Source organism: Eublepharis macularius, chromosome 9 (genome assembly GCF_028583425.1).
Source record: "Eublepharis macularius isolate TG4126 chromosome 9, MPM_Emac_v1.0, whole genome shotgun sequence".
In the NCBI taxonomy this organism is placed as follows: domain Eukaryota; kingdom Metazoa; phylum Chordata; class Lepidosauria; order Squamata; family Eublepharidae; genus Eublepharis; species Eublepharis macularius.
In genome coordinates this window covers 3568924-3857281 of record NC_072798.1, presented here as the reverse complement: position 1 = coordinate 3857281, position 288358 = coordinate 3568924, and the positions used below count along the sequence as shown (strand labels likewise).

General features: G+C 47.2%; 7 protein-coding genes and 1 long non-coding RNA gene across 10 annotated transcripts in view; 3 read left to right on the top strand and 5 right to left on the bottom strand.

The window, feature by feature from the left end:
• The window catches only part of NRF1 (nuclear respiratory factor 1), a 68082-nt gene extending 27795 nt beyond the window's left edge, over positions 1 to 40287 (bottom strand). Inside the window, exons 1-8 of one of the 2 annotated variants that reach the window (XM_054988677.1) lie at positions 39569 to 40287; positions 21515 to 21746; positions 19590 to 19704; positions 12948 to 13074; positions 9811 to 9951; positions 3283 to 3441; positions 1760 to 1954; positions 856 to 891 (exon numbers count right to left, since the gene is read on the bottom strand). In XM_054988677.1, coding sequence (XP_054844652.1) covers positions 856 to 891; positions 1760 to 1954; positions 3283 to 3441; positions 9811 to 9951; positions 12948 to 13074; positions 19590 to 19704; positions 21515 to 21737 — 996 coding nt within the window. In that variant the 5' untranslated portion in view covers positions 21738 to 21746; positions 39569 to 40287. The remainder of the gene's footprint in view (positions 1 to 855; positions 892 to 1759; positions 1955 to 3282; positions 3442 to 9810; positions 9952 to 12947; positions 13075 to 19589; positions 19705 to 21514; positions 21747 to 39568) is intronic. The other variant, XM_054988679.1, reaches the window with a different exon arrangement.
• LOC129335849 (uncharacterized) lies at positions 39462 to 47603 on the top strand. 2 transcript variants are annotated; one of them, XR_008597642.1, is made up of 3 exons: positions 39462 to 39555; positions 42046 to 42180; positions 46312 to 47603. It is a non-coding gene; the product is annotated as an uncharacterized LOC129335849 (long non-coding RNA). The 2 variants fall into 2 exon arrangements; XR_008597641.1 differs by having other exon boundaries at positions 42046 to 42773.
• A 1129-nt stretch (positions 47604 to 48732) lies between these two features.
• Positions 48733 to 55463, bottom strand: SMKR1 (small lysine rich protein 1). The gene is made up of 4 exons (XM_054988680.1): positions 55375 to 55463; positions 53999 to 54098; positions 51448 to 51551; positions 48733 to 49171 (listed from the first exon to the last, which is right to left on the bottom strand). The coding sequence occupies exons 3-4, from the start codon at positions 51448 to 51450 to the stop codon at positions 48962 to 48964; spliced, it is 213 nt and encodes a 70-aa protein (XP_054844655.1). The 5' UTR covers positions 51451 to 51551; positions 53999 to 54098; positions 55375 to 55463; the 3' UTR covers positions 48733 to 48961.
• A 2367-nt stretch (positions 55464 to 57830) lies between these two features.
• On the bottom strand, positions 57831 to 104209 carry STRIP2 (striatin interacting protein 2). The gene is made up of 21 exons (XM_054989463.1): positions 104134 to 104209; positions 96046 to 96115; positions 86014 to 86088; positions 83367 to 83594; positions 82416 to 82536; positions 81467 to 81535; positions 81038 to 81144; positions 78566 to 78693; positions 77725 to 77919; positions 75861 to 76084; positions 73857 to 73922; positions 72869 to 72932; positions 72313 to 72384; positions 70544 to 70618; positions 69817 to 69914; positions 66748 to 66874; positions 65406 to 65506; positions 65204 to 65270; positions 62896 to 63000; positions 62192 to 62396; positions 57831 to 59817 (listed from the first exon to the last, which is right to left on the bottom strand). The coding sequence occupies exons 4-21, from the start codon at positions 83446 to 83448 to the stop codon at positions 59567 to 59569; spliced, it is 2157 nt and encodes a 718-aa protein (XP_054845438.1). The 5' UTR covers positions 83449 to 83594; positions 86014 to 86088; positions 96046 to 96115; positions 104134 to 104209; the 3' UTR covers positions 57831 to 59566.
• Positions 104210 to 114171: 9962 nt separating this feature from the next.
• On the bottom strand, positions 114172 to 237507 carry AHCYL2 (adenosylhomocysteinase like 2). Its single transcript, XM_054988184.1, has 17 exons — positions 237111 to 237507; positions 150859 to 150967; positions 143685 to 143828; positions 142170 to 142270; positions 141453 to 141555; positions 139043 to 139137; positions 134123 to 134229; positions 132272 to 132388; positions 129746 to 129809; positions 126307 to 126395; positions 125083 to 125153; positions 124680 to 124774; positions 122996 to 123094; positions 122646 to 122714; positions 121869 to 121947; positions 120703 to 120823; positions 114172 to 116705 (listed from the first exon to the last, which is right to left on the bottom strand). Exons 1-17 carry the CDS (start codon positions 237456 to 237458, stop codon positions 116699 to 116701), a joined length of 1818 nt encoding a protein of 605 aa, XP_054844159.1. The 5' UTR covers positions 237459 to 237507; the 3' UTR covers positions 114172 to 116698.
• Positions 160120 to 162732, top strand: LOC129335544 (solute carrier family 2, facilitated glucose transporter member 11-like). Its single transcript, XM_054988186.1, has one exon. The coding sequence runs from the start codon at positions 160194 to 160196 to the stop codon at positions 161703 to 161705; it is 1512 nt and encodes a 503-aa protein (XP_054844161.1). The 5' UTR covers positions 160120 to 160193; the 3' UTR covers positions 161706 to 162732.
• LOC129335543 (solute carrier family 2, facilitated glucose transporter member 11-like) lies at positions 168229 to 171305 on the top strand. The gene has a single exon (XM_054988185.1). The coding sequence runs from the start codon at positions 168281 to 168283 to the stop codon at positions 169793 to 169795; it is 1515 nt and encodes a 504-aa protein (XP_054844160.1). The 5' UTR covers positions 168229 to 168280; the 3' UTR covers positions 169796 to 171305.
• Positions 237508 to 257908: 20401 nt separating the features above from the next.
• On the bottom strand, positions 257909 to 287354 carry SMO (smoothened, frizzled class receptor). Its single transcript, XM_054988353.1, has 12 exons — positions 286883 to 287354; positions 279948 to 280153; positions 275791 to 276000; positions 275022 to 275194; positions 272933 to 273152; positions 271266 to 271389; positions 267824 to 267916; positions 266985 to 267093; positions 265857 to 266042; positions 265536 to 265684; positions 263800 to 263934; positions 257909 to 261384 (listed from the first exon to the last, which is right to left on the bottom strand). Exons 1-12 carry the CDS (start codon positions 287151 to 287153, stop codon positions 260750 to 260752), a joined length of 2511 nt encoding a protein of 836 aa, XP_054844328.1. The 5' UTR covers positions 287154 to 287354; the 3' UTR covers positions 257909 to 260749.
• Positions 287355 to 288358: the final 1004 nt, after the last annotated feature.

The window sequence follows — 288358 nt, the reverse complement described above, 5'->3', positions numbered from 1 at the left end:
GTAAATGTGGAAATAATGGATTCTAACCCAATAAAAATTTTTCAAAAAAAAAAAAAAGGTCAACAAAATGCCACCAAGGGCCACCTCTGGAACCCTTCTGTGCCGCTTCTGAGTCTTCGACTAAAAGATCATGGATGCCACTGAGCCCAGAGGTTGACCCGTTACACCCCGGGGGCATTTCCGGCCTGATTTGTTGATGGCACCAGCTGGCTTGAGGGCTGAATGCCATTAAGAGCAGCAGAGTGGGAGAGTGGGTCGCATGTGGAACTCTGCCCACGTTGGAGGGCTCCAAGTTGGACAGCGGCTCTTCTTGTTTCCACCCTGGAAGCAAGGGGAGCCTTTGGAAGTGTACAGAAACCCACATGTGGCCCTTGGGACAACAGATCTACCCACCCTTGATGCAGTCAAGTCGAAAAGCATAAATATCTATCTACTCTGCTCCAGTGCTGAGACCAACAGTGTGCTATATTTTCAGGGCTTTTTTTCTGGGAAAAGAGGTGGTGGAACTCAGTGGTGGAACTCAAGACCGCACAATGACGTCACTTTGGGTCAGCTGGAACAAGGGGGGAGTTTTTTAAAGTTTAAATCGCCCTCGGCGAAAATGGTCACATGGGCGGTGGCCCCGCCCCCTGATCTCCAGACAGAGGGGAGTTTAGATTGCCCTCCACGTGATCTAATCTCCCCTCTGTCGGGAGATCAGGGGGCGGGGCCACCGCCCATGTGACCATTTTTAAGAGGTGCCGGAACTCCGTTCCACCACGTTCCCACTGAAAAAAAGCCCTGTATATTTTACTGATTTTAAGAAAAAAGAAAACCTATTCACAATAAACCAAAACCAATATATGCTGCATTTACCCAAAAGGAAAACTGTTCTTTTTTCCCCCAAGTGTCCTGTTAAGAAAAAGAAGGGGTCATCTTACAAGTATCCATACAAACATACAAATTACAAGTATGCTCAGTAATTAAAAAATCTTTTTGCATATGACTTTGTGGTGGTGCTCACCCTACATTCAGGGTCATTTTCCTCTCAGGTAAGTACAGTAATATTAATTAAGCCCAAACAATAAGAGACTTGGGTTAAGCTCTATTGAAATCAATAGAAAAATTCCATTGTAACTTCAGGCTTATCAATTTCAACAGGAAAAAGTCCAGTAGCACCTTTAAGACTAACCAACTTTATTGAGGCATAAGCTTTTGAGAACCACAGCTCTCTTTGTCAGATGCAACAGGACTTTTAGCATGATTCTCCAGATACCAGCCAGGATCTTCACCATAACAGCAAAGCGTTGTTATTTATGGTAAACCAAAACCAGTGTTTAATTCAAACTTTGTGTTACAGACATTAAAAGAAAGTGACCTGCGCCTTCTCTCCCTCACTCCGGGTTTCTGACTTGGCACTTAATGCGAGTTAGAACTCACCAATGAGCCTGGGAACCTGTTCACATTGCCAGAGACCCTCCCTGGGACTACAGATCCAGAGGAGTTAGCCATGTTAGTCTGTAGTCTGACGAAGAGAGCTGTGGTTCTCGAAAGCTTACGCTACAATTAAGTTGGTTAGTCTTAAAGGTGCTACTGGACTCTCCCGGGGCTTACGTGAGCCACAATAAAGACAGAAGCACTCTTGAGTACGTACACACAGAATACATTTTTCTCGTCCACCCCACCGCTCTCCTAGGACCTGGCTGCCCAATCAAGATGCCTAGGCTGACTTCCACAACTATATCACTTCTTGGAGAAACTGAGTCCCATGCCTGCTCACCTGGATGAGAGAGACAGTGCCATCTGGATTGCTGAAGGTCTGGACTACAGTTTGGGACGGTACCAGATGTGCTATGCTGTGTGTTGCTGCTGTTGGCTGTGTTTGCTGATCCTCAAAAGCATATAACAGGTCCTCTCGGCCATGCTGCTTGTAGCAATTCTTCACAATAGTCCGCAACGCCTGTGTCCAAGATACCTGTAAGAATGGAGGGAGGGGAGTCACAGTCAGGGAATTTACTCATGGTTAAGACCCACATTGTCCTACCAAGCAAAGATCCAGAAGAGTTAGCCAGCATCTGACGAAGAGAGCTGTGGTTCTCGAAAGCTTATGCCTCAATAAAGTTGGTTAGTCTTAAAGGTGCTACTGGACTTTTTACTACCGAGCAAAGATTTCACAAGCTGCACTAATAATAAGCGCACAACTTTTGTAATGCTCCTGAAATAAAAACTGGGATATAATTTACTAAGAGGCAATGTTTACACCACAAAAAGTGTTTTCAAAGTAGAGGGGGGAAAATCTACATGTGAAAATAGTCCAACCAAATTTATTTATTTTCGTACTATTTTAAAGCTTAGTTTTAATTTTTTTGCCTGTGGCCTTGGAGACCCTAAGCTGAATGGAAAGGCAGCATAAAAATAGTTTAAAAAAAAAAGTTGCATCATTTTCCTCTCCTCCTTTTTATCCTTGCAACAACCCTGCGATGAAGGTTAGGCTGAGAGCATGTGACTGGTCCAAGGTCTCCTAGTGAGCTTCCATGGATGAGTGGGGATTCGAACCTGGATCTCCAGATCCTAGCCCAACACTCCATTTATATATATATATCTATACATCCCATGATATTTAATGCATGGACTCCAAAAAGCATTGTACAGTATACAGCACCCATACGTTTTAACTCCCCTTCTGTGAGTGCTTGTTAATGTGTGAAATGTCTAACCTCTGTTAAGCGAGTGTAAATAAAATCAAGAGGTTCTCAGTTATTCCATATTTATTAACCGAGAACGGTCTTCTGAATCTGAGGTTACACAAAAGCAACATGCACAAACACTGTTTTTCTCCCATCAGTACCTTCTGTCAAACCACTGCAGTTTGGAGGCACTTTGGCCTTCCTTCTTTGATTGATTGATTGAACTTAGAGCCCGCTCTCCCCGCAAATGAACTCAGAGCAGATATTTAAAATTTTCATTAGAAGTCTCCATTTAAAACCATAAAGATGCATACAATTCAGTCATAAAATGACCCAACTGGAATATTCAGCTTTAAGGAGGGAAGCAGGCAAGTTCTATTCTGCCGATGGAAAATCAAGTCTGGATCCAGCCCCAAAAGCTGAGCAAGACCAACCTTCTGCCTGACCCAGGATGGCCGTTCTCATGTTCTTGCCTGAGCTACTGAAATCACTGGAAGCAAAACATCACCAATGCGCCAAAAGGCTAACCTACAGAGATCAGTCCTGTCTGCCTTGCCGTACAAAGTAAAGGTGCTTCTGCAAAGGGGATAAAAACAAGGGACCGCTTGACACGCACCCGCTGCTTCTGCTCCTCTGTCCGGACGTCGCTGCGAACATTGGCCCACGGGATGTCTTCTGGCCACCAAACAGGCTTGCAGCTCTCCTTCCCCCAGCCTGGCTTCCCACGACCCGTTGAGTACTTCAGCATTTCAGGAATGAATGCTCGCAGCTGGGCCTATGGCAATAAAAAGAGAGGGAACGTTGGTAACTCATAAGAACATAAGAACATAAGCAAAGCCATGTTGGATCAGGCCAGTGGCCCATCCAGTCCAACATTCTGTCACACACAGTGGCTAGAAATCCAGTGCCATCTAAAGGACTGTCAGTGAGGCCAGAACACCAGAAGCCCTCCCACTGCCTTCCTTCCAGCATCAAGACAACAGAGCACCACCTCCCCACAAAGAGAATACCATCTATTCTCAAAAGCTCAAAAGCCATCTATTCTCAACTCAAAAGCCAACTATTCTCAAAAGCCATCTATTCTCAACTCAAAAGCCAACTATTCTCAAAAGCCATCTATTCTCAACTCAAAAGCTACGGAAGCTGTGTAGTTCATTAAAGATCACATGAAGTTGGAAAGGAGACTTCCTCCAGAGATCCTGGATCCATGAAATAGAATCTGGGTCGCAACCAACTCTTGATCTTTTGTCCGGGGCGGGGGGGGGGGGGCGGGATGGCTCAGAGCATCTGCTTAGCATGTAGAAGGCCCCAGGTTCAATCTTCAGTTAAAAGTACTGGGAGTAAGCGATGTGAAAAGCCTGAGAGCCTGCTGAGAGCTGCTACCAGTCTGAGTAGACAATGTTGACCTTGACCCATCAATGGCCTGATTCAGTATAAAACAGTCTCATGTGTTACGCCATGGCGAGAACAGCAGTTACCATCTAGTGCCACAAACATTATGCTTATATCCTGTGCTTTATTTTATAAAAGCTAGGAGCTGCAGAAGTGACAGATGCCTTTGGATAGGTCCTGGGACTTCATAACCAGAGAGGAATCACAATTTGTTAGAGTACCTGACCGTTGTTCTCAAGGACTGTGATCCTGAAATACTGTGAATGTGGAGGCTGACGTTTCATATAGTGTATGAGCCACGTTAAATGTACAACATATTCTTTTAGTTGTAAGGGCTCACTTTTTAAAGGGGTCACTTTTCCTACCATTACGATGGCAGCCAGGGAACCATGGATGTCTAAGCTCAAAGTGAGTAATCCTTTCCCCTTGATGTACTGACTAGGCCTTCTACTTAGCTTGGTGCCCCCGGACCACCCTCTGGATTCTCCTCTCCTCTCAACGGCTTCTCAGCACAAGCTGCTTATGCCTGCCATGTGACGCCTGTTACTTAAACTGAACACGGAACTCGCCCTGTCGGTCACTTTGAACATTACTTTAACAGTTGGCACGAGAACCAACTCCTTTAAATACTTGCTTCCAAAATACACAATGTCCAAACTGCAGGATCTCTCCCACCCCCACCCCACCCCAAGCAAACCAAAGGAGTTCATTTTGTAAGGTGGCTGCGACCATAAATAACATCTCACAAAAGATTCACAAAACAATTCTTGTTGGGAGGTAGGATGGAGTTGTCAGTACTGATTTAGCCAGAAAGAAAAGCTGCACCAAACGTGCCTGACCCAGAGGCCAGGTGCATGTGGAAAAGACCCACATCGCTACTCCAGGGGCTCGGTGTGCCTTGGATGCTTGATGTGGAGACAGACAACCATGATTATTTCCAGGCCATAAAAAGCTTCACCTACCAATTTCTGCAGTCCCAGCTGCTGTTAAAGGCATAGGCAACAACCAAAGTGGTTTTCCACGTTGGTTGTTGCGGTTGTATCTAAGGGCGCTTCTCCTATTGGTAGTTAAAGGCATAGGGGCATGCCAGGTAGGCCAACTGGCAATTCTACAGGTGGCTCCGATCATTGGTACTGCAGGTGAAAGGGCCCGTCCCCTCACTTTGCAGCACTCATTCTATATCAAAGGCCCACAGAACACAAATGGCTTTTTCCTCCCTAACAGATAGCAGATAAAAAGTGGCAGTTTTCGAGGGTGACTTGAAAGAATGGAGCAGCCCTGCAAACAAAACTATGGCCCCAAGTCGCAACAAAACATCACAAGAATTGTATCACGGCGTATTTAAAACCACCACCAAAACAAACTGGGGGGCGGGGGCGGGGGAGAGGAGAGCACACATGTGAAAGGGTGCTTTGTTTAGACAGCTTTGCACCCTAAACCAGGTAGCCAGCGACTTGGGGACATGAACGACCTCAGGCATTGTCTTCTCAGATTTGTTTTTACTCTTGGTTTAAAAGAGTTGGATTCAAAGTTGCCAAACTGTATTCAAATATGCTTGCTCTGGATAAACAAGCTCCGTTTACATGCCTCATTTTGAACAAGAAGTTCAAGCTTTGCAAACTTTGCCAAAAAACAGAACAGCAAGCCAGAGGAGGGGCGGGGTGTCACAGAAAGTGGGAGCCTTTAAAAAGGAGTGTATAAAGAACACAACTATATCACTCCCATCTTGCAGTCACTCTATTGGCTACCTATCAATTACTGTGCTCAGTTCAAGGTCCTGGCTATCACAGCCTTGGTCTAGCATACATACGGGGACCGCCTCTCTTTCATATTGACAACTCTTATCTTGCTGTTTCTATGATTTTGTTGTATAGTTTTTTACTGTGTGAGCCACTTGGAGCGCGCTTCTGAAGATGCAGTATAAAGGAATAATTCTATGCACAAAGAGGTATCTTCCCCTCTTTCAACCATGGATGGATTTTCCAGATTTTTTTTGTTTGAAAGATGTTTAAGAGTTGGGTAACCAAAAAAAAAAGTCTCTTTCAAAGCAGAAGGGTGACAGTACAAACATTAAAGTGATGATGCAGTTGTCTGGAGAATTGCTGCTGACTTGGGAAGGGTCAGACGTACTTGGTCCCTCCTGCTTGATACTAGTTGCAGATGATATGAATGAAGCGGCCTTATGCTGATTCAGTTGTTGGTCTACCTACCACTGCGGCGTCTACTCTGAAGGAAAGTGGCTCTCCTAGGCCTGATACCCGAGTTCCCTTTTTAAGACACCAAGGATCTGGCCTGTGACCTTCTTTCCACATGTGAAGCAGGTGCTCTCCGACTGAGCAAGGCCTCATCTGCAAATAGCGCCAAATACGAGGTGTCGTGCTTTATGTAGTTTTTTTTTTGGTCAGCTGGGCACTGGCTCCAAAGAGAAAGCGGTCCAACAGCCCAGATCAGCTAGGTTCTGACTCAGTTAAAGAGCCACGGCTGCTGCAAGCTCTGTGTCTTGTTTCCAGATAGATTAATTAGCTATCCTCAGGAGCTGAGAGGTTTGAGCCACCGCAGGTACTTGTTGCGGCCTTGGCAGGCACCACCAGGGAGGCAATCAACAGGAGCAAAGCATCTCTGCCTGCCCAAGCGTGAGGGGGCCTCTCCAATTACTGCCAATACAAAACGACAGCTCGCCTCCTCCTCAGGCCGCTGGCTCCCAAAAGCCCCCGAGCCAACAGACATCAGGTGCACACAGGGCTTAGGCAGGAAACTGGCCCAGCTCCACCCTCGGTCTCAACTTGTGGGCTCTTCAATGGCCGTCCAGACCTTCACAGAGCCCAGGGCTCACAGCTTACCCGGCAGCATAGACATGGCAGGACACCCAACCTGATGCAGGCGCTTGTTTCATCCGTTTTCTCACGAAGTACATGCATTTGCCAATATTTATTTCCTTAGCACGTTTTTATGCCATCTTTCCTGCAAGGAATTCAGAGCGCCCTCTCTCATTCTCCCTGCCTCTTTTATCCTCAGAACAGTCCTGTGGAGCAGGTACGGCTGAGAGAGAGTCACTAGCGCAAGGGGGCCTCCCAGCCAGCTTCAAGGCAGAGCAGTGGCTCTGAACTCGGGCCTCCCAGCTCCTAGTCTGACACGCTAACCGCTACTTTGGAACCGAACTGAATTTTTAACTTTCTCTAACACTAGAACGTGTCTGTTAGTTGTGGCTGACTTGGAAAATTATCTTCCAACGGTGCTACCGTGTGTTGAATTTTATACTTCTGTGTTTCAGGGATCTGTTTATGCAAAGAGCAAGATCCGGGTCCACTAGCAGCTTAAAGATCAACAAGGTTTCCAGGGTATGAACTTTCAAGAGTCAAAGGTCCCTTCGTCAGGAGCTCATACCCCGGCAATCCAGTGGGTCTTTAAGATGCCTATTGGACCCAGACTGCAGACCAACATGGCTACCCATCTGAAACCATGCATGCAAAACGTGCTTCCTGGATTTCAGAGAAATGCATTTTACGAATTCTTGCTAGAGCACGTCCCAGACCCTCAGGAAGTGGCTGGATTGGATGTCTTGATCGCAAGTTTGTGCGCTCCCACAGCAATTAAGCCAATTACGTACACACTCCAAGCAAACCATTCCCTCGATGCTGAATGCATGGCTCACTCTTTTGTGAACTTCTCCATCAGGCATCCAGGACAGGCCCTCCGACAGAGAATGCTATTTCCTTTCCAGACTGTACAAATGTAACACTACAAGCCACCAGAAAAATGGAAGATGAGAAAGAGGAAAAAGGTCTGACAGAATAAGGCTAGAAAAGCCAGCCAGTCAGAATTCCATAAGGTGATGATCTGCTTCCATAGTTAGGAGATACTCTTTGGACTCAACTTTAACTTTTTCGGACTCATCTTTAACTTTTTTCGGCAGGCCTAAGTCTTTCGGCAGTTCTTTGCCCTCAGATCTCTGCATCTGCTCCTCAACAGCTGACCTAAAACCTTCAACACTTTTAAAATCACTCTGTCATCTATGTCAAAGTTGCAGACTTGGAAAAAGTACAAATGAGGACAACCAAGATGATTATGGGATCGGATCTCCTTCCCTATGAGGAAAGTCTGGGCCTTTTCAGTCTAGAAAAAGATAGCTAAGGGGAGACATGATACAGGATTATAAAATTATGCATGGGGTGGAGAAAGTCGATAGAGAGCGCTTTTTCTCCTTCACCCATAATACTAGAACTCAAGGGCAACAGATGAAATTCTTGGGATCTAACTTTTCACAGGCCTTCTGGGCAACCAGCTTGTTAGAAGCACTGCTTCAGGCTACAACCTGGCTCCTCCAACAAACAGAAACCAATGCAAATGGAACAAACTGTACATAGAGGAAAAATAAATGAGTAGTAATCAACTAAAATATACAACTCAAACAATAAACCAACATACCAGTCCAAAATATATATTAAATACAATAGAAAATACAATGTCAAACTTATTCAAAGAAGCATTATTCAAAGAAGCATAAGAAGAAGCAAAGAAGCATAGCCAGTTTGGTGTAGTGGTTAAGACCGGCGGGACTCTAATCTGGAGAGCCGGATTTGATTCCCCACTCCTCCACTTGAAGCCAGCTGGGTGACCTTGGGCTAGTCACAGCTCTCTCAGAGCTCTCTCAGCCCCACCCACCTCACAGGGTGATTGTTGTTGTGGGGATAATAGTAACATACTTTGTAAACCACTCTGAGTGGGTGTCAAGTCATCCTGAAGGGTGGTATATAAATCTAATGTTATTATTATGTTATTATTATAATTGAGACACAATTAAAGCATACATCCACACGTGGCTAGCCACTCGAGAACGAAAATTAAAGGTACAGTCCCATCCATAGAATCAACCGTCACTGAAGAGATTCAGTCCAGAGGTAAGTAAACAAAGTAAGTGAAAAAGATGTGCTGCAAAGTCAAATCCATAATCCTCCATATTTTTTTTCTTTGGCAGGTATGTGACATATAGTAAGAAGCAGAATGTTCAGGAGACGTATCCGGCTGCCCGACAACCAGGGCTGGCTGTATTGCCTGTTGTATCGTCCAAATACGTCCTCAGGGACGGAAACACATCTCAGCAATGAAGTGAACAGTAAATCACACAATAAAGTGCTCCAATGCAACAAGTCAAAGCAGGGAAATTCAAATGGCAGCTAAATGCACAATTAAAGGACTGAACCTTTAATTTTCATTCTAGAGCAGCTAGCCACGGGTGGAGGTATGCTTTAACTGTGTTTCGGTTATGCTTCTTTGAATACGTTTGACATTGTATTTTTTATTGTACTTAATATATATTTTGACTGGTATGTTGGTTTATTGTTTGAGTTGTATATTTTAGTTGATTACTACTCATTTATTTTTCCTCTATGTATGGTTTGTTCTGTTTGCACTGTTTTCAGGCTAAACCTTGGCAAAGAGACATGCACAAGCACACGGCTGAAATGTTTTGTACTTCTCTGCAAAACTACCCAAGCCAGTGAAGGGTTTTGACATTGTGATCGGCACTCGTTATTCTCCCACACTGCACAGAAAAAGCAGCATCAACGTGAACCATTTATCAGAGTCACTATGGCTCCCCCTGTAGAGAAAGAATTAAATGCGTCTCCAAGGAGTTGTGTGTGCAACAGAGAGCAAACGAATCTCCACTGGAAAGAAATCAACAAGCCCAGGATATTTTCGAAGCATCCCTTTGCTGCTTTTCTTCAAGTTGCCTCTCTTCCTGGTGGCTTACCTGGGTCATCTTGTCCACAGAGACCGGAATCCCATCGATGGTGAGAGGTGGCAGTTCAGAGTTAACCTCTTGTGGCGCAGGTGCGTGTTCCAACAGCGCTGACTCCAAGTCTTCCAAGATCATACTCTTGTACTTGCGCACCTGTGGGGATTTGGAAGGGCTCAGGTAAACAAGGCAAAGAGCAACGGGAGAGAAGAGGATGCTAAGTAACAGGAGGAGTCCCCCCCCCATGCTGCTGCAAAGCACAGAGAGCAAACAATGCCACAGCTGCCAGATAAAAATACCCACCGGCCCCGAAGCGCTCGAAACGAGGAACGTATTAAAATGAGATGATGAAACTGCAGGCAACACAAACCAAAGTAGTACAGCAGAGACTTCAGGAGAAGTTTGGAGGCAGTGTGGGATGGCCACAGTTATGAGCCCCGTTCACATATTACAGTGAACTCACGCACATCCTGCACGCATGTGCGTACACCTGTTTGCAAGAAAAGGCCAACAGGTGTTCACTATACAAATGAAACCAGGGACTAGTGCCCAGATGCAAGTGTGGTTTCAATCCCATGTTCAGCTGTACACGTGTTGAACATAACATGCCAATTGCTCAATGCATGTATAAAGATCCATCAAGTGTACACAGTACACAGATTGCATGTGCATCCCCCTCTAACTTGTGAATAGGGTTATGGTGTGTCAGGAATGAGGGGGTTGTCTGCATCCAGACTGGGCCAGACCTCAGTGGGGTTTCTCTATTTTCACAGTAAACACTGCTGTACCGGTCTGGGTGCCGTTATCAGTCCATCTGATTTATTTTAAAACTTATACATTGTTCTGGTGTCTCTGCCTATTTCTCAGGGATGCCAGGCCTGGAACCAGGAACTTTATGGAGAAGGCTGAAGCCACCTGAGATCAAGTGTTTTCAGAGATTTACCCTCACTCTGCCTCTAATTTGAGCAACGGACCTTCAATGGATCCCATCTACAGTATGCACAGTTCAGCTTGGGTTTTGGTTCCAGCCATGCACAGCTTTGCCCCGATGCTGTTATGGCTTCCAGATTCTTCTTAGAACCAAGCACTGACAACGCAGACAGGATTACAAAAGATCAGACAAAAAGAAAAATCCTGCAAGGGATGCTTAATGGATTGAATATGTTCAGCTTGGGGGTGGGTGGGCGGGGAGACTAAAGGAGAATACGCAGATATGTTTTCCACATTTAAAAGAGTATCAGAAAGAAAATATGCACTGACTGTTCATCCCATCTGTTCAAGATGAGGCAAGTAGCAAAGGGCTGAAACTCTAGGAAGACAAAGTCAAAGCAGTAAAGAGTCTAGTAGCACCTTTAAGACTAACCAAAATTATTGTAGCATAAGCTTTTGAGAACCACAGCCGTCTTTGTCAGATGCATTGTCAGCTTTCAAGAACAACAGTTCTCTTCGTCAAATGCATTATCAGAAGAGAGCTGTGGTTCTCAAAAGCTGATGATGCATCTGACGAAGACAGCTGTGGTTCTCGAAAGCTGATGATGCATCTGAAGAAGACAGCTGTGGTTCTCAAAAGCTGACGATGTATCTGACGAAGAGAGCTGTGGTTCTCGAAAGCTGACGATGCATCTGACAAAGAGAGACGCAGTTCTCGAAAGCTTATTCTACAATAAAGATGGTTACTCTTAAAGGTGCTACTGGACTCTAGTATTTTGCAACTACAAATTAACACAGCCAACTCCTCTGGAAGTCAAAGTAAATTTTTAGGAAAGCAGAAACTGAACAGGCTGCCATAGTTAGACCAAGCGGTGCATAAATACGCCTCACACTGATTTGTTTCAAGTTTTGAGCAAGCAAAGAGGAATTCTACAACCTGTACACAATAATGCAAATGACTGCATATTACTAGCCAAGAGGAAGGGCAAAGAATTAATCTCTGGATGTCTTCTCATACACACTACAGCTTTCCACGCTTAAGGCCTAGAGTAGAGCCACTGAGATGTGCTGGTGTCAGTCCGACTGTAACACAGGCAGCCGCTGCGCCTGGGGCACAGAACGCCCAGAGAATGCAAATGAACCACAGCGCTGGCCCTGTCAGGGAGCATCACGAAGCATGTGCTTCAGGCAGCAGATTCTAGAAATGTGCTTTTCTTCCCCCTTTTTTTAAAGAAAATGAAAGCTGGCACTGCCCAGATGCCAAATGCTATGCCCAGCGCCGATATGGTGCAATCCTGCAATGCATCTAGCTCTGTGCCTGGGAAAGCCACAGCATTTTCGCTGTTCAAGAAAAGGTTGGATGGGCAACTGCAGGGGATGTCTGAGACCAGGATTCCAAGGGCCGGCGAATCGGAGTCTTCAGCGCCGCTGCTGCGGGCTCCAGACCACGCAGTCTCCTCCCTCCTCTGAGCTTTGGAGGAAGGCTCCAGCTTTGTTTGGTGCTGCGCTGGTTCCTATGGCCACGGCCTGGCACTGCAACCTCTGCCTTCTGCCAAGCCGGGCCACGCGGCTACCACCTTCCCTCCCTGCCTGCCTCTCTCCCCGCAGCCCTGGACACGGTGCCTTGCCTCCCCCTTGCAGGAGCCAGGCTGCCACGCTAGGAGGAGAGGCTGAGGCCAGTGGGCGTTGTGCGGGTGGAGGCCTCCCACAGTCCTCTGCTTGGCTTACAGGTAGTGGCTTTGCTCCACCCCTAGGCGGCGCTGAGACGGTAGGGCTCCACGTCACCTGGAAGCCCCACCCAAAGTGGGGAGGAAGCCCTCCGTACGTGCTCAGATGAGGTCCTGGGACCCGGGAGGACAGAAGCGTGATCTTGTGTCTGTGCTATCATGGGGGGTGGGGAGCATATTCAGTCAAGTGAGATGATCAGTTTGTACCATCCAAGCCCCTGATGACAAAAGCTCTCAGGTATGACGCTAATGCTCCCCTCACTTAAATGAGACTCTCATCCCATGTGCTCTATCATCTCCCTCCTGTTGCTCCTCTGATGGTCATTGGTGCCTTCTGCAATTCACAGCAATTTAGGGTGTGGTTTAGGGTTCTTCATCTCTGTGCTGGGAAGGGCACTGGGGACTGGAGAGACCTGTGCAACAGATGGCTCAGAATTAATAGGAAGGGAATGAATTCCTCAGACCGCGGGGGTGATGGGATTGCAATACACTCACCACATTCTCCAGCGGTGCTGCGCCAAACACTTTAAAAACAGGGTTGGGTTTGGAGGGTGAGATGCACAGAACAATAGCCTGCTGCCCCACACGGGTGGTGTATTCGTCCAGCGTGGCCCGGAGCTTCCTGCGGAGCCAGAGCAAAGAGAAAGGTTAGGAAGCTTAACAGCAGTTGGACGCATGAAGTTGCCTTATACTGAATCAGACCATTCGGCGATCAAAATCAGTACTGTCTACTTAGTCTGGCACCAGCTTTCAAGGGTCTCAGTTAAAGGTCTTTTACATCACCTACATCATCTTTTAAGTTGGAGATGTTGGGGACTGAACCTGGGACCTTCTGCGTGCCAAACAGATGTTCTACCCCTGAGCCACAACCCTTGGCCACAGTTCAACAACTGAAGAGCCCAACCCAACTTCTGTCTTTCCCAACAATGCCAACTGCACTGGTTGTCAGGGTCAGAAAATTTTGTAGAAGGACTACAGAGTCACCTGCCCTCTTTGAAAACCCAAAGGCCACCTGTGGAATGATTCAGCAGGCTGTCACCCAGGAGTGGACATCCCAAATCATGACATGCCAACGTTTGAGAGCCGGGATTTGGGCCCAAGAGTCCCGGACCCACGTGCACATGCTAACTGCACCAGCTGAGGACGTGCATCAACGGGTGCGCCAGGTTCAGGAGTCTGACACGTGCCCTCTGTCAGGCTCTCTGTCGATGTATAACAGTCTTCCCACTTTTAGATAAGCACTGCAGCTACTTGGAACTGGAAGAAGGAATTTGCTGGTAAGTGTAGCCATTTCGGTGTAGTGGTTAAGAGCATGAGACTGGGTTTGATTCCCCACTCCTCCGCTTGAAGCCAGCTGGGTGACCTTGGGTCAGTCACAGCTCTCTCAGAGCTCTCTCAGCCTCACCCACCTCACAGGGTGATTGTTGTTGTGAGGATAATAATGACATACTTCGTAAACCGCTCTGAGTGGGTGTTAAGTTATTCCGAAGGACAGTATATAAATCAAGTATTATTATTAATGTTATTATTATAAGTAACTCCCAGCAGAGAATTTTCCTCCCACAGAAGTAGGACTTGCAGGCAGAAAGAGGAAGGTGTGAGTCCTATAAGATTCACATGCAGATTGCATGGACTGGGGCTTTCCCACCTGCCCTCCCACTGCATGCCCTTGAGCTGCCCACAGATCTCTTCCTTGGAGCCGGGCAACCCCCATGAACACCACCGGGGGCAAAGATGGGAGGTTTCCACCGCAGAATGCGCCCTCGGTGGCGTCCCATCTGTCATCAGAAACAGACTGTGAAATAAAGTCAAGATCTGAACAGCCTGAAATTCTGATAGTCCTACTAACCTCCCCCCGCCCCATCCCCAGAGGCAAGAGAGCAATTATTATAAGCCCCCGGCATTCTTCAAACACAAGACCCAGTCTAAAGCTGTTGCTTTTGGATCCTATCTGCGAAGAATAAAGATGTTACCAATGAGAGGAATCCATTTTTCACTTCTTGCTCCCAGAAAGTCAGGGATGCAACCTAACACCATTTTAAATCTGTCGGCCTGCTCAGCTTTTTGCACAAGATGCTGACAAGACAAGGTCTTAAGACCATGACCTGAGACATCTGGTCCCCCCCCTATTTTTATAACATTCAGCCTGATAAGAGAGTTCTTGAGAACTCGCCAGCTTGCTACTTGTTTTGTTCCATTTTAATCGGTCCCAATAAAAGGTGCTGGGTGGCTTTTGCTCTTATTTCTGGATTTAGTTTTGAGCCAGCACAGCTGCCTGCAACCTCTTTCTAACCGTACTATGAGGTTTTATTTATATAGTCAGGATTGTTATCATACAAAAAAACCTTACTCTTCTAGGTACAAGCAAGGAATTACTCATGAATTCAGGGGTTTCTCTAATGAATACCTTGGATAAAAAAGAGCGAGTGTCGCACGGACACACCCAGCTCGGAACCAGTAAGTTCCTCATTCAAATTCTGCCTCTTTCACAACTTAGTAGGCCGTTTTAGGTAAGTCACATCTCTCAGGCACCCTTAATGAAGGATTAATTATACTGGCCTACCTAACAGGATGGTTGTTGTAATGATGAATGATGTATGTGCTACACTTTCTATGCTATATAAAAAGAATATTTTCTCTCTCTCTCTCTCAAAATATTAAATCTCAAGGGATGGGGCTGACTCCTTATGAGTTTGACAGGCAGTAGATATTGTTGTATCTATGGTAGATTCGGGACAGACAAAAGACAGTACTTCTTCAAAGAACACATAATTAACTTATAGACGTTGCTTCTACAGGCCGCAGCAACGGCCACAAAATCATGGAGGGTAAGTCCATTCGTGGCGATTAACCACAACGGCTAAATGGAACCTCCCTATTCAGAGGCAGTGTACTTCTGAATGCCAGTCGCAATGAAAAAAGGGAAGCCCCCGCTTGATGACCTTCCAAGGCATCTTGGTCAGCCACTGTAGGAAACAGAAAACTGGACCAGACTCTGGATTGGATCCAGCAGGGTTCTTTTTTATGTTCTTATATAACTGCTAGGTAATGCGGCTGTTATTCATTCACAAGCCAACGTGTTTCTCCAGTCTGGCCCCCAGGGACAGCTCTCTTGCTTCTGTTTACATGAACTCTTCTCCCAGGACAACAGAGAGGCACACCAGACGTCCCTGGATCTTGCCAACGGTTGCTGCCTCTCTTTGAAGACGCTTCAACTTTGAACGTTTGTACCTTCAACCTCTCCACTGCAACCACTATCTAAGAGTAACAAGTCCTACAATATCATTTATTTAGGGTTACTCAGATCTACGCCGATCGCCTGGGCTTAGGTTGGAGTTACTCTGCACAGAATTGCAGGCACTGTTAAACAGCCCCACCCTAAGTAGAGTTACAGGCTTCTGGGTCCACTGAAGCCAAGAGGCGGAGAGTCTCCTAATGAAAAATGCACGTAGAAGGAAGAAAGGACAACACATCCCTACACACTGTGGATGGCTCCAATCAGGTGCACGCAAATTGTATGCAAACTGTGAAGATGACAACTTGTATGCAAACGTGCACATACAAATTAGCACCGGCCCTCATGACATGCTTCAGCGGTGGCACTTGGTCCCCTCCCTCTGCTTCCATGAGCGGAGAAGGGGTTCCTGGTTGGTGGAGGGGCGGGGGGGGGGGGAGATGCAGCCAATTATATAATGTGAAGAATTAATGTCCCAGTCACACAAGGGAAGGCCACGACTCCACATAAGTGGAAAATGTTAACTGCTAAATTCAGCACATGTTGCAGATTTCTCAAAATCTCAGCTCTGGTTTGCTTCCAGAACAGGGACTGGCTCCAAGTCGCAGCTGGATTACTGTAACGTACGGAAACTAAAACTGGTTCAGAACGTGGCAGCCCAATTATTGCCGGAGGCTAGCCAACAGGAACGTATCCTGCCTGTTTTAAAACCGGTACACTGACTGCCAGTTTGCTTCCAGGTTAAGTTGGAAACAAGGTTGCTAGTTATGAGCTTTAAAGCCCTTCGTGGCCTAGGACCCAAACATCAAAACAGGGCTGCCAACTCTGGGTTGGAAAATTCCTGGATGTTTAGGAGGTACAGCCTGGGGAAGTCAGGGTTTGGGAAGGGACCTCCGCAGGGTATAATGCCATAGAGTCTACCCTCCAAACCAGCCATTCCTCCAGAAGAACTGATCTCTGGCCGTCTGGAGATCAGTTGCAATTCCAGGAGATCTCCGGGCCTCACCCTATCAAAAGACCGTCTCTTCTTATCTGACTACAAGCCTGAGTGCGCCACCTACTGGCTGCCCCCCTGCTTGAGAGAGCCAACCTGTGCTTTTCCTGCTGTGGCTCCTGCCTTACAGGGCGCACTCTCTGAACAAGTGAGGGGGGAAGCCGCCTTCTGCAGTTCTGAGGAAGCGCCGCAAAGCCATTTTGCTTCTTAGGGATTTTAATGGGGGTGTCAGCAGCAGACTTTTGTTTTATTTTGCTTTTAGGAGGAAGGGGGTGTTATCTGGGCTTACTGTATTATGCGGGTTTAAAACTGGATTTGTAAGCTGCCTGGAAACATGGGGAAATGAAGGGTATAAATATTTTAATCGATAAATACAGTTTTCTTGGCTGCTACGGGATTTCCCAAGGGGTAGGCTGAACCATCGGTTGAACTCTGGAATGAGGGAACAGTTCGGTGCTCCGAAGTGTCCACGTTTGTTTATTGTATGTATTATCCTGGAATTTTAATCTATTGTTTTTATAATTCTGTAATTCTTCTTAAGTCTCAATGGCAGATGATAAATGCAGTAAATGAAATATATAAATAAAAACAAAATAATTAAGAATCATGTAAAGCCCATCCTCTTCAGTCACGAGAATCTTTTAACCTGGTTTCGTTGCTATTTTATTTATTTATTTAATATGATTTATACCCCGCCCTCCTCACAGATGGGCTCAGATTTATCTGTTTTCCTGCCATTTGCACGTGTTTATTGATTTTGTATAGGTTCATTGTTCATTTTTCTTTTCGTGCTTTGTAAGCTGCTCCGAGGGCTTTTGGTTGAGAGGCAAGATACAAATTCACCAAACAGAGGGAGGGGGGCAGGAAACTCGAAAAGGAGAGGCATTCAAATTGTGCAGAATACGGCCATCCATGATAATACTTTGTGCTGTGCACAGCACAGATTGTGCGAGCCCTGGGACTGCGAACCCGCACACAAAGGCACTGCCGGAATTATTCCGGGGACACTTAGCCGCATCAAGCAAGACTCAGCAACACATTGCAACAGCGGGCCCAGGGAAATGCGTATATTCGGCATCAGAACGTTGCATCAGAGTTCCCCTTGAGGGACAAGTCCCTCCCCGGGAAAAGCAGCTCTCTCCGCTAGCACTTAACTTCATTCTTCTTTGGAACATTTTGAAGCAAAACTGCAGAGATCACACTTGTTTATTTATTTAGATATATCACTTCCAGAGGTTCATATCACACATGGTGATTTTAAACATAAGATAACATTTATCACAAAGAGCAGCACAAACACTGACGTTCGCTACGGCCAACAACTTGAAGCACAAGCCATTCTTTTGAGTTTAACATCAAAGCGTTTTCTTGACCATTCTCCCTGAGTACATGGGAACCGAATACCTCAGCAGCGTTTTAGCACACTTAATTCCAGGAGGGATGGAAACAGAGTGCAATACGCTTCCTCCCAGGGCCCATCCTCCTAGGGCTTATCTGGAGATCTCTGGAGCATCCCAGAGGAGAACACTTTCCCCCCCCGGTATTTGCTTGAGCAGGTGATAAAAGGCATCCACCCTCAAGATGGAGAAAGCAATACTGGCGGAGCAAATAATCCCACCTCACCTTCCAAACAGGACAGCTATGCTTCTTTTTAATACGGTGGCGGTAGTGGGGGCTATAAGCATTTAAACAACAAATTCAGGTGGACGTTTCTCTAGGCAGGGCAGTACTGACCATTATTCATTTTAATATGTTCAAATAATTCAGCCAGGGGGTCACCACAGAGCCAACCTCCCCTCAAGCTGCCGACCTGTGACGTGGAAATCCTTCCCTTTTGCCACTGTTATTGAGAGCGGGCTGGGGAGCACGCGGCATTGCAGGGCTCCAACAGTGTCCTGCAGATCATCTTTTGACTCCATACTCTCTCGTGCCAGAGACGGGAACTGCACGTGGGCCAAACCACAGCCCAGAATCCTTCTGGTCCTGAGGATCAGGTGACCTCAGAGAGCCAATCCTATGCCACGAGCTACAAAGCTCTCCGGCCAGTCTGGAGCTTGCTGGAGTGAAGCCACCAGACATTTCAGTCGTGTTTCCAGGCAGCTTGGCCCTTCTGCTTGGGGTCCTGGGAGCTGCTCAAGTCATGGAGATCTTCCTAGCACTCTTATCTGAGCCCCTGACATTCACATGCTCCAAAAACAATCTCTCCTTCGCCGTTACTTCAAATGGAAGTAATGGCTGGAAATTTGAAAACGGGTTACGGAACTAACAGTGCAATCCTGGGCAGAGTTACTCCAGCTGAAATCCACAGGAGAAACTTTACATAGGTTTGCACTGTAAGGCCTGGAGAGGACCTACAGGTGGCGCATCCTTTTCCCAAGAGGTAGGAAACCACCTGAAGCACACCTGCTTGCATTCTCAACTCATTCCTTCTCCTGACTCACAAAAATGGCAAGCACACCCCGCCCAGACCTCTTCTACTGACCCCAGATGAGCTGGCCCTAGGGACAAAGAGCCCTGCTGCTAGAACAGACTTCTGTTAACCCCATTCACGACCATTTAGAGCAGAGGTAGGCAAATTACGGCAGGCAGAGGACTCACACTTGGCCGGCGGGAGTTTTCCATCTACCTCTCAATTTGTGGGGAGTATTGATCCCCCAGAATGCAACTTCACTAGCAGGCTGATCCTCCTGCAAAGCTGTTAAAACTCTTCCAGGGCCAAGTCACTGATCAGGAGGCCTCCATGTTGGAGGTTGGTTCCTCCTGCTTCCATCGCAGGCTGGCAGTGGAAACAGGAAGAGCTAGAGGGCAGAGAACCAGATGTGGTCCTTGGGCCACAGAGTTCCCCCACCCCGGTTCAGAAATGGTCCCCACTCCTATATCGAGGCCTCTGGCAACTGCGCACCCTTACCGTAACAAACGAGTCTGCTGCCTCTTGCGGATCGAGGGGTTGGATTCAAAAACGTGGGGACGCTTCCTTTTTTTACCCGTTGCCACAGCCGCCGCCGCTGCCATTCCAACTGGGCCTGCGAACGAAGATTAATTTTGAATATCCAATGGATCATGTTGTGGGGTGACCATAACCTCACACAACAGTAGACAACCAGTACAATCTCACTGGGTATTTGACAGGTTTGACATATTCGTAATTTGTACAGAAGTTCCTGCACAAAGTAGGCAAAGTGCTTCGACTTTACCAGGGCTTTTTTTCTGGGGAAAGAGGTGGTGGAACTCAGTGGGTTGCCCTCGGAGAAAATGGTCACATGGCTGGTGGTCCCAACCCCCTGATCTCCAGACAGAGGGGAGTTTAGATTGCCCTCCGCGCTCAGTGACACGGAGGGCAATCTAAACTCCCCTCTGTCTGGAGATCAGGGGACGGGGCCACCAGCCATGTGACCATTTTCAAGAGGTTCCGGAACTCCGTTCCACTGCGTTCCTGCTGAAAAAAAGCCCTGAACTTTACCAATATATTCATTCCTCACAACAACCCTGCAAAGTGCGTTATTAATATTTGTATGTGGTGATGTGAGTCACCTTGAGAGTCGTCATGTGTGGCAAGAAAGGTGGTGGAGACGTTTTCTTTAATAACGTACTATTCCTAATTTCAACAAGCCAGCATCAAACGAAAAACGGGAAAAGATCAGGTCTGTTGTTACTGCTATACTGCCCTCTCCTGGTCACAAAGCTGCATCTAAAAATTCCATCTTCCAAACAATGTGGAAAAGACTGACGAATACAGAGAATGGAAAAGAATTGTTTTTTTTCAAAAAATATTCTCATAACTTTTAAAACATCAAGGAGGCAGTATATTTTTAAGGAAGGATCCTAGGGTATAGGTATGCAACCAGAAAAACCAGGAATAAATACAGACTTACACCTAAACGGGTAACCGTGTTAGTCTGTCTGTAGCAGTAGAAAAGAGCCAGAGTCCAGCAGCACCTAAAGACTAACAAAATGTGTGGTAGGGTATGAGCTTTTGTGAGTCACAGCTCACTTCTTCAGATACTATAAGCTGTGACTCACAAAAGCTCATACCCTACCACACATTTTGTTAGTCTTACAGGTGCCACTGGACTCTGGCTCTTTTCTAGACCTACGCCTGCAATTATTTTGCATCTCCTCAAAGATGTGTGTGCAATCTAAACTCTAATCTAATCATGAAGATTAGGTGAGATTCATATTTGTGCATTGTAGGCTAAGAAAATCTTAATGCATTTCATAAGAACTTTATTTTTAAACTTAAGGGTTAATTAGGAAATGTTAGCAAACTTATTTCTGATTGCCTTTCTGTGTTTTATTTTTGTAGGACTTGTATTAATAATCATATATTTTAACTACTTGCTTCATTAAAAAATTAGGGTGCGTTTTCAATAAAAGAAATAAACTCTAACAGGTGTCTGAGTACTTTGATTAGAAGCAGGAAAGTAATAAAGAACCTCTTATAAATAAATGTACTGATAAGCAAACGGTTCAAGAGGTCAATTTTGCTTGACAGGTCTTGAACTAATTGCTGAACACGATCCAAGAGAAAAGATAAATCTTTCCTTTGGAATAGTGGAAGTTTAGTTCAGACACAGGCAAGAGAGCCTGTTACAAGTGTTTGAGATTTTATTATCTGAAACATTAATATGACCTCTCCTTTGACGTGGAAAGAACGCTGTTTTTCAGTTGGTAAACATTTGCAACTGTTTAGTTGGATGTTGGAGGCCTTAAGCGGCCATCTTTTGCCAGCTCTATCTTTGTGTCACCCAGCCAAGTCTGATGCCACAGAGCAGCTACACAAAACCTCAAAGAAATGATGAGAAAATAAGTAACACTGTGCATCAGGACTCTTACCTGCAGCGGCCAGGTGAGCAGTCACCTCATCAGCGGCCGTGGAGTTGAGAATGTCGGAGTCGTCATAGGAGGTGTCTTCAGGGGAAGACGGCGAGTCTTCATCTGCACTGAGCATGCTGTGCTCCGTGTACGTGGCCACGTGGACCTGCTGGACCTGCTGGGCCACTGCATGGGCCTCAATGGTGGCCATGTGCTCCGTCTGGGTCACTGTGTGTTCCTCCATTAATAGTTACTGTTATACAAAAAGAAACATGGAAGATCAATTGGGTGAAGAACAGAAGCCTGAAATATTCTTCTAGCGGGTGCTCAGTTATCTCAAAGAACAGTGTCCAGGACAGATAGACAAACTGTCACTGCAGCAGACGCAGAATTGAAATGGGTGGCCAGAAGTCTTTTAACCAAGATTTGGGATTTTTTTTCTGTGATCCTCTTTGTGGGGACCCTGTATATATCAGAAGCGGTTCTCTGGGACAGCTGAACCTGCAGGCCTAGCTGAAATCAGCCTAAGTCCATGCTTAAAGGATCACTCTTACAACAACTTTAGATCAGCCCAAGGTGACCCGCGATGAGATTCCTTCTTGCTTCTCAAGCCTGTACAATTTCACTCAGTGCTTTCTGGTCTAAGAATCAAAAAGAGTCCAGTAGCACCTTTAAGACTAACCAATTTTATTGTAGCATAAGCTTTCGAGAATCAAGTTCTCTTCGTCAGATGCATGATGCATCTGACGAAGAGAACTTGATTCTCGAAAGCTTATGCTACAATAAAATTGGTTAGTCTTAAAGGTGCTACTGGACTCTTTTTGATTTTGCTACCACAGACTAACACGGCTAACTCCTCTGGATCTATGGTCTAAGAATGCGTCCACTGTACAGATCCCTGCGAACAGGTACAAGGATTGCCAGTAAAAGTGGATAAGCCTGGATGGGTACAGAGGCATTCCTGGCTTGGGACACTAGACAGCTGGTAGCAATTGTATACCACCTGGGATAAGGTTATTTTCTCTTCAGTTTGCAGGGACTTAGCCTAGGTGTGACCAGAGATCTCTCAGGCCGAGGCCTGCAGCCAGGGGGGCTTGTATTAGCCAGCCCAGTGCATAAGGAGCTGCCCAGGATGTTTTTTAATTTTTTAAACGGTTGTTTTGTATTTCTGAAATTTCTGTAGGTCACTTTGGGTCCTCTCAGGAGAAAGGTGACAAAGGAATTACCTAATAAACAACTTAAGAAAGGTGTTTCACATTGCATTTAGGAACACTGACAAACTTCAGCACTGGGTTTAACATGAAACCTGCACTGCCTTGTGGCGGAAGCCCATGAATACTGAATGAGATTTTCATCCTTTAGGATTTTAAGTTTCAGTGTAGTTTTAACTTCAGGTTTTAGATTACACCCTCTAGATATACAACACTCTGAAGTCTGAGAGGCTGTCCTAATTTGCCCTTCCTTTCGGTATTCGGAAAAAGAGGCCTCTGGGTCATTCGATTACTATTCAGTCTCAGCTGTTGCAGCGGGGATCCGTCCCACTTGCCAGCGTCCTCAGGAGGAATGTCACTGAAGGCGGACAGCGACGGCCCTGTGGCTCATGTGGAACAACTATAGATGGAACCTGAAGAACCTCCTGGCGCGAAGACAGGCAATGCCATCAGCGATTTACTCATCGTTCTGCTACCTCGTCACCGACTGGCAGCCCAGAGTGCCATCCTGAGACCTGCCCGAGCAGCTTCTTGGGGAAGGGCTGCATGCTCAGCAACCGTCAAGGCAGGGCAGGGGAAATTTGTATGGACCCGCACAGCTCTGCGCTCCTCCTTCACAACTACCGTAACCAGAATAGTTCATGCAAATGAAAATGCAGAAGGGCGCTAATCTGCATAATTTATACGGGATGCAGAATTCAGCTTTTTGTGATACAGAGCATGGACTGCGTTGTAATCTTTGTCATGTTAGTTTTATAGAGCACTGAAGACACATCAATACCTTATCAGAAAGAGATGGGTTGAAGCGATGGCCCAGTCCCATGCAGTTTAGTAAACTGCCCATGCTGATTAGCAGGGCTTTTTTTCTGGGAAAAGAGGTGATGGGACTCAGTGGTGGAACTCAAGACCGCACAATGACAACGACACTTTGGGTCAGCTGGAACGGGGGGGGGGGTTAAAGTTTAAATTGCCCTCAGTGAAAATGGTCACATGGCTGGTGGCCCCGCCCCCTGATCTCCAGACAGAGGGGAGTTTAGATTGCCCTCCGCACTGCTCAGGGCAATCTCAGCTCCGCTCTGTCTGGTGATCAGGGGGCGGGGCCACCGGCCATGTGACCATTTTTAAGAGGTGCCGGAACTCCGTTCCACCGCGTTCCCACTGAAAAAAAGCCCCACTGTTTAGTAAACTTAGGCCTGGTTCATACAGGCAGGGCAATGAGGTGGTAGAGACTTGAGATAGTGTAACAGCATGCAGAGCTTTGGGTTAAAGGTGGAAAATCATACGGAATCACATTTTAAAATGCTCTGCTGTGTTAAAACCTCCCTGCAAATAGAAAAACAGCACAGCAAGCAATTTGGTAGCCCTTCTTCAAGCTATGCTACTTCTCTCCGTGTTAAAAATTTTCATAATCAGATTTAAGCAACCAAAAGTTATAAATACATAGAGAGCCCTACAATATTTAAACAAACAGATACAGTGCTGGTCAAAAAAAAAAGTACAGATGAAGATGATTTAAGAATAGAACAGAGAAGATATCATCAAATAATGTTCAAAATGATAGTACATCTCTCCAAAAAAACTGAGGTTGTATTGGGGGAGGAGTTCGAATGAATTTCATCTTTATGCAAACCAGGAATCTGTCACCTGTAATCATGCAGTACTTTCTACCACCCCAGGGCTTTGTCACCTCATTCTTCTACATGTGTGACCTGGATCTTACTCCTGAGAATGTTACATAGGGTTGCCAGCTCTCAGTTGAGAATTCCTGGAGATTTGGGGCTGGAGCCAGGAGAGAGCAGAGTTTGGAGATCTCAGCAAGAGATAATGCCCTGGAGTCTACCGTTCAAAGCAGCCATTTTTTTCAGGGGAACTGATCTCAGTGGCCTGGGGACTAGTTATAATTCTGGGAGATGTCCAACCGCCACTTGGAGGTTGGCAACACTATGTTACGAGAACAGGGGCACATAGAGACCTTCAAAAGGGATCCCCCCTCTTGGCTCCATCCCACTTTCAACTTCCATCTCAGAAAATAGGACCAAAACCACTCGAAAGGGGTTTTTTTTTACACCAAAACAATTGTTTCTGAAGTCCCTACACTGGTAAAAAACACATGCCACTTCTGTTTTATGAGAACAGGCATAAAACACCCTGCCTTTAGCATAGCCTATGGTATACGGCCAACAGGCGGCATGCATACGTTCTCTAACTCACAAGACGTTACAAAGGTAAAATCGCTGCTTCTGATGGATTTTGAATAATCTGCAATGGTAACTGCCAAATGTGGAACTGAGAAATAGGACAAACAATTCCAATTTAACAGCAAACTTAATCACTGTAATAAGTTGAGAACTGCCACTTGTGGATTTGGGGTGTTTTATTTTACTGCAAGTGGGCTACATAATTTTACCAGTGATGCAGGAATGTGTGTAAATACAGAGATCTGCACTGCACTGAAAAAGCTATCAGACAAGGACCCCAAACCAGAGGCAGGGTCATTCAACGCGGTTTCCAACCTATGTCCTTTTGATTCTAACCCCGTGCCGCCAGAAATATCTTTCACTCATTACTGTCTTCACACCCAAGTGGCCTGGTACAGGACACATTCGATATGCTGCTGCAAGGCATCTGTCATCAGTGTAATATATTTGAGAGATCTGCTCTGGAGAACCACCTCTTCATTCACAAACACGTACAGCGGTCAGGGCTGCCATTTCACGTTGGCTGAACGCTGCTCAATTTCCCAGCCTTTAGATGCTTAAAGCAAGCAGAGTATGTTGATGAAATCTGACCACGTGGCCCTATGAAGTAATTTACCTTGCTTCAAATGGCAAATGACACGGCGTCACAACCAGTGAATGCATGAAGAAGAGATAATGTCAATCCTTGGCAGGTAGATCCCCAAGCTCGCCACAGCAAACACGCAGGTGTATTGGTTGAAGTAACTTTATTAGAGATCCATCAAATTCAAGGTGCGACAACTGTATTGGCAGAAGTGACGTGAATGGGGTTGTTAGTGTTAGTTATAAGGAAGATTCCCGCCCTCAGGACAGGGACTGTTAAAGCCTGGGCGTGAAGGAATGGGGGGGGGGGTGAAGAGGAGAAGCTAGGTTTAGGCTAGACAGAGCAAAGAATGAAATCATCTCCGTTCCCAAGAAGGACACATCTCTAGCCGGCCACAGCCAGCCTTCAAGGACACTTGCTGGAGGCGGCGGGGAAAGAAAAAGTAAATACTTACGAGATAACCTACTGGCTTAACATCAATAAGAAACTTCTCATGCCCTCAGAGGACCAGTACGTAACACAGAATACATTCATGGCAGATATGCAGACAGGCATATTATGACAGATAATGCCCTGGTCTTTTCTTCACCGTCTTCTGTGTCAATATCATGCACAGTATCGTATTCCTTCCAATACCAACAAGTCATTCAGTGGGAATCTGCAGAAAGAATGACGAGGCCAGGACTACATCGGAACTAACAGTCCTGACAAGAATTCTCAAGCAGCCATTCAAGGCCACGGCATCTCATGTAGGAGAAGGGCTGCCAGCTGCAGGTTGGAAAATTCCTGGAGATTTTGGAGATAGAGCCTGGAAAGGACAGAGTTTGGGGAGGGACTTCAACAGAATATATTGCTGTAGAGTCCATCTTCTAAAGAAGAGATTTTCTCCAGGGAAACTGACCTCTGAGGCCTGGAGATCAGTTGCAATTCCAGGAGATCTCCAGCCACCACCTGGAGGCTGGCAACCCTATGTATGAGGCATTATCCTCAAGTCAGTTTCTTCATGGTTACCTGGAGCAATATTGCTAAAACGACAAAGGCCATGCCTCTTTGTTGTTCCTTCTAGATTGACCTGCAGCCTTTAATACAATGGATTATGCCAACTTATCGAAACATTTGGAGGCAGAAGTACAAAGATGTGCTTAGAACTGATTTAAATTGGAGGCAGAAGTACAAGATGTGCTTTGAATTGATTTAAATTGTTCCTGCCTGAAGAAGTCAAGAAAGCTCGCACTCCCTTGGTTTTCTGCAAACTATGCAAAACTCAATTATTCAGGAAGGCTTTTGGCAATACGGCTGTGCTATAAGGAAATGGTTCTGAGTGACGCATTGGTAAAAAGACAGAGATGGGTTCGGTCTATGGGTGTATATACGCTCTTACTGGGTACTTTCTGTGTTGTTTAACAGATCATGTCAAATTACTTACACTTTGTTTCAGCTGACCTGGCCATCTGGATCCATGCTATGGTAACATTAAAACTTGACTATTTTAATGCATTATGCATTGGTCTCCCATCTAACTAGGAGGCTCCAACTGGTGCAAAATGCTGCGGCTTGACTGTTCTCAGGAGCGAGCAGGAGCTTGAACATCACTCCCATCCTACAGTCATTCCATTGGCTACCTAGCAGTGCTCAGTTCAAGGTTATGGTTATTACATACAAAGCCCTTCACGGCCTTGGTCCAGCATAGCTATGGGACCGCCTCTCTGCCTATGTCCCTCCACGGCAGCTTTGCTCATCTGAACAGGGTCTCTTGCAGGTGCCAGCCTGTACATGGGCGACATCAACAGCAGCCCGTACACGGACTTTCTCTGTGGTGGCCCCTACCCTATGGAACGGCCTGCTTGAGGAGGTCGGGAGAGCCCCCACCCTCCTGGCTTTCCACAAACAATGCAAAACTGAATTATTCAAAAAGGCCTTTTTTCTCAGTTAAGAGGGTGGTATTGTAGGAAAGGGATCCCAGATGTTTCACGAATGAGTTAGAAACCATAGATTTCACCATTATGTTGCCCTACATATTATCTGTTGCTTTAAATATGTACTCCTATATCCTACCTGTGCCTTATGTTGTTCAATGTTAAGTCCTAGAATTGATTATGTTCTTTTTCAGCAATTCCTCAACCCTATACTGGATCCTTGCTAATACTATATCTTTGTAAACTTATATTCTTTTACCCCATGACATTGTTTATGGAAATGTTCTTGAAACTCTATTCATTTACCCTATGACATTTTTTATGGAAATGTTCTTGACACTGTATGGAAATGCCTGCCTGGAAGTGATGCTGGCTGGAAAGGTCAAGGCCTTGAAGGACACTGTATTCCCCTCTTTCAATGGAGTTCAGCTGACCCTTGCTGATTCAATTAAGAGCCAAGAGGTTGTAGTGGATCTAGTATTACTGCTGGAGAAGCAAGTTAACACAACTGGGGGGAAATGCTTTCTTTAAACTTTGTCAGTCCCTCTGCCTCAGCCCATCTAGCCACCTGGATCCAGGCCATGGTTACACTGAGATCATACTACTGCGATTCACTCAACATGGGTCTGCTCTTGGAGTCAACCTGGAGATTCCAATTGGTACAAAATTACCAATATCAGCTTGGTTATCATCAGGAGCTAGATGGGGCATGAACACTGCACTGATTCGGCAGTCACTCTACTGACTACACATAGAGGTTCAATTAGAGGTACTGACTGACGGTCACATACAAAGCCCGGCACACACCTGCACGACTGCCTCTCCACCTATGTCCCCCCATGACAATTCCACTCACCTCCTCAGGGCCTCCTGCAGGCACCCCCCTGCAAACAGGCAAGGTCAACTGTACACATTTTCTCTCTGTTGCGGCCCCACTTTGTGGAACGGCCTGCTTGAGGAGGTCAGGAGGGCTTCCACACTCCTGTCATTCCACAAGATATGAAAAGTGGAGTTGTTCAGGACAGCTTTTCTATAAATGTAACAGGGCTGGACCATAAAAGAATAGTCCAGGGAGGCACTTTATAAAGGGAAGGGGATTGTGGATTATATCACTGTAAACAGGATGTATTGTCAGTTTGCTGCATGGATTATTCTGTTGTCGATTCATTGTTTTCTACTGATGCAATACTGTTTTTCTTCTTTATATCCACAGTATGGATCATGTCTAATATTGTACGCTCTTTCAGATTTCAGTAATCCTAGTCCTAGTACACAGTTTATTACATACCAGCCTACATTGAGCTTATTAGATGTCTCTTTGTATGAACATAGATCCAGAATTAGCCATGTTAGTCTGCAGTGGCACCTTTAAGACTAACCAACTTTATTGTAGCATAAGCTTTCGAGAGCTACAGCTCTCTTCGTCAGATGCACCAACTTTATAGTAGCATAAGCTTTCAAGAGCCACAGCTCTCTTCGTCAGATGCAACTTTATTGTAGCATAAGCTTTCGAGAACCACAGCTGTCTTCATCAGATGCACTTTATTGTAGCATAAGCTTTTGAGAACCACAGCTCTCTTCCTCAGGTGCACTTTATTGTAGCATAAGCTTTTGAGAGGCACAGCTCTCTTCGTTAGATGCACCAACTTTATTGTAGCATAAGCTTTCGAGAGCCACAGCTCTCTTTGTCAGATGCAACTTTATTGTAGCATAGGCTTTCGAGAGCCACAGCTCTTTTCGTCAGATGCATCTGACGAAGAGAGCTGTGGCTCTTGAAAGCTTATGCTACAATGAAGTTGGTTAGTCTTAAAGGTGCTACTGGACTCTTTACTATTTTGTATGAACAGTTATCCACTTGCACTGTGAAATTTGCTCTGAGTCTGAATGAGAAAAGTGGAATATAAAATAACAGTAAATAAGATGAATTGTCCTGTATTAAATGCATTTATGACTGCTTATAAGCCTTCATCATGATATCGACTCCAAGAACTACCATATCCTCTGTGTCTTCTGAAAAAGAGCTGCCCAGCTCTTTCAACAAAATCAGCAAATTAACAACGAATGCTTGGGAAGCAAGCACGCCAGAATGAATAAGGATAACCTATTATTAAGATACAATAAACATTACCACAGCTGTTCAAAACTGTAATTGGCATTGCATTAATATGTTAGTGGCAGGCAAAACATTAAATGTGAGCCAAATGCCTATAACTGCTAGTCATCATTAAATTAATCTCCATCCCAAAGATGCATGAAAGTATAAAGCTGGCTGGAAAACTATTTCCAAAGTACAATTTGACTGTTGGAAGTTCAGCACAGCTTTGTTTATGAAGTTACAGGAAACCGTGTCAGTTTAATGCCTTACTTGCATCTTATTAAGTTCAGCAAAATATTGATATAAGGGACCGCAAAAATGTGAAGCCAACAATTAGACTGAGTGGGCGTTGCAACCGGTGCTTCTACTGTAAATGTTCTTCCACACGGAAATTAATGCACAACTGATAAACAATTGAGGTTATTTATTTATTTAGATATTTATAGCCCATTTTCCACTACTACGTCGGGCCCATGATTTCTTATGCTTTCACCGACCTGACTTCTCATAATGATGAGACCATCAGCAAAGCCCCCTCTTCCGATCTTTCCAGGTAGGACAGCTGATATGAAAAGCGATGCTCCTGAGATACGCTGGGCCTAGGCTATTCCCAGCTGAATGCAAGACTAGGACTACCAATCCACAAAGTCCTCTATACCTTAATTTTAAAAGAATTATCTGACACTATAAGGATTTTAAAATGTTAATACAAAAGAGGCAAGAAATACGCTTACCGAGAAGAATGAAGAGCCAGTGTTGGGGCAGACCAAAGATAAGAGTGCGTAAGCCATCCTTCAAGACTAGAGACACACTGCTCTTGCAAGTGAGACAGGCTCCACTTGAACAAAAATGGAACCAGACGGCCAATGCTTAGTATCAAAAAAGTCACAGGGCAACTTTTCAGCTAATTCTTTGGGAAAGGCAACGGGAGCTAGGGGACCCTGGATTTGTTCCTGAGTGGTGCTCAGGATCTGGTGCAAGATGTAAGGATTGTTAAGCCTGCTGAGAATCGTGACGATTGTTTATTTAGGAGACTTTTAACCCACTTTTCTCCACACTCAGTTGTGGATTCTCAGTGGCTTACAGTATTACACATACAACAGGAAAAAACCAAAACATTTAAGCCAAGTTAATACCAGATCGACCATCAACTAACTAATATACAGGGAAGAGGAGGGAGAGAAGGTGGTGGCAGCTCCACCCTTGATGCCAAGAGTCTATCTCCGCAGGCAAGCAGGCACTCCCTTCCTTCCTTCCTTCCTCCGAGGAAGCAGCTCTCCTGCAACTGCTAAGGGCTACAGAGCTGTTTATTCTATGTAAGGAAAGTTGCCCCCAAAGTACAAGTTTTGCAAAACAGCTTGGGTGGTGGTGGCAGAACAGAACCAAGAAACTGCAGGCCTGTTAACCTAATACGTGTTCCAGGAAAATTGGTAGAAATTATTATTAAAGACAAAAGAACAAATCCTTGCTAAGGAGAAATCAATACACCTTCTGTAAAGGAAAATCCTGCCTCTTCAAACTTTTGGAATTATTTTAAGAGCATTAAGAAATATGTAGATAAGACTAAGCCAGCAGAGTTCATATAATGGGATTTCCGAAAAGCCTTTGAGACGGTCCCTCAACATATGCTCCTGAGCAAACTTACAGGTAATGGGAGAAGAAGATGGAGCCTGTCCTAGACTGGTAACTGGTTAAATGTCAAGCAGCAGAGTCTGGGAGCGAACAGACAGTTCTTACAAAGAAGAGAAACAACAGAGTTCCTCAACAATCTCTACTAGAACGGATGCTGTTTATTTACAAATGATCTCAAACTGGGGGCGAGAGAGAAGTGGCCAATGCAATGACATGAAATTATTTCGGATGGGAAAAACTAAAGTGGTTTGTGAGGAGCTCCAAAGACTTTCTCCAAATGGAGCAAGCAACAACATGGCAACTGCATGTTTGCGCACAGCAAACATGCATTGGCCACGCATACGGCACGCAGCAAAGCATACTGAGGTGAAACAATCCTAATGTTAAGTATACACTGATGGTGTCTGAACTGGCGTGGACTCCATAGGAAGCAGATCTTGAGGTTTAGTGGACAGCAGAAGGAAAAGGTTGACACTGTGTTTGGGGAGGGGCTGTGGTTCTGTGGCAAAACATCTGCTTGGCATGCATAATGTTCTACATTCGATCCCTGGAGTCTCCAGTTTAAAAGGATCAGGTCGTATATGATGCAAAAGACCTCTGCCTGAGAACCTGGAAAGTTGCTACCAGTCTGAATAGACATTACTGACCATAATGGACCGCAGTAAAAGGCAACCAAACTGATCAAAGCATTGGAGCATCTTCCCAAAGCCATGATCGAGTCTGGAGCTTAAGTTTAGGGGGAAAGACAACTAAAGCAAGGGACATGACAGACGTTTATAAAACTATACATGTGGCAGAAAATGCGGAAAGGGAGCACTTTTTCTTCCTCTCTCTTAATATTACAGTGGTCACCCAATAAAAATTATGGGCAGCACAACAAGAAGTACTTCTGGACACATAAGAAAGATGCAAAGGTGGTCGCTAGTTTAGATGCCTTTAAAAGGGCGCTAGAAAAGTTAATGGAGGGTAGGTTTATCAGTAGCTATTGTGGGTAAAAGGAAACCTCTTGCTCACATGCAGTGTATCTCTGAATACAGTTGGGGGGGGGCAGAATCAGGGGAAGGCTTTGGCCCACATGCTCCTGTCGTGGTCTTCTCAGAGGCATCTGGTTGACCAGTGCCAGAAATAGGATGCTGGACTAGATAAGACTTCTGGTCTGATTCAATCAGGCTCTTTTTATGTTCTGGAATATTCCCCAAGAGTGAACCCAAAGTTGTACCCGATCATATACCAGGAGTCAATTAGGGCTTTACTGATCAATATATAACCACATCTGTAATAAAGGGTTTACTACTTCACAAGGTGCAAAGATCCAGAGGAGTTAGCCGTGTTAGTCTGTAGTAGCAAATCGAAGAGTCCAACAGCACCTTTAAGACTAACCAACTTTACTGTAGCGTAAGCTTTTGAGAAACGCAGTTCTCTACGTCAGACGCATCTGATGAAAAAAACTGTGTTTCTCGAAAACTTATGCTACAGTAAAGTTGGTTAGTCTTAAAGGTGCTACTGGACTCTTTTCAACAAGGTGTAAACATGTCGTAAAGGGCTCTCTTCCCAAGGAGTTCCTTCTATAAATGGAGAACCCTATCCCTGTAGTACAAGTCTCTGGTCTACTCCTCATAAATGACAGAACTGCTGTGAAACCCCTACAGAAGCATACGTGTGTTATATTTCTCAAGGGGTTCTGCCAAGATAACAAGCACCTCTGGCATTTGTCATTAGAACAGAAAGCTCCTGGAACTGGACCTACTTCTGCTATCAGAAAAGATCAGGGGAGACGAAAGCTTAGCAGTAATGCACCGAATCTCCTTGCAGAAGGTCCCAGGTGCAATAGCTTGCTTCTCCACTAAAAAAAAGGGCCTCACACTGCAATTGGTGGGACAGACCCACCTCTGCATGAGCCCCTGCCAGTTCAGGTAGGCTACATGGGGCGAGGGGTCAGGCCTGGGGCAAAACAGATTTCTATCCATGTTCAGGAGCTGAGTTTACTTCACAGGTTTTTCTTTTTAAAAGAAAATTGGTATTTATTTGGGGGGGGGGGGAATTATGCTACCACTCTAGCAACTTGCTCAAGGAGGCTTCAGGTGCACAACAACCTCTGCTCATTTCAGCAGCAAACAGATTCTTATGCATGCAGAGTCCTGTGGATTGGTCCTAATTTTCCCTTATGTAGTTTTGCTACTGCAAAATAGTAGAGTCCAGTAGCACCTTTAAAGCTAACCAACTTTATTGTAGCATAAGCTTTGGAGAACCACAGCTCAGGTTCTCAAAAGCTTATGCTACAATAAAGTTGGTTAGTCTTAAAAATGCTGCTGGACTCTTTACTATTTTCATTTTTGCAACTACTAACATGGCTAACTCCTATGGATCTATGACTTAGCTACTGAAGGACTGATTTCCTTGAAGAATAAATCTTTCCTCATACTACTACAAGCTTTGTCTTAACTGGTTCTACATTCTTAAAGTAAAACCAGTTAAGATAAAGCTCCCAGTACCATAAGGAAGGATGACCTTGTGACATTCACACATTTCTTCTGAAACCTCAGTTGCATGTACCTTTTTCAACATAATAAACTCCTGGCCGGTAACAATGTTTCCCATTAGTTGCTAGAGGTCTCTAGAACTTCGCTACCGTTCTGCTTTAGTCACAAAGCATTCGTCTGAACTTGCGTCGCACCCATTAAAAACACACCCAGAACTCCCCGAGTGTTCTTCAACCTCTTTCCCAGTACATAGCAGTCCCTTTGTTGGCAGAACTTGTATTAAAATCAGATCTTTATTATTGTTTCTTAGCTGTATTTGTACCCCACCTTTCAAACAAGGAGCTAAGAGGAGCATGTTGAAGAACTCCACAATGTTTTTGAGAAGCGAGTTCTCCTCTGAGACAGTATCTTGCCCAAGGCCAACCGGAGAAAGCTTTGTTTAGCAGAGTTGAAGTTTATAGCTGAGCTTCTCTTGTTTTATATTCTACATCACACTAGCTCTTTAGTGAGTCAGCATTCACACCCAGTGTCAAACGTATTTACTTGATGTTATGGAAATGAACAAAGCATAAGGAGCATATACAAACCACCTTTTTACCAAAGTGTTCTCAGCTTGCATGGGGGGGGGCAACATTGACAATTTTTGGCAAGAATATTGCAGCAGAAGGAAAAGTATATTAAAGCAAAACAGGAGTGGTGTGTGGGCAGGGGGGATCACAACAGGGGAACAATCCTGAACACATATGGAACTTCTGAGTAATGAAAAATGTGAAAATGTGCTATATGGCCTCTTCATCGACTTCGAGAACGATCCTAAGCAAGTCTACTCTGAGTCCTACTCGGGTCCAGGGTATACTTCCAGGAAAGCATTCTTAGGACTGCACTGTTATCTATCCAGTCACTTCCTTAAAAAAAAGAGGCAGCAACCCAGAAATGCCACTCCCTGGCCTTTGGAGGGATTATCAATTTTTTAAAAAAATTATCTCCACAGGCAAGAAGGTCAGCAATTTGCAGATTTTCCAAGATAAACCAGGTAGAAATTACCACCTTTGTGAAATTTTCTGCACTCTGGAATCACTGCAGACGGATGTCTTCTAATTCAGACAATACTAACACTGCAATCAAAACAGAGTTAAGCCTTAGGAGGTTTAACTCTGTTTAGAATTGCATTGTCAAGGACCTAAACATCATCAAATGAACACATTTTAAAGCCAGGTTTCCCCCTGGGCTAAGGGGGGGGGGACAGGTGGGAAATTTATATTTGCTAAGAACGTTTTTACTCCTATTTATAATCCTGGTAGGTGTCATTTATTTGTATTGTCGAAGGCTTTCACGGCCGGAGAACGATGGTTGTTGTGGGTTTTCCGGGCTGTATTGCCGTGGTCTTGGCATTGTAGTTCCTGACGTTTCGCCAGCAGCTGTGGCTGGCATCTTCAGAGGTGTAGCACCAAAAGACATCTTACAGGATGACTCAGCCCAAACCCACCTTCCTGAGTAGATATAAATTACCTGCCAACAAGACAGAGACTGTGACACTGAGAGATCTCCGTCTTTTGGTGCTACACCTCTGAAGATGCCAGCCACAGCTGCTGGCGAAACGTCAGGAACTACAATGCCAAGACCACGGCAATACAGCCCGGAAAACCCACAACAACCACTGTCATTTATTTGTTTGCACTACCTTTTCTCCCCAACAGGGAGCCAAAGCAGCGTACATCATTCCCCTCTCCTCCATTTTATCCTCACATCGACCCTGGGAGGTAGGTGAGCCTTAAAGTGTGTGACTGGGCCAAGCAAGCTTCCATGGCAGAGATTCAAGACTGGATTTCCCAGATCCTAGTCTGACACTAACCACTACCCCACACTGTCTTTCACTCTCGTACAAAGAGGAGGAGGGCTATGAAGGTTATGTTTTTGTAGAGGAGACAGCTGCCACTTACACCTCTCTCCCCTATCAGGCAATGGAGAATTTTCATGAGAAAGACGTCCTGCCGTGTTCCCGTGCACGGAGAGAGGTATGGTCTGTTTGTCTACACAGCATAATCCTAACCTTTCCTCCAAGCAATTCTGAATAGCAAATATGGTTCTCCCTTCCTCATTTAATCCTCATAACAACTTTGTGAGGTAGGCTCAGCTGAGTGTGTGCTTGACTGGCCCAAGGTCACCTAGTTCCTTCACGGCAGTGTGGATATTTGAACCTCGGTCCTTCTAGGCCTTAATACGACCACCCAACACCACGCTGGCTCTCTTTAACCAAACCCCCGACAATAAATGTTCCAAGAGGCCAAGTGCATTATTTTTTTTAAAAAACTGCACAGCAACTGCTGCTTTCCGCATTTGCCCTGCACATTAAATGGATTAAACTCAGTTCAAATGGATGGTATTGGCTCCCAGGACTGGGGAACTGGGCGTGGCATCCCATAATAGGAGGAGACAAGGTTTCCCCATGGAGTTCAAAGCCTAGTCTGGAGAGATTAAGCAACTCAAAAACACTCAGTTTATTGTCATGCAAAGGAAAAGGAGTCACCACTTTCTCTGACGAGAACATCCTGCATTCTTTTGCTCTCTGTGTGACTTTCAGTCTTGGTGGATTCTTATGGGCTTGGACACTGCAAAGGGAAAAATGGACAAGGCCTCTACAGCTTCTTCTATAGCTCATAAGACAGACACCCAATGCATAGAGGTCAAAAGTGGACGGGCCTCTTACCATACCATACCAAGAACCTCACTGGATTCTTGAAGAGGTGGCAGGAATTAAAAAACAACCAGGAGTATAAAGATGACGGACCCTCCCAAGCCACTTTGCTTCATTTAAGTGAGCTCAAAGCAGTGATCGAGTTGTGGTGAATTCCCCGGTGGTATGGCAAGTGCACATATCTAAAGGGAATTAGTTATCTTGTTCCCCTCTGGGTGATTATGAAGAATGAACATCTTCCTGTACTTCTTTGGCAGAGCAGGTAACTCAAGCAGCAGCCTGTGCTTCCCATGTCAAGAGGAAGAAAAATCAAACACCCACGCTGCTCTCCTTTTAGGACCGGGGGCCGGGCCGGGGTGCGGGGTAACAGGAGCAGGAAACTACCACCCCATCCTAGCAGCAGACTCACCAACTCTTTGAGGGTGGGGGCCATACAAATCTTCACTCGACGCAATCCCTGCCATCTCTCTTCCACTTCTCCCTTAAAGATGCTGACATCTTATTTCCTTTCCTTCATTTACCCGGCCTTTCTCCCCAACAGGAACTCCAAAGCAGCTTACACCATTCTTCCATTTTTATCCTCACAACAACCCTGTGAGGTGGGATAGGCTGAGTGTAGGCAACTGGCCCAAAGTTACAGAGCATGGTTCCATAGCAGAGCAGGCATTTGAACCTGGGTCTTCCAGATCCTAGTCTGACACTCTAATCACTATAGCACACCAGCTCTTGATCTACTAGCACTTCCTCCAAAAAGCTGGAGGCACCTCAGATTCATTCCCCCCGCCCCCGCCCCGCTCTCTTCTTGCATGTAAGAATCATTTCCTCTGCAAGAGAGAAGCCTGCCCTCCTTAAGTCAATGGGGAACTTCTCCAAGGCAAGCAATGGACAGCCAGTCAGAGAGGAAGCAAGACCGGCACAGGTGGAAAAGGAAAAAGGAGGCCACCCCCAACCTGTTTTTAATCTGTTTTTTTGAGCGCTCAAGATGAGTCACAAGTCAGCATGTCCATATACCAAAAGACCAACTGCAAGGTGTTACTCGGCCCACATCTTGCTCTTCTACTACAGACCAACAGTTACCCACCTGAAACTATACAAACGATAGTTTCAGGTAGCTGCATTGGTCCACAGTAGAACAGCACAATTTGAGTCCACTGGCACCTTGGAGATCAACACGAGTTTATATTCCAGTTAAATATCCATTTGCACTGTGATATAAAGGCTCAGGGATCTTCATTCCTCCCTGTACCCAAAGCAAGGAGCTTTGACTCTCGAAAGCTTATACACTAAAACTCTTGTTGGTCTCTAAAGTGCCATTGGTTTCCAATCCTGCCCATATACAAATGATACTTTTTTGATGGGTGCCCACTGCCTCCGATACATGAGGGTGGGGAGGAGAGTTCAGGGACCCCCACCTATTTTTCTCCCCTGCTTCAGTTAGAATTTGGCAATTCCCCTCTACAAGCTTAAAAAAAGGTTCAAAACCAGAGATTCCTCACTCTGCTCTGATGCTCCAAATAATTAATATTTATTTTATTTTTCAAATTTTTAGACCACCTCTCCCTTGAAACGAGGCCCAAAGTGGTTTACAACATTAATAAATAAATCCTGTCCATATACAAATGACACTCCTTTTCTTGGCGTGGGGAGGGGGGGAGTCCAGGGACCCCCTCCACCTTTTTGTCCGCCCCTGCTCCAACCAGAATTTGGCCATTCTCCTTTACCACTTAAAAAAAAATACAGTTTCAAACCCCAGATTCCTCACTTCACTTTGGGACCCCAAATAATTAAATAAATTATCTTTTATTTTTCAGAATTTTTGAGACCGCCTCTCCTTCAAAAGGAGGCCCAGAGCAGTTTACAACATTAAAATAGCACAATAAATATGACATATGAAAAACGAATCACAAGGAGGTCCAATAAGAATAAAACCAATAGTAAAACATCCAGGTGGCAAATAACAACAATCATTATCTAATAAAGATTTCTTCCTCACTCTGGTACTCCAAATAATTTTATAAATAGTAGTAACTTAATAAATGAAGTGCCTTCCATTCAGCCAATAATTTTATGATGTGCCCCTCAGTCAACCTATAATAATGCCCACTCATTCAACCAATAATTTAATAAACGAAACCCGCTTGTTCAACCAATAATTTAATAATGTGCCCCTCATTCAACCAACAATTTAATACTCTCCCCATTCAACCAATAATTTGATAATGTGGCCTGCATTCAACCAATAATGTAATAAATGATACCTCTCTCATTCACCAACAACTTAATAAATGATGTGCCCCTCGTTTAACCAGTAATAATGCCCCTTTCACCCAATAATTTAATAAACTATACCCCTCATCAAACTATTTATAAATAATGCCCCATCCAATCAATAATTTAATAATGTGCCCCTCATTCAACCAATTTAATAAATGATACCCCCCTCATTCACCCAATAATTTAATAAACTATACCCCTCATCCAACCAATAATTTTATAAATAATGCCCCGTCCAACCAATAATTTAATCATGTGCCTCTCACTGGACCAATTTAATAAATGATACCACCTGATTCAACCAATTTAATAAAAGATGCCCCTTCAATTCACCCAATAATTTAATAAATGATACCCCCCATTCACCCAATAATTTAATAAACGATACCCCCTCATCCAACTAATAATTTAATAAATGGCCCCTAACCAAACAATAATACAACTAATTTTAAAAAATGAGGCCCTCATTCAAACAATAATGTAATAAATAATGCCCCCCTCAATTCACCACGTATTTTAACAAACGGCCCCCCCATTCAACCAATAATTCAATAAATGACGCCCCCCTCCTTCAACTAGTAAGTTGACCAATGCTGCGCCCCTCTAATTCAGCCCCTCAGGAGAGGCGGGCAGGGCCCATCTTGACATTTTTTCAGGGCGGGAGGAAGACGCGGGGGGAGGCAGGACGCGGGGGGGGGGTTTCTCGGCCTCCCGGCCCCGCCGCCCGCCGCGCCCGTCCCGTCCCTCCGGCTCCCCCCGCCCGGGCGCGGCCCGTCTCCCGCCGGCGCGCCTCCCCCCCCCCACGCTCGCCCGCCCGCCCCGCGGCCTAGCGCGGCCTGGGCGGCCGGGCGAGGCGTCCGAGGCGCCGGCGCGGGTGTGGGGAGGAGGCGGAGGGCGAGGCGGCGCGGGGCCCCCGCGTTGCTGCGGCTGCGCCGGGTCTGGTGCGAGGCGAGCGAGGAGCTGCTGGGAGATTGCGCGGTAGGACACTCACCTCAGAGCGGCTGCGCTGCAGCGGGCCTGCGCCGTGGAGCCTGGGCTCGGGCCGGCCGGCGGGCGGGCGGGCAGGAAGCGGCCGGGGGCGCCGCCGGCGAGGAGGGGAGGGGAGAGCCGGGCGGCGCGCGCGGGAGGGAGGGAGGGAGCGCCACACACGGCCGCGCGAGGCGGGCAGGGAGCGCGCCCCTCGGGCTGGGCCTGGCCGGGGCCGCCTGAGGCGAGCGGCGCTGGGCGGACTGGCGGGCGGGCCTCCCGCTGAGGCGACGCCGGGGCGAGGGCGGGAGCGGGAGAGGCGCGCGCCAAGGCTCGGGCCTAGCTCGGGCGGCACTCGAGTCCGGCGGCGGCGGCGGCAGCAGGCCGAGCGGGGAGGGGGAGGGGAGGACGCACGGCGTGAGGGGAGCCGCCGCGCCGCCATGATGAGAAGGGCGGCCGGGCCCGCTTTTTTTTCATATTTCCTTATCGACTGCGTAGGGCAGCGCAACACAGCAACGAAGCGACGTGTGCCTCATCCGGGGAGTTCTGCCGCGCTCGTTCTAGCGAACGAACATCGTGAATGGGTCTGAGTGAGAGGAGAAGCGGCGTCACGGGCGCCATTTTGGGAGGGTCGTTTAGAGGCGGGCTGAGGGACCGCTTTGGCAGCCATGTTGGGAAGGGCCGGGGGCCATGCGGAGGAGGTCGGCGGCCATATTCGTGAGGTCTTCGTTAGTGTTGCTGGATTGGGCTGGGTGCGCCATCTTGGGAAGGTGGACTCGCCCAGCTCTGCTTGCAGGGGGGTGGCAGTGGATGGAGTCTGGAGCGACAGAGGCATGCCGCTGAATCCCTGAAATACAGGGTTTTGACGTTTGTTAAGTGTATATTTGTAAACTGTTGTGTATACACGTGCATATGTGTGTGCATATATATGTATGTGCATATGTGTGTGTGTTTAGATATATGTTTATATACATGTGTGTACGTACGTACACATGTATGTATTAATGTATGTATATTTTTATATGTGGATGTGTGTACACATGCATGTATCTCGTACACACATATATCTTGTATGTATGTACACACACACAGAGTGCAGCTGTGACAGCCTCGGTGACATTTGGCCTCCGATCCTCTCAGTCTAGCTAAATGTGATAATAAAATGGAGTAGGGAAGACACATGTAGGCTGCCCTTATCTCCTCGGATGACGCCAGATAAAAACACATCAAATAAACATGTACTCTGTAATGAGGAATCTTCTTGCAATAATTAGGGGGGGACTGGGGGGTCATACAAGCCAAATCAGCTCCTAGAAAATAAGGGAGGGAGAGTGAGGGGTTTGCAAAGTGTATTTTGACTCTGCAGGTATCAAATCTCTGCTGAATGGGGTTTGCTGGTTCCCCATGCTAAACTCAGAACTGAGAATCGCTGGTTCCGTTTGCACAGCTGTTGACAGCTCTGAATGTACATGATACCCACTCTGATGAGGAAATGGTTTGAGCCCGGTTGCTTGGTTGCAGCCAAGCCCTGCTTGTCATAGATTGCAAAGGAAAGATTGTGAGACTTTTCAACCACAACCCTTGAACTGTGACATGCAACGAAACTGTGCTTACAGCGTGAAAACATGTTGTTTTATACATTTAAAATGTCAAAAACATGGCACAGGGAGTTGTCAGCACACACAAAACACTGTTTAGTTTTTCTCAAGGCATATCCCTTTCCCATTTCTTGATGAGTTAAAACTAATGTGAATGTTAGGAGTTTGGTTTTGACAGGTCCCAATTCATCAGTGATTCATTCATTCAATTGTATTCATTCAATTGCATGGCCTCCCCTACAAGACTGCAAGGCAGGTTAGGCGGAGAACGACTGATCGAAGATCCGCGTTATGGCTGAGGAGAGTATTTGAAGCCAGGTCTACCAGGTCCTTGTCTGATCTTCTAACCAATGCACAACACTGTCTCTGTGAGCAGTTGTGTTTAGGATTGGGTAGCTCGCTGCAACTGCTAGTGTTGAATGCAAGCTTATCATTTTGAGGAATATATAAGGCAAAGTAACAAAGCATTGGAGGCAAAGGAATGGGCATTCTGTCATAGAAATGAAGCTTTATTACAGGCGAGAACAGATGTCTGTATTTTGGTCCAACGAAGGGTAGCAGAAACTGCCAGGCGAGCAGAACAGAATGAATCAGCCGTTCCTCCTTTCCCCGCCAATATCATAACTGGGCCTTCATTTTAGTGTTACTTTGCAGCTTATATGGTTGCAGTAAAATCAGATTTTTAAGTCTGGCTTGCTTGCTTGTAGTTGGGATGCACAAACAGGAGACTCAAGTTTTTTGAGAATCCTCTTGCTAATCATTTTTTTACAAGTACTCCTATGTCCTGTGTAGTGTTACCAGCTGTTTAAAAGCCCTCAAGTGCTTGTACAATTAGCATTTCCTACCAAGTTGCCCCCAAACCCATACAAACTAGTAAGTACATTCTTTGTACCTTGTCCTGAAGGTGCACGTCTGGAAGCACAGAAATTCTCTGCTGCTTCCCATATGGCTCATGGAAGGACCTAAAGGCCCAGACTGACAGATGTCCTACGACTCCCTCATCAGTGTGCGTCAGAGGTCTTTTGCGCAAGAATTGCAAGTAAACTTTCACCAAAGTACCAGGGGGATTTTGGGCGGCCACCCTTCCAAGCATCATGTGTGAACATGAAGCACGTGCAGTGTGAGAGACATGCTGTTATGGAGGCACCTCTTGGTGGCATGGGTGCATGATCTGGCCCAGAACATTTGTAGTGCAGAGCCCTTCCAAGTCCCCATTCCAGACGGCACCTGTGCTTCTGAATAAGAGACTCGAGTGTGGCATGGGGCAGGAATTTTTGCCTGCACTGTCAAAGGACTTGGGTGTACCTGAGAGAGGGGAGCCGTCACAGGGCCCTGATCCTGGGTGCTTTGGGGAAAGGGTCCTCAGAGCACAGCAACGCAGCTTGAAATGCAGGAAGCCCGCCCTCATTCCCAGGTGCAACAGCAGGAAGACCCAACACAAGAGCACGTGGTCTTCTCCGTTGAAGATGCGTTCAAGGCCCCAACAGCAGAAAGCTTTCCAAAAATGCAAGGCAGAAATACAGAGGACCACTAAATGTTATCTGTGAAAGTTTCGGGTTGCGCGGGGAGGAAAAAGCCCTCCCTGCCTTCTGGCTTGATCAAGACAGAGATGCCGGGCTGCCCATCATGGAGGTAAAATGTGAGCATGAGGCAAGGGGCATTAAATGGTGGACGGAAAAGGATTTGGGAAAAGGGGTGAAAAAAGTGTGCCATAACACCAATTAATTTCCCAAGTGTTTCACTACAGGCATGAATATCTTCATATCGAAAGCAGCCTGTGTTTGGGGATTCAGTTGAATTCTCAAAATACTTGGATCCTGCCCCATTTATTTGCATTCTACCCTGTCCTTCCTATGCTGCGTTAAGAGGGATGTAGTGTGCTAACATTGCTAACATTCTCATAAGGGAAGTTAGGCTGAGGGTGTGTGACCGGCCTAGCTAGGCCACCCAACAAGCTTCAGACCACAGCAGGGATTTGAATCCAGGTCTTCAGAACCCTAGACTGTCACATGAGACTGCCTCCTGCTTTTCTTGGCTAATCTCCATCAGCTGTAAAAGCACCTGTAGTCTAAAAAACACGGCCTGCTGCCTGCCTGCCTGGACATGTCCTAAGGGAAGAAGGGACTCAGCAGAATTTGGTCAAGTATTTCCTGTCGGGTCAGTTTAGCCCTCAACTGTCAATGCAGTAACACTAAACTCAAATCTTTGTTTCACGTTAAAGTGGGAAACAAGGGAGCTGTAGGCCCTGCCACCCATTCCAGTCCTTTTTAACACCGCCCTGCTTTCTGCCTCATCCATGTGGGCTGAATGACAAGCAGTCAACAGAAACATAGAGCTGGAAGGTACCCCAAGGACCATCTAGTCCAGCCCCCTGCACAATGCAGGAAATTCGCAGCTATGCCCCCCACCTCCCTCAGTGACCCCTGCGCTATGCCCAGAGGAAGGCAAAAAACCTCCAGGATGCCTGGCCAGTCTGGTCTGGAGGAAAATTTCTTCCTGACCCCCAAAGTGGTGATCAGCATTACCCTGGGCACGTAAGAAGAAGCCACGAGAGCCGAGCTCTGGCTCATCCCTTCCTGCCCTGCTTCTCATGATCAGCTTAAGTTCATATTGAGTCACAGAATCAGCATTGCTGACAGATGGCCATCTACCCTCTTCAATACCTCCAAGGAGGAGAGCCCGCCACCTCCCAAGGAAGCCTGTTCCACTGAGGGGCTGCTATGTCAGGAAGTTCTTCCTAATGTTTAGCAGAAAACTTTTGCTTTTATTTTAACCCATTGTTTCTGGACCACCTTGCTAGGGCAAAGAAAACAGCTCTGCTCCATCCTCTATGTGACAGCCCTTCAAATACTGGAAGAGGGCTATCATGTCACCTCTCAGTCTCTTCCTCTCCTGGCTAAACATACCCAGCTCCTTCAATTTTCCCTCTTAAGACTTGGAGCCAAGCTACAAGTGGCTTTTTTCACACGTAGAACACTTGATCATTTTCGCAAGTTTTCCTGGGAACTGAAGTCCCCGTGTCCTTCCCCTCTCTGTTAGAATCGCTGCCTGAAGAACCAGAGAAAGCCAGCGGCAGCAGCAGCTTTTGCAAATTGTTCCTCCAGTCACAAGCTTGCTCTCAACGATCTTTGGGGGCGGGAAGCTGCAGCTTTCTCCCTGGGTGTCTTGCTTGGCTTCACCGACATGTCAGCTTTCTCCAGAGCAGCTCCCTGGGAGCAAGACGTCCAGGGAGAAAGCTGCAGCTGCCTGCCCCTAAAGACCTTGAGAGCAGGCTTGTGACTGGAGGAATGATTTGCAAAAAGTGCTGCTGCTGCCGCCGGCTTTCTCTGGCTCTTCAGGCAGCGATTCTAACAGAGAGGGGAAGGACACTCGGACTTCACTTCCCAGGAAAACTTGCGAAAACGATCAAGTGTTCTACGTGTGAAAAAAGTCACTTGTAGCTTGACGGTCTCCAGGCCCCTCCCCTGGACACGTTCCAGCTTCCCAACATCCTTCTTAAACCGTGGCGCCCAAAACTCTAAACAGTGCTCCCAATGAGGTCTAACATAGAGCTGTAATGACCTAGTCTGTGGCTTCGGTGGGAGATTTAAAGGTCCACGTCCCAAGTTGCAAAGCAGCAGCGATGTACCACAATCGCACCATACCATCTTTTGCAGGAGAGTGGATTTGCATTAGGTAGCAAATGGGCTGTGAAGGGTAATGAGAAAGCTGCTACTGAAGAGATTGTGGTTTGATCCACATCTGCATATAGCAGCACTCTAGTGAACCCAGGTGAGTTTCTAATAACACTATCCAAAGAAGAGCAAGATTCGGGTCCAGTAGCATCTTAAAGACCAACTAGATTAATCTTGGTCTTCTTTTGACTGACATGGCTATCCACCTGAAATTAACTCAAGAAGTAGTTCATAGAAGTTGGGGCCTCGGGGGCTTCTATAGCCTTCTGAAGGGAGATGGAAACCCTAAGCACAAGTTCTCTCATGCCTTGTGTTGGAATGGGGATCTAGCTGTCAGTGGAGAAATTTTGGCTTTCTTCTGTGCCATGACCTGCTGCTTGACACGCAGAAAATAAACCAAGCAAAGCTTTTCCTGGCATGGGGATATCTTGCTGCAGTTGAAATCAAAGAAGCTGGGCCAGTAGCAATAGTAAACACTGGAAGCCCAAGGCCTTTTTAACAATTGGGGCAGAATTCTCTTTCACTGGTTCTCTGCTTTGGTGCCTTTATCAGCCATATGGGCATACAGAAATCAAGCAGAGAACGGTTCCTGTTATCTGATCTTAGTAACAAGCAATATTTTCCCTCCTAAACTTTTGTGTGTTCAATGCTGCTGCTAAAGGGACAGGAGCATAACGAGAGCATTTTTGAAAGACCTCATTTCACACACTGCAAAATGCTGGGAATGATACCCCCAAAAGAAAATTTCCAGCGGCTCAGAGCTCAGCCTCCCTGGAGGAACAAATGGGAAAAACACTGTTCATGCAGAGAAAACAATTCTGACTGAAAGTTTATTACCCACAAAGAGACAAGTCGATTAATCATCGAAGATTTGGAAATCAAAGCAAACTGACAAAAGATACAGCCCCTTCCACTCCCTCCCAGCAGCCCTCCTTTACATCTTGCTTGCTGTGTGCTTGCTTCACAGCCTGGAAACAGGTTCCAGAACAAAAGCCACAGATTACAGCCAATTGTCCAGGAATCTCAAACCAAACGAGCCTCCCCTCATTGCAATGGGATAGATAACTGCAGAGTAGATCAGCCTGTTTCTGTTTGGTTTTTCCTTTGCAGAGTAACCATGTAAACTTCTGCAGTACACCTGGGGAAACCTTTATAAGACAGGGAAGAAGCTGTAAATAAGGGAACAGAAGTATTAGGGGCAAGAGTCAAACTGGCCTCCTTTAAAGCCCAGAGGGTAATTCTTCCCAGCAAGGAAGTGACGCTGGCTGAGTAAAAACTCTCTTGCATCTTGTTTCTAAGGGGCTGCTAGCTGTGCAGATCAGCCACACAGCAACCGTGACAAGACAGTCTGTGAAGGGCCAGAGCAAACAGGGTCGTCTGCATAGTTTAGGGGTATGGGAAAGCCTAATTTGTGAGTGGAGAGACCATCCCCTTCTCTCCATGTCTAACCATCCTCTATCAACTTGTTTTTCTGCTCGTCTTTTGTCCTTCTCCAGTGTTCCTCTTTTCCTCTTGCAACCTCCCTAGCTTCCCTTTTAATATCTGCTCTCTGCTCATGCTGCTAACCTTCCTTTCCCAACCGAGCATTTCCCTCTGCAGACAAACCATCTTTCAGCTAACTGCAGAAAGAAGCAATCATCACAAACTCACAGGGGCTCCTGCTTTCCTACTGCAAGAGCTGGCGTTTTGGGAAGCAGCTCCCCTCGCCTTCACTCAAGCGACTAATGAATTCTGGCTGAGAACCCAGGACGGGCAGCAGAAGATGGAGATCTGCATTAAACATGCTTCTGAACCAAGCACAGACTAAAAACGGATGCTATACACAATTGCGAGTTACTAATAAACACATTAAAAAAAAATTAAAAAGAATTTGTAGATAATTTACACTATTTAAGAAATGGCTTCGTAGAGCCCTCCGTTTTAATTTGAGCCTCTTCACAGTCTGGGTTTTTGCCCCGAGGACAGACCCAGGTGTTGGGAAACGGGCATGAAACATAATGGCAGGGTTAGGCCTCCCCTCCACCAATTGCACATGGGCCCTGGATCGTGGCCAGTGTGTCAACGTATTTTTTTCAGCCTGGGTTTTCCCATAAGCAAGTTTCAGACCGGGTGCCTCTCCCTAGACTGCAAAACACCCCCAATGCCGTCCTCCAATTACTTTTTACTTGTCTCTTGGTAGCCATTGCGGGGGTACGTGTAGGTTTCTGGCTGCATAGCCTTAAACAAATCCTATGCCTTGTTGCCAGGTTTAAGTAACAAATAGCACCATTAAAAAATAACATAAAATATATGGCTTTTAGAGTCAGTTCTGTTGAATTCTCCCTGGCCACAAAAAGTATTCTGAGCTTCCATTGAGCTTGCAGTGCGTTGCATATAGAAGGCAAAATGTGTCCCTCTTCCAATCTAGCCGAGCGCTCCAGAGAAGAGCCCTCAAAGCGGGCAGGAAAGCCAGATTCACTCTTTACAAAAAGCGTGCCCAGGCCTCATGTCCATTACAACATATTCTCCGTGAAGACAGCACTGGCTGCCCTTCCAAACCAGCAGCGTATGTCTCTTCCAGAAAGGGAGTGGTGAGGCTAGGCAGTATATATCCTATCCCTCTCAGCCTCCAGCCTGTTCACCGGAGGTAAACTTTTATCAGCACAAAACAGCTGTAGGGAAAGAGGCCGCCCTGGGAGAAGAGTCCATCAACAAGGCAAAGCAGGGAAGTTATGCCCAGGTTTTGCCAGGATAGGCCAAGGTTTTGCCACTACTGAGAGGCACCTCTTGGCATTATTACATTTCCTGATTGGCACAATTCCTTCTCCCTGCCCCTGAGCCTGCATGGCAAAGCCCCCCTCCCCACCCCAGTTCAGAAAGGGAGCATTTTTTCCCCCTGTTCTGATTGGTGCTTTTAAGTCTGACCTTTTGGACAGAGATACCAACCATCACTGCTCTTGATAAAAGCAGCCTACGCACCATTTCATGTCCCATCCTTACACCATAGCAAATTCATACCCCTTTGCTTTCCAATGCCTAATCTGGAATCACTTGGACATAGGTAGATCGTAGGTGTGTGCCTCTACTCCCCCACCCCCCGTCCACACAAAATGCAACCCTTCTTACTGGAACAAACAGGATTCTTAGAAACCGGAAGGAGGCCAGATGGGTGCCCATGCTGCAAACCAGGGTCTAGCTTAGGGCAAAATATTGATGATGGCAAATAACAGGGCTTTGGGGAGGAGGAGGGGTGTCACCATATCAAGAATCTGATGGGTATCCCCATAGGCCCTATAACCCCAAAAGATTCTGGGATACGCTTTCAGAAAGCCAGCCCTAATGGAAGCAGCGAGAGACGGCTTCCAGCATAATGGATATTCCTTGAATTATACTAACCCATGCAAGATGTTCAGGTTGCTTTTATACTTTAGTTGTCCCTGACTGGCATGCAAGTTACAAAGGCCTGACTCACATGTGCCGGAGAATGGGGGCAGGATGAAATGTCACGGGCTGCTTCTGTTTGGACTGCGAGGGAACGATCAAGGCGCATGCATTGTTCACATGCTCTGCCTGTTAGGAACTTCCTAGAAGCAGAAAACCAGCACCTTAAGCGGAGTGGTGTATAGAATCTCTCTCTGCTTTGGTAGCTTTCTATCTGCCTGGTCAATGTTACGCAAAAGAACATTCAGACCTGGAAGCCATCGCCTTTAGTGAAGTCTGCAGCACTGCTCTCCATTCCGCCATTCTCAGGGTTCTGCCTCCACATTCCAAGCTCGTTCGCCCACATGTGTGAGCAAGACTTTCGCTTGCTGCGTGCAGACCCCGCTCTAGGCAGTGAGGGAACTGCACACATCCAGAAAGGCCCACCAGCTGCAGCGATGCCAGTGTCCGGTCCCAAAGAAGCAGAGCCAACAATTAGGGCCAAACTGATCCCTAAATGTGGTCGAGCCCAAGTCCTACGGGCTCTGTGCCAAACATGAGGCGACCACTACAGAGCCCGGGCAGGCACTGAAAAGCAAGGCTTTACTTCTAGAATGGGGCTGGGAGTGCTTCTTGCTCCTGACTGCAACAGCAGTGACCCCCAAACTGAGAAACCCAACTAGTCTCCACCAGTCTTTCTCCCCAGTCCAGCAGCCCTGAAACTCTCCCTGAAAACCTGGAGGCTTCCTATTTCCGCTTCTTCCCCTTCCCTTTCTTCTTCAGAGAGCCAGACCACGGGAACCCACGGAACTCCAAGCAGGCAGCAGCATTGTGGGCGATGTAGTAGGCATTGAGCATGGCAGCCGGGCTCAGGATATCCACCTCTGCAGCAGCCTTTTTCGATTTCTTCCCTTTGCCCTTGCCCTTGCCCTTGCCTTTGCCTTTCCCTTTTCCACCCTGTAAAGGCAAAACAAAAAGAAAAACAGAACCATTCAGACAGGCAGCAGGCTGGAGAAAAGCAGGGGGAAGGGACTAAGATCAGGGCGGTCAGAATTATTTCCTGACCACAAGGGTATTACCTGTACTTAGAGATGTGAAGACTCAGAAAAAACAGGGGGGGGGGGGGAATCAGAAAAGCACCCCTACTTTTCCCAATATTTCCAGGCGGGAGAATTGAAAAGTTTGGGGATCACAGGAAAAAACCTCTAATATTTTCTTATCAGGACAAGGTTTACTCACTCAAAATGTGCAGCGGTATAAAAATCTTGACACTAGAGAATCTACATACAGCATTAGATAAGACAATATCAAATGTAGAGCAATCATTAGATAATACCAGGGCTTTTTTTTCAGCGGGAACGCGGTGGAACGGAGTTCCGGAACCTCTTGAAAATGGTCACATGGCTGGTGGCCCCGCCCCCTGATCTCCAGACAGAGGGGAGTTTAGAATGCCCTCTGCGCCGCCAAGCGGCGCAGAGGGCCATCTAAACTCCCCTCTGTCTGGAGATCAGGGGACGGGGCCACCAGCCCATGTGACCATTTTCTCCGCTGGCAACCCACTGAGTTCCACTACCTCTTTTCCCAGAAAAAAAGCCCTGGATAATACAATATATATTTTCAAAGATATGTTTATGGTTTAAATGTGACTAATCTTGTCCACGTTTAACATACTGTAATGTGAATAGCAATAACGCTATTGAAAAGTTTAGTGTTTTCGGTGTTAAGCTAGTAGTTCCTGCTGGTGACTGAGATTGTTTCTGTTCTTTTCTTTTATACAAAACCTGCTTTCTGTTCCAATTGTTTATTTTTTCCTCCCTCTCTGGCAAACCTACGTGCAAAAATCACACAGGGAGCAGCAGTTTGTAGTTCCTTCTCCCAGTTTTTAGTTTATATTAATAAAACAGCAAAATAAATTAGAGATGATAGGAAAAGATGATTGCATGTATTTTAAATTTCTTAGAATTTCACACACACACTAAAAAACCCCACTTTTTCCGTTGTAGCTTTTGAGTTTCCAGGTATCTTATATGAAGTGAGCTCCAGTGCATTCAAGTTTTTGCCACAATCAATTTTTTTTCTTGCAATAGATGGCCGTAGCCTTCCTTCAGGACTCCGACCCTATTGCGGAAAGGTGGGCAAATCAGTGGGGAAAATGAAGGCTTGCAGGAGCCCATGGAATCTTACAAGATTCTATGAATCTTCAGAGAGCAAAAAAGTATAAAAATAGTAAAGAGTCCAGTAACACCTTTACGACTAACCAACTTTATTGTAGCAAAAGCTTTCGAAAGCGACAGCTCTCTTCGTCAGATGTATCTGACGAAGACAACTTATGCTACAATAAAATTGGTTAGTCTTAAAAGATGCTACTGGACTCTTTACTATTTTGCTACTACAGACTAACATGACTAACTCCTCTGGATCAAAAAAAAGTAAGGGCCCTCATTACGAAACTGGTACGACTCCATCTGGAACCATTTTATATTGGGAAAAGTGGACTGCTTTATAGGCATTCAGAATTTGGAAGCTTATCGGAAAATTTTTCAAGCAATTTGGTTTCCTATTGTGCAGTTTTTGCAGGAAAAATAAATTGTTTCTTCTAACATTCATTGTCAAGACCTATTGAATTTCTAGATTTATGGAACTCTTTAGAGACTGTTGAGTTTTGGGTTTCTTATGGTTATGTTTTAATTGAATGCAGGGTTAAAGAGGTGGTGGAACTCAGTGGGTTGCCCTTGGAGAAAATGCTCACATGGCCGGTGGCCCCGCCCCCTGATCTCCAGACAGACGGGAGTTTAGATTGCCCTCTGTGCCTTGGCGGCGCGGAGGGCGATCTCAACTCCCCTCTGTCTGGAGATCAGGGGGCGGGGCCACCGGCCACGTGACCATTTTCAAGAGGTGCCAGAACTCCGTTCCACCGCGTTCCTGCTGAAAAAAAGCCCAGATTGAATGTGTGCCACGGAGAAGTTTGTATATACACTGGTGTTGGTTCGGTATTGTTATATTTGCTTTTTAAAATTTAATTTTAAAAAAGTGTAAGAAATGTAGGTTCTGTGATATCCTCTGTCAGCAAAGATGGGAGAAATTATCTCCATCCTAGATCATCTGAAACAGGCAAGCAGATTTTCCTGGGAAGGCTTTGGGTGGAATCTCCCTTCCTGACCAATACCGTGGTCTTTGCGTCCTTAGGACTGTCTGGTCCACACACTGGGAACAACTGTGCGTTTCTATATTACCATAGTGTCGGCCTTTTACTGATCTAAACTGCAGATCATCACGTCAAGTCCCAGAGGATGGCAGCCGATTTAAATTTTAAAGGTCCCAGACGGCACAGCCCGCACTGTAAAAAACACAAGAGTGCATGGATCACACGCAAGATTAACTGCTATGCAACTCCTGATATCCCGCATTCCCACAACCAACTCCAATAAGCCTTCTGCACAGACAACTGATCCAAAAGCACATCTCCCCTCCTCTAATTAAAAGCAGTCTTCCCGCCCAGTGCAGGCGCTCCCTGCTCCTTTGAAAGTGAGAGTCTCAAAGGGGGTTGCGTTGCTGTAGGTCCGTCTAGGAAGACCCTCACAGCTTGGCTACTGAACCCTGTACGTCTAGTTGAGTGGCACAGTCCCTGCCTACCCTCCTGTTCTCTCCAGGATACCTCTGAACTAAGAGCCAAGGGGCAACTGTGCCGGCCGGATAGGGACCCTCACGACAAGGATCCTCCACCCACACATAGGACTGCTGGATGTTTTTAATCACCTAACGACTGGGAGGCAGTGTGGTGTAGTGGCTAGAGCGATGGATTAGGATCTGGGCAACCCAGGTTTGGTTCCCTGCTCTGCCATGGAGGCTCACCCAGTGGCCTTGGGCCAGTCACCCTCTCACAGCCTAACATACCTCGCAGGATTTGTTGCGAGGGAAAAAAATGAAGGAGAGGAGTATGATGTAAGCCACTTTGGCTCTCCACTAGGGAGGAAGGTAGAGTAATAAATGAAGAAAGGCATATAAAATAAAAAGAAATAACCACCGTGCAGAGGCACTGTAGCTGATTCCGCACACGTTGGATAATGCATTTTCAATGCACTTTATCAATCATTTGAGGTGGATTTTTTGTTCCGCACACAACAAAATCCGTTTCAAATGATCTATAAAGAGGACTGGAAGTGCATTATCCAACATGCGCGGAATCACTCGGTATGTAAAACGACTGCAACGTTTCCACTTTTGATCTTCGGCAGGGTGGCCCATGCTTGCTTCCTGCCCAGAGGCTCTCAGGAATACCTTATACCGAATCAGACATCTCTCCATCAAGGCCAGTATCGCCTACTCAGACTGGCAGCAGCTCTTTTAGAGGTTGTCCATTTCACCCACCATCCGCTTCTGATTGAAGCTGGGACCTTCTGCGTGCGAAGCCGATGCTCTGTCACCGAACCACAGCCTCGCCCCACTGAGCCTGCCTGTTCCCTTCCAGGAGCCAGAGAAAGTTGAACAAATGGGGCATGGGCAGAAACCCGGCCTGCTCAAGCTCCGCAAAGCTTATGGCCGTGCGGTGCGCATCGCCAAACTCTAATCCCTCTCCATTCCAAATGCCATAAACTTTCAGATGCTCTAACGCATGGGTGGGCAAATTTTTCACCTGGTAGGAGGTCATATTTGGGTCTGCCCGTTTTTGAGGGCTCTGATGGGATGCCAGCACTGAAAACAGGAAAAGCCGGCATCCCTGCTTGGAAACCTCAAAAGCAAGTGGAAACCCCTCTTTCAATCTGGGGCTGAGGGCCAGAGGAAAAGAAAAATCTGCTCTTAAACTCATCATATCCTGGAACAAGGGTGACATTGAGATGGGGGGTATGTGGTACAATTCGTTCGGTATGGGGAGGGAGAGGCCAAGAGAGTCCCCACCCCTGTGTTGCATGGCTTCGGTCAAACACAGCATGAAACCCTGGATTGTTTTTAATTCTGGTTCATTAGTGAAACCAGAATTCGGCTTGCAGACTACCATCGAGATCCTACTTAGCCTTGACAGACACCAGCTTCAGCGCTGTCACTCTGCTCAGCTGGTATTCAAGGGTGGCACCAGGGAACAAGCCAGGATTAAATCAGGATGTCCACATCTGTGCACCACGCTGAGACTAACTGTGGTTAATAAACCAACTTCAAACTAGGGTTTAAGAACCCCGTTTGACAGACCCTAACCAGTTAGTCGAGAGGCCCACAGTTGGACAGTATTTTATTTACTTCTTTAATACCCTGTTTTCTTCCCAACAGGGGCCCAAAGCAACTTACGTTGTTTCTCTCTCCCCCATTTTAGCCTCACAACTGTCTTGTGAGGTAGGCTAGGCTGAGTGTGCGTGATTGACCCAAGGTCACCCAGCAAATTTCGAACCTGGGTCTCCCAGATCGTAGCCTGACACTCTAACCACTACACCACACTGACTCATTACATACACTAGCACGGAGTTTAATTGAGCTGTGGTTCTGCGCAGTCTGTAAACCCAGCTACTCTGTTGCATCCCCCCCGTCAATTCCTGGCAAGCGTCTATATCAAATAATGACTGGGGAAGGGGACACTGGCTCCTGCCCCTTGTTCTTATTGCCCCTCCAGGAGCGGGCATCTCTGCTTTTTCTTGTGATAGCTCTTCCCCCCCCCCCTCAACCAGAAGATTTCCCATCATAATCAGATTTTTTTCCCTCAGGGAGCAAAAAATAATTTTTGGCACAATACCCTTTTTCATACATTTCTGAAGAACTCCAAAAAGATTTGGGGAGGGGGAGGGAACAGCATCTTACCCCCTCAATTTTAAACCGTGCATGCGACAGGTTATCCACTGTCTCTGCCAGGGTTCCTACACTTTCAGCAGCCGCACAAATTCAACCGGAGTGGCTTCCCCTGCATGGAAATGGAGCAAAAGTGTTGCCTCCTGAACTTCGGGACACAAAAGCCTGGATAGAAAACAGCTGGCAGCTCCATTCTAGCCCCCCCCAACCTCCAAAGAGCCCTCCTCACCCCTTTTTTATGCCAACCACAATCTTCCAAGGGAGGTTAGGGAAGGGTGAGCGAGTGGCCCAAGGTGAACTTCACAGCCCCATCGTGGGCCGAGCCCAAGTCTCCATGGTTCTGTCCCACTAACCACCACCACGGACAGGCTCTGCTTTCTCTCCCCCAAATATCATATACAAAGATTGGCCATCTTTTCAACAGGTGTGCGGGTCTTACACGAACACTTTTATCCTGTATTTCAGCCAAGATGCTCCAAAGAATTAAAACATGCACAGAAATGAGAATTAAAATGTAATGCACACGTTCCGCAACAGAGGGGATTATCAGCTGGAGTCGCAGCTAGGGTTGCCAACTCCAGGTTGGGAAATACCTGGAGATTTGGCAGCGGTGTCTGGAAGGAGTGGGGTATGGGGAGGGGATAGGGTCGCCATCCTCCAGGTGGGGCCTTGAGATCTCTTGGAATCACAACTGATCTTCAGACGACTGAGATCAATTCCCCTGGAAAAAATGACTACTTTGGAGGGTGGGCTCTATGACATTATTCCCCACTGAGACCCTTTCCTCCTCAACTACCACCCTCCCCATACTCCCCCCACAAAACGTACCAGAATTTCCCAACCCAGAGCTGGTGACCCTAGAAGCGGAGGAAGCTCAGAGGGATGCCGTAAAATTCACCCTCCAAAGCAGCCATTTTCTCCCGGGGAACTGATCTCTGTAGTCTGGAGATGTCATTCCAGGAGATCTCCAAGCTATACCTGGCCACTGGTGTCCCTAGTAGCAGCCGATCCCATTGTTGCCATGCTGTGAATAGAGCTTCGCCTGCTGGTTCCTACAGCTGATGCTACTAAAGGCACAAAAGCAATTCTGGTCAGCTGGCCATAGGGTTGCCAGCTCCAGGTTGGGAAATTCCTGGAGATTTGGGGGGGGGGTGGAGCCCAGAGAGGGCAGGGTTTGGGAAGGGGAGGGATCTCAGCGGGGTATAATGCAACAGAGCCCACCGACCCACCCAAAGCAGTCATTTTCTCCAGGGGAACTGATCTCTACAGGCCAGTTGTAATTCTGGGAGATCTCCAGCCACCACCTGGAGGTTGGCAACCCCACCAAAGAGACGCACGCCTTGCCAACAGGAATCCTCCTCCTTATCCCTGACCTCCCCCTGAATTACCCTGCTCCCATGACACGCAAGTCCTGATCCTCACGTGCACTGTACACGCGCAGCGAGCTGTGGATAACGAGCAGCGCGCCGGACCGCCAGCCCCCGCCTGCCTCTTCCCGCAGGCGGGGTTTCTTGCGAGTGGGCGGGGCCTGCCGGCTTGTGTTTGCTTCAGACCAAGTTGGTTACTATGGTGAACGACAGGGTTCCACGTACCCTGGCAACGGAGCGTGCCGACTAAAACCTACGGGTGCGCCTGCGCAAATGTAGCAGCCGGAGTAGAGAGAAAGGGGGTGCGTGACTGGGGGAGGGGGGAGAAGGAAAGGCGGGAAAAGAAGTCGGACTGCGCACGCGCACCTTTCAGTGCCGCCGTCTCCGGCCTTTAAAGGGGGGCGGGGGATGCGGGAAGTCTCTGTGGTATTTTTAGTGGAGTGGGAGGAGAAAGATATGGCCAGCCATTTGTTTAATGAGTGTGTGAAGAGAAGTAAATAAGAAGGCGTCCCAAATTTACCTCATAACTTATTTGAATCTAATGAAGGGAGCTTTGACTCTCGGAAGCTTATACCATGAAACTCTTGTTGGCCCCTAAGGTGCCGTTGGACCCGGATCTTGCTGTATTTACCTCATGAGCGCCTCCTTGAATTACGTTTTACAAACCATTTTTGTATACGCTGCCTTTCCTGCTCATGTGTGTTCAAAAGGGGCACCATAGCAATCACACCACGTCCCCCAATCCCAAACGACTTCAAGAGCTGGCAATTTGCGCTACGGATTGGGGTTGCCAACTCCAGCCTGGGAAATTCGTAGAGATGGGGGGAGGGAACCTATGGAAAGTGAAATAGGGATGGAATTTCAATTAGAATCTATGTTAAAAGTTTGCCCTCTGAAGCTGCCATTGTTTGCAAAGGAAGTGACCTGTGTGATCTGGAGATCAACTGCCCACTCTGACCATGAGAAATTCCTGGAGGTTTGGTGGGACTGTGGGGAGGGATTTCACATAGAATCTATGGTATACCATAGAGTCCACCCTCCAAAGCTGCTATTTTCTCTAGGGGGATTGATCTCTGGAGGTCAGTTATAATTCCAGGAGAACTCCAGGCTCCACCTGGAGGTTGACAACCATAGCTACTGACTGTAATACATTGTGTCCCGGGTATTGTAGGTTATGGGGTAGGTTGTTGCAGAGGCGCTACTCTTGGAGATATACAGGATTAGCATAACAAATAGTTTAGAAAGCTGCTTTTGGTAAAGGAATAGAGCAAGATTCGAGTACAGTAACACCTTAAAAAACAAGATTTCCAGAGCATAAGCTTTCAAGAGTCAAAATTCCCTTTATCAAATACATATCTGAAGAAGGATGCTTTGAGACCCCAGACCTCATACTCTGGAAATCTTATTGGTCTTTGTGATGCTTCTGGATTCGAATCTTGCTGCTCTACTACCAACACAACAACCCACCTCAATCTGGTAAAGGGATAGGGATTGTAGACTATGCTACTGTATATAATATATATCATCTGTTGCTTTATGTCTGATCTTTCTATGTAATTTGTTCACCACTTAACAGGCCATGTTGATGCTTATGCTTTGTTTCCACTTTGTTTCAGATTTCTGCAATCCACATCTTACTGCATTGGTTATTAGATGTCCCGGACTTTTAATTGTTTTTGGCTTGTGTTGTCGCTTTTGGAGAACCCCCCCCCCCCCACACACACACACTGTTTCCTCACAAGGAAAGTGAGTAAGCCTCTTCAAGGAGACGTACTTTAGACAAACTAGAAAATAAGAAGCAGAATTTCCTTTCAATGCCAAAACAAAAGAACCATGAAATTATGGTTGTGTGCATTATGGATGGTAATAGGGCTGCCAGTCTCCGGGGTGGGGGGTGGGGTCTGACCTATTGATGATCTGAATTACAAGACATCTCCAGAGATCAGTTTCCCTGGAGAGCATGGCTGCTTTGGAGGGTGGTCTTTACAGCCTTATACCCCAATGAGGTCCCTCCCCAAATCCCACTCTTTTTAGGCTCCACAGCCAAAGAGAATATGAATGAGAATTAGAGAGCAGGTGGGTTATTCCGTATAACTTACTGGAACACCAAATACATCAGGGTTACAGGGAGGGTTCCTCTCTTGCTACAAAAGTTAATAGTTACGATAAAGTTCGGATGGTTAACAAGTTGTTTAAAAGGTTGTAAGTGCTGGTTAAAATGCAAAGTTAGTTATTTCTCGTTTAATAATCCAAGGTTTGCATGGAAATCAGCCACTTTGGCGCTGACTTTGGTTAAAGCAAGATGAAAATTCGTAAAAGTTAATTTCTTTGTTACTTGTTTGTGAGTTTGATGCAATGTGATTGTATGGATTTTGTGAAGATAATGAAACATTCTTTTTGCTTAAATGTTTTGCTTTTCTTCACTGCTTTATTTCCTAATGTAGTGATAGAATATTCACAATTCTGTACGGTTTTAAAATAAAGTAAAATGTACCTCTTTTAGCTCTTAGAAGCAACACATCTTTTGTTATCTTCTATTAAGTATTGACACCCTGAAGTGAGCAACGTTGTACACACATGCACTTAAAGAGATACTTTTATTTTTAACTGCAACCTCTGCTTATAAAAAGTGGACTTAACATAGTCATTTCCTTGAGAAAATGCTTTAAAGCAACTCACACTAGGATACGATCATTCTCACTCCATAGTAACAGAGACATTAGTACACAATCCTTTGGAAGTTGTGCGCTTTCCAAATAAACTATTGATGTGCAGTTCTGTTTACCAAATACTATACATTCTGCAACAATAAAAACTGAATTTCTGGTATGCAAATTAAGAACCACCCCAATAAAAGATAAAACTGCCCCTTGCTCTACAAGAGGAGCTTAGACAGACAGATGAATCCTCATACAATAAATTAAAAGCCCAAGGTGACCTTTGTGCCCTTAAAATGTACGGATGCTTTTCTTGAATGGATAGCACGCATTTCTGATTCCCAAACATACCAATGATCCATGGAATATTTTCTGAATTTTAAGTCCACATTTCTGGCTGGGAGCTAAATATATGCATTACCCATTTATACAAGACATTTGCAGGTTTCTTTATATATAGGATAACAGGGAGTCTTTATCTTTGAAAAATATCACAAAGAGCTTTCCATTAACCCTGAAGTTTTCAGGCGAGATATGGGCTACCTTTAGGTATTCGCAGGTCCTTGGACAGATCGTGGTTCTGCCCTGTCTTTGGCATGGCAGCCCCACTGTGTTATAGGCGGCATTTGGGACAGGTTTCATGAAGCATAAAACCATCTTTACAAGTAAACAGGCAAAACACATCCTGTAACATGCTTAAATGGAGATAATTCTAGAAAACTTATACAAAGAACTTTTCACTCTGGGGGTAACATGCACCAAGCTATAATTGGAGCTCACATTATACCTAAAGGGCAGTTTTCACGTTTGAATACTCATGGAATTGCCACGTGCAAGTGCCCAAGCTTTCTTTCATCCCCAGCCAGGGAGTTCGTAGTGTTTAGGATTCTGTGAAACAAATTGCATGTTACATTTCAAATGCACACATTTGTTCAGGAGGTACGCAGTTACAGGAACTGCTCAGATTGTAGAAAACATGGTGTAGATAACAACTTTCGTATCAAGGCAAGCAAAGGAAGAAATCCAGTATCAGACCTTAAAAATATATAAAAGAGGTGAACAAGTTATAGCCCATGGGCCCACAGGAGCTGTTTATCCAGCCTTCAGTTGCTTAATAATGTGTTGGGAGCACCAGCAACCACCTGTTGGAGGGACATAAAGAACAGCTGTATGGCAAAGAGGACACATCTGGGTCTCTGCCCACTTTGGAAAGCTCCAAGTTCTTCTTCTGCTCTCCCAGCACCAGAAAAGCCCATCTGACTGAAAATCTGCACACCCAAAATATTATATCATATCTTTGCAAATAGATGAGACTCAGGACCTCAATTGCACCTTGCAAGCCCATTTACACTAGACTAGAGTTGGGGGAAAGGGAAGATACTAACAAACTTGAGGGCATTTTATTGAGGGGGGCCTAACAAGGCAACTCAGTGTAACATTTCCTGCCAGGCATAAGAGCCCCCGAGCATAGAAGAATCTCCCCTTTCTCCTTGGACACAGTGCGGGTTATCCAAAGCGAGATGATTATTTGGTTCCGTTTCAGCTTCCCAGTCCTGTTACTGATAGTGAAGCAATTCTTCCCAGTGGATGGGCTGTGAGAACACTTCTCTCTCCAACCAGACTTCGTAGGAGTAATGGAAATCCTCGGGAAGTTCCAGGTGCTGCCCCAATACGCTCTGCAAGCAGTTGTCCACTGGCGCAAATTCAGAGTCTTGGGGTTTATCATATCGACGACTATTAAATGCTTCAATGTTGGCTCGTAAAGTGCATTCTTCCGCTTGGAAGTCCCATGGCCGAGCATCAATATCTGTGTGCCAAAAAGACAAAAAAATCAAGGGGGAAATAAAGAGATTCAGCTTTTCTAGCAACACAGAATATATCATTGGCTGCTCCTCTGATTGTTGACACAGCCATGGAAAGTTTTATACACAGAATGCCGTTTAACCAGCCGCAATGTGGCATGGGAATCGAGTGCATTACTCCAAACAGAGTGCGTTTACTAAAAACCTGGATTACACAGCTACAATAGCTCCAGTTTGTAGCACAACTTGCACAAAGCAGCTGAAAAATCACCTTAGAATATTGGCACTTACTCGGTGGCTCAACGAAGATCCACATTTTCAATTACTATCAACCAAAAGAGCCATATTTACTGCCATTCCTGGCAACAGGACTGCACTGCAGGGAGGCTCAGAGCTCACCTGCTTCTCCAGTGTCAGCTGTTTCTAGGTGGGAACCACCTGCCATACACAAGTCCAATCAGGCAAGGACCTTGCCCAGTGCCCTGAAACATGAGCCAGATGCCACATTGAGGAAGAGTGCTCAAAAGAGCCACAGGCACCTCCTGACTTGGTCACGCTTGGAATCTGTACACCATAACCTTTTGAATTACTGTAAGAACTCTCAATTATTATGCTTGGAACTTGCACATTATAAATTTTGGTGGAATTATAGGACTTCTTATTGCATTGCACCTTGCACTTTAGAGACTTGGCTATAGTGTTCTGGGCTGAACATCATCCACGGAAATTTATTTGCTTGTTGATATTCAGAAGTCCTTGAATGTATACAGAAGTTTATTGTTTACATGTAAATGAGACTCGTAGGATGAATGATATGTAACTGGCCTGGATTTTACCATTTGTGTATAAGAACTGGAACTTAGTTATCTAACTATTTATTCAGTAAGATAAGTGTATGTGGAGTTCCTTGTATGACTTCACTTATTTTTTCTCTATAAATCAATACACATCAAAATAATTTTGTATAACATTTGATTGTTTATTAGTTAGTTTTTACGGCTGTGTTACTGTTTTTTTCTGTCTTGTTCCATGATACTCTCTTGGTTGTTCATGTCAACTGCATGACATGAGCATTTATTTAGGACTTCGTTTAATTAATTGTCTGTTTATATTCATTGGCAGCGCTAAACTGTGTTTTTAAACTTTTGTTTTTATTCATTTTTTTATTATTTTGTTTATATTGTAAGCTGCCTTGAGTTCCTGCAAGGTAGAAAGGCAGCTAATAAATAAATATATAATTTGTTTAAAAATAGAGCATTTTTGGGGTGCCGTGCTTGGATTCCCAGCACCTTTTATGAATATTAAAAATGAGCTGACTCATCATGAATGTGGAGGCTGCGCAGGCCTGTGGCACAGCACCTGCTTTGCATGCAGGAGTTCCTCGGTACAGGCAGCGGTACCTCCAGTTAAGAGACAACTGGGAAAGAGTGGGCCACTGCCAGTCAGGGAAAGAGACTTGATATGTTAAGTTAATTTATAGCCCACCTATCTCCCTGAGACTCAAGGCAGATTACAAAATAAGAGAGATCATAATTCAATCAGACAGCACAAGACATCCTGTAATGATGCAACAGGGCCAGGATTGCAGAAAGCAGGGGGCAATGCTAACAGAAAACTAAGGCATGGCATACTATTCACAAAGCAGAGACTGGATGACAAAGCTACGAGGCAGTGCAGGAAAAGCAAGGCGATACATACAACAAACTACCATCCTAAAAAAGGTAAAGGTCCCCTGTGCAAGCACCAAGTCATTACTGACCCGTGGGGGGACGTCGCATCACAACATTTTCTTGGCAGACTTTTTACGGGGTGGCTTGCCATTGCCTTCCCCGATTATCCACACTTTACCCCCAGGAAACTGGGTACTCATTTTTCCGACCTCGGAAGGATGGAAGGCTGACTCAACCTTGAGCCGGCTACCTGAACCCGGCTTCCGCCGGGATCGAACTCAGGTCGTGAGCAGAGCTTGGACTGCAGTACTGCAGCTTACCACTCTGCGCCACTCCTTTACAAAAGCCCCTTTTGGACTGTTGCATTATACAGCAATTTTAGTCCCTTTATTTAAAAATGCCCTCCTGATATTAAGCAGCTTCTTACCTTCATGGCTATTTATGCCAAAAACAGCACAGACTGTAGTTAAAGGGAACGCTGGGTCTTTGCTGACCCTCAGCTGCAAGCTGAGCCGCTATCTACTCACAGGTTATTTCGAATATAGCGACACAGATGCAGTTTATGGCTCAGAAGTGCCACAGGAAGTCAATATATCCAAGTCAAAGGAGAGACCGCCAAGATTTTCAGTAGCTGGATCAGAAGCCAGAACTGTGCCTCCGCAGTTCTCCGGTCGAGTACCGCCCCCCTCCCCCCCCCACGCACACTCACCATTGCCATAAGCCCAGTCGTCATTCATGCGGTGGCGCACTTTCTGGTAGATGGCAGACATGGTCTTCATGTTGCTCTTGCGCCACTGGCGCCCCAGGTACTTGGTCTGGATCTTCAGCAGCTTCAGGACGTAAAGCTGCATCATGGCTTGCTTCACTTTTAAAGCTCGTTTCAGGATAGGGGCAGACTTGAAAACCACCAGCATCTACCGACACACCGAACGGGGGAAAGAGATGAAAACGCATTTCTTTTGAAAGCACTCTGAAGTCTCATGATTTAGAAAACCAACACAAGACTAGGCAGATAACGCAGTCGAGGCTTTCAGCATCGGGGAAAGGCCTTCTACAGTTCTAATTCTGCAGCCTTGAGGCAGCCTGCTAAAGACGAAGCCTCTGCCACTGAGAGGGCAGCTTCCCAGTTGACGTTCTATGGCTTCGAATCCAAAGCAAGCAAGAGATTTTACATCCCTGCAGCTACAACCCTTTAGGCAGCACTTCTCTAATGTTCCCCAAACAAGCAGCCAAAGTTGGAATTCCAACATCCCAACCCAGGTCCAAGCAACGGCACAGGCCCAGGAGGGGACGTTGCCAGACCCATCCCATGTGGCTGCGGTGGGTGGGATAACGACAAGCTGAGCCTCTGAGGAGGGGTGGCGTGGCCAGAGAACGAGCCCAGCAACAGGCCAGTGGAGCCAACTTGCTCACCATTGTCCGGGAATGTTTCCACTTGGTCAGTTTGTTGAGGATCCTCAGCAGGTTGATGCAGGAGAAGAGGTTCCGCCAGCAGAACTGGTTGTTGTCTCCCGTTTCCTGCAAACAAAAATGGCCCTTCATTGTTGGTAGTTACAACTCTCTTAAAAGAAACTTCCGACAAGACATACGTCCCAGCAGACCATTTGTGCACAGTTTGCAGTTTTCACCCAGTCATGTGTGTACACACGCTCCTTTCCCATCACTACAATGACACACACGGAACAATTAATTAAAATTATTGGCCCTCATTGTGAAGGATTACCTTCACTGTAGATTTGTGGACAGGGCTTCACTCAAACCTTGAAAACAGAAATAACTGCAGTATGCAATTCTACAAAAGGGCAGACAATTCCTGGCTAGCATCTGTGACATCGACAAACACACTATTCTTCCCACCACAAATATTTGAATCACTTCATGACCTTGTCCAAAGATTTATTTTATACGCCTTAAAAACATTTTTAAAAGGCCGTGTGCTTTGTCCACCCCCACACCTCTCTTGTATTTAATGAGTGCTAAATTTTAATTCATTTACACTCTGCCTTTATGCCCAACAGGAGCCCAAAGAAGCTTATATCATTCTCTTCTCCTCCCCCTTTTTATCTTCACATCAAATCTGTGATTTAGGTTAGGCTGACAGTGTGAGAACTGCAGCTCTCTTCATCAGATGCATCATCAGCTTTTGAGAGCCACAGCTCTCTTCGTCAGATGCATCGTCAGCTTCCGAGAACCACAGCACTCTTAGATGCATCTGACGATGCATCTGACAAAGAGAGCTGTGGTTCTTGAAAGCTGACGATGCATCTGACAAAGAGAGCTGTGGCTCTTGAAAGCTGATGCTACAATAAAGTTGGTTACACCAAACCAGGACCATAAGGGGATGCAGTAATGCTTTTTGATGGCCACCTCTTTTTCCCTAGAGACTTGCTAAAGTCTCAGCTTGAGCATCTTCTGAAGTAAGATGCTCTCATTCCCACTGGCTCTTGGAGGACACCTGCTCAGAGCTCTTTGGAATGGGAAGGCTGTAGTGGTTAGAGTGCCAGACTAGCATCTGTGAGACCTAAGCAAGTCCCCACTTTGCCCTGAAGCTTGCTAGGTGACCTGGGGCCAGTCACTCTCTTAGCCTACCTTTCAGGGTTGTTGTGAGGATAAAATGGAAGCAAGGAGAATGTTGTAAGCGGCTTTGGGTTCCCATTGGTGAGAAAGGCAGAGTATAAATGAAGCAAATAAATATCGTAAGAGATACATACAAACTCTTGTGACAGGTCAATTCCTGCACTCAGTTATGTAAACTAAGATACAGACAGCATGGTCAAAAAGAGTCCAGTAGCACCTTTAAGACTAACCAATTTTATTATAGCATAAACTTTCGAGAATCAAGTTCTCTTCATCAGATGCCTGATCAAAACTGGGCAGATACAGTTTTGATCAGGCATCTGATGAAGAGAACTTGATTCTCGAAAGCTTATGCTATAATAAAATTGGTTAGTCTTAAAGGTGCTACTGGACTCTTTTTGATTTTGCTACTACAGACTAACACGGCTAACTCCTCTGGATCTAAGACAGCATGGTCGTGCACTGAATCATGGCCAGCAGGACAAACAGGGAAGGCCCCCCGCCCCCCCGGCCTCTTGCCACTTCCAGCTGCAAAGCCACCTCCTTCTGAAGCACACTTGCCTAGGAGAAGCCACGGCTGCTGCTGTTGTTGTTTTTTTAAATTATTTTCACACACTGCCATGCACAAGAAGATTCACCACGGATTAGCAACGAAATCCTGAAACAACCTCACAGTTGCCACTAGAGGCCACTGTTGTTTCAGGGGAAAGCACCGCTTTGGACGACGTTTTTTAAGGGGGAGCAGTAAAAAAACGCAGGGTGTAATTCCACTCCGCTCTGCAATCAAAAGTTCATCCTACCATCCCCTTATGATGCGGCTTTGTACCGGCGGTAAGTTTTCCAAAGTGAATTTGTCCCCACACTAGTTTTGTCAAGGCAGAGGTTGTTAAACTGATTTTACAGAGAGCAAATTGCACACACATATCAACACATGAAGCTGCCTTATACTGAATCAGACCCCCTGGTCCATCAAAGTCAGTATTGCCCACTCAGGCCAGCTCTCCGGGGTCTCAGGCTGGGGTCTTTCACATCACCTACTGACGGGTCCTTTTTAATTGGAGATGCCGGGGATTGAAGCTGGTCTGCATGCCAAGCAGGGGGTCTACATCCCCTCTCAGACCAAGAGGCCGTGGCTTCCACTCACCAAGCTTTCAGCATTGAGCTCTGGTAACTCGTGGACAGTGCAGGAGGGATAATCCAGAACTGAGATACTTCAGGGAGACAGAAGGGGACAGCCAGGCATTAGTTCATGGCCCTTACAGACCAAAGCATCCCATTTTAATCCACCTCGGTCACTGCCAGAGGAAAGGACGGGGAAGGGCAATTAGTCTGCCTAGACACATTACCTGTTTTTGGCAGTGATGTAGGACATGATATTCTGGTTGAAAAACTTCAAGATCAGCGGGATGCAGTTGGCAAAAACTAAATGCTGAGAGACATATTCAAACTGGAAAAAGAAGAGGGGAGGAATTTTGAGCTTGCCACACGCAAAATTCCATCTGACGAGCCCGGAAGACGGTCCCTTCCGGCTGCTGGATTCAGACAGGCCCGTTATACAGGTGAGAACGGCAGACGTCATACGGGAAGCCTGGTTTGTTTCCGGTCTCCACGACACTGTGATGCCCAGCAAGGCATCCCTTGAGCGCCAAATAGCAGGAGTTGCTGGGGAAGCCAGAGTGCAAGCGGCTCCCCATCGTCCCATGAACAGGGAGGGAACACCAAAACTCTTGAGTGACTGGATGAAGACTCTGCCCCTAGCCCAGCAGGGCACCGGGTTTCCTCCACTGGCTAACCAGAGCCCTCCAAATGCCCACCAGCAGGGCACCAAGTCACACTGCCATCCCCCTGTGTTCACTCCAAGCACCTGGAATACAGGAGCATGAGGTTAGATCCCAGGGAAAACTTTTGCTCATAGAAATGTGTGGGGGGGCGGGGGACGCGGAATCCACCCTCCTGCTGCAGGCTTCTGGTTCCTCTCTCATGCTGTCCCTCGGGGTTCCCCCTCCCCTGGAAATGATCTCCCCTGGGGGATCATTTTGGGCTGCAGCAAGAGGGAGAGGCGAGGGATTCTCATTCTGCTCAAAAAAAACCCCCTTCCATCAGCAGAAATTTCCTGCAAGATCCAAGCCATGCCGCCCTTGATCCCCAAGTCAACTGCAACCTTCAGATCTACTCTTCCCCATGACACTGTCTAGCCCCCTTTTGAAGTTACTTCAGCTAAATCACACGTCGCAACAGAGATTTCCACAAGATGAGTGAAGGAATTCTCTGTTTGTCCTTGATCAAGGTCATGTTGTAGGGCAATGTGAATCCATGCCTCTATCCAACTTTTGAAGGGGTTAGGATTTGAGGTCATTCATACCAAAGGAAACACATGTTCTAAGCTCCTGTGACCTTGGCCAGCAAGAAGGGGGCTCATGGTAAATCATGCCATAAAGTCTGACGAAGCAACTCATTGCCAAGGACTGCCTCCATCATCTCCACTGGTTTATTAAACTAAGCGGAGTGCCAAATTCTTTGGAAAGGAAGACAACCAGTTCGTTTCCAGCCAGGCAAGAAACCTGACCTCAGTCCCACAGCTGAAATGCTCCAGAATTTCAGATAAATCTGTTTAAAAACCCAGAATTCTTGCAACTCTGAGCTAAGGACAGAAAACTAATTTGATCTCTTAGAGCCCCGAAAGCTCACCTGATAAATGTGGTTCAGTTTGAAATGTTTCAGGAGGAGCAGCAGCAAAGCCGAGATGCTTTTCACGATGATCTCCTTGTGCCTGTTCACGTCAATGCCCAGTTTCATGCTCTGGAGGACGGTGATGCTGACCGGAGGAAAGAGGGGGAATGTAAGAGCAGCCCTGCTGGAATTGAACCCAACTGTAGCACTTGGGATGCTGCTTCTAGGAAGTCTACAAGTGGGACGGGAAGGGCACAGCTTTCCCAGCAGACAGGTGGGAAGATACCCGGAGGTACAGTGCCTCTGAACATGGAGGCTCTAGTTAGCCATTGTGGCTAATAGCCATTGAAAGACCTCCCCTCTCTGAACATGTCTGCTGCTGCTAGAGAGTGCCCTCCAATAATAGATGACTTATGGTGACCCTTGGCAGGGTTTTCATGGCAAGAGACTAACAGGTGGTTTGCCATTGCCTGCCTCTGCAACCCTGGTCTTCGTTGGAATTCTCCCATCCAATTACTAACCAAGGCCGACCCAGCTTAGCTTCTGAGATCTGATGAGACTGGGCTTACTTGAGCTATCTGGGTCAGGGCGTTAACATATCTATCCCCCTTTTAAAGCCAACTACTCTAGCAGCCACCACTACATTCTACAGTAGTGAATTCCACACATTAATTACTCTTGTGTGAAGACATTTTGCCTTTTGTTTGTCCTGAATCTAACCCCCCCCCCATTTCATTAGGGGACCCCAATTTCTAGCTTTTGGGGAGAGGGAGAAAGGTGGCTCAGCTCAGTTTTTCGCCACACCCTGCATATTTTCACAAACTCCTCTCTTGTCCTTTCCGAAACTAAAAGAAACAGAAAAGTTACTTTGAGAGTTTAGGATTTCTGTCATGCTCTGCAAAGCCCATGCAGGAGGGAGGAATGGTTTGCGTTGCATTGATCAAGAAAACATGAATGGGTCCTCTTGACATGCATCAAAAACTTGTTTGGTTTTAAAGAATCTCTCTCTCTCTCTCTCTCTTTGAGGCTGAGAAAGAGAGGATGGATGTGCAGTGTAGCAATAGAGGCACTTGAGGCAGGAAGCAATAGAGAGGGGTGGATAACAGAAGAGCAAATCCATGTGTTGGACCCTGTACATTCAATCTATTACAGTGCTTTCCCCCTAGCACCCACCCCTTAGCACAGTGGATGTGCAAGATACTTCATTATACGGAGGCTTATATGGTTTGGAAGCTCAGCACCATATTGGAAATCTGTCGAAGTTGGGAAATCTGATCTTACAGTTTTACGTGTGACATTTTAACCTCAATGCTTGAAATCCAATTTTTTTTTAGCCTGGTTCGTACATTGCCCCTTTTATTTTGGCGGAGGTTGAACATGAAATTTCTGGGGACGACAGCCAGCCACACATGAGTTCGCAAATATCGAAATCAAACATTAGAAGGAGTCAGCTACAGCTAGAAAAACATTCTGTGAAGATTCAGCAAGTGTTTGAACACCAGAGAATACTCAACAACGTATCTGAATTCTGAACAGTATTTCAGAGAGCAAATTTGTGCTCACATTCTACTTTGGTCCATAATGCTTTTATAGACCTTTCTTACCTACCCTGGGAATATTGCAATTATAACCAACATCTGTAGAAAAGTTGGAGGTTGTTAGGGATGTAGAATTAACTGCACAAGAAGTCATGTTTCACAACTAGCAATAGTTATTTACTTCATTTATAAACCTCACTTTTATCTGCGTGGAGGACCCCAAAGCAGCTTACATCGTTCCACTCTCTTCCATTTTATTGTCACCACCTCCCTGCGAGGTAGGCTAAGCTGAGTGTGTGTTACTGGCCCAAGGCCACCCAGCAAGCTCCCATGGCAAAGCATGGATGACACATCGCCACTGGGAAAGACACCTGTGCACAGAGGTTGCCAGTGCTCCAGAAAGGAGAAACTCATGTCTTTGAGTGAAGGTGCAATTTTCCATTACCCAGACCCTAACTCACAGCTCGTGCAGAATGCGGTGGCACGTGTTATCACGGGCTTGCTAATGCGTGAGCATATAACACCTGCACTGCGTCAGCTACACTGGCTACCAGTGGAATACCAAATCAGGTTCAAGGTTTTAGTATTAACCTATAAAGCCCTATGCAGACTGGGACCGGCATACCTGTGGGACCACCTCTCCCCTTATGAACCCCAGAGGACTCTCTGTTCTAGTGAAATGTCTGTTAAAGGTCCCTGGCCCCAGGGAGGCCCGCCTGGCATCGACCAGGGCCAGGGCCTTTTCGGTCCTGGCCCCAGCCTGGTGGAATGCTCTATCTGAAGAGACTAAGGCCCGGCAAGATTTGTTATCCTTTCGCTGGGCCTGCAAGATGGAGCTGTTCCGCCAGGCATATGGGCGGTGCTAGGCGGAGCCCCCCTGGCCAGTTGATGAGGGATTGGGCCCTCCCCACCACCAATACCCCCATTTTTAAAAACTCTTTAATGCAGAGGTGCTCTGAAGTTGTTTTAAATTTGATCAGTGGAATTCTGTACCGCTATGTTGATTTTATAATTGTATTTTAACTGTGTAAATTGGAAGTTTTTAGAATCGTTAACTATAATAACTGTTTTATACCTTTTAACCTTTATATATTTTGTAATCCGCCCTGAGCCTGCTAGAAATGTGGGGAGAGCAGAATAAAAATTGAAAAAATTGGAGGGAAAAATAGATCCAGAGGAGTCAGCTGTGTTAGTCTGCAGTAGTAAAATAGCAAAGAGTCCAGTAGCACCTTTAAGACTAACCAACTTTATTGTAGCATAAGCTTTCGAGAACCACAGCTCTCTTCTTCAGAGGCATCGTCAGCTTTCGAGAGCCACAGCTCTCTTCATCAGATATGTCGTCAGCATGCATCTGACGAAGAGAGCTGCGGCTCTCGAAAGCTTATGCTTCAATAAAGTTGGTTAGTCTTAAAGGTGCTACTGGACTCTTTGCTATTTCCCAGACCCTAACTGACACCTTCCTCTGTCTCAGAAACCAGAGAACCCTTCAGCCCCTGTGCAGCTCTACCAGTTATGAGACCGCACAGCTGTCAATCAGTCAAGGACTTACGGCATCTCCTCGGGCAAGACGTCCGCCAGGATGTTGATGGAGTCCGTCTTGGCTTTGGAGGTGGGAGCAGCAGCTAGCAGGATCTTCAGGAGAGCTATCTGCAGGAAGCAGCAAGAGAAACCCTCAAGTGAGCCCAAGTGAGACGTTTCTGTGATGCCCTCAGACATCTCTTCAGCCTCCCCTTTTCTTCTTAAGAGGGGGACTGAAAGGGGCGGACCTGCTGCCAGACGCGTGCAGAGAGAACCCCAGTTGCACACAAAGTTCCCAAGCATGAAGCTTCTTTGTCCCAAGGGAAGCTGCTGCTCCATCCAAATGCCGTACTTTGACTGACAGCCTCTCTCCTAGGACAGGGAGCCTTTCCCAGCCCTGCTCCCTCGTCTCTCTCGAAGCAGAGATGTCACGGACTGAACCCAAGGCCTTCTGCATGCATGCGCAGAACACCGCAGAACAGAGCAGCTCTTCTTTCCCACCCGCCCCAACTCCACAAGGACAGGAAAGAAAAAGATCTGGAGCCACATCTTCCCCGAGAAGGTAACCCCCTCTGACTTAGTTGAAGAGATCCAGAAGGAATCCACTGTGGTCCTCCCCCACCACCAGCACACACACTGGAGTTGTCTCCTTTGACTTTTCTTGCCATTGCAAGAATTCTGAGCTGCCACTTTCCTCCTACACACAAGCATATTTTGCACTTCCTTTGTGTGTCTGTGCACACACACAGAATACACACCATGTATTGTGGTAAGTTGTACAACATCACCCGATACAGTAGTTCGCAGGGGGTCTCCTGAACATCCTCTTCCCCCTGGCATAAGGGAAGAGGCAGGAAATAAAAACTGTAGTGCACAGTGGCTGGAAGTATGAGCTCCATGTTAAAAATTTTCTTTATTTAAACTATAAACTACACACCACAACACAATAAACAACAAACAGAACAAAAACACACAATTCTAAGCATAACTCACTAACAATACATAATGTAAGATTAGAAGTATGATCTCAAGGAAGGACGCATGAAACAAGCAAAGAGTCCAGTAGCACCTTTAAGACTAACCAACTTTATTGTAGCATAAGCTTTCGAGAGCCACAGCTCTCTTCGTCAGAGGCATTGTCAGTTTTCAAGAACTATAGCTGTGGTTCTCAAAAGCTGTTGATGCCTCTGACAAAGAGAGCTGTGGCTCTTGGAAGTTTATGCTCCAATAAAGTTGGTTAGTCTTAAAGGTGCTACTGGACTCTTTGCTATTTTGCTACTGCAGACTAACACGGCTAACTCCTCTGGATCTATGAAGGGGGACAGAAGCATCTCAAGGCTCCAGGTAGAGAAGATGAGGTTTGCCAGCAGGCCTGATTTACTAACTGAAATTCTGGCCATATTTGCACTTCCAGCCAACTCTCGAATGTGAAGGAAACCCATCTGCAGATGGGAAATTTCTCCTCCTCACAACATCCTTCCTCTCACGTAAGGCTAGATTACATCAGGTTAGAAAAGAAGCGGATCTTTGGGCGGTTCCATGTTTTCTTTAAGCGGAAGACGTACATAGTCATTTTGGTCCAGATAGAAAAGCCACGAAATGCCTTTTATTAAATTCAACCAAAGTAACACAGCATGTTGTGTATCCTGGACATCTCCCCCCCTTTTTTGTGTCTTTAACATCCAACTTGAGGAAGAGTTCTGCAGAACTCCAAAGCTTGCACACTGTTTTGTGCCATTTTGATCTTCACAGAAAGTTTTTTGGGGAATCCAGAGAATGTGCATATTCTTCTAACCTTGGAGGTGCTTTGCTGCTCCCTTTTCGAAAGGGATATCAACAAGGTTTAAAACCTTGGCGCAACCTGGAGGTTACGGTGACATTCAAAGGCACCCCTTATGTCAGTTCTTGGGACGGCAGTCCATGGCCAATAGACCCCCAAACCCCTCACAGCAAGCACTCCAGTGCATTGGTTGAAAGGATTTTTATTTAGAGATCCATTATGTTCATGGGTACATCCATAGATGGGAAAGTTGGCAGGAATAATTATACAAGCAGAGGCACTATTGATATAGGGAGTGCTATTCCCCCCTCCCCTGGAGCAGCTTGCATTTAGGCACGAAAACCTAAGAAGTTCCATGAGAACACAATAGCTTAGTTTGGACAGAAACGGTAGAAGATGACAAAGAAAGCAAAGTCTTTCTCTCTCCCCTGGGAAACAGTTACATTTCTGGTTCCAGCTGCAAGGCCAGCGCTGCATATTTCAGAGATAACAGGCTGGTTACCTTCCCTGTGAAATCAGCATTAGTACATTCGTTTTCAGGCAGGCCAAGAATGGCATGACTATGTGGCTACATTTCAAGGCACAACTATGTGAGCGTGGCACGAAATCATACAGTAGATCAACACAGTGAACCGATCAGATGGAGACATCAGATCAGAGAATACATCAATGGCATGGGTGTGTGGACACATGACACCTTACTGGCTGGCATCTGACCCCTCAGGGGATGCCCTAGAAGATGCTTACCAAAGACAGGGGGCACTTCTCCATCTCCTCTTCGTTCTTGATCTGCACATCGGCGATGGAGACGTACTTGTGCTAAAGGCAAGACGGAAAGGAGGGGCAGAAATAAAAAAAATCAGGGCACTTCAAACACACACACAGAGGAGCTTCCTTAGCAGCTGTCCCTGTAGTTCCCAAGCATCCTATGGCTGATACTTCCAGGGAGTCAAGCTCTACTTGCTTACTTACCATGCCCCCAAAGCAGCTGGTCAGAAGAGGGTATTTACGGGCACTTCCAGCCAGTGAGCAAAACCTGCTAGACAAAGCTTTCCTAGCCAGGGGGTCAGGAGAGGGTAAATGCTGCTCCTGTAATGACCGGAGTCCCTGGCTAGGAAGGCTTTGCCCCGGTGCTGATTCGCTCCCGTGGCGTCCTCCTGTGACCACCTACCATGGTGGCCCAATGGGTCAGCAATCAGAATCGGACTCCCCAAAGACAGCTGTAAATTTCACACGTGAAAAAGCTGACCGTGTTTGCAGACGACATTCCCCCACCTTCCTTGTTATGAAACTTTTGAACTACCTGTTTCAGAGTCTTCACACTTTCGTGGATGGGGCGCGGTAGCCCCACCAAGGTATCCGTGTCCCTGCAACAGCAGAAACAGTAAAAAAGGGTTAAAAGTGAAGGGTGTGAAGGGCAAGTTTTAACAAGGGCAGCTCTCCTAAATTGTTTGCTCAAAAGTGGACCAAGACGGGCAGTGGAGCCGGATCCTTCTTTGAAATGAGCTGCCGAAAGACTGATTACACATACATGACCACCCCTAGCATGGCTTTTTCTGTGGTGGCACCCAGTGCCGAGGATCTGCTCCTTAAGGAATTCTGACAGCATCAGTCTCTTTTTAAATAAAACATGATGACCTCTGGGTGTAGTGGCTAAGAAGGGTGGATTGGGATCTGGAATACCTGACTTCAAAACCTTGCTCTGCCACCCAATTCAGTGGATGACCTTGGACCAACCACTCTCCGCTTAACCTACTTCACAGGGCTGACTTTGTTCACTGCTCTGCGTGGGGCACTAATCTGCCTAGGAGAGTGGTCTATAATCACTATTATTATTTATTATTATTATTATTATTAATAGTAGTAGTATTAGTATTAGTATTATTACATTCTCTGCCTTAGGTACCATATTCACGTCCTTAATAGGCCCGGCAGGAATGGCGTTCTTCTCTTTCTCCTTTGGGTTAAATCCAATGTTCTTATTTTTCTGCATGCCTGGGGAGTGCACCAAATGCACACACCCCTCTCTCCCTTTCTGTGGCCCAGTCTTGCTGCATTTGGGATTGGCGGGTGGCGGAGCAGCCACTGATCTGAGATGTAGCGATGTGTGCAGAATCTACAAATCTCTACAAATCTTTGCATCTTGCAAAGCAGGCTCGGGAAAGAAGGTGCCTGACAGCCAGCCAGCCGCCGATCTAGCAAGGGATATTCAGGGGAAAAGACCCCCACTTCAGTGGCTGGAAGCAGCCCCCAAAGAGCTCTGTCCCTCCTCCCAGACACATAATACTCACTGCCCAAGCGTGAAGCCAATGAATTTGTTCCTGCTGGCCTCCAGGAAATGTTCTATATCTTTTTGTCTGGAAGAGAAGAAGAGCACGGGGGCAGGGAGAGAAGTAGGCACACGCATGCCACACAGCATGGCCAAACTAACCCCATCAATAGCTCAGCAGCACGAGATAAAACATTCGGCTGCCTCCAGCTCTGCAGAACACAGCAGCCAGCCAATTTGCGCTCCGAAGCACGAGCACACAGAGGTGGAAGGTTTATTCTGATATCTCTTCCAACATTGTTAGGCCAAGTGTAGCACCCCGTGAGCCTCCCAAGGCCCTTCTGTTGTCATACAGAAGCGAAGCAGGCCTTTGTTATCTATTAGGATGTTCGACGGCGCAGGACATAAATGCTACATGTTTTCTCCGCAAAACTTTCGTCGTGGCCAGATGGACTGCCAGGAGGTGTGTATGTGGGAGGGCAGGGGGAGGGTACTGGTTTCAATTTTTGTTGAACTGATTTCATCATGCGCTGCTTAGCAGGGTTTCACAACACCTGCCTCCCCTTCCAGGTGACCACTCAGACTTAAAATAAACCACGCAGCCAGCCCAAAAATCCTCCAGGGTAGATTTTACTTTATCATTAAGTGTGTGTGGGGTGGGGAGGCGTCAACAGTGCCCTCCCCATCTTCCAGCCTCTCTTCTCACACCAACCTTGGCTACTGGAAAACCTTCACTCACATCATTTTGTACAGAGAGGCACGTGGGAGAAGCAGTGGCTGAAGGCCTTAAAGCAGGCCCTGACAAAATTTCTTTGGAAAGAAGCCAGCCCCAAAATTTGGAGGAGTCAGACCTCGATTTCAGCATTCAGGGCTCCATATGACCCTGTTTGCTAATTTTTGCTACCACCAAGATAAAGGACATCACAGTGAAATGGGGACTCTGGGTTTAATCAAAGAACCACCGGCTAGCACCATGGAACACTCTCAAAGTTCAAGCTGCACAGCAGTTGTTCCAGATAAATCAAGATGGGTAGCCATGTTCGTCTGTCTGTAGCAGTGGAAAAGAGCAAGAGTCCAGCAGCACCTATAAGACTTAACAAAATTAGTGGTAGGGGGTGAGCTTTCGTGAGCCACAGCTCACTTCTTCGGATACAGCTAGAATGTGAGTCCATCTGTCCTTATATCTTATATCCAAGATATACAAAATTAGTGGTCGGGGGTGAGCTTTCGTGAGCCACAGCTCACTTCTTCGGATACAGCTAGAATGTGAGTCCATCTGTCCTTATATCTTATATCCAAGATATACAAAATTAGTGGTAGGGGGTGAGCTTTCGTGAGCCACAGCTCACTTCTTCGGATACAGCTAGAATGTGAGTCCATCTGTCCTTATATCTTATATCCAAGATATACAAAATTAGTGGTAGGGGGTGAGCTTTCGTGAGCCACAGCTCACTTCTTCGGATACAGCTAGAATGTGAGTCCATCTGTCCTTATATCTTATATCCAAGATATACAAAATTAGTGGTCGGGGGTGAGCTTTCGTGAGCCACAGCTCACTTCTTCGGATACAGCTAGAATGTGAGTCCATCTGTCCTTATATCTTATATCCAAGATATAAGGACAGATGGACTCACATTCTAGCTGTATCTGAAGAAGTGAGCTGTGGCTCACGAAAGCTCACCCCCGACCACTAATTTTGTTATAGGTGCTACTGGACTCTTGCTCTTTTCCACTACTACAGATAAGCCAGCCTGGCCCTGAAAGGCCTTCTTGGAAAGACATGTAAGCTGCTCTGAACAGGGGGAAAGAAAAAGCAGCTAAAAGTGCAAAAAAAATGAGACAAAAAACCACAACACACTCAAGATTCCCGCCTGCAAGGCCAAGGTAATGCAGAAGTGGTTTCGACTAGCCAGAGAAACATGGCACAATTCTTCAGATAAGGGAGCGTGCAGCCCTCAATGGTGTGCTCTTACTCTCAACCCCCAAGGGCTTTCTGAAAGTAGGGCAAGCAGAGGGAGTGAAGTACCTGACTTTGGGGGCCCAGGGAAGCCCCTTCGGGAAGGAGACCCTCTCGACTGGCGGGCGTGACACCAAGACAGGCTGCACGACAGTGTCCCGCTCCATCATATCCACTTCCCCTTCAATCCCGTTGTCAATGTCATCAATCTCGTCCTCATCTGCTGCCGCCTCGTCGTTCTTGAAGGGGTCCCTCTCATTGTAGATGTCCAAGCTGTCTTGCTTCATCAGGGGCTGCGTGTGGCAAAGGGGGAAGAAAGGGGAAAATCAGTGCAGGAACAACGTGGCTCCATCCGCAGTGGCCCCTCTCTGGACTACCACTGCATCTGCACCCAGCACTCGTTCAGAATTGAATTTTCCTGTGCGGGAAAGACCATCCAGTTTTGAACAAATGCTACAGCAGAAGCCATCCCACCCCACACATGTCAAGCCATCAGAGGGGGACAAAGGGCACCCCAGGCTTGGTGTCCTTTGCCGGCGGCTGAACTGGTGCCCCAGTGAGGGTCACACTGCTACACAAGCCCCTTCCACTGGAGACTCAGTACAACGTTTGAGGGTGACAATTTCACCAGGCAAAGCTAGACTGGGCTCGACCAGAGCTAGAGCCTTTTCGGTCCTGGCTCCAACCTGGTGGAACTCTCTATCAATAGAGGCCCACCAAGATCTTTTATCCTTTCAGCGAGCCTGCAAGACTAAGTTGTTCCGCCAGGCATATGGTTGAGGCTGGTCCTGTATCCATATGGGAGCCTCCCTTCCGGTCTCTTATCAGCGAGGTGGTCCAGTATCTTGGCCCCTCATATAAGTTGTAGTGGGGCAGAAATGACGGCTCCTCACACACACCCTCCCCCGAGCACTGCTGGCAGGGCTGGGCTGCAGTAATCGCTGTTTTGGAACTGTGTTTTTATGATAACCAATGTTGTTTTTATTGTGATTTTAATATGTGTTGAAATTGTTGCAACCCGCCCTGAGCCTGCTTGCAGGGAGTGTGGGCGCGAGAAGTTGAATGAATGAATGAATGAATGAATGAATGAATGAATGAATGAATGAATGAATGAAAATGGAGGCCCTTTCCTCTGGTACAAGGGATTTTCCGGGCACTGGAGGAAAGGGCCACACTTAGTGCAACAGAATGAATGAATGAATGAATGAATGAATGAATGAATGAATGAATGAATGAATGAATGAATGAATGAAAATGGAGGCCCTTTCCTCTGGTACAAGGGATTTTCCTGGCACTGGAGGAAAGGGCCACACTTAGTGCAACAGAATGAATGAATGAATGAATGAATGAATGAATGAATATAGAGGCCCTTTCCTCTGGCACAAGGGATTTTCCTGGCACTGGAGGAAAGGGCCACGCTTAGTGCAATGGAATTGCGGGATTTGGCCTTGTGTGTGATTAAATTCCAATATCTCTGAAAGGCACCCATACTGACATTTTGGAAACATGTCACTTTAAGGCAAGAATTAAATAACTGAAAAGGCAGAAGGCTGGAGAGGCCAGAGAGCTGTGACTCAGCGGTAGAACATCTGCTTGGCATGCAAAAGTTCCCAGGTTCAATCTCCGGCATCTCCAGTTTAAAGGATCCGATAGTTAGTGATGCTCAAGAGGTCCGTCTGGGGCTCTGCCAAAATAGACAATACTGTCTTTGATGTATTAAGGGTCTGATTCTGTATAAGGCAAGTAATGCATTCACACATGTAATTTATTAAATGCTGCCCTTCCCGTAGCACTGCTTTTGCAAATTACTTTCTAATGCTCATTTGTCCCAACAGTCCTGCAAGGTAGGTCACTACAGATTCAAGGAAACTGAGGACAGACACGCAACCTGCCCGGCACCAGGAGAGTAAACGGCTCCCTGCCCGGCCCCTACCCTCCGGCTCCGGTGTCCTCTCTTCTGCTGCTGCTGCTGCTGCTGCTCTATCAGTTCAATGGCGTAGGCCGGAGGGGAAGCCGCCCGCATGCTGCGCATGACTTGGATGCTGTCCTCTGGCAGGGGCGGGAGGCCCACCTCTTCCCGCTTCTTCACCTTCATGGCCTGGAGGGCTTCGAAACCGCCCAAAGTGAACTGCAGAGACGGAAAGCATCACTCCCTTGGGGGTGGGCTGATCTACACACACACGGGAATGAAGAGGCAAAATGGACCGCACCACCCCTCAGTGCAAGGGTGGGTGTGTGCGGCATAGGGGAGAATCACATTTTGGAATGTTCCCTCTGCCAAAAAAATATTACAAACAGAAAATGAGCACAGCAAGGAAAGAGAAGCGTCAGAAACTCTTTCCCTTTTTAAAAAAAAATAAAAAGTTTTTTGGAAAAGAAAAAAGACCGTAACAATACATAAATATAAGCACATTTAAGCTAGAAAATATTGCTCCTGTCCATCTTCTTATTTACTTTATACTCAGCATTTTATATTCAACATTTATATTCAGCATTTTAAGATATTAATTTTTTAATTAGTCATAGAACTCTTTCCCTTGTGTGCTAGCTTTCTCCTTGCATGGAGTATCGATGCAAAAGAGCCTTCTCCAGCGGATTCAGAGGAGTTCGCTGTGTTAGTCTGTAGTAGTCAAGCAGAATATCAGCTGCCGCCTCAAAGTTCTACCGCCTCTTCCTTCTGCAAGTGTTCCCCCCCGCACTGGCCTAACCACCATACACACATTATACTGGGGCCCTTTCCCCAAATGTATACACAGAAGGGTCATCTCACTCACCACCAACACCTTCCACAGCAACAGCAGGACTTTCTTCATGGGGAAGTGCGGAGCGTGCCCACTACAGAACTTGGTCACCATGGTGAACAGCAAGAGGGCGAAGGGCTCTTCGCTGTGTACGGGGAAACCTCAGAAGAGACAGGTAGAGAAGGTGCATTAAAAAGAGGAAAAAACACCCCTGCAAAGAGGGCTAGACAAACAAACCTGTTCAGGCCAATCTGTTTGCCTCCAACCTGAAACGGTGAGAGAGACAATCCAACAAGTTATTTATTCAAATTCTGAGCTCCAGGAGCGGCACTCTCTTCAAAGGGGGCGGGCGAGGGGGGGGGGGGTCCTGCCTGTCGGCTGTCCAAAATGGGCTAAGATGGTTCTGCATCTGCTGTTCCAAATTTCACCTGAAATCTGGGACAGGATTTGGATTCCCGGAAACCTCCATTCCTTACTTTTATCAAACAAAACTTCTAGTCCTCATCTGGAAACACTTGAGCAGTCACCTCTTCCAGGTCACAATTTTGATGCTTTCTCCAATCCTGACAAACCCCTCCTTTCAGCATGCTCCTTCACGCAGGTAGAGCAGGTAGCTACACCAGTTTGGTGTAATGGTTAAGAGCGTGGGACTTTAATCTGGAGAACCAGGTTTGATTCCCCACTCCTCCACTTAAAGCCAGCTGGGTGACTTTGGGTTAGTCACAGCTCTCTCAGAGCTCTCTCAGCCCCATCCACCTCACAGGGTGATTATTGTAGTGGGGATAATAATAACATACTTTGTAAACCACTCCACGTAGGTGTTAAGTCATCCTAAAGGGCGGTATATAAACTGAATGTTATTATTATATTATAATAATTCGAACCCGCGTTTTCCAGATCCTAGTCAAACACCGACTGCTGCGTCACATAACATTTATACTGGAGGCTGAATTTGGGCTTTTTTAATGCAAAAAAGTACATAACCCCTTTTCCCCCTGTAGGGTATATGTTCATGCTGGATTTCTTCTGGGCAGGGATTCCTGATCTGCGCACAGGTTGTAACGCTCCACTCAAGGGAGAGATTGGGAGGGGCCGTGGCTCAGCGGAAGAGCCCCTGCTTTGCATGCAGTTTGGTGTAGTGGTTAAGAGGGGCAGGACTCTAATCTGGAGAGCCGGGTTTGATTCCGCACTCCTCCGCTTGAAGCCAGCTGGGTGGCCTTGGGCTAGTCACAGCTCTCTCAGAGCTCTCTCAGCCCCACCCACCTCACAGGATGTTTTGTTGTGGGGATAATAATGGCATACTTTGTAAACCGCTCTGAGTGGGCATTAAGTTGTCCTGAAGGGCGGTATATAAATCAAATGTTATTATTATTATTCCAGGTTCAATTCCCAGCAGCATCTCCAGTTAAAAGGACCAGGCAGCAGCTGATGTGAAAGACCTCTGCCTGGGAGTCAGAGTAGACAATAGTGACCTTGATGGACCCAGGGTCTGATTCATTACAAGGCAGTTTCATGTGCAGAACTCCACTACAACTTAGAATCATATAGGGTTGGAGGGATCTCCAGGGTCATCTAGTCCACCCCCCTGCACAATGCAGGAAATTCACAACTACCTCCCCCCAACACCCCAGTGACCCCTGCTCCATGCCCAAAAGATGGCAAAACACTTCCAGGATCCCTGGCCAATCTGGCCTGGAGAAAGTTGCTTCCTGAGTCCAAAGTAGTAAAGAGTCCAGTGGCACCTTTAAGACTAACCAGCTTATTTGTAGCATAAGCTTTCAAGAACCACAGTTCTCTTCATCAGATGCATCAAATGCTACAAATAAGTTGATTAGTCTTAAAAGTGCTACTGGACTCTTTACTATTTTGCAACTACAGACTAACACGGCTAACTCCTCTGGATCTATGACCCAAAAGCGGCGACCAGCATTACCCTGGGCATGTAAGAAGGGGCCACGAGAACTAAGCACTGATGTAATCCTTCCTGCCCTCCCTGTCATGATCTGCCCAGGTTCACAGAATCAGCATTGCTGTCAGAGGGCCCTCTAGCCTCTGCTGAAAAACCTCCAAAGAAGGAGAGCCCACCACCTCCCGAGGAAGCCTGTTCCACTGAGGGACCGCTCTGTCAGGAAGTTCTTCCTAATGTTTAGCCAAAAACAATTTTGATTTAATTTCAACCCGTTGATTCTGGTCCAGACTTCTGGGGCACCAGAAAACAACTCCGCACCATCCTCTATAGTACAGCCCTTCAAGTACTTCAAGATGGTTGTCATACTAAATTGAGAGGGATAGCAAATACAGTAGAATATAGATTCAGGATACAGGATGATCTTGACAGGCTGGAAAACTGGGCTAAAACAAATAAAATGAATTTCAACGGAGATAAATGTAAAGTTCTGAAAAGTTCTGGCTGTTCTTTTTAAGGCTGGACAGCTTCCTACCCTCCCAGTTCAGTTCCATTTTATAGCATTGACTGGTCAATCCCAAATCAAGTGACAGACTCACTAAGTTCGGTCCGGAAGGTTTCTCGGGAGGTTTTCCACTCCGGCGGGTCTGTCTCCTTCTCCACCCGGATGGTTTCCACCATCAGGTACATGACGCTCAGCAGCAGCCTGAAGGCAGGTCAGAGAGACACCTGATGCCCCCACCACACACAAGGGTCCTCCCTGTCTGAAACGCTGAAGACTTGGCTTGCTCACTCGAGTCACCCAGAGCTATCTTTTCCCCACTCGCCCACCCCCACATGGTTGGGTCAGGGAGATGGGGGCGGGGGGCTTGTAGGGAATTGGGCCTCCCAGTTCCAGAACTTGGTGCCATATTTCTCCCTCAGTCTGGAACTAGGCCATAGATCACCTCACAGGCAGGTGAGAAAAGAGGGCCCCAATTCCCACGCTCGCAGGCACCCTCCACCCCAACGCAGCGGTCGAAGCTCACCTGAGGGCAGTGCTGTCGGCCAGGGAGATGGCTGGCTTCCTCAGGGCACTGCTGCATGCTTGGCTGTTTCTGGGATTAAACAGGGAAATCACTGTCAAAAGGCGACCTGGCAGGTCCTCTCTCTGGCAACTGAGCTGGCAACTCACGCTGGCAGGCAGGCAGGCATAGCACTCAGCCTGCCTACGCCCTTCACATTATAGGTGGTGCAGCAGTAGCAGCCTCCACCCCAGAACACCAGGAGACCTACCCTCCACGGATGGAATGGCCAACCCCACCCAGAGGTTGGATCCACCCTCAAACCTCTTATATCGGCCTCCAGTTACCCTTTAGCAGGCGCTGTCGAGTCAGATGAACGGGTAAGAGAAAACCAGACGCGCTCTTTGGGGATTTCTTCATAGCACCCTGCCTTCATCAGAGCGCACGTGCCGTATGATAACAAAACTCTTTCTGCTCCAGGCTGCCCACGGAGCCTGACACACTCATTCTCTCTGTGCAGCCCTCTACACATGACATGATGTGCCTTGAATTTTACATATGTGTGTGCTGGCCTCCCACAATCGCCGGATCCTGAGCACGGAATTTATGTTTGAAAAAGCAGTGTTACCTATCATGAGGAGAGAGAGAGAGCCCTACGTGCGCACACTTCCTACATGCACAGAAATACACTTCCAGTTCCCAAGGCGCTGCCAAGGCTATTAGAGTAGTCCCGAAAATACAGACGTTGGCCATCTCTTTATGCCATTTCTCCTGTCCATTTTACAAGTCATGTGGCAATGAGTCCCACAGATTAACATCTACATATGTACATATGAATGTGACAGAGAGCGCTTTAAAAAAATTGAGGCGGGGGGTTGCTTTCCTTAAAATTACTTCCAAGAACAAGCTTAAAGGTGAGGGGCACTCATCAAGCGCAGAGTTTGGGGGACATTCTGCCAAAAGACCTTCTTACGCCATCTCCATGTTGAGCAGCTCCAGGAAGGCTGTGAACGTTCCCATCTGGTACAACAGGAAGTTGTTGTAGCGAGCCCAGTGGAGGACTTCCGCCTCGGTCTCACACTCCCCAAAGACCCCTGGGAAACCAAGGAGGGGAGGGGGAAGAGACATCAAGTCATGTTTTCCTCGGCTTTTGAGTTCCGACACTGAGAAATCAGAATAAAGCTTCCTTATATAGACCATGCAAAATGGCAAGAGCCGCCACCCCGCACGAAACAGAGCTGTGCGATGAATGGAAGTTTTGCATTGGTAGGACTATTGCGAACCATCTGCAGGGTCTGAGCGGCACTGAAAGGCAGCCCAGGACACTCTAAAGTCAATCGTTCCAAAAAGTAAGTTCTACAGTAAAGAGAGTTTTACTCGAACAAAAGCCCTGCCCTGGATAGCCCAGGGGAGCCCGATCTTGTCAGATTTCAGAAGCTAAGCAGCGGCGGCCTTGGTTAGTAATTGGATTGGAGACCTCCAAGGAAGACCAGGGTTGCAGAGGCAGGCAATGGCCAATCACCTCTGTGAGTGTCTTGCCATGAAAACCCCACCAGGGGTCCCCATGAGTCAGCTATGACTTGAGGGCACTCTCCACCACCACTTGAAGAAAAAAAAAGAACGTTCTTTTCCCCTGCATCACCATTCCTGCTCAGTACGAACTGCAAGCATCATGCCTGATAGAAAAGAGCACGAGTCCAGAAGCACCTATAAGACCAACCAAATTTGTGGTAGGGGATGAGCTTTCATGATTCACAGCTCACTTCTGCAGATAGTGAAGAAGTGAGCTGTGACTCACGAAAGCTCACACCCTACTACAAATTTGGTTGGTCTTATAGATGCTTCTGGACTCTTGATCTTTTCTACTGCTACAGACAGACTAACACGGCTGCCCATCTTGATCTATCACGTGCCTCGGGATTACCTTGTGCCAGATACAGAATTGCCCTGGCCACTTTGAGCCTCTTGTCTCTGTTGACCACTTCCAGCCCGTCCAGCAGCCGCATCACGTAGGCCTTCTGCTGAGATGCATCCAGCTCCGACCACCGGCGCCCCTTCGCTGCAGGAGAGACACGTGCTGGAGTGGCGACAAATCTCAGCTGACCGAATGGCACGGCTCTTCCCTCTCCGCGTTCCAGGACTCCAGGAGGGTCTTAAGGCAAAAGAGTCAATCTTGACAGCTGTCAACCGCTCTCAGTTGCAAAAAAAAATGCCTTGCTACTCTATATCCAGAGGCAGTGAACCCCTGAATTACAGAGCCAGGAGGTAACTTTGGGGGAAGGCCTCGTTGTTGTTGGCCCTCCAGAGCAAGTGGTTGGCCACTGTGTGACCCAGAAGAACAAATCAAATGGGGAGGACCTCACAACACCATGCATGAAGAAAATGACAACTATGCATATATTGTTATCAAATGTCACAAGGTTCTACAATGAAATACATTGTCTGAAGAAGAGAGCTGTGACTCTCGAAAGCTTATACACTTGAAAAAATCTTGTTGGTCTCTAAGGTGCCCCTGGACTCAAATCCTGCTGTTCTACTGCAGACCAACACGGCTACCCACCTGAACTATCCACAATGAAATACAGTTAAATAAGCAAGTGTATGGCTGGAATGGATAGCCCAGGTGAGCCTGATCTCGTCAGATCTCAGAAGCTAAGCAGGGTCAGCCTTGGTTAGTAATTGGATGGGAGACCTCCAGCGAAGACCAGGGTTGCAAAGGCAGGCAATGGCAAACCACCTCTGTTAGTCTCTTGCCATGAAAACCCTGCCAGGAGTTGCCATATGTCAGCTATGACTTGAGGGCACCGTACACACATAAAATGGCCTCATAATATTGTGTAATTATTACAATAATTCTCGGCGTAAAGAATACAATATCCACTTAAATATATACTTTTCTCATAGTGAGAAATGAGAATAGTCATTCATAGCACACTTTATCCATATATATATACATTATATATATATATATTAAATATATTATATATTTATAATATATTTTATATATTTTAAATTATAAATAATTTAAAATATTTTTAAATATATGTATGTATGTATGTATGTATGTATGTATGTATGTATGTATGTATGTATGTATGTATGGATGGATGGATGGATGGATGGATGGATGGATGGATGGATGGATGGATGGATGGATGGATGGATAGATAGATAGATAGATAGATAGATAGATAGATAGATAGATAGATAGATAGATAGATAGATAGATAGATAGATAGATAGATAGATAGATAGATAGATAGTCGCTTAAGTCATCCTGAAGGGCAGTATATAAATCTAATGTTTACAGACTCAGAGCAGTTTACAAAGTATGTCATTACCGTGAGATGGGTGGGGCTGAGGTGGGTGGGGCTGAGAGAGCTCCTAGAAGCTGTGACTGATCCAAGGTCACCCAGTTGGCGTCAAGTGGAAGAGTGGGGAATCAAATTCCCACAATATAAGGATAACCAGAATAAAGTCTGAACAGAATATTAAAAAACTAGCAACAAAGCTCGTTGTGGGGGAAAAAATACAACGGGCTCTAGGTCAGGCCAGGCATTGCCCCCTTCACGGCATCCCGATCTGGTTGGGGAGGGCACAGTGACCAGGCCGGGCATTGCCCCTCTGCAGTGCCCGATCCCGGCCGAGGGAAGGCAGGGCAGCTAGGCTTGGCATGGATGCCTCCTTTGCATCCCCATCCCAGCCAGGGGAGGGCAGGGCGGCTGGACCGGGCATTCCCACCACAGCTACCAGCTCGGCCCAATGGGGCTGGGACAGGCAGTGCAGGCACGCCCGGCCTTCCCACCACCAGCAGCTGCACAGAAATAAAAGGTGAATCATCGCCAATACGGCTCACCTTTTATGGTGTAGGAGACAATAATCTAGAGCAAACAGTACACACTCCCTGGTCTAATTCATTTCAGTACTGTTGTATGTACCTTCTTCAGTACTTCTGATAAAAATATAAATTCTCCTTAATTTGTTGGAATGAAGACAGAAAATTGCTGTCACAGTGTACATGCACAAAGGTCCTTATACAGCTGAACGTTAAAGTAATAAAACCTTTGTTTGCTCCCAGGATTATTGCAAATACATTCCTCCAAAGCTGATTCAACATCTAAACCGTTGAAACTACATCTTGAGACTTCACAAATTGAGTTTGCAGTGCCTCAATGCAAAATGTAATTTCCCAAGGGAAAATGTCAGGGCTTTTAAAGTTTAAAGGAAGGATCTAGACCTCCATATGGAAACAAGTTTGAACAACTAACTGCAGTCAGGATTGGCAAAAGACCCCACTGCCGGGTCACAGACTACAGTATTTTCCAGTCAATGCACTGTTCTGTCCTTTGCACGCGCACCCTTTTTGCCACATCGCTCTTCGCAACAAAAAAGAACTACCACCCCGTTAATAATTCTGCAGAACGAGATTCAGAACGAAGCCCACTTATTAATTCCACGCAAAAGAAGAGCGATCTGGTCTGAGCTCAGAATTTTCTTGCGCGAGCCCTGTATTTCTGGCACAACCCAACAGGCCCATGTTTCCAATTTGCTGTCTAATGCAAGAAAGCTACCTTGGGTCTGAAAATCCTCCTGAAAGCATTTCCTGTTGATGGCAAACTCTGGCTCTTCTGTGTAGCTGTAGAGTTCTGTTGGACAAAGAAGAAAAAAGAATCAATGCCGTCCAGCACAACGCCTTGGTTTGCGCCGGCCCACCAATCCCTTTCATGGAAAGGATGATGGTTAAAAGGACCACCTAGAGCAGAACAATGAAGCTGGGGTACATGATTATTATTTTATTTATTTATTGTCCAACTTTCTCACTGAAATCCAATCCAACACTCAATGAGCAAGAACAATAAAAAAAAAACATGTTCAACGCCCAGCCTAGCTTAGCGTGCAGCCTTGGCCGCTTTGCTGCCTCTCAAAACAGTCCTGCACTAAAGGGTTGTTGTGAGACTCAAACACAGTCCCCGGGAGGAACGACGGGATATTGACACACCAGGGGATGCCGTCTTTCCACTTGTGTCTTGCAGGCCACACAGTCAGGAAATCCTCTCCCCACGTGGCCATTTTGTTATCCCAAAGCAACCTGGTTCTTCCCGGCAGAGGATGGATTTCATCACAGTGTGCAACGCAATCAGCAGGAGGCATCACTTGCAACACAGCAGGCTTTGCAATGCCCAGACGGTGGGGGCGGGGAAGGGCAGAGCCAGAGGAAGAGACGAGGTCGCCTTCCGCCAAGTCCAATCGGTGGTCTCTCATTCTGCCCGCCAGAGGCTTTCTAGGGTCTCAGGATGAGCACGGGCTTCCCTGCCGCCTGCCACCCTTTTACTGGATTGGCTGGGGCACGAACCCGCATCCCTGTGCGTGCATAAGCAGCGCTCTGCCACTGAGCCACCACTCTTCCCCCCCGAATCAAAATTAAGCTACAGGAAAAGAGGAAGCCCTAAAATGAGATGGCTGGACTCCATAAAAAGAAGCCACGTCCTCCAGTTTGCAGGATGTGAGCAAGTCTGTTAATGATTGGACGTTTTGGAGGTCTTTCCTTCATAGGGTTGCCATAGGTCGGAGTTGACCTGACTGCACATAACACACGCACTCTCTACGTGCAGCTCTTGATCCATCCAGTTCAGAGCTGGTTGCTCTGATTGGCAGTGGTTCTCCAGGGTCTTGGGTACAGAAAGGTCCATTCCAGTCCTGTGAACCAAAATCCTTTAACTGGAGATGCTGGGGATAGAACCTGCATCCTTCAGCATGAAAAGCAGCGGCTCTACCTGCTGAGCTAAGGCCCGTCCTGAGGTTGCATGCCCCAAGTGTTCCATAGATGCCAATCATAAGAACATAAGAGAAGCCGTGTTGGATCAGGCCAGTGGCCCGTCCAGTCCAACACTCTGTGTCACACAGTGGCCAAAACCCAGGTGTCCTCAGGAGGTCTGCCAGTGGGGAAGGGACATGAGAAGCCCTCCCACTGATTGCCTGCCCCCAAACACGAAGAATACAGAGCATCCCTGCCCTAGACAGAGAGGTCCATCTATACCTTGTGGCTAAGAGCCGCTGGTGGACCTCTGCTCCATATGTTTATCCAATCCCCTCTTGAAGCTGCCACCACCTCCTGTGGCAGTGAATTCCATGTGTTAATCACTCTTTGGGTGAAGAGGTACTTCCTTTTATCCATTCTAACCCGACTGCTCAGCATTTTCATTGAGTGCCCATGAGTTCTTGTATTGTGAGAAAGGGAGAAAAATACTTCTTTCTCTACCTTCTCTTTCCCATGCATAATTTTGTAAACCTCTATCACGTCACCCCTCGGTCGTCGTTTCTCCAAGCTAAAGAGCCCCAAGCGCTTTAACTTTTCTTCCTAGGGGAAGTGTTCCATCCCTTTAATCATTCTAGTTGCCCTTTTCTGCACTTTTTCCAGTGCTATAATATCTTTTTTGAGGTGTGGTGACCAGAATTGTACACAGTGTTCCACATGAGGCCGTACCATTGATTTATACAGGGGCATTTTGATACTAGCTGATTTGTTTTCAATTCCCTTCCTAATAATCCCCAGCATAGCGTTGGCCTTTTTTATTGCCGTCGCACACAGTATCTACATAACCTGCAGAGTTTACAATAGAAACGGAGCCGTTCCCAACTGAAGAGGGACAGCGATCCACACCATCGGCTCTCTCTGTCACCTCAGGCTTTTATAAGCCAGAGTGGCAAAGGGCGCCACCCAAGCCTATCACCCATGCCACGTGCCACATCCATTTCTCATGGCAGCAGCTGCACTGCTAGAGAGGAGAACCTGATAGCCAGCCAAGGAGGAAAGAATGAATGCTCGCCCAGAGGCCACCCAGTGCCTGGCGGTCTCAGAAGCCAAGGGGGGGGGCTGCCCCCACCAGACCTCAGTCTTGAGAGCTCTGAAGAGCTACACGCGCCCCTCCTTTCCCGCTAGAGAAAGCAGAATGATGCAAACATGTGGACGACCTCGCTTTGCATCGCTTATCCGACTTGGCTTGTTGCAAAATATACTTTAGCACAAAAAAGGCCTTTGAACAGCACACAAGAGCGGAGTTGAAAATAAATGGATACAAAGAGGGGCCTAACACTTGCCAAGCACATTGCACTTTAGAAAATCCAGAGCACGCGTGACCTGGTAAAACCCTTGTAAGCGCCGTATGATTATCCCGGTTTTGCGGAGATTAGCTTCACCGAGCGTTCTTCTAGCAAGATTTGAATCTGAGACTCCCCAGTCCATGGGCAGAGGGGAGGGAGGATACAGCAGGCCTAAGAAGGCGGGCAACTGCCTGACATCCTAACAGAGCCTGGTCAAAGACCAAGTGAAGACCTCTCTAGGCCAAGGGGGACGTGCAAACAGGGGCACCAGTTGAGTTCCTGCCTGCAGCACAAGGTGTGCCAAGCACAAAATCCCTGCCAGAAAACAATAAAGATGGGAACCCCATCACAAAAGGCGCCTTCTTTCCCTTGCTTGCTTCTGGAAGAGTGCGCCCAGACAAAATGCTCTCGCCAGCCCTGTCTAGCAACAAGAGACCCCAGGGCTAAAAACAGCAGCCCTTCTACGGAGGGCTGGTTCGGCAAACATGGGTGCAAAGACCCCTTCCCAAACAAGGACACAAGAGCCCCCAGTCTGGGGAGAGGCGCTTGGCAGGCTCAGCAAGAGACCCTGAGGCAAAAGGGAAGAAAGCCCCTGTACCACACGGAAGCAGGTGGAGGGAGCGCCCCGAGCAGCCCCTCCCACTGCCACTGGAACACGGGCAGAGCCGGCGCTTCCAAGCTGACATCCTAAGACACCTCCTCTCCAGACGACGATCCTGGCATTTGCTGTGATGGCATGCGGAATTCCTGTGACTGTGCTATATGCGGGGCTTTTTTGCTGGGAAAAGAGGTGGTGGAACTCAGTGGTGGAACTCAGGACCGCACAATGACGTTACTTTGGGTCAGCTGGAACAAGGGGGGAGTTTTTTAAAGTTTAAATCGCCCTCAGTGAAAATGGTCACATGGCTGGTGGCCCCGCCCCCTGATCTCCAGACAGGGGGGAATTTAGATTGCTCTCTGTGCCGCTCAGCTGCACGGAGGGCAATCTCAACTCCCCTCTGTCTGGAGATCAGGGGGCGGGGCCACCAGCCATGTGACCATTTTCAAGAGGTGCCGGAACTCCGTTCCACTGCGTTCCAGCTGAAAAAAAGCCCTGGTGCTATGCAAGGAGAGACTTGTTTGTGTACCAACAGAAAGAGGAGACACCAAACAAAGAAATAACACAGCTCAACACACACACACAGAACTTGGAATCCCTTGAGATGGAAGATGCTCTATAAGTATAGCCAGAGCCCTTCTGAGGGGGACCCTCAAACCCAAAAAATTCCCATCCATAGAATGTTCCCATCACTTAACAGAAATTTTAATTTTACTTCTTTTATACCCTGCCTTTCTCCTTGATGGAGGACCCAAAGTGGCTTATATCATTCGCCTGATCTCTATTTTATCCTCACAACAGCCCTGTGAGGTAGGTTAGGCTGAGTGTGCGTGAATGGCCCAAGGTGATCCACAAGCAGCCATGGCAGAGTGGGGATTCGAATCTGGGTCCCCCAGATCCTAGTCCGACACTCTAAGCAGTGCGCCACACTGGGATCCAGGAATCACAGGGGCTGACACAAAATGTGGGATCCCCCCCCCACACAACTGGGAATTCAGTCAGTAACCTTAAGGACCTCTCCCCCCCAATTCAAAATGGGGAATTATCCATCTTGGGCCAATGCAGTATTACATTAACTATGAAAATGAATCAAAGCCGGGGAGGGGGGGGGTCATTTTACATGGAGCCAGTTTGGTGTAGTAGTTGAGAGCGGCAGGACTGTAATCTGGAGAGCCAGGTTTGATTCTCCACTCCTCCCTCTGAAGCCAGCTGGGTGACCTCGGGTCAGTCACAGCTCTCTCAGAGCTCTCTCAGCCCCACAGGGTGATTGTCATGAGGATAATAAGAGCATACTTTGTAAACTGCTCTGAGTGGGCATTAAGTTGTCCTGAAGGGCAGTATATAAATCGAATGTTGTTGTTGTTGTTGTTATTATTATTATTAGCTATGCTGTATCACCCATGTGGACTTCTGATCGTGTCACCTTTCAGACATGAGTGACAATGGGACAAGAAAGGTCAGATGAAATGCTTGAGGGGCAGAATTAAGGGGGGGGGTTGGTGTTCAGGCAAGACAAATTGGTTTTGACGGGGGTGAGCGAAGAGGCCACAATATAAAGGGAATTCACCAGCCCTGCCCCAGTTGGCCCATTTAAAAGTCACGGACACAGAACAGATCTTTTGCCACAGGCACAGAGGGGAATATCCTATAAACTGGGGCGTGCACTCTAACACCCTATCCTCTTGGAAGCCCTGGACTTGGCGGGAGAGATTAGGCAGCAAGAGGGCTGCCTCCGACGGGAGATGTCCAAACTTGCAGAATGCTGGCTCATATGTTTCCCCAAAGCACCAACCGTTTTCTGGCAACGGAGCAGCAGGTACAAACATGCATGCCACCCCTCCACAATCTGCAACGTGCACCAAAGATCACAGCTGCTCTACCTGGAAAGCTCCCAGTCTCACATTACACCAGGGGTGGAGGCACTGCTCCAGAAGGAGCCATAAGGAAGGTCAACCAGCCCAGAGAGTGAACTGGGATAAACCGATCTCTCAATGAATGACCCCAAATCCAACTTAATGCATTTAAATGGAGAGGCAGCAAGTTTTAAAGCCAAACCACTGTTTCACACAGTGTATAATCCACCTGAGGGACTCCCTGCTGCAGGATCAGATGGCTACAGGAACCCACTGCTTCTTAGAAAGGTGGAGGAAACAGAGTGGATATTTGGTCAGAAGAATACTATATGAAGCATTTTTAAAGCCCTAACTTTATGTTCTCTCTCTCTCTTGTCATCTAAATTATCATCACCTGTCTTGGTAATTACACTAATCACAAAAAGAAATTCCGCTTGTGAGACAGTGATGTTAACTTTTACGAACATGCAACACATCCGCGGAGTTTTACCAGCCTTGGGCAAAGTTTCCACAAACGGGAACGATTCATCAAAGCGTGCGTCCCTCTGATTCGACCGAGCTTGGCAGACAGTCACCACATGTTTCAACAGTCTGCTGTTAAAAAGTCTGTTGTTGCCAGCTACGGACATGCTCATGAAATAAAAGATCGCCGCTACCGCCGCCCAGCGGCATTCCTGGCTTCATGGAATATCTGGACTGGGCAAGCAGCCAGCCCCACCAAGGGGATCCTAACTATACTAGCATCCATTTGCTGAACGCTTCTGGAGGGAGAGGTCGTGCCGAACTGCCAGTCTAATCCCGCACTGCCTATGCTGTGCGCACCTTTGTGCCTTTGCGTAGGAGAGTGAGCCTAGAGCATGAGGCAGAAAGGTGTTCTCAGAGAACAAGGGGAGCAGGCCGGGTATGATCCCGAGGCTGGAGAATGGCCTACGGCAGCTGTCTGTGCCCACAATACAGAAGGGAACAGGTGTGGCACAACATAGAGCCATGTGATTGGCCAGCAGTACAAAGCCTCTAGATTGGCCTGGATGGGAATAAATACTCAGAGCCGAGGCTTCTGGCCTTGCCTGATCAACTGCAGAGGACCGCTCACTTCGTACTCTTTGGGGTCTGACATTTGCTGTCCACATCACTGCACAGTGCAGTATAGCCATTAGCATGTCAGACTACAATCTGGGAGACTTGGGTTCGAATTGCCACTCAGCTACTGGGTGCCTTGGGACCAGTCGCGCTCAGCCTAACCTACCTCACTGGGTGGTTGTGAAGATAAAATGGAGAAGGGGAAAACTATAGCTGATCTCCTAGGGAGAAAGGTGGGATAAAAAAAACCAGAATAATAAATAAATCCAGCCATGGGTTCTTGTCTCAAGGAGCCTGGACTGGGCCAACACACTCCGGTCTGGGTTCGAGTGCAGCAGCCCACAGGACCAGCCTGGCCAAGACTAGGGTGTGTGTGAAGGGGGTGAAAACACAGCTCAAACCCCTCCACCCCCACCTGAGAGCTTCTCCATTGTGCTGCCGCTGCCAGGAGATGTCACCTTTCCGCACGCCTGGCACCTCCGGCAGCCCAAAATCCTTCCAGATGAAAGAGGCTCTATAAATATAGAACACTCTCATTATACCTCCCGCCCCCCTATTGAAGAGCTCTTGTTCTGCGAGGGAATCTGGCAGGCAAGAGAGGTCTATTTTCGAAGCAGAAAGCAAAGAGAGAGCAAATCAACAGCTGTAGCTGTGCAGACTTTGCACTCAGGACAAAAAACACTCCTCAGAAGTTCTGCAGATCAGAGTTTGGCGACGTGAAAGGCGGACTATAAATAATATTAACAACAATGGCAGTTTTGCACAGATGTATATTGGAAGAGTTTATTAATTATTATTATTATTATTCAAATTTCACACAGCACAATCAATAATAAATGAAGATCACGTTATCATTGATTCGCCTTGCTGAGCTGATAGGTTTCCACCAGAGACCTATTATTATTATTATTATTATTATTATTATTATTATTATTATTATTCGAATTATCTGAAACACAATCAACAATAAGCAGAGGTCACGTTATTATTGATTGGCCTTGCTGAGCTGATACGTTTCCACCAGAGACCTATTATTATTATTATTATTATTATTATTATTATTATTATTATTATTCGAATTATCTGAAACACAATCAACAATAAGCAGAGGTCACGTTATTATTGATTGGCCTTGCTGAGCTGATACGTTTCCACCAGAGACCTATTATTATTATTATTATTATTATTATTCAAATTATCTGAAACACAATCAACAATTAGCAGAGGTCACGTTATTACTGATTGGCCTTGCTAAGCTGATATAAGTTTTCAAATAGCGCCGTCTTTTGCAGTTCTGTTGTTGTTGTTGTTGTTGTTATTCACGCCCCACCTTTCTCCCCAATAGGGGACCCAAACTCTCCCCCATTTTATCCTCACAACAGCCCTGTGAGGTGGGTTAGGCTGAGAGTGTGTGACTGGCTCACAGTCACCCAGTGAGCTTCCAGGGCAGAGTGGAGATTCGAAGCTGGGTCTCCCAGATTCTAGTCTGACACACTAACTGCTACACAATACTCAGGGCCGGCACCACCGCTGAAGCCATGAGGCGGGGGCCACAGGCACCGGAGGGGGCCCTGGGGGCAGAGGCGCGCATCCTGCGCCACCACCGGCCAGGCCCGCGCTGCTACTGGCCGCCCCCAAGCCTGCGCAGCAGACACAGGCCAGGAACGACAGGCGGCTGGGGCGGCATGGGGCATGCGGGCGGCCTCCTCGTCCTGCCCCAGCCACCGGCCGGCGGCATTGCGTGATGATGTCATCACGGTCATCACGCAGTCTGGGGCGCGTGCGTGCAGAGCGTGCACGAGGCTGGCCTCCAGCGCCAGAAACCCTGGCGCCAGGGCTGACCACACTGTCCCTCTCTGTTGTGCAATGTGATGGGTTTAGTTCAATGAGCAGTGAAATTTTTCTTCAAAGAGTAGTTGGAATGGTCTGTATTATTCTACACATGTGCAACAGACAGGCTTTTAAAAAAAACAGATGCAAAGGAATGAAAAAATATTAAATGGAAAACTGGCTGCAAACCAACGCAGACTCCCTTGAGAGCGAGCCCCACTGGAGACAGGAGGATTGCAAACACACAGGGCTGGGCTGCAGGTGAAGCCCTGCTCTGGGCGCTGGTGGGCCCTGCAAGGGAGAAGCCTCTGGGATGGGATCCCACCCCCCTTTCCCCCTGTCTAGGCTGGGAAGAGACAGGGCCAACCCTCCAGCCAAGACACCCAAGGGACTGCCTGGGGTGTGATCAGGGGTGTGTGTGTGTCATCAATCCAGCACAGGAGCTCCATTTCCTCCCAGCAGCACAGCAGGTGACTGTCATCAACCTCTTCTGTGATTTTCCCTATAAGGATGTGGTATAGCCTCTCCTCTGTAAGGATATGGAATAGCCTCTCCTCTCTTCTCCAAGGATGTGGAATAGCCTCTCCTCTCTTCTCCAAGGATGTGGAATAGCCTCTCCTAAGGATGTGGAATAGCCTCTCCTCTCCTCTATAAGGATGTGGAATAGCCTCTCCTCTCCTCTATAAGGATGTGGAATAGCCTCTCCTCTCCTCTATAAGGATATGGAATAGCCTCTCCTCTCTTCTCCAAGGATGTGGAATAGCCTCTCCTCTCTTCTCCAAGGATGTGGAATAGCCTCTCCTAAGGATGTGGAATAGCCTCTCCTCTCCTCTATAAGGATGTGGAATAGCCTCTCCTCTCCTCTATAAGAATGTGGAATAGCCTCTCCTCTCTAAGGATGTGGAATAGCCTCTCCTCTCCTCTCTAAGGATGTGGAATAGCCTCTCCTCTCCTCTCCAAGGATGTGGAATAGCCTCTCCCCTCCTCTCCTAGGATGTGGAATAGCCTCTCCCCTCCTCTCCTAGGATGTGGAATAGCCTCTCCTCTCCTCTACAAGGATGTGGAATAGCCTCTTCTCCTCTTCTGAAGAAGCGAGTTTCAACTCATGGATGCTCCTGCTGTGATAAATGTTAGTCTTTAAGGTGCCCCTGGACTTCTGCTGTATCTTGCCGCAATAAAGTACCACAGCTACCCCACTGGCATCAACTCCTGGGCGTGTGCCACTTCTACATGGATGCAAACCAAAGGCCTGGGGGAGAGGGTGCATTGCAGAGGATGCGAAGACCCAGGATGGGAGAGAAGTGCTGGACTTGGGAGGACCGGAAACCTTGGACTCCCCACCCCACCCCCCCACCCCCAGAACAAAGTGTCTCCCTTTTGTTAGGACAGCTCCTAAGAGCGGAATCCAGTGGGGCCACATTTTCTCTCCAGAGAGCCAGGAGATTATTTTCAGGACGGAAACACTTAGATGTCTTTGACTGACTTCCAGAAATTGCAAGTTGGGGATGGGAGGGGTGCTGGAGGTGAAAACAACCTGCTAGACTGCCAAAGGCAGCACAGAACAGGATTCGGAGCTTCTTGTAAGGGCCAGCAGCTCAGTTCTGCTTTTAGGAAACACGGTTTCGCAGTGATTCATGAAAACTGAAAAGACCACTTGGCCAGACCAGAGAACTATATATGCACAAAGGCTGGAGATCTCTCTCTCTATATATATATACACACACACATACATAAGTGTGTGCATGCACACGCATACACACATGAGCATGTGTACACAGATACGCAAAACATCATTCTCCAGTCTCTGGAATAGCTCTGCCTGTGCTCTGAGTCCCTTCTTTTTACTTACCATCCTGTCTTAATAATAACATTTGATTTATATACCACCCTTCAGGACAACTTAACGCCCACTCAGAGCGGTTTACAAAGTGTGTTCTTATTATTATCCCAACAACAATCACCCTGCGAGGTGGGCAGGGCTGAGAGAGCTCTGACTGACCCAAGGTCACCCAGCTGGCTTCAATCAAACCCAGTTCTCCAGATTAGAGTCCTGGCACTCTTAACCACTACACCAAACCGGTTTGAGGACTTCAAAGGTGTGACCTTATCCCCCCCCCCCCCCCCCGCCAGCACCATTTTACCTGATAGCTCAGCAGCGCAGCTGTCAGCATCTCCATACTCAAATTCCAGGTTGGGGCAGTCCACAGAGCCCTGCAACACAAAAGCCCGTTTAATTGAGGCCAGCACAGGAGATGACAAAATGCACAATCCGCCGGAGAGGCACTGGAATTGGCTCCAGGAGGCAGGCCCCAATCCGCGCACGGACAGCAATGTGCTCAGAGGCCACAGGAGTGGGACCGCACTCTCACAGGCGCGAGTGCACTGAAAGACGGCTGGCACCTGCCCCTTTTCTCCATTGTGAACCTCTCTCGCATGCAAAGCCGCGTCAGGTTTCCTCCTCTCTGCTCGAGGCGTTCCACATGGATCCGCGCAAGGGCCGGATCTTGATGGGCTGCGTCAGGGTCTTCCCTGGGGAAGCTGCTCTTTGCATTTCAACATCCATTAGTTTCACCCAACCTTTCCACCAGGCCCTGCGGCTTTGTTTAGGCTGAACGGTCCCTTCCTCCTATGGAATATAACTGGGGCATAAAAAATGGGAGGGGAGGGAGCCCACCGCTTAAAAGATGGTTTTCCACACTGGCATGCATGAACACATGAACTTGCCTCATACTGCATCAGACTAAGGTTGCCAGGTGCCCTTTGCCCTCCCAGCAGGACGGGGAGACCTGGCACAACGCACACAAGCTCCCAGGGTGGCATGATGACATCAGTTCCGGGAAGTGACATCATCGCACAGGGCAATCTAATGTCAATCTAACATCACCCTGACATCACCAAAATTGAAAGTGGTACTTCAACGATTGATTTGATTTTTTTTTTGAAGGAGCAAAGTGCTTTTCAAACCTTGTTTTCTCAGACACCCCTACGAGGTAGGCTGCTTTTCTCATTTTACAGCAGCAGGGAGAACAGTTACTGCCCAGGGTCCCTCCCAGCGCCTGCAGCACGGGTGGGGCTTGAACGCAACCCTCCACCTGTCAGGGATAACGATTATGCTAACTGTCTGTTTCAAGCTTGGAAGGTAAGTACAGAGGTAGTTGGAGTCTAACTCCAAAAAAACAGACATATTCAGCAAAACATTCCCATTCTTCAAATGCAGTTTGTTCCTACTTGACAGTAGGTCTCTTAATTTTGTCCAGGATTTTGGTCCATTTTCTAATTTTCCCTCAACAACTCTGGCCTCAAAATGCAAACACCCTGGGCAAATGGATTCCCAAAAGCCCTTGTTGGGTTTCGCTTGGCGGTGGGGAATAAAAGTTTTGGAGTTTGCGTCATTGGCAAAACTTACTTCACTGATATTAGATTATTAGATCCAGAGCAGTTCATGTTAGTCTGTAGTCGCAAAATAGTAAAGAGTCCAGTAGCACCTTTAAGACCAACTAAGTTTATTGCAGCATAAGCTTTCGAGAGCCACAGCTCTCTTCGTCAGATGCACTGACAGCTTTCGAAAACCAGAGCTCTCTTCGTCAGATGCATTGACAGCTTTCAAAAACCACAGCTCTCTTTGTCAGATCTGACAAAGCATCTGACGATGCATGTGATGAAGAGAGCTGTGGTTCTCGAAAGCTTATGCTACAATAAACTTGGTTGGTCTTAAAGGTTCTACTGGACTCTTTACTATTTCACTGATCTTATCTACATTTTTGGATGAATGGAAACCATTTACAGACTTCTTACATGAAACAGATTATAGTAATTTGATGATGTCTGGATTTATGGATTAAGAATCATGAACAGTAGATAAGGAGGGCTCTTATTTTAACATAGAATAACCGAGACTGAAAACGATATATAGTTGTGGAGAAAATCGGAACTCAATTTGTAGTTTAGTGTTTGTCTTTTTCTTATCTTTTTAAACTGTATTTTCTTTTTATTATTACTAGCTGTTTGTCTTGTTTGGTATTTCATGTTTATATGTATTGTTAGTGTTTTTTATTGTTGTGTTTTTTAATCTTTAATGTTTACTGTTTATAACTTAAATAAAATTTATACACCGGAGGCGTTTCGCGTGAGGCGACTGATCGTGTGGCACAGCCAGCCTCCCTCCGATCTTGCAAGCGCTGCTTTGGGCCTTCGTAGACCCCCATCCCGTTCAATGAAAGGAGGTCCCGCTACAAGATCTTGCCTTGACAAGCCACTAAATAGCTCCGATTGGGGTCTGGTAAGGAGATCCGGACAGAGAAACATTGCTCAGAATCACAGAAGCAGAAAGGAAGATTTTCTCTTTGGAATAGATAGCAGAAACTTAGGTAAAACCGAGAATGGCTATTGTGGAAGTAGATCAACTGCAAAGTTAAAATTTTAAAATGTGGAATATAAAATGCTGATGTGTGTGTGTTATGTGCCATCAAGTCGCCTCCGACCTATGGCGACCCTAGGAAAGACCTCCGAAACATCCTCTCATTAACAGACTTGCTCAGATCCTGCAAACCGGAGGACGTGGCTTCTTTGATTGAGACCAGCCATCTCATTTTAGGTCTTCATCTTTTCCTACTGCCTTCCACTTTTCCTAGCATTATTGACTTTTCCAGAGAATCTGGTCTTCTCAGGATGGGACCAAAGTACGATAGCTTTAGTCTTGTCATTTTCGCTTCTAGGGAGAATTCAGGCTTGATTTGGTCTAGTACCCACTTATAAATTGTATGCATAGGCCAACACAGGAATTCCAGGAAAAATGGTGAGATTTCTTTGAATATGTAACTGGAAATTAAGAAATATTAAGAATAATTAACATGGATGAAGATTAGGGTTTTCTGGGAAAAGAGATGGTGGAACTCAGTGGGTTGCCAGCATAGGGGGCAACTCTTGGCGGGAGGTGGTGCCCCTGGTATCACATGTGCATGCACGCACACTCTCAGGACCGCACAATGATGTCACTTTGGGTCAGCTGGAACAAGGCAGGAGTTTTTTAAAGTTTAAATAGCCCTTGGTGAAAATGGTCACGTGGCCGGTGGCCCCACCCCCTGATCTCCAGACAGAGTGGCAGAGGGCCATCTCAACTCCCCTCTGTCTGGAGATCAGGGGGCGGGGCCACCGGCCACGTGACCATTTTCAAGAGGTGCCGGAACTCCGTTCCACCGCGTTCCCACTGAAAAAAAGCCCTGATGAAGATTAATTATAAAACTAAGATTTTTAAAATGTTGAATATAAAATGTTATGCATATGACTGAACATCGAATGTCAAGTATAAAATTTTGGGTATAAGTAACTGAGGAGAGGGAGAGCAGCGATACTATGAAATTTTGCTGTGTCATTATATATCTTGCTTATATTTTCTGTTGTAGTTTAAATCTTATTATTCTCTTCAAGGTCCTTTATGCACTTTCAAGTGTCTCTTTTTTCTCTTTTGAATAAAATTTATAATAATAAAAAGAATTCCAGAAGCCAAAAGCTCCCATCTCCTATCTAGCCCTGAAACCAAACCATACAAAGTATCTTCATGGTATCGGACCCAAATCTGCAGAAGGGTTTCTCACGCAAGCCCCTTCCTTCAAACACAGGAAGGAAACCCCTTGCTAGAGAGCACGCACCCTTTGCTTTTCGTCAAAACATGCCCCCCACTCAACCCTGAACACAGGGAAATATTTCAATAGGTAACCTGACTTGATACTCATCATAGATTAGTAGAAGACTGGCCCTTCTACTGCCATCAGGCATTGACTGCTCAACAGAACTTCCATGTTCAGCAGCAGTATACCACTGAATTCCAAATGCTAAGACAAAGAAAAAACTAATGCGGCTGCTCTGATGCCCGAAAGCATTGAGGTTGGCAGACGTTAGAATGCCAGACAGATTTTTTGGGAAGGGTGGGAGAAGAGAATGAGACTCTAGCCTTAACCAGCAAGTCTTTGTCTTCCTTTGATAAGAAGGCAATTAGCTGAGGCTCATTTGGGATTTTCAACAGAAGATAGATAGGTAAGGAGCAAGAGAGGGCCGTCGGGTGGATTTATTCCACTAATGGCTATGCTTCCTGGTGTAAGGAGCCTTTCCACTGAAGGAAAGCAGCGCCATTAGCAGAACGATCCACCGGAGACCAACCGACTGTCTGACTGCTACAGCCACTGCGATAGGAACAAGTGATTGTCGAGGGGAAAGGAATAGAGAGGTAAATTGTTGGGCTTGCTGACCAATCAATGGATGAACAGAAGGCAGCAGGAAGAAAGTTTTGGGAGAACCAGTCGCTGTTCATTAATTCGGTGGAAGAAAGGAACGGGGTCTGAGTCACACATTGGTAACTGCCCCAGTTTTTTTGTTAAAGATGTGTAGTTAATCCAACCTATTTTTATATAGTTAAATATATAGAGAGAGAGAGTTAAAAATAAGGTTTTAAAGGCAGAAATGTTACAAAAAGGAAAGACGAGGTCAAGGCTGGGCCAGTTCAACAAAGAAAATCTTCCCCAGCTGACAGAAGGCTGTTCTGTCCCAGAGTCCCTTCCTGTGCAAGTCTGTTCGCCCACACAATACGGACACACTTGGTACATTGTGTTAAGTTCACGGTGTGCTGGCCAAAGCAATGAACTCTCGAAGATCTGCATGCGCGTATTCGCATCAGTGGCAAATGCGGAGCTACTGACTCCCCAAAGAGACGCCTTCCATCTAGGGCAGAAGGCACATTTAGTCACCTGCCTGTATCTTGTCCCACAAGCATGCAAAAAATTATGTTGCCAGGATATGATGTTCACCCAAATGAGCATCAAGACGGCATCTGGGAGACACTTGGAAAGCAGGAGGAATCATCCACCACACCCTTCCCCCAAGTTGCTTGGGGCAGAATTTATGTCTGTCCCCCAGTTTATCCCCACAACCACCCTGTGAGGTAGGTCAGGCTGAGACTGACTGAGCTAGCATCACCCTGTGAGCATCACGGCAGGGTAGAGATTTGAACCTGTCTCCTGCAGGTTTTAGCTTGACACTCTAACCACCACATCACACAGCTCTTTCAGCTCAGGTTGCCTTTGAAACTTAGCACTCTTTCCTTTAATATCAGGGGGTGCTGGAATGTCCAGCAAGCACCAGATAGATTGGCCAAAGGCCCAGTAGCAAAATTCGCCCCACCTCCACCGCCAAACACCTTTTACAAGACCCCTGGGCCTCAGGACGAGAATCCACAGTGCTTTGGTGGGCTGCAGCATTTATTTATTTTATTGGGAGCCCAAGGCCGCCTGCTTCATTCTCCTGTCCTCCATTGTATCTTCACAACAACCACCCTGTGAGGTAGGCTTGGCCGAGTCTGTGACTGGACTAAGGTCACTCAGCAAGTTTTCGCGGCAGAGGAGGGAATCAAACCAGCTCCTAGTCCAACACTCTAACCGCTACATCAGCCCACAGAGGAACACCCAGGCACCTCCAAGCCATTGAAGTACAAGATATCAACAGCAGGGACCTGCCCATTCACCATCCAAGCAGCCATTTCAGGTTGCCTGGGCACCAACATGCCCTGGGGGCCCAGCAGCACATGGAGCTACCGGTGACCACCAGAACACCTCTGGCAACTCACCCAGCCAGCCATGGAGCAGGAGAAGGCGAGAAAATACCTTTGGAAGAGGCAAGAAAATACCTTTGGAGGGCTGCTTAATGGCCTGGAACTTATGTCCCAATTTTCCTGAAACGGTGTGCACTTACAAAAAGAAGCAAAGATCACCACATCAGGAGTGGTGGGGAGTTCTTCTTTTATCCCTCCCAAGTTCCTCCATGCATTTGTTTTTAAAAGGGGCGCATAAGAACCTGCAACATGTCAAAATGGAGTTTTTAAAATGGCACCATACTGGGAAGATGCAGTCACCAGAAACTCCACAGGCGCATTCCCAGTGCGTTCCCACGACACTCAGCGCAAGTACATTCCACACCAAACTCCATAATGAATGGCTGTAGAGAGCTGGGGGAGAGGGGAGCGCACTTTCAAACGTTGCCAAAATGTTTGTCAAAATATTTCCCGGAGGCCCTCACTTCACACACTCTCACACATACCCAGAGCAAAGTTGTAGCTCCAGTTTCACGACACGCAATTAAAAGAGTACCCGCTTTTACCACCCACTTATTAGTTGAAGAACGCAGAAGAGAACAGGGCTTGTGCATAAGAACACCTGCTGTGGATCGTGCCCCGTGGCTGCAGCCTTACGCAAGCTTATGAGGAGGCTGCACCGAAAGCTAGCAATATTTACAGGATCCGGGATGCATGAGAGATTATCTGTGAATGTTAACTGACTCTACTTATTCATAAAATACTTTCACGCCACCTTTCTGTCCAATGAGGGCCCACCACTCGGCCCGCCTGCGTGCTGCTTATCTTATTTCAACCACCGGCTCCAAATGGCTGTGTTTCCCTCTCCTGAGATAAGAACCGGAACTTTCTTAATTTTTTGCAATGCCATTTGTTCCTTCCCGGCGGCATGCCCTGCCAGGGCTGTACGATTCCAAGGCAGACCACCAGCCCACCAAGCTTTGAATCTTCCGTTCTCTGCAGGGTCTCAATTGGAGACCTGCCCCATCCTCTGCTCCCTGGTCCGATCCCTTGGAAAGGCTGGCAATTGAGCCTGTGACTTTTAGCATGCCAAAGACCCCCTTCTAGCCATGCCAGCCAGCCGCGGGGCAAGCAAGCCCCGGGATCTTCTGTAGCACTGCAGCTTTGAAGAAACGTGACATTAGACTAGGACCGGGTTCAAATCCCAGCCCTCCATAAAGCGCAGTGGGTGATTTGGGGGCTGGGTCAGTCTCTCTCAGCCTCTCTTACCTTACAGGGCTGTTGTGAAGACAAAAAAAGGGAAGAATTGCACGCACCACCCAGAGCAGACTAAAGGAAGAGCAGGACGTAAGTGGAGAAAAACATATTTACCATATTTAGAGATACCATAACAGCTTTCAAGGCACTTCACTAAAAAAATAAACTAAAACAATTCCCAATAAGATAAATCAGTTGTGATGGCAGGCCCATGCGGGTGGGAAACGGAAAAAACAACTTTACACCATGCAGCATGGACTTATGGAACTCTCTGCCACCAGATACAAAGGTAACTGTTAACTTAGAGGGCTCTAAAAAGGAATGAGATACATTTAAGAGGGGAAAGGCCTCTCAACGGGTATTCACAATGGTTGCCAAAGGGAACCCCCGCATTCAGGAGCAGTCTGCCTTTCCATACTGGGCATTGGTATATCCAGCTGGGAAGTGCTCCATATCCTGCTCACATGACCCACAAAAGCACCTGGCTGGCTGTCCTCTGTTGGAAATAGGATACTGGGATGGGGGGGGCTATCTTCAAGTCATTCCTCATGGCAGCCCTGAGATGTTACGATACACGTGTGTGGGATCACCCGCACCAGGTCCCCCCAAATGGCGTGGAAGAAAAGGCAAGGAGAGATTGCCAGGGGAGCCCCTGACCAAAAGGCACTGCGGACCCCGGGGGTTCCCCATGCACCTCCCAGGTGCCGCCTGGATGTGGGGAAGCCAGCCTCAAAGCGCCAAACCTTGGGTCCTCACTCTCACCCTAGCCAGCCAAGGAATTACGCCCCCCCTTATCTCCCTGGAGAAAAGGCGAGTGGAAAAGGCATCGGAGAACCAAAGGGTGGCATTTGGGGGCCCGCGGGGCTAACGGTGCAATCCAAAACAGAGTCACTCCAGTTTAAGACCACTGGGCTCAGACTGGAGTAACCCTGCTTAGGATTGCGCTGTCAGTCTTGGGGGGGGGGTTGCAATCGACAGGGAAAGCGGCAGGACCCCCCCCCCTTGCCTGCACCCCCGTATCGCCGCCCGGCACCCCGGAGCAACGGCCAGAGCGAAGGGGCGGGCTCGTGCCGGAACATCAGCCGCCCCCCGCGCAGGGCTCGGCCAGGCGGCCACGGGGGAGGGGGGAGCCCGACGCCCCCCTGCAGCTGTTCCCGCCCAGGAGCCCCCGGGGAGACCCGCCCGGTACGGCCACCGGCCGGCCCGCTCCTGCCCCGCTGCAAGCCAGAGAAGGGAGAGGGAGGGGGGCGGGTCGCGGGCTGCCCTCCTTCCCTCCCTCCCGGGGCTGCATTGCCGCGAGGCTGCCAAGCCGGGAAGGGGCTCCGCTCCGCGGGGCAGCTGGACTCCCCCGGCCCAGCCCCGCCGGACCCTCCCGGGTCCCCGCGCGGCCCACCTCGGACTCCTGGCGCTGCGGGCGGAGCGGCTCCCTGCCCTTGGCCGGCGCCCTGCCGCGGCCCGCCCCGCCCGCCTCCTCCATGCCGCTCCGGCTCGGCTCGGCTCGGCTCGGCGCAGCCCGCAGCCACGTGGGGGCCGGAGAGGCGCTTCCCGGCCCGCGCCCCGCCCACCCGCGCCCCATTGGCCGCGCGCCGCCTGGGGCGGGGCCGGCCTCGCACACCCCCTCGCCGCCATTGGCTGGCGGGGGCGGCGGGGGCGGGGGGAGAGGCCGGAGGGCGGGCTGTCGCCAGGGCGGCCGGCAGGACGGGGCGGGGCTTGGGCTTGCGGCAGTTCTCGCCGTCTCTGAGCATGCACCGAGTGCAGAGGCAGCCTTGCCTAGTGGCCTTTCAGAGGCAGGCGGGTAGCCATGGGGGTCTGCAGTAGAATAGCAGGATTTGAGTCCAGGAGCACCTTAGAGACCAACCCGATTTTCAGAGAGCAAGCTTTGGAGAGTCGCAGCTCCCCTCTTCAGATACAGGCTATATCTGGACCCATATCCTTGAATCTGAAGAAGGGAGGTCTGACTCCGAAAAATCTTGGTCTCTAAGGTGCTCCTGGACTCAAATCCCGCTGTCCTTATTTTATTTTATTCCACCTTTCTCACTGGGACCCAGGGTGGATTATACACTGCAAGTCCTTACCTTACACGGCTGTTGTGAATTGTATTTATTGTATATTTAATGTTCTTACCCGCCCTGAGCCAGCTTGTAGGGAGGGCAGGCAATAAACGAACACATAAAATTAAATAAAATAAAAGCCAGGACAGCTCCCAGTCTCCTGGCTTTCCCCAAAGGATGCAAAACTGAAATAGTCAAAAGGGCTTTTGTATACAGGAGGGCTGTATTGTAGGGAGGGGGTCTCAGAGGGTGCAGAGGCAGAGAGACGTAGATTTCACTACTCTCTCTTACTGGGTGCTATTTGTCGCTTTGGGTATGAACCCACCGGGTAGTTTCTAGGTTCTTTGATACGTCAGTCTGAGAATTGCTTATGGTCCACTTTAGCATTTCTTCAGCTCTGTACTGGATTCCTGCTAGTTTTAGATCTTTGCAGATTTCCATTGATAGACCTTCATACACTGTTTATTGAAATGTCCTTGAAACTGACTGTACTAACTCACAGGGCGTAATCCACCTTGAGTCTCAGTGAGATAGGTGGACTAGAAATACCGTGAATTAAATAAACAAAAAATAAAATCGACAGCTAGGACATTCATTGAGCAAAATACAGTATGATCAACAGTTGGGACATTCAATAAACAGATGCAATAGGGTGTGGTAGCAGAAAATTTGAAAACAAGCATAAAGCCAGACATGGAGAGGAAACCTTACTGAAACAAAGCATAACTAATTAACATGACATATTTAGCAATGTGGGAACTACCTAGTAGGAGCATAATTACATTAAAAATCTCAGTGGCAAAACCAGCAGGGATGGATTCACGACGATGTAAGAGCCTATGATATTTGTAGATCCAGAGGAGTTAGCCGTGTTAGTCTGTAGTAGCAAAATCAAAAAGAGTCCAGTAGCACCTTTAAGACTAACCAATTTTATTGTAGCATAAGCTTTCGAGAATCAAGTTCTCTTCGTCAGATGCATGATACAAACTGGTCAAATACAAAAAGAGTCCAGTAGCACCTTTAAGACTAACCAATTTTATTTTATTGTAGCATAAGCTTTCGAGAATCAAGTTCTCTTCATCAGATGCCTGATCCGAACAAATACAGAAGAGGAGGGTGGAGAGGGGAGAGAAGGGGACATATATCAGAAGGGGACAGGATGCAATTAGCCGGGAGGCAACCAAAAGATTCCTTTGCTAGTAAATGTAAACATCTCCTTTTGGTGTGGAGTCAGTTTGCCGTGTTAGTTTGCAGCAGTAAAAGCGTCCAATTCCTATGTAGTATAAGCCTTCGATAACCACAGCTCTCCCTGCCAGATGCATCTGACAAAGAGAACTGTGGTCCCCGAAAGCCCACACCAGGCGTCACTGGGCTCCCCCAGACCCCACCTCTGTAAAGGAAATCTGTTACCTGTGGTAATGTGATAACCATTCATAGTCCCTATTCAGTCCCAGCTTGAAAGAGTCAAATTTGCATATGAATTCCAATTCAGCAGCTTTGGATTTTGTTTTGGAAAGGTTGTAACTTCCTTCAAAATAGATTGTAGTAAAATAAAAGGATTATGTCCCAATTATTTATAAAACATTTCCAGCTTTCCTTAAAGATCTCCTCTCTCTGTTGGCCTCTCCTTTAACCCAACTTTTAATTTGTTCATGATTACCATCCTGGTGCTTTGCCTTAGGAAGTTCCAGTACTTGGCATAAGTGAATCTGGTCGCCCCAATCCATATGACACAAAAGCCCTGCCTGTTTTTTGACTCCTGCTCTTTTCAAATGGGTTTTAGGATCCAAAATCAAATGGCATTTCAGCGTCAGATTTATTTCTGGAAGATGTCCTGTGTTCAATGGGACGTTTCTTTAGTGAAAGCCCATCAGTAACACAGTCAGTCCTCTCTGGAGGAAGATAACATTTTCAGTATGCAGCGGTATTGTTACTATTTTATAGGGATTTTAGAGAGCAATGCGAAGCAGCCTACTCAAATCATATTGAAGTCTACCTGACGTTCTTAGGATTACCCTGTAAAGGCCCGAGGTAACATTTTTGGCATTATTTTTCCTAAGAAAAATCAGAACTGCACAGTGGTACATGATGGTTATTCATGCACACAGAATGTGCTGCTTGCTCCAACTGTGTTGTGTCATATGTGCACATGCTTTCTTGCCTAGAGTCACATTCTGCAGTCTTACCATTTCTACACCACATTACGTTCAACGTATGGAGTGTTTTTCTACTTGCACTTATTTATCTCTTTCTGCTTCTGTCAACAGGCAAGCACACTGCATTTTTGGATTAAATTATGCAATCAATAACCAGGGTAAGCTGTCCTTTCTCAGCTGCAGGGGACAAAATGAAGAGAGACCTCTCATCCGCACTAAACTGAGGAGAAGCAGAAGTGACCTTAAAGAATTGCAACTTGAAACAGGTAACACTATTTTCGAGGTGGACTCCACCCACGGGGTCCTAATATTGTGAAAATGTGCCATCGAAATGGAAAAAGCCTTGCTACGTCCCAAGAGAGCAGTACAGTTTTCCAGGAGGTGATAGCACAGGATCCTATTAATTTAATTTATTGGATTTATACTCCGCCCTCCCCACATCAGCGGGCTCAGGGCGGATAACAACACAATTTAAAACATATTTAACTGTCATTAAAAAATTATAAAATTGATGCATCTTATCATTAAAATTACAGCTATGTAAATATTTTACACACACACACACACACACACACACACACAGAACAGAATATGAGGCAGCACATAATTTGATTTCGACGTTCCATACAGCAGTTCTTCCCAGAACAAATAAATAGAATATTAAAAGATGGACAACAACATTTACATAGGAGGGCATATGGTTTAACCCCTTCCCCCATCCTGGAGGGGCGGCACCGCCCAGTATCAACCATATGCCTGGTGGAACAACTCTGTCTTACAGGCCGGGCAAAATGTTAACAAGTCTCGCCGGGCCCTGGTCTCATGAGACAGAGCGTTCCACCAGGCTGGGGCCAAGACCGAAAAGGCCCTGGCCCTGGTCTACACCAGGCGGGCCTCCCTAGGGCCAGGGACCTTTAATAGATGTTTTTCACACGGACGAAGGGTCCTCTGGGGCTCATATGGGGAGAGACGGTCCCGCAGATACTTAGCATTCCAAAGCACTGGAAACATTGACTGACATCAGTTTCAACCACTTAGGTAATGCTGTATCACCAAATGGGGTGGGCCCTTCTGACAGCTCCTGGAGGAACGAACAAGCGTGGCCAGTTCTCTCGTTTCTGCGATGAACAAGCATGCCCGAAAACTTGCTTTGCACAGCACTTTGCTTTCTAATTGTGCAGAGGTATCAGAGATTGAGAGTTCGTTTGGAATTAATTAGAAAGGACAGGAGAACTTCAGACTGAGCCAAGGGCAATGGACCGCCACGAATGTCTTAAGCGCATCGTACTGTGTGGCCACCGACAATCTGGAGGGCAGGCTCTTGAAGACCCAACCTGACACTGTACGATCACACAGGTAGTGATAGAAACAGGTGAGGAAGAGCCCTATTCTAATCCCCTCGCCCAAGGCGGTTTGCTTTTCTCGCTGTTGCACGCATTATCTTTTAACTTTGGGTTCCTAGTCCTATTACAGTGTTCGTTGGCTCTTATGTTGTATGATTACATTTTCTTTCTTTCTTTATTCTGTAATGCTCCTGGAGTCTTGGGGAGCAAGGCAGGTTAAGCAAAATACACACTTCCTTCTGAGTCTCAAGAGCAAGATAGGGTGCCTCTTCGTAATGCTGAAATTCTGGGTTGCATGGCTGCTCCAAGCACAGCTCAGCGATGCCTGCTGGCCCTTATAATGGTCTGGCATCATCAGAAGCCAAACACCACACACTTGGCTGTACAACACCCTGGAATGATCAGCAGGGAAGAAAACTTGGCAGATGCGTTTGGCCCATTAGATAAGCTTCCTATTACACAACTCAACAGTTCCTGGAAAAAACAGCCCTTCCAGGGGATGCTTTTCCCTTATTAGCACATACACCTATTCAATAGAATTCTTCCATTTCCAGCTTCTTCCACCCAGCTAGAATCGCTGAGGGGTTGGCAGACGTCCTGGGCATGGGCAGGAACGGAACAGCACATCACCCCCAATTCCTTAAGCAAACCAGCTTCCGAAACGAAGAGATGCCCATCCTGGCTATGGCTGAAAAGATGGCCTCATGGGAGGATGCGGAGAACTTCACCAAAGAGAAGAGGGGCCGTCCAGGTAAACCACCTGTATCCTAACTCGGGGGAGCAGAAGCGCATGAGAGGGTCCCTTTGGTTATCTGCAAGAGAGGCCTTAAGAGTTATGCCTTACTGTTTGGGGATCAGGATGTGCACAGCCAGCAGAAAGGGTATGGGGAAGTGCTGTGCAGCTTTCTCTGGGAAAACTTGTCAGATTTTGTTAGGGGTAAAGAAACGGAGACATTCCCTCACCCTGGTTGTTGTGGGTTTTCCAGGCTGTATCGCCGTGGTCTTGGCATTGTAGTTCCTGACGTTTCGCCAGCAGCTGTGGCTGGCATCTTCAGAGGTGTAGCACCAAAAGACAGAGACCTCTCAGTGTCACAGTGATCTCTGTCGTTTGGTGCTACACCTCTGAAGATGCCAGCCACAGCTGCTGGCGAAATGTCAGGAACTACAATGCCAAGACCACGGCAATACAGCCCGGAAAACCCACAACAACCATCGTTCTCCGGCCGTGAAAGCCTTCGACAATACATTCCCTCACCCTGTTCCTCCGGTGGGGAACAGCTGGCTCACTTGAGCTACCTTCAACTTTCCTCTGCAAAGACACTGTCCAAAAAGGGCCGCTGATTAAGACTCTTGTCTTCCCCAAGACCCCAAATCATCCCCTCATCCTTGAGTGGGGCTTCTCCTTGGCAGCAAGGACTGATAAGAACCTCACATGATCGGAGCCAGCAACCTTGATAAGGGCGGCGTCAAGGTAGTGGCGAAAGTGACTGTTCTCTAGGGCAAAGGGCCGGAACGCAGCTGTGGTTTGCACAGATCGGAGGCAGGCAGGAACGGCTGCGTGCACGTGCGCATGTGAGTGCGTGCTCACGACTAGGCCTTGAGCCAAGGCCGCGTGCATCCCCCACGAAGCATCGTTTTTGTTCTTTCCATGGGGCAGCAGTTCAAATACTCATTCTGCCCTAACTTTTCAGGATTGCTATTGGTAAAGTTTGCACACCGATTTGAAGGTGAGGAAGGCTGGGGGCATCACTATGACCTACTCACACTAAGCGAGCTACAGAAGGCGCCACAAGTAGCTGCTCTGGGGAAACAGGGCCTTGGAAGCTCCTGGCAGAAGCCACAACCAGAGCCGGCAGGGACTGCCTCTAGGGCCACATACAGGTCCGCAAGCTTCCATCAACCAGGCGGCATCACCAGCTGCACTGAGCAATTCAGACCCAGCCTTCCTCCGTTGAATTATTCAAGCCCCTTCCATTACTTACCCAGATAAGGGAGGAACAGGAGCCAAGCAGACGGTGTTGCTTATAGAAACATTGCTGACTACCAGTGCATGTAAAATAAATCAACCCTTCTGCTCAGGGCCCCCTCTTTGAAGGCAGTTAGAGGTAGAGACTTCCCTCTTAACATTTCTGCTGCCCTGAGAGTCCTTTCCTGCAATAGATCCAGGAGTTGGCTGTGTTAGTCTGTAATAGTAAAATAGTAAAGAGTCCAGTAGCACCTTTAAGACTAGCCAACTTTGTTGCAGCCTAAGCTTTCGAGAGCCACAGCTCTCTTCGTCAGATGCATGCATCTGACGAAGAGAGCTGTGGCTCTCGAAAGCTTAGGCTGCAATAAAGTTGGCTAGTCTTAAAGGTGCTACTGGACTCTTTTACTACTTTCCTGCAATGTTACTAAACTCCTCTTCAGTGGTTTTCAAACCGTGTGTCTATTCCATAGCAGGCTCTTCTTTGCAGAAGAGGATTCTGGGACCGACGGCATCCTCCTTTCATACACCTTCTAGATGACTAACGAGGGGAATCTGGGTCCCTATTTCAGCATCTTGGATCCCAAAGAGTCGAAACCTCTGACCGTGATCATCTGCTTTCCAAAGGGATTTGTGGAGGAAGAGGAGGCTACTGTCGGCTAGAAAGTTTCTGCCAAAGACGGGAACAGGCTGGTAGAAAACCGTCCAGCTTTCCTTCTGCCCTGAGTCTACACTACTGAGAGGTGTGCCGCACCTGAGCTGCACGTTCATGCTGGCTGCCCTTTCCTGCTCTTCTGCCAAGGAGCAGCTGGCACAGGGTTCTCTGGTGGCTTCCTGCCCAGGCACTGCTCAAGGCCAGACCCTCCTGTTTCCCCACACAAAGCAGACTGCACATGTCCTGGTCATTTCTGGGGTTTTTTTGGCACAAGCACTCCCTTACTCAGGGGAGATGGTGGTTGCTTGGCCCCTTGGGCTCAGAGCCCAGGTTCTGGATTCACACACGCCACAGGATTCTTTCAGCCTTGATCCACAAGAACTAACAGGCTGGTTCAAGGTATATTGTTGACCAAGCAATGGTACAACTCACCCCATCATGAGACTGAGTCTCTTTACAGAAGACATCTGACATGTGAAGAACACGTGTCGGGAGATGCAGTAGTAGCCAGGAAGGGTAGTTTAAAATGACAGAGCCGGCAGCAGGGCAAAAGCTTTGCTATACACTGGAGCTGTGTGAAGGGGCTGGGAAATGCCAGAAGGGAAACTTCAGCCCATGATAACCTCTCCAGGTCCAAGCCTGGCTCTGGAAGGCAGCTCCAGCCCATTTCCATTCCTTGCTGCCCTCTGGTTGCCATCCTACACAGTTTTAGACTAGAGCGGTGAAATTGACAGAGCCTCTGGCGACGAAGATGAAATTGACGAACCCTCTGAGGAGTGATCTCAGCTGGCTCTGTCTTTTTAAACTATGCTTCCTGGCCTCTCCCTACACTTGACGAACATGCACTGAGGCGTCTGTCGTAGAGAGACTGTATCTCTGCTCGCCAGGTCTAAATCTTGACTTGGACTTAGTTAGCCGCCATGTGGGCCGAAGAGGGGATGAAAATCACCTTGTATATCACATGGCTGGGAGAGATCTGAGTCCCTTTGGCGTTTTAGTACCCCCCCTCCCCGCCACCCCAGTCACTTAAGTGACCTGGCTGGAGAAGTCGTGGGAGAAAAAAAGCTCCAAAAGGCCAATCTGGATTTTACCAGGTTTTATTTGTGTTTTTGAGATTACAGAGTCCTTATTGCTGCTCTAATACAATCACTCAGACATTAATATTTAAAACATCCTTTGAAAATATTATAATCTCATAAGTTTTTTCTTAAATGTCCTTACTGGAGAATTATGACATGAATTTTTTTTGTTTCCTGATCCGACATTCAGAACACAATTCGTTATTTTCCCTTAGGCAGGCTTTGTTTGCTGGTGTTTCCTATCGCTTCTCATCTTTAATATTCTTTAAAAACTTACATCAGAAAATAAAACATTACATTGTTTAAAATCAGAGATGATCACAGAATATGGCGATTCCAGATTGATTAGGAAAAGCAGAGCAAGTGAAAGAGCTTACATTTAAAAAAAAAGAAGCAGAACACGGAGTTTTAAAAAAATCAGGAGTTTAATAAAAGTTTCCCTGCTCTCCCCCAAAGATAAGGGGATCAGCACAAACAAGTTTACGAATGCAGACAGCGCCTTCTCCTGCTCTAACTAGTGACAAACCCTGGAACGGGTACAGGACCTCTCCCCCTCCACACATGCGCGGGGGCCCCTGTGCCCCCCTCCCCACTTCAGGCTGCGTGCCCCAAGGGGCACCAGAGTGGAATGGACATATTTCTTGCCTGGCGAAAGGGATGAAATTCTGTTCTGTTCTAACCAGAATGGCTTAACTCCAGAAAACGACCAGGATGCCTTGCAGCGCGAGATGACAGCTGTCAGTCTGGTACGCCCAGCTGAGCCGCTGGACGAGACCTGCCTCTCCCCCTAGCTTTGCACCAGTCTGCCTACAGACCCCACAGTGCTTGCTTGTTCCTCGGGCGAGGATGCAAGGGTTAACTACAAGGCTTCAAGACTGAATGCAGCCCCTTGGGTCGAGCAGTTCAGGTTAAACCAGGATACAGCTTGAGGATATTTTCCCCATGACAGCCAACCAACCAGCTACCAGACACACTGAACACCCTGCAAAAATGCATCTACCTGGTTCACAGCGGAAGGGACGCCGTGCTGCTTTTGGAAGCTCCGGGCCCCTGCTTCTCCAACACCTCCCTCTTCCGGTAACTTGCCTGGAACTAAGTCCTGCTCAGGTACTTTTTAACGCAGGCAAATTTTTGCAAGCTGCAGAGCCAAGCCTTAACCTGAGAACTTAAATTAAGCTCTACGAGCGCATGCAATCTACTGACACGCTGGAAATATGACAGCTTCCCTGGCAGCGCTGAAGACAGCGCAAGGAATAAGCTTCAGGTGAAAATACCGTCTGTCTCACAGTACGTTTGCAGCTGCCTCCAAAATGGCTGCAACCCGGCCAACGGCACCTCGGTCTCTTTTAAAGGCATTAACACGAGGAACAACCCATAACCCTCCCAACTGGGAGGCTGGCAAGTAAAGGAAGGCAAGAATTCCAGGAGGCCAAGCGGGGACACGCCAGCGTGTGAAACAAGATCATCAACATACATGCCCCTCTGGCCTTGTGCTTTAGTGAGAAGAGGCCATGGAGAGATTCTCCAGACTGGTGGGCTAAGGGCACCAGAGCAGGCGAGTTTCCAAAATTCAGCCTGGGAAACCCACCCCAAAAGACAACCTGCTACTTAACCTTGGACCGAAGAGGTGAAACCTGCAAGCTGACAGAAGGAGCAAACAGCTGCCTTTAAAGCTCAGCCTGCCAGCTGCTACCTATTCGCACCTACAGCCTTGTCCCCAACTATGCTCTACACACCTGTGGCAGCTGAGATGAGGGGACCTACAAGTTGACCACAGAAATGTTGGGGCCTTACAACCGGAGTCACGCCACTATGGTGTTCAACACGGGCAGATCCCGCTGGTTCAGAGGGAAAGGCAAGCTCGCCCTGACCGAACACGTTTGGAGAACACTTTGCTTTAGGTTTTCCAGCATATTCCTTACAGAGAAACCCAAGTCACCTGTGCAAATCTCAGTGGAAGATTTGCAACCTTTTCATAACTAGATCCAGAGGAATTAGCCGTGTTAGTCTGTAGTAGCAAAATCAAAGAGAGTCCAGTAGCACCTTTAAGACTAACCAATTTTATTGTAGCATAAGCTTTCGAGAATCACAGCTCTCTTCGTCAGATGCATGCATGCATGCATCTGACGAAGAGAGCTGTGATTCTCGAAAGCTTATGCTACAATAAAATTGGTTAGTCTTAAAGGTGCTACTGGACTCTTTTTGATTTTCATAACTAGACATCCTTGTTCCCCGCCTGCTAGGATACATTTTTGGGTGCCAGGGGGACAGTGTGGCTGAGGGCAGGGTTGAATCTTAAGTTGCACACACAAGTCCTCAGTCTTTATTGGAGTAAATCTGTGGCAGTAATCCCTTGTGCCCAAGCAGAGAGGCTCCCGTACAGACTCCAGAGTGAAAAAAGTGGCTGCGAACTGTACTCAAAAAAGGAAAGCGATTATCAAAATGGTTTTTTAAAAAGTAAGCACACAAACAAACGTTGCATTCAACACAACCAGACAGCTCAATCCATCCTCTTCCTATACAGGCCATGGATGGGATTAAACATCACAAAATATGGTTGTAGATTCACAATTGTATGAAGGACAGCAAGGCAAGCCTTTGTACTGCCGCGGTCCCCAGGAACAGCAAGAGACTGAGACTAGCCTTTTCTACTGAATGGATGAAGAAGGGTGCGTCTAGACCACCGGGGATTTATTGGCAGGAAACTGCAGCCCACAGGAATGATTGCAACTGGTCAGTTTATGCTCCATTATCAGCTGCTTTCCCTCCCATGCAACATCCTGGGCCTTAAAATACTTTTTGTCAGCTGTATCTCCTCCCACCCCCACGGCGGGAACTTTTGCTTTTTGTTTTCCAACTGCCACCTCATGTTGAATCTGTACTAGGGCATCCGCATGTGCCCAGACCCCTGGAGGATTTTATTTGATTGCTGTTTTTAGCAGGAGCCAAAAGATTTCACAACAGAGCTCCTTCCAGGACCCTCTTCAAGGTTCCTCCCTTTCCAATTTGCTGGCAAATTACATTGATTAAGGCTGGTGCAGAGACACGGGCCCAACTGGGCTTAGCTCAAGAGTGTTCACAAATATATACAGAAAATCTGAGCCTCCGATTCCAGGAAGAAGAAACAAGCATGTTCAGAATATTTGCAACTATTACCGGGGGCAGGGGGGGGAGGGCACACGGAACCAGAAGAAAATGACTTGCCGGTTACTCATCTGCCCCGTCCGGAGGAGATTTCTAAACCTGTCAGGTACAACGAAAGGGCTTTGCCAAGGATTCAGTCAGGCAACCAATTCCCCACCCCCCCTTTAAGATCTTGTTAACAAGAACTAGTAGCGCAGGCACAGAGGCAATACAACATGCCGGCAACGGGGAGGAGATGAGAGGGGCACTGGATAAATCTTGCAGCGGTGCGAAAAGCTCTCTCGTGAAATGCCATACAACAATTTCCCTGCATTTTGGAGTGCACATCCAGGTCATTCTACACCCAGTGGGGAGGCACAGCTCCAGCACGACACGATCTGCGAGGGAAGTTATCCCCAGATGGTGCCAGCATCTGTCACAAACTCCAGTGACCAAAAGACGTGCCTGCTCCATTTGCAGCACAGATCGACTCCACTTTTGTGAACTAGATCTGCTTTTCTATTATTTTGGGCCGATAGAATTCTTGGGTCACGTTTGCAGGTGACAGAGACACCAGTTAAAAAGTGGCTAAGCCAGCCAAGGGAGGCTTGGACACTTCCTAAGACCACACATGCGTGTCTGGCCCCCCATTCTCCACCCCTCCAGCACACGAGGAAGACTCTAGGCCAAGAAGGTCCACCGGAGAGCACAGATTGGCTGCCCTGATCTGCAGCTCTGCATGAAGGTTTACAAGCTTTGCCTTCGAGGAGGAGCCCATGAAACATAAGCAGAGGCTGCCCACAGGAGGGGCGTCTGGCTGACCGGAGCTCATGGCGCCCTAACTAAAGCATCACTTTGGTAGGTTTGGAAGAGGATGGGGCTAGGCAAGAGTCGCACACAAATGGTTGCAGAGCTTGGGCTGTGGTTTCCTGCAAATGGTGCCTGCTCCACAGACACCAACGGGACATCATCGGTGGCCCCCTTCCCCTTGCACGAGCAGCTAAAATTCAGAACAAGTTTCCCTGCCCTGAGGCTGGAAGAGGCTTAAGCAGCGACTGGAACCCTATCAAGCCTTGGAGACATTTTAGAAGCAGCAGCTCCGCAATCCCCTGCCAATCTGTCCTCGTTCTCCTGACTGCCGTAGCACAGAAACTTTAGAAAGGAAGGAAACCAAGAGTGATGAGCGCCTCTGTCCTGGCTGCCTGCTTTTACCCGTTCTTGCGATACATGGGTTTAGAATACAGCGACAAACAAATTGCGTGAAGCTGACAAAATCTGCAGTCAAATTCGTTTGGCCGATCAATCTCTCGCCTCCCACCCCCATCGCTTTCCACCCCGCCCCAGCCCTTCAAAAACCCAAAGTCCATCATCTCACAGTCCCCCTGGCAATTTGAAAAACACCATTGGCAGAGGCCGCATTTACAGAATTCTAGTTTAATAAATAAATAACCTAACACACTGTGTACTACAGGAGCACGCCCGTTTCTAACTTCAGGCGTTTGGTGGGGTGCTGGTTGTCCTGTACAGAAATGGAGAGAGGCCCTGGGCTCCGGTTCCTCGTCTTCCTTCCGGCTTCAGCCACAGGAAATTAATACCTGTAGGGGGGAAAAATCAAATGCATGACTGAGAGACCAAACACACCCTTCAGAACCGGATGGCTTAAAGGGAGAGGAGCACGCATGCAGCCGACACTTTTAGCTGGGGATCCCACAGACCCATTCCACTAGCGGAGACACGTTCCTCAGATGGTGGGAGCGATCCCTGATGCCAGTAAGACGCTCATTTCAAGCACCTAGCATCAGGAAAGTGCTCCTACTGCGGGAGGAAAGGGCCTCTACAGGATCCAGTCCAACATTTCTGATCTCTTCTCCCACACACTTCCTAGTAGACCTAAAGAGATCGAACACTTCACTGTAGCGTAGACATTTTCCCTGTTGCTGGCAGCCAAGATGGAAACATGCACATTAGATAAGCAAGAGGGATTACGGAAGGGAAGTCCGTTAGTGGCAGCCTTGGCTTCTATGTTTTGTTTGTTGGCCACTGAGACTCTCTACAGGAGACATCTGACACATGAAGAGCACGTGTTGGGAGATGCTGTGTTAGCCGGGAAGGGTAGTTTAAAAAGACAGAGCCGGAGGCAGGGCAAAGTCTTTGCTCTACACTGGAGCTGTGTAGAATTCGGAATTCTTTTCGAAATTCAACTTCACTCTAAATTATCTCCCGGGCAAAACTAACTTTTTGGCGGACGCCCTATCGCGCATGCCCCAACATAGGAGCAAACGGGCGGAGACGATCGACACGGTCTTCTCGCCTAAGCAACTTGGGGGCGTGGTGACTACTCGCAGCCGCGCCAAGCAACCCCTCCCAGCCAACCAGGAATGGAAATCGAAACTTAAAGCTGAAATAGAGAAGGAGGGGGATAAAGCTCCGCGGAGCAAACTGACCCAATCCCCACAAGGGGATTGGTTAGCCGGGGGCAAGTTGTATGTCCCAGACAGCCTCAGACTGGAAATTTTGCAGCGCTGTCATGATGCTCCCACTGCTGGACATTATGGGTATCTAAAAACTTTGCATCTCGTCCAAAGACAATTCTGGTGGCCGGGCATGCGCAAAGACATTTCCCAATACGTTAGTTCCTGTCCTGTTTGCCTCAGCGCCAAAACCAGAAAAGGGAAGCCTCCGGGTCTCCTGCAACCATTGGAAACGCCAAACAGACCCTGGGACGTAATATCCATGGATTTTATTACTGATCTACCTATCTCAAAAGGACATAATTGTATTTTAGTGGTGGTAGATCTGTTCTCCAAACAAGCACATTTTATCCCCTGTACTGCTATACCCTCCGCGCGGAAGCTAGCGGATCTGTTTTTAAAACACATCGTGAAATTACATTCTTTTCCGTCCAAGGTGATTTCGGATCGCGGCGGACAGTTCGTTGCCAACTTCTGGCGGGAGCTTTTGAAAATGTTGAATATTGAACAAGGCATCAGTTCAAGCCACCACCCACAAACCGACGGACAATCCGAAAAGACTAACCAAATTTTAGAACAATTCCTTCGTTGCTACATTAATTTTCAACAAGATAATTGGGTGGACCTTCTCCCCCTAGCCGAATTCTCCTATAACAACAGTGTACACGCTTCAACGGGAGAGGCTCCATTCAAAATTGTGTACGGGACTCACTTCGATCCCTTCCCGTTAGACGCACCCCCTCTCCATTCCTCTAAACTGCCAGATGTATCTTCATGGTGGGGGGAGGCGGCGCAGCAGTGGACTCTTATTAAGAAACACCTTGAAAAAGCCAAACTGGATTACAAAAAATACGCAGATCGCCATCGTGTGGCCGAATGGGAATTACAACCTGGAGATCATGTGTATATTTCCACAAAAAACCTAAAGCTAGCTCAAACCAGCCGCAAACTCGCTCTAAAATTCCTGGGACCTTTTCCTGTGCGCAAAATAATAAATAAAGTAACTGTTGCTGCAACTTTGCCTAAAAACCTGCGCCATGTGCATGATACGTTCCACGTCAGCCTTCTAAAGAGAGCTCCCACCGACAACAAATGGCACATCAAAGCTCCACCCATTCCAACTTTGATTGACGACCAAATACACTATGAGGTACAACAAATCTTGGACTCTAAGCTCAAGCGAAACCAACTTTTTTACCTCATTCGCTGGAAGGACTTTGATTCTGGTTACGATGAATGGGTGCACTCTGCACATGTTCATGCTCCTAGATTAACCAAAGCTTTTCATACTCGCTATCCATATAAGCCAGGGGGGGATCTATTTTAAGGGGGGCAGAATGTCAGGTCCAGGATGTATCTAAACTGTACTGACTCCATTTTCTAATGCTTCTAGTGTTTAAGTGCTTTCTCCCCAGGTGCACCAGTTCCCAGGCAGCCTTCCCACCAGAGGAGATTGTTGTGTCTAACACCGTTCCACCAAGCATTGGCCTTGAAGGAGAGCAGCTTCCCAGGACTGAAAGATGTTGTTTTGAGAACTGTGGGGGGAGGCTGTTCCAGATGGGTATTGTTACTCTGTATCCTATGCTTGCTCTTCATTGGTAACAATGATCATGTACCATCCTGAGTCTCCTATTCAGGACAGTGGACTATAATGGACCTTTTCTGCAATAAAACTTCCTTTGCCAGACACTGGACTTATTCTTGCTTCTAAAGGGAACCTTGCAGAGAGTGCCTTATCTAGCCACAGTCTGACAGTGTGAAGGGGCTGTGCAATGCCAGAAGGGAAACTTCAGCCCATTAGAACCTCTCCGGGTCCAAGCTCGGCTCTGGAAGGCCAGCTCCAGCCCATTTCCATTCTTCGTTGCCCTCTGGTTGAGATCCCACACAGTTTTAGACTGGAGAGGTGAAATTGACAGAACCTTTGGGAGGCGAAGATAAAGTTGACAAACCCTCTGAGGAGTGATCTCTACCGGCTCTATCTTTTAAAACTATGCTTCCCGGCTAACATTGTGTCTCCCGGCACTGGATGAGCATGCGCTGAGGTGTCTCGGGTAGAGAGACTCTGAGTGAAGTAGGATACTGGAGCACGTGGACCGCTGGCCTGATCTAGCAGGGCGCCTCTTACGTTCGGTCACAGCTGAAGGGGGGAGCCATAGGAAGAGAGAATGCAGGGAACAAGGTGCTCTGTATTCATTATGACCCCCGTTAGCCTTTGGCAGCTGGCTCAGCACCTGCAAGCTGTGGAGGCTGTTCATTGGACTGGCTTTCGCTTGCCTCCCACCCCGAGTGAGAAGTCCATCATCTGCCAGGGGATACTGCCTAATCTTCAGCTTAAATGACAATCCTGCTCATTCATTCTGACAAGCGTCTTGCAAATTTGGAACACAGGACCTCCACTTGTAATTCTCCTCTCAAGGCGTAAAGGAGTTCTGCTTTACTGCCCGTTCACACAACCCTATGAGTTTAGCCACCGTGCAACCTACAGTCCAGCCAATTTTGACTTCAAGACAACCCGCAGTGATCCAGCACACGGCACACTGTGCATCCAGACAAGAGGGGGATGAGAGCATGTCTGCTGCCCCTTGGGTGCCCCTTATCCAAGCTGCTGACTGCCCCGTTCACAAAGTTCTGATAACCAAAGGACACTTTTCCTGAATTAAACTGGGAGGCACGCTCAACTTCTGTGAATGAAAAGGCTCCTTTTTAGTGCTTAGAAATCAAGAGACCATTCTATCCCCTCTAATTCTAGGCCTGTCACTGATAAGCAAATGCCTCCGGTTTGGAAAAAGGGCCAAGTCAGAGCAAGGGGGCCCCAAAGAAAGGCAACGGGCAGCCTCTTCCGAGAGTAGTTCATGAATGAATGATCCATGCACACACGAGGCAGAGATGCTGCAGTATCACCAGCTGCCAGCAGGGACTGGCTAGAGGGGGCAAGGCCAGAGCTGCGGCTCATACAGGCACGTAACACGCAGACAACACTGAGCACCTTTCATCTTCGCCCACCAGCGTGACCTGGCCGACAGATACCATCATCCAATCTCAGCAGGGCTTGCCCCGTAGAAGCCCCCAGGGAAGTCTGCCCCTTCGCTTCTCTCGTCTTTTAAAAGGGTGGGGGAGGTACCTGTAGTAGTTTGGTTTGAAAGGCCCGTTTTTGTTTAGTCCCAAGTATTTTGCTTGCTCGTCTGTAAGTTCCGTCAGGTGCGCGTCGAATGTTGGGAGATGAAGGCTGGCCACGTACTCGTCTGAAGGGGAATAAGAGCACCACCGGGTGAGCGTGGGTTCAGCAAGGCCCTGAACTGCCTGCCCCTTAACTACATTGCTGGGAGGGGAGGAAGCTTCAAGTTCAGCAGCAACACTCCAACCAACCCCCTGACGGAAGAGTCCACTGTTCGCTCCACTCCTCCCTCCGCCGGATCCCCACCGAAGGCATTGCCGTGACCAGCCCTGCAGCCTCCGTGGCCGAGACTCCGTGGCCGAGATCGTTCCCATTGCCCTAGAGGGTAATGGACTGACCATCACAGACAGCTGCTGCCCCCAACTAAGGGCTGCCCATTCATCCCACTGGCCAGCCCAAGCCACGCCCCTCTGGCATGCTGCAGGGCTTGGTGGTGGTGCGGGCCCAGCGTGGGATGCCCGTCTCCTCCCACGCTTCTAGCGGCTGCGGGCCAGCCAAGCCCTCCCTTCTGAGCAGTCGGCTTGGCTCGATAACCGGCCCCGACTGAAGAGGAGACCTGCAGCACCATCCTGCTCTGCTTGGCAGGTTCGGAGACACTGGGCTGGGTGTGGCAGCAGGAAGAATGCCCAGCTAGAGGGAGGCTACGTGGTTTTGCAGATCAGCGCCAAAGGGAAAGCCGATCCCCCTTGCCTGGCCCAGCATTAAAGCAACAACATGTGAACCTGAGCCATAAAAAACAGACCCGTGTGGGCTTGCAATTTGCTGCAGTCCCTGGGCGAGCACCCAAGAGGCAAAACTTAAGTGGTGCATGTTCTGGCATCCGGGCTAAGAGCAGCCGCCAGTTCCAGCACCATCCTAGGGCTTAGGAGGGTCTCAGACTGGCTGCTGTCCTGCGAGCCCAATTCAGTAATGCCAAGGCTACAGGACTAGCAACTTGCTTTTGTGGCCTGGGCAATGTATGGTGCAGGAAGCCACGGAAGCAGTGTGGTCGTTGGCACTGCTGATCTCCCAGGCTCGGGGATGCAAGACGACTGATGGGGGTCAAGGAATCGCTCCCAAGGCAGTCGGACAGTGAGTGCGGGCCACGAAGTAGGCGAGGACTGAAAACTCACCCATTTTTTTAGGCAGAAGATACACATCCTGTTTGTAACGTCCTTCTGGGGCATTGTACAGTTCTATCAAGGCGAGCGCCTGGAAACCAAACCAAACAAAAACCAGGCCCCGTTAAGCCAACACACCACGCGCAGAGCCAGCCACACTGCTGCAGCTTCTACAACACCCAACGCAATTCCTAGCCAGACTTCCTTTTAATAGAAGAAACCGAATCAGAAGGCAGTAGGAGCACCTCCATCCAGTTCCGCACTGTTCCCCAAAACAGAATTTTCTGCTCATCTCCCACAAGGTGAACCCATGCACTGGAGGATATCATTCCAGATGCCTCAAGCAAGCAAGGCAAGCTGCAGATGAAAACCAGCAGGTTGCCTGTATCTAGACTTGCAAGAAAAAGTTCCTTGGCAGCTTCAGGAACAGCCACAACAAAAGGGAAGTGTGCTCCAAACACCGAACTCCTCCACACTCCTGGGAAATTTTACCAGCTTACAGGTCTGTTCCACCTAGGATGGCATCTAACGGTGAAAATCCTCGGCCTCCCAGAATATGGGGGGCCCTGGCACCCTCAAAAGGACAGGGAGCCCAAAATTCCCCCGTGATGCCTTTGTGAGAGTGCCCATACAAAATGGACACAGAGTTGTTGTTCGGGCTTTGCGAACCTGGGAACCACCTGGCCTGGCTCCCTCTAGAGGTGCCCTCTGCTGCAGAGGTGGCCGCTCTTCAAGAGCACTTGGGTCTGATCCAGTGCATCAAGCCCCTCTCTCCCACCTCCCACTCACCTGGGTGGTGGCCGTGATGGAGAGCACAAAGGTAGGGACTGTGGAACAGCTCAGGTTCAAGAGGCGGCCCTGAAAGACAAAGATGGCCTTAGGTTTAGCACCCTCTTCTGACCTGTGCAGGATGTCTGCAGGGGCCCTCAAATGCCAACGGAGCACCGAGAGAGGAAGCAGCGGGAGCAAGCTCCAAGGAAGCAGATTTAGTTAGTGCAGGTTGTCGGGCTTCTTGCCCTAGGGAAGAAGATCACCCCATCAGCATGCGGATGGCACCCGCCCGTCCCCCCCAATAATGGCCTGAGTCAGAATGGCAGGCCGGTCTGTGGAAGTGGCCTCCAGTCCCGGGAAGCCCTCACCTCTGCCAGCAGCACTATCCTCTTCCCGTCAGGCCAGATGACGTGGTCGACTTGAGACCTCACCCGTTCCCACGTCAGCTCAGGGGTACGCAAGCTTGCCTGGAAGACAGCGTTTGGACCTCATAAATTAGCACAGTGACTGTGCAAACTCTCGCAGACAGTGGAAGAGTTCAGGCCTTCACAGGAGACAGCCCCTGGGTTTACTGGACTAGTCGGTAGCAACTGCATCGGCCAAGAATCTTCCAGGGGTCCCTCTCTGCTTCATCAGCAAACGGTGGAAGGAACCCAGCTCGGGGGTATCAGATGGGCAGAAATGCCTGCCGCCCTGACTCCCATACTCGCAACCTCTGCAGCAGGAGGAGGGTCACCATCCACCCAGGGGCAGCAGCTAACCAACAAAGTTAGGAAGGATTCACAGCCTCTCCAGCTGGGGGAAAGTTCTCACTGGAACGCTATGGATTTAAGTTCTAGCTAACACCTCCACCTGTTACGGCTCTTGCACTGGAGGCCCTTCTTCATACCATGATGGCCTTATCCAGTCTCCTCCTGCTGTCGCACAACTGTGCTGGGCTTTTCCATCAGAGAAGAGGATGGATTCCTGCTTTGTAAGGCGGCCCTTTTTGCAATGTGACAACTGCAGCCTGGAATGACGACTGCAACGCAGACGGACAAGGGGGAATCCACCCCCATCTTGGCAAGTCTTCTGGACGGAAGCCAGAAGTGCAGCCTGGCGCACACCCTCGCTAGCTTTTGGCACAGTCGGGGCAGGTCTGCCCGCACAGCTAGGTGACTGCCTGAAGGGACAGCTGCATGCCACCCTGAAATGCAACTGTGCCAGAGGCTCTGGGCGCAGCCTTTCATCACACTGCACAGCCCTTGAGACGGCAGAGTATCCCCGGCCAGCAGCAGTTTGAGCCCCTCAGTCAGAGAGATCTGGGCATCACCTCAGGAAAGCACAGAGGCACAGCCAGACATTTTTCGACAGAGGAAGGACGAAAAGTTTCCAGCTCTTCTGCTGACACCCTTCTGCACAGGGAGGTCTGCTCCAAGGGCGGCTCTTAAGAGTCCAGCACTGTTTGCCACCAGCTGTTTACTGCAAGGGTTGCTCAGCAACTGGCCCCAGATTGGCACTTTGGAGGACGCCCCGACAGGTGGGTGAGCCACCCTGCTTCTCTCCCTTGCCCACTTTGGACAGGCCAGGCCGATGCTTCCTGGTCTCCCAAGGAAGGGCACTGACACCTGCAGCTGGGCTATTTGGCGAAGGCCATCGAACTCCCTCGTCCATCTTTGCTGGCGAGAGGATGAAGCGAGAGGGACACGCTTGGGCCACGGACGCTCTCACAGGGGATTCTGCACTGTGCTTTCTTTAGAAATGGGACCGGAACTCTCTTCCAACAGCACTGGCCTGACCTGCACGGTGTTCAAATGTTAACACTCCTGCTTTCTAGAATCCCTCTCCAGCCCCCAGCCCCCATTTCTAGTTCAGAACAGGACTGGCCCGTAGGAAGATGACGCCGAGGTGTAGTTCTTCACAGCACCCCCCACCCGCCCTGGGATGTTCCCAAAGCCGCTTCTGAGGCTGTCCTCCAAATTCAGAATCTTCCCATATTGCTAATATTTCATTGCATTACAGGAAGCTGGGAGAGGACAGAGAACCATTCGCTAACCCTCCCCCAGTTCTTACCACGTCAATTTCCGTGTTGGAATGCCCCATGTTACAAACAATACAGCTGTTCTTCATCCTGTCCAGATGCTCTCTGGTCACGACGTTTTTGTTACCTAGAAAAGGAAGGGAGGACAAACATTAGATAGGGTTGAACATACCTGCAGCTCCGTCGGCTGGCCTGCACATGCGCAGCCCCATGTGTGCCTGCACAGAAGAACGACGATGAACCTCCGTTCTTAATAACAACAGCAGGCGCGCTCCACTGGCCAGATCAGCTGTACAAGCCCCTCCGAAACGCATGGGAGTGGGGCCCTGTGCACTCTCCAAAGTACGCCACTCCCAATGGCTGCCCTGCAACAGGGCCGGCAAACATGCCTGTGCTATCCTACACCCCACAGCAGAATCACACTCACACACACACCTGTGCAGGTGATGACAATGTCCACTTGCCGAATCACTTCGTTGAGTTTCACAAGCCGGAAGCCATCCATGCTGTGAGACAAAGACAAACAGAGCTATGGAAACCTGGGAGATGGGCCGAGAAGCCACCCCGTCCCACCAACCCCACTGGTGAGCCTCCACTTGGCGGCTGAGGACTGGGCCCCACCAATGCACCACCCTTCAGGCTGAGCTGGATGAGTGCCTGACAAACATATTACAGGACGGGATGGTACGAACTCTTCGCCCATTTGCTACTACGCAGATTATTGCCACACAGGGGGGAAACAGGCACCAGAAGCAGGCCTTTGGTTTTACTGCAGCAGGAGGCTTTCCTGGTGGCTTAAGCAGACAAAAGACTGGAAGAGGCACAGGACTTGGTAGAATCAAGATGGCGGCCACAAGATGTGGCAAGAGCCAGGGACTGAAGCGGAGTCCAGCGACGGTGATTCAGGCTCCCTCCTTAGCAGGGAAAAGGGCTCAAGACACACCTATTCTACCAAGCCTTTTGCCAGGCCAAGGCTGCTGGGCGGCTTCTGACAAAAATTAATTTTTTGCCAGCCGCTACAGCTGAGGTCACTGCTCTTTTATTGCAGTAGTTTTACCACTGGGCAAGCTGCCCTGCGGAAATGTTTTTCTGCCTAAAAGTGGGATATCAGTGTTTTAACTATATTAAGATAAACGTTAGCACTGAATACAAAAGGGGGCCTGCATATGCAGAGGAAGCGTGCCTCTGAATACCGGGGGAGAAGGGAACAGCAGGGCAAGATCACTGCACTTATGCCCGGCCTGTGGATTTCCTCTAACGGGCGGCTGCTTGGCTGAGGATGGAGCTGGACTAAATGGTCTGCCCCAGCAGGGCTTCTCACTCACCACCCTTGGCACGTGCCCTTGTACACGAAACACAGAAGCTCTGCCTTTGTTTAGAAAATGCCTTATAGAAAGAGCACTGCAGCTTACGGAGAGGGGATTTTGATACTCAAGCCCACCTGCTCAACCATCTCTAATTCACGGGATGTGCCCAACAGCACGTGGTTTCCTGTTCAGGATCGATCCCCCTCCCTTCTTTCCCAACAGTGCTGGCAATAGCCATGGCTGGGTGCTCCTGACCCTTGGTTGACTGTAGGTGCGACAGGCAAAGCACATTCTGGAAAAAGGTGGCTGGGCGCCCTCCGGTCCCGTGGATGAAATGGCTTTAAGTCCTTACCAGGCTTGGAGGGCACAAATTGGGTCAATCTCCGTGACGTACACGATGGAGCCCATGGCCTTCAGAGCAGCGCAACAGCCCTTCCCAACCTGCGGCAGGAGAGCAGAAGGTAAAGAATGGGGCATAAGGGCTTTCAGCGGCACCATGGCTGACCTTGTTCTGATGGGTGGGAGGGGAAGGGCCAAATCAGCTGTCCTGGGTGTGGGAACCTGGCACCATCAATGGCTGGGGAAAGGGTAACAGAAGGGAGTCCCAGTACAGGATCCACAGACAATGGTGGAGAAATGACTAGGAGAAGCTCTGGCGTGTCAAGGCACCATATGAATGCACAAGGACCAACAGGCCAAGCTAAGCAAGAAGCTTCCCTGTAGAAGCCTCTCCCTTGGGGAGGGGAGGGGAAGGGGCTCCCTCTTATCCCACAGAGAACTGGCAAGCTCCGTGGCGCTCACAGCCCACCCTAAAGAGCAGCGAGGCTGAAAGATGCCAAGAAAGAATGTGCAGGCACTGCTGCTGCATGGGACTCGCGAAGTGCAGATGGGCTGCTTGGGTGCAAATCAATTCAGTGTACTGCATGTGCCTAAGTGTCGCATCCCACATGCTACCTTCAGACCCGCAGTACCTTAATTTCCTATATGACTTCTTCCCACACTTTAGCTTACAAGATAGTAAAGAGTCCAGTAGAACCTTTAAGACTAACCAATTTTATTGTAGCGTAAGCTTTCGAGAGCCACAGCTCTGTCAGATGCATCGTCAGCTTTCTAGAACCACAGCTCTCTTCGTCAGAAAGCTCTTCTCGAAAGCTGTTGATGCATCTGATGAAGAGAGCTGTGGTTCTCAAAAGCTGATGATGCCTCTGATGAAGACAGCTGTGGTTCTCGAAAGCTGATGATGCCTCTGACGAAGAGATCTCTGGCTCTCGAAAGTTCATGCTACAATAAGGTTGGTTACTCTTAAAGGTACTACTGGACTCTTTACTATTTTGCTACTACAGACTAACACAGTTAACTCTGGATTTAGCTCACAGCCAAAGCATACTCCAGAGCCACAGAGGCAGTTCCCAGGGGAGCAGGTCACGCTTTCAAGCCTGGCCCTATCTGACCACAGCTGAGCAGCATTAGCGCTGCATAAGCTCCTTGGTCGTCTTTACTCACTTCCCACCCCACAAAGACTTCAAAGTCTCAGCCGACTCAAAGAGCCTCAGCTGTGCAGTGGCGCAGGGGCTGATTGGGACAAGCTGTGCTCTGGGGGATTAAGAGTCCCACGCCAGACCGCCTGACGCTTGCTCCGAGCTGGCCCCAAAATGCATTTGTGGTTTCCCACAGACCAATACCCCTTGCTGGAATGGCGGCTAGTTTAATTTTTTACACAAACACACACACAATTTACAGTCTGCCTTTCTCACTGAGACTCAAGGCAGATTACACGGTGTAAGTCAACATGATCAATAGGACAAGGCATCTAATAAGTAATGCAATAAGGTTAGGATTCCAAAAACTTAAAACAGAGCAAGGAAGTGTTAGACATGATATGTCAAAAACCGCAGAAAGTGGTATTACAAAAGCAGAAAAGAACACTGAAGAGCAGGGTGCTACTGTTCCACCCTCTAAGGTCTCCAAAACTGGTTCACAAGACAACAACAACATTCGATTTATATACTGCCCTTCAGGACAACTTAATGCCCACTCAGAGCGGTTTACAAAGTGTGTCATTATTATCCTCATGACAATCACCCTGTGAGGTGGGTGGGGCTGAGAGAGCTCTGAGAGAGCTGTGACTGACCCAAGGTCACCCAGCTGGCTTCAAGTGGAGGAGTGGGGAATCGAACCTGGCTCTCCAGATTAGAGTCCCGAGCTCTTAATCACCACACCAAACTACAACATTAAAACCAACTCAAAACAGTAAGTTTGAGCCCAAGGAAGAATGACGACACCATCGACAGCAGCCACCCAATAGCCCACCCCCCTCCCCTTAACCACCTCCAAAGGGTTGGTGGGGGAGATCTTCACTGTACTTCTGAGAAACTCAAAGAGGGAATTTTCTTTAGGGAGGGGAGCTCGACAGAATGATTAGCAGAGGAGACCTTTTGCCCGCCCCCCCCCCCCCGATAAAAGGGCCTCTCAACAGAAGACAGAACAAGGCAGACCAAACAGCTCAGTGCGTCTCGGTACAGCTCTTCTTGTGCATTGCCTAAACTGACACTGGCAAACCAGGTACGCAAATCCCATTACTAGAAATGCTCAAGCAGGCTACTATAGCATGCAAAGTGGTCCCCTAAAATCTGTAAACCCCCTTTCCACTGGAGCCAGTCGCAAGCCCCCCCCACCCCCCCGCAATAATTTATAAAACAGTCTTCTGAGATACTCATCTCAGAGTGGGTTTTCCAATGGGAGGGAGGCCTAAAAATCATTTTGATATTTGTTGTTTTTAGGATTTTGATGTATTCTTTTTATTTTGGGAGCCCCTTTGAGCAGGTCCCTGGAGAGATGGCACAGAAATAACTGCTAGGCACCACTGTGCCCCTCCCCTTGAACAGTGTCAAAGGCAGCAGAGGGCTTTTCCTAGGATCGGGGTGAAATTCTCCGGAGGTGCAAAAGTTACCAGGATTTTGGGGGAGAACTGGCATCTCGACTGAGCAAACTGTAAGCTCAGAAACTCACAGAGTGCCTCCCCATCCACTTCAACACACACACACAACTGAGAAATGCCCTAAAATACAGAATACTAAAGAATCCAGTAACACCTTTAAGACTAACCGACTTTATTGTAGCATAAACTTTCAAGAACCACAGCAGTCTTTGTCAGATGCATCGTTAGCTTTTGAGAACCACAGCTCTCTTCATCAGAGTTCTCGAAAGCGGACGATGCATCTGACAATGAGAGCTGTGGTTCTCGAAAGCTGACAATGCATCTGACAATGAGAGCTGTGGTTCTCGAAAGCTGACAATGCATCTGACAATGAGAGCTGTGGTTCTCGAAAGCTGACAATGCATCTGACAATGAGAGCTGTGGTTCTCGAAAGCTGACAATGCACCTGACAATGAGAGCTGAGGTTCTCGAAAGCTTATGCTGGACTCTTTACTATTTTGCAACTACAGACTAACACGGCTAACTCCTCTGGATCTAAAATGCAGAGAGAACTCAAAGAGGAGGCAACCAGTGCTTAATCGCTGCAGGTGAAGCAGGGTCAATTCTAAGTATTTTGTTGCACCAAGCAAGGATCTCCCACCCTTCACCGCTGCTGCTGACCAGATCCAAGGCAAGCCCCACAGGGAAGGACACGAGTCCCTTCTTCTCTCCACTGCTCTGGAGGGCCAGGAGCATGCTGGCCCTGCTCACTGCGATTAAGAGAGCTTAGTCAGAGAAGCGGCTCTGAGGAGAATGAAGTCGGTTGCTGTCACACGGATGTGGCATGCATCACTTGCTCCAAAACCCTTCTTACCTCTCCATAACCACAGACCACCACCTGCTTGCCTCCAAACATCATATCGGTTGTTCTTTTAAGGCTGAGGGGAGAAAACAGAGAAAGCTTGAGGAGCTCAACGTCAGCAGCTTCAGGCTGAAAAGGGCACACGCTGTGGGTTTTGGAATAAAAGCCCTTGCATGAGCCCCACTGCTGAACGCTGACATAATGCCAAGTATCAGCTCCATCTGCTGTACAACACACGGAAGCAGGGTGGTTTTTACAATCTATGGACTGGCTGGCATGAGAAGGCTCTTCTTTGGGGCATTTGAAGGAAGCCCCTGGGTGAAGGCTGTCAAGTACAACCGTGTGCATGTTCCACTCCCTGTATACACTGAGAAGTTGTGGCTTCTCATCTAACATACTATGAAAAAACTCTGCATGTGCAAGGGCTGTATATGCGATAATCCACACATGGGATTCCTGCACGGTCTTACGCCGAAGGTCCTGCCACGCAGGTTATTTTGGTATGTGTGAACTGACCCTGAGTTTTGAACGCCTCGGGGATGGAGGAAGAGGCAGTGAACAGTTTCAAGAAGCAGCGAGCGCTGAGATGGAGGGGGAAATCAGCTGAGATGGAGGGTGGCCTGAAACGGAGTGCTAGCAAAGTAGCAAAGCACCCAACCCTCCCAGCCACCTGCTGCAGAACTTGGATGCAAACTGCAGACCTGATAGCAATGGCATCAAGCCATTCCAGCAATGAACGGCTGCTTTGAGGAAAATTCTTCCCCTTCCTGGACTGTATTGCAGCCTCTACCTCCCTCCTATTTTGTATTTGCATATTGACTTGCATTGTGTAATCCTTCTTGAGTTTCAACAAGAAAGGTAGGTTATAAATAACGCAAATAAATAAACAAACAAACAAACAAAAATGTTCTTCATCCCTGCCCAGTGAACGTGCCTCTAAGTGGCTGCCCCTCAGGTCTGAGACTCTGGGTCTTCTGGGATGCGTCAAGGACAAACAACATCTCATGAGACAGACTGGATCTCCCACTGGATTTATATTTATTTTGAAAATAAGAGAAGGAGAGGGAAAAGGCAGTGAACTGGGTCAGCTCAGGTCATAGCACAGGGGGTGGTGGGGAGATGTTCTAACTCTTTCCTATCCTAAAATTGCTCCTTCTAGACCACTGGTTTACCTTCGAGGGAAACAGATCTTGGAGGATCCAGTCATGGATCTCCGGCGAAACATGCCATTTGGCCCTGAGACCGTGCAGCTGTCGAATGGCCCATCCCCTGCTCACGTGCCCTGGGGAAGAGCAGGCAGACAAGCGGTTTCCAGGTGAAGCCGTGCTGATGGCCGTAAGTAAACACTTCCCCCACTTGGCAGCCCTGCTGCTGTGCCCTACATTGCAGTCTATTTTTAGCAGATAACTAAATAGGTTAGCAGTGTAGGGAGCACAAAACTTCCTTCGGCTTTCCGATGAATGTAGGCAGCAGTCCCAAGGGACCGAATTGCAATTCTGCTCCATTTTTTTTTAAACTTCTGGTGGCCCATTTGAAGAGGCTTCAGCGAAGTCTCTACTTACTACTTCATGTTTTTTTAAACCACACTGCACAGTAAAAAAGATGAACATTCTTACGCTGCTGGTATTGCACAAGCATCCCTCCTGCATTTATATTAATGTAAAAGGGTTAGAAGGGTTTGCATATTTACTGATGACGACAACTACGAGAGGGTACTGAAAGCAACCACCGTTTAGGCAGCAGGTGTATTTTGGTAACATAGGAAGAGACACGGAACAGGGCCTTCTTGGTGCTTGTTCCCCAAGATCTGAAACCTCCCCCTGTCATTCCAGATCAGTTAAAGTAATTCTTTCCTGGACGATTCGAGGGTGTGCGTGTGAATGAACCATCTCATTTCTATATTACAGCCGCCTTTAAGGTTCTAGGGTTTTAAGTTTAAATTTGGATGGGTCAGGGGGCGGATTTTAACTACTGGTGTTGTCTTGCTTGTTTCATTCATTTTTTTCTTAGCATCTAGTTTAATTAATTACTTTAACTAACTTCTCCTATTCCTTTATTTCAATCTTGTAAACTTCCCTGAGAGCTTTTAAAAGTAGAAGAGCAGGATATATGCGTTATAAACAAACATATAAAATACTTCCAGCACAGGTGCTATCGCCTGGACCCCACTGAGGGGCCTGCATTTGAGTCATACCCGCTTCAGATTACAAGCGGACTCCTCGTAGCTAGCTAGTCCTAGCCAATTGTCCCCACTCTTGTGTTTTTGTTTTCTAGGTGCAGAGAAATTTTTGTATGGCGAGAACGTCCCATCCCTTGCATGCAATCAGGCAAGGCATAGATTTACCTCCTTGGTAAGAATGAACCCACCACACAGTTTCCCCCCGGTCATAAAGCAATGGCACCCTCATCCTTAGAATACAAGATAGCAAAACAGGAGCCTTGTCCAGTGAGCCATAACCTCTTGTACCTCTCTGGCCATTATTGTGTTACAAAGCCCTTTCCCCCTTCTGGGTTTCCGTTTCACAGCACGATACACACCCATCTAGAATGGATTCTCGGCAGCAGTAGAGGTTGTCAAACTTCTGTTTGGTGACGGAGTCGTTGACGTTCATAGCTGGGACGCACAGCTTGCCTGCCTTGGACAGCTGGTACAATCTGTGGTAAGGGAGGGGAAAAAAGATAAGACAGGAAGACAGCCAAAGGTTTCCTCCAGTTTCTCTGGATGCCCGCCAGCCAGTCAACTGAGCAGCACCATAGATGTTCTTGGACTGAAATGAAATGACTGTGAAGCGCCCCAGCCAAAGCAGGCTGGGCTTGTCTCCAGAGAAGCTGGCTTTCACTTCATGACACGCTGATCATCAAAACCCTCTAAAATTAAGAGTTGCACCTCTCAGAACCCCTCCTGCATAGCTACTTAAAGGACACTTTCCCGCAGGGAACTACTTTGCTGGCTGCATGCATTCTTGACTAACACACAGTCATCCTTAATGCCAGATCGTATTTTATCCTTCCTAGCTGGGGATCCAAAAAGGGCAGAGAAAGGAACCTGCATGAGACGGCAACTCCCCCTGAGTGAAAAGGAAAAACCAACAGCCACAAATTCATGCTGGTTAATCCTGCATGGCTCTCGCAAGCAGACAACTAGAATACACTGTTATATGGGTACATCAGCAGGGAAAGCAGGCACATGAAGCTGCTCTTAATGCCTGCATGGTCTCTCCTTGTTTAAGTGATCCACAGAAGAGAGGGCAAGGCGAATGCATGCATGTGCACCCACCTACTACGTTTCTTAGAAATGCCACTAGTAATTAGTACATGTGGATTAGCAGCCAAAAAAAAAAAAAAGAACACAAAATTCCCAAACAGAACCAAGTTACGATTCTGCCACACTCGAGGATTCCCTGTAGTTCAGCACTATGGGATATATCTATATCTATCTATAGATATAAAAATGCTGTCGTGAGTCCATCCAGGCCCTAACTGAGCAGCCCACATTTATTGCTTGCCCTAGCAACTTTGGCTCTTTAAGGTAACAAGCAATAAAAGGTCCTTCCTAGCACCTGAGACTCTGAAACCAACCACGTCAGGGATTTAACCCCGGAGCCCCTGCAGGCAGCTCACGTGCTCTTCTCCTAAGCCATGTCCAGTTAGGGGAGGGGGCTGTGGCTTAGTGGGAAAGCCTTTGCTTGGTATGCGGAAGGTCCCGGGTGCAATGTCTGGCATCGCCACTTCACAGCATCAGGCACCACCAGGTGAGGAGAAAGGCCTCTACCTGAGACCTTAGAGACAGACCGCCAGGCAGAGTAGATGGTGGTGAACGGAGAGCCAGTGGCAGGTAGCAGTTAAGAGTGTCAGATCAGGAAAAGGCTCCTCGAGCTGGAGGAGTCATGCAGCTTGCAGAACAGATCCGCTGGATCCAACCCGCTAGCACTCGCACCCCATCTCTTTCGACAGTCTTTGGGTTTCTGGTTATCTTGTGGTTACCAAGACCTGATTTTACATTTGCCCAAATGGCACAGTTCTGTGAAGTTCAGGGTTCAGAGGTAAAGTCATCATCTAGACCTTGAGCGCAAATGAGGCTGCAACGGCTTACGAATACATAGGCCCAGACGTTCAGTTCACTGCAGGGAACACCCGTCGGCCAGGCGTGGAACCTGCAGCCTGCTCACGGCTTCCCAAGCCAGCTCACCTGCACCCCCTCCCCAAAGCTGGGCCATTGAGACCACTGACTGTGTTCACCTTCTGCAGCATTTAGCATTGCAAAAAGTGACATTTTAAGGGCTCGAGCCGAAAGCCAAGTGAACCGAAGCACAGAGCTTTAAGGTGAGAGCCACCTATGGCTCAAGAGCTCCCCCAATAACTGTCCACAACACAAAGACTGGCACATACCTGTGGACACCAGTAACACTCTCCTCTACAATCCCCTTGATCTTTTTAAACATGTTGGGATACTTCTTGTAAATCCAATGTGTGAGATCTCCACCATCGTCCAAGATCTGGAATAGGACAAAGACAGGTTTCCACCAAACTGCTTTACCAGGGAGCTACTGGGGGCGATCCCATCTCAGTGTCAGGGGCACCTCTTCACGTACAGAAGGGGCACAGCTGACTCCTAACGGCGGAGTGAGAACTGGGAGAGCTGCCTGGATTTTCTCTCTCTGGATACAAAACACATGGAAAGGGCAGGAAAAGGTGCCCTGGAAGGGTCATTTCTCTGAGTCAAATAAAAACCACAGAAACGTTATGGGTGGAATCATCAAACCTAGAAAATCCAACCCACTAAAGCTTTGGAGGTGACGCTGAAATATAAGAAGCATCCACAGTCGACAACAAGAGATTTGCCTGTGGGAAATGGAAGCCCGCTGCAGAAGGTTTTAAAGAAACGGATGTTTTCTTGCTCTGAAGTTAACAGGACTCCTTGCTCTGGAGACCTGTGCACACATCGCCATCTAGCGACTCCGCCGGAGTCATGGTTTTTCTGGCCCAGATCCTGCACAAGCATTGCTTCCTCTCAGCCCAGCCACCCTTGGCTCCCACAAGATTAAAAGCACAGCCTAGTGCTAGGGACAAAATGGATTTCAGAAATGGAATTTCAAAACGGAGAAGTAAATTTGTTCTGAAAGAGGAGTACTTTGATTCTCCAGCACTGAACGTCAAAGGCTGCTGCCGGACACAAAAGTTCATGTGTGACCCCCCCCCCCCATGGAGAGATGTGTGTATACTCTGCATCTGCTACATATGACAAATTTGGAGAGTTTTGTTGGTAGAGTCTGAGCTCTTTCTGCTTGCCTTTCCAAGGACACTAGTAGGCATTTCTCAGCCACTTTCAAGCATATCGCAGGGCTTTTTTTCTGGGAAAAGAGGTGGTGGAACTCAGTGGTGGAACTCGGGACCGCACAATGACATCACTTTGGGTCCGCTGGAATAAGAGGGGAGTTTTTTAAAGTTTAAATCGCCCTTGGCGAAAATGGTCACATGGCCGGTGGCCCCGCCCTCTGATCTCCAGACAGAGGGGAGTTTAGATTGCCCTTGGCGCCAGGCATGGAGAGCAATCTAAGCTCCCCTCTGTCTGGAGATCAGGGGGCGGGGCCACCGGCCATGTGACCATTTTCAAGAGGTGCCAGAACTCTGTTCCACTGCGTTTCTGCTGAAAAAAAGCCCTGCTCATCAGCAACAAAAGGGCTGGAAAGTTTGCAAAACAAAATGACTGCTGAGATTATGAAATAGCCAACTTCTGTGCTTTCTGCATCATGTTCGGGGCCTTTTTTCTGCATTCCTTCCTGAACATCCTCGACATGGTATGAACATCAGAAGCCAAAGAAGCAGCAAGATGGATTTCCTGCAGATCTTAGAGAATCTTCCCTGCAAAGATGTTTCTTGCAGATGCCCCAACTCAAGAGAGGGGCTCGCTAGCCCACAGGGTGCAATGCATCGGAACATTTCCTAGAAACACAAGGGAGCAGTGCTAACGGGAATGCTCGCTGTTTAAATTGCTAGGCACCGATGTTGAAATGGGCAGCACTCTCCCTCTTTTGGTGGGCTTTGCCACGCCTTGCCCTGCTAAGGAGGAAAAGCATTGACCTCAGCCACGCAGAAAGAGCACGGCTGAGGTTAAGGCAGACCAGCAACTCCTGACTGTCAAGCACCATCACCCCTCCCAATAAGTCAGGGCCAAGCCGGCTGCAGAAAGCCATGCAACACAAAGCTTGTTCTACCCACCGCCAACCATGGCTCACGCAACAGGCTTGAGCTCGTTAATCTTCATTTAATTAAGACGGTTGCATAATCTTTCTTTTTAAAAAATTAAAGTACACGAACAGGCCCTATTTGGGCAAGGTTCCTGTATATCTTTCTGGGAAAGAAGACTGACTACCAGAGCAACGACGAAGACGAGGGATGCCCTTTCTTAGTGTCAAACACTAATTGAGCCCTTCCAATGACTGTATCTTGCTGCTCTCTAGTAGAAATTTTGCATTTCTAGTAAAGACGGGCATGACCCGGGAAAATGGCAGATTGTGACGTTTCCTGAACCACGAACTGGCATGAAATTGCCCAATTCACAAAATGGTTCATTTGGTTCGTGAATACATCACTTCCGGAGCAGCAGAAGGGCTGCAGAAAGCCTCCCCCCTCAGTTGCCTAGCAAACTGATTAATTGGCGCCAGGCTGTCTGCAGTGACAAACCAAAAAAGAACCAAACGAACCGGCCTAAAAATCATCGCGGTTTGTCAGAAATGCTCTCTGACAAACCGCCAGGTCACAACCCGCCCCCCCCTCAAAGATCCAGTTCGTGACGAACTTTGGTTCGTATTTCAGTTTGTGCCCACCTCTAATTTCTAGCCAAGGATTTAAAATCAGACTGGTTCGGAGATGCAGTTTCCTACCAGCCTTCTCACCTGGCCCCAGTAACAGCCATCCCTAGCGGAGAAGCCAAGAGACAAACTGCCTGCTCTTCTCCCATCCTTTGCTGCTATTCTGGTTCTCCATGACCTTTTGCCAGCTGCCTGTCCCAGTCCTATAAGACAGTCAGGCAGCCCTGCAAAGCTCCTTCCATCAGGGGAGTAAGAACCACGGTGCTGAACTGGTGGAATCCTCCACACCCCTTCACCTTTCCAAAGGCAGGGCACAGAGCAAAGAGTGGCTGCAGCGTCACAGGGGTGCAATTGTGTAGCTTTCAAGGAGGAGGGAGATGGGAAGGTAGAAACTGTAGGAAAATTGGACTGCTAAAAGGCAGAAGGGGAAGTCTGTGAAGAGTTTAAACTTAAATTGTTTAAAATGGTTTAAATTATGTTTGCTACCTTGGGGACCCTATTTGGGAAGAGGTGGCATAAAAAAGTTTTAACCACCCACCCACCCACCCACCCACATGGGACAGTGGATAAGCACTTTTTTCACAGTCAACAGCAAGGCTGGTTTGAATTCCACTTGTTTGAAAAAGTGTTGTAGATTACTGTCCCCCCAGTATAAAAAGATTTTCTCTCATTAAAGAGCTAAACATGAAGCATCCTGGGGAATGGAGACTGAAACCTGACGGATTATCACAGGAAGCTTATGCAAAGCAAAGCTAGACTTCAGATCTTTGAGTTACTCTGAATGGGGGATTTTCTTCTGGCAACCTGCCCCTTTGGAAAACTTAACTCTTCCCGCCCCTGCACCGACTTCAGCCAGCAGTCCTGGCAAAGCCCCACGAGAAACATTTTCAATTCTCTTGGCTACACCAAACAAGCTCAGAAAAAGCCCTCCTTTCCTTCGCACTGCCCTTCAGCCCTGACACTGAGGCGCTCCCATTCTCTGCCTGGCCGATCTCCCCAGCTGTATTGTGGGGGTAATAACAACACTAACCTGTTCACCGCTCTGGGTGAGGCATTAATCTGTCTAGACGAGTGGTATATAAGCGCAGTCATAATTATTTATTATTATACCCCCCTTTCCATTTCTCAGCCTCCTGATGTCTGTGATGAAGAGCTTCTCCTGTGCAGGCACCCTCCAATCACTGGGCGTTGAAAGACTACTCCAAGGGCTATTGTTATCTGCCAGCCCTCCCAAAATACACATATGAGGATTTGCCAGTTCTACAGTATCAGGGAATCTTTGCAGGTGGTAGAAGGGCTGTGATAATTTTCAGCAACCCAGAAATATCTTAGAAACAAACCTGAGAATCAAGATAATTGGAATTCATATTCTAAAACATACCCACCACTCAGCTCTAGACCAGCTGCACGTGCTAATTTCAGAAAAAAAACTGTGCTGGTTTTGTAGATACGGAGCGTAATTAATTACTTCAGTTCCTCAGAACAGATAGAAAATGGAAAACAGTTCAGCCACTCAGCTGCAACAAGGAAGTGTTGCATAATTTCCAGAAGGAGCTCTAGATTTGTTATCTTGAGAAGGTAGCCCTCTGCAGTTATAAAGCATTTTCCTACAAGTCCTGGGCAGACAAAAGGTATTCCCGAAGGGGCCACACTCGGCAGATGTTAAGAGACCATCCGCATACAGGAAGGAGGAGGTTCTCACAGATGGCAGGACCCCACATCGGGTTTGGTATGACACTGGACACTGGAGAAGTCGCCTACCACCATTTATCAGACGAAAGGATGCCAACAGCCTGCTTCTGGTGGGCATTCTCCTGCTAATGGGCCTCCCTGCCCTTGGCTTTGGGGACAGAGAGAGAAACACTGGGTGGCCTAGAATGACATCACCCTATGTGCTGACATCACATGACAGCCAATGCACTAGAAACTCTACCATAATAGTAAAGAGTCCAGTAGCACCTTGAAAACTAACCAACTTTATTGTAGCATGAGCTTTCGAGAGCCACAGCTCTCTTCGTCAGATGCATTGTCAGCTTTCGAGAACTGTAGCTCTCTGACATGAATAGAGCTGCAGTTCTCGAAAGCTGATGATGCATCTGAAGAAAGAGAGCTGTGGTTCTCGAAAGCTTATGCTACAATACAGTTGGTTAATCTTCAAGGTGCTACTGGACTCTTTACTATTTTGCAATTACAGACTAACATGGCTAACTCCTCTAAATCTCTACCATAATACTATTTTAAATTTTTTAATTTATTTATAGACCACCTTTCTCACCGGGACTCGAGGCAGATTACAGTGTGTAAGTCAGTACAATCAACAGCGACATAGTTCGAAGATCATTGGCCAATTGGCTGACATCACATCTGGGGTTTTGTCCGGGTGTGATGCTGGCATGCCGTGTGACATCACACCTGCCCCTTGCCCCACCCCAAACCTCCCGGGAGTGCCCGGTGGCAGCCTGGCATCCCTGGTCAGACCCGCTTCTTTGGGACTCACCATGTTTGGCTGCCATCCCTCAACATTGACACAGCGATCGATACACCACCAGAAGTCATCCTCCGATTCTCCCTTCCAGGCAAAAACGGAAAATCCTGGGCGAGAGAGAGACAGAGAGAGTTAGACACATGTATGCAGCATGTGCTCTGGAGGACAGCAGGCAGATCACAGTACGGGAATCTGCTGGCACAGAAGATCGTAACTGTTAGACGACGTGGTCTGTAGAAACTGCTGCCGCTGCCTAGATTCAGGGGGCCTGTCACTAAAGCAAATGAGAATCCTCCGTTTTACACACAAACCAAGTATTGCAAGAATGAGGACAACTCTTGCCTTCAGCATGCTCTTGGCCCTTCCTCAGAGTTTCAAGGCTACCAGAAAGGCAAGGAAGATGCTCCCCCACCGCCTGCTCCTCTGACTCTCTAGTAAGATCTGTACAAAAGAGCCACAGGGACTGGTGCTTTCTTAGGAACACAAGACCAGGACATGTGGAAGCCATTATCACAGTGACTGGGACCCTCTTGAGCATCCTGGACTGGTTAATGGGCCTGTTTATTCCAATCCAGGCTATGCAACCTTGAGCATGCCCCCCCCCTCGCAAGAGCTGCAGGGGTGGCCAAGATGGCCACTCCCTTGCCACAAAGTGCTACGAATTGCCCACTGTCACAAAGCACAAAGCAGACCATGGCACGCCATTCAAGCAAGAGCTTTGTGACGCAGTAAACAATGAATGCCAAGCCACACTGCCGGGGAGGGGGGAAGAAAAAAGTTTGCTCCTTCACCCACTGATCTTACTAGCAAGAGAGGAAGGAGGCAGGTCTGTTCCCTCAGGCCCCAAGCAGCTCTCAGTCTGAGTGGCTTCCGCTGCACATTTTACAGAGGCACCAATACACAAAGCTACCCTATGCAGAGCCAGAATGGAACGGGAAGCAGCCTGTGGGTCTGTAACGTTCAACACTGTCCAGTTTCTTCACCTCCTACCCGATCCTTATTTAAGTGGGGGTGCCGGGAACTGAACCCGGGATCTTCTGCGTGTGAAGCAGGTGGTCTGCCAGTAAGCCACTCCTCCTCTCCAAATCTATCCTACCCAACATCGTGTGTGGACGGCAGCCCCTGTCCCTCAAAGGAAGGAGGGAAGCCCCAAGGTTACGTGCCCAGCCAGCAACAGCTGCCGTATTAACCCACAGCAGTCGGGAGGCGGCTTGTCTGGTGCCCCTCGAGCCTTGGCTTCTCTCTCGCTGGCAGAGCCCAGAGCATCAATGAGCTGCTTCACAATATGAGCAAAGTCACAGGAAGGAAGTCCCCCTTGCCGAGATCCCAGTGGAGATGGGATACGGAGAAGGTCTTTCGCCTGAGCCGTAAATTCCTTTCCTTTCACCCAGAAGCATCCCAAGGCGGCCGGGGGCGGGGGAGGGAGATCATATAGCTCATCCTTTTTTATAGCTAATCTATCTTCAGGATTGTGAAATAAGAGGGGAAAAGCGAACGGAAAAAGAGAGTTAAGTTTTATACCCTGTATTATCTACATAAATCTCAACATGAGAAAACGCAAGCACAATCAAAACTAAATACAGTATCTCATAACACTCGAGTTCTTAATAATTTAATCTAAAGAGAAGAGAACAAAACTAAAAACTGATATCACACTAAAAAAAACCATGTCAGACACTTATTGACATTAAAATCTGAAACTGAATGTCAAAAATACACAGATACAAGCAACAAATGTTCTGTCATCTTAGTTCACAACGCCATCATGTCTTTTAAAATGGACAACAACATAGCAAGATATATCTTCTAATGTTATTACAAAAGACCTGTTGTGTATAGCTCAAATTATATATCTAGGGTAATGCCATCATTTTGTGGTTCTAATTGTTAAAAAGCTTGAAAAATAAAACTATGAAAAAAAAGAAGCATCTCGAACTCCCTCGCAGCTCTACGGGGGACGTTTCGAGACTGCTCTGCCTAGGAGGCAGCTGTCAGGTCTGACATATGTTTCCTATGTATTCTAACCAGAGAGACTCCATTTTAATCCTGTCAGTGCTTTAAGCTCTTCTTTTGCAGGTGACAAGCACTCCAGCAACACTTATCTCAAAGAAGAGGAATGTTTTGACTACAGCCCTTCCAGCCTTGGGAAAGTTTCATTCTCTCAGCTTCAAGCCGCGTGTTTTGAGAACTGTGGGGGGAGGATGGGCTTTGCTGGGCAATGCTATTCTGTATCCTAACCTTTACCTTCATTCGTAACAACATCCGTGTACCAGCCAAGATATTGCACCTTGGCCAGTGGACTATAATGGTTGTTTATATTCAGTAAAGTCTTTTGAAACCAATGGACTCATGTCTGATTGCAAGAGATAGGCTGGATTGCAACTTTTAATAAGCCACAGTCTGACAGCAGCCACATCCTTACCACTCTCGGCCAGGGCGGCAGCCACTTCGTTGAGGGTGGAGTAGATGTTGCAGGCGGCCCACCGGCACTGAGCGCCCAAGGCACCAAGGGTTTCCATGAGAACCTGCACCGGAGAGGAACGAGAGTGAGCAGGCGAGTGAGCCTGGTGCGTGGCCTGGGATCCCCCCTGGATTCAGAGGTAGGGAACAAGCTTTATTCACAGAGGGAAATGGCACTCCCGGTTTACAGCTCCACCAGTGATGTGCAACTCTGCTCATCTCTGAAGGCTTTTCTTATTGCACTGTACCTCATCTCTGCGGTACAGACCATCCTATCACCAAGTATCCTTCAGGCTTAGCAGATTGGGGGGGGGGGGCGGAATGTTTATAGGGCATGGGGTGAGGAAGAAAGCACAGCACACTCCCTTGTCAGAGAGGTACCCATTTCCTGAGCATTGGCTGGTTCCCCCAAAGCAAAAGTTGTTCAAAGGCAGCTGGGTTTTGGGGAGGCCACAAAATCCTCAGGAATTATCGACTCCCAATATCAGCGCCTTCCTTCAGCTGACCTCTCTATTTTGCTGCCGGTGCCAAGCGACGGGCTATCCTATATCCCAGCCAGATTGGACATATACACTTTGTACCGGTGGGGATCACCACAAATTAGGGTGCAGTAGGATGCCAGGCCAAGCGTTAGAAACTGGCAGGAAAAGGAAAAGAGGGACGGCACGGCAAAGCTTACCGCAGTCTGAGCAGTGATGTGTGTACAGCCCACAATCTTGGCTCCAGCCAGTGGTTTCTCTCCCTGAGCTCGTTTCCTCAAAGCCATGAGTGCTGGCATTTCTAGAAGAAAGGGGGAAATTCACACACACACAAAAAAACCTCCCAAAAGTCACAAGAAGATTCTTTTTTAAGAAACAAACAAATGAAAAAGCTGTTTAAAATGAGCATGTGTTGTGCATGTAACTTTTGGGGGGGATAATAACCATGGACAGAAACATAAATAGTTGGGAAAGAACTCAAGGATTTGCCGACCCAAGAGTGAAAAATAATTAGACACGGAGTTGTGGGATCCCGGGGGGGGGGGAGACACCCAACAAAAGGGCTTCTGTGGTCAAAGCCTGGGCAGAACATCCTTCGCCTAAAAGGCGTCCCCAACATTTCCCGAAGAGTCTCCGAGGATGGCAACCGCACACTGCCCTGCGCAGCTTAGTTGTCAGGCCATGTTTACCCCCCCTCCCAACACACACAGGAAAGGGAATGGCTGCTTAGTACTTTGATCACTTCCAGGAAATTTTAACAATGATGTCATCCGCTCCGAGCCCATTCACGGGGAGAGCAACTTATGAATTTAATAAATCAATCAGTTAGTTTTGTGCCGCTTGCTCTGTGACTAGAAGCTGAAACCAGACCTAGAAGAGTGTGAGTGTTTGACTATAAAGTCAAGCGATGAGTGCCTGGGGCTAGCTGAAAAGGATAAAGAGGACAGCAAGCTCTCCCTTCCCTTCTCCTTCCCTTCAGAGAGCAGAATAGTTGGTCATTTCCTTGGCTGACGTGGGGCCGAGAGCAAAGGAAGTTAGCTGCTGTAACACCTGAGGATCCCGGCCCATGTCAGTAAATGCTGTGAAATCAGCATAACCCTTGGGAACCCTCGATTGTGCAAGCCAGAGTGAGCACCACACCAGAGTTGCGCGTCCCTGTCTTCATGTCCTCTCTGCAGCTCCACGTTTGCAATGGCCCAGAAGACATGAAGATGCACTCAGCAAATGGGCATGTACCTCCAAGGCTCGGCATATCTTGCAGAAGTCACATGAACTTTGGGGGCAGGCGGTGGGGGGTGGTTGGGGAGAACAGTCAGGAAACTGTCAAGCTACAAAATCCTTTTTTAACTCTCACGAGCTTAACTATGAGAAGGGTAAAAATGCTTTACGTAAAACAATTCCCAGCGTTTCTCTGCTGCTCATCAGCTGTGCAGGCACGGTTGCCAACCTCCAGGTGGGGTCCTGGAATTACAATAGATCTCCAGCCTACAGAGGTCAATTCCCATGGAGAAAATGGCTGCTTTCGAGGGCGGACCCGATGGCCCTATAACCTCCTGAGGTCCCTCCCCAGGCTCCACCCCCAGATCTCCAGGAATTTCCCAACCCAGAGTTGGCAACCTTATGTGCAGGAAAGGGCACGAATCCGGTGCCCACCAAGGCCAACAGCTCCTGGTGAGCCAAAAGCGCCCACCGCTTGCACTCCGCATCTGCCTGACCTTGTTCAGCAATTTCGATTTCCCGGCGCCCGAACTCGGCCTGCTTGATGTTCTTCACGCAGAAGTCGCTGCTGCCTTTGGAGTTCTTCTGCTGCTTGTCCCGAGGGGACGTCTCATCGTCAGAGCTGTCTGTGTACGAGGCAGCTAGGAAAAGAACGCACAAGTTTACCTTAAGCCAGGCAGGCACCAAAGCAGCAAAATTAGGATACTTATGTGTTTGTTTAAAACGCATTTATCCTGCCTTAGCTCCTAGAAATCAAGATGGTGTGCCCTGCAGCAACCGAGAGCAAAAGTAAAAGAGATTAAAACTGAAACACGATTCACCAAATTAAACGCGTTTGGACTTCACACACTGAACTTAGGGACAGTCTTAAGGCTTCTGGAGCCCTGACCAAAACAGAATCACTCAAGCGAGGGGGGCGGGCAGGGAATTCCTAAAGGGCAGCGTCCCACCTCCAGTTCTGTCTGATTCTCAAGCAGCGCAGGAGATGGCTTCAGGTTGGCGCCTGGGGGTGGCTGGCTGCAGGGAGGGCTCCCAGCGCAGGGCCTGTGGCAGTTGCCTTGGATGCCCTGTGGCTAGCAGCAGCCCAGAACACATAGGATCAGCAAGTCCACAGCCAGAGCGGCTGCAAGAGTTCAACCGCCGCCAAACGCTCTCTGGAAGAGGACTTGCTCTGCATGCCTTCCTAATGGCAGGCAGCCTAACTGTTGAGACACCGCGCATTTCCACCCTCACAAACAAAAGGAGGACGAGGTAAGCAGGTTCAAGGACTGGCAAATTAAGCCCTCTCAGTCTCCAGGTTAGGCCACCTCGTGTGTAGGAGAACCGTACTGGGCAACCGGTTTCTTGCAAGCCTGGCAGGCCACTGGGAGCCACAGTGATGGGCGGGCAGTTCTCTGCACAGGATGATTTCTGGAACAATCCCTACAGATCCACATTCAAATAGGCCAGCTATATATCACGCATAGTCAAGAATGCTGTAGAACAAGGTGGGATTCCTCGGTAGTACATCAGTATAGAAGCTGCAGAGAGCAGCTTGCCTTGGCAGGGGGACTTCTTTAAAAAAAGAGCTGATTTTTTGGTGCAATCAGGTCTTCTAAGAGGACATTCTTAGTCTCCCAAGTTTACATTACAGAGGTGCACAAGCGTGTGCTCTGGACCCCCTGCCCAGCTTTCTTTGCATTCATTCCTCTGACAATAACAAACTCTTCTCATCACTCACCCATACCCAAGTCACCCAGCCTGCAGCACACAACTGCCACACAGCGAGGCCCACAGGTCAATTTTGTTTGCTTCTCTCCAAGCTGAGCACTCTCAACCAAGGTGCAGAGGAAGGAGAACGTTCGTAAAAAAAACCAACTGGACTGAGACCCAAATTGCGCATTTGATATCGGAATGTGAGCAATTGTTCCTTGCAAGCACTTCTCTCTCCTTCTCCTGGGATGATCAATGGAATTTCTGGCCCACTGCTCTGGCGAGAGACCGGAACACGAGCCAGCCAGATCCCAAGGAGCACATGTGAACCTGCCCTTGGTATAAGTCAGACCCCGGGTCTCTCAAGGTCTGTAGAGCCTACGCTGACTGGCAGAGTTTCTCCAGGGTTTCAGGGAGACCCCTTTCAATCACCTGCTACCTCAGCCTTTTAGCAAGAGATGCTGAGGACTGAACTCGAGATCTTCTACATATAAAGCCGGTGCTTTAACGACTGAGTCGCAGCCCTTTCCCAAACAGAGGATCTATGAGGACAACACTCACAGGAATTCAGCTACCGTTTTTAAAGATTATGAAGAGCAGGCAACCCCACTTTTAAGCACCTTTCATAGAGACAGTGCATCTCCCCCCCCTATGCAAGTCTTTCTGCAGTTTCCTCCCCCTTGACAGCACCCCCCTCCCGCCCCAGTTCCAAACTTCATTTGCTCCATGTGCTTACTTGAATGCCTACGCCGAGATATACATGAGTCTCGGGCCAACCGTGACGAGATCCGAGTCACTGGAGGCCTATCATCATCTTCGTCAGAATCCCACAACATGGACTCTCTTACGTCCATGTTCCCTGCACCAAGCGCCTCTCTTCAACTGGAGAGGGCCCTGTGTGCAGCTGCCCGAGATCTTCCTGGCCCTCCAGGGCACAGCACTGGCACTTAGGGGACAGAGATGAGTCACAGACTATCATTGTGACTTGAGGTTCCAAAGACCGGGTGGAACTGAGTACCATATTGACTATGTCAGACCTGTAGCTTTTCTACCCAGCAGCCACCTCACAGTTGAAGGCAAGCCCGTCACCGAAGGCTGAGAAATTGGCCCCTAGAAAGGTGTTCCCCGGATGACTGGGGAAGGCAATGGCAAACCACCCCGTAAAAAGTCTGCCAAGAAAACGTCGTGATGCGACGCCCCCCCATGGGTCAGTAATGCCTCGGTGCTGGCACAGGGGACTACCTTTCCCTTTAGAAAGGTGTTCAATGGCTGCAGGCATCCCATCAGTCACCGTGGCTCTCTAATTCCAAAGTGGTCTCCGGGTACTTATATTTTAACCATCTTTGCACACATCAAGATATTGTCAATTCTGCCTTGAGGCCAAGTAGGGCAGCCGTGCTAAGAGGCATACACTTACTTAAACTGGCACAACTAACTGGAACATTTAGATTCAGTATTTCACTAGGAATATACAAAATACATTTTCTCCAGTGCAGCATTTTTTCCCTGCCCTTCAACATTTTCAAACAGTTGAAGCAATACATCTGCAAAACAGCACGGGATCAACCCTGAACCTCTGAAACGGCCTTCTATGGAGCCAGTTGGGCCACAGAGCCCAGGGCTGTCTACTCTGATCAGCAGTTGGGCCCAGGCTAGAGATTTTTCCATCCATGATGGGAAGTGCAGATGCCAGGGACTGAAAAGGGAACCTTCTCTCTGTAAAGTAAGCCTTGTGCTGCCGAGTTATGGCCTGCTGGAAGAGAGAACAATCTTTCAGCTTGTCCACTGCCCCTATGCAGACATTCAGGAATGTTCAGAGTGTCTTTTCGGGTGACCAAAGTATATGTTTATTCAGGGGGGGAAAAACTCATGCCTTGACCTGTTCCAGACGCAGCCCAATACTTTTGACTGTGCTCCTTCTTCCAAAGAGCATGAGAAGGTGCACATGGTTCCTGCATTTCATCCTCAGAACAACCTTGTAAGGTAGGTTTTGTGCAGTGCGTGCTACTTACCCACAATATGTGGGCTTCATGTTTGAGTGAACCCAGATCTCGCAGTCCTGTGGGCGACACAAATCTCAATGCCACTCTGGGGCCTGACAGACTTCATGATGGAACACGATCATGGCAGGGTGTTTTACTCTGCTACAGGAGGTCACAGATTCCAGGTGTCAGATACGCCTTCACTATATCTGTCATGTGTTATGACTTTCTTGCTGCAGTGTGTAGTTTACCTCTGAGAACATGCAGAGGGAACCTGTTTTGCTGACTTGTTGCTAGCTGCTTATCTTGCAGGTGTTTTGGTTACCATTTCCTGGCCGGCCTGAGAACGTGGCCTTGAAGTTCCAGCAGAGACCGCACCAACCTCCTAAGAGACTGAGCAGAGCTCATCCTTTCCCTCCTCCTCTCTCTCCTGGCTCCCTGGCTCAACGTGCCAAAATCCTAATGGACTTTCTTTCCCATTGGGGGGCGGGGACTCTGCCCTATAATTAACCTTACTTTGCTACCTTGAGTCACTTCAGCCAATGATCCTGTCTGACCATCTTGATACTGGTGTTCGTCTTTAATAAAGTAACGTTAACTCATACACCTGAGTGATGCAGTGAAGTGCTTGGGGGGAAATACCTGGCAAGACCTGACATCGGGACACCTCCAAACAGAATGGAGGTCTGCAAGGGGAGATGGGATGCACACCTGGCCGTTCCATAGCTCCAGGCACGAAAAGTGCCAGAAGTGAGAGGGGGGGGCAATGTCAGCTTCCACTTGCACGTGGCCAGAACAGACCTGGGAGGAGCAGGAGGTCCCAGCTAGGCCACGAGTGTCGTGGCTTCTAGGAATTTCATTGCAACACCTAGTATTTTTTGTTGTAGCAATAATTAGAAAACATGGCCATTCATAGCGCCAAAAGCAGTTTGGCTTCTAAATTTTGGGGCTGGCTTATAGAACGAAAGATAAATGGTCAAGACTTGTTCTAGGCCACTGCCGTATACCTTCCCAAGGATCAACTTTTTTATCTCTAGCAGAGTTTTCACAGCTATGTGAAGCTTCTGAGCGAGGACATCCAGCGTGATGGATCGCGGTGACATCCATTTGTGGTTGACACCCAGTGCTATTCTCCTTTTCATCTTACCAGGTTCTAAATCCAAGCTCTGCGATGGACTGGAGGAGGGTGAAGGCTTTTCGCCAACTCGAATGGCAGACCTTGATCTGTTAGCACCATCTAGTGGCTACTGGAGGAAGCACCAGGTGATGAAATAACGTTTTCGCCCTGAGCAAAGAGGACGGAGAAAAGCCCACTCATGTGGTGAATGGGGGTCCTTTGACCACCGCTGTGACAACCACAACGCCTGCAACAGAGTCACACGCAGTATCAAAGCTTCCTCCTTTTCCAGGGTCAGAAGAGTGCTGAGAAAAGTTCACTCTTTCCTACTGAAAATTTAAGGTTCCTTTGTAAGGCCTGAAGTACGTGGATCTTCTTGATTCCATAGTCTTTAAAAAAAAATTTTTTTGGCAAGTCCACTAATGTACTTTTAAGCACTCACTTGTAGAACCTGCCTGAACATTTTCACATACTTCATGGACTGCATTGGTAATAATCCCTCACTTCCTTCTTTGCCACAAGGATAAAAGCATCGGGGTTTCTGTAATGTTATGCTGCATCACAGTCATATTTACTATATCTGGTGACATCCATACAGCTTGGTAGTTAATAACGCTTGATCAACTTCAGAATCTGTCCTTGATTTTTGTTAACTAGAAGATGCTTAACTCTATAGAACTCCGGGAGAGGGGGGAGAGCAGGGGACAAATCTGTCTTCCTCAAACCCTGTTTTGTTTATTTCAGTGATAAAGACAAATGGCAGCCAAGGCAAAAGTTACTCAGCCGTTTCACGCCTCCATGGAATACAGCAGGACCTTCAAGGCACCATTTGTAAAAATGGCTGCAGTTTCATCACAACTTTTTCATCACAACTTCATCACAACTTTTCATCACAACTTCAGAGGAACGAGAAGCAGCAGTAGATGAAACTTTACCTTTAAAATTGTGTCTCCACTACACTGAGACTTTCCTTTGGCTTCCCCCAGTAACGAGACCAACTTAAAATGAGATACCATTTCCAGCTCCTCTTATAATAATATTGCCAATAATTGCAGTTATTAGACTGCACCAGCGAACAAACCTAGGAAGGGGCAGACGTTACTTTTTTGCTGCATTCAGACTCACGGCCTTTCCAAGCAGGTCAGTGCAAGAGAAAGCATCTTTAAGAAATCTGCTGCCACGAAGAGGACCGGAAGGGCGCTTTAAAGGGAAAACACAGTAAACCATGGAACATACCAAGTTCACATGATTTAAATGTAGGGGGGGGGAGATTTGGGTTTGATCAACCAGTCGTGTGAGAATCCCAACATACCCAGATTGCAACCTTTCTCAACGCAACGCTTAGAAGGGTACTGGGCAGAACTTTTTGGACTTAATGGTGCACGGGTATAATAATATTAGGGCCTTTCCAGGGCCCATTTTCAATGCCATTCCCTGCTAATTTCTGCCTCCCCAACATAAAAATGCAAGAATTTCATATCAGTTAATACTGAACAAGTTCATAGTCTTAAATTTTTTAGTATTTATATAGTATTGCTGAGCAAGAAACTGCAGTACACGGCCATTTGGCACACAGTGTAACAGTCCCACGGCCTCCTTCTCATAGCTTATTTTGTCACTTCTCCACCTTACAACCCGCAGGAGACAGAGCGGAGACCTCCTTTTCAGCCCCCACCAAATCTGAGAACCCTCAAGACAGGGGGATGTGATACGCTGTAATTTCTTTTTAAGACAAACTTCGGGCATTGAGGGGAAAACACACTGGGGGAGCTTTTCCACTGCTGCTTTCACAGACTTCCATTAACATGTGATGTCAGGAAGGAGAGACGGGCCTCTGTTTTGTTTCCAGGTGCCAAGTAAAACACTGCTCATCAGGCATGCATCTGGCCTCAATAAAAATGTCTGACCGGCACCTCCTCTGCATATCTGACGGCTGCTGATTGTGGAGACCTGGTTCCGTATGGCTGTTTGGTTTATGGCTGTGATGCTGTCTGGACTTGCTAGCATTCCATTTATTTGGTAATACTTATACTCCAAAGGAGAGGTAAAAATGTTTTTATTGAAACAAAATAAACTTGGGACCTCATACATATATGCTCTACCACTGATCTATAGCCTCTACCACTCCCCTACAACTTTGAGGCTAATTCCTGATGCTTGCCAGAGAACATTTCTCCCTGTGTGTGTGCATGGCAGTGGGATTCATTTACCAAGTTTTTAAAAACCCTCTTGGAAGATCAGTGGCCAGAGAGAACAGTGCCAATGCAGTGGCGCATGGAGTTCTGCTACATGCAGAGAACGGTACCCACAGAACTGAACTCAGCCTCAAAGAGACAAGGCACGAAACTTGCACAAAGCTACACAGATGCAAAGACGACTATCAACTTGGTGCTTCCCCAGCTGGAAAATACGCGAGAAGCTGCTCCCTGCAGAGACTTCCTGAACTCCCCGCTCAGCAGAACTCTGGGGCCTGCTGAATGATGCAAGGGACCAGAAAGCGTTTACACCTTCAAGCCCAAAGGTGTGAACCTTAGAGACGATGAGAAAATTTAGGTCTCATAAGGAGGTAAGTTGCAGGCAAACAGCAAACACACACACAAAGTTGACTTATACCAAAACTGACCGCTGGTAAGTATTGTCTACTGCTGCGACTGGCAGCGGCTCTTTAGAGGCCCAGACAGAGGGATTTGACATCATCCGCCATCTGATCCTTTTAACTAGAAATGCTGGGGGGTGAATGTTGGGGTTTTCTGCAGGCCAAGAAGGTGCTCTACTGCTGTGCCGTGGCCCCTCCCTCTGAGAACTGCAGAGATACACGGAGAGGCCCCACTCGGACGCTGAGGGTATCTCTGGGACGGAGCAGGGCCCAAAGGTACCTACCAGAGCTGTAACTGTCTGTTGACGACTGGGAGATGGATCGGGACAGTGAGCGGCGGCCGATTTTGGTGGGGCGCTTGTTGAATTCTTGCTTTTGGTCAGCAAACTGGATCTGTCAAGAGAGAACACAAGATTTCACAAAGAGAGCAAATAAAAGGCCAGCTGCGCTGTCATTCCAGAGCTTCCATTCGTCTCAAGGAATGCTGCCTGGAGTCACAATTTCCTTCATGCAGACATTGTTTAAGAAAGGATTTGCTGGCCTGATTACTTTGCCTTCTTCATCCCCAAGCAAAGGGCTCACAATTCTCTGCCACTCACATCTAGCCCATTTGACCAAAATTAACGTGCTCCGATGCCCCTGTAACCACAGGGCACAGGTCACAGGCACAGGCTATCTGGGAGCTCCAAGCAGATCTATGCAAATCTCAAACAGGCAAAAATTTGATTCTGGAACTCAAGAGTATTCACCGCTTTCCTCTGCACAAGGCCAGAGTATAAAAAACTTGGAAGGATTATAAAATTGAGTTCTGATGTTTAGGAATTTGAAATATTTTTCAATCCCTTTAAGAAACCTGGCAGAGCTTTTCTCTCCCTCCTTTCATTTGAAAGCCAGGCACAGTTCTGGCTAAAATGAGAAACGAGGCACTGAGAGAAACCCTGGGATACAGGGAAAAGGGTAACCGCAGCCAACAGAATTTCTGTGCAGTATGACACAGCCCTTCAAGAAGTATCTCCTGACCTGAAAGTGGATGGCAGCAGACTGGGGGGGGGGACACGGGGTGGGGGGCTGCTGTGTGCCTGGCATCTGATGGCAGCAGCAGGAAGGCTATCAAAAGGAACGACAGGTGGAGTCAGGGGGGAAAAAAACCCTCCATATTCATGGTGGTGATAAAAAGGAACCTAGTTTGGAAGTGAGGCCCTCTTTCTATGGCAGAGAATAAGTCGCTACAGGGGAACAGTTGCACGTTACAGACGCTCAGGGGAACAAAACTCGGGTCCAGAAGCACCTTAAAGACCAACAAAAATTTCTGGGGTATAAATTTTCGTAAGTCAAAGCTCATGAAACCACAGAATGGAAAGTGTTGTTGGCCTGCAAGGTGCTACTGGACTCGTTTTGTTCTGCTACTACAGACTAACACGGCTACCCACCATAGAAGCTCAGTAAGAAATTGTTTCAAGGCAAAAAAAAAAAAAAGTATCCTCCAGAATCCAGGTCATCTGTACTGTTTAAAACGCTTAATACTTGTGGCAGAATGAGTTCAACAACCCGTTAACGTTTTACCCAGGAGAAAAGGCAATTTCTTTAAGCGTAAAGGGGTGCGTATATGGCTAAATCTGCTGAGTCCCACGTCCTTTCCACTGATGAAAATTACTTCTTGTGCTGACTCTAACTCAAGTTTGTCACATGGCTAAGGAGCCTTGAGGTTCCAGGGCTTGCCCCTTTTCTTGGGGAAGCAGATGCTGCGCCTCTGAAACCCACCACCTGGGACCTATTTCCACACACTGAATTCAACGGAATCAACCACAGCAATCGTTCTGGAAAACAGCAATTTTTTCCCCGTGACCACAAGGGGGCAGGGCATCTAACTGTTCTAGCTGCTCCCAGGCATTGCCAGGATACCTTACGTCTAGAGAGAAAACTATATTCATCATAGTAAAGAGTCCAGTTGCATCTTTGAGACTAACCAACTTTATTGTAGCATAAGCTTTCGAGAACTACAGTTCTCTTCATCAGATGCACGCATCTGATGAGGAGAGCTGTGGTTCTCAAAAGCTTATGCTACAATAAAGTGGCATCTGACGAAGAGAGCTGTGGTTCTCGAAAGCTTATGCTACAGTAAAGTGGCATCTGACGAAGAGAGCTGTGGTTCTCGAAAGCTTATGCTACAGTAAAGTGGCATCTGGCGAAGAGAGCTGTGGTTCTCGAAAGCTTATGCTAAAATAAAGTTGCATCTGGCAAAGAGAGCTGTGGTTCTTGAAAGCTCATGCTACAATAAAGTTGGTTAGTCTTAAAGGTGCTACTGGACTCTTTTTGCTATTTTGCAACTACAGACTAACACAGCTAACTCCTCTGGATCTATATTCATTATATTATTTATATAATTATATAAGATGGGGAAAGAGGAATAGTGACCAATGTTCATATTCACAGGGTCGCATCCTATCAAGCCCGCAACACAAGTCGGTTGAGGAAGCCATCTCTGCCACTCCCTGTCACCTTCCTACTACAGGCCCGTTTTAAAGCCTTTGGGGTTCCCCGTCAGCAACCATGTGGGAAACTGTGGTCAGAAGGAGCACCCATAAGCTCATACCTTGGAAATCTAGTTGGTCTTTAAGGTGCTACTTCTGTGACACCCGCCCCTCTCCGCAGTTCTTCAAAGGGCTGCAGTGGGAAAGCAGAGGGCCACAAAATCCCTCCCACAAATCTGCTCTTTAGGCAAGCGAGTAGGATCCCTCCCATCATTTCTGACTAGACTAAGCTGGTGGTCTTTTCACTCCTGGGATACACACAAGAGAGAGGCCTGGAGCAACGGGGAACAAAAGCTGCATTTATGGGAAATCTCAGCATTTAAGTCCACCCCTCTCTCACCCCTAACAGAATATATAAAACACGTACACTTCTTTTCTGTAAGTGTAAGCAAAGCAATTTTCAACAAATGCATACCAAGAGCAAGACAGGCATCAATAATGAAACACAATTAATTAAGAATAAGACAGCTGGGAAAGTGCCCCTCCCTTTCCATTCCGGCCCAGACTAGGCAGCACTGAACCAAAGTCAGCAAGCCAGGATGCCCAAAACCAGAGTCCTGTAAAAAAGTGACTAATTTAGATTTAACTACACACAGAGAGCTTCTAGCCCTGAGATGTGGGGAAACTGGTACTTCAGGAAGATTAGGAACCAGAGATCCTGTGTTCTTCTTACCGACCCACAGTTCTTTCCTGACCTTCCACCTTATAACATTATCACTGCATTGCATGTGAATGACGCCTGCTCCCGAATCCAGGGTAAAGCCCTGGACAGTCCTAGCAGCCCTACAGGTGTGGTGAGATGATGAGCCACGGCATTCACCTCCATGCCCCAGGGCAGCTGTGGAGAAGGCTCTGCCCATTGGCACAGGGTGCCACGGTCTGCACACCTTCTCCTAGTTGGCAACTAAAAGGTCAGGCAGAACTTGACAGAGGCTGGATTAGTCCAGGAAACTCCAGTTGCTGACCTTTCATGTCTGTAAGTGGAACAGGAACCGGACATTTGCATAAACTCTGTCTACATAATTCCGAATGTCACATTCAAGTCTCCTTCCCCACAATCTTGACTCTTTGGACAGAGACGTTTAACAGCTTGGCCTGGGTGGTCTAGAGAGCACCTTCCTTTTGAAGAATCACAAACCATGAATCTGCGCAGCTCTGAATTTACTCTCCCTTTGTGACTGCACAATACTCGTACAGCAATGCATACAACAGATGCCAAGATGTTCCAGTGACTATCTTCAGGCTGTTGTGTCAAGTATTTCTTAATCAGCCATACTGTCTCCAATGCATTTCTATCACTGGCTCGTGTGAGGGGACAAAAGCTTGGTAGGAGGCTCAATACTTAAAAAGAGAGATCAACGGAAAAACCAGGCTCACAAAATTAACCCTTTGTTTCTCCTTCCTCTTCCCAAAGAAAGAAAGAAAGAAGGAAAGAAAGAAAGAAGGAAAGAAAGAAGGAAAGAAAGATCTCGATGGCTGTTGTGGATTTTCCAGGCTGTATCGCCATGGTCTTGGCATTGTAGTTCCTGACGTTTCGCCAGCAGCTGTGGCTGGCATCTTCAGAGGTGTAGCACCAAAAGACAGAGATCGTACAGGATGACTCAGCCCAAACCCACCTTCCTGAGTAGATATAAATTACCTGCCAACATCTTCTCCACAGTGTGACACTGAGAGATCTCTGTCTTTTGGTGCTACACCTCTGAAGATGCCAGTCGCAGCTGCTGGCGAAACGTCAGGAACTACAATGCCAAGACCACGGCGATACAGCCCAGAAAACCCACAACAGCCATCGTTCTCCGGCCGTGAAAGCCTTCGACAATATAAAGAAAATCTCATTTTAAACTCTCAGCTAAGCAAATCTATGCACTCCAAGAACGGTGGGCTGAGGGTGAGGGAGCCTCAAAAATACTCAGCATATCACAACAGGTTAAATCTGTTGCCATTAACACCTTCCCTGGGCATACAAATACCTATGGGGCAGGGAATTTGTGTGTGTGTGTGTGTGTGTGTGTGTGTATTTGTGCATATCTTAAATACGTACTCAGCTACTGGATTTATTTGATGGTAATATTTTAAAATAGTTTTAAATGTTATAAGCTGTCTTGAGTTTCTCTCCATTTTAAAAGATGGAGTGGAATATAAGGAAACAAAAAGTTTTAGCTTCCATGGTCATAGATCCAGCAGAGTTGGCCGTGTTAGTCTGTAGTTGCAAAATAGTAAAGAGTCCAGTAGCACCTTTAAGACTCACCCACTTTATTGTTGCGTAAGCTTTCGAGAACCACAGTGCTCTTTGTCAGATGCCTGATAAAGAGAGCCGTGGTTCTCGAAAGCTTATGCTACAATAAAGTTGGTGAGTCTCAAAGGTGCTACTGGACTTTAGCTTCCAGACTCCCAAAGGCCACCCTTGTAAGTGACCCAGAACCATGGCTGCTGGACAGATGAAGCCACTGATGGACCCATACAGCTCAATATGGACTGACTGCCTAGGGCCAAATCCAGTTATGTGAGCAGCTGCAATGTGTGCTACCAAAGAGATAACAGGGAGCTTTGGTATCCCAGAGCCAGCTAAAGCAATGGGTCAGCTAGCCCACCCTGGCCCATGGCACTGGATACTCAAATCCTTCTTTGGTAAGCCAGAGACAAAAGAAGGCCTGGGAACTCCTCTTGCTCAGCTGAGTTTGCATAGGGCCAAACCGAGAAACCAAGCTGAACCTTAGACAGAGATGAGGAGAAAGCACTCATTGGCTGATGGAGGGAAAAAAATCTGCTCACTCCCTCTTTCTGTCCCAGAAGACCTAGGAGCACGGTGATACTCGAGAGGCAGCATCTTGGTGCTCTCTTGGGCACCAGTCCTCTCTCTGACAGACTGTCTCACACAGAGACACAGACACACCATGACAAACTTAAGCGAAGGCCGCTCCTCTGGGCTCTCCAGCTCAATGATACAGGAACCACGGACTACCCATCTTCAGCCTGGTTTGTTGCAAGCACGCTTACTTTAACTATTCCTGCCAAACTTGACATTTCGTACAAAGGCATAATGATGACTATTGGTCCATCAGCTCCGAGCATTTTCCCATCCTTGGTCTCCAAAGTTCTTTAGCCGGCAACGTTAGAAGAAATTGAAACTGGGAATATATGCTGCTGAGGAATGAGCCTTTCCTGGGATGGTCTCATACTACCAGAAATGCCTAGTAACATCACAAGTTGTTACACAGAATCATATATTTCATTGGTCATTATGCCCTTACTACTGAAACCTACAAGTGGAGCTACACACAAATCAATTTCTCTCTCTCTCTCTCTCTCTCTCTCTCTCTCTCTCTCTCTCTTTCTCTCTCACACACACATGAGTATATGGCTTATATACAAATGTACAGAGATCAGAGTTGCATCCAGGATCCAATAAGGGAAAAACCAAACACAGAAACAGAGAGTTTTGCAGATACCATGGATGGCCAAAAAGACAAATAAGTGGGTACTAGATCAAATCAAGCCTGAATTCTCCCTAGAAGCTAAAATGACAATACTAAGGCTATTGTACTTTGGTCCCATCATGAGAAGACAAGATTCTCTGGAAAAGTCAATAATGCTAAGAAAAGTGGAAGGCAGCAGGAAGAGAGAAAGACCTAAAACGAGATGGCTGGGCTCAATAAAAGAAGCCACGTCCTCCAGTTTGCAGGATCTGAGCAAGTCTGTTAATGATGCAACATTTTGGAGGTCTTTCATTCATGGGATCTCCATATGTCAGAAGTGACTTGACGGCACATAACATATACACAAGAGAAAAGGCTAGGATGTTTTGGTCTAAGATTCGTGCGGAAATGTCATCAATTTTAAAAGGAAGTGTGTCAGAGAGTCCTGAAATGTTATTACTAGATTTAAACATGGAGAAAATAGTAAAGATAGAGTATTGTTATACTATATGATAGTAACAGCAAGAACATTATATGCACAATATTGGAAACAAGAAGAATTACCAGAGGTGGAAGATTGGATTCAAAAACTGTTGTACATGGCGGAAATGGACAAAATTAACAAGGAAATTAAGAGAACAAGATCCAAAGGAATTTATTATGGACTGGGAGAAATGTAAAAATTATTTAGAAAAGAAATGGGATGTAAAAGGACAATTGTGGTCTCTCGATAATTATTAAGAATTAAGAATAAAGTAGTAAGAACTTTGCCTTTAATAATAGGGACAGACGAGATCTAGAATTAACGATAATAAATAAAGGGGTTATAGTGTTGTTGGGAGTCAATACAGAAAAGGGGGGAGGGGGAGGGGGTGGGATGCATGTATTAAGATAATGGGGAATACTTGAAAAGATGTATAATGAATATGTGTTAACCCATCCAATAAAAACTTTTTTAAAAAAATAATAATAATATATACACAAGAAAGCCACGTTCATACCCACCTTTAAAACGATCAGATAGGAGGGTGAGCATTTTTAAAAGTAGCCCCAGATTTCATAAAATGTGTATCAGTGTCAACATTTGGCCAGGTAAGATGTGAATTTTATCCACTGAACCCTCGCCAACCAGGGACTGAAAACGTTCTTAAGAAATATGTTCATGAAACATGAAGCCTGTAATTCTTACCTAGTGAATTTTCTTGGCAGTTGTGTGAACATTTGAAAAGCGCCATGACCAATTTTCTTTCAGAAAATTTGTCAGGTGCGAATCCAACATGTGACTCCCATGTTTGTCTACAAGAAACCTGCCCTGAGAACCAGCCACTTTTCGCCCATGGCATGCAAGCAACTGGCCTCTGTTACTGTTACTGGATCTCCTCTTGCTATACAAAACCAGAACAAACAGAGATACCTGTTACAAAAGAACGAGTCTGCCGCAAGAAATAAGAACTCCTCCAAAGATAAAAATCTATTTCTCAGGCAAGGTGATTCTCGGGTGACAAACTCTGGGGCACCGGCACGCACACCAGCGCTGCAACTTGTGGTTCTGACCTGCTTCTGTATGCTGCAATTAGGTATGTGCTGCTTATACAATGCAGGCCTGATGGTTACAGACGTTTGAAGCTAGAAACCGTATTTGGAAGACGACAAATGAGTTTTAAGCCTTACCACCAAGCTCCACACCCAAGGGCAGACACAATTCCTCAGCCAGCAGGCTCTTCCTGTGCCATCTGCCTTCCGTCCGAGTGCAGAACCTCTTAGCACGCTGGGCCAGCTGTGGGTAGCCCTTCCATTGATGGGTCTGTCCCTCTTCCCGTAACACATACTGTAGGTATGTGCCGGAGAATACTTCTGACCCACACCACCACTTTCTCAGTTTGATGCTTCTGCACTTCATTTATAGAAAGCCAAAATAAAGACAGGTGGATGCTCCCATGCTGGAGGGGAAGCTCAAGTTTTCCCCCAAAGAAAGGGCAAAGACAGACAGACGCACGGCCCGCTACCGTTAACGAGCTTGAAGGCCTTTCCCCCTCACCTGGGCTTTCATCCCCGAGTTGCCATTCACCTGGTACTTCCTCCTGTTCGGCATTGCGCTGTCTGTTACCTACAGCCCTTCCTGCCACCCCGGCCAGTCCTCCAGAAAGGCAGCTGGCCGTTCCTTTATACTGCCCTGCACCAGTGATCTCGTCTGCTCTGGTTTCAACTCTTTTACTCAGGGAGGGAAGATGGAGCAGAGGCGGGCGGGAGAGAGAGGTCGCCGGAGGTAAAGAGGGCTCTTTCCTCTTGCCACATTTCCTCCAGCTCTATTCTCGAGTTCCATTCAGCAGAAAACGAACACCAGCGTTTAATGAGACATTTCGATGTGAGTGGGAACGCTTTGTTTGAGGCACCCCCGCACACACCCTGACCCTCAATTTCTTTTGCTCCCTTAATTTTTGCTTTACAAATGTTCCCCCTGACCTCACAACCATTAGCTGTGGTTTCTAACATGGCCTGGCTTGTGTATGCATAACAATAGCTTATTTATATAACCAGTACATTTCCTTGCCTGCTATAATTAACTTGCTAATTAGACTCCTTTTAGGTTGGGTCTACAGAAGCTCAGCTCTTTAGAACAAAAGGTAACTAACGAACAACTGAAACAACGAAGGCATTTAATTAGGCTAGGTTGCAGGTGGGTGTGTTTTTACCCCTTTTTAAAAACACCATTTGCCAGTGCAGCAATCACAACAGAATTCATCGTATTTAAAAGGGTAAAGACCTCTTGGGGAAAAAAAGAGTAATTCAAGGAACAAACACGAGTCCAACACCTGTGTGGCTGTTTTTCTCTGAATTTGGCACATTCTTGAAAAAGGTCAGGAACAAGGAAGGACAAGTTCACAGAAATGCCCAGCCAAAACATGTTGTGCGCACAATGTCATGTCCTTTCCAAGCCAAGAGTCCAATGCCCCCATACTGCCTCCAGTAATGAGTTCAGCGTGGTTTGTAGACCTTCTGGGGTCTTTTTCTGTGGAAGAAATGATGCTCGACGGTGATTTCCAAACTTCTCAGCAGTGTTGAAAAATCCATCGGAAAAATGGTCCTCGAGCTCCGCCCTGACACAAGCTCCTCCCACCACCCCGACACAAGCTCCTCCCACCACTCCAAAAAGGTTACCTTCCTACTGCCAGCTAACAAGCACCACTTGCGTACCAATGGGCAGTATGGACTGAGCAGCGGAAGTTGTGCTCAACTGTTTAAACAGACATCACTTCACCCATCCTCCTTTCCATCTGCGACCTTCTCAGTGATTTCCTTGGATTCCAAGCGTAAACTAGAAACAAATACTGAAAAATGCCGAATTAAAAGTGCAGAAAGCTGTCCGCAAGATGGGCTTTGAGCACTACAGTTCCCATGGCCTTAGACCTGAGCACCCACATGAAAAAAACTAACAGGAAGAGTATACACAAATGGGCTGAGCCGGACAAATGAACCCACTGCCAGTGACCAAACGTTCTTTTGCATGGATGAACTTTTATCCACTGATCCAGGCAGCAATTGAGGCTAAATAAACAGTACAAAGTTCAAGTAAACCAGAATGAGATGAGTCCAGAAGCACCTTAGAGACCAACTTGATTTTCAGGGTATGAGCTTTCGAGAGTCAAAGCTCGAAAGGCAACGAGACTGAAGATGACCAACTTTTGCTCCGACTTGGTTTTGCACAGGAGAGTCTTCCAAATTGCCATCTTTGCGGGCTTGGGTGGAACCTTCTTGGTCGGGTTTCAACTCTCTGTGATCAGCTTTACATCTCCGTTTGTCAAGAAGTTTATCAATGAGACCTGGCTGGAGAGATACAACGTTCCTATCGATGACCAGAGCCTCACCGTCCTGTGGTCCGTCATTGTTTCCATCTTCAGCATCGGAGGAGTCATAGGATCTGGTCTTTCGGCATATCTGTCTTCAAAATACAGGAAAAAGAACTGCCTCATAGCAGGCAACCTCCTCATCTTGGTAGCTGCGCTGATCACGGGCACCAGTAAAACCGCAAATGCTTTTGAGATGATTCTGCTCGGGCGGTTCTTGTATGGTTTGAGTGGAGGGTTGACCATTTGTATCCAAGGTCAGTACTTGGGAGAAATTTCCCCTAAGCGGTTCCGTGGACTGACCAATGCCACTGCTGCTGTTCTTGCAACCCTGGGGAAGTTCCTAGGGCAACTGACAGGCCTGCGAGAACTATTAGGGACAGAGTCCCTTTGGCCCCTTCTCTTGGCCACCACTGGAATCGCAGGACTGCTGCAACTGATTGCTCTCCCCTTCTTCCCCGAGACCCCATCCTACCTGTTGATCCAGAAAGGGGACTTAGAAGGCTGCCTGAAAGTGATGAAGCAGCTCTGGGGCCAAGGGGACCACAAAGCAGAACTGGATGACATGCTGAAGGAGCAAGCAGCCATGAAAAAAGTTAAAATCATGAACGTCCTGGAGCTCTTCAGAGACCGCACCATCCGATGTCAGGTATACTTAATGGTAGTACTAGGGGTTACAACATCACTGAATGGTGTCAACGCCATCTATTTCTACTCCTTTGAGGTGTTCCATACGGCTGGGGTTGACCAGGAAATCATGCCCTACGCAATTCTTGGAGTTGGAGCTTGGGACCTTTTTTCCACCATCGTTTGCATCTTTGTTATCGAGCGTTTGGGCAGGCGTAAGCTGCTGCTGTGGGGATATGGTCTGATGGCGCTCGTGTTGGCTCTTCTCACTGCCAGTTTCTCACTGCAAAATCATTTCTTCTGGTTACGATACGGCAACGTGGCTCTCATCTTTCTGTTCATAGTTTTCTTCGGAACAGGGCCAGCCGGGGTAACAGTACCTGTAGTAGCAGAAATCTTCACACAATCTTCCAGGCCTGCTGCAATAATAATCGTCACGATTCTCTTCTGGATAGGACAGTATTTAGTTGGGATAGCTTTTCCCCATCTTATTCGCTATCTGGACAGCTTCTGTTTTCTGGTCTTTATGGGCTTCATTGCAATCACTTGGATCATCCTCTTCCGATACCTCCCAGAGACAAAAGGTAAATCCCTCATGGACATCAAGAAGGAATTCAACCGCTTCAATAAAAGGCAGGGCACCGTGGACAATAATTCATCTGAAGGACTTCACAACATGCACATGTTAGGAGGCCTGGAAGGAAGTGCTTAATATAGAATAGAACTGATTGTCAAAACTGAGGTGGGTAGTTAAAACTCTGAGGGAGAATATTATGTTTAGGTTTGATATTCTCTCTCTCAAAGCAGCATTTCATATTAGGAAAACTCTATGATCCAGCACTTTTTGGGTTGTGCCAGTCAAGGAACTGCAGGACTGAATGCCTTGAGAAAAGAAGGATGACATGCTAGATTTCTACATACGAGGAGTTTTGGAAACAGCATTCAAGCCACCGTTCCAAATTATATGCGTCTTTTTATCCAGGCTTTTAATTTACGGGACTGATTTCTAACATTATTGTTAGTTTTCTTTTTAGTTTGAAAAATATTCCTCTTAATTAAGCTGCACATTGATTAATGCTCTTTGTATGCCCAGATGAGTTTTTCATAATGGGAACTGTTAATGTTTATTGTGCCTCTTTTTATTATGTTTTATTTTGTAAGCTGCCTCAAGCAGGTAACCTGGAGAGGTGGCACAGAAATGTTCTGAATGAACGAATGAACAAATGAACAAAGAAAGGAACGAATGAACGAACAAACAAACGAACTGCTTTCCAAGGAACCTTTATCACATGACTTCTGAACACGTACCTCAAACCCTGCATCTTTGTTAAACTCCCAAAGAAAAGCAAAGATTTCTCTGGAACAGAGATACAAGGATCTGGAAACGAGGAGGGAAAATTTATACGAAGAAAAGAGAAAAACATGTTCTTCCCACTTTTAGACTCTTTCGGGGGTTTTTTAGACTGACAATATGGGATGTTTTAGGGGGCACTGAAAAAATGAGTGGAAAAGCAAAGTGCTTTTCAAGTCACGTTCTCAAAGTGTATAGCATGAAAGAGACAATGTATTGCATTGATTGTATTTCCTGCACAAACTGTTACATGCACGCAACATTTTCAAGGATATGCTTATTGTTTAAATGTGATTATTTTGGACAACAATTAATATATCGAAATGTGTTTAACAATACGTTATTAAAGAGTTCAGTGTTTTTAATGTTATAATTTTTCAAAAATTAAAAAGGCCAATACTTCCTACTGTAACTATATGAGAGTATTTTTGTCCAATTACCCTTTCTTTTCTTTAATACAAAACTTGTTCTTTATTTTCACCTTTTATTTTTATCACATCTCAGATGGTTAGGAAACTGGGGTACATGTGTTAAGGTAGCACAAGGTTTAGCAGTTTGCAGCTCTCTTCCAAGTACTCAGTATATTTGCAATTTTCCTACTAGAAAGTTTAAAGTTATATGCTAAATTATGAACAAAGCATTTAATGTTAGTAAAACATAAAAATATGGCTTTACGGAAAAAGTAAGTATTATATATATATTTAAATTTCCCCCCAAATTTCCCATTTTTTCAAGGGGGGGAGTGGTTTTCCTCCTAGGCTTTAAGATGTCTGGAAAGTTGCCATCTCTCCTTTGGAGAAGCAGGCAACAAGAATAATTTAGTGGAGTTCTGAGCTCTTAACATCCCTCGCAAACATAGAAGAGCAAGGCCTCTCCATTGTGGCGATTCTAAGAAAGGCCCATGATTCTGTGAAAAACCACATACTGCTCCCTTTAACTTTTAAAGGCCCATTATGTTCTATGGGAGCCCTGACCTGGATAGCCCAGGTGAGCCTGGTCTTGTCAGATCTCAGAAGCTAAGCAGGGTTGGCCTTGGTTAGTAATTGGATGGGAGACCTCCAACGAAGACCAGGGTTGCAGAGGATGGCCAAGGCAAACCACCTCTGTTAGTCTCCTGCCATGAAAACCCCACCAGGGGTCGCCCTAAGCCAGCTAGGACTTGAGGACATTCTCCACCCCCTCATGTTCTATGGGAAGACCTGTTCTCCAGAGCTACATTTCTACTCTCACAGAAACAGAAGCCGGGTCTGCCCCCCCCCAGCCCCTTTAAAGTTTAAAAAGAATGAAAGGACCAGTGGCCATGGACTTAACTGGTCAGCATTAGCCCCACTGGCAGATCAGGGCAGCGTTGCAGGCCTTCCTCCCAGTTACTGACCCATTTCCACGAGGGTTATCTGCCCCCAGATTCAACGCTGTTGGGAAGCACCGCCCATGGTTTCCGCAGCTTTTTTCTTTATCTTTCTAAAGCTGGCTTTGCTGCAAAGATTTGGGGGAGACTGTGGTCAATAATTTATAGGTCACCTTTCTCACTAAGACTCCAGGCAGATTACAGGAGATAAAGCAGCCCAACCGGACAGCATAAAAACAACCAATGAAATTCACGTGGGTGGGAAAGTTTGGGTTTTCCTGCCCACATGGCAGCCGTTTTTTCTGACACTGAGCCCTACGGTGGCCATTTTCTCCTCTACAACTTTTTTTTTTTAAAAAAAATCAGCGACTGAATATTGTCATAGCACCACATACATATAACTGGTTCTCAGAGTTCCCAGCTTACATTTTTTTAAATAAAGTGAACCTCTAGCCACCGCCAAGTGGAAGCTCCACGGCTGATCTGGTGGGCTCTGCTTCCTCCAGTTTTGGTGGTGGGGACTGGAACCAGCAGGAAAAGCTTACAGCATGGCCCTGGAACCATCTACAGGGCTGATGTCGGCCAGGTAAGTCCAGGGCCAGTTTGGTCCTTCTTTTCCTTTTAAAGGCACTCGGGAGAGGTAGATCTGGCCTTCAGAGGACAGGCTAGTCGTTGTTAATGGGCATCTCTAGTTCATTTACATTTTAAAGGGTTAGTTTTCCCCATAGAAGCAGATCTAGAACTCCAGAGGCCATATTTTCTCATACAGCTGCTAACAACTGTTTGCCCAGCCAGCTTCCTATTTCTCTCCCCACTCCTTCCTCTAAACTCCTGCTGCCTCTGGAGTCGAGGGACAAAAAACGACGTCTGAAATTCCAGAATCCAGAAACAAAAGAACAAAAAAAAAACACACCCCAAAGCAGAATCCCAGACTGGTAAGGACACTGGTGGGCTCTGCTTCCTCCAGTTTTGGTGGTGGGGACTGGAACCAGCAGAAAAAGCTTATAGCATGGCCCTGGAACCATCTACAGGGCTGATGTCGGCCAGGTAAGTCCAGGGCCAGTTTGGTCCTTCTTTTCCTTTTAAAGGCACTCGGGAGAGGTAGATCTGGCCTTCAGAGGACAGGCTAGTCATTGTTAATGGGCATCTCTAGTTCATTTACATTTTAAAGGGTTAGTTTTCCCCATAGAAGCAGATCTGTCTTCTAGAACTCCAGAGGCCATATTTTCTCATACAGCTGCTAACAACTGTTTGCCCAGCCAGCTTCCTATTTCTCTCCCCACCCCTTCCTCTAAACTCCTGCTGCCTCTGGAGTCGAGGGACAAAAAACGTAGTCTGAAATTCCAGAATCCAGAAACAAAAGATCAACCCCCCCCCCCCAAGTGGAATCCCAGCCTGGTAAGGACACTCCTGAAAATTCAGGATAAGGCAACCAGGGCCCAAGAGCTGGATCTGGAATTGATCTCTCTCTTTTTTAATTCAAGTGCACAGCCCTAGTAGCAGGCTTGAACAGTATCTACGCTTGAAATCCTGAAAAGCCATTTTGCCCAGCATGCCAGCTTCCATAACCCACTCCAAAAGCAGGAGTACAGCTGAACTATGTTGGAGCACCACTGGGGCACTTCCTCTGGCCCTGAAGCAACGGTGTCACCAAAGCTCCTGCTAGCCTCAGCAGTAGTTCCTGCTCTGGGCATTAGATTCTCAGGTAGGTGTAGATCCAGAGGAGTTAGCCGTGTTAGTCTGTAGCTGCAAATAATGAAGAGTCCCATAGCACCTTTAAGACTAACCAACTTGATTGTAGCATAAGCTTTTGAGAGCCACAGCTCTCTTCGTCAGATGCATCGTTGCTTGCTACACATGCATTGCCACTACCTCTCTAGAGTGGAAGACGTCACTGCACCCCCCCCCCCAGTGGAACTGCCTCTGGCCAGCAGAGTCCTCATCTCCCGCCCCTCCCACTTCTTTCGTTTACTGGCACACCAGCACCTTCAGCACGCTGGCCAAAAAGGTTGCCCGTCCCAATGTCAACGCACACACGAACACACTCATAACAGGATGCCTTTTACAATGAACATACTGCTGGCATGCATCATAAAAGAGGTCAGCGGGTGACAGGAAAGGCTTCTACCTGAAACCTGGAGAGCTGCTGCTAGTCTGAGCAGATGAAGGCTCCCCAACCGTTTTGACCTGCGCGCACCTGGAATTCTGACACAGCTACAAACGGCGGCGGCAGGAGGCAGAGCCAGCCACAGAAAGTCAGGGAGCAAGGCTGTGCAGAACTCTGAGAGCAACACTTCAGCATTTCAGACAGAGATGCCTTTGAAAAGGAACATGTTGTTTTAAAATGTATTCTTGCCTATATACACACTTTCCTTCAGTCACGCAGTGAAGATCCTGGAGCCGTGGTGGCAGCTGCTCCTAAAGCAACTTTTTAAAAAATCTACTCAGCCAACCAGAAGCCCTTCTGGGCAACAGCCCCCCCCCCCGAACTGCCCCCCCACACACACTTGGTGGGCATCAGGAAAGGGGGTGCCATGGCACCCACGGGCACCAGGTTGGGGCCCCCAGTGTAGAAAATACTGGACTTGATAGATTAATGGTCTGATTCAGTATAATACAGCATCAGTTTGGTGTAGTGGTTAAGAGCGTGGGACTCTAATCTGGAGAGCCGGGTTTGATTCCCCACTCCTCCGCTTGAAGCCAGCTGGGTGACCTTGGGCCAGTCACGGCTCTCTCAGAGCTCTCCCAGCCCCACAACAGGGTGTTTATTGTCGGGATAATAATAACATACTTCGTCCTGAAGGGCAGTATATAAATCAAATGTTGTTATTATTATGTTGTTATTGTTGTTGTTACTACTACTACTACTACCAGCACTGCAAACATATCTTTAGCAATGCCTGCCTACTGCAGGAACCTGATGGTTGATGACAGCCAAAATACACGAACAGGAACACTCACTATTTAAGAGTTGCCAACATATATACACTTCTGATATTAACCTTGGGTATTCTCTGTACAACCTGGTCCAAAAAGATAAGTGGAATTAAAGTAGAGTTACGAATTCATTATGTACAGTGTGATAAGAGTTCACCTTCTCACTTTTTAAATTGGTAATTCTTAGCAGTTGAATGACAAAGTCAAAACTTGGAAGCGACCGGGACAGTGAGGACGGCCAAAACGGCCCGAAGCTGCGTCTGGCTCATTGGTCTTGTGGCTCAGCGTGTATCTAAATGATGTTTTGGAGGGAATAGAAGAGCGCTCAAAGCACTCCCACCCGCTACAGCACACACAAACAAATGTGTCCAACATGGACAATGGCAACCCTAAAAATGGGACAGACTGCTAGGCAGGAATAACGTGTAAGGTGGTACACACAAGACCACAAATGCCAAACCAGGAAAAAGATTTCAGGTACAGACTATATATATTTGCATACTTTGCTCAATGTATTATGTTCTTCAGGGGTCATTTCGTAGAAAAAGAGGAGGAGGAACTCATTAGCATATGCCATGGCTCTTGCCATCACCAGAAGTGTGTCATTAGCATAACTGATCTGCATATGCCACACCTCATGGCATCACCTATCCTGGCTGTTTTCGACCCAATCCTGGCCATTCAGGGCTGAAATTGGGCCCAAAATGGCAAAAAGGGGCTGAAAATGGCCAAAAAGGGGCACAAAATGGTTAAGATCGGGCCGCTGCTGCGCAGGAGAGTGATCCACCACCCATAAGAGCCCGACCGAGGCCGTTTCAGCCCCGATCCAGGCCGAAATAGGCCCAAAATGGCCGAGAGTCTGGTGGGTGGGGCCACCTGACGTGTCCTCTTTGGGGAACTGCCGGAACTGCATTCCTGTGCGTTCCCCCTCGAAATGAGCCCTGATGTTCTTCCTGTCATATAGATCTTCTTGTTGCACAGAGCTTCTGTATCAGCACTCTGCTGGTTCACAGAAAGCTTATGCTACAATAAAGTTGGTTAGTCTTAAAGGTGCTGCTGGGCTCTTTACTATCTCATGAGAGAATCACTTTGAGGTCATGCCTCCCGCTTAGCACTCAAGAACCCAATGGAGACAGTGAGAATGTGTGAGCAGACAGGACAGCAAGGATGGTCAATACAACCCCAAGCGGCTTCTGGCTCACCAGCCTTGTCACTAAGGATGCAGCTAAAACATATTTCAGAGGAACAGATGAGCACTCAAAAGCCCTCCCACCCCCTGGAGGCCACACAATCTGTGATATAATGGAAATACATATCAGAAAGTACCAAATTAAAAGTGCAGAAACTACCCTCAAGATGGGCTCTGCAGCACAACAGTTTCCAGGGCCTTAGACTTGACCGCTCATGTGAGACAAATGAACGGGAAAAATATTCAGGAATGGGCTGAGATGGACACATTTGAACCCTCTTGCAAAGTAGGCATGCTCTTTGGCATCAATGGACTTTTATCCACTGACCCAGGCAGCTAGGTAAACAGGACAAAGTTCAAGTAAACCAGAATGTGATGAGTCCAGAAACACCTTAGAGACCAACTGGATTTCCAGGGTATGAGCTTTCGAGAGTCAAAGCTCGAAAGGCAACGAGACTGAAGATGACCAACTTTTGCTCCGACTTGGTTTTGCACAGGAGGGTCTTCCAAATTGCCATCTTTGCGGGCTTGGGTGGAACCTTCTTGGTCGGGTTTCAACTCTCTGTGATCAGCTTTACATCTCCGTTCGTCAAGAAGTTTATCAATGAGACCTGGCTGGAGAGATACAACGTTCCTATCGATGACCAGAGCCTCACCGTCCTGTGGTCCGTCATTGTTTCCATCTTCAGCATCGGAGGAGTCATAGGATCTAGTCTTTCAGCATATCTGTCTTCAAAATACGGGAAAAAGAACTGCCTCATAGCAGGCAACCTCCTCATCTTGGTAGCTGCGCTGATCACGGGCACCAGTAAAACCGCAAATGCTTTTGAGATGATTCTGCTCGGGCGGTTCTTGTATGGTTTGAGTGGAGGGTTGACCATTTGTATCCAAGGTCAGTACTTGGGAGAAATTTCCCCTAAGCGGTTCCGTGGACTGACCAATGCCACTGCTGCTGTTCTTGCAACCCTGGGGAAGTTCGTAGGGCAACTGACAGGCCTGCGAGAACTATTAGGGACAGAGTCCCTTTGGCCCCTTCTCTTGGCCACCACTGGAATCGCAGGACTGCTGCAACTGATTGCTCTCCCCTTCTTCCCCGAGACCCCATCCTACCTGTTGATCCAGAAAGGGGACTTAGAAGGCTGCCTGAAAGTGATGAAGCAGCTCTGGGGCCAAGGGGACCACAAAGCAGAACTGGATGACATGCTGAAGGAGCAAGCAGCCATGAAAAAAGTTAAAATCATGAACGTCCTGGAGCTCTTCAGAGACCGCACCATCCGATGTCAGGTATACTTAACATTTGTACTAGCGGCTATGACATCACTGAGTGGTGTCAACGCCATCTATTTCTACTCTTTTGAGGTGTTCCATACAGCTGGGTTTGACCAGGAAATCATGCCCTATGCAATTCTTGGAGTTGGCGCTTGTGACCTTTTTTCCACCATCGTTTGCTTCTTTGTTATCGAGCGTTTGGGCAGGCGTAGGCTGCTGCTGTGGGGATATGGTCTGATGGCGCTCGTGTTGGCTCTTCTCACTGCCAGTTTCTCATTAGAATATCACTTCTTCTGGTTACGATACTGCAACGTGGCTCTCATCTTTCTGTTCATAGTTTTCTTCGGAACAGGGCCAGCCGGGGTAACAATGCCTGTAATAGCAGAAATCTTCACACAATCTTCCAGGCCTGCTGCATTAACAATCCTCAGGATTCTCTTCTGGGCAGGTCAGTATTTAGTTGGGATAGCTTTTCCCCATCTTATTCGCTATCTGGACAGCTTCTGTTTTCTGGTCTTTATGGGCTTCATTGCAATCACTTGGATCATCCTCTTCCGGTATCTCCCAGAGACAAAAGGCAAATCACTCATGGACATCAAGAAGGAATTCAACCGTTTCAATAAAACGGAGGGCACTGTGGACAATAATTCATCTGAGGGGCTCCACAACATGCACATAATGTTAGGAGGCCTGGAAGGAAGTGCTTAATACAGAGTCGATCGTTGAAACTGAGCTAGATAATCAAACGCTGGGGGAGACTATTAGTTTTGGAATTCTCCCTCTCAAAGCAGCACTTCGTATTAGGAATGCAGCACTTGGGTTATGCCAGTTAAGAAACTGCTGGACAGAATGCCTTCCATGGCTTAAAAACAAACAGTTCTCCATATGGAAAGTTCCACTTGAGAGAAGGCCAAGAAAGAAAAATGACATGTGAGACATACAAGGAGTTTTGGACGCTGTCAGCATTTAAACCACCATTGTGAAATCATACGCTTCTTTTTACCTAGGCTTTTAAATTTAAGGGATTGATTTCTAACATTATTGTTATAGTTTTCTTTTTAGTTTTAAAAATGTTTTGAGACTCCTCTTAATTAAGCTGCACATTGATTAATGCTCTTTTTAGGCTCTGGATGAGTTTTTTAATAATGGGAACCGTTAATGTTTACTGTGCCTCTTTTTATTATGTTTTATTTTGTAAGTTGCCTCAAGCAGGTAACCTGGAGAGGTGCCACAGAAATGATCTGAAGGAAGGAAGGAAGTGCTTTACAAGGAACTTTTCTCACATGATTTCTTAACCCATACCTCAAACCCTGCATCTCTGTTAAATCCCAAAGTAAAGCAAAGATTTCTCTGGAGTGGAAATACAAAGATCTGGAAATGAGGTGGGAAAATTTAGAGGAAGAAAACCAAAAAGCACGTTCTCTCCCTCTTCCCCTAGACTTCTTTGATTTTTTTGATTGAATATATGGGATTTTGGAGAGTGCCGAAAAAACGCCTCCTATGAAATATTTTCTGTTTTAGAATGAGTGAAATGCTTGTCAAGACACTCTCAAAATGTATAGCATTAAAAGAGCAAATTACAGCATTGGATTACAATTCGTGTGCATACTGTGCATGCACACAATTTTTAAAGGATATGCTTATAATTTAAATGTGATTATTTTGGAAAACAATTAATATGCCATGTGTTTGACAATGCATTATTAAAAGAGTTTAGTGTTTGTAATGTTATAATTTTCCAAAAATTCAAATAGGCTGGTAGTTTTTGAGACTATTTTTGCCCAAATATAACTCTTTCTTTTAATACAAAACTTGTTTTCTATTTTCAACTTTTATTTTTATTACATCTTGCATAGTAAAAAAAAACCCTGGAAAATGTGTGTTAAGGGGATATAGCAGTTTGCAGCTGTAAATCATTAATAAAATCAAACAAAAACACACAGAGCTCCTCTGATACTGGAATAATGGTCCACCTAGCCCTCACCATTTCCTCCGACTGTCAGAAGGGCTTTTCCCAGTGTGGCGGCTAGAGATTCCCTTTCCCTTGAGATGCCGGGGCTGAATCTGGCACTTCCAGTAGTTATTGCAATGTTTTTGACTCTTCGCCACCTTGAGGACCCTAAGGTGGGTGGGTGGGTCAGAAAGGCAGAATAAAAATGTTTTAAATAAATATATAAAAATTTCTGATACAGTATTTTAGTGCTGGTCTTTGACCATAATAAATCTGTCATGCATTCATCGTAGATAAATAAAATTATTCAGGCAAAAAGGGCTGAGCTTTTCCCGTTAGTTTCTGCTTGCAATGGAACGTGACCACAAAGTTCAAAGAAGGCAGCCCGATGCCAGGCACGCATTTCTCCGTTTCTAAAAGCCGGACTAGACACTGCAGCGGCCACGGGCCCAGTTGATGCCCTTTTAGAAAAGGATTTGGCCATTTAAAAATGCTGTGAGGCCGTGGAGCAGAGGGACCAGCAATCTCGTCTCTCTCCATTCACCCTTTCAAGTGCCCAAACAGCCCCCTCCGCGGCCGTTTCAGCACTTGAATAAGTGTGTGTGTGTGGGGGGTGTGTGTGTTGAGATTAGGGTCCACCCCAATCAGAACTGGGCACTCACTCAATTTTTAAATGGCAAAATTCTTCTCGAAAACAGACTTGTGTCAGACTTGCGGCTACTGTAACATCTAGTTTAGCCCCGGGCGGGTAGATGGGGGAAAGAATCAGGGGCCCTAGAAAAATACTGCTCCAGAAGTGTAGCCAAGCCTTCCTTCCTCCATTCCCCCAGACCTCCTTGATGAGACCACCCAAAAAGCTGGCCCCACATGTTAGCAGCTCCTCAAGCCAAGCTGTTGCTGAAGGTCCAACATCTCGCCATCATAATTCTTCAGCAAACAAGCGTTAGTGCTTATTTTAGGTTTCCAGAATGTGTTACTCACAACAAGCTACCTCTCTTGAGGCCTAACCTTTGCAATGCAGGGACCCCGGGGGGGGGTGAGAAGAGGTTTTCTGCAATTACTCAAGAGATATATTAGTATTTTCAGGGCTTTTTTTTTTCAGCGGGATCTCCCAGGATCTGAGATATGGCACCTCTGAAAAAAGATCACAACTGGTGGCCCCACCCCTGGCGCCCAAAGACCCGTGGGTCATCTCCCTGTGTGGACTGTGACGTACTTACTAAACTAATTAAAGATACAGTGTAACAAATTATCAAGCAGTCTTTATACAAAAATCAAAACCAATTCACAACAAACTCTAAATGGTTATGTAGCTGGCAACAGTCAATACAAAGGAAGCGTGATAAATGAAGCAGCAAGCAGCATCATACAAAGACAGTATATAAACTGCAGAAGTGCTTATTCGATTCAAAACTCTAAAGTGCCAAAGCTGGCTTCACCAAATCACTTTCTAAACCACAGAGTATATACCAACTTGATAAGTGACAAAACCAAGACATACAATATAAATCAGTTTCATCAATAGCACAAGGCTTACAACAATTCACATGTCAAGAATTTCAAGAGTAGCAACTGCAATGGGTTTGCTAGCGAGGAGTCCCGTTTCCGATACCCCTTCCTCCTGGCAGTTACCAAAAGAGACGAATCAAGGTCAGTTACATATAAATTTTCATGCACAATGGCCGGTCGCTCAATGGCTTGCTGCTTCATTTATCACGCTTCCTTTGTATTGATTGTTGCCAGCTACATAACCATTTAGTTTGTTGTGAACTGATTTTGATTTTTGTATAAAGACTGCTTGATAATTTGTTACACTGTATCTTTAATTAGTTTAGTAAGTACGTCACAGTTCATTCTTGTTTCGGATACGCTTTGCCCATGACTCTCTCTATATTGCGGTGTTGTCTCCCTGTGTGGAGCTTCTCCCGGGCCGCCTGCTTCCCCAGCCTCTTCCCTGGCCTTTCCCTTCCTCCCTCCCTTTCTCTTTCTTTCCTTGCTTCCTTCTTTCTTTCCCTCCATCCCTCTTTCCATGTCTTTTCTTCCCTTTCTTCCTGCCGCGCCACCGCGAGGTCACTTTCAGAAGTGATGTCACTTCCCGGAAGTGACATCATCAAGCATTTCCGGTGGCCCGCATACGCTTCGCATGCACACATGTGATAATAGAGATCCACCACCTCTTTTCTCGGAAAAAAGCCCTGAGTATTTTAGTCAGGGCTTCACACACCCAGAGGTCTCCACGTGCCTACTACAAAAAACATCCCCTTCCTCAAAGTTTAGGTCTCCTATTGAAACGCTTCCTTCTATGCCCTCTTACAAACTCAGTTCATTCAAATGAGCTCATGCAGGAGATGATTCTGTTCAGAGCTTGCTGGAGTTCAAACACATTTCAAGCCAATGGACATAAAAAGGCAGCTGTTGCACCTGACCTGCTTAGCTTTTATTCACCTGTACACACGTCCAAGGCCAGCTGCCTCCTGGGAAGAGGGCTGTGCATGAGAACGTAAGGATGGGGACTATGGTTTCTCACACACAACACATCCCTTGATGATGCAGGTTCTAAGCACACAGGAGGAAAACACAAACTTGAAGGGGAAGGAGAGTTCCCAGACGACTGTCTGTGATTCCAGGTGCAGAGGAGGGAGCCAGTGTTTTGCATACGTCCAACAAAATGAGCTACATTCTATAAAAGATCAGGATGGAACAGTGCCACGTGTCTACACAGCTGAGCACTGCACACTTCTTGGGCCGGCCTAAACACAACTTCTCTCAAGTCTGCTGGGGTCTATCATATAAGGTATCCCAAACGTTCAGCCATAAAGTCTCACTGGTGCTCTCAGTGCTCCCTAAAACTATCCCAAGGGAGAAAGAAGCCCCCGTTCCTATCTCACTGGATCCCTCCACGTTGAAGCCGGTTCCCAGTTCAGAAGAAAACCCTCGGGCAATTTGAGTCCAAGCAGGCCCAGGTAACGCTAATGATCATCTTCTGTTCCAGAGGACAAGCATCCTGGAAAACTGGGTCACACCAGTGAAGGAAACAAACGCTTTAAAGTAACCTTAGCTATATAAAAAATAAATAATTAAAACCAAAAAAAGAAGCCTTAGCTATATAAATCACATGGATAGAAAAACAGCTCGCTCTCCTCTTGTATCTCCTGCCTTAAGAAGCCCCGTTCCCCTGCAGCGGCAGGACTGGTTGCTGCGCAGAAGCCCGGAGAGGAAGTGCAGTGCCTGGAACAGAGCCCCAGTCTCCAGACTCTCGCAATGTGCTAAGTATTAAGAAACAGGCTGGGGAAATTTGCCAAACACCTCTCCTCCACTGGCCAGGAAAGAAAGCCATAGGATGGCAGCAACATCAAAATGCAATGGCTTGGTTATAAGACAAGATGCTTATTGGCTGCCCTACTTTCTCGCACAGAACAGAAACTGTGCCTCTGGGTGCCAGGCCGGAGGCGGGGGGGGGGAGCCATGACTAGACATGGGCATGAATCAAAAAACAAATCAAATTTCATGACGAATCGGGCCGGTATGTGTATTGTGAAAACACGGTTTGTGGGGCCACGTTTTTCATGAAATCCACGACTTTTCAGGCCGATTTGATTCGTGAATGCTTCATGATGCCAGACAGGCTGGCATTGATCCATTGATTCCCTAGGCAACATAGGCCCAGAATGTCTGCAAAACTTTTGTTGCTGTGGAAACCCCAATCTTAGCCTGCATAACCTTGATAGGCAGCTCTCCCTGCCAACCTGAGAGCTCCCATTCTGTTCTATGAGAGCAACGAGCAGGGAAGAGTTGGACCTTCTGGGAACACCAATCTCATCCCTCCAAACCCTGTTAGGCAAGTCTGTCTGCCAACCAGAGAGCTCCTGTTCTGCTCTATGTGAGCGTTGCTTATATAATGCACAGTTCTGTGTCTCCTGCTTTCGGTTCCAGTAGACAGAGGGAGAGGGAGGAGCTGTTGCTGGGATTTGGAGTGAGAGTGGATTTGGGAGCTTTTGGTTGGATTTGCTGCTGCTTCAAAAGAGATTGAAAAGTCTCTTTCTTATTTTCTGCTCTTGTCCTTGCTGGGAAGGTTGTTAGGTGAGGGTGCCTTTTTTCCTCCACCCCCTCCCACCCCAGTTTCAGGGCATTGCCTGGCTCTGGGGCCTAGCTTGACAAAGGCCACTCGCCACCCCCCACCCCCCCGAGCCCATGGCACCTAGGGGGACAGAAGGGAGACGGTGTCCTGGTCAACATATTGCAATCTTCACCAAATTGGAGGGTGGCTGGAGGAGAGCCTGCTGAAGTCTCCCTGCAAGTTTGGCATCTATAGGTATGAAGGGGGCCATTGTAGGGCCCCAGGATCTGATGAATTACAAACCTAACAAATCATTTTGCGAAACGGGACAATTTCGTGAAAGTTCGTAGTTCGTATTTCATGGAACACGACGAACCACAAAACTCAAGAGTTCGTTTTCTTCCCCTTTCGTGGCCCTCTCTAGCCATGACACAAAGGGAGCTGGCAGAGGAAGAACTGACAACATGGACTCGTCTCCTTGCTTGTCTCTGGTTTACGCTAAATGGTAGTTCCCAGCTTGGTCCTTTTCAACACTATCTAAAGGCTTAAAGATCACTTCTCTTTACAGAGGTGCCTGGTTGAGCCTCTCTCTTACTCACTCATGCTTTAAGCTACAAAGCTGAGGTGCCAAGCCCTGTGCTAATCCTTTTGAGTGGTTAAGATTCCAACCCACAAGTAGAATGTCACATGTGTTGTGTGTGTGTGTGTGTGGGGGGGGGTGTTAAGAAGCACTTTTCAGCTCCCCCCAGTTCACTTTTACATCTCTCTTGTTTGCACAGGTTCCCATGGCCAAGCCGACCCTGCAACTAACCCAAGCCAGGAGAGGTTACTGGCCCCTTTGCTTACGATGGCAAGTGCAAGTGTGTGCCTCCTTTGGTTTTGAACACCCAGATTTAAAGCTGTTTGACAACCTTCTGGGATGAAATTCCACCCTGTTACACTTTCAGTGGGCAGAACACATTAGAAAGTGGCTCCACCACTTTTTCCCAGGCAGGAGGGTGTGAAATATTCCACCTCTTGTGAAAGTTGCGTATCAAAGCTTTGGCATCAGAAACAGGCTCTTGCTGTTGCTTAATATACTGCACAAGTGCATGAGAGTGTGCATGAGTGTGCACGTTTGTGTGTGAGACAAAGATTTTTCTACCCTGGATTACAATGGAATTTGGTGTAGGGGGGTAAATATGTCCCAGCTACAGTCTATGAGGTTTCTTCACCCTGTTGTCATAGGGTGTATAGAAGAAGCCTCTACAGCACAACTGTAGGCTTTTAACTACTGGAAAATAAGAGGGCTGTGGCTGAAAATGAAGAGTTAACACAGCAAAGGCAAAGTGTTATGCAACATAATCCCCTCCTCACCGCCTGGGAATCCAGACGGTGCCAAAAATTCTAATGAGCATTCATCCCCCAGGTGGTACCAATGACCAAAATCTGAGGTCATGGCTCATTAATCATTGGCTGAGCAGAAGTTAGAAGGGCTCTCCAATTTGGACATGGGAAAAGGAGTTTTATAATCCTGTCTGGCTGCCATTTCAACAGAGAGTGTGTGCGCATTTTTAGAGCTGTGGCTATCACAGTTTTTCTGGAATTCACAGAATAATGTGTGAGATACCCAAAACCCAAAGGTACCATTTTACAGAAAAATCCCTTCCTTCTGCATACAGCACCATAGCTATTATCAGGGCTTTTTTTCAGGGGGAACGCGGGGGAACGGAGTTCCGGAACCTCTCAAAAATGGTCACATGGCTGGTGGCCACGCCCCCTGATCTCCAGACAGAAGGGAGTTGAGATTGCCCTCCGCGCCATGCGGCGCGGAGGGCAATCTAAACTCCCCTCTGTCTGGAGATCAGGGGGCGGGGCCACCAGCCATGTGACCATTTTCTCCGAGGGCAACCCACTGAGTTCCACCACCTCTTTTCCCAGAAAAAAAGCCCTGGCTATTATCAATCTTTTAAACAACTGTTTTATAGCTGACCTTGGCTTGAAGTTAAAAATGACGACAAAGCATAGTGGCTATGCAGGTCTGGAGCCCTTGAAGCTGGCAGGCTCTAGGATTAGAAGCAGTATTAAGCGTTCTCATCTTAGATTTAATGCACCTTGTTAAAGACTTAATTATAAAGGGACTGGCCATTGACTCCAAGAAGCGCATCTGGAGACAGGCTGTGGCTCAGGGGAAGAACCCCTGCTTCGTATGCTGAAGGTACCCGATTCAGCCCCCGACCTCTCCAGTTAAAAGGACCAAGCAGTAGGTGATATGAAAGACCTCTGCCTGTAACTCTGGAGAGCTGGTGCCAGTCTGGGCAGATTTATTTTATTTCATTTGGATTTCTATTCTGTCCTCCCCACGAAGGGCTCAGGGTGGATGATGAGGGGTACCCAACCTTTTTGACCTGTGGGCACCTTTGAAATTCTGACACAGGGTGGGAAGCACAGCTACAAATGGCTGCAGCAGGAGGCAGAGCCAGCCACAGGGAGTCAGAACATTTCAGACAGAGATGCCTTTGAAAAGGAACATATTCTTTTAAAATATATTCTTGCCTATATATACAGTTACCTTCAGTTGCTCAGTAAATATCCTTATGCTGTGACGGCAGCTCCTCCTAAAGCAACGTTCTTAAAAATCTGCTCAGCCAATCAGAAGCCCTCCTGGGCAAAAGACCCATCTGACCTCATCCTTCTAAAAACACTTGGTGCAGGGGGCCCCAACCCCCCAGGCTGTGGACCAGTATCGGTCTGTGGCCTGTTAGCAACCGGGCCACACAGGAGGTCACTGGTGGGCAAGTGCAGAGCTTGCTCCAGGGAGCAGGTGAGGTAGGCGGTTGCCGTACTGGGAGGGGTGGCTGCGCCTCACCTGCGCCTTGCCTGGCCAGTCCTGTACTTTTTATTAGAAACATCACTTACTTTTGCCGGCTGCTTTCTGGCCCTGGACACTCATGCTGCCTACCCCCAAACCCCGCAGCGGAGCCAGCAGCGTACTGCGCACGTGCCCCGGCTGACTCCCATCATGCCTCTGGGTCTCTCCTCCCGCTTCCAGCCGGCACAAGCGCAGTTGTTGCCTCGTGCTGTGGTCGGTGTGGCTGCGCTTGCTGGAGCTGCTGCTGCTGCTGCTGCTGCCCTCCCCTCGCACCTTTGTGTGCTGGGTCACTGCTGGGCCTGCCAGGCAGTGAGCTGCCCTACGCCGCCTGCCACCTGCCCCAGTCTGCGTCTGCCTGCCTCTTCCTCTTCTCCAGTGGCATGGCCACTGCTGGAGAGTAGAGAAGCACCACTGGCCTCCTGCCTGCACAGTTGTGCGGGACCGTCTTGTTGCAGGAAAACAAGCTCAGGACTCCCACTGATTCTGCATTGTGGTGAGTTGTATAATTATTTCATTATATATTACAATGTAATAATAGAAATAAAGCGCACAAGTGTATCATCCCAAAACCATCCCCTCCGCCCCAGTCTGTGGAAAAATTGTCTTCCACAAAATCGGTCCCTGGTGCCAAAAAGGTTGGGGACTACTGACTTGGTGGACATCAGGAATGGGGTCAGTGGGTGCCATGGCACCCACAGGCACCAGGTTGGGGACCCCGGGTGTAGACAATACTGAACTTGATGGACCAATGGTCTGGCTCAGAATTTAACGCAGCATCACGTCTGTGCTACCATGGCAAACTGATCCTTAGCAATGCCTGCCTACTTCAGGAACCTGTTGGTTGAAGGTAGCCAAAATACACGAACAGGAACACAGCTATTTAAGAGTTGCGAATATGTATGCACTCCTGATATTAACCTTGGGTATTCTCTGTACAACCTGGTCCAAAAAGATAAGTGGGGTTAAAGTATAGCTAAGAATCCATTATGTGCAGTGTGATAAGAGTTAACCTTCTTGGTTTAATTGGTAATTTTTAGCAGTTGAATGGTGAAGTAAAAATTTGCAAGTGAACAGGATAGGAGGGATGGTCAAAACGGCCCCAAGTTACGTCTGGCTCATTGGTCTTGTGGCTTGGCGTGTATCTAAACGATGTTTTGGAGGGAACAGAAGAGCACTCAAAGCACTCCCACCCGCTACAGCACACACAAACACGTGTGTCCAATATGGACAATGGCTACCCTAAAAATGGGACAGACTGCTAGGCAGGAATGGCGTGTAAGGTGGTACACACAAGACCACAAATGCCAAACCAGGAAAAACAGATCTCAGGTGCAGATTATATACTTGCATATGTTTACTATGTTTACTATGTTAAGAACATAGAATAGCGAGATCCCACATCTTGTTACTGCCTTCTCTCTTTTTTAAAAATCAATATATCTTTATTTTAAAAAAATCCTTTGGATTTCAAGAGTCATCAGGCATTCCTCCCCTCCTCAAGGGCCAGAAACCTGTGGGTTTCCAAAAAGCTCTCCTGGAAGTCAAACCCTATCGTCATTCCTATATTTCGTGGTGGTAAGGGAATGGAACACAAATCTCTAATTATTCATCCACAAGAAAAGCAGCCATTTTGGCTCCCCACCTGATGAAGTGAAAGGAACACTGGGCATCACCAAGCTAAAAGTGCAGAAAGATCTCCTCAGAAGGGCGACTGAGTTTTTAAACATTTGTATAGTTTGTTTTCTAGCCTGTGAACTGCTGTCCGGCTCCTTTTGGTTAAGCTGCACATTCTTTGAAGCGCTTTTCGTGCCCCGGTTGAGGTTTTTGTTTCGTTTTTTCCATTTACCTTGCCCCCTCCCCCAGGACTTTTAAAATTCTTTTACTGAAAATACTAGGAAATTGGGGAGGATTAAAAGAACCCCTGGGAAATATTTCCTGTTTGGGAATGAGTGAAATGGTTTTTAAGACAAGATGTTACCTCACTCAAAATGTATAGGTTAAAAAACAGAGTCTATGGCATTAGATCATCCCTGCATATAATGTTGGCATATACAGTATTTTCATGGAGATTTGTTGTTTAGGTGTGATTGATTTGGGCAACAATATTCTGCAACAAGCAGGGGATCCACAAGGACTTATGGGGGGCCTTTCCCTGTATGCCCCCCTATTTCTTCATTCCCTTTCCTGATACCCCTCATAGCTTCCCCTCTTTTCCGGTGCCCCCCCCCCGCCACCGGCAGAGAAATGTCTGGCCAAGTTGTACAGTACCAGCTGAGCTGGGCCCAGTTGTGCAGTGGGGAAGTTGCATGGACTCGCATTTGGGGAGGGAACCTCGTTTTCCACTGTGTCCCCTTCCCCACACAATTTCCTCTTTCCTGGCAGCCCCCGTAGCCTGACCTTTTCCTGCTTCCTTCTCTCTTTCCCGCCCACCTACCAACCACCCTTACCTTTTATTTGCTGCCCTATCTTCAGTGATATTTATTATTTATTTATTTCATTTATATCCCACCCTGGGGACCCAAAGGAGCCTCCTCCATTTTATCTTAACAACAACCCTGTGAGGTAGATGAGGCTCAGAGTGTGTGACTGCCCCAAAGCCACCCAGTGAGCTTCCACAGCAAAGCGGCGAATCAAACCTGGACCTCCCCCAATACTACTATGAAACTCTAACCACCACACCACAATGGCGGTGGCTGCTGTTGAACATTACCCAGCAGCCAGTCCTGAGTGAGTCACCCACGTCACATAGTATCAAGTTGCCTGGTGGATGCTGCCTGGCCTGGACTCTATGCATCCTCCCTCAAAGGACAAAAGAGCCCTGACTGCTCACTCTGCCTTTTCCTGATAGAAACCAAGGCCTGAAGGCTGGCAATAACTGTTGTGGTTGTCTAGCAACAGCCATTGAGGGCATTTATTTCTTAAAGCTACAGGTGCTGCTTCTATTCTTTCGGGGAGTTAACCCTCAATTTTGTTTTAAGATTTCAAACTTTTCTGCAAACAAACTTTTCTCAGGCTTGTAGAAATTATTTATTTATTTATTTATTTATTATTTCATATATATATATCCCGCCCTCCCCGCAAGCGGGCTCAGGGCAGCTAACAACATTTTAAAATAATTTAAAACATTACATCTGTATAAATATTAAAACATCTGTCTTGCCTATTTATGGCTCCAGTCTCTAGATTTCAGCATCCACAGATTTGGCAATGTTGAGAATTAGGTATGTGTATGATGTGTTTGATAATACATTATTAAAGAGTTCAGTGGTTTCAATGTTATAAATTTTAATAAAATACAAACAGGCTGATAATTCCAACTGGACTATATGAGAGTGTTTTTGCCCCAATAATACACCCTTTTCTTTTACACAAAACTGTTTTTAATTTTTAACTTTCGTTTTTCCCACCTCTTAAATGGAGGAAACCACAACGGAAAGTATAAAAACCTTGTGGTTTTCTAATCTGATAAACGTTCACAGGTACACGTTCCATTGGTTTGGGGCGTATCACTACAACAGCACTTCAATGAAACCGTAAGTCCTCTATCTATGCAAAGACACACTATCATCATAGGAATTATGCTCGGAAAGTATGCACCGCAGGGTTTTGGTATTTCTTCAACAGTAGCCTGATGTTCAAATATATTTTAGTTATGGTCTAGAAGCTACATCTCTTAGAACCACTTTTCCCACTTAAGCCTACCATTCCACTTAGAATCAGATCCCCACAAATGGGAAGTCATGTCTATTGCAGAAGCAAGCAGCAGGGCCTTTTCAGAAGTGGCCCCAAGAATTGAGGAATGGCTTCTTTCAACAAGCCCGTTGTCAACCTCCACCATGGCATTCCAAAAGTGAGGTGTGGCACATGTTTAAGAAAATCTCTGAGCTCCGAGAGACATTTGCCACATTTTAAATGTCCAAGAGTGTTGTGAGTAGAGAGGGTCAGAATGGTTTTATGTTGATGCTAAAATAGCTTCAGATTTTTTCAGACTGCTTTAATGGGCTGTAGGCTGCTTTTATCATTTCTTTTCCAAGCTTTTTTAAAAAAAAGAACACAAACATTCATTTTGGGGGACACTGCAATCCAAGTAGACGATCCCCTACATGAGGGTGGTGGCAGTTCCAGAGCTTTTTTAAATCTAATGCAACACACACACAAAAACAAACACACATCCCTCATTCTTACTCAGGAGTCCAAGGGAGCCAGAAAGTGAAGGAAAAAGAGTCAGCGCACGCAGACAAAGTAAAAGCAAAGCAGTTACCGATGGAGTAGAAGCTAGCTAATTCTTTTCTTGGATGCTTATTTAAAATATCTACACTCCACTTTTTTGATCGAAAGCTAACTTTCAAGAAGGCAGACAATATGATCAACACAAACTAAAATCAGTAATAAGAAAAATCATAGCCATTTAACACAGCAGCAGCATTGCAAACAAAGCTCGGGAGAATAAAGTAGTTTTAGCCTGATCCCTTTAAGGAAATAAGGCAGGTTCAGGCCACTTTCTCTTCGACAGGTATTCTTAATCTGGGGTGTCACCAGGGCTTTTTTTCAACAGGAACACGTGGAATGGAGCTCTGGAACCTCTTGAAAATGGTCACATGGCTGGTGGCCCAGCCCCCTGATCTCCAGACAGAGGGAAGTTGAGATTGCCCTCCGCGCCGCTGAGCGGCGCGGAGGGCAATCTCAACTTCCCTCTGTCTGGAGATCAGGGGGCGGGGCCACCAGCCATGTGACCATTTTCTCCGAGGGCAACCCACTGAGTTCCTCCTCCTCTTTTCCCAGAAAAAAAGCCCTGAGTGTCACCATACAAAACCTCACTCCCTTCAGTTGCCACCGAGCTCACTTCAGAGGGCAGGACGTGCCCAAGAAAGGCCAGGTTCACAATTTTTTTGTTTTACTTGAATCACTCTGTGCCTTTTTTTAAAAGATAGAAAAGAACTACAGTCTGGGTAAACAAATTTGTTTTAAAACACTGATCACATGTTTGAGTTACCAACTCATATTTACCAAGACAACCTTTCCTGTGTGATATCTGATACCAAGGTGGTATCTGTCCGCAGAAATCTGACGCCGCACTGTTGCACATCTAGGATCTCAACGAAAACTTTCCCACTCTGAAGTATCCAAGCAAGCATTAGCTAATAAAATGCCCAAAGATGTCCAAAAAGAGTTCCTGTGATTGCCAAGATTTCGGGCATGCAATGGCTTTATTTGAGTTAGCTTTTGGTGGGCAGTGGATGCAGGCGTTTTGGAATATGTTTCACCTGCAAAGAGCACTTCAGCCGGTGCAGGCTACAAATGGACAGAAAACAAAGAGCAAAGGAAAGGAATCCGGTGGAGGAAAGGGCTCTTTAAGCTCTAAGGGTACTTGAGAAACCATTTCTTTCCTGCCGTCTTGTGTTTGGCCGCTCCAGTTGACAAAGACAGAGAGCTTTCAAATAGGCATCAATGAAGAGAACAAAGGCACAAGGCAGGCAGGAAAGAAAGAAAGAGGACTTCTGTAGACTCGGGAAGAACTACAGCTGAGTAGGTCTCAAGTGAACCACCCCATTGATTTGCAACTCCTAGCATGAATCATCTCGCTCTTAGAATGATTGGGGGTATTACAGATACATTCATCTTGCTTTTACACTGATTGAGGCGTATTATATATATCTACTCTCCCCGCCTCAGCAAACTGCATGAAGCCCTGAAGCTCTGAGCATTCCAGGGAGCCGCTGTTAAAAGGAACAGCTCGCAGAGCCCTGGGACGTGAAGTGCTTTGGGCGAAACAGTTCCGTAGCGTAACCATGTCAAGCGCAACTTTGCCCATCCACTCCAGTTCATAGGACAGGCATTCCAATTGCAGAGCGAATGAGGAAGAGAGAACGACAAAAGAAAACTTGGGAGAGATGCTGAGTCATTTCTGCAGCCGCAGCAGACTGGACTACCAACGTGAACACAGCCTCACTTCCATTCTTTCAGTAAGCCTTGGCATTAGCCGCTTGGCCACAAGGCACGTAACCAACCCTTTCGTGCATGTAAGGGACAAAGCACTGCTCCAGGTGTCCTATGGCTTAAAAGTAGATGGCTGGGAGGAGTGTCAGCAATGCCAGCTACACAATGGGGCATTGCAATGTGCGGGACAGAAAACCCCAATGCCACACACAATTACTATGGGACCCAACCCACTAAGGACGTTCTCCTGTGAAAATCCCATAGGAATTAAGCAATGTTGTGTGGCTCTTGGGAAGCTCCTGTCCACCTCCCCAGGGCCTGCCCAGGGAAACATTCAACAGAGGCTGGTTTGTGGGTCCAATCTATCCATCTCCCACCACCATCAGTCACAAGCGTACTCAAAGCCCCGTTGCTTCTTTTGGATCTCTCACCAAAGGGATGCTTCTTAGCATACAGGTGAATATTACGCCCTTATCTTCCGTTTGGCTTTATGTTGGGATCAGCGAGGGAGGGGGCTATTAGAGAGAAGAAGCCTTAATGCAGAGAGAGGGAGATCAGCTGGAGCAGCAAGTGTACAGGCAAGATCAGGTACGCAAGCAGGGTCACAGGCGCCTCAGGCTTTCCTCCCTGAATCCAAACACAAAGCGAAATCCCCCTCGACTGCAACCGACTGCCTGCTAGACCGACGCAAACGGCAATGCACTCACCATCCAGTCTGGCATGTGGAAAGCCGCAGCCCCTGCTCTGCTGTCCCACTTCTCCATCTCAGAAACTCTGGACGAGTTTGGTTGTGCCGCTGCCATCGGAGGATCTACAAAGCAGACCCAGTAACGCTGGGATGCAGAAGCCCGGGAGTCCCAGCTATGGTTAACTTCACAGGGGCGGCAAACCCCCTTTCAGGCGAAGGAATCCTCAAGAGAGCAACCGAACATTTCGCTCTCAAACAGGCTGCGGTTGGAAACGCTGGGACAACGGAGGCCGCAAGCTCAGAATCTCTTGCAAGTAGCTTTACCCTTCCAGACAGACTCTTAGAAGAAGCCACTGAGGATGATGTGGGGGGCAGCCTCGTGGTTTTGGTTGTGGCTAGCTACCACTGGCCCTACGCACAATCCCCGGGTGGCGTCACCAGAAGAGCCAACATGGGGAATCGATAAGGCTCAAGGTCAAGGAAGTTCCCACACTCTCTCCTATAGCTTTGCTGCTTGATAGCATTAAAAGTTCGTGTCATCGAAGCAAAGGCCTAGGAGGTCTCCCAGCTGCCAAGCAAGCGCGCCTGGCCTGAGACCAACAAGGCGGCATTTGAAATTAACTTTGGAAAGCCGTGACTTTTGGAAGAGAACTGCTAGACCATTGTTCCCAAAGATCACCGGGAGGTGTTACTGACGCGCATGCTGCTCCCCCTGCTGGGCAGTGCCAGGTTAGCGTGCTAGTAAATCCACCCTTCGCAGATGGCGTGGTACACACACACACACACACCGTCTTGATTTATTTACAAAATTGGTGCCCCACCTTTCGACCCCCATCACAGCCACAAAGCTACCTGACTGTTAGCAGGACGATTTCAGTGGGAGGAGGATTTTGAAAAACAGCACTGCACTTTATTTCCTTTTAGCAGTTAGGCCAGTCCAACCCTCGAGCATTTCAGAGCCCTTGAGCATGAAGCACCTGGACAAGAGGGGTTTGCGGAATTATGGCAACAACAGGTCAGCTATGGAACAAAATGCCTCGGGGGGGGGGGAGTAGCCTTTTGGACCCTTCTATTGAGCCAGTCCAATCGGAGACAACAGTTTGAAGAATCCAGCATTTAGAGAATGGGCATTTCTTCAGAGTAGTAAAATCACCTGTGGATAAATCACTTTATCTGCCTTTTTTTTTTTTTAGATGACCACAAGTGCCGTCTACAAAATCCTCTCTTGTCTTCTTTCTTTAGATGGTAAAAATACGTCCTGGGTGCTCAGTTCTGACAGAAAAAACACAACTCGTCTGCCCTCTGGAACAAAAGCACACATATTCCATCAAACTAAAATAACAATCCTGCTTTTATATCCTTTGCGCCATCAAGTTTTATTGCTTCCCCATGTCAATACTTTAATGCAAGACTCCTGAGAGAGCAAGGGGGCAGATTCCAAACCCGCATGTTATCAGTTGACTCCCAAGTTTCACATCAAGGTGAAATTAACTGGCCTTATCTAAGTTCCAGCTGAGGAGGAGAAAAAGTGCAACATTAGAGAAACCTTTCTCCAGAGTAAACAGGGACTTTAAAAAAAGCGTAAGACTAAAAGGCTTGGAAGTTTACAGTCACCTTGTAATGCGCCCAAAGATTGTTTCCCTCTTAAATCAAAGGCAGGCACATGGGGAAAGGGCCTTCTCCAAGGTGAAGCCAACCCTCTCCGCTGCCAAGTGCCAGAAAGGAGAAAGGTGGACAACCAACAACACCGTTCTTGGCTGGACGAGTCCCTAGAGCAGCATTTCATGCAGCGAGTTACTTTATTCTTCACATCTGTTAAGAGCATCTCTGCTAGCACCGATCAGCAACATACCAAACAGCACAACCAAATTAAAAAAAAACAAACTGAAAACCATGGTTGTTGTGGGTTTTCTGGGCTGTATTGCCGTGGTCTTGGCATTGTAGTTCCTGACGTTTCGCCAGCAGCTGCTGGCGAAACGTCAGGAACTACAATGCCAAGACCACGGCAATACAGCCCAGAAAACCCACAACAACCATCGTTCTCTGGCCGTGAAAGCCTTCGACAATACATGAAACTGAAAACCATTACAAGCAACAGAAAGCCAGACAACACGATCTTTTAAAGAGCATCCCCAAAACCTAAACAAAACCAAAGCATGAGGCTTGGCAGTTTCCTGAGAAAGCCTTGCGTGCCAAAAACCATACAACATGACAAGAACAACACCCATTTACTCACCTTGAAAGACACGCAGGGCAAAAAGGAGGATCTTCAGCAAGCGCTGTACAACCACAAAAAGGGGGGCGACTAAAAGGGCACTTCTGCGCCTGCTTTTCCTAAGCAGAAGAGAATCCCCATCCAAGAATCGTGGCCTCTGGGGCTGGATGCTAGACACGGAATCAGGGCAACGCCTGACCTTTCATTAACATGTGCCACTCTCATCCCTTTCTGAAACACAGATCCACCTCCTCCTCTGCTACAAGCACCATTCCTGACCGTCCGTAGCTGCACCAGCCACTGTTGTGGTCCACTTCCTGAAGCCTGTGGCTAATGGACAACAGTGCCAACCATGCAGGTCAGCTGCACATCACTCAGAGCCACAGCATAAGGATTTTGGCCTGCGCAAAACTGCCTTTCCTCCATTTGAACCTCACACCAACCCTGTGAGGTAGTTTCTTAAGGAATAATGGTAGCATTTTATTGGACTTGCAGGGTTTGTTGCCAGGAACGCACCTGGGGTTTGCATGCCCCTTATAGAAAGTTGTACAATCCAAGGTTTGAGCGTTTATGCCTCATGCACACAATCTTCCTGACCCAACAAGGGTGACTAGGTTACATGGGGCACAGCAAATGAATATATGCATTCCCACGCACTGTGTAAATGGTGGAATGTGCAAGCAAGTTGCAGGCTTATTCCTGCATCCCACCACATAGATTATAAATATTCTAAGCCCTCAACCAATTAGCTGCTTCATTTTTCACTATCTAGAGCCGATGAAGCGCTGCACCTGGATACACTACAAACACACAGCAAGTGTGATGTTACCTTTCAAGCAGTGTGCGAAAAATGCTTGACGCAAACTGAGTCATGCAGAAGGCTTCCTCGGGCAAAAGTTTCTGCTCAGAATGAGTTTCCACTGTGCTCTTAACCTAACCATTTATGCACTCCTCTTGAGCCAAAATAGTTAGAGGTTTGTTAATACAGGCACTGCTAATTGGATTACAAATAGTCTGTGCTGGTCAAGAATCGCATTACAAAAGGCAGCTTTGATGTTCTGATCAAACCTGTAAAATGTCATGCTGCAAATGCTCAACGTGGACACTAGAGGGCGCTCTGAACCCACAACAGCCCATTGAGAAAATAACCGAAGGACAGAAAAGGGCCTTTTATTTATTCCTTGCCGTTTTCCCCACCTTCCTTCCTAGAACTCAAGGCATCCTCTAGTGCAGTGATTGGCCCAAGAACTCTGGTTCATCTGGGGCTGAGGACCGTGTCTGGACTCCACCAGGTTTGCCTTTGGACAGAGCTTTGCAGTGGAAGGTCGCTGCTTTTGAAATTTTGTGTGCATGCGGCCGCTAACAATGTGTGTACTAATCTCATCAAGCCTGGGTTTGCTCATGATCAATTTAAACCAGCGTCAGAGAAGTCCTCTTGGATGGGACAAATGATTCCACAAAGTAAAACCAATAGAGCTGAACTGACTACACTCATAATCAGTTACTGACTTTTCACAGTTCTTGCCAAAGCTGCTGACTTTAATTCTCTAAAGATTCAAAGAGATACTCAAAGATGTATTGTCGAAGGCTTTCTTGGCTGGGGAACGATGGTTGTTGTGGGTTTTCCGGGCTGTATCGCTGTGGTCTTGGCATTGTAGTTCCTGACGTTTCGCCAGCAGCTGTGGCTGGCATCTTCAGAGGTGTAGCACCAAAAGACTTGGTGCTACACCTCTGAAGATGCTACACCTCTTTGGTGCTACACCTCTGAAGACTTTGGTGCTACACCTCTGAAGATGCCAGCCACAGCTGCTGGCGAAACGTCAGGAACTACAATGCCAAGACCACGGCAATACAGCCCGGAAAACCCACAACAACCATCGATACTCAAAGAGCTGCTTCGATAAAGGACAGGGAATGTAGACTATACTACTGGGCACTGTCTGTTACTCTCAGTATGTTCCTGCCAGGTTGCTTCCATGTTGTTTAATATGTTACATCAAATTGCTTATGTTTGTTTCAATACCGTTACAGCTCTGTATCAGATTTCCGCAATCTATACTGTATTATATTGTTTGTCCAACGTCCCAGCTGTTGGTTGTATTTAATTACGCTGTGTAATCTGCCTTGAGTCTCAGTGAGAAAGATGGACTTTAAATGAGAAGAGAGGTTTGGCTAAGAGGGGAAGGGCCGTGGCTCAGTGGTAGCGCATCTGCTGCTATGCAGAAGGTCCCTGGTTCCGTCCTCAGCATCTCCAGCTCAAGATAATGACCTTGAAGGACCAAGGGCCTGATTCAGTATAAGGCCATTTCATGTGTTCATGTGAATGGCAGGAAGTCACTCAGAGAGCTTCAGGGCATTAGAAGTTTTTCACTGTCCAGTTAATTTGCAATTTGGCGACGAAGACAGGAAGCATAACAGGCAACATTCACTCAACACCGAATTCCCACTTTCTGTTCCCTGCTGTTTCGTTACAGAAATTCACGAGTTGCAAAGCTGTGAAATGCAAACTACTCTTGCACAGGGACCTTTGCTAATTTTGTACAAAACAGTTCCAACTGCAGTGATATCCTCTCTCAAGGAAGGAAGTGTGGAATATCAAGCAAACCTCTCCAATTGTCATGCCAGGTTCAAAAGGATGAGCAGAAAGGAAACTCACGTTGTTCGGGCATCTAATTGGCAGAAGCAAAGCCTTCTCTCCAGGCATGACTCATTAACGCTCTTACTCATGCCTCTTTTGATCTACAAGCCCACCCAGCCGCCTCCGTGCCATACGCTTGATCATACTTGCAACCTCTTCTTGCTTCGGATGGCCAAGGCCAAACCTCCATTGCACAGCACCCAAACCCGAATTGTAACTCAAGGTCTTTGCCCAGCCCTGCATCTTCCAAAATTCTATGCTAGTGCAAAAAATTCTGGCATCGGCAGCCACAGAATTCAACATCCTGAGAATCCCATAGATCCAGAGGAGTTAGCCGTGTTAGTCTGTAGTAGCAAAATAGTAAAGAGTCCAGTACCACCTTTAAGACTAAGCAACTTCATTGTAGCATAAGCTTTCGAGAACCACAGCTCTCTTCATCAGATGCATCTGATGAAGAGAGCTGTGGTTCTCAAAAGCTGATGATACATCTGACGAAGAGAGCTGTGGCTCTCGAAAGCTTATGCTACAATAAAGTTGGTTAGTCTTAAAGGTGCTACTGAACTCTATTTTGCTAAGAATCTCAGTATTTGTTTTAAAAGGATTTAAAAGTTACAGGCATTGCCCGGTGATGTCTCTGAAGCATGCGACAGGGGACAGCTTAAAATGCCTAGCACAACTCATTGTTCCTCTGTTGCAGTAATACAGATTAAGCAATTCAAAGCAATACACATATATGCTAAGTGAACTTCTGCACTTTGTCATATATTTTTTTAGTGTTATATAACCAACTCAGGTGTGCTTTCATCTTTGACAGCTGATTAAAAGTAGTGGGCATTATCTAGATTAATGTTCTCCAATCATAGAATGGACCAATGGTGATCTGCTAACTTAACTCTTTCTGTCATTTCTCAAAGATTTATAGTTTTATTTTGCAAGTTGGATATAATGTCACCTTTCGGCTAATCAGAATGTCCTTAATGCATTTCACAGAAACATCGATTGTTTTAGAGTCAATTAGGAAATGTTAGCAAACCTAATTCTTATTGCTTTTCTGTGTTCCATCTCTGTAGGATTTATATTAATAATCATATATGTTTTAATATCTTGCTTCTTTAAAAGACTCGAGTATATTTCAATAAAAAGAAATAAACTCTAGAAGGATTCTGTGTGTCTTGATGGGGAAAAGCTTTGCAAGAACCCTATACATTTTTCTATTGATAAGCAAACTTGTTCAAAGAGCAAGTTCTGTTTTGTAGGTCTTAACTGTTAAAAGCTTTCCAAGAGTAAAGATAAATCTTTAGTTTGAGATAGTGGAAGCCTTATTGACGTGGATAAGAATCTGTTACATCTCTATATAACGTAAGTAGAAAGTTTGCTTAACTTAGGGAAGCCACCGAGCTAAGAAGAGAATTGGCCTAGCGCTTTGTGATACTAAGCTGGTCACCCAACCGTTCATGAGACAGGATCCAACAAAACAGGCCATCCATTGACTTGGGAGTAGTCCAGCCCTGTGAAACGACACTGCCTGCCTTTCCTAAAAAAACATCCCAAATGTGCAGTTCCACAAGGTGTGTATTTTTGCACAGTTCCCTAAGGAGAATATATATCCTTACAGATGATACACAAGGAAAAAGCAGTTTGCATCATTGGGTTTATCTGTAACTACATCTTGTCCTGAAGGGCCTTGCCAATGAGCAACCAGAGAAGGCCAGGTCAATGCTCTGGAGTTGCCAGACATAAAAATGGATGACTCGGCAGGGCACAGTTCATCAAGGCAATTTCCCAGCTCTAATCCTTGATAAAGATGTTCTACCTTTATGACACTTGGGCCATTTGTCAAACTAGCCAAGTATGACAGGAAAGAAGCTTGCAAAGGAAACTGTTCGGAGGACCCGTTACATTTTTGTCCTGACTTGCAAGTGAAAAAGACAAAACACTTTATGACACACTATTCTTGTAGCTGTGTGAGCCCAACCGATGTTGCTATTCACTCCTCAAGCATTCACAGAGCTGCCGTAAGACCAGTGCAAGCACCAGCTGCCTTGGCGAAAGAGGGGCCTTCCCATAACACCGAATGCTAAACCAGGAAAGAGGATGCAGCTCTGTGGGAAAACCCTTCTGTCTTAAACAGTGTCAGCCCGCGAGTCTATTAAAATCAGTCTCCTCTGACGGGTGGCAGCTCTGCGGGGCTTTAGGAAGAAGCTTCGTCACGTGACTAACCCCCTGGTGCTTTTAAATGGAGATGCCAGGAACTTCTGCCAATAATAACAACGTTCGATTTATATACCGCCCTTCAGGACAACTTAAAGAGTGGTTTACAAAGTATGTTATTATCCTCAAGACTGAGGCTGCGAGAGCTCCGAGAGAGCTGTGACTGACCCAAGGTGACCCAGCTGGCTTCGAGCAGAGGAGTGGGGAATCAAACCCGGCTCTCCAGATTAGAGTCCTGCTGCTCTTAACCACTACACCAAACTGGCCCTCAAGCAGTTGCTCTACCACTGTGCCAAGGCCCCATCCAAAGGAACACCTGAAGCTGCTTTCTACTGAATCCGACCATCCGTCCATCAAGGTGGGGGTGGTCTACCACTCTGGCAGCAGCTCTCCACAGTCTCCGCGGAGGTCTTCCACCTGATCCTTTTCATTGGCGATGCCGGGGATTGAACTTGGGGACCTTCTGTGTGGCATGCAGATACTCTGCTGCTGAGCCCCAGCCCCAGATGCTTGTGAGCATATGGAACTGCCACAGCGAGTCGGAACACTGATGCGTGGCTAGCTGAGCATTTCCTCCTACGAATGAGGTCTCTTTAAGCCATGGGTCTGTAAGAGGGGATTCTAGGGACTGAACACCACATCATGTACACACAAAGCAGATACTGCTCTACCACTGAGCTTTGGGTGCTTTTCATACATTTAACACCCTAAGCATCTGTCTGAATGAGCCATAGATCCAGAGGAGTTAGCCGTGTTAGTCTGTAGTTGCAAAATAGTAAAGAGTCCAGTAGCACCTTTAAGACTAACCAACTTTATTGTAGCATAAGCTTTCGAGAACCACAGCTCTCTTCGTCAGATGCATCGTCAGCTTTCGAGAACCACAGCTCTCTTCATCAGATGCATCGTCAGAGAGAACTATGGTTCTCAAAAGCTGACGATGCATCTGACGAAGAGAGCTGGGGTTCTCAAAAGCTGACAATGCATCTGACGAAGAGAGCTGTGGTTCTCAAAAGCTGACGATGCATCTGATGAAGAGAGCTGTGGTTCTCAAAAGCTGATGATGAATCTGACAAAGAGAGCTGTGGTTCTCGAAAGCTTATGCTACAATAAAGTTGGTTAGTCTTAAAGGTGCAACTGGACTCTTTACTATATCCAAATGAGATAAGCTTTTTCAATCTCCATCCCAGGAAATATATTTGAGGGCTTTAAGAAAATACTCTCCTATGCACCGAAATGCAGCCATTCCTAAATGGGGCTCCTGCACCTCGCCCATGGAAAAAAATCCATTTGCATAGATCCACTCCTGACAAAGTGACATTGACCCAGCGTGCCAGTGCTAGCAGCCCCAGGGGCAGCATGTTCTGTCGGTGTGCTAAAACCGCACATTATTGAACTGGTGGGGTGGAGGGGGAGTTCAAACTTTGCAAGAACATTTTTTTGGCCACGGCTTCAGGCAAGCTAATGTGCTTGCATGTGAGCCAAGACTCCAGAAGGGAGGGAAAAGAGTTGCCACAGCTGAGGCTTAGACTAAGGACAAATGTATCTTTTGTCAGTGGGCTGGTGGTGGTGGTGGGATGTTGCTGATAACCTGTGTTGTGTATGAGTCCAAGTGTCACATTAGGCTGGGGATACCCAGGCTCACACCAGGAAACGCACTGGGTGTCTTGTGCTTTGAGTCTCTACACAAGACTTCAGTCTTGTGTTCTTCACGTGTCGGGAGACACAATGTTAGCCAGGAAGCATGGTTTTAAAAGACAGAGCCGGTGGAGATCGCTCTGGAGGGGACAGATTCTCTCACAGCCCTCCAGTGTGGCAGACTGTCTCCCCTTCTGGAGCCTTTGCCCTTCTGAGGCTATGTTAATTCAAAGTTTTAAGCAGCGAGGGCGGCAGGGTAAAAGCTCCGGAAGGGGAGAAGGTCTAGCATGCCAGAGGCAGCAGAGGGCTGTGAGAGAATCCATCCCCTCTAGAGCGATCTCCGCCAGCTCTATCTTTTAAAACTATGCCTCCCAGCTAATGTTGCGTCACCGGACACTTGACAAACACATGCCCAGGTGTCTTATGTAGAGAGACTCTCAGTCTACCTGACAAGATTGTTGTGAAAATAAAAAGGAGGAACGGAGAACCACGCAAGCTACCATCAGCTCCTTGGAGGAAGAGCTGGATAGGACGTACGAAGTCAGTAAGATCTGGGGCTCCTCAGTCAAAGTAGATCCAGAGGAGTAAGCTGTGTTAGCTTATCTAATTCAGATATAGTAAAGAGTCCAACAGCACCTTAAAGACCAACCAATTTTATTGTAGCGTAAGCTTTTGAGAACCACAGCTCTCTTTGTCAGAGGCATCTGAGGAAGAGAGCTGTGGTTCTCAAAAGCTTAGTCTTAAAGGTGCTACTGGACTCTTTACTATCAGTAAAAGTTGTTATCCTGTCCAGTCGGATACACACAAGGAGAACCTTGAAGGACAGGTATCAACAAAACATTAGACCCAAGACATGATGCAGGAGACAGGCAGCAGTGACAAACTTATAGAGAACAGTTCCTTTTTAATATATAGACTGGTAGGAACAACAGCTCCAGTTCTGGAGAGATCCAGAGGAGTTAGCCGTGTCAATCTGTAGTAGCAAAATAGAGAAGAGTCCAGTAGCACCTTTAAGACGAACCAACTTTACTGTAGCATAAGCTTTCGAGAATCACAGCTCTCTTCGTCAGATGCATCCAACAAAGAGAGCTGTGGTTCTCGAAAGCTGACGATGCATCTGACGAAGAGAACTGTGATTCTTGAAAGCTTACGCTACAGTAAAGTTGGTTAGTCTTAAAGGTGCTAACTGGACTCTTTTCAGTCCTGGAGAGGTCCATGAATCCAGTGCAAAGAGACAGAAGAAAGTAACCGCAGCGCAAAATCCACTGATACATCCTATCACTGCCCCCTGGTGGCAATGCACGTGCCACTTGCATTAAGGGGAAAGTTTTAGGGAAATAAAACTTTCGGGGGGGGGGGGGGTGGAAGGAAGATGCTGCTGTGCTGATTCCAGAGCCCCTTTCCTCACAATACGGTGGGGAGGAAACACAAGCACCTTTGGGGCTGAGACACTAGAAACGGGGAAGCATCCCTACATGCCAGTCTCAGCTCCTGGAAGGGTAGAATAAAAATGCGAGCGATGCAAAGGGTCCCTCCACTTCCAGACTCAAATCAAGACATGCACAGAGGCTGAGCAGAGAGAGCGGCACAGGGCAGATCCGGCCCCCGGAAGCAACTGCTCACGCCTCGGTTAACCAGGCCCGTCTCACACATGCGAGAAACCCACCAGTGGCTACCACCAGACTGCATTAAGGAAACCAGAAGCACAGCTGAGAGCAGGTGCCTGGCTTCTGCCAAAGGCTAAGAAGCCACCGAGTGCTGGGAAGAACTTCCAGCGGTTAAGACACAGAAGGGCTCCCTCACTGGCGGCTTGTGCCTCCCCCACAAATCACGCGCCTCTCCCGCATTGTGTTTTCGGTCACCCGAAGAAAATGACGGACAGGAGAGAAGGGGCAGGGAAAAGGAAGTCCTTCCTTACACACTACATAACTAATTTGTGGAGCTCGATGGTACTGGGCCCTAGCCGAGGTGACTTTGCATTAAAAGGACAGGACAGATTCAAGGGGGAAGAGTTCTGAAAGGGAACGCCACGTTCTTAGACAGTGTACCCTTTGAACACCAGGTGCTGATGAAGGCAATACTCGCGGCCAGGCCTTCCGTGGCAGCTGGTTTGCCATTATGGGAAACAGGATCTGGTCCATGAGCATTGAGCCAGAATCACTGAACAGCCTGAATCAAGGATGCTTACCCCACACTAGGATTTGGGCCCTAGGCTAGGTAAAGGTAGTTCCCTGTGCAAGCACCGAGTCATTACTGACCCATGGGGGGACATTGCATCACGACGTTTTCTTCACACTACAGTTACGGGGTGGTTTGCCATTGCCTTCCCCAGTCATCTACACTTTACCCCCAGGAAACTGGGTACTCATTTTACCAACCTCGGAAGGATGGAAGGCTGAGTCAACCTTGAGGCGGTACCTGAATCCGGCTTCTGCCAGGATCAAACTCAGGTCGTGAGGAGAGCTCGGGCTGCAGTACTGCCGCTTACCACTCTGCGCCACAGGGCTCACGGGGGCCCTAGGCTACCCTCCTGAATTTACCCCACACTGCATCTTGTTAGTTCTGTGCATTTGAAGAACATTCCAGGCTTCCATGTGCACAGTGCTCAGAAAAAGCACTGCAAAGCACCCTGGCAAACAAAATCTATCAACCTTATTCAAAGGTTTAGCAAGGGGCAGAGGGAGTGGCAGAAAAAGAAGCGGCTGAGGCCGCAGGAGGGTGGGGGGATACACAGCAGCAAGAGGTCTTAAAGCCCTTCTTTCTCAAAGAGCACCACGCCCAGGCATGTGAAGCCAGCCTGGGTAGCGATCCTGTCAAAGGCTGACTCAAGCAAGGGGGGGGGGAAGGTGGAGGGGGGGTCATTCAGGAACCTCCAGGATAAGGAAGCAGAGGAGATTTGCATGATGCACTAAGCTGCCTGCTTACTTGCAAACAGAAAGTCTGAAAACTGCAGCTCGACTGTGCATGTGTTCCTGTTTGTGTTTCACGCCAATAAATCAGGCTGCAGAGCCACAGGGAGAGTTTATCCTCCTGCTCACAAGTTAAAATGGGAACATCCACCCTGCTCAGCCATCTTGACTAGCAACTGGGGTGGGGATGTGTGTGTATCTTATTCTCATGAGCCAATAACCACCCCCCTCTATGACTGAGCCGCCAGAGACCGTGGAAGTCCAGGCTGCAGAGTGCCCTCCAGAGAGCAGAACGGAAAAGAGACATGGGCAGGCCGTGCCTCGAGGCCAGGAGGAGACAGGGAGGAGAGCAAGACTCCACAAGACGGCATATGCCCAACCAGCCCACTCACCCTGAGTGCGAGGGACGGGAAACCATCCTGCCCTTGCAACTCTGGCTTGGGCGGAGGCATGTGTGAGGCAGCCCTGACTGCAGGCCTTACATAATGCTGCAACCGGGTTTGCGAGAGGTTTCAGGCATCACTCAGGCAGTGCGGGGGGGGGGGGGGGAGACTGCCCAACAGTTGATTGCCCCCCCCCCCACAGATCGCCTCAGGCAGCATGGGTGGGTTAACTGCAGGGTGGTTGAGGGGACAGCCCCCTCCCCCCACGCTCCATCCGATCAAACTCAACCTGTGCTTCACCACCCTATAGTTGACCACATCTCAGGCAGCATGGGCGGGGAGAGCAGTGAGTGCAAGAGATGAGAAGCGATGCCACCAGGCCTTTTTTTCTGGGAAAAGAGGTGGTGGAACTCAGTGGGTTGCCAGCACAGGACCACACAATGACGTCACTTTGGGTCATCTGGAACAAGGGGGGAGTTTTTTAAAGTTTAAATCACCCTCGGCGAAAATGGTCACATGGCCGGCAGCCCCGCCCCCTGATCTCCAGACAGAGGGGAGTTTAGATTGCCCTCCGTGCTGCAGCAGCGCGGAGGGCAATCTCAACTCTCCTCTGTCTGGAGATCAGGGGGCAGGGCCACCAGCCATGTGACCATTTTCAAAAGGTGCCGGAACTCCGTTCCACCACGTTCCAGCTGAAAAAAAGCCCTGGATGCCAGAATAGCGGGGGCAGCCGCTCCAGATGCCCCATGGCTCACATCCCTGACGTGCTAAAACAGCAGCACAGTGGTTATACTTTATCAGAAATGCATTATATTTAAAGTGCTGCAAGCTTTTGGACTTGTGTTTATCTTTCACTAGGTGAAGATCTGTAAGGGAAGTTTTACACGCTGATGATTCTCAAGATAGATCGGTTCATCTTCTACTCTGCAACATTTTTGCGTAGCGTAAGGTGTGAAAAAATGCCTAATTAAAAAAAATGTGAAAGACTAACGCATCTTTTTAACTTTGGAAAACATCTGGTGCAGTGGGCCCTGGCTCACAAAAGTGCATACCACAATGCATTTATTAATCTTATGGCAAAAAAGCAAAATGCCGACCTCTTCCAGAAACAGAAACATCGACTTATTTTGAACTATATTCCCATGAGAAACAAGGATGGAAACTACCCATCATTAACTCTCCTTTGAAGGCTCTTTCTCTGACTGTAGCAAGGTCTGCTGATTAATAGGCCGGCTCATTAACTTCATTTCCCCTTGCCCATCGATAGCCCTGTCACTCAAGCGGTGGGAAGGAAAGCTGCACGAGTTTCTGTACTACTTTCAACCTGTACAGGATGTAAGCTTTCAAGTGCAGGAAGCTTCTCATGTGTCGACACTAAGGGAGGACACCCCTTGTTCACTTACCTGTAAACTCCTGTTAACGTTTTCTGGGGTTCACTGGAATACATTATCAAGAGATGATAATGTTGTCTTTTTGTTAAGACTGCCAACTGTTTGTGACAGGGTATTGATGAGACAAGGATGGGGGGGGGGGGTGCAACATTCTTAAAGGTGCAGTGCAGCAAATTCCTTTGCCTTCCCGACAATCGCAAGCAAATCAAGAACTTCATTTTTTAAAAATCTCAGTTCTAAAACTTTTACACTGAATTCCACAGCCCTGCAATTGGCGGCAACCATAAGATACTTGTACTTCAGTCCCCACAACACAAATCACTAACTGACACACTTCTTTCTATGAGCAGCCAGAATCTTTTTTAAAAAAAGAAAAAAAAACTGGTGTGCACACAGGACTTTTGGAAGGGCCTGGTGTTAGATCATGGGAATAGAAATCAATACTACTCAATACTTTCACAAGGGAGATCCATCTGTGGTTTCCACCTGTGCACCAGCAAAGGCCAAGAGAGACATAACATAGGTTGCAAAATAGTAAAGAGTCCAGGAGCACCTTTAAGACTAACCAACTTTATTGTAGTATAAGCTTTTGAGAACCACAGCTCTCTTCATCAGATGCATCATCAGCTTTTGAGAACCACAGCTGTTCGTCAGATGCATCTGACGAAGACAGCTGTGGTTCTCGAAAGCTGACAGTGCATCTGACGAAGAGAGCTGTGGTTCTTGAAACCACAGTGTGGTTCTTGCGGGGAGGGCGGAATATAAATGTAATAAATTAAATTAAATTTATGCTACAAAAAGTTGGTTGGTCTTAAAGGTGCTACTGGACTCTACTATTTTGCAACTACAGACTAACACAGCTAACTCCTCTGGATCTATAACACAGGTTGAGGGCACTCTTAGCAACTGCTTTGCAACTATGTCATTTGTTCTCTCCGGAGAGCCTACACATCTTCACAAAAAATGCAAGCTTTTTAATTGCAATCATGGCTTTTAACAACGCATGGCTAGTCAGTAAGGAGAGGTCAGAACAAGAAGCTCCTGGGCCATATCTGACCCGAGGACACCTTTGTCACCGTACAGTTGGAAAGCACAGTTTCTGTATGCTGGCAAGCAACTGCAGGGGTAGAGGTGGAGGTGTTCAGCCCTCCCCGCTCCTCCCAGGAAAGCGTCCCTTCAGCAACTAGCTTTCTTGAACAGGGCAGTAAGATGGCCATTTGACGTATTTTAACTGTCTGGTCAATTCAAATGGGGCAATCTATTTTAATGTATGCGTATCAAAATCCGAGTTTTCACCTGGGGGAGGGGAGTTGAAAACTAAAATTGAAGGGGTTGAGCCAAGGTTCTCCCATTTAGAGTTCATAACTCAAGACAAATAGATCACAAAATTTGTAGCACTGACCACTCACAATATTCATACAAATAAATACCACAATTGTGTGTGTGTGTGTGTATATGAAATCTCCTTCAATCCTTTCAAGAAAGCTCAATATATAAAAGCCCTGTACATAACTCAACCATAAGAAAGTTAAAAAGGGACAAACGAGAACAGCATAAAACCACAGTAAGATGAGACCTGGCAGGATAGGTAGCCTTTGAGAAAAGCGGGTCCTGAGCGGCGAACCTTGAATCAGGGCCCAAAAGCTAACAGGCTGCAAGCCAGACGACGACATGGTCGGCTTCAGATACTCTTTCCCTACACAGCTATAGCTCCGCTCATGCTTCCTGATCCACTGCATTACTGAAAGAGTCCTTAGTAGAGGTGGGCACGAACCAGGAAAATACCGAACCACGCAGTTCATGGTTCGTCACGTTTCACAAACGACGAACTTTCATGAACTTGCCCTGGTTCGCGGACCGGTTCATTTAGTTCGCGAAAACGTCACTTCTAGGACAACAGAAGGTCACTTCCAGGGCCGCAGAAAGCCCATCCCCCCCATTGCCTAGGAAACTGATTGATTGGCGCCAGGCTATATGCAGTGACGAATTGAAAAATGAACCAAACAAACCAAACTGCTAGTTTGTGAACCATGAACCGGACCAGTTCGTGATGAATTTTGGTTCATATTTTGGTTCGTGCCCGCCTCTAGTCCTTAGTTTTGAACAAGTTGTTAACTGTTCAAGGGCCTTCCACTGACCAGGACAGTCAATACAAATGAGAGGCTTAAATACTCTAAAATAAGATGCAACGAACGAGCGTGCCCTTAAAATACAAGAAAGGGATCCAACGATTATTGCATGTCCAAGGAGCTTCATGGGCTTCCTCAAACAGCAGCTTAGCAGTTTGGCAAACTAACACTAGTAAAAGCAGTCTGTGATGCACTGGAAGGGGAAGGCAGGGTAGAGTTAGGGTTCATCATCACAAAACACAAGCTTTGCTAGCTCACGGACACCTACAGACTTATTCAGCTATAACGCCCACGTGAGAGAATACTAACACGAGAAATGTGTATTTTAACTTAAGCTGATAACATGTTTTTCTCCCCTGAAACACATCTTAAGTTAGTGGTTGCAAACACAAAGGTGTACATTCATATTGTGCACAATGGTTATTTGTGTGACTCAGAATAATATTTTTTTAAAGTACAAAGAGCCAGTTGTTTTAACATGAACGCTAGGGATGCGCACATACTGGGCAGCAAACACTTGAGCTAAAGATTTGTCGATGTTTTTTACTTTTCCTAACTAACTTTCTAGGCAGAGACCCGACATGACAGCTCCTCTAGCATAACTTCGTAATTATTAAGGGTCTTACATAAAAATGTCTACGGCACTCAGCTGCCTGAATATACTCATGGAAAATGGCCCCTGGCAGAGATTCAATTTCTTGGTGACTTGGGTGAAGAAAACAAAAAAAGGAGGAAAGGGTAGATAGAGGAGATTATAATAGGAATATGAATAAAATACAATATAAGTCAATCTGAAACTCAACTTATGGTACTGAAGAGAATACTTAAGTAACAGCGCGAGCTAAAAGAAAATGGAAAATTGCTCACAATTTCAGTCTCAGCAAATGAGAACATTCTGACAGCCAAAGAGGCAAATGCTTTATTAAATCATATATAAGGTTGGTGAACGCTTACTCCCACACTCAGGGAAGGAAACTCAGAGGTGAGTGGCATTCTGAGCATAGAGTACAGGCAAGGGGATTACTGCGAGTTACCTGGGGCGGTCCAGTATGGAAGGTAGAAAGAACTCTTAGGGGACAACACAGTTCCTTGCGGCTGCCTCTACTCTCCAAGCACAACTTAAATCCTCCATTTCTCTATTGTCAGAACATTTAAAAACCTGGAGATTTGACACCAGACTTTCAGATTTATTTATTTACAGAATTTATATGCTGCCTCTCCAGTTGGCTTGCCAGGAGTACTGCTTACGCCACCGGCTGATATGATGGAAGACGTGGTGCCGGGCCGGTTTTTGTTTTCTTGCTTAGCTGCATGGCTGATTTACACAACATGTTAATGAGCGGAAACATACTAGGGGGGTTTGATACTGGTATCCACCACTGAAAAGGAAGCTAAGGACAATTATCAACAGCTACAGTCCAAAGAATAATTTATTCTTTTTAAAAAGCCATTATAATAAAACCCTTTTAAAATACAGCCTAGATTAAAATAAAATCCAAAATGAAGACTAAAGGAAGCTCAGATATAGGGGTCTGGCACTTGGCTTTAAGAGGCACGGTCTCCAATAAGCCCATCTGGATGACCTCATACTTTTGTCAGTAGAGGTTCAAGTGTCGGACTAGGATCTTAGAGAACCGAGTTCAAATCCCTGTTCTGCCGTGGAAGTTCACTGGGTAACCTTGGGCCAGTTACTCTCAGCCTGTGGCGTAACGGGCGCTAGCTCTCAGTCCGTGCAACTGAGCCGCCGTCAATGGCCTGCTAGCCCCGCTATCCGCCTCCCACCGTCCCTGGTGGGCATGGTTCACTCTCTTCGTCGCTGCCACCACTCACTGATTTGTACACCGCTTGACTGAGGGGCAGTGAGACCCCTCTGGCTGAATTTCCTTACTGGGAAGTGAATTCCCCAATCTTTGGGTGGGCCCTGGAGAATTGGCAACCCACCAAGGTCTGGCCTGATCAGTTCTCCTGGGCTCCCTCCCTTCCTGTAGCTTGCCAAGTGGGGGAGGTTATGTAGTCAGAGCACCACAAGGTCCTTTATATTCCAAAAAAGTATAATTTATTAACTATATACAGAGCACTATAATACAAGCAGGTAAAGGCACCACACCTAGGGGTAGACCCCCCCGTTCAGAACTCACAGGGCAGAAAATCAAACTGAAGAGAACCGCCGTCTGCTTTCCCTACCACACTGTTCCCTGCTCTACCTTAAGGCGGGGTGGGGTGGGGTGGTCTCAGGGAAGCTTCACCCTTTATTTCCTTTCTGCTGCCTCTCAGGCCCTCCACATTTAGGGCCCGGGCACGCGGGTTTCCCCCAGCAGCAGGAGCCTCTCCTTCTTCAACCAAGAAGGCGACTCACTTTCCCTCAGGATTGGCTGGGTATTTCTATCCAGGCTCCACCCCTTATTTTTCCCACACTTTCTTGGCCCCGGGGCAGCTGAGAGCTGTAGTCCAGGAAGAAGGGCGTCCCACACCAAGACTCGTGCAGGCCCCTCCCTGGCCCCACAGCCCATCAACCCTCATGGGGAACATTCCCCTTTTCTTAAGACAGATCAACTGCAACCAGCACTCATCTCACCCTTGGCAACCATTTCGTTACACAGCCTAACCTACCTCACAGGGTTGTTGTGAGGATAAAATGGAGGAAAGGAGAATGATGTAAGCTGCTTTGGGTCCCCGTAGGGGAGAAAGACAAGGTATGAATGAATGAAGATAAAACAAATGCCTTCTACCTGCCTACATTTGCAAAGGTGTCAGTCAGTCCTCAGCATTCTGACCAATTACCTACCAAACATAGTTACTTCATCTAATGGAAAATACACTTTTCTGCGTAGCAGCTCCTGCTTCTGCAAAGTCCTGTACTCTTTGACGTTCACAGCTTCCGCATATGTACCAAGGACCAAGAACAAACCCTTGTAAATTTGAAATAAAAAGATAACATGTCTGTGACGACCTGTGTGCACACATTATGGGGACAGCATGCCCATTACTCCTACCCTGCAGTCGTTGTGGCGGTTACGGATCAGTTCCCAGGTCCAATTCAAGGTGCGAGGCCCTCACCTGCAAAGCCTGCCACGGCCCAGGTTCCACATACCTTCGGGGCCACAGAAGACGCGCAAAACAGAACTGTCTGGGAGAGCCTTTGTAAAAAGAGAACTGGGGTCATCGTTAATGTCTGAGAAACTTTAGGCGTCTTTCAGTGGGGTGGATCCTACCCCTATGCTATCATCCCACGACTTATTTATTAATTAAAGTATTTATTACCCACCTTTCCTTTTGGCTCAGATTTGAAGCCTTCCTCCAATCGAAGACGCCTTCCTCTGACTTGAGTGGCTTCTCCATTGAAGGAAGAGCCACCCGAGGTAGAGGAAGGCTTCTCAGGCTAGAGGAAGGCTGCTTGGAGGATGGTGGGATCCATCCCCCCCCCTTTGTGTCATTTCTAACTTGCAAGGGGGACAACAAACTCCAGGTCATTCAGCTGCCTGCAGCTGGATGTCACAGAAGCTGGGGCTTGCGTTCATGCTCCCGACATGAAAGGAAGACGGGAAGGAGTAGCAGGCATGTGTGTGGGCTCAGTGAACAAGTCGTATTTGTATTCACCACAGAAAACTGAAGCTTTATTGTGTCTTACATGCAACTGAAGGTGGCAAATGCTTAAAATATTGCAACGTTAAGGAAACCTAATAAGCTTTCTTTGCTCATCAGTTGATTTAAAGCAAACTGTTGTTCCACAGTTGTGGGGGGATAAAGAAATGCACCCAGAGACAAATGGTCTGGGGCAAAGGAACTTTTTAAAACCCAGAACATAATTCTAAGCCAACTTCAACAGGAGTCTAAGCAATTCCTTCTTTGTTTTTTTCCTTTAATTTTTGTTCTCTTTTTCTCTCTCTTCCTTGTGATTTTTCTTTTCTTTCTCTTCTCTTCCCTTTTTATTGGAATTTTAAACTTATCAATAAAATAAAAAGGATTTTTTAAAGAAGGAGTCCAAGTGTTTCCTTTTACAGCATATCAGAATCTCTCCCTCAAACTTAATGGGGAGGTCAGCGCTGACAAGGGACAACTACAGCCAAGGTACAAAACAGTTACGGGTCAGAAATCACAACTCGTCAACAGTTGAACCACAGTATCTACGATGCAAACTGAGTTTCCCTGAATCCAGGATCCAAAATCAACAGCCCCTCACTAGTCCTTGGACAAGGAATCCTCAATTAGCTATTACAGCTATTACCAGGGGAACTATCATGATAATAGGTGGCATTATCTGGCTTCCTCAAAACCGCAACGGGGAGCTGCTAGCTATGCCGAAATGCTGCACAGAGCGTCAGTGGGAGTACAGGCATATGTGAAGACACTGCGCAGTCTTACTGAGGCATCGTTTATTAGAAGAGATGTCCTTGGCAACAAGTGACACATAATGGCAACAGCTGACGGAGAGCGAGTTCCAAGCTTGCAAATGCTTAACTTCAAAAGCACATTAAGTGATAAGCCATGTCCTCCCAGATTGACTCATTAGTTCACAATATGACAGTCCCATCTTTTCACCACTGGTGTTTCTGAACTAGGCTGTGAGCCTATCCCTTCCAGCCCTGCCTTTCAATGACTGCTTATCTCCCCCCTCCCCACACACGCACACACACATTTTCCAAAGGAGTAATTTTCTCTGAGGGGGTGTGCCATTAAGCTGCAGCCGACTGACGGTGACCCCATAAGGGTTTTCAAGGCAAGAGATGCTCAGAGCTGGTTTGTCACTGCCTACCTCTGCGTCGCAACCCTGGACTTCCTTGACGGTCTCTCACCCTGACCCTACTTAGCTTCCAAGATCCGTAAGATCAGGCTACCTGGAACATCCAGGTCAAGGCAGTAATCTTCTATCTTTCTGCCCATCTCCAACTACACAAGAGTGGTGGGAGAAATATAGATTAATTGGGCAGCAACTACACTAATAATATTTTAATGATAGTAATACCTACATCATTATTGCTGAAGACGTACAAATCAAAAATGGCTGGGGCTGGGGCTGGGGCTAGGTACCTTTTTAAAAAGGTATTTTAAGAAAAGGCCAACTTCAGTTTGATTGCAGTATATTCAACCTACAATGCGAACATGAGAAGTTTAGTACACAGTACAAACGAGCTTAGGTAGCCATAAAAGCCTCTGTACCGCCCCAGACTTCAGATGGCCAATTAGACAGAATGTATTCCCACAGTTTTATATCCCGTGCAAAATTTATCAGTGTGATGCTGGGGCAGGATCAGCATTAGAGCTAAAGGGCCCGCTCAAGAGATCTTGCTGTTATTTTGAAGTTCTGAAGGAAACACAGATCTTGTAAATTAATAAAACAAAGTTGTAATTCAGTTCTACACTACAGGGGAGAAAACAAAATTAAAACTGTAAAATTCTAGATTTCATAGTAGAAAAGAACCTCTCCAGTTACAGTATGAGACTGGAGTTATTGTGTTTAAAACTACCTTTGGGGGCTTTACAGAACCACGCAGGAACATGGCTTAGACTTGGTAGCACAAAAGGCTGTTATTATGTAACATCAGGGATTTAGAGCTATTTATGGGAGAATCACCCCTCTGTAGCTTGCGTACAATGCTGTTTTCTTGCAGTTTTAATGGCTGTTACGGTAATTCACAAGGTATGAGATCCAGAGGAGTTAGCTCTGTTATTAGTCTGTAGTTTGTCAGATGCATCTGACGAAGAGAGCTGTGGTTTTTGAAAGCTTATGCTACAGTAAAGTACGTTAGTCTTAAAGGTGACACAAGGTACGCAAACTTTTTCTGACTGATGTGTTCAGAGAGTTACACCCAAGGTTCTATTGTTCCAGCCACAAAATGGAAATCTTGGTATAAATGTCTAGGACAGCCCTAAGTTCAAACAGACAAAAAGACCAGATCAACTGGACCAGGAGAATAACCTCGCCCTCGTTAAAAGACAATAAACAGTACAGGGCTGGTGCCTTGAAGTACAAGCAGAAGCCAAAAAGCCACAGCCTTAAGTCTCATATAAATCACACAAGGCCATTCAACGTTGAACTTTAAGTATTATTCAAAGGAATTACTCAAGAGTAAAGTGGCTCCTTTAATTAGCTTATAATAACATTAATAAGCCATTTAACCGTTACTGTCTCAGTCTAAGAGAACAAGTAATCCTTCCAAGTGACCATTACCTAAAGAATGCAGAGGAGTTAGCCGTGTTAGTCTGTGGTAGCAAAATCAAAAAGAGTCCAGTAGCACCTTTAAGACTAACCAATTTTATTGTAGCATAAGCTTTCGAGAATCAAGTTCTCTTCGTCAGATGCCTGATACAGAGACTGTCTCTGTATCAGGCATCTGACGAAGAGAACTTGATTCTCGAAAGCTTATGCTACAATAAAATTGGTTAGTCTTAAAGGTGCTACTGGACTCTTTTTGATTACCTAAAGAACAATTTACAGACCTGTGTTACACTCAGGATCTCAACTTAGCAGGACAGCAGGAATGTTAGCTTCTGATCGTCAAGATCGAAATCATCATTAAAAAAAATGAATCTCAGTTTGAGACACTTTAGAGACCAACAAGATTTCTCATGGTGTATGCTTTCCAGAGTCAAAGCTCCCTCCGTCATATACCATCGGAAGGGAGTTTTGAATCTCAAAAGCGTCTACCATGAAAAATCTTGTTCGTCTCTCAAGTGCCACTGGACTCCAATCCTGCTGTTCTACTGCAGACCAACATGCCTCCCCACCTGAAACTGCATACTGAAAAGGAGACTGTGGATAAGCAAGTAAAACCCATACAGAAGTTGTTCTCTCTCTTCCACCCCACAAAATCAGGGACCACCGCCCCACAGGAAACTGCTGATCTAGACCTGGCAGAGAAGACCAATTATTAGCGGAGAGGACTGGATCAGTTCTAAATTTATCATGCAACAAGAAAGAGGACTAAAAATCACTGGCTTAAACACCGACAAGTTTTGCAAGTCAAACCGTTAACAGGGAGGGAACGAGGAAAGCCTGCCAAAGATCTCAAAAGAAAGCGACAACCATTAATTTATGAAAGCAACGCTCCAGCTTGACAGTCCAGAAAGCCTCCTTATAAGGGCCTCACTGAAATGAAGGGGATTAGCGAGAACTCGTGTTCTTACTCCGGGATACAGTGTGTGCAGCAATGAGCATCGTGAAATCAACCAGCAGTCTCAAACTCTTTGGAAATTACCAGCCCATTTGCTCACGCCTCTGCCGGTCACTTGTAGCCTCCACAGAACCAACTGTCTCCAGCTTAAAGATATTTCTCAAGCCGGTCAGAAGTCTCACTAATCACCCGCTAGTCACAAGCCCGAAGGATGCCCGTGTTGCACACCCTGGCGCTTGTGTTTCAGAGTAATCCTTCTAACTGACCCCTTGTGACGTTCCTGTCAACTACAGTGTAAAGGTTCTCAAGGAGAGATACAGAGGCCTCCCCAAAGACGGTTTCCAGGGAGATCCTACTGAAACCCTAACGTGGCTGCATCTTTTTCAAAGCAGCATGTCCACCTTTCTCTCTTGTCAGCACTGGGGATCAACGACAACCAATCATTAACCTTCTACCAGCTTTTCCAATACCCAAGGCGCTTAAGCCCCTCCCTTTTCTTTCAACTCCCCCTACAAGGTCATAACCAAGGACGAGGCCAGGTTGTGCCAACTGAGCCATGCTTAGGGAGCCTTCGTAAGGCTTGGATCGATATCGATAAGGCTAGGCTTAAAACTCCTAACCTGAAGGCGCAGCCACATCCGGTCCGTGTCCACACAAGGACCCTAGCTCCTTCAGGAGACCATTTGCAATATTCTAATACATTACCAACAGTCACGTTCTATTCACATCATACGCACATTCAACGTTTATTTTTCCTTGCAGCCTGCCATTAAATATGTTGAAAACATTGGGCTGGACTAAAAGGAGAAAGGAAAGCTGGTTGTTTGCCCTCAGGTCACAAGTGTATCCTCAAAGACCTCGGATACATCACTCTACAGGTTGGTGGGGAAGAGTCAGTTGGCAGAGCAGTCAGTAACAAGACAAAGCAGTACAATGGCCAAACCGTAAGGAGTCCAGTAGCAACTTTAAGACTAACCAACTTTATTGTAGCATAAGCTTTTGAGAACCACAGCTCTCTTCGTCAGGTGCATCTCGAAAACTGCCGATGCATCTGACGAAGAGAGCTGTGGTTTTCGAAAGCTGACGATGCATCTGATAAAAAAAAGTGTATGCTTATGCTACAATAAAGTTGGTTAGTCTTAAAGGTGCTACTGTGCTCTTTACTATTTTGCGACTACAGACTAATACGGCTAACTCCTCTGGATCTATGACAATGGCCAAACAGGTTTTCATTCATACAGTGGGTGGGGACGGAGGAACGTCTTTCCCCCTAAAACAAAACGGGGTCCGCTTGATTTAGGAACTCCTTCTTCTAATGAGCCAGGGCAACATCTGTCCTATAAAATCAAGTCAGACTCTGGTATCTACCCTTCTAAGAAAGCTAAGGGGAGGGTAGAGCCCGAGGGTGGAATATGAGGTTGGTTTCACTTGGGCTTGGCATCAGTTCTACACTGACTGAGCTTGATGCTATTTCCCTGTAATTCTGTTCATGTATACACTTGCAGGCTTCCAACAACGTAATTCTCTGTTGCTTTTTCCTAAATAGTCCCTGTCACAATTTATTCATATCACAAATGCCACCTGAGAATTTTGCAATTATTACTCCACAAGACAAGGATTTTACAAAAATAGCCATTTAGTTATGTGGAGTGTTGATATTTCATCAAGAGGAAGGGCTGCCCCCCACCCCGGTCAGGCAGTCATGGTATGCCACAAAGCAGTGCTTCTCAGCCTTTTTTCCATGAAGGAGCCTCTAAATTTCTCAAATCCCAAGGAACTCCTATCTATGGAAATGTTTACAGGCCAGAAAAAGTTGATGGTAGGGAATACAACGGCAGGGAACACAATTCAATTGCTGTTAAATTATTGTCAAGAAAATTTAAAGACCTGAGATAGGCAGACAGATGTCAGCTTATATCACAGGAAAAAAGTGAAGCACTTCCCCTGTCTTTTTTTGTATTATCTATATTTTTTTTTCCAAATATCAACCCAAAATAAAGTTTATTTCAACATCAAAATAAAGTTTATCTCCAAAGCCAACAGAAGGTTATTTTTTAAAAAATTATTCCACAATTTCTCATGGAAACCCACAGAATCCTGGTTGGGAAACACTGCCATAGAGGCTCCACTTCCCCCAACCCTCAAGGACTACCAGCCCTTGAGTCTGGGTGCAAAGAGAGAAAGTGTAATCCTAAGAGAGTTACACCAATCTAAGCCCATTGATTTCAATGGCCTGAGACTGGAGTAACTCTTCTTGGGATTGCACTGAAAGACTTGTTTCATACTGCCAATAAACAGCTGGTCAAACATCTCTCCCATTTTTTCAAAGAAGTGAGTTAGAAAACATGCACCAGTAGCGTCGGCATGCAGCACCAGAGTCTGCACATGAACCCACATCAGGTGCACTTCCTGTGGTGCAGAAACAATTTGCTCCGTTAGCAGCTGAGCTTCTGGCTGAGCTGTCCCAACCCAGGCAAGCGAGGAACTGCAAGTCCAATATTGCCCCAAGGGTGAAGGTAAATTCTGGCTCCATTGTAGACAACTGCCACAAGAGCCTTGCCAAGTTCACACACCTCTCAAAAGTGCATGTAAAGTTGATCTCCGCCTGCGCAGACCTTTGGCACCACGTGGCAGCAAGTGGACAAGAATGCCGCTGTGTCCTTGCTTTCCTTCGTGAAGAACGGCAAAACTGAAAGCCAGACCCAAGTGCAAATATGAAGATATCTGCAACGACTGAATAAAGGGGGAGAGGGACATAACTAAACAGGCTTCAGCTTGGAAGACGGATGAGTCACTCAGCAACTCTGTCATCTGTTGTTTTTCTTAGCTTTGTGTGAGACGCTCTCCGCTCTCCTACAACCTTGAGAGACTGCAACTATTACTATAGTGATTTGCTTCATTCTCAGCATCTCTAATTTTGCTCCTTGGAAGAACCACCTGCAGGTTGCATTGCTCTACGTAGGGGGGCAGATCGTTTCTGACTTTCTACCCAATCGCCAAGGACATCCCAGGGCCAAAACGATCTACAACGACATCACAAAAACTTAACCAGACATTCTTGCTGTACATGCCAGTTTTTCGAGAACTGTGCCTTTTGAATTAAAAGTTCTGAAAATCCTTCTTTGCCCATAAAGTAACGAATGATGCAACGTGCGGTGGCGCATGAAAGGAATTGCTTTCGTCACATTGCTGGTAGTCATGCTGACTGTACCTCAATGTTCTGGCAACAGGAACACGACGAGTACAAGCTGCTCTAAAGATTATGTATCCCAATATGCTAAAGCAAGAACTAGTTGCTAAGCAACATGATGCCACACTTAGCATCCCACACATTTCCAAATGCATGTGCAGCCACCAGCACACCAGTCGCCCGAAAAGGAGCTTCATAGCTAGACTTCTGGAAGTGATTATATTCCAGCCAACCAATATGCCCACCCATAGCAACATGTTGCTGATTCAACAAGAGCTCCCAGACCCAATTTAAAGGGAAGGAGTGTTGCCATCTTCATGTGAAATATACTCAGCAAAAACTGCTCCAACTCCCGAGCACTTCTAATCAAGCGGGGAGGAGAGACGGAAACCAAACGGGAGGCCACCGAAAGATCAACGTTCTAAACGGCTGGCTAAAGCCCAGACACCAATATAAGACTTCACCCATTCAGGGTCTTTGCCACCTTTGAGAATTATTGCCAAATATGGTTCCAGTCATGTTTTGGAGGATACACCTTCCTTGCCCCCTACCTGACGCCCCAGGACCTGGCTACAGTGATCCATGCAACAGTCACCTCCAGGCTAGATTACTGTAACTCACTCTGCGCTGGGCTACCCCTGGGCCTGATCCGGAAACTACAAATGGTCCAGAATGTGGTGGCGTGGGTCCTGACTGGTATATCCTACCAGTCACATATCACATCTGTCCAGCGCCAGCTGCACTGGCTTCCGGTTGAATTCCGAATCAAGTTCAAAGTGTTGGTTCTTACCTTTAAAGCCCTGAGCGGGTTGGGACCGGCATATCTTCAGGACCGCCTCTCCCTGTATGTTTCCCGGAGATCGCTTCAATCAGCGAATAAATATTTACTTGTGGTCCCCGGCCCTAAGGAAGCCCGCCTCGCTTCAACCAGGGCCAGGGCCTTTTCAGTCCTGGCCCCAGCCTGGTGGAACGCTCTGTCAATGGAAACCCGGGCCCAGAGGGACATATTATCGTTCCGCCGGGCCTGTAAGACAGAGCTGTTCCGCCAGGCGTTCGGTGATTGAAGGGGGCGGTGCCATGTCGGCCTCCCACCTTTGGGGTGGGGGAGGGTTCTCCCCACCACTGCACTTTGTTAATTTGTTTTATTGTTTGTATATTGATTTTAGTTCTTGTTTTTATCAATTTTAACTGTTCACCGCCCAGAGCCCCTGGGGATGGGCGGTATATAAATTGAAATATAAATATAAATAAATAAAATGTACCTATGTAGTTTTTCTAAATAAGGAAATCCTTACATTCAGCTGACAGATCTTACGACAATGTCTTGACTGACCCACCCAGTTTATATTTTTAGCTATGCAGGGGCTTTCTAACGGCTTTTTCAATCTTGTAAAGGTGTAATTTAGGAGTTTTTACTAATCTAGAAGGTATCTTTTACCATCAACTAGAGTGATTAACATTGAAAGGTTAGTTGTCACTTTTCAACCAGGTTAATACATTGAGGAAGCAGAAACCTCATGAGGTTTAATTACCCATCGTTTTACCATTTTTAAAGCTAGCTTTATTAGGATTAGTTAATACACATTTTATTTATTTACTTATTTATCAAAATCGTGTCCTTCCTTTCTGCCCAGTTAGGACCACTAAGGCAGTTAAATGAAAACATTACAAAAACAATTCATAAAAAATTAAAACCAAAACTTTTTAAAAAGTGCATGAAACAGTAAATAAAAGGCTAGGAAAAAGGGGTTTTTGAAAGAAAGGCCACCTTAAGCAGGGGAATAGCTGACAGGCAGCAGCCTGGAGACTGCTGTTGATGCATGAGGACATAGGGGGAGGGAGAGGGTCCTTTAGACATGTGTGTCCTAGAACATAAAGGGCTTTTAAAGGTTAAAGCCAGCCTCTTGAACTTAACTCAGAAACAAACTGGCACCCGGTGCGGCTGTTTTAGGAGCTGAAATGTGTTCCTGACAGCTAGACCTTGGGTAAGCCCCTCCTCTCCGTCCCAGCCCCCCAGCGGTATTATGCGGAGAATAACAACATTGGCTCTGTCCACTGTTCTTAGTGGGGCACTAATCTGTCCAGAAGGGCAGTATATAAGTACACGGTTGTTATTATTATTACCCAGATGGTCTTCTTGAGCAGCCCAATCTAGAGCTCATTACAATAATTCATATTTGAGGATTACAAAACATGCAAAATCTGCTTAGTCTACGACAGGAGAGACCCAGCAAACCAAATGCCGCGAGCTGGGACCAAGAGCACCCCCAAGGTCTGCAGGTTGGTTGCTCTGCAAACGCCAACTCCTCTCCAACTACCACCAGTTTTATCCCGATTCAGATCCAGCTTGTTGCGCCATAGCCACACGGCCTTAAAGCTGTGAGGATAACAACAACACTGACTCTGCTTTCTAAGCAAAGGCATAAACGGCTTCAAATGTCAAGGCATTCACATTTTTAACCAAAGGCTCCAATACCTCTTCCAGCGGCCATGGCTCTAAAAGCCAGGACAGGCATGGATGGAGAGCCCAACGGGCGGCTCTCGCCAGCATCTTGAGTGTTCCGCCAGCAAGGCTCTTGTCCTACTCATTAGAGCTATGCTTGGAAAAGAACAGCAGCCATCTGCCGCGAGATGTCTCGCTGGACCTCTTCCTCCATCGCAGGCTACTTTCACAAACGCATCCTTATTACCCTTCCTGTTGTCGACATACTCCAGTGCCAGTGACACCGCACACCCCCAAACTGGCAGATGCCCGAATATTAGGTTCAGGACACTCGTCTAACATTCTATACTGGGGGGGGGGGGAGTTCTTCTGATTTCAGTGGTCTGTTAATCAGCAAGCTACTCAGTAAAGGGTGTTTTTAGTACCAAACACACCCTGCTCTATTCCAGATTTTGTGCTGACTTTCCAAGTTCTGCAACACTCACAGAACAGCAGCTTGGGATATGCGCATCATTCTCAAATGAACGAACGAAGAAACGAGATTTCTTTGGCTGGCCAGTTCTGAACATGGACTGGTTTTCTTGGCAAGTCCTCATATACACACCCCACTCCTGGCCAGTACCAAAGAGAATTTAAAAGAAACTGAGAATAATAACATCAGTAATAGCAACAATACCCTTATATACTGCTCTTCTAGACAGATTAGTGCCCCACTCAGAGCTGAGAACAGCTTTGTGACGGGGTCAGGCCAGGCCAGACCCAAGGAACTGAAAGGCATTTAAAGTTTCCCAGGGCTCTGAGGACTAAACACCTCACAGTGCCAAATAAATTATTCCTTTTATTCATTCTAGTTTAATGAAAAATGTATGTCACAGACAGCAATTATGGCAGTGCACAAAGCAGGTGTAACCCACCACCAAAGCTGCGGTTTAGCAGTCCTGTGCAGGCACAGAAGACAGAAGCCTGGCTTCAAAGATACCTTTAATAGGAATAAAGGGGACGCAGTGTTATCAGGAGAGATTGCAGCTCCCTCAGCACAACCAGTTGGGTTGTAAGCTTCAGGTCTAGATCGGAGGGCAGATGCTTTCAAGAAAAACCAAGCGCTCCAGACTTGGCAAACCTAACAGGCTTAAGAGATGAAGTGGGTGGATCTTACGTGGGAAGCAGCAGTCAAGTTGTTTAGTTCCCGATCTCTTCCTCAAGCACAAGGAGACTGCTGCGGAAGAGTTCAGTACAGTTTAAAAGTCTGTACATGCCTAATATCAAGTGAGGCTGATGCACTGCAAATGAGCCGCTTTGAGGTTTCAACCTCTGGCTCCCCATGTGGCAGCAAGTGTCTATGTGGTTTTTGCAACAGCATGCCAAGGACTCTGGGACTTGAACTCAGAAATCCACTGTTCAAGGCGGGGTTCTAGTCCAGTGAAATGCCTGGGGCTAGAATTCTTTCTAGGCACAGCAGGGGAGAGGTGTGTGCAACATCAGCCCTTGCATAAATATGAAAGGCCTGGCCTTCTGCCCTTTAGGCACCAAAGCAGTGCTTTCTGCACTTCAGGGGCCCTATCCCCTATCTTCAAAGTTGCCTACGGCTCGAGCCTGACAGGCTTGCAGTGGGTTCTATTTCTCCCCGAGTAATATTCCCAACGCAAAGCCAGTTCTGCTACAGTTACTTTGCAAAGCCCGTGCAACGGTAGCATCCTGGGAAGTCCACAGGCCAATCTTTTCTACAGCTTCAAAATGCATTCGCAGCTGGGACACACAGATGTTTCAGACTGCACAAAAGATTAGATCAAGGTTCTACCCCAAATGACTCTCTGTAATTTGGATAAGACAGTCTGAAAAATGATCACATTCAGAAAGATCCCAAATTCCATGCATGATTTCCACAGACTAAGCTCCTTGGAGGAAGGGCGAGAAAACAGAAATAAGAATGGGATTAATTTTGTATGTGTAATCTGCTTTTATCCTTCATTCAGAGCTGTCGCAACAAAAAGGAACATTTTTCTATAATATAATTAAAAGCCCTAACCATTCAAGACCTCCCACCTAGCTAAAGAAAGAGCAACAAGAACCACAAGAGCTGCCAAATCAAAAAGAGTCCAGTAGCACCTTTAAGACTAACCAACTTTATTGTGGCATAAGCTTTCGAGAATCACAGTTCTCTTCGTCAGATGCAACTTTATTGTAGCATAAGCTTTCGAGAACCACAGCTCTCTTCATCAGATGCAACCTGACGGTTGCATCTGATGAAGAGAGCTGTGGTTCTCGAAAGCTTATGCTACAATAAAGTTGGTTAGTCTTAAAGGTGCTACTGGACTCTTTTTGATTTTGCTACTACAGACTAACACGGCTAACTCCTCTGGATCACGAGAGCTGCAAAAACAGAAAAAGCGTATCAGAAACCACAAACAAAACTGCAGAAAAAGCACCCTGCCTCCTGGCTCACACCCACCCTTCTAATAAGTGGCCATCACTTTCTGCACTGTGTTATCCACAGCCAATCTCTACCACACAACCAAGTCTGATTTGACAGAAACTTCTCGAGAGTCTCGCTTGGAAATTTCTGTTGCTCAAGTAAGCTTTCGAGACCATTTTTAGATTGCACAGTGGTTGAAATGCCTCCCTGCTGGTTTCCAAATTTCCATGTTTAGAGTTTGAAGTCTGCCCGGTTAATTCTCTTGCATAGGGAACGGCCGACATAAGCAGCAGAGAGTCACTGCAAGCACCGATTGTGTTTCATGTAAAAGATGTGGGTGAAGGAACATGTGGCTGGTGTCGCTTGAACAGAGACGGCCCCAGGATTTGTACCTCCATTGGATGGCGCACCGACCTTGACAAGTAGCTGCTGCCTTCAGTATGAAGATTCTGAGTTACACAGAGATTAAACTCAAAGCTGGGCAGTTCAACTCAAACTGGAAGTGGCAAGCTCTCTATAGAAATGAAGAGGCGGCCTTCATGCCACACTTTCTTTTATATACTCTTATTTTCTTAGTAACTCTAGTTCTAAAGGGCTTTACAGACCATCTCGTCCAACCCTCTTCCCAGTGCAGGAACAGCCTAAAGCATCCCTGACAAGCATTCATCCATCCGCTCCTTGAAGACTGCCAAAGAGAGGGAACCCAGCACACTCCACTGCTGAATTACTCTTAATGTGAAGTTTTTCCTAACGTCCAGCCGATGCCTTCCCTCCTGTAGTTTAAACCCGTTGTTTTGAGTCCCATCCTCTGCTGCCAACAGGAACAGCTCCCTTCCCTCCTCTAAGTGACAGCCTTTTAAATACTTAAAGAGAGCAAGCATGTCTCCCCTCAACCTCTTCTTCTCCAAACAGAACAGTCCCGGGTCCCTCCGTCTTTCCTCGCAGGGCTTGGTCTCCAGGCCCCTGATCATTCCGGTTGCTCTCCTCTGCACCCACGCCAATTTGTCCACATCTTTTCTCGAAGCGAGGCCTCCAGAACTGCATACCATACTCGAGATGGGGACTGACCAATGCAGTATATAGTGGGACAATGACATCCAGTGATTTGGATGTTATGCCTTTGTTGATTGCATCCGAAGATTGCATTCGCCTTTTTTGCTGCCGCATCACACTGACGGCTCAAATTTAGCTTCCCATCCTTTTTGTTAGGGGGAGGGCCATGGTTCAGTGGTAGAGTGTCTGCTTAGCATGCAGAAGGTGCCAGTTCAATCTCTGACATGTCCACTTAAAAGGATCAGGTAGTGGGTGATATGAAAGACCTCTGCTGAAAAAACTCTGGAGAGCTGTTGCCAGCCTGAGTACACAGTACTGACTTCGAGGGATCAATTATCTGATTCCATATGAGGAAGTTCAGTTCATCACCACTTGGGGGCACCCTGAAGCCCATGAGGCCTTATAGGCAAACCCCAGGTGACCCACAGACAAGACATGGGTTTGAGACCACTCAGATATGCAGGGAAAAATGACTTTGTAAATTACATAAAATGAAAACACATACAAAAGCCACCTGATGAGAACTGAACACACCCCATAACAACTAGCACTAGTGGGGGGGCATGCACACACACCCCTACCTCGCAGAAACTGGTGGTTCATGCCAATCACTACAGCAGCACAATGGGACCACCCACAAAGACAAGTGCAATTCCTGCATATCTAAAAGCAGCCCCAGGTTTGCAGAGAAATATTACTGTACCCTTCACCACAAAAAAGGAGGAGCCAAAGCCAGAACGAGGACTGCACGTGTGTGCTGAGTTCACAAGAGCCGTGACAGCGTGAGAACCAAGCTGCCTATCGACCGTTTGAATTTGCAGGTTAAAGTGAGAAGCCCACCCACCCTTCCTTTAGTCTGGAAAACCCCAGTCATCGTTTGCCTGCCTTGACTTCCATGCTTCAGCCGGCAGTTTATGTTGCAGTGCAAGGTACAGTTTGCATTAATCAGCAACACACTCAGGAGGAACACACAAAACAAAAACCCTCGCTATTACCACCCAATTTACCTGCACACATTAAGTCTCACGGGGGCTCTCATACCCCTCGAGTCAGCAAGCATTTCTCTTCTAAAACTTAATGAGCCTTAACAGATTCATTAAAAGCAGCATGTTATCATGTGATTGCTCCAGACCAACCTTCCCTGAAACACTCCTGCTGCCAGGGCTGTTTAGCACAAGGGACCCATTTTGGCCTGCCACTCAGCTATAGCCATTATTCCTAACCTTCCCCCCCCCCCCCGCCGTAAGCATGTGACTCAAGTCCTCCCCTTTCTCCTCATTTGCTGTCAACAGCCAGGAGCTGCTCTTGTATGGAATCAGATGGCCAAAGTATCAATGGACAACCAAAGAGTCCTCTGGCTCAGGTGGAGTGACAACGAAGCAGGCAATCTCAATTTGCTCTAGAATGAAACTAGAGAGCATAGATTTCCTGTTTCAAGCATTGCCCCTGGCCACAGAAACTACAGCTTATGGGAAGAGGAAGGAAAATTCGCCTCAAGGTAAGCACAAAACAGTTATGTCCAACTGTAAGCTGGATGGCATTGTAAACCTAATTTATATTGCAGTCAGCTATGAAATCAGAGATTAGCACCTGCTAAGGAAAAGCCCTGGAGTCCAGTTCCCAAGAGGTCTGCATACCAGATGGATTACCAGCCAGTATCAACCCTGCTTAAAACAAGAGCTGTATGCATTTGAATACTTAACCCCACAGGGCATAGCTTTAGAGCTTTGCATAGTTTACAACTGCTCGATTTAAAATAAGACTAGTTGAAATAATATTTTGACCAAGACGGATCCTTGCAAGTATCTGAAAAGTATTTGCAAGTGTCTGCAAAGTACTCACAAAGACAGAGGTCCTGCATGTGGGTCTGGGGGCTATGGGCAGGGGACTCCGGCTCCCCGCTCTTGATGGAGCACCACTTGCGCCAGTTTTGAGAGTGAGGAGCCTGGGGGTGATCCTGGATGCCTCCCTGACTATGGAGGCACAGGTTGCAGCAGTTGCCCGGTCTTCATTTTTCTATCTAAGACAGGCCCGGCAGCTTGTCCTCTGCCTGTCGACCCACGACCTAACTGCAGTGATCCAAGCAACAGTTACCTCTAGACTAGACTACTGCAACTTGCTCTACTCAGGGCTTCCCCTGGGCCTGATCCGGAGGCTACAGCTGGTTCAAAATGCAGCTGCACCAGTAATCGCAAGGATCCCGATTAGGGAACATATAACACCTATACTACACCAGCTGCATTGGTTGCTGGTTGAGTACCGGGTCCGGTTCAAGGTTTTGGTGTTAACCTATAAAGCCCTATGCAGACTGGGCCCAGCATATCTGCAGGACCGCCTCTCCCCATATGTACCCCAGAGGATGCTTTGTTCAACAAATAAACAACTATTGGTGGTCCCTGGCCCAAGGGAGGCCTGCCTGGCCTCGACCAGAGCCAGGGCCTTTTCGGTCCTGGCACCGACCTGGTGGAACTCTCTGTCTGAGGAGACCAGGGCCAGGCGGGATTTGTTATCTTTCCACCGGGCCTGTAAGACAGAGATGTTCCGCCAGGCATACGGTGGAGGCTAGGTTGGGTCCCCACCGGCCACACCAAAAATCTGTCCACCACCCTACATATGAGCCTATATATGAGCTAGGCCCTGAAATGTAGTATTTTATTGTCGCCATCTGAAGAGAAGCTGTATTCATTTATTGTATAAAGTTGTTTTAATGTTATCTGTATAATGTTTTATCTGTTTTTAATTGTTATTTATGTAAACTGAAATGTTGTACTCCGCCCTGGCGGGGAGGGCGGACTAAAAATCTAATCTAATAAATAAGTAAATAATAAGTGGTCAGCTGGGAATTTCCTACCTCCCCAAGTAGACTCTGTTCCTACTAGGCCATGCAATAGCTTATTCTGGCCCTGTTAGTACAGTTCACCACTTGCCTTCCTGCAAAGGAACACAGAGGTACTTGAACCGTCTACGTGTATCGAAGACAAATACAACTAAAAACACACGCCACTCTTATCAGTGTTCCTCCTATTAGATCTTGGAGCACCTGTGATTATACATGGTTTTCATACACTATTCTTGGACATCAGGCACATCTGAGCATGTCTTAGAAGAATGCCACACAAAACGTTTATTATAGATCTTGTCTACCTATTCATTGCTTATCAGCATATCGAAAATTACTTCTCAAGGTGTTCTGCAAAACAGATATGCTGGGCAGTTGGGAGAAACCACGTGATAGTCTAGAGGCGAAAACTGATTTTGCTTTCTTTGTGAACAAACCTCTCTAATTGTGTAATCCAGTATGACTGAATTGTTGGCTGCATGCATTATGCTATTTACCACACTGTTTTAAATCGAAGACTGCTTTTAATTGTGCAATCTGCCTTGAATCTCAGCGAGAAAGACAAATTATAAATGAAGTAAATAAATTTTTTAAAAATTATTTGCTCCTCCTGGATCTATCTGCAACCTTTGATCGTGCCATCCCGTTCAGGCGTTTGGAGGCAGAAATAGGTATCAGAGGCCGTGCCCTGGACTGATTTAAATCATTCCTCATGGAACAGACAAAGGGTTATTGTTGGAGATCAACTCTCTTCAGGGCGGGAATTATCCTGTGGAGATCCACTGGGTGCAATCTTAACCTACACGTTATTCAACTTCTTTGTAAAGCCTTCAGGAGAAATCCATTGCTATGGAATTCGATGCTATCAATATGCAGATGACACCCACCTCTAGATCTCATTATCCAAATTCCCTGGTGATGCTGTAGAGGCCTTAGGTCACTGCCTAACGGCTGTGGTCAAATGGCTGAAGGTCAACAAATTGAAACTGAACCCAGACGCGCAGAGGTGCTGTTAGTTGGGAGGCAGAGATCTTGAAGGACATTGTGCTCCCGACCTTCAATGGGGTTCAGTTGACCCTTGCAGACTCAGTTAAAAGCCTAGGGGTTATACTAGATCCAGCACTGCTGCTAGAGAAGAGAGTTAATGCAGCTGCAAAAATACCTTCTTTCAACTCAGTCTAGCCTAGAAGATGGCCCCCTACCTTGACACAGCCTACCTGGATACCCAGAGCCATGCTGTAGTAACATCAAGACGAGACTGCCAGAACGTACTCTACATCCATCTTCCCTCAAAATCAACTCATAGTCTCCGTTTGGTGCACAACGCCACAGCTCCATTATTACCCGGAGCTAGACAATGCATTACTCCCATTTGGTAGTCACTCCATGGGCTTTCCATCAGTTACCAGGCTCAGTTCAAGTTATTGGCTATCGCGTACAAAGCCCTTCATGGCCTTGGTCCAGCATATCTACAGGCCCACCTCTCTCCCTATGCTCTGCCACGGCTGCTTCGCTCATCCGAACAGGGCCTTCTGCAGGTGCCACCCTGAAACTGGGCATAGTCAATAGCTGCCCATACATATCTGAAGAAAGGAGCGCTGACTCTTAAAAGCTTACACTCTAAGCTGCCACTGGACTCAAATCCTGCTGTCCTACTGCAGACTAACAAGGCTACCCACCTAGACCAGCCATCAATTGTACTGACCTACACTGTGCAGTTTGCCTATCAGCTACCATGCTCAGTTCAAGGTATTAGTTGTTACATACAAAGCTCTTCATGGCCTTGGTCTAGCATACCTATGGGACCGCCTCCCTCCTTGTTCCTCTACGGCAGCTTCGTTCATCTGAACAGGTTCTCCTGCAGGTGCCACCCTGCACACAGGCAAAATCAACAGCAGCTCATACATGGGCTTTCTCTGTGGTGGCCCCTACCCTGTGGAACGGCCTGCCTGAGGAGGTCAGGAGAGCCCCCACTCTCCTAGCTTTCCGCAAATAATGCAAAATCAAATTATTCAAAAAGGCTTTTGTATTGTAGGGAGGGGGTCTCAGATGCTTTGCTAAAAAGTTAAGGACCATAGACTTCACCTCTATGTTACCTTATGTACTATCTGCTGTTTTAAATATGTGCTCCTATGAGCTACCACTGCTTCATGTTGTCTAATGCCAGTCCTAGAATTGCTTATGTTCGGTTTCAGCATTTCTTCAACTCTGTATCGGATTCTTGCCAATACTACGTCTTTTGTAAACTTGAATTTATTTACCCTACGTCCTTGTTTATGGAAATGATCTTGAAACTGACTGTACTAATCTCACACTGTGTAATCTGCCTGGAGTCTCACTGAGAAAGGGGGACTATAAATGACGTAAATAAATAAATAGGCCAACCACTACTGTTCAGTCTCCACCCCCAATCTGTAAATGGCATTGAGTGTTTAGTACTTGATGTTTTATCTACGTACGATTTCTTCAGCCTCATTCCTTTTCCAGTCACATTTAACACTGTCAGGCCTGGCTAGGGGATTCTCTCAGACTCTCCACTTCATCCGACACAGTGGTATGAGTTAAAAGGGTCTTTATTCCAATAAAACTCCCTAGAAGTGCACTGATACATAGAGATTGCCCAGAATGCTGAAGTACAGTCTTCCCCGAGAGGTTATACTCCAGTCCCCCTCCCACGGTCCAAACAAGTCAGTTGAAGTCAGCGAAAGTCCTGCCAAAGACGCCCAGCCGAAGTTCCCACGCCTGGTTCCCACACACTACCAGCTGCACTGATAAGGCCTCTTAGCAAAGCATAGGTATAGTGAAGGAAGCTACACTACAGGAAGAAAGCCCACCCCGCATGAGACATGCATTCACAGTTATGGCAGGCAGGCAGGCTGGCTTGCCTGCCTGACAAACCCTCCCTCCAGCTTGCATTAACTAAAAAAGGGCTCGACATCAGCTCTCACACGCTCTGCTGCTACAAAGCAGGAAACAGACTCATAGGAGGAGGAAGCCAAGAGCACACAAGGACGGACTCATGGGGGACTCTCCAGAGAAGGAAGTTGCAGCCAGACCCTGGAAGGCTCAACAGCTGAATCGCTTGACTGGCGTCTTTCCTTGATTCCTGGATCATTTAAATCTCATCAACATACCAAGCAGTTTACTACGATTACACTTGAAAATCACAGCAGGGAATACACGGCAAGCGTCCAAGGCAATCAAAGCCGACGTCACCAGAAACCCACAAACTTCTCGCCCCGAGCTTTTCAGCAGGCTCACACAAAAGTGCAGACAGCCACACTGAAAAGCAGCCAGGAAAGCAGCTTGCCTGCTTGCTAGTTAAGTACTCAACTACTTTTCGGTGGATTAGCTAGATGTCTCAGGTGACTCCTTGCAAGACAAAACTAAGCATATGCAGACAGCTTCATCCTATGCCCCATTACTTCCAACAATTAAAGTCTCACGGAAAACTGGGTAAGATCAAAAAGCCCAGGATGAAGTATTTACATGTTTAACTGGGAATCTGACATATTCTTAGTCCATTATCTGGTGCAAACGACGTTCCACACCACCAGAAGCAAACAGCTGTTGGAACGTTAGGGGTTGAACTCTGAACTGGAAGGTCAACAGCAAGATTTTAAAACTTGTCAATACCCTTCTAGTTTTGCTCCACTCAGAGCAGAAATGTTTACTCCCTTGCCCCCCGCTAATCTCCACCATTACTAGTTGGAGCCACGGAACAGAACACCCATTTGATTATGGAAAGCACCCATTTGATGCCCATGAGAAAAGGAGATGAATGCCATAGCTCATTCCATTTCTGGCATTGCTTATGCACATATGAAGCAGCCCTGCCATTCCAAACCAATAGAGTCTTTATACATTCTTATTAGTAGGAGGCAGAATGCAATTCCTACATTTTGGAACTTGAATATTAATCACAGATCCAGAACGTGCTTGATACTGATTGTACTGATCGCATACTGTGTAATCCGCCTTGAGTCTCAGTGAGAAAGGCGGACTATAAATGACATACATACATACATTAACTGGAAAGGAGAATGCCTCCTCTGAACTAAAGAACAGGACCAGACAACCAAAACTTTCCCAACAGCACAGCCACAGAGCATTGGTGGAAGCAACTTTTTTGCAGGCATGGTAACGATATCCAGATTGCGACATGCTCTCACATCTGAGCTAGTAATTGCTCAAATGCAGAACCCGAACAGGTGTGCTCATGGCCTCTTTCCAGGTATTACGTAATACCCACAGCCCATCAAAAGTATGGAGGGGGAATGCCGGTGTCACGATTTCTGCTCTTCTCTCACTACTCAGAAGCACAGAAGTCAGAACCATTTTTTCTAGCCTGCTGCAGCTAGCTATACTGGATGGGCCACTTGCATTTGAGACTCCATCTGGGTACAGATGGCCCAGCATGTGAAAGCTCAGGCTGTTACCATGGAGTCCTGCTAAGAGGAACAGAGACATGGCACCAGAGGGTGGAGGAGAAGACAGAAACAGACAGGAAAAGGTGACTGAGGGGGGGGGGGAGTGAGTATCGGATGAGTGTGCAAAGAAACCCTTAAGGAAAATGGGACGGGTGCACGGGTGAGGATATGCTATTGACTAAAGGAACAGCAGAAAGTATGCTACGGGACAAAGAGAACAACAAAGGGCCTGGAAACAAGGATGGGGAAACAGAGAAAAGTATTAACAGAGGTAGGAATGCAAAGCCCCATGGCAACTTAGAGTAACGGCAACGTAATATGGAGTGCAGACAAATGGGCAGGGGACAGAAGAAAATGTTATACAAAGGAGAAGAAAGAGTTAGTAGAAAAGGGAGCAAGGGACATCTATGAAGGCACAAAGAAAGAAGTGTGCACTCTGAAAGAAAAAAAAGTAGAGTCCAGTAGCACCTTTAAGACTAACCAACTTTATTGCAGCATAAGCATCTGACGAAGAGAGCTGTAGCGCTCGAAAACTCAGGGCTTTTTTTCCGCTGGAACGCAGTGGAACGGAGTTCTGGCACCTCTTGAAAATGGTCACACATGCAGAGGGCGATCTAAACTCCCCTCTGTCTGGAGATCAGGGGGCGGGGCCACCAACCATGTGACCATTTTCGCCAAGGGTGATTTAAATGTTAAAAAGCTCCCCCCTTGTTCCGGCTGGTCCAAAGTGATGTCATTGTGAGGTCTTGAGTTCCACTACCTCTCCCCCCGCCCCCCCCCCCCCAAAAACCCTGTGAAAACTTATTTTACAAAAAAAAGACAGGCCTACCTAAATGGCTTCACTGCAATATCCTGCAAAGAGGAGGCTTGGCTGAGCACGAACAAGACAGTTCCAGGCCTTGGTAGTTCTCCAGCTGGTTTGCGGTTATTGCTGTTTATCTGTTAGCTTCATTTATAGTCAAACCTTTCTCACTGGGAAACCAAGGTGGATTACAGATGTGATAATTATTCCAGCAACCAGCAAGCAAATTATAAAGTATGATGATAAAAACATTTGATGGTAACAGTAAAGATTCCTAGTAAAAAATAATAATCCAGCAGGGCTAGGTGGATTACAGGTATGAGAAAGACTCTTTACCAAGATGAGCACCAAATATGATAATCCAGTCTAAAGGCAAGGATTCTTAATTAAACAAAATACAGCAGTGGGGATTTGAAAAATACCACAGGCAAACAAAAGAACTGTCTAAGGCAATGAAAAAACGTAAAACACACTATTCCTTATATAAAACAATCCACTCTAAAAGATTCTTAAAACAAAATATGCAAAAAGAACCAGCATGATACATACAATGAACAACGCAACAGGACTCGGTTACACAATTCAATGGAATAAAACCAGTATAATGCATGCAATAGGCTGGAATTCATCAACTGAAGTGGACTTCGCAAACAGCAAAAAATGAGATGTCCCTAAAATGCAGTAGGAATGTATCTAAAATTTTCATAGGCAATATCCTCCTGAATAGTTATTTTACACATTCTGTGAAACGACGTGTGGAACTCTTCCGGACACTATTAGGCATTCCACAACAGAGAACACTCTGCTCACCAAGAGAACAACTGCAAAATAGGTGTGACATGCATACTCCATCTAGCTCCCAACAGTAAATGAGCAGCAGTGTTTCACATCCCTGGAGTTTCCATGTTGTCTTCAAGGGCAGGCCCACGCTGAGTGTGTTACTACAGTCTGACTTAGAATAACATTTTTCACAGTTGAATTTGGAGGCATCAAAGTAGCCCTGATATCTTGATGGTGCAAGTTATGGAGAAATAGCACTTGACAGCAGATTGGACAACTAAAGTTGTCTCAGACTGAGATTTTAAAAGATATTAGAGGTATGTTCCTCACACTTACCAATCATTTCCCAAGTTGGAATTTCTGAGCTACGTTTCACTGGAGGGTCTAAAATGGGACCCTGTATGAGAGGGTCTGCCCTGCCCTGGATAGCCCAGGTGAGCCTGATCTCATCAGATCTCAGAAGCTAAGCTTCTGGTTAGTAATTGGATGGGAGACCTCCAACGAAGACCAGGGTTCCAGAGGCAGGCAATGGCGAACCAACTCTGATAGTTACTTGCCCCAGCAGGGGTCGCCATAAGTCAACTCTGACTTGAGGGCACCACACACACACATGGGAGGGTCTAAATTAATCTACAAAACCAAAGCTACCTTGTGAACATAATGACATAACGTGCTCACCCCCACTCCAACAACTCATCTCAGCTAACATAACTTTTGCAAAGTACTTTAATAATAATAATATTTGATTTACATACCGCCCTTCAGGACAACTTAATGCCCACTCAGAGCGGTTTACAAAGTATGTTATTATTATCCCCACAACAATTACCCTGTGAGGTGGGTGAGGCTGAGAGAGCTCCAGAGAGCTGTGACTAGCCCAAGGTCACCCAGCTGGCTTCAAGGGGAGGAGTGGGGAATCAAACCCAGCTCTCCAGATTAGAGTCCCGTGCTCATAACCACTATACCAAACTGGCTCTCTCTAATGCCAGACATTTCCACTTCTGAAATTTACAGTCAGGACTGACGGGGCTACAGGACAGGCTGACACACAGCCTTGTGACCCTTCCTCCAGCACTTGTCCAGTAAGTACAACCTAGCTCCACCTCCTATTCTCAACACACTTAACTGCAGCTTTCCTTCTAGCACACAGCTGCAGCCTCTCTACTGACTCATCCTCTGTCATGTCTCCTGAGTCCTGACATGACTCCTGACACCCTTTAAGATTCATTGAAAGGCCTCTGGGTCAAAAGCCAACTTCTTGAGCAAGAAGAACCTCCAGGCTTATGTCTTCCCTCTCCTGTCCACCCCTTCACATCAAATGTACATTTTCTTCCTCCTCCAGTAATCTTTCCACATTTCTTCATTGGGAACTTCCATTCACTATCTTCATTGCAACTGAAATGTTCTTCTGAATTTCACGACTTTCATTGTTATACCACGACGGTCATTTTGTAAACCCAAAACCCCAGCTTGCATTGGTCTGTTTGCGGTCTGTTTGCGTCTTCCCTCACTCTTCAAAGAGGACATGCCAAACCTGAGTGCTTCCTCATTTGCTCTGACAAACAAGAATGGTTATCCTTCACTGACTGAACCATCAGGAATTTAGGGCAACTTTCTCCAATTACACAGATCAAGTGGACACCACATCCAGAAAAACTTGTGCCATAATAAAAATAGTATTTATGATGCCACGGTAACTTGTCTTTATTTCTAAACATCCAGCTATGGACTCTGTCTAATTCTCTCCTACATTTGCTTTGACCCAATTTTGATTTTCTTGTGCCAAAATCTTCAACCGTCAGAAGCACTTTTGAGGGTCAGAAACTGCTCTAAGGGGAGATGGACAATAGCTCATTGGCTTTCCTGCAGAGGAGTTAGCCGTGTTAGTCTGTGGTAGCAAAATCAAAAAGAGTCCGGTAGCACCTTTAAGACTAACCAACTTTATTGTAGCATAAGCTTTCGAGAATCAAGTTCTCTTCGTCAGATGCATGGTACAGAAACTGGTCAAATATTTGACCAGTTTCTGTACCATGCATCTGACGAAGAGAGCTGTGGCTCTCGAAAGCTTATGCTACAATAAAATTGGTTAGTCTTAAAGGTGCTACTGGACTCTTTTTGATTTTGTCTTTCCTGCAAGTCTCAAGACAGCTACGTGACTATACCTATGACAAGGACAGCCATTCACAGAAGGCAGAAGTACCATTTACTACTCACACAGGCTTATTTTTTTTGCTGAGAATTCCCAAATAGATTTAATGGCCATTACAATCATCCATCACTGCCACTTCAGGCCATTTAACACTGTCCTTGCAGTTTACACGACGCACCACTGGGATACTAGAATCACTGCTCTATCCCAGTGCTCTTCACCCTATTAAAAAGGCATTGCAACACGTTCTTGAGCGATTATCTCAGGCAGGAAAGATCCATCAACTGCAGCAAGCACACATCCCACCCACCCCCAACAAAGAAACTGGTTTTCTGCAGAAATTAAAACCAAAAATATATCTATATAGCTTCCTGCCTTCTTGAAGAAATCCATCTCAGGGGACTTAAGAGTGCCTCTCTCCTCACAAATGGCTTAAACTTAGAGCCAAGCTACAAGTGACGCTTTACACAGGTTGGACACTTGTCAGCTTCCCTCAAGTTTTGATGGGAAATGTAGGCGTCCTGGTTTTATAGCTTGGCTCTCCATTACAGCTGCAAGACCAGGACGCCTACATTTCCCATCAAAACTTGAGGGAAGCTGACAAGTGTCCAACCTGTGTCAGGCGTCACTTGTAGCTTGGCTCTGAGTATCCCAGAAGTTCATGCAAACACACGTGAACTGCAAAGGTAGAAAACCCTCTCTCTTCCTCATTGCTTCCACTCATAGGAAAGATCCAGAGGAGTTAGCCGTGTTAGTCTATAGTTGCAAAACAGTAAAGAGTCCAGTAGCACCTTTAAGACAAACCAACTTTATTGCAGCATAAGCTTTCGAGAACCACACCTCTCTTCGTCAGATGCATTGTCAGCTTTCAAGCTCAAAAGCTGACGAGGCATTCGACAAAGAGAGTTGTGGTTCTTGAAAGCTTAAGCTACAATAAAGTTGATTAGTCTTAAAGGTGCTACTGGACTGTATTGTCGAAGGCTTTCATGGCCGGAGAACGATGGTTGTTGTGGGTTTTCCGGGCTGTATTGCCGTGGTCTTGGCATTGTAGTTCCTGACGTTTCGCCAGCAGCTGTGGCTGGCATCTTCAGAGGTGTAGCACCAAAAGACAGAGATCTCTCAGTGTCACAGTCTCTGTCTTGTTGGCAGGTAATTTATATCTACTCAGGAAGGTGGGTTTGGGCTGAGTCATCCTGTAAGATCTCTGTCTTTTGGTGCTACACCTCTGAAGATGCCAGCCACAGCTGCTGGCAAAACGTCAGGAACTACAATGCCAAGACCACGGCAATACAGCCCAGAAAACCCACAACAACCAGTGCTACTGGACTCTTTACTATTTTGCCACTCATAGGAAAGGCCTTTCTGAAAGAGATAAAGAAGGCCCCTTCCCTCCCAGCCTTTCAAAAGGGCTGCAAACGGGATACAATTAAATTGACTATTGCTGAGGCTTTAAAGTATGTGAAATGGATGCTTTAACTTTCTACCACCCACCTTGGGTCCTAATATTAGGGAGAAAAGGCTAATGGATACTTTAATAAATAAAATGGTCCAAACTCTCACTCACTTCTACAGATAACAGGATAGCTTTGGCGATCATAAGAACCATTAACAATAGACAGGGGGGTTACCTCAGTACAAAAGCCTGCACTGCATGCTATTGAAAAGAGGACTTCCATCAGGAATGGGGATGTTAAAAGTTAGTGCAGAATAAGTACCTTTTGATTGCTTCAAATGAAAAACTGGTATATATTCCTACTATTTAGATGCTCTTTTTTCTTTTCTTTTTTCAGTTTTTCATCTGCTCTTCTATTTTTTTACTTTTTTTCCATTGATCTTTTACTCTGTTTTTTCTTCTTTTCCTTATTTTACTTTATTTTATTTTTTGATTATATGTTTTACAAATATGTTGGAAATTTGAATAATAGTTTATTATTAAAAAGGAATGAGGATATTCACAGACACCCCTAACACACAGCATTCTGTAGCTGGCGATAAAGAGCGAATACTGCATCCAGAAGGACCTCTTATTTTTCTCCTCCCAATATTATTACTACACCACAGTGGACAGATTCTAGGCAGCACAAGAAGATACACCATAGGGGTGTCAAGTTCTGTGTATGTGGGCTACTGGATTGTTTTCTGCAGTTGTTTAAACTTCATTGGTTACTGTCAGACAACTGGAAGCCACTGGAGTTTGGCAATTCTGATATTACGAATTTAGAACCTTGGCAATTCTCCATCCCCAGCCATGCGCCCATCTTGAATATGCTCTTGTTACTGATAGGGTAAAAGGAAACCTGTTTCATTCCCCAACCTCTGAAACTGGCTACAGATGCATCAGAGAAGTCACCTAAAAATAAACTAAGTACATGCTAAAGAGATGGGCCATACATTCTTCAAGGAGCAAGAGAGCTTGCCTCCAACGACAATTTTGTTAACAAGCTAACAAGCCATACGCCTAATGAGAAAACACTCGGGGAAACAGCCTGAGGGGAGCGTGTATTAAGACATAAAACTGATGGTTGTTGCTTTGAATGGAACAGAGCAACCACTAAGCATGTGACCAAAGGAATTATAAAACTGAAGGCACCAAAGCTGAAAATCATTCTCTGCGCACACACTACTGTTGAACAACCCAAAGAGGTTTTTCCTCCCCCAAGAGCAGCCATTTTCAATCCACTAAAGACTGCATTCAATATGAAAACCCTCATTTAGAAAGGCACCCAAGAGTGATTTACAGCCCCTGCAAGCTATTTGCCAGCTCACCAGTCAGGCATTGTAACAAGCAATCGTTTCACATGAACAGGATGCTCCATGTGGTACATACATGCGTGACCTCCCTGTCCAGCTCTATGCTTGACCAGCTCAATAGCAAAGCACACTTTTACAGGCAGCAGTAAAGCAACGATGCTTGAGCTGTGGCCTATTTGATAGCTAGATTCTGAACTGGAACGTGTTTTTATCATCTTAAAAGAAAAATACCAAACTCGACTTTTCAGCTTTACCCGGCCTCCTGCATCTTCGACCGCTGTTATCCAAACTTTACAAGCTGCAGCAGATTTTTCCCTGAATTAAATCTAAAGACACATCTGCCGTCCAGAAAATGTGAGTGGGAAAATGAGAACGAGGTGCCCTGAGAGAAGCCCACGCGAGCCTGAGCTGGACGTGCTTCCTGCTAAGAGAAGCCCAGGGTATGACTTGGGCAGAAATACGACAGGCAGCCTCCTCTACGCCAGAAATTACTGAATCACTCACATGTGATGACCAGACATGGAAAACTACTTGCCCTCAACAGGGGGAAGGAGACATTGTGAGAGCAGTAACAGTGCAAGAGCGTCCAATGGGTGCATGCTTTGGTCTCTCAGGAACCGTTCCTTTTTTATTTCTCGGGGAACATTACCAGTTCTCTCACAGCATACTACTGTGCCCAAGCAGAGTTTAAAGTGCTTTGCAAAAAACTAACTAGCATGCCAGTTTTATAGACAGGCATCCAATGGAAACAAGATAGCTGTTACATACCTGTTCTAAACAACAGCATATACCAAAGACAGTTAGATCTGCACTATCAGCCACAAATTCTGGAAGTCTTAACGACTGTGCTTGTCTTGGAACAGCAAATGGGGCTTCCTGGCAGGTATGCAGCGCCTGGGACATCACTCTTTGCTGACAGCGAAGTCACGATTTCACTAGAAGTGCTCTTTGAACGTGACTTGCTTCTCTGACAACTGACCAAGAGGGTACTACTTTGAGACCAAATGGAAAAAAAAAATGTGTTCAGAACACACAAACAGTCCACACTTCAGACACTTCTGCTGGACTTTCCTGTCCCCCTTCCCAGGGCAGCTGTAACCAAATGAAAAAGTTTTAGAATCAGATTCCCAGGTGAGAGAAATCTTTATTGCAACTTGGACAGGGCAGCCCTGAAACAGAGGCAAACAGTTAACACAAAGGATCCAGGGAAGAAGCAAACCTGCCAGAGCTCTAGCCAATCCGATTAAAGACATCCTCACTGGGACTTCTAAACTGACTGGGTTACAGACAAATGCTTTATCCTGATCACTGGCGAACGATCACACGTCAAGGCACGCTTTAGCCAATTAACAGAACTATAAGGATGAGAAACAGGGTTTGGGCCCCCTCAGCACCTCTCTTCAGCTAGCCTCTGCCTCGATAAGGACGTTCTTTGACACCTCCAGTGCCAAGTCCCTTCCAATCAAGAAGTTAGAGTGATTAGAACTCGTGTCATGGCCTTGTGCACTGGAGCAGGAGCTGCCCCGAGAAATGACTTTTGAGGCAATCTACAAATAATGCGTGCCAAGCATAGCATGCATATTGCTCCCATTCTGCAGTCATCCCACCGGATGCCTATCAGTTACCTGGTTTAATTCAACATCTTGGCTATCTCATCCAAAGCCTCTTACGACTTTGGTCCCTCCTACCTGCAGGACTGCCTATGCTCCACACTGCCTACGCTGGGCATGGAGCAGGGGTCACTGGGGGTGTGGAGGGGAGGTAGTTGTGAATTGGCGGTTGGACTAGATGACCCTGGAGGCACCTTCCAACCTCATGATTCTATAACAGCTTCACTCACCTGAGCAGGGCGCCACCTTACAAACAGGCAAAATCAACTGCCTGTGCGCGTGCACTCTCTGCTGTGGCCCCCGCTTTACGGAATGGCCTGCCTGATGAGGTCACTCTGCTGGCATTCCACAATCTATGCAAAACTGAATTATTCAGGAGGACTTTTATACAATAGGGCTAGAATGTAACAAACGGTTCAGAAAGATACTTTGATAAAGGGATGGGGGGCTGTGGATTATATTACTGCGTACAGCACATACTGTCAGTTGTTATACGATCCTCCTGTGTAATTTCTGCATCATTTAACATGTCATGTTAATAGTTGTGCTTTGGTTCAGAGTTCTGCAATACAAATCCTACTTGCTTTGTTTACTGGATGCCCCGTCCTGTTGACTGCATTTGACTTACGCTGCATAATCCACCTAGAGTCTCCATGGCACAGGTGGACTATCAAGAACATCAATAAACAAAATTTTGCTTAAACTCGCTTTTAAGAAGCAGCTGATGGGATTATTATTTATTTATTATTATTTATTATTTCATATTTATATCCCGCCCTCCCTGCAAGCGGGCTCAGGGCGGCTAACAACATTTTAAAATAACTTAAAACATTACATCTGTATAAATATTAAAACACCATTTAAAACAATGACATTTTGTGTTGTGAGACGGCAACATCAGGAAGACTTATAATATTTTGCATGCATACTGTGGTGGACAGCTTTTCACGGGGGGGGGGGTGTTAAATTTTCTTTTCCCCCCCCAGCCCAAACTTGAGCCATGAGCCTGGCGGAACAACTCTGTCTTGCAGGCCCGGCGGAAAGACAATAAATCTCGCCGGGCCCTGGTCTCAGTAGACAGAGCGTTCCACCAGGCAGGAGCCAGGACCGAGAAAGCCCTGGATCTCATTGTGGCCAGGCAGGCCTCCTTCGGACCAGGGACTACTAATAGCTGTTTTCCTCCCGATCAGAGAGTGCGAATTGGATATTCTCGCTGTACTGATCCAAGAATGCAAAGCAAGCCAGGCACACTTTGAAATGGGGCTATCCAGTGTGGCGGACAGTTTAGGTATGTCTGTGAAATCTTAAATCAGAATGCATTCCGGGGGGGGGGGGTGCCCAGGCTGCCAGAGTGTTGAGAACCACTGAAACAGCTACGCTTTCCAAGGTCAGCTAGTTCTTATGAATCTCTATGAATCTTTGTGTCTGTTGCAAGGAACTGACTTAGAACACAGACTCTTGGTGCTTTTCATCTGTACCATACTCCATTGCCAAAGAAACATTAGATAACTATGTCTTTTATATTTTTTTTCTCAAGGTGCAGCTGGGAACATTTTGTTTTGATATCAGTGCACAATAGTGAGTTTGTGATACTGTCTGTTCTCAGGCTGTCTTCGTAGTGAAGCCTGGCTTTGCAAATCTTGGAAGGTAAACATGAGCACAGCCCCTTCTAGCCACTAGGGTAAAATGACACATGCTAAAGTTACAGGAAAGAAAAAGAGCTCCACTGCAGAAGAAAGCACTGCTCATCAGTGCCGGGATGGTGCCGGTCGCCACTTTGGAGTCTGGGAGCAATTTTCCCCAGGCCAGTTTAGCTAGGGATCCTGGAGGTGTTTTGCTATCTTCTGGGCACGGAGTAGGGGTCCCTGGGAGTGTATGGGGGGAGGTAGTTGTGAATTTCCTGCACTGTGCAGAAGGTTGGACTAGATGTCCCTGGAGATGCCTTCCAACTCTATGATTCTATGATCAGCCAAGAATCTTCAATTCAACGCCTCCTACAGCACCCACACCAAGATATCTGGACCAGTCACAAGTTATTGGGATAAAGGACAAAAAAACAACAGCTAGATTTGGGTGCAGGAGCACCTTAGAGACTAGCTAGATTCCTAAGGCATGAGCTTTCAAGAGTCAAAACTCCTGCACGGAGCCGCTAGAAGTATGAAATGCCCCTGCCCAATCAAGAAATGGAAAGCATGGATGAAAGACAAATAGCTACACTCTATTAAGGACTAGAAACCAGCCTTCAGGTGAAATGAGAGCCAATGTGGTTAGAGTTAGAGGTGTAGAGTTAGAGGAGCTAGGAGACACAGGTTCAAATCGCCACCCGACCGTGGAAGCTATGTGGGTGACCTTGGGCCAGTCGCACAACTCACAGCATTGTTGTGAGGATAAAATAGAGAATGATGTAAACTGCTTTGAGTCTCCACTGGAGAGAAAGGCAGAGAAATAATGACATAAATAATAAACTGGTGGAAAGCACAGGAAACAATCTCCTCCTAAGATGTTGTACCTGCTGCTATACTCATGATGGGAACAGAATGCACCCTCCACACCCACACGGAAGATCAGTATTCCAGGCTTTTCTTAACCCAGGGCATGCACAACTGAAATCCAAAGGCGCACTTGCATACCAGCATGATTAGGAGCAACGGAAAGTCACAAAGTAATGAATCAGTGTTTCGGTTCCACAGAACTCTTCCACTGGCTAAACAAAAAATGAGGGGGGGGGGGAAGGAAAAAAGATGTTGGTATACAGGCCAGGCCGTCTGTGGCATTTTCTTGTTAGTAAACATCTAGCGTGAGGAAGAATTCTGGGGATCTCAGAAGTTAATTCATTACCGAGACTAACAAAGGTCTAACAAAGATAACATGCTGTTCCTTACCATTGGGAGGCTCTCTAACAGACCAACACAACCATTTCTTTTTGCCCACTTTAGGATCAGCCCCATCAAACAAGGGAATTTACATCCAAGTAGCCACACCTATAATAATACTGTAAGAACACTTCTGCATGTCTGCTCAGCAGTCAGTCCCCACTATAGTTAATACTGTTTACTCCCAGATAAATCTGCCTGGGATTATGGCCTAACAGTGCAACCCTAAACAGTCTAAGACCACTGAAATCAATCAGCTTAGATTGGAGTAACTCTGCTTAGGGTTGCACTGTAAGAAACAGAGATGCAAGGGAAGAAAAATAATTAATAATCCCATCATACAGAGAGCAAAGAGCAACAGTGCATGCCTCAGGATCTCTGAAAAAGGAGGCAAGAGGAAACTCAGTGTGCGGCTGGACTGAACTGCACACTGCAGGTGCTCCTATCTACACAAACAAGCACCACCTACACCTGACCACACAGGGGTTTCAACATCAGACAGGTGTTAGGAAAGGAGTAAATGACTTCCAACTGTTCTGAGACACATCTGAGAATCGAGGGAGGGGGAGGTTTCCTATACAACAAGGTCATTGCATTCCTGGAAATCAAAACTAAGAACCACGAATGTCACAAAAGGGGGGAGCCCTTCCCAATGCACTACTGAGATGTGCGTAGGGGAAAGGCAAAGCCAGCCCTAGAGAAAAGTGCACTTTCAAGGCTCCGAGGAAAGAGAAGCTCTATGCCAGGGGATATAGGGATGGCCTCAGGCATAGATGGCTTTAAAAGGGGATTGGACAGATTTATGGAGGAGAGGTCTATCACGAGCTACTAGTCAAGGTAACTACCAGAAACCGCCACATTCAGAGGCAGTCAAGCCGTGAATCCTAGCACCTGGTGGAAGGCCCTGGCCTCTATGTTGTCACTGGCCCTACAGAATAATTGGCAGACCACTGTGTAAGATAAGGATACTGGACTAGATGGACCATCGGTCAGATTCAGCAGGACGAGATCCAGGACCAGCAGCACCTTAAAGACCCCCTAGATAAGAACATAAGAGAAGCCATGTTGGATCAAGCCAACACTCTGTGTCACGCAGTGGCCAAAAACCCAGGTGTCCTCAGGAGGTCTGCCAGTGGGGAAGGGACACTAGAAGCCTTCCCACTGATTGCCCCTCCAAACACCAAGAAGACAGAGCATCACTGCCCTAGACAGACAGCTCCATCTATACCTTGTGGCTAATAGCCACTGATGGACCTCTGCTCCACATGTTTATCCAATCCCCTCTTGAAGCTGCCACCACCTCCTGAGGCAGTGAATTCCACATGTAATTTGCAATACCCCTCCCATACTCTACCTGGATTATAACTCCTCTGGATTATAAAGACTCCTACCTTTTCCCACTCCTTGTATCTGACAAAGAGAGCTTTGACTCTCAGAAGGTCATACCCTGGAAATCTAGTTGGTCTCCAAGGCGCCTCTGGACCAGAATCTCACTGTTCTACAGCAGACCAACGTGAGTGGCCACCCACCTCAAACTATCCTCTTTGGAAGGGAGTATCAGGCACCCAACACCAAGGGCATTTATTTTCTAAGCATATGGTGACTCGCAGCAGCGTGTGCAGAGAACTCCCCCCCCCCGATACACCCCTCGCAATTATTGGAGGTGTGGGGCAGTGCTGCTGCTCCTTCCAAATGCCTTGATCCCCCCCCAGCTTAAGCCAGATTCCCCCCCCCCCAATTCCAAGCAGGTCTAATCTTTTGGGGGGAGGACCACTCAAGTTTCCACCTAACAAAAGAAGCAGAGAGCAGGATGCCTGATGGCGGGGCCCCCAATGCCACCTTGAAAAAGACACCCATCCTCCGAGGGAATGAATGAAGACCTTGCCATCAGCGCTCCCCCAGTAAATAGATTACGAAGATGATGATTTATACTAGTCTGCCTTTCTCACTAAAATCCAAGCAGGAATGAAAATACAAGGGAAGACATTCAGTGAGCAAAAGGGCTGCTCAGAGCCTGACAGGCAGCGGAAGAGGAGGGGAAGACAGGAAAAGAGAAGGGCTTTTTTCCCAACACAGATTCTTGGGGGGGGGGTGTTGTTACAAGGGGAGGGATAAGGTTGCCATCTTCGGGTTGGGAAAATCCTGGAGATTTGGGGGGTGGAGGCTGCAGAGGTCAGCCTTTGGGGAGGGACCTCAGCAGGGTAGAATAATAATAATAATAATAATAATAATAATAATAATAATAATAATAATAATACCACCACTTATATGCTGCTCTTCTAGACAGATGAGTGCCTACCCAGAGCGGTGAACAAATTAGTGTCATTATTATCCCCACAGTCCAGCTGGGGAGCTGGGGCTGACCCAAGGCCGCCTGCTGCGCTCGCGGCAGGAGTGGGATTCGAACCAGCAGCGTGCTGATTCGCAACCCAACCACTTAACAGCTCTCCACTGCCCCCCTCCAAAGCAGCCCATCTCCGCCGCTGGAGACCCGCGGCCCTTCCGGGAGACCTCCAGGCCCGGCCTGGAGAGGCAGCCTCGCAGAGGAGGGGTTTGGAGGAGCCGATCCCCGCCCGGCCGTACCTTCTTGACGGTGCGCGGCGCCTCGGTGACGGTCCCGTCGGGGCTGACCAGGGCCTCCCCCAGCGGCCCCACCGCGCCGGCCCCGTCGCCGGCCAGCCGCGGGGCCTGGGCGGCGGCGCTGGAGAGCGGCGCGGGGTCGCTGCGCTTCATGGCCGAAGCCTGGGGCGCCTTGGGGGCCGCCGCCGCCGCCGCGCTCGGGAGGCCGGGCTCGGGCTGGGGCGGCGGGGCGCAGGGCCCGGAGCCGCCTCCGCCTCCTCCTCCTCCTCCTCCTCCGCCGGCCTTGTCGAGGGCCCCGGCCAGCTCCTTCAGCTCCACGGCCGGCGGCGCCGCCACCCGCACCGACATCATCGCGCCCGCCTCAGCCGCCTCCTCCGCCGCTCCGGCTCCTCAGGCAGCCCGTCCGCCCGCGCCGGCTCCCCTCAGGCACACGCGAGCTCGCCACGCCCACGGCCACGCCCCCGCGCGCGGCATCACGGGACGTGGAGTCCACGCCCCCGCGGGGCCGGCCCCGGCGGCCGCCCCACCGCACTACCGCTCCCGGCGGGCACCGCGGCCCAAGCGGCGCCTCGCTTGGGGGGAAGCGGCCCCGAGCGCTCATAGGAGATGTAGTTCTACAGCTTCGCCTCCATTTATTTAATTGAATTTTTTTTTTAAATACAGCTTCTCTCTTGTTAGGAGCTTGAAGGGGGTATACGTCAATAATCAATCTGCACCAGTTAAAATCAGACCAAAGCATAATAAAAATGACTATAATCATAAAAGTATTGCAAAATGATTATAAACATACATTATTATAATGATTAAAAATAGCATTATTTGTTTATTTAGGCTGTCTACCGTTCTGTTTTAAATGTGTTGTTTTTAATGTACATGAATTTTTTAATTGTATTTTTAATATGTTGTTATCCGCCCTGGGCCCACTTGCAGGGAGGGCAGAATATAAATCTGAAATAAGTAAATATAAATAAAAATAAAATTATGTATTCGTTTATTTGATTTTTATACCGTTTCTCTCCAGTTAAGAGCTTGAAGAGGGTTCAAGTCAATAATCAATTTGCATCAGTTAAAATGAGAACAAAGCATAATAAAAATGATTATAAAAGTATTGCAAAACTATTATATAAATTATAAGGCATTATAATTATGAAAAATGGCTTTATTTATTTGATTTTTATACCACTTCTCTCTGGCTAAGAGCTTGAAGGGGATTCACGTCAATAATCAATTTGCACCAGTTCAAATGAAAACGAAGCATAATATAAAATATTCTAGCTATAAAAGTATTGTAAAATTATGATTTATTTATTTACGTCATTCATAGTCTGCCTTTCTCACTGAGACTCAAGGCAGATTACACAGTTTGAGGTTAATACAATCAGTATCAAGTAAGTAATTTTCAGTACAATATAAATATACAAATATACAAAATATAAATTATTATAATTGTTAAAAGTTAGCTTTATTTATTTGTTTGTTTGATTTTTATACTGCTTCTCAGATTCAGAACCTGAAGCAATCTATGTCATCAATCAATTTACAAGTGCAATCCTAAACAGTGTAAGGCCACTCTACACTCACTGATTTCAATGGGCTGAACTCTGTTTAGGATTGTACTGCAAACCCAATGGGCTTAGACTGAACTCTGTTTAGGATTGCACTGCATACCCAGTGGGCTTAGACTGGAGTAACTCTGTTTAGCGTTGCACTGTGAATTGGTTAAAATCAAAACTAACCATCATAAAAATTCAATAAAATCCAACAAAATTTACAGCATAATACAAAATAGGTAAAACCTCATAATCCCAAAGCTAAACTATCGAACTTCCCCTCGCCCACATACCCCTCCTCTGCATAAGGTTTGAGTACAGTGGCACCTTAGAAACGAACAAGATTTTTTCAAGGGTATAAGTTTCTAGAGTCTGAGGGTCTTCATTTGCAGCATTCTTGAATTGCTTTATATATGACACATATTAAATGCAGCATTTACGTATAATTAATATTCTGTCTATTTCAAACGTGTTATCTAATGCTTACAAAACCCTGTCAGATAGGCTACTATCTGCCCTGCATTAAAGTGTACAGTGAGTTAATAGTAGAGGAGAGAGTTTAAGCAAGGACTTTCCGGTTTGCACCTTATCCCCTAACGGCACAATCTTCTCCAGGTTTCCTAGGAAGAAAATTTCAAGAAAGTATGATAGACCATAATAGTAAAGAGTCCAATAGCACACAGCTCTCTTTGTCAGATTGCATCTCTCGAAAGCTTATGCTACAATAAAGTTGGTTAGTCTTAAAGGTGCTACTGGACTCTTTGCAACTACAGACTAACACGACTAACTCCTCTGGATCTATGACAGACCATAGATTCTACTACTGTTGCTGTAAGTATTATCCAACTGGGTAGTTCCTATGTTATTTTAATATGTCTGTCCAGGGCTTTTTTTCTGGGAAAAGAGGTGGTGGAACTCAGTGGGTTGTTCTTGGAGAAAATGGTCACATGGCTTGTGGCCCTGCCCCCTGATCTCCAGACAGAGGGGAGTTTAGATTGCCCTCCATGCTGCTCCAGCGGTTAACATGTAACCTATTACATGTTTATTAAAATATCTTTCAAATTAACCTTACTGACACACTGTGTATTCCTCCTTGAGTCTCAGTGAAAATGGTGGACTATAAACACAATATAAATAAAATTACAGCCTCAGTCCTAACTAAATAGTAAAGAGTCCAGTAGCACCTTTAAGACTAACCAACTTTATTGTAGCATAAGCTTCCGAGAACCACAGCTCTCTTCGTCAGATGCATCCGACGAAGAGAGCTGTGGTTCTCGAAAGCTTATGCTACAATAAAGTTGGTTAGTCTTAAAGGTGCTACTGGACTCTTTGCAACTACAGACTAACACGACTAACTCCTCTAGTCCTAACTAAGTGTGCATAGAGTTTCCTATATCCTACTAGTTTCAGGTGGATAACAGTTGGTCTGCAGTAGAAGAGCAAGATTCACAGACTTTGTTCACCGCTTTGAGTGGACGCTGATCTGTCCGGAAGGGTGGTTATTGTTATTTGAGTCCAGTAGCACTTTAAAGATCAACTAGATTTCCAGGGGATGAACTTTCAAGAGTCAAAGCTCTCTGGTATCTGATAAAAGGAATTTGCTTCTTGAAAGTTTATACCTTGAGAATCGTGTTGATATTTAAGGTGCTACTGGACTCGAATCTTGCTCTAGCCTACTAAACTTACAGTGAAATCCTAAGCAGAGTTACTCCAGTGTAAACCCATTGATTTCAATGGGCTTAGGCTGGATTAATTCTTTTTAGGATTTCACTGTTAGACTTATTTCTGAGTTTATATATATATATATTCCTTGAAATATATAGATCCAGAGGAGTTAGCCATGTTAGTCTGTAGAAGCAAAATAGAAAAGAGTCCAGTAGCACCTTTAAAACTAACCAACTTTACTGTAGCATAAGCTTTTGAGAACCACAGCTCTCTTCGTCAGATGCATCTGATGAAGAGATTAAAGGTGCTACTGGACTCCTTTCTATTTTGAAATATATAAATATGCCTAGGCTTATGCTGCCTACTACAATTTTGCTTCAACAATAGTAGCACATAGTACATTAGCACAGATAAACTACAATAAGTAGCATTAATGCATAAATATTTCCTTCCCCCTTCATTTCTCTGTTTCTAATGTTTAAGGCACATAAAACTGGAACACGCTTTATGAACTTAAATATCAAGAATTAACTGTCAAAGGCTATCCAAGGAACCTAACTCTTTCAGAGAAACAACCCACTGTACAATCCTAAAAAGGTCTAAGCCCAATGAAATCAACTCTTTTTAGGATTGCGCTGTCAGACTTCAGTGTTCCCAGTCATACTCCAGCTGTGGAACCATTCTGGGCAGAAGAAAATTTGCAGGGTGAGATGGGTGCCCAAGAAGAGGGTGGGGAGGGGGCTATCTACATATCTGAAGATAGTTTAGCAGTCTTTATCTTTGCCTGGAGGTTGTTTCAATTATAAAATGTAAAGGAGAGATCCTTGCAGAGTTTAGCTGCCTAGGGCTTTGCCATGGGAGAGGCTCTCAGATTACTCAAGAGAAGACCAAATCCCTTCATCTTTCTGTTTCTGGCATGTCTGATTTGCAGCTGTAGCTCTTTTAAGCTTTCATCTGCAGTTGTCGCAATGCAACCGTTAAATACCGTAGCTGCAATGTCAGAATTTACCTCCCGGTTATTTAGTGGCACACCTTTCATTTTCCAGGCTGGCATTCTCTGCTTTTTACATAACAGGCCAAAGCAGGAATTCCTTGGCCTGACTTCACAGCAACTAAGATGGAACCGAAGCACTGGACTAGGTAGACCTTTGGCCTAGCTCCAGAAGACCATCTCTTTCTGTGTTGAGCCTGCTAGATCAAGCTCTCTGGTATCCAAAGCACTATCTTTTGGGGGGGGGGGGGGAACGACCATCTCTGTATTTTTCTTGGCAGCTTTGTAATCTGCCTTGAGTATCAGTGGGATAAATATCTTCTCTGGTAAGCTGGTCACGTCCAGACAGAACAGCAGCATTTGAGTCCAGTGGCATCTTAGAGAGAGACGACATCTTCAGAGTGTAAGCCTTCGAGAGTCAGAGCTCCTTTCTTTAGACACCAGTCTTCAGTGAAGAAGGGAGCTGTGACCCTTGAAAGCTTACACTCTGTAAATCATGTTGGTCTCTAAGATGCCACTGGACTCGAATCCTGCTGGTCTCTTGAGACCAACACAGCTACCCACCTCAAAATGTTCAGACAGAGCTGCTCACAGTCGAATGGAAAATCCAAGAGAATACCATGCTATCAATATGAACTCCGTACATATATAGCAAAGAGTCCAGTAGCACCTTTAAGACTAATCAACTTTATTGTAGCATAAGCTTTCGAGAACCACAGCTCTCTTCATCAGATGCATCTGATGAAGAGAGCTGTGGTTCTCGAAAGCTTATGCTATAATAAAGTTGGTTAGTCTTAAAGGTACTACTGGACTCCTTGCTATTTTGCTACTACAGACTAACACGGCTAACTCCTCTGGATCTGTACATATAATTTGCCTGCCTTCTGCTTTTCAAGGACTGAAAAAGGATGAATTAAAAAGGAAAAAGCAGTGTTGCCAAGTAGTTAGAGTAGAATCTGGGGGGGGGGCAGGTTCAAATCCCAACTTGAAGCTTGTTGGGATACCTTGGGTCACTCACTCTCTCTCAGCCTTATCAACCTTACAGGGTTGTTGTGACAATAAAACAGCAGAAAGAGAACTATATATGCTGCTCTAGGTTCAAGAGGGCTGTATTCTAGGGAGGGGGTCTCAGATGCTTCCCAATGAGATAGGGACCATAGACATCACCACTATGTTGCCTTACCAATTATCTAGTTAAGAGTCCAGTAGCACCTTAAAGACTAACCAACTTTATTGTAGCATAAGCTTTCGAGAGCCACAGTTCTCTTCGTCAGATGCATTGTCAGCTTTCGAGAACCACAGCTGTCTTCATCAGATGCATCTGATGAAGAGATCTGTGGTTCTCAAAAGCTTATGCTGCAATAAAGTGGGTTAGTCTTTAAGGTGCTACTGGACTCTTTGCTATTTTGCTACTACAGACTAACACGGCTAACTCCTCTGGATCTCTTACATATTATCCGTTGCTTCTATGCACTCCCCGTGCTTCATGTTGTCCAAGCATTGCTCATGTTCTGTTTCAACATTCTTCAATTCTGCATTGGATCCTTGCTAATGCTTTCTTTGTAAACTTGTATTTATTTACCCAACGGCATTGCTTATGGAGACGCCCTTGACACTGTATGGAAATGTCCTGAATCTGATTGTACTAATCTCCCAGTGTGTAATCCGCCTTGAGTCTCAGTGAGAAAGACAGACTATAAATGTCATAAACAAATAAAAATGAAAAGATAAGAAGGCACCACAAAGGCTTTAAAGCAACTGGGCCCATGTTCACTTTCGAAAGAGGCTGTGAAATTGCCACCCAGGCATTTGCCTTCCAACATCCTTTGCGGTCATCAGTGATAGGAGTGTTGCCAGATGGCTGCACGCTGCCTCTGAAATGATCCTTGCGGAGCAAGGTTGCAAACCTCCATTTCAAAGCAGCCTTGCTCAAAATAGCTAATCTTGAAATGCCTCGAGCAGAAGTGACTCCCAGCAGGTCTATGTGTCCCTGCTGTGGTAGGCTGTTCAGCCCCATGGCTCCGGCCTCAACCGGAACAAACAAGAGCAGGGGGCAGCACACTGGCCCCAACCAACCTCTGCTACCATTTCGAAAGGCCTGCCATGCACCGTCCCCCACCCACGGTGATTAGAGAGCTGCAGATTTAATTGCAGAGCAAAATTAATCTCCTGATTATTTAATCCGTTAAGATGATAGCTTTCTTTTCTGGCAGAGCGCCTGCGCTCTGAGCATGACAGGTGTGTGCCACCTAGATTTGCTAGATCCAGAGGAGTCAGCCCTGTTAGTCTGTAGTAGCAAAATAGTAAAGAGTCCAGGAGCACCTTTAAGATTAGCCAACTCTATTGCGGCATAAGCTTTCGAGAGCCACAGCTCTCTTCATCAGATGCATGACAAAGAGAGCTGTGGCTTTTGAAAGCTTACGCTACAATAAAGTTGGCTAATCTTAAAGGTTCTCCTGGACTCTTTACTATTTTGCTAGATGTCCTAGATGCTGCTGGAGGCAAAATGCCAGACTGACTGGGGGACCTGAATCTGATCCTTAGAGAGCAGGTGTCATGTAGTGGTTAGAATGAAGTTCTGGAAGACCCGGGTTCGAATCTCCCCTCTGCCATGGAGGCTTACTGGGTGATCTTGGGCCAATCACAGTCTTGGCCTAACCTACCTCAAAGGATTCTTGTGCATCTAGTGAGCCTCCCTATCGGTCTCCTGTTGGGGGGAGCTCTGTAGTCATCTTGGCCTCCCCACAAATCAATCTGACCAGTATGGTTGCCCTCTTCTCCCCCCCCCACCCCCAGCAGGGGTGGACGAAATGGATACGGATTGCCCTCTTGGATACTGTAAACTAAACTGTACTTTATGACTATTATGATTTTATTTATTGTGGTTTTATTTGTATTTATACTCGGCTGTAACTCACCTTGAGCCCGTTCGCGGGGAGGGAGGGCTAGAAATTGAATAAATTGAATTGAATTCTGGTGAGGATAAAGAAGAGGAGTTCCCAGCTCCTTATTTGCAGTTCCTAGTTTCTTATTCGCAAAGCCAAACACAAATGTCAGGGGAAATTGAAAAGCAATGTACCCCAAAATAAAGTTTGTAGGGGCATGTATCATACACCTCCATATTCAGCCCAGAGCTTTTCAATTTCCCCTAATATTTGTGTTTGGCTTTGCGAATAAGGAACTGGGAATAAGGAACTGGGAACTGGGAACCAACTTCAGCTTCATGGAGAAGTGAAACACGTGAGCTGCTTTGTGTGTGGAGGTGGGGAGACAGAGTATAAATAAAGTACCGGAGCCCTGCCCGAACCAGGCAAGGTGATTGTAAGTTAGTTGCCCAACCTTGGAAAGAGCAAATTCCTTTATCGATCACCCATGATATGTTAATACATCTTCAAAGTCCCTAGGGAAGAAAAGGGGAGAGGTCAGTGGTTAGAAGGTAGAGCAGAGAACACTTAATCTTGTCTTTGTAGACTCTCTGTCCTGGAAATGAGCCGATATTCTCCATGTACTCGTAAGAAACTGGTCTGGCCAGCAAGATAAGGGAGTGCAATTGGCATATGCATAGCTTTATCATACCAGTGATTTTTCCTCCCTTTTCCTACAAAGTATTTAATAGCAGGGCGAGGCCAGACTCATGAGGCATAGGCAATGGATAGATGGGTTGGGAGTCGGAGGAGACTGGGGGCTATAGGGAGGAGTAGAATGTGGGGTGTGAAGATAACACATCAGAACATCAGAAGAGCTCTGCTGACTCAAGCTTGTCCCACATCCTGTTTCCCACAGCGGCTAACCACTGACCAGTTAGTTGCTGTGTCTCTAACCACTGGGCATCGGAGTTTGCTGCCTGTATGTATGGAAAATAGTAAAGAGTCCAGTAGCACCTTTAAGACGAACCAACTTTATTGTAGCATAAGCTTTCGAGAACCACAGCTCTCTTTGTCAGATGCAACTTTATTGTAGCATAAGCTTTCAAGAACCACAGCTCTCTTCATCAGATGCAACTTTATTGTAGCATAAGCTTTCGAGAACCACAGCTCTCTTCGTCAGATGCAACTTTATTGTAGCATAAGCTTTCGAGAACCACAGCTCTCTTTGTCAGATGCAGAGCTGTGGTTCTTGAAAGCTTATGCTACAATAAAGTTGGTTAGTCTTAAAGGCACTACGGGACTTTTTACTATTTTGCAACTAACACAGCTAACTCCTCTGGATCTATGTGTATATGAAGTCTCCCTTCAGTCACCATAGCTAGTAGCCACTGAGAGGCCTGTGCTCCATGAATCTCTCTAATCCCCTTTTAAAGTCATCTATGCTTGCGGGCACCGCTACTTCCACTAGCAGTGAATTTCACAACTTAATTACTCATTGAGTAAAGAAATATTACCTTTAGTTTGTCCTGTGTCCATTGCCATCAGCTTTATTGGATGCCCTCAAGTTTTCGTGTTATAGGAGAGGGAGAAAAAACTCCCTCTCTCTACTTCTTCTCCACCCTGTGTGCAATTTTATAAATCTCTTTTTTATAAATCATATCTCCCTTGGTGGTAAAGAGTGCCCTCAAGTCATAGCTGACTTACTGAGACCCCTGGCGGGATTTTCATGGCAAGAGAGTAACAGAGGTGGTTTGCCGTTGCTTGCAACTCTGGCCCTCTTTGAAAGTCTCCCATCTGATTACTAACCGACCCTGCTTAGCTTCTGATGGGATCAGGCTCACCTGGGCTATCCAGGTCAGGGTATCATATCTCCCTTACCGATCATTTTTTCTAGACTGAAAAATCCTGATTTTCTAGGCTTTCTTCTTAGGAGAGGTGCTACACCTCCTTGATCATCTTGAGCATTATTTGGGTTCAGTAGCATCTTAAAGACCAACTAGATTTCCAGGGTCTGAGCTTTTGAGAAAGTTCATACCCCAAAAAGCTAGTGGGTCTCTAAAGTGCTTGTGGACCTGAATCTTGCTCTTCTACTGCAAACCAACACAGCTACCCACCTGATACTAGCTTGATCATCTTGGAGCCAAGCTACAAGTGACACCTTACCCAGGTTGGACACTTGTCAGCTTCCCTCAAGTTTTGATGGGAAATGTAGGCGTCCCGGTTTTACAGCTTGGCTCTCCATTACAGCTGCAAGACCAGGATGCCTACATTTCCCATCAACACTTGAGGGAAGCTGACAAGTGTCCAACCTGGGTAAGGCGTCACTTGTAGCTTGGCTCGAAGTTACCCTCCTTTGTACGTTTTCCAGCTCTCCAATATCCTTTTGCAGATATGGCAACCAGAACTCTGTAGTATTCCAAATGAGGCTGCACCAGGGCTCTAAACAAGGGCATTACAATATTTATTTATCATTTATATACTGTATTTTCCAGTTGGCCTTTCTCACTCAGTCTCCAGACTATGCAGTGTAAGCGGATAACATTCCATACAAAGCGAAATCTGAGTGCAGGTCAATGCAACCAATATTAAGAGATGTTTAACGAGCAACGTACTAGGACTAGAATTACTGGAATGAAAAATTTTAGTCTCAGTCCCTTTCCTTATGTTCCTTATATGGGTTAAAGGTAAAGAGCCCTGTGGTGCACAGTGGTAAGCTGCAGTACTGCAGCCCAAGCTCTGCTCACGACCTAAGTTCGATCCTGGCAGAAGCTGGGTTCAGGTAGCCGGCTCAAGGTTGACTCAGCCTTCCATCCTTCCGAGGTCGGTAAAAGGAGTACCCAGGTTCCTGGGGGTAAAGTGTAGATGACTGGGGAAGGCAATGGCAAACCACCCCGTCAAAAGTCTGCAAAGAAAATGTTGTGATGCGACATCCCCCCATGGGTCAGTAATGACTCGGTGCTTGCACAGGGGATTCTACCTTTACCTTTACAGGGAGTTTTTTTCTCACACAACAGGAGAAAGGGGGAAATAATTACTGCCTACTAACAAATTTATTCCAGCATGTGATTCCATAAGCCAGAACTCAGTTCTTTGGAAGCATGATGTGTAACCAGCAGCGAGGGAATTGGTTTAGCACAGTAGGGTGGAGTCAGTAGCTAGAGCCAGGCAGCTGAGGAAAAAGCTGGTTGCCGGGGAGCTGAATAATGATTTATATGCTCTTATCACCTTGAATAAGGGCTGTAATTCTCCAACATGAGGACAGAAGTCTGGGCTGCAGTTGCTCCTCATTAGTGAAAAAGGACTCACCACTTTGTGGAATGTTGCAGTTTTACCTTTTCAAAGACTGTTGATTTAAAGTTTTTTGTATAGTTGCACTTATGAGTTTAGGTTTTTTTTCCAAGTTGTAATGGAAGTACTTATGAGTTAGTTTAAAAATAGTTGTACTTTATTAATTGTTCAAAAGTTTAATAAAAGAAAAATTTAAATTTAAAGTTTAATAAAAGCAAAATTCTTTCTTAACTTAAAATTGTGTGGAAGTTTGCTTCCTAAGCCCCAAGGAATCCGTAAAAAGAGAAGTTACGCTAGCAGCATTTTTTTTATTTAACATTTTTATTGATAATTATTGAATTACCACATGAAGTTCCATCACAAAGATAACAAAAAATTCATATAACAGTAATGGGTAAACATCTAGAATACATCTTTTCAAATTTTGATTTCAGTTAAAGATAAATGACAGTGCATACATTATTTAAGGTTTCACTAACAAATTGGGGATCATAGACTTCATCACTATTTTTGCCTTATATATTATCTGCTGCTTTAAATATGTACTCCTATGTACAACCAGAGCTCCATGTGGTCTAATGTTAGTCCTAGAATTGATTATGTTTTGCTTCAGTATTTTCTGCTATGTGTTGGATCCTGGCTAATGCTATGTCTTTAAACTTGTATCTGTTTACCTTACGGTATTGCATTGAAATGTACTTATGTGATACTGATTGTATTAACCTCATACTGTGTAATCCGCCTTGAGTCTCAGTGAGAAAGGCAGACTATAAATGACGTAAATAAAAAAAATACCTGGCTGGGGTGGCACGATGTGGTGGGTGTTGATGTATGGGAGAACCACCGGCTCCCAGCAGCTGACGGGCATCCTCTCCTGGCCCTGCGTGCCACCAGCTGGATTCAAGACCAACCTTTCCTGCATTTGTGGTATAGATCCAACTGGAGGGAATGTGAACCCAGGACATAACCCGCTGGGGCGACAAAACCTGTTAAACTGATGGCTCAGCTTCAGAAAACCCCACTGTCTCATCACCAGATTGTGAGTCACGAAGGCTGCCGCCACAGTGGCCCACAAGCCTTCTGTGGGCATGAAGAGCTCAACATGTTGGCAGCAGAACATCAGCAACGCCTGTTTTCTGACATCACTGGTGTTCTTCTGCCAACATCATGTCCACTCCTCCACAGCCACAGATCCTTCATTAGAAGCTGTGCCGAGCACAGAAGTGGGAAGGGAAGTGCAAACATCTGCGAAGAAAAGCACAACCAGATGGGCCTGGGTGCGTGTAATTCAAGTACGCGCACTGTGAATGGCCATGAAGAGACAAAAAAACCCAAACTTTCACTCTTTGATGTACCAAGTTGGTCCATATTCAGAGCACCTGTAGCACAACTGTGCAAAACCAAGATCTGTGGTTCACCGAGCAGTCAGTCCCCTGAAAACCTGAGCTGACATTCTTTTGAAAATCAAATTCCCAGTCCTCATGGTACTGCAGAAGATCAAAGAAGTATTTCCACCGCTTTGAACTCCCTCCTTCCATGCTGCTATTTCCTTGCAAAGAATCCAACAAAGAATCCCACTCATTAAACAGAAAAGAGTCCAGTAGCACCTTTAAGACCAACCCACTTTACTGTAGCATAAGCTTTCGAGAACCTCAGCTCTCTTCGTCAGATGCATCATCAGCTTTTGAGAACCACAGCTCTCTCTGACAATGAATCTAACGAAGAGAGCTGTAGTTCTCGAAAGCTTATGCTACAGTAAAGTGGGTTAGTCTTAAAGGTGCTACTGGACTCTTTTCGATTTTGCTACTGCAGTGCAGACTAACATGGCTAACTCCTCTGGATCTATGACTCATTAAACAAATCAACAGTTCTACCACATTGACCATACAGAGACATCGAGGTACTATGGAAAGGTGGGGGAGATTTTTTTTAAAAAGAAGAAGATGCTGTGGAATGTCTTCATGCAATACGTAATTGACTTAAGGCATTCACTGCCCATTCGTGTGAAAAATGAAATAAATCGTGACAGCTAAGTGGAACCTCCATGTTTAAAAGCAGTCTATTTGAATACCAGACGCTAGAGAACAAACTAGAGGCTGAGGCATCATTAGCTTCTTATTTATTTATTTATTTATAGTCCGCCTTTCTCACTGAGGCTCAAGGTGGATCATACAGTGTGAGAGCAGCACAATCAGTAGCAAGGACAAGGTTGCTTGTTCCGTACAGTTGTTCCATAATTTCCATACAGTGTCAAGAACATTTCCATTAACAATGTCATTGGGTAAATGAATACCAGTTTACAAAGACATAGCAATAGCAAGGATCCAATATGAGGTTGGAGAATTGCTGAAACAGAACATAATCTATTCTAGGACCGACATTAAACAACATGAAGCACAGGTAGGATATAGGGGTACATATTTAAAGCAACAGATAATATGGAAGGCAACATAATGGTGAAGTCTACGGTTCCTAACCCATAGGCAAAACATCTGAGACCCCCTCCCTACAATACCGCCCTCCTACCCTAGTGAGCAAATGCTGAAGACAGAAAGTTTGCCGTATGGGCATGAACCTGAGCCATTTGAGGTCCCAACCGGCCTGCAGCAAACTGCACGTGCTCCCCAGCCTTGTGCAATGATGTCACTTCCCAGAAGTGACATCATTGTGCCAAAAAGGTAAGCGCTGGGTCCCATCTCTCCTGCTGGGAGGGTAAGGGGACCCGGCAAACCCTGTGTCCCACCCTTCTGCCTCCACCACCCTGACTTCTGCCTGCTTAACTCTTCAGCATTTGTTATACACCCCATCTGGGGCATTAAAAGGGCCCCAGAGCAAGCTAAGTTGAGTAACCTGGAGGAGGTAGGCTTGCCCACTGTGCTCTCACGTTGCCACTGGCTAGCTCTGACCCAACATTATCACCGCTACTGAGGAGCGTCCAAGCTGCGCCGAGTCCTTCCCTGTGGCACTGCCAGCCCCTTGGGAGCCCAGCTGCCTTTACTCCTGGCTGCCCATTGAGTGTTTCCTCAGGTAGTTCAAGGGCCAATCAGTGCAGAATAGGGTTGCCAACCTCCAGAAGGGGCTTGGCAATCTCCTGGAGTTACCAATGATCTCCAGACTACAGAGATAATAATAATAACGTTTGATTTATATACCGCCCTTCAGGACAACTTAATGCCCATACAGTGTGGTTTACAAAGTATGCCATTATTATCCCCACAACAAAACACCCTATGAGGTGGGTGGGGCTGAGAGAGATCTGAAAGAGCTGTGACTGAGCCAAGGTCACCCAGCTGGCTTCAAGTGGAGGAGTGGGGAATCAAACCCGGCTCTCCAGATTAGAGTCCCACGCTCTTAACCACTACACCAAACTGGCTCTCAGATGTCCCCTTGGAGGAAATGGCTGCTTTGGAAGGTGGACTTTGTACGGCATTATACCCCACGGAGGTCCCTACCCAGGGTCTACTCCAAAATATTTAGGGATTTCCCAAGCCTAATGCAGCAGCTGCAAGTGTGACCAAGGTCCAGGAGCCTCGGCTCTGGGAAGCCCCAGCAGACAGAAGCTGAGCCCAACCCCGTTGTCCAAAAGAGACTTGGAGCCAAGCAGCCACAGCCGACTTTACTCCTTGGACTGGCACGTGTGTGCAGGCTTTGTTCTGTCTGGATTTGTGGCTGACCCTGGCAGCCTCCCAGCTTGTGGTTAGGTTAAAAGTGGATACATGAGAGAAAGGTGGGGGCTGCAATTAGCCACACACGGAAGTGGTTAGAACCTGGGTTAGAGACTGGGTACTTCCCACCCACCACCCACCCCCTGGCTAAGCTCCTGTACTTTTTACCAGTTTCATGTTGGGGTAGCAACACAGCTATTCCCTCCATTGCTGCATCTTTGTGAAAGGAAATAGATCCAGAGGAGTTAGCTCATCTGACGAAGAGACTTGTGGTTCTCGAAAGCTTAAGCTACAGTAAAGTTGGTTATTCTTAAAGATGCTACTGGACTCTTTACTATTGTGAAAGGAAAGACATCCAATGAATGTGTGGCTGTCTTTATGAAAAATGCACAGGAGTCCTATCTGGGAAAAAGGTGGCAACTCAGTATTTTTTCCCTAATATTTGTATCCCATTCTTCCTCCAGGCAGCATGTGTGGTTTTCCCTTCCTCAATTATCCTCAGGACAACCTTGTGCGGCAGGTGAGGCTGTGAGAGTGAACAGCCCAAGCTCTTGCAACAAGCTCAATAGCAGCATGGGAATTTGAACCCCGTGCGCCCAGATTCTCATGCAGCACTTTAACCACAACCAGTCCTTCAGAAAAACCAGAATGCCTGGCTCCATCGTACCCCTAATAATGTGTTATTGCTAAATCTTCACCGGAGAAACACCAGCGAAACGGCTGGTCCTGAATGGAGTCCAATACTTATCTCACCTACAACATCTGTAGCTGCAGAGGAGTTAGCCATGTTAGTCTGTGGTAGCAAAATCAAAGAGTCCAGTAGCACCTTTAAGACTAACCATTTTTATTGTAGCATAAGCTTTTGAGAATCACAGTTCTCTTCGTCAGATGCCTGGTACAGAAACTGGTCAAATATAGAAGAGGAGGGGGGAGGAGGAGAGGAGAGAGAAGATGCAGTTAGGGGGGGGGAGAGGGAGGGTGCAACCAAAATATTCCTTTGCTAGTAAATGTAAACATCTCCTTTTGGTGTGGGGGTCAGTTGGCTTGTGTGAGGCTTCAAAGGAGTTTGCCGTGTTAGTTTGCAGCAGTAAAACAGCTAGACCATCCAATTCCAATGCAGTATAAGCCTTCGATAACCACAGCTCTCCCCGTCAGATGCATCTGACAAAGAGAACTGTGGTCCCCGAAAGCCCACGCCAGGTGCCACTGTGCTCCCCCAGACCCCGCCTCTGTAAAGGAAATCTGTTACCTGTGATAATGTGATAACCATTCATAGTCCCTATTCAGTCCCAGCTTGACAGAGTCAAATTTGCATATGAATTCCAATTCAGCAGCCTCCCGTTGGATTTTGTTTTTGAAAGATTTCTGTTGAACTACAGCGACCTTTAAGTCTTTGATGGAATGTCCTGGTAGATCTACTGGTAGGCCTACAGCGATCAGTCCGCGTGCCTGTTTGAATTTGCCCCTGAACTGCGGGATACTTTCCCACAAGGAGTTTGTTTGATCCCATATTTACAGCCATTCTGCCAAGGAATTAAATCTTCTCTGCTTTGTGGGGTTTTAAAAAAATTCATACAACAGTTTTAATCCTATCGACGGGACATTTTCACCTTTCTTCTTTGATACTCTCCACTGAATCCCGGAAGTGCAATTCAGTTGGACGGTTGGGCTTTCGTGATGGTTGAATCCCAGAAGGGTTGATTTGATGCGGCGCAATGTTGCAAAGCAGCCACCAAATCTGGCAAGTGGAGAAATGAAAGCCTTACCTGTGGTGAAATGCACAAGTGCAGACTAGGTTGGTTAATTTGTCTGGTCAGATGACAGCCCTGTTCGCATCACTTCTCAGACATATTGTCGAAGGCTTTCTCGGCCGGAGAACGATGGTTGTTGTGGGTTTTACACCTCTGAAGATGCCAGCCACAGCTGCTGGTGAAACGTCAGGAACTACAATGCCAAGACCACGGCAATACAGCCCGGAAAACCCACAACAACCACTTCTCAGACAAATGCTGTAATATGACCTGACGCTGTACTTCCAAGCTCCGTACCATTCGAGAACATTGATTAGGGAGAAAGTATTCGAGAGGGTTTAAATATTACTGAATTAACTGGCTGACACAACTTACCTGCCATGCGGTGTCACGTATGCAAGCATCCATGCCATTGTTGTGTTCTGCATCTTATACTGAGAGTGTTATAAGCATCCGTTCCATTATTGTGTTCTGCATCTTACACTACATCTTATACGGATATAATGCCAAAGTTAAATACTGTATTTTATGCATTTTATATAAGTCACCTGAGGGTGTCTAGTCTGTGAATACTAATTTCCAGAGGACCCAGTGGCCTCTTTGTTATCTCTAAGAAATATGCGCTTTCACTCCTGAGTGTCCTTGGACCAGAGCTGCAGCTGTGTGCTGAAATGTATCTTGTTCACAGGAGGGAATGATTCCACTCTGTACTTTGTCTAGACTAAACTAATCAGTTCCCATGTAACTTTTTGGGCTTTCGCACCTGAATGCAACTGGGCCAGAGGGTGGGAGAACGTCCCCTATAATTAGTAGACCTATTGTTTGAATCTTCACTTCTGCCAGCTTCTACCTACGAGTGCACACCTGAACTGAATAGATCTCTAAATAAAGTTTCTTCAACCCATGCACCTGCCTGCTTGCTGTGAGGGGCCTGGAGATCTAACTGCCAGGGACTGCCACCCTAGGACTGACATGCGGCCACACTAAACTCACCTGGGGACACTCCAGCTGCCCTCCTCCCTTTCCTTAAAATGCCTTGTCCCCGCTTTGTCCCTTTGGGGGACATCTTGATCAAATGCTCTTGGTTGCCTTGCTTGTGTTGACCTTCTGCTTCCTGTCTGGCAGGAACGGCTGACTGGCAGGACTCCTGGGAGGTGGTAGCCGCAAATGGTGAAACGGGCTAGAAGAGTGGGCAGCGCAGCCTGCAGTCCTGAGAAACTCAATCAAACCTGAGTCTGCAACACCACCTGCTGGCAGGAACTTCACACCCATGAGTTTGCTTTGGTTTTTAACTCTTGTTCTCAAGGATGGGAGGCAAGAAAGGGCTTGGTAAACGAGAATGTTAAAAGAGAAGTTTCTCTCACATGATGTCATTCCTGTCAACTTCTACTCATGCTGCTTAGATGCCTGCCTTGCTCCTAAGCAGCCCTATGGACCTGTATATGGAAATGATCTGATTTCTGAATAAAATCCACTTGACTAAGTACTTGCAAATGGTCCAGAGATCTGTCTGCTGTATCCTGTCATTCATAGCCGGACAACACCCCCACCATCTGGACTACCACTTCCTTGCCACGGAGGGGGCTGGGACAGAAGGAGGATGGACAAGGAGCTTGGCATTCGCCACCCGGCTGGTGGCTGCCTTCTCTCTGCCACCCCATCACAGAATACACACACTCTGGGCAGGGGTCTCGCCTATGACATGAATCCCAACTGTGCTGGCCGTGATCACCCAGTAGCTGTAGGCCAAAGCATAGAACACCCTTGCCGCTGCCTCGGGGCCACAGGAGACCCAACCAACCTGACCATCGTTAGCTGTAACAGCCAAGGGATACCCACTCCTCCAAATCCACACAAAGCCTGTTGGAACACAGTGGAACAGGCTTCCTCGGGAGGTGGTGGGCTCTCCTTCTTTGGAGGTTTTTCAGCAGAGGCTAGAGAGCCATCTGACAGCAGTGCTGAGTCTGTGAACCTGGGCTGAACATGATGGGGAGGGCAGGAAGGGTTAAACCAGTGCTTAGTTCTCCTGGCCCCTTACTTGTCTGGGGTAAGGCCACCTTGGGATCAGGTAGCAATTTTTCCCAGGCCAGTTTGGCAGGGGATCCTGATGGTGTTTTGCCATCTTCTGGGCACTGGGGGGAGGTAGTTGTGAGGTTGGACTAGATGTCCCTGGAGGACCCTTCTGTCTCTATGATTCTATGACCACCTCATTAGGCCATTCTACAGGCCAGGGGCCCTCACAGAGGCTATGCATGTACGGCCAGTTGTTAATCTTGCCCATTTTCAGGGTGGCACTTGAAACCGCTCTCAGGGGAGCAAAGCTGTCAGGGGGGAGCAGAGGGACAAAGGTGGTTCTGCAGATTTCCCCTGGCCAGTTTGCCTAGGGATCCTGACGGTGTCTTGCCATCTTCTGGGCATGGAGCAAGGGGGCAATGAGGGTGTGGAGGGGTGGGGGAGCTGAGGTTTAAACAGAAAAAAAGAAAGGCTAGATAGGGCGTGTAGGACACCATTCGGTCTAGAAAGCCCTTTCCTCTGAGGTCTCCCTCTCCGCTGTTTTTCCTTCTCCTTCTCCAATCATATCAGGGCTGCACCACATGCCATCTTCCGGGCACGGAGCAGGGGGCACTGGGGGTATGAGTGGGGGGGGAAGAGTTGTGCATTTCCTGCATTGTGCAGGGGGTTGGACTAGATGACCCCAGAGGTCCCTTCCAACCCTAGGATTCTATGAAAGGAGCCAGCCGCCCCAACTGCAACTGAGGGGCTCTGCAATGCTAAAGGAACCTCCAAGTCCGAAAGAAAATGTGATTTGAGAAAAAAAGGAGGGGGGGGGGCTAAAAAAAAACATGGTGACATTTCAAAGCAGGCCCAAAGGGTACCCTACATACTACCAGGAGGGGGAGGTGGTGAGGAGGCGGGAGGGACATGGAGTGCCAGAGCAGGTCAGACTTGGGGAGCTACTGAAGGCAATGCTATTTCCCCTTCCCCGTGAGTCCTTACCAGTCCCCCCCCCCTTGCTTTGTGTTCACACCCGTTGCCAGCAAAGCAAGTCACAAGACGGTACTGCGGGTGTGCAACCCCCGTTATCATTTATCCACTGCAGGTTGTCTCCAAATTTTTCTTTTCAAAAGTTGGCTATGCCACCTCCTCTGCCTGTGGGTGGATTGGTAAAGGGAAGAGCAAGTCAGTTTTTCCACACCAATCTCACATAGAATCAGGACACAATTTTAAGCTTTACTCTGCATCATGAATTTTGGGGCATGTAATTCCAGATTCAGAAATTTTTCCATCAGTAGGACCACTGCTGTTCTTCACCTCCCACCCCAAGGAAATATTTTACTGGGGCTGGGGGGGGAATGGTCCATCATCTAGAAGAGTTTTTTTTATGACTGAATCGTTATTATGGTTTTAATGTTAAAATTTTAATGTAAATGTAATCTTGATGTGATCCACTCTGAGCCCATCTACAGGGAGAGTGGGCTACAAATATAATCAATCAATTGGTCAATCAAGCAAAAAAAAATTTTTTTAATGAGTGAACAAATTCATCTTGCTCAAAACAGCATGTTCAGAACCAGTGCGCTTCTGGAAAAAAGCAAAGGTGGCCAGCTGCCTCCACGCCCTGCTCGTGCGTTTCCTGGAGGCAGCCGGTCAAAAGGCGGGAACGTTTGACGAGATGGACCTTTGGGCCGATCCAATGTGGCTGCTGTTTTACTCACCTGTGTAAAGAGCGGGTGTAACCCCCTCAACTGAGCAATCCCTGGCTCAGATCTCACCTGAACCACAAACTCACTGTGGTCACAGCGCCTCTCTTGGCCTCTGCATGCCCTGCCCTCATTTGCAACCAGGAGCAGAGGGTGTAAGGAATGAACGAACGAACGAATGAACACATCCTCTGGAAGGGGGCTGAAAAGACCACTAAGATTACGGCTCCCAATGAATGTGTACCACTGACCCATTTAAAACCCAAACCGTAGTTTCAGCTCCCAAATGCATGCTTGATACCAACCGGTCTGCTGAAAAAGCGTAAGAGCCTTGATGGATTAGGTCAAGGAAGGTCCAGAATCCTGTTTCGAACAGAGGCTGGGCAAACGATACAAGAAGGATCTGCCAAGATAATATCCCTTCCCAGCACCTGACAATCAAGGGCCCAATTTGGCTATCATGTCCAATAGCCAATGATAGACCTCTCTTCCAAAAAGCTATGAAATTCTTTTAAATCCAACTAAGCCAGAAGAGGACCCCTGATCTTGTGGCAGTGAGTCCCACAAGTGAATGACCCAGTTCAAAGTTTGAGGTGGGTAGCTGTGTCGGTCTGTAGTAGAAGAGCGGGTCCAGTAGCACCTTACAGACCAACTAGATTTCCAGGGTATGAGCATTCGAGAGTCAAAGCAGGAGCTCGAAAGCTCATACCCTGGAAATCTAGTTGGTCTGTACGGTGCTACTGGACACGTCAAAGGATATTCTGGGAGTGGGAGGAAAGTTGCTCTCTGCCCTTCATCACATCTCAATTTGCAGGTCTCCTTGTTTTCGCATGTGCTCAGCCGCTCAGGCTCTCCGTGCTACGGGCCTCCCTAGGTAAACGGCCACATCCTTTTCGTTCATGCACATCACTTTTGCAGGCACGTTTCAAACCACAGGTTTTCTGGAGCGCTCACTGACCAGGGTTTGCCAGTTCTGACATCATGCTGAGACACGGGCTTGGCACAGGGTTGGAACTCGTGGCCAACTTGTGAAGATCTCTAGATGCTCAGAAGCGCACGGGCAGGGTATTTGCTTCCGAGCGACATTCCAATAAATAACATCAGCAGGCTATGCTACTTGAGCCCAAAATTTAACAGTGATAAATCCCACTGAATTCGTCAGTGGCAGAATTGTAACCCTCAAGGGTCTTCTTTTCCTATGTTAGCTAAACCCCCCCTCCCGAAGGCGAACTAGAGACTTGATTCACACACACAAAATCCATACAGCATATAATATAGTGTAATAAATCCTACTAAGAGGAACTTACTACCTTTAGGATAAAACTTACTTCAATAGTCTTAACTGTATTTTGTTTACCGATGTTACAAACTTTGCTACTTGCATTGTAATCCATTTATCCTTATCTACCGGCAGCACTGCTAATTTGTCTTGCTCTGACCTCCCCGGCACCCGTTGCAGAATATTTCTAAGATACTTCTCCCGAATAGTTGCAAATCTCGGGCATCGAAACATAACATGGGGCATATCTTCAATGGATTTATGATCACGCATCAACAAGTGGGGTCTTGCTGTAACAGCCTTTCAGTACTGCCAAATAAAGTATATTCATCCTAGCTCTAGTAAACGACGTCCTATATTCTGTGACCATTCGGTCATCAAAATAAGCTGGCCGGGCTATAGGATGAGATATAAGGTGTTTATATAAAGTTGCTGAACTCATAATACCAAGCACCCCCTGGTCTTGTTGAGCACTTATGTCCAGTAATCTTTGCTTAATTAGACATCTAGCAGCTATATGGTCATAGCTCCTTAAATAATCTTCGGATTTAGAGTTCTAGATGGAGTTTTGTTAACTTCGGTTTAAATTTTAGGATGTAGTAATTTGTGTTAATAGTATTGTAATTTTTTGGTTATTTGCTATGGCTGTGCTGAAGCAATAAAGTACATATTGATTCTCACACAGTGCTCTAAAGACAAAAATCTCCTCCCCCTCACTTTGGGGAGGGGGATTCTGCATCCTTAAAGGGACTGGTTGAAAAGGGGCTACAATGCACACAGCACGAGTGCAAAGAGTGCAAAGTCGTCGCCTCCCCCTCTCCAGCGAGGAGTACCATTGCTTTGCCAGACTCGCATTTGCATCAGGCCTGCAAAGGAGGCCCTTCTGGGGACTAAGAAAAGCAAAGAAGCCGGGGGAGCGGTTTTATAAAATAAGGGACAGAACCGGAGCGTGTTCGCCAGCGGCAAGCAGTATCTTCTCTGTTAAAAGTCATTTCTTATAGGAGAACAGAGTCTGTGCTTCGATTCTATTTTTTAAAAAATCTCCTGTGCATGTTATACATCGAGAGGATACAGAAAATACAAAAGAAAGAAGAATAAAAAACAGAACTATTTCAACACCCCCCTAAAGCACCTTCTGTTCATGGGGCATTCATGTTAGCCCACTAAGATTCTGCTTTTTTCTATACTGGGTACGGCCATGGGAGGGGGAACTGGGCCTGCAACTGGGGCGATTCCCAATGAAACTGCAGTTCCCAGCAGGCAATGCCAATAAGCTAAGATCAAGGCAGAGAACAGTATGCTGGGATACATGGTCCTCCAGAGGCCCAGAGCACACCCAGAGAGCAGCTCTGAGCTCTTCTGCTGAGGCTGTTTCCACTGGAAATATTCTCAGAACAACTGAACAGCAGATGGAAAGTTCCCTTGTTTTAAAAAATGCACGACTTTCCCTTCCACTGAGCTTGATTCCAGGGCAATTTATCTAGGCAGAGGCTCTCTGGTGCCCTGGGTGGCAAGCTTCCTCCGTCCTGACACCTGGGCAGTGAGTTTGGAACCCTCCGCATGCCAAACCAGCCATCTGTTGCTAAATTACGGTCCGTCCCCATAAAGGAACTGGTTACACCGAACTTCAGGAAGCTGGCTCACGTCCCTAAAAGCCAACTGTTTGAAACATTCCCACCCACCCCGGTTCTCCCACATCTGATCCAAGAAATGTTCTTTCCTTCCAACAGCAACGGAAAAGTTTTTTAAAAAGTAAACACTTCTCTCTTAAGATGCCCTGCTGTACAATATCTAATTTGCAAGGGGCAATAGCAGAAGGGAAATTTTAAACTACACAGCTACACTGCTATGTCTAGGGCTGCTCAAGACAGAGGTTAGTTCTTAATACTAATAATAATAATAACATTCGATTTATATACCGCCCTTCAGGATAACGTAACGCCTACTCAGAGCAGTTTACAAAGTGTGTTATTATTATCCTCACAACAATCACCCTGTGAGGTGGGTGGGGCAGAGAGAGCTCTGAGAAGCTGTGGCTGACCCAAGGCCACCCAGCTGGCTTCAAGCGGAGGAGTGGGGAATCGAACCCGGCTCTCCAGATTAGAGTCCTGCCGTTCTTAACCACTACACCGAACTGGCTTTTCAGCTGGGTGTGTGTGTGTAGCTTGAGGCTCCTGTCTTGGCATAACCCCTTGTAGCTTTGCCACCAGAAGGGAAGTTTCTCTATCTGAACACACCCCACAAAAATGGGAGGGCCCAATAGGGTGTCACTCCTTTACCATTACGGGGCAGATTCCAGAACGCCTCTGGAGCAAGGGCTGAATTTAGATTTCTGTGAATCCTTTGAGGGCATCTATACGACCAGGATACCAGAGGATCCAAGAAGAGATTCTCTCGCCAGAGCAGGTGAACCATGCTCTACCCTCTTGGCTTTTGTTCCCCTGCAGGGACTCTGTCCTCTCCCACTTGCCTTCAGTATTTCAAAGCTATAAATACTTTGGCACAATTCAAGCCCCTGCTACGGCTAAAGAGAGTGCCGAAGGGTGGGCTTCCCACTTTTCTTGCAGACTCATTTGGGCTGGCCGCACTGACCAGGATCCAGTTGCCCGAGAGGAGGAACGAACAGCAGGAGTTCTCAAGTTCTTGGGTTCAAATGGAACCTGCAGCCTTCTGCATGCAAAGCCACAAAGGAATTGGTTAGCAAATATCGAGACACGGCGCGCAGCAAAAGAACAAACACTCCCTCTAAAAAAAAAATCCTTTCTTGGAAGTTCAGCGCCAGATCAAGTCTTTGGAGGGAGCTTTTTAGCCCTGTTTAGCCCCTCCCAACAAAACTCATGGCTGCCCTACGATCAAGTACATGCACAGATGTCCCTTCCCAAATCCTAGAAATCTGAATCAGCATCCAAGAGCTCGGCATCCATGAGGTTGGTCCGGGAGTGGATGGGGGGCAGTCCCCTCCCTTGGGTCTGTGACCTGTAAGGGCTGCTCCCAAAGAACAAGGAGGCAGAGGCTGCGCTTGGGCGGGGCTGCTGGAAATAGCTGTTGCGTTGGAGCTGCTGCTGTGGCACAGGGAACAGCCGAGCTCCATTCCTGCGTCCTGCCTCATCCGCGGGGCCGTTATCGGGGCAAAAGGGGTGGTGGATGCAATTCAGGGCGCTGCTTTGCCTGGAGCTGGCCAGAGGCTCTCGGGCTCCCCTGGAAAACGGGTCTTCCCACGGCAGAGTGCCGGATCTCAATTCCGGGTAAGCTCCTGACGACAACATTTCGTTCAGAGGTTCTCTGGGACTGGATACCAAACACTTGTTCCTAGGGAGCTGAGGAAGGCGCGGGACGGAGCTGATGCCCGGTGGGACGAAGCGGCCCACATCATGGGTGTCATAACGTTCGCCAGTGGGCCCCACAGCAGACACCTCTTTCTTCTTCCGGCGCTTCTTCTTTTTGTGGTGCAGCTTCTTCTCCAGCTGGGGCGAGATCTCAGCCTCTACCACCCATAAATTGGCCCTTTCCTCTGGGGGCACTAGCAAGGAGACACAGAGAGAGAGAGAGAGACATGAAAACTGAGATCGGACACCAGGGCACTTTGCAGCGCAGTTCCCTGAACCCTGGGAGCGCGTTTCAATCCACATTTTAAGAATGCAGGACAGGAGGAGGAGAGGAGGGGAGGGAAAGGAGACGCGCCAGCAGCACTGAGACAGCCTGCCTTTGATGAGGCAACTTCTCCACAGCTCCTTCTCCTCCGCCATCAGAACCAAGGCAATTTCTGCAACACTGCAAAGCATTCTTTCAGCCCAATCCGGGCATCCCGCAGATATTGTAAGGTCCCTCTTCTGACATGGGGTTTTATACTTAGTGGGGATTTTATCATCACTCCTCCAGAGGAGTTAGCCGTGTTATTCTGTAGTAGCAAAATAGTAAAGAGTTCAGTAGCACCTTTAACACTAACCAACTAGCATAAGCTTTCGAGAGCCACAGCTCTCTTTGTCAAATGCATCATCAGCTTTCGAGAACCGCAGCTCTCTTCGTCAGAAGAGAGCTGTGGTTCTCAAAAGCTGATGATGCATTTGACAAAGAGAGTTGTGGTTCTCAAAAGCTGATAATGCATCTGACGAAGAGAGCTGTGGCTCTCGAAAGCTTATGCTACAATAAAGTTGGTTAATCTTTAAGGTGCTACTGACTCTTGACTATTGTAATTCCTGGCACCAATCTTTTGTTCTCTGTCTTTTAACGGGTGGAGGCAAATGAGGAATCTAAATTCATCAATGTTGAGAATCCGGCTAATTTTTTATCCTGCCTTTCCTCCAAGGAGGTCAGGGATCATATGCGACTCACTGTATCCACACAAAAACCCTGTGAGGTAGTCTACCCCATGAGCTTCCTGACTGAGTGGGGATTTGAAGTCAGATCTCCTCAGTCCTGGTCTGTAATTCTTCCACAGAAGATCCAGGAAGGGGCTTCCCAGATGCACCGTGGATCAGCCCTATGTCCCCACCAAGGCTTCCCATTTGCTTAGTCCTCGTAAATCCTGAGGTCTACCCTTCCCCATATCTCGGCCCGTTTTGCCCACTCCTGTGGCAGAGTACTAAGCCACATACACAAGATCTTGGCCACCTGGGATAATCCATCTTGACTTGTGGCTTCTCCGAAGTCCACACCTGCCGACCAAGACAGGAATCTCTCATTTGCCCAGAAGCGTTAAGCTGAAAGTGACTGTAAAAAAATGAACTTTTCCCACTCTATGCATTCCATCCATATTCACTGAGCCAAACAAGCAAAGACACGAACGGATCTCTTGCAAGCATTTGGGGTGTGTGCACGTGTGCGTGCAGGGGGGTAAACAGCCGTTGTTGGAGGCTCCAATCTGGACTGGGACTGCAGCAAGAGAAGCACTTTCTCCTTGCACTGTCTGCGACCACAACACATGCATGCACCTACACACACACACACACACACTGCAAATGTTAGACAGTGTTCTGTAGTGGTTGGAGTGCTGGACCAGGATCTGGGAGACGCAGGTCTGAATCCCTGCTCTGCTACGAAAGCTCGCTGGGCGACCTTGGGCCACTCACACACACTTAGCCTATCCTACCTCACAGGGTTGCTGGGAGGTTCAAAAGGAGAGAACGACATGAGCTGCTCTGGGTCTCCATTGGTGAGAAAGTAAGTAAATAAATAATAAAACAAAATGCATTTTCCCCAATGGGAGAAACAAACAGACAACCTGTGAAGCTACCCTATGGGGCAAACAGGAAAACTGTGGGGAGGGGCAGATGTTCCTCACGGCCCCACGGTTCAAGCAACCCATCCTCTGACATGACTACAGGTAAGTTGTCCCTTCAGGACAACTTAACACACACTCAGAGCAGTTTACAAAGTGTGTTATTATTATTCCCACAACAATCACCCTGTGAGGTAGGTGCGGCTGAGAGAGCTCTGAGAGAGCTGTGATTGACCCAAGGTCACCCAGCTGGCTTCATGCGGACGAGTGGGGAATCAAACCTGGCTCTCCAGATTACAGTCCTGCCGCTCTTAACCACTTCACCAATCTGGCTCCGTATCCACTCACCCAGAGGTTTAACTTTGGTGTGGTGGTTAGAGTGCTGGACTAGGATTTTGGAGACCCTAGCTCAAACTTTACCAGCCTAACCTTCCTCACAGGGTTGCTGTGAGGAAAAATGGAGGAGAGGAGAATGATGTAAACCGCTTTGTGTTCCACCAGTGAACAAATAACGAACTGCTAGAGACTTTGGAGAGGGGAGGTCACTGAAGAACGGCAGCTCCAGCCATTCAGGCAAACCCTCAAGGAGGCTTCAAGTGGAGGAGCGGGGAGTCAAACCTGGTTCTCCAGATTAGATGCCCGCCGCTCTTAACTGCTACATCAAACTGGCTCTCGGCCACCCCTCCCTCCCTCTGAACCCAGGCTCCAAATATTTACCAGGAGTGGCAACGGGAGTGACGGAGACGTCCTGGGGCAAGATGGCCCCTCGGCGGGCCACCATCTTGGTGACGTGCTGCGCCCAGGCTGAGGAAACGTCGGCTGAGGGCTCATTGATGTCAAAACCTAGACCAGCTGGAAGGGTGAAAAAGAGCAAGATGGGTAGCCGTGTTAGTCTGTCTGTAGCAGTAGAAAAGAGCAAGTGGTCAGTAGCGCCTAGAAGACTGTAGGGTAGGAGCTTTTGTGAGTCACAGCTCACTTCTTCAGATACTTGAAGTGATAAAAAGTTAAGGTAAGGAGGAGCATTCTTTGAGCACATTGTCTAAGAATGGGGGACACACACATAGTTTCATTTATTAGGCTTATAGCCCACCCTCTCTGCAAGTGGGCTCACAACAACAAATCCACAACACAATAAACAGATAAAAGCTTTAAGACATACAATAAATACGAATAAAAATACAAACAACTTCAATACAACTTAGATTAAAAAACAATTTAACGCAAGGAAGCGCATTCATAATTCCCCAGATAACACACTCAAACACCCAAATACTACGGGACGCGACACAACAGGTCGTCCAAGATCAACCAACATAGCAGGGCAGGCCAAAAGAGACCACAGCAGGAAGGCTGCCGGATAATTCGCCTACACCTCAACCATAACCATAGGCCTGCTGTCTGACAGGCCCAGCGGAACTGTATAACGTCCCGCAGGGCCTAAGTCTCAACCGACAGGTCTGTGATGAACAAGAGAAGGTTCTGTCCTCTGTTCTCCCTAGTTAAGAGTTGATCAACCCCGTTCAAAAAGGCTAACGGAACTCCAAAGCGGAAAACTGAACTGTCAACCACCAACAAAAGAGACAGACAGTCAGTTTTGGAAGGAACAGAGATAGGAAGTATCCTGGACTAGGCAAGGTTGTCTGCTAGGGGTTATTGATTTTGACAGGCAGCAGTTTGGGTGATGTTCTACATGAAAAGACAGCTCAAAAAGTGTCAAGCTGTCTGGTTACTGTGGTTACATTACAAGCTACTGATTGAATCAATGCTGTACCTCTTAAGTAGAAAGCGCCTCCCAGCTAGGGTGGCATCTAGCTGTCTGAATTGGGAAGAAGTTATCATGCGCTCTTATCACCCAAATAAGCTTGTTTGGTTTGTTATATCTGGTTCCCGTGTTCTCCACAACCCAGCGTTTCCCAATCCGCTCTCTGTAGGATCCAAGACAACGAGGTCTGGAGTCCAACTGATGAGTTCTCTGGTGCAGGATTAAAGAATCCTGAAAGTGTGTTCAAGTAAACACACTAAACTAAAACGAATCCACTTCTCCGCTTTCCTTTGAGGAGGGCAAGGAACCTGGGGTTAAGTAAATAGAGGGAAGCTGTGCGTGGTGACGGGGTGCGCAATTCTGTAGTCCGAGGGACTTGTGAGTGGTAAAAAGGCAGAAAGAACCCCAGCAAGAGAAAGAAGTAAAATTGGCTCGTTTCATATTTCCATTTTTAAATTTTTCCTTTCAGCCCTTAGACACCTTGACTCTGCCTGTCAGTAGACACGTAAAAGTCGATCAAACCAGTGAGAAGGAGAAACGTAAAAAAGACTTCGTCTGAATGTTATGCAAACACGCATCACCAGTGAGGAGTAAGGCAAGTATTGGACGAGGAACCAAAACTCTCCACCACCACGAAGCGCATTGGCTCATACTCTCTGCCACCCCCGCCCCTCCACTCTCACGCACGTACCCACAGGCCCCTCGTGCGAGACGGTGCGCATGCTGAAGGACAGCTCCTGATGCGGATTCTGCTGCAGCTCCTTCCGCTTGGAGAACGCCTTGGCGATCATCTTGCTTTTTTTGATTCTCTTGGGCTCGTTGTTGCTCTGGCCGGTCAGCCTAAAACGAGCAGCGGGCACCGATGAGGGCAGCAGCAGGGCAGGAGGGACACCACCCCAAGCCAGCACACAGGACGGGGGACTCGCCCGAGGGCTCAGCGGCCACAGCCCCTGGGACCCCAAGTTACAAGCCTCCAACGCAGAACGCCCCCCCCTCCAAGCCACCTGCCTACCTGCACCAGGTGCGCTTCCAGATGAGGAGGGTGGCTTTGGTCCACACCCAGGTGCTCATGGAAATACCCGTCCCAAACATGGCGAAAAGGTTGATCTTCTCCACCAGGAGGCTGGGACGGTTCTTGATCTCGCAGTCCGGGATCGGCTTGTTGGTTTGAGTGGCAATGGTGACATTGGCCTCGCAGCTGCAGCGAAAAAGAGGAGAGCTGAAATGCTACTTTTTTCATGGGGGAAGAGAAGCGAAGAGAAGCGAAGAGAAGAGAAGAGAACTTCGTATCTGGAGGTGGCCCTCAACTTTCTTTTGGTATGATCAGGTCTAAAATTACTCTGCTGAGCTTATTCTCAAGCCCAGTGAAAGATAACCCGGGTGTCAAAAAGGACGCTTTGGTGTCTGAATGTAAAGCAACCAACACCCCTCAATTATTTTTTTCTGCCCTCTGTCCAGATGAGAGGAAACAGAAGTGCAATTCTATGCAGAGTGATTTCAACCTGTGCCTGCTGCAATCCATGGGCTCAGGCTGGAGTAACTCTGCCCTATAAGGTTTAGAAGGATTCTAAGATCTCCTGACGCAGAATTCATGGAGGATTTGAGGGGCGCAGAGAATGCGTCCTTGCCCGCAAATAACAGACTGGCGTGGTGCAACGTGTCAGACTGGAAAGGGCTGGGTGCAAATTCCCACTCTGCCATGAAGTTCAGTGAGCGTTCTCGAGCTAGTCATTCTCGCTTGGCCTACCACACAGGGTTGTTGTGTAGGTGGAACAGAGAAGTATGTACGCTGCCCTTGGAGGAAGGGTGGTATAAATATGTCAGAGGTGTCTAAATCAGCCACATGCATCAGCACATCAAATGAGTACGAAGCTGCTGCTTACAGCGAACCCCTGAAGTCGCCCAATGCCGGTTAGACCCCGAGTCTCTCAGGGCTAGTCTGGTCTCCTCCGACTTGCAGCGGCTTTCCAGCATCTCAGGTTAGAAGTCTTTCACATCACCTTCTACCTGATCCTTTTCACCGCAGATGTGAGGGAGTGAACCTGCTGCATGCCAAGCTGCTACACTACTACCAAGTCAGGGCCCCTCCCTGAGAGGCTACCACAGACGGAAAAGGTGGGAGCCGCTCGCCCCTACTTACAGGACGTATTCCCGGAAACTGCGCTCCCATTCCGCCTGGTTGAAGAAGTCGTAGAAGTGGCAGCCGAAGGTGATGAACACAAAGCCGAAGGCCAAGAAGCCAAAGATTCCTGCGATGTATGGGAAAAGAAGTGGGTCAAGCGCTGGCGGCCCTGCAGAGGAGAACCTCTGGACAGGAGCCAGTTGCCTATCGTTCAATACCCCGGAAAAGACGAGTTCTGCTCACATGTTCCAGCAAATACATGTGCACACTGTTCGTAAAAAAGAGCCGATGTCTATTCACTTTGCAACTGAAACCGGGGACCAGGACCTCTATAAATGGGGAGTTCGTATCACACGTTCAGCGGTAAAGGCATTGAATGTAACGTGAACACTACTCAGTACACTACAAAGAAAAATTGACACCGTACACGGATTGTATGCGTGTTCACCGTTAACGGGGCGAGTGGCTCCTTCTTATTTAGATGACCTGCAAGCTACGCCACTGTACCAGCCCCCTTCCAGACACCATGAGGCTCCCTCTGTTGAATCACACTGTTGGTCCATCGGCTTGGACTGGAAATGACTCTCCACAGGTTCAGGCAAGAGCTTCTCCTGGTGCCCGCAAGCTGAACAAAGTTTAGGGCCCTTCCTTGAACTGCAATGCCGGGGATTGTACCTGGGACCTTCGACAGGAAACTTACGTGCTGCGCCACTAAGCTTTGGCGCCCCCCATCCCCTGTGGCTTGTGGTGGCCAAGGGCCAGGCCTGGCCACAGGCTTCTTTCCGATCCCACAGACAGGACACAGCCGCGCGGAGCCTTGGCCCCATCCCAGCTCCTCCCTGCGTTTGCCCGCTCACCAAGCCGCAGCATCGTCTCGTTGATCTTGCTGGCTGCCTTCTCGCTCAGCAGGCCGGGATGATTGCTCTTGATGGAGAACAGGGTCATCACACCTGGGAGGAGGCAACAGATGCGCTCTTTGAGGTCTGTGGCAATGACGGTTCCGGGGCTCTCTGAAGCGGAGCCGCTGTGGCTCTGTCCTTGCACGCCAGAGAAGGGGTAGGGGATCGGGGAGCACAAGCCCGCTGGAAGTGTGCCATTCGAGCAGAGAATCTGAGTGCGCCATTTCTGTCCCTTAAAACTAAAAACTTAACATGACTCTAGGCCTCATGGGGAATAACCCTGTATATGGTTTGGCTTGAGAACCAGAAGCCAGAAAGGGCCTGCATGGAATCACAGATTCATAGGGTTGGAATGTGGCAAAAGGTGATGCAGTGGCAAAAAAGGCCAATTCAGTCCTGGGTTGTATCAAAGGGGCCATAGCGTCGAAATCGCAGGAGGTCATAGCCCCTCTCTATACTGCCTTGGTCAGGCCGCACCTGGAGTATTGTGTGCAGTTCTGGAGGCCTCACTTCAAAAAGGATGTGGCCAAAATCAAGAGGGTGCAGAGGAGAGCGACGAGGATGATCAGGGGTCTGGAGACTGAGCCCTACGAGGAAAGGCTGAGGGCCTTGGGAATGTTTAGTTTGGAGAAGAGGAGATTGAGGGGGGACATGATTGCTCTCTTTAAGTACTTGAAAGGCTGTCATTTGGAGGAGGGCAAGGAGCCGTTTCAGTTGGCAGCAGAGGGTAGGACCCAAAGCAATGGGCTTAAATTACATGCACAAAGGTACCGGCTGGATATTAGGAAGAACTTTTTCACGGTCAAAGTAGTTCAAAAGTGGAATCAGCTGCCTAGGGAGGTGGTGAGCTACCCTTCACTGGCAGTTTTCAAGAAGAGGCTGGATGAATATTTGTCAGAGATGCTTTAGGCTGATCCTGCACTGGGCAGGGGGTTGGACTAGATGGTCTGTATGGCCCCTTCCAACTCTATGATTCTATGAAGGGACCTCTAGGGCCATCTAGTCCAACGTCCTGCACAATGCAGGAAATTCACAAATACCTCCCCTCCCACCCCCACCCCCCAGTGACCCTTACTCCATGCCCAGAAGATGGCAAAGCACCATCAGGATCCCTAGGCAAACTGGCCTGGGGAAAATTGCTTCCTGACCCCAAAGTGGCGACTGGCATTATCCTGGGCATGTAAGAAGAGGCCACAAGAACTAAGCCCTGATGCAACCCTTCCTGCCTTCCTTCTCACAATCTGCCCAGGTTCACAGAATCAGCACTGCTGTCAGATGGCCATCTGGCCTCTGCTTAAAAACCTCCAAAGAAGGAGAGGCCACCACCTCCCGAGGAAGCCTGTTCCACTGAGGGATTGCTCTAACTGTCAGGAAGTTCTTCCTAACGTTTAGCCAAAAACTCTTTTGATTTAATTTCAAGCTGTTGTTTCTGGTCCGACCTTCTGGGGCAGCGGAAAACAACTCCGCACCATCCTCTATATGACAGCCCTTCAAGTACTTGAAGATGGTTATCGTATCACCTCTCAGTCGCCTCCTCTCCAGACTAAACATACCGAGCTCCTCCAACCTTTCCTCGTAGGACTTGGTCTCCAGACCCCTCAGCATGGAGCTCTCTAGCTGACAGAGGTGGGGCCATCTTGTCGCACTGAAGGCCCACAGCGGGTCCTGAACCGGTGACCTGATGTGATTCAGCCCTTGCATCAACTGGCAGCTCTGGCCAATCAAAGGACTGGTGGGGAAACCAGCTAGGAAGCCTTCTTGTCTCAGGAGGTCAGATTGGTTCGCAGAGACTTCCCTATCACAGCTTCGGAGCCAGCTTGCCAGCTGCTCTGAGCCACTCAGAGGCCTCTTTTCATGGACTCCAAATAGCCTCCCCTTGCCGATGCTCTGTAGCCATTGCACTCTGCCCCTGAACTCCATCAGAGCAGGGCCACAGCATACGTCCCCTCCCTGCCTCCACTGGAGACTGAAAACAAATGGAAACAGGAATCTTATGGGCCTCCTCCATCACACACCCCCAACTTCCAAACCTGAACATAACAGGCCCCAAACATGCAGATCTGCAACACCCCCACCTCCCCTGGCCCCAAGAAAGAGCAATACAATTAAAGAATGTGCATTTATGGCTATGTGCCAGGAATATGAAGTATTCACTGCTTGATACGTTTCTTAATATTATACACCACTCGGCAGGCTCCATGGAGCCGAACAACACAAATCTTAAAAGCAAGACATCCATAAATAACTGGGACACGGTTTGCTCTCTGCGCGGTGGAATGTGGATTTGAAAAGATACTGCTTTTGCCATCTGTTTACATTCTTAGCTGATATTTAAGGCCGCCCGTTTGCTGGCTGCCGATGTGGTGCAGTGGTTAGATAGTTGGACTAGACCTGGATCTGAATCCCTATTGAGCTGGGAACCTCACTAGGTGACCCTGAGCCAGTTGCTGTCTCGCCTACCTCACAGGATTGTTGTGAGCATCAAACAGAGCAAGAGCTCTTTGGGAAAAGGAGATGGATAAAAATGTGACAGGTAGACAGAACTGAGCCTTTATTTAAAATCTTCTTAAACCTAAAGTTAGAATTTCTGAGTCTTGCTCGTAGGCGCCTGGGAGTTTCTGTCGAGTACACATGCCCTCTTTGCCAGTTACAAGAAAAATGTGCTTTTAGGAGAGAGACATTGTTTGTTCAAAGGACTCTTCCTCAGGGTTCCAGGAGTCCTGGCTGCACATGGTGCCAGGATTGGTTGAGAAACAGAGATGTTTCCTGGGAAGCCGCAAGTCGCTTCTGAGAAGATTAATTTGAAACGATGCTTCTCAGCTTCTGAACGGCGTCTTGATTTAAAGGTTTGGACATGCTGGAATCGGGATGCAACTTGTTCGAAAACAGGCTAACCCGTCAAGAATATTTGCGGACTGCTATTCTCGGAGTAGATTGTTTTCTGAAAAGATTCCTTCTGTCATTTTAATGTGCAACCTGGAAGCTGACTCGAGTGTAAGCACAAGACACAAATGCGGACAAGCATGTGCAGTCTTTTTTCTTTTTTTGTAAAGCAAAGCCAGCTATGCCTTCCCATCACCTGCTGTGGATTCCTTTTAAATAGAGATGCTGAGGATTGAACCTAGGACCTTCTACAAACCTAGAAGAGGCTCTCCCACCTCACCTCACTGAGCCACACCCTCCCCACCCCTACTTTATCCGTACAGCCTCAAGACTGTTTGCGAGTGCCTTTTATGTGCATTTGTTCTTTTGTAAGGATGGACTGCAACTGGGGAGACGACAGCCATGCCTTGCTATAGAACTTATGCCTGGTCTTTTCCAAGACACAAAACATGTGGCATTTTATCCAGCACAACAAGAGGGAAACGGAGCAAGAAAATCCAAGGGGAGAGAAACCCACCTCTGATCAAGAAATAGCCCCCCACGATCAACACCAGACCGATGGGGGCCAGCACAAAACCTGCTCGGTAGTGGTAGTTCTTGTACCCAACGAAGCAGATGCCACTGACCGAGTCTCCATCCACCTGGGGAGGGCAGGGAGAAAGAATCAGAAAGCTGCTCGCTACACCTCCCAAACGAGCCCCTAAAGACTCCATCCTGCCCTCCCCTTCCGACATACACATCTTGCCTTTCTACTGTTCCGGTCGTGGAGGACTCAAGGTCATGTTACAAATACTTGCAGCATTTATTTTGAAATTTTTTTCTCCCTTTTTGCAGATTTAGTTGCCAAGTTTGCTTTATCAAGAAGGAGAATGGGGTGGGGAGGAAAAAAAGGAAACTTCTTTTCCTTTTTTTCCTCCCTGGAAAAAGCCATATTTATCCCCAGCTGGAGAAAAGTACCCATATATTTCCCCTAGCAGGAATAAAAGCAGTTCATGGGTGGATTTTTCCAGAGCAAAGAGCAGTGGAGGGAAGAAAAAGTTAAAGGTTCCCTCACTCTTTCCAGATCTCTCTCTTCTCCTTTATAAAGCCATCTCAGAGCCTCTCTATATGACATATCTGATACATGAAGAACGTGTTGGGAGATGCAATGGTAGCCGCTGGGAAGGGTAGTTTAAAAAGACATAGCTGGCAGCAGGCCAAAGGCTGTGTGAAGGGGCTGTGAAATGCCAGAAGGGAAACTTCAGCCTTTTAGAACCTCTCCAGGTCCAAGCCCAGCTCTGGAAGGCAGCACCAGCCCATTTCCATTCCTTGCCGCCCTCTTGTTGCAATCCCACACAGTTTGAGACTGGAGAGGTGCAACTGACAGAGCCTTCGGGAGGCAAAGATGAAATTAACAAGCCCTCTGCGGAGCGATCTCGACCAGCTCTGTTTTTTTAAACTACACTTCCTGGCTAACTTGCATCTCCCAACACTTGACGAACACGTGCCGAAGCGTTTCGTGCAGAGAGACTCTCAGAGGCTGCACTTGCAAAAGGGGGAAAATGTTTAAAATAAACATGGAAGAAACTGTAATGTGTAACTGAGCCTTGAGGGTTCAGAGGCAGGAAAGGAGCTTTGTCCAACAGTTCAAATGGGTTTGAGTCCAGTAGCACCTTAGAGATCAACAAGATTTTCAGAGCTCCCTTCTTCAGACACTTCTTCTAAGGTGGTACCGGACTCAAATCCTGCAGTTCTACTGCTGACCAAGATGGAAACCCGTTGAAATGGGTAATCCAGACCAGAAAGCTCACACGAGATGTTCAGCCTACTTTTGCCTCATGTCTGTCATTGGGGGTGGCGGGGGCAGAAATATTTTGCACAAATCTTCCAGTCCAGGGCGCTTTCATGCAAAAAACCATAACCTGAGCAGAACGTTAAGCAATGCACCAAGGGGTGGGGGGGAGGATAAGGAAAGGAAGAAGATAAAGAAAATCCACTTGGCTAGCCATGAGAACTAGATGTCCTGTCTAGGTTGCTATAACAGGAGAATTTAAGGAACAGAAATCTGTTTTAGAGCTTCTTCACATGCAGAGAGTCTAGGACATGAAGGAGATGGCCAGAACACTGCGGAGAGAGGGCCGTCTGCCCCGTCAAGGAACCAGACGGCCCATTCGGTCCAGAAAAGAACCACGTCTGTCCCATTACCTGAGCGACAGCCAAAATGGCGACAGTGAGGACAAAAGGAATAGACCAGGTCACGAGGTGGAAGTAAGAGGTCTTGCCCACCAGGGGCTGGTAGGTGGTCCCCAGGGCCTTGAAGGACGTGTGCCAGGCGTAGGTCAGCATGACGAACCAGATCACGCCCGACATCAAGGAGTAGTAGACGATGACGAAGATGATCACGCACGAGAGGGTCTCGTTGGAGCTGCAGAGAGGACGGAAGGGTCAGCCACTGCTCCTCTGCTATGGGCCCCTCCGAAAAGGGGAACGCTGCCTAACCAAGACACCAACCAATCACAGCCCAAACCCATCCCAGACTACAACCCAAAGTAGATCAATACCAGGGAGCAGAAAGGCTTCCCAGTTAGATCCACCTGGACTGAATCGAGACCTGGGCTTCCTGTCTCATTACCAATGCTGATTTCTCTACACCCACCACCCCTCTGCATACCCCACCCTATCCAATCACATTGTGTTGTAATCTGTCCTGAGCCGGCTCATGCGGAGGACGGAATAAAAATCTAAAGAAATAAACAAACAGGATAGCACTGACATGCATGAAGGCTTGGCTTGGATGGCTTGGAAAAGGTCTCTTGTATCCAGGGCTCATTTTGAGGGGGAATGCGCAGGAACGTAGTTCCGGCAGTTCCCCAAAGAGGTCACATGTCAGGTGGCTCCGCCCGCCTGACTCTCGGCCATTTTGGGCACGTTTCGGCCTGGATCGGGGCCGAAACAGCCTGGACCAGGCCTCTGACGGGTGGTGGATCACTCTCCCGCTCATCAGCGGCCCGATCCTGACCATTTTGTGCCCCTTTTCAGCCATTTTCAGCCCCTTTTTGCCATTTTCGGCCCAATTTCGGCCCTGAATGGCCAAGATTGGGTCCAAAACAGCCAGAATAGGTGATGCCAGGGAGTGTGGCATGTGCAAATCAGTTATACTAATGACACACTTCCAGTGCAATATATGAATATAAGAATAGCACTTTAGACACCTTGCACTTTATTTATTGGCACAGAACTTCCATGTTAGCACTGGTATGAATGGTTTTCCGCCTATGAGTCGGGTTTGCAATTATTAAAACTGAAGAAATTGTATATTAAGCCTTGCACTTCTGTGTGAATTGCTTTATACCGCTGTGAGGCTTGACAATGATTGTATTATAGATTTATTAATGTTAGTAAGCCAGACGTGGGTAATTTTGCTTTTCTTGTGCTATTTACCACGTTCCTCTCTTTTTGAGTTACACTTCCAGTGATGGCAAGAGGCGTGGCATATGCTAATGAGTTCCTCCAGCTCTTTTTCTACGAAATGACCCCTGCTTGCATGCAAGACACACCGGGGCATCAATCAGAGCCCTGACGTTCCAGCATCACGGGGACGATTTGCAGGTGTCAGTTGTCCCAGAAGACCCAGAATTCAGGCCCAGCTCCCCCTGGGCCTTTAGCCCACAAGCGGGGCTCATATAGCCCAGTACTTCTCCACAGCACAAATTCCCTTCATGTTAAAGGAACAAGCATGTAGTAGTTAGAGCGTCGGGCTTGGAGCTGGGAGACCCAGGTTCGATTCCCTGCTCTGCCAGGGAATCTCGCTGGGTGATCTTGGGTCAGCTACAGTCTCTGCCTAACCTACCTCACAAGGTTGTTGTGAGGGTAAAATACAGGAGAGGAGAATGATGTAAGCTGCCTTGGGTCCCCGTGGGCGAGAAAGACAGGGTAAAAATGAAGTACATAAAACAAAGGAAACAGAAGTCGGAGACAGAAGGTCTTGCTGAGTTCCCCCATATCATGTATTGTCAAAGGCTTTCACGGCCGGAGAACAATGGTTGTTGTGGATTTTCGGGGCTGTATAGCCGTGGTCTTGGCATTGTAGTTCCTGACGTTTCGCCTGGCGAAACGTCAGGAACTACAATGCCAAGACCACGGCTATACAGCCCCGAAAATCCACAACAACCATCTTTCCCCATATCAGTTCCCAATTTCAGGGTCACAGAGGGAGGGCTAGAACGGCTTCTTCCTAGACATCTGGGCAGAATGCAGCAGTGTTGCAAACCCAGTGCCACTTTGAACAACTTACGTGGGCTCCCCCAAGCGCATGGTCCCATCGGCACGGCACACAATCTCGCTGCGGGCCCCGTCCATGAACTGAGCCAGCCACCCGATGCTGCCCATGAAGAAGCAGGCGTTGACGTAGAAGAGGATGACAGCCGGGTAGCGGTTGGAGTTCTTCCAGTCTGCTACGAAGGTGGCCTGTGGGAGCAGAAACAGGGCTCAATTAGTGGGGGGGGGCCGGGGAGACAAGGAACATCCAAACAGAGCTCTTGCAGAGGCACATCCACCATCATTAAAGTAGAAATCTGCGTCATGTTTTGTTACTAACCATTCAGCTGTTTTTTGTATTTGCCATCCCCCTGTATCCCAATATTATATGAAAGCATACCTTGGGTGAAATTTAGTAAAGAGTTATACTGCGGAGCACATTTTTAAAAAGCAAGTAGACAGTCAATTGGGGGCGGGGGGAGGCACTCAAGCTATTTTACAGCCCTAGAGAAAACATAATCTTGCGCATAGGCTTTCCCTGCAACCGTCTCCCCCGACAAGTCCCCCAACTGCAATCCCAGTGTACCAAATGGAAAGAGCTGAAACTGAACCCTCCCACTTGCACCCCAAGATCCTGTTTCCCAAGAGGCAGAGCAAAGCCTGGCAGGGCGTTCTCCTCTCTAAGAGTTTTTTCAATTAGCCCAGCATCTCTGCAATCCTGTCCCCTGCTCTCCCAAAGGGTGCTGGCTGCGTTGCCTACCGGGTTGGGCTGACCCTGTGCTTATGCTCCCCCCGATTCTGCTCACCAAGGTAAAGAAGGTGCAGAAAATGGTGACCGAGCTGAAAGCAGCAATGTAAACGTGCATTTCGCGATGCTCCTTCTCGGTGAAAAGAGGGTTCTGGCACTGGATCCCGCAACCCTCGACGTCCTCGTACCAGCTCTTGGGGTTGTCGGTTCGGACCAAGGGGGCCTCACACTGCCCCGAGCTGTTGAACTTGATGTTTTGGACCTCGTTCTGCATGGACGGGAAATGCAGGAGACAATTTGTTACTAACATCCTTGAGGGGGGGGGGAGCTGTGATGCTCAGGAATCGGCTTCCCTTGCTATTTTTTGGAATGCCTAATGGACTGCAAAATAGTAAAGAGTCCAGTAGCATCTTTAAGACTAACTAACTTTATCGTAGCAGAAGCTTTCGAGAACCACAGCTCTCTTTGTCAGTTGCATCGTCAGCTTTCAAGAACCACAGCTCTCTTCATCAGATGCATCTGACGAAGAGCTGTGGTTCTCGAAAGCTTCTGCTACAATAAAGTTGGTTCGTTAGGTACTACTGGACTCTACTATTTTGCAACTACAGACTAACATGGCTAACTCCTCTGGATCTATAATTGACTTCAGTCTTAATTATTACAACACACACACACACACACACACACAGAGGCAGCTAATTACACAAAAGTACTCAAAAGACAGCAAGAAATCTACAACAACATTAAGACAAATCCCAGAGGAAGAAGATCTGTTAGTTCTCTTGCAGTCAAAGAACAAAAAATCTTGCAGCATCCTTCAGTGCTAATGAATATCCTGCAGCCCTGAGAGAGACAGCAGGTGTAGCGGTTAGGTTTCTATACGTGGGGTTCAAATTCCCACTCTGTCATGAAACAAACTGGCTGGCTGCGGGCCATCACTCTCGCAGCTCAACCAACCTCACAAGATTGTTGTGAGGATAAAATAAAAGTGGGGAGAATCAGCTATCTAAGGAATCCAGAGCACTTTGGAAGAAAGGCAGGATAAAAATTAGCCGTCATGAACCACACTTGTCAGACTAACATAGAGTCGCTCTACTCGAGACATCTTATACGAGAATGTTCAAGTGTAGAGACTAGAGACAAGTTAGCAAGGAAGCGTAGTTTAAAGAGACAGAGCCAAAGGCCCTATCAATTTCACCTCTCTACTTAGCCCCAAAGAGGGCTCCTCAGAGGGTTTGTTAATTTCCTTTTCACCTCCCTGAAGGTTCTATCAGGCTAAGAGGAAATTAACAAGAAATTGAGAGCTAGTTTGGTGTAATAGTTAAGAGCAGCAGGACTCTAATCTGGAGAGCCAGGTTTGATTCCCCACTCCTCTGGTTGAAGCCAGCTGGGTGGCCTTGGGTCAGTCACAGCTCTCTCAGAGCTGTCTCAGCCCCACCCACCTCACATACTTTGTAACATACTTTGTTAGCCACTCTAAGTGGCTGTTAAGTCATTCTGAAGGGTAGGTATATAAACCAAATGTTGTTGTTGTTAACAAACCCTCTGAGGAGCCATATTTGGGGCTCTGTAGAGAGGTAAAATTGACAGAGCTTTTAAACTATGCTTCCAGGCTAGCACTGTTATCTCCCTACACTTGAGCGTTGTCGTGTAAGATGTCTCGTGTGGAGGGACTCAGAGATCTAATCCTAAGACAGACACCGGGGCCTCCAATCACATTTTAACATGTCTGTTCCAAAAGGAAATAAATGGGGCTGCCAGACCCCAAATTGCCTCTCCCCTCCTTGGAGGGAGTAAATCTGCAGTCCTACCTGAGAGAAAGTCCCACTGACCTTACCCCCAAGTAGACTCAGACGTCATTCATTGTACGGAGCAGCAGAGCCACTTCCTGAGTTTTGGAAGTAACCTATGTTCCAGCTCCTCCTCAGCACATCCTTTGCTCTCCGACAGCCCCGTGAATCTCAGCGCTCTGGCATCCAGCCTGCCTCTCATGGGACACCCTGAGAGTTGCATGCAGGATCCACAAGAAAAGGATAGAAAAGGGTCAGCTCCAGAGGTTTTTCTTCCCCAGCGGCTCCGGCAGAGTTCAGTTCCCCTAGAGGAAATGGCTTTGTAAGGGGGCCCGTGTGTTTCTCCCTCATTTCCCTCTTGAGAGTTCCCAGAAAAAAAGCCCTGAAGCTCCCTTCCCATCAAGAGAAGAGCTGATTTCAAAGGAGAAGCAGGCATCGCCTGCAGTGGACTCATGTGATGTGGGTCATACAGGCTGCAGGGGAGTCCACAAGCGTAGGTTTTCTCAATCCTATGTAGAGTGTCTGGAAGAAGGCTATTCTAAAATGCTTCTCCTTGTCACACTAGCTTTCTAGGTGCAGGGAATTTTAATCTCCCCGTGGGAAAGCATTCCACAATGAGATCACTGACTCGCTGTCTGCAGTCCAGCAAGACTGACCATGCTCCTGTCAGTCCTTGGCAGGTAGATCCCCAAGTATCTCACAGCACGCACTCAGGTGCCTTGGTTGAAGTAACTTTTATTAGAGATCCATACAGTCCAAGGTGTTCACACAAAGGTAGCAACTGGCAGAAGTGACTATTCAAAAATGGACACTACTAGTTATAGGGAAACTTCCCGCCCTTTGGGTCCGTTGGCATTCTGGCGCGAAAACCCCAAAGAGTTACATGGGAACTGATTAGTTTAGGCTAGACAGAGTACAGAATGAAATCAGTCTCTGAGAAAAGATACATCACTCACTGCCTGCAGCTTGCGTCCAAGAACACTTACTGTAAAGTGAACGTAAATACTTCCAATGGATAACAGACAACTCCCACTAGCCAAGTACAGTTCTTGTTAGCAGTTTACACACTCTCAGATGAGCAAGTCAGAATACAGTGTCAACAAACAGGCACGATCAGTACAAAATGCAAAACGCATTATTGGCAGGTATGCAGGCATACATGACAGCTCCCTCCTCCAGGCGAATACATGGAAGAGGGCAGTGCGGGCACCCTCAGTCCTGCTCCCCCTACATACGTTGATCCTGTGCACACAGGAGGGCAGAATGAAGGACAATCTTTCTCCGAATATTCCAAGCCTCCAAGAGCACGGCTGCGTCAATAGCAGCATCTCTTCTTTACTTCATTCGGCGGCAGGAGGGGAGGGCGGTTCGCTCCAGAGTGCTGCAGCGGTCGGGACAAACCAACATCACAGCAAAGCTCGTCCAACTGGCCCCCAGCTGCAACTGCAGCCGTCTCCAGGTAGAACCCAAGAAGCAGTGGAGGGCCTACATTTTTGAGAACCTGAAGCTCGAACTGTTGGGGGGGGGGGGCCCTTCTCAACCAGCAACAATAGGGCAACAGCTGAGGGTTCAGGTGCTGCAAGCCCCCAAGAACATTTTGAAATCTGACCAATTACAGGGACATTTTGAGGCTATATGAAACGGGTATGAGAGCATATTCTAAGGTCAATAGTAAGTACTTCAACCCACTGGCTTATGATTCTGTCACTAAAATAGCCTTATTTTAATAACAAATGCTTTTAAAAAACCCATCAAATTTGTTGAAAAATTCACTCATTAGGATTAGGGGGACCCTGAAGCTTAAGCTTCATTAGTTTCACAGCAGATGCACCCCTGAAGCAAGGAAAGATTTTGCACTGGGCGCCTCCGTGAACATTCACTACATTTTTTCTAAAGGGAATTTGCCATTATCTAGCACATTTTTATCCTGCCCTTCTCCCAAGGAGCTCAAGGCAGTGTACATTGTTCTCCCTTTCTCCACCTGAACTTCACAACAATCTTGCAAGGAAGGCTAGGCTCAGAGAATGGACGGTCCAAAGTTCCCCAGAGAGCTTCACGGCCATGCAGGGATTTGAACCCAAATCTTCTCAACCCTCATCAAACCCTCTAGCCACTATGCCACAGAGGCTCTCATAAGTAATAAGCACACACATCACACTTGTTGGTGGAAGTATCTTTTTTGTGGCTCCAATACAGAAATTGCTTTAAAAGTACTATTTGACAACATTTGACCCATTAACCAAAACTCAGATGCTTAATCCCACTGTGTCACGCCAACGCCTGAGTATATGCACACATCAGACTGTTCAAACACTGCTGCCACTGCTAATTGTTTCTCCTAACCCTGAGCAGAATTTGCACACGGGATGCTCCCAGACTGGCACCCTTCAGCCTTGCCTGTGCTGCTACTCCGACGCTTCCTTACCGGGCAGCCTTCTGGAAAGCGGTCTGTGGTGCATTTGAGGAAATCGGGCCAGCCTCGTTCCCGTTCCACGATGGTGCACGGTCCCCGGGTCGCCTGGCACAGGGTCTGGCTGGGCAGCTCCACCATGCCATCCTCGCATTTGGGCATGTAAACAGCGCAGAGCAGGGGCTGGATCACGTCCCAGCAGCGGGGGGCGTTTCGCAAACCTTCCAAGGAAGAGACAAGCGTTAAGGGGGTGAGACGACACCTCACGGGTCCTCCCTTTTGTTGTCTCGCTTGCTGCTATCCATTTTGGCGACCAAATAGTAGTTCATTTATGTATAAAAATATTTTTGCCTCATAAGCTTCATCAAAGCATGTGATAATTTTTTTTAAAAAAAAAATTAAAACCACTCGCCAAATGACAGTCAACAAATGTTTAATTCTATCATCTCACCTATCAGCCACATTTTTATCTCACTCAGGTTGATCAAGCTCAAAAGTCTTTCCATTCTTTTCAAAATCTCCCGAGTTCCTTTTTCTGCAGAATAGTAAAGAGTCCAGTAGCACCTTTAAGACTAACCAACTTTATTGTAGCATAAGCTTTTGAGAACCACAGCTCTCTCCGTCAGATGCATCGTCAGCTTTCGAGAACCACAGCTCTCATCAGATGCATCATCAGCTTTCGAGAACCACAGCACTCTTCGTCAGATGCATCTGACGAAGAGAGCTGTGGTTCTCAAAAGCTGGCGATGCTTCTGACGAAGAGAGCCATGGTTCTCCTAAGCTTATGCTACAATAAAGTTGGTTAGTCTTAAAGGTGCTACTGGACTCTACTATTTTGCACACTGAAATTGTTTCCTCACAGCAACAGTTCTCCATGCAGCTCCTGTTGCCACTGCAAATGTATAGGCATGCAGAGACAATGGAGAATAAACACAGCATTGTTATATACTTTGAATATATTTTTCTGTTGGTTTAAATCTAATTCAAATGTAGCTCTTGTATAAGTTTCTAGGTACTTTCTATTGTCATTCCTATCTTTTCTTTTAAATAAAACCTTTACTTAAAAAAAAAGTGGACATCACGTGGATGCTTAGATCCAGCTCTCGCAGGGACGCAACCTGAGATGTTCGACAATCCTTAAAGTTCCCTCTCCGACTCGTTGCTGTCTTGCTAGTTAGCCCACACCATCTTGCGGTTTTGATCCTTTGCTATGTACAGGAGCAAGATTTGTGTCCGGTAGCACCTTAAAGACCAACTGGATTTCCAGGGTGTGAGCTTTCGAGAGTCTGATACGACGAGTGGGAAAAGACTGTGTAAAACAATACTTCAACTTGTTTCTGCTAAATTTCACTGTATTGCCATCTTTACCTAGTTCTCCAGTTGGAGATGAGCTTGGATTTTCCACCTTTTCTAAAGTGTTTGCAATTTTGTACCACCTATGAATTGACTAAGAGCCAAGCTACAAGTGATGCCTGACACAGGTTGGACACTAGTCAGCTTCCCTCGAGTTTTGATGGGAAATGTAGGCGTCCTGGTCTTGCAGCTTGGCTCCCCGACTGCTGTCCAACGGACTTTTCAACTGTCACTTGTCCAACATTCCGCCAAGCTGCCTACATTTCCCATCAAAACTTGAGGGAAGCTGACACGTGTCCAACCTGTGTCAGGCATCACTTGTAGTTTGGCTCGTAGTTTATTGTCTGTTCTTTCCAGCATGAACCCTTTGACAGCAGAACACAGTTCAAGTTTAACATGGGGGTATTATTACCCTGTAAGCTATTTCCCCCCCCCCCCAACCAATTGTCCATTTCAGTTCAGGTCATGGGAGACTCAATCAAAAATCTTTGTCAGATAAGATACGTTGGTTTTCCTTCTACCGCTATACAGTAAATATATTCCTCGGACGCAGGCAGCTGGAGTAAAAGCATCTAAAGTTGGAAGATAGGGTCAGGCAGGCCGCTTCACTGATCTGCAGTAGAAGAGCAAGATCTGAGTCCAGTAACACCTTATAGACTAGGGGTGGCCAAACTTGCTTAACGGAAGAGCCACATAGAATAAATGTCAGATGTTTGAGAGCCGCAAGACAGGATGCACTGAAGTGACTTCAGATGAAGAGGCGGGTTTGATAGCGTGTCCTGAAAGTGACATCACAAGAAGTGGTGGGGTTTTGGTGCAGTATGCTGGAAGTGACATTATTGGAAGGAGTGGAGCTTGGGAAGAGCCATCACCTGACCTTTGCCTTGGTAGTGACATCACAAAAGTGATGTCACATCCTTGCTAGGCTTCACCCCCAGGTATTTTCTGAGTCAGACTCGGCAACCCCAACATTTTTATTGAAAATATGAAAGACATGGAAAGAAGGGAGAGAGGGAGGGAAAGACATGGAAAGAAAGTAGGAAAGGGAGGGAGGGAAATAAACTAAAATAAAATCTATGGTCATGGCGAGACCTCCGGGAGCCACACAATATGTGTAGAAGAGCCACATGTGGTTCCCGAGCCTCAGTTTGGCCACCCCTGTTATAGACCAACAAGATCACCAGGGAAAAAGCTTTTGAGAGTTAAAGCTCCCTTCCACATATCTCACCAAGGGAACTTTGACTCTCCAAAACTCATACCCTGGAAATCTTGTCCTGTAAGGCGCTACTGGACTCAAATCTTGCTCTTAAGTTGGGCTTAAGAGCTGGGGGAGGGTTTATATCGTGGTAGGGCACGAGCCAACGACTGCTTCCCACTTGCCTACTAATTCACTTTGATTGTCAGTGGAAGAAACTCAGCTGTAATTTTGCATTGTCAATCCGGGGAAAAAATGAATTTGCAACAGTACATACGGTATTCCCCGAAAAATCACTTGTCTCAAATTAAGTCACGCACTGAAATCCAGATTCTGGAGACGCTCAGCATCCTGGAGGGTCATGGGAGGCGAGAGACACGCATGCAATTCCACTGTGGTTATTCTGACTAACGATTTATTTTTCCAGCTGAAATCAAACTGCTGGATCTAATTTTTAAAGCCCTCTTCAGCCTGGGATTTGCATACTACAAGCTGCCTCTCCCTATCCACTCCCTCCACCCCCACCAATTAGAATCAGAGAATCACAAGGTTGGAAGGGACCGCTAGGGTCATCTAGTCCACCCCTCTGCACAATGCAGGAAATTCACAAATACTTCCCTCCTACACACAGTGACCCCTGCTCCATGCCCAGAAGATGGCAAAACATCGTCAGGATCCCTAGCCGACCTGGAGAAAATTGCTACCTGACCCAAGGTGGCGATCGGCCTTACCCTGGGCATGTAAGAAGGGGCCACGAGAACTAAGCGCTGATGTAGCCTTCCAATTACAATCTGTTCTTTTTTGTCCCATCATTGGGTGAAGTCCAATCCACCAAAGTCCGGAGCAGGGCTTTTCCAGTGGTGGCCCTGGCCTGTCAAAACCGCTCCCTTTCAGAAAGCAAAGCATAACTGTTCTCTGTATAAAAAAATGCAGGAACTGAACCCCCTGGAAGTATTTAATTTGTGGCCATGCTTGGATGCTTTTACCGGTTTTTCCTGATTTTATTTATAGGTGATAATGGTTTTAATTATGGCCATGCCAGGTGCTTTACAGGGTAGGGTACGCAAATGGTGAATTAATAAAATTCACCTGCCAGTTTACCCAAGACGCCCTTCTGCAACAGGACAGACTAAGAGGCACACCCGAAGACCTCTTGTTCAGTTGCGCATGCATCTTCTTTCCAGAGTGGATTGCCTGTGGCTGTTGGGCTGGCACACTGGAGAACACTGCCAGTGACTCTTTGGGGTTTGTATGCACTGGAGCCAGCTCCATTTTTTTTTCTCTGGCCTGGGGCGGAAACTTTTCAAACAAGGACAGAGACCTTAGGAAAGACAGGGTGTGGATGTTTTTACAAAACCTGAAACCAGTAAGAAATGTAACGCTTCTCCAAGCCGAGTGTCATTTTTGAGATCACAGAAATGGCCTAATTTTCCACAGAAAGTACTTTGATGTAGGAAACAGGAAAACTGCATATCTGCACATGTTTCACTGCAGACTGGACATAGACACACGGCAATCTAGGCGTACCATTCAGGCCCCTTTCTATTTCCCTAGTACATTTTTTATCCTTGCCTTTCCTCCAAGGAGCTCAGGAGGACATACATAGCTCTCCCCTCCTGTTTTATCCTCCCAACAACCTTGTGAGGTAGGCAAGGCTGTGAGAATGTCCCTGGCCCAAAGTCACCCAGCGAACTTTGTTGCAGAGTGGGGATTTGAACCCGAACTTCCTAGATCCTAGTCTGAAGCTTTTTTTCAGGGGGAACGCGGTGGAACAGAGTACCGGCACCTCTTGAAAATGCTCAGCAATAGTGCGTGAAAATAATATTATTTCAAAGAATCCCGTGTGTTTCTTCCTCATTTCCCTCTTGAGAGTTCCGCTACCTCTTTTCTCAGAAAAAAAAACCCTGTGAAAGTCTAACCACTGCAATGCACCAGGTTTTGAGTCTATTACTCCCCAGGCATGCCAGGGGTTGGGGAACCTTATGGAACTGTGCATATGTGTGCCTGTGTGTTGTAGGGTTGCCAGATTTTAAACAACAGGATTTGAATTCAGTGGCACCTTAAAGACCAGGTAGATTTCCCAGGTATATGGCTTTTGAGAGTGAGAGCTCCCTTCTTCCGATACAGGGAGGAGTGGAGATCTCTGAAATTTAAGATTCCTGCATCTGACGAAGGGAGCTTTGACTCTCAAAAGCCTATACCTTGGCAATCTTGTCGGTCTTGTAATGTCCCCCATTTGCTGTGGCATATATACAATAAATATACCACAGGACTCAAAGGTGCCACTGGATTTGAACCCTGCTGACCCACACAGCTGTATCTACCTGAAACTAGCTTGCAAACCGATCCCTTCAGTTGTCCCATTTATATCAATTTGATCTGCAACAGACCAGATGATCTGATTTACCTCCACCTCACAAAAAGTTTCCACTGCCCATTTCTGCACATTCAGTCTAATCCTATGGTGAGTTGCTCCTGTTTTAGACAAGATGGGTAGCCATCTTTGTCTGTCTGTAGCAGTAGAAAAGAGCAAGAGTCCAGTGGCACCTAGACTAACAAACTTTGGGTAGGTTATGAGCTTTTGTGAGTAACACAGCTCACTTCTTCAGGTAGAGCAAGAGTCCAGTAGCACCTAGCAGACTAACAAAATTTGGGGTAGGGTATGAGCTTTCGTGAGTCAGAGCTCACTTCTTCAGGTAGAGCAAGAGTCCAGTAGCACCTAGCAGACTACCAAAATTTGGGGTAGGTTATGAGCTTTTGTGAGTAACACAGCTCACTTCTTCAGGTAGAGCAAGAGTCCAGTAGCACCTAGCAGACTAACAAAATTTGGGGTAGGTTATGAGCTTTTGTGAGTCACACAGCTCACTTCTTCAGGTAGAGCAAGAGACCAGTGGTAACTAGCAGACTAATAAAATTTGGGGTAGGGTATGAGCTTTCGTGAGTCAGAGCTCACTTCTTCAGGTAGAGCAAGAGTCCAGTAGCACCCAGCAGACTAACAAAATTTGGGGTAGGGTATGAGCTTTCGTGAGTCACACAGCTCACTTCTTCAGGTCAAACAAGAGACCAGTGGCAACTAGCAGACTAACAAAATTTGGGGTAGGGTATGAGCTTTCGTGAGCCACAGCTCACTTCTTCACTGCTCACTTCTTCTCCGAAAGCTCATACTTGGCTCTTTTCTCCATAGGATCATGACCTTGTTCTCCTGGCCAGTGGGCAACCCTACTGTGTGTGTTGGGGGGGGGGGTGTCTCTTTTTCTCTCAGGCAGTAAGAGGGAATCCAGCTGGACATGCCTGCAGCCCTTGCCTGCTGGCGCCCTGAGCCCCCAACGCCCACCCTCTGCACATGCCCAGAGTGCATCGGATCCCTTGGCAGAGAGCAGCAGCAGCAGCAGCAGGGCAGCAAAAACTTTCAACTGTCCATTACTGCACGTTAAAAGTGTAGTCATATGGAGAGGTGCTCCAGTCTAAGCCCATGGGTTTTGACTAGAGTAACGCTCCATAGGATTGTGCAGTAGTACCTATAAGATTAACAAAATTAGCAGTAGGGGATGAGCTTTCATGAGCCACAGCTCACTTCTTCAGGTATCCCTGCATCTGACGAAGGGAGCTTTGACTCTCAAAAGCCTACATCTGAAGAAGTGAGCTGTGGCTCAAGAAAGCTCATCCCCTACCACTAATTTTGTTCGTCTTAAGAGGTGCTACCGGACGTTTGCTCTTTTCCACTGCTACAGACAGACTAACACAGCTGCCCATCTTGACCTAGGATTGTACAATAAATCTGTGAAAGGGAGGGGACCCTCTTCTCCCGGCCAGCTGGCGACCCTAGAGTCTGCGCGGGGGATCTCCCAGGCAGTAAGTGGGAGACCGGCTGGGCCTGCCCGCTCCCCAAGGATCCCGAACGGGCGCCCTCTGCACGCACTCAGAGAGCGTCGGCAGAGAGCAGCAAAACGTTTCAACTGTCCATTATTGCACATTCAAAGCGTCATCGTCTGGAGAAGCGCTCCAGTGTAAGCCCGTGGGTATCGACGGGAGTAACTCTCCATAGGATTAACCAATTTTATTGTAGCATAAGCCTTCGAGAATCACGTTCTTCTCGAAAGCTTCTGCTACAATAAAATTGGTTAGTCTTAAAGGTGCTACTGGACACTGTTTGATTTTGCTACTACAGGCTAACACGGCTAACTCGTCTGGATCTATCTCCATAGGATTGTACAGTAAACCTGTGAAAGGGAGGGGAGCTTGTTCTCCCGGCCAGCTGGCAACCCTAGAGTGTGTGTGGGGGGGGGGTAAATCTCCCAGGCAGTAAGTGGGGGACCGGCCGGGCCGGCCCGCTCCCCCAGGGGCCCTCTGCACGCGCTCAGAGGGCGCCGGCGCCCCGCCCCGCCCCGTCCCCCCCGCTTACCGGACCAGAGGAGCAGCTTGTCGTGCGCCTCGGCCTGCGAGTGGGAGTCGGCGGCCAGCAGCGTGGAGGTGGCGGCGTAGGGCAGCGGCGAGCCCAGGCAGGCGCCCTGGCGCAGCGCTTCGCAGGGCGCGGCGCGCTTGCACCGCTCCGGCCCGCTGCCGTTCAGCGCCGCCGCCGCGCCGCGCAGGGGCCCCGGCCAGAGCCCCAGCCCGAGCCCGAGCCCGAGCCCCAGCGCCAGCAGCGCGCCCAGCCGCGCCCGCCCCGCGCCCATCGCGCCCCCGCCCCGCGCGCCAGCCTAAGGCCAGCGGGGGCCCGGGAGGCGCGGGGGCGCGGGCGGGAGCGCGCCTCGGCCCCTCCGCCGCCGGCCCGCAAAGTTGGGCAAAGTTTGGCCCGAGCGCGCCGCGCCGGCCCGGCCGCTCCTTTGTCGCCCGGGCTGCCTTCGCAGGAATGCGGGGCGGCGGGGCCAGGCGGGCGCCTCCCCTCCGAAGCGGCCCCGGGAAGTTGGCGGAGGGAGGAGCCGCCGCTCCCCGCCCCGCCTGGCCGCTCCGGAGCCTCCCGGCCCATCAATAGGCGCGCGCCCCGCCCGCCGGGGCCGAGCCCGGGGGGCCGGGGGCGCGCGGCTGCCCTGCCGCCGGGGGCGAGCGCCGTCGGGCGGGGCGGAGAGGAGAGGAGAGGAGCGGCCCGGCCCCCGATCCCGCCCCGAAACTCGGGTGGTCGCCCCGCTGCAGTCCTACGCACAGTTACTCCGCTCTAAGACCATCGAAACCAGTGCGATTAGACTGGGGCGACTCTGTTTAGGACTGCGCTGCGAATAGGCCCGCCTACGGGTTTGCAAACAAGTTGTTGTTCCGACTGGGCAGCTCCCTCTCGAAGATGCTTTCCCGGGGGCAGGATTTGGTGCCAGCAGGGAAGAGCAAGACTCGGCTCCTGGAGCACCTTAGAGACCAACTAGATTTCCAGGGTTGGAGCTCTGGAGAGCAGAGCTCCCTTCGTCAGATGCAGGGATCTTAAGGGTCAGGGGTCTCTACTCCTCCCTGTGTATCTGAAGAAGGAAGCGCCGACTCTCCCAAGCTCACACCCTGCACCTCTCCTTGCTCTCTGAAGTGCTGCGAGATCAGAATCTTCTTATTCCAACAAAAGTTTGCATAGGGTTGCCAGCTCCTGGAGATTTGAGGGGGGGGGGTTGGGGAGGGGAGGGGCTTCAGAACGCTATAATGCCATGGAGTCCACCCTCCAAAGCAGCCATTTTCTCCAGGGGAACCAAACTGTAGTCTGGAGATCAGCTGTAATTTCAGGAGATCTCCAGCCACCACCTGGAGGCTGGCAACCTTAGCTAGTGTTCACTTCTTCAGGCGCAATGAGGGGATCTTCACTGAGAACATTTTGAGCCAGAGGGGATCAGCAGGGTCCGAGGCCCTGGAGTGTAGGGGTGTGTGTGTGTGTGTGCCAGTCTAATCAAGGACAAAACCCAGACCA

Excerpts from the sequence above, each read along its gene's own strand:
- STRIP2 (XM_054989463.1), bottom strand. The coding sequence starts at position 83,448 with ATGCGGCTGCTGGACGGGCTGGAAGTGGTCAACAGAGACAAGAGGCTC. Across the intron at positions 65,507-66,747 it reads AACTGAACCACATTTATCAG|TTTGAATATGTCTCTCAGCA; the intron begins GTGAGCTTTCGG and ends TTCTTTTTCCAG. Across the intron at positions 59,818-62,191 it reads CGACTGGGCTTATGGCAATG|ATATTGATGCTCGGCCATGG; the intron begins GTGAGTGTGCGT and ends TTTGGCACACAG.
- LOC129335544 (XM_054988186.1), top strand. The coding sequence starts at position 160,194 with ATGACCAACTTTTGCTCCGACTTGGTTTTGCACAGGAGAGTCTTCCAA.
- LOC129335543 (XM_054988185.1), top strand. The coding sequence starts at position 168,281 with ATGACCAACTTTTGCTCCGACTTGGTTTTGCACAGGAGGGTCTTCCAA.
- AHCYL2 (XM_054988184.1), bottom strand. The coding sequence starts at position 237,458 with ATGATGTCGGTGCGGGTGGCGGCGCCGCCGGCCGTGGAGCTGAAGGAG. Across the intron at positions 123,095-124,679 it reads CCAACACGGAAATTGACGTG|GCAAGCTTGCGTACCCCTGA; the intron begins GTAAGAACTGGG and ends GCTGTCTTCCAG. Across the intron at positions 121,948-122,645 it reads CCATCACGGCCACCACCCAG|GCGCTCGCCTTGATAGAACT; the intron begins GTGAGTGGGAGG and ends TTTGGTTTCCAG.
- SMO (XM_054988353.1), bottom strand. The coding sequence starts at position 287,153 with ATGGGCGCGGGGCGGGCGCGGCTGGGCGCGCTGCTGGCGCTGGGGCTC. Across the intron at positions 275,195-275,790 it reads TCTGCACCTTCTTTACCTTG|GCCACCTTCGTAGCAGACTG; the intron begins GTGAGCAGAATC and ends CTGCTCCCACAG. Across the intron at positions 265,685-265,856 it reads TGGAAGCGCACCTGGTGCAG|GCTGACCGGCCAGAGCAACA; the intron begins GTAGGCAGGTGG and ends TGCTCGTTTTAG.